The sequence below is a fragment of the Hyperoodon ampullatus genome (genome assembly GCF_949752795.1).
Source record: "Hyperoodon ampullatus genome assembly, chromosome: 14".
Lineage (NCBI taxonomy): Eukaryota > Metazoa > Chordata > Mammalia > Artiodactyla > Ziphiidae > Hyperoodon > Hyperoodon ampullatus.
This window is the reverse complement of record NC_136927.1, coordinates 62,000,933-62,288,234: the sequence shown is the minus strand read 5'-3', so window position 1 is coordinate 62,288,234 and position 287,302 is coordinate 62,000,933. Positions and strand designations below refer to the sequence as shown.

General features: G+C 47.3%; 9 protein-coding genes across 10 annotated transcripts; 4 read left to right on the top strand and 5 right to left on the bottom strand.

Annotated features, from left to right (window-relative positions):
• Window positions 1-24,341: 24,341 nt before the first annotated feature.
• CCM2L (CCM2 like scaffold protein) lies at window positions 24,342-39,890 on the bottom strand (the record flags this gene model as incomplete). Of its 2 annotated transcripts, XM_079719733.1 has the most annotated exons (10): window positions 24,342-24,658; window positions 24,978-25,116; window positions 25,680-25,809; window positions 28,577-28,640; window positions 30,319-30,454; window positions 33,583-34,046; window positions 34,917-35,100; window positions 35,193-35,276; window positions 37,416-37,583; window positions 39,861-39,890. In XM_079719733.1, 10 exons carry the CDS (start codon window positions 39,888-39,890, stop codon window positions 24,342-24,344), a joined length of 1,716 nt encoding a protein of 571 aa, XP_079575859.1. The 2 variants fall into 2 exon arrangements, with proteins under 2 accessions (XP_079575859.1, XP_079575860.1); XM_079719734.1 differs by lacking the exons at window positions 24,342-24,658; window positions 28,577-28,640 and having other exon boundaries at window positions 25,014-25,116.
• A 12,306-nt stretch (window positions 39,891-52,196) lies between these two features.
• On the bottom strand, window positions 52,197-76,591 carry XKR7 (XK related 7; the record flags this gene model as incomplete). The annotated part of the gene is made up of 3 exons (XM_079719082.1): window positions 52,197-53,152; window positions 54,482-54,684; window positions 76,008-76,591. The coding sequence occupies 3 exons, from the start codon at window positions 76,589-76,591 to the stop codon at window positions 52,197-52,199; spliced, it is 1,743 nt and encodes a 580-aa protein (XP_079575208.1).
• Window positions 76,592-91,284: 14,693 nt separating this feature from the next.
• Window positions 91,285-98,279, top strand: PDRG1 (p53 and DNA damage regulated 1). The gene is made up of 5 exons (XM_079718927.1): window positions 91,285-91,416; window positions 93,442-93,517; window positions 94,599-94,673; window positions 96,630-96,710; window positions 97,336-98,279. Exons 1-5 carry the CDS (start codon window positions 91,330-91,332, stop codon window positions 97,416-97,418), a joined length of 402 nt encoding a protein of 133 aa, XP_079575053.1. The 5' UTR covers window positions 91,285-91,329; the 3' UTR covers window positions 97,419-98,279.
• Window positions 98,280-100,227: 1,948 nt separating this feature from the next.
• On the bottom strand, window positions 100,228-152,434 carry TTLL9 (tubulin tyrosine ligase like 9; the record flags this gene model as incomplete). The annotated part of the gene is made up of 14 exons (XM_079719081.1): window positions 152,397-152,434; window positions 140,583-140,675; window positions 136,496-136,607; window positions 135,398-135,583; window positions 123,807-123,875; window positions 123,134-123,208; window positions 121,519-121,609; window positions 119,914-119,954; window positions 118,965-119,052; window positions 109,176-109,234; window positions 108,171-108,367; window positions 105,997-106,110; window positions 104,637-104,782; window positions 100,228-100,337 (listed from the first exon to the last, which is right to left on the bottom strand). The coding sequence occupies exons 2-14, from the start codon at window positions 140,636-140,638 to the stop codon at window positions 100,228-100,230; spliced, it is 1,344 nt and encodes a 447-aa protein (XP_079575207.1). The 5' UTR covers window positions 140,639-140,675; window positions 152,397-152,434.
• A 7,508-nt stretch (window positions 152,435-159,942) lies between these two features.
• Window positions 159,943-168,352, top strand: DUSP15 (dual specificity phosphatase 15). Its single transcript, XM_079718794.1, has 7 exons — window positions 159,943-159,987; window positions 160,674-160,707; window positions 162,642-162,724; window positions 164,779-164,828; window positions 165,802-165,876; window positions 167,017-167,188; window positions 167,996-168,352. Exons 1-7 carry the CDS (start codon window positions 159,967-159,969, stop codon window positions 168,266-168,268), a joined length of 708 nt encoding a protein of 235 aa, XP_079574920.1. The 5' UTR covers window positions 159,943-159,966; the 3' UTR covers window positions 168,269-168,352.
• Window positions 168,353-172,335: 3,983 nt separating this feature from the next.
• LOC307063099 (interferon regulatory factor 4-like) lies at window positions 172,336-179,483 on the top strand (the record flags this gene model as incomplete). Its single annotated transcript, XM_079719080.1, has 9 exons — window positions 172,336-172,566; window positions 175,294-175,483; window positions 175,790-175,890; window positions 176,612-176,789; window positions 176,909-176,974; window positions 177,732-178,103; window positions 178,707-178,840; window positions 179,076-179,137; window positions 179,327-179,483. 9 exons carry the CDS (start codon window positions 172,336-172,338, stop codon window positions 179,481-179,483), a joined length of 1,491 nt encoding a protein of 496 aa, XP_079575206.1.
• Window positions 179,484-181,963: 2,480 nt separating this feature from the next.
• FOXS1 (forkhead box S1) lies at window positions 181,964-183,185 on the top strand. Its single transcript, XM_079718793.1, has one exon. The coding sequence runs from the start codon at window positions 181,979-181,981 to the stop codon at window positions 182,969-182,971; it is 993 nt and encodes a 330-aa protein (XP_079574919.1). The 5' UTR covers window positions 181,964-181,978; the 3' UTR covers window positions 182,972-183,185.
• Window positions 183,186-193,135: 9,950 nt separating this feature from the next.
• On the bottom strand, window positions 193,136-205,354 carry MYLK2 (myosin light chain kinase 2; the record flags this gene model as incomplete). Its single annotated transcript, XM_079720284.1, has 12 exons — window positions 193,136-193,216; window positions 194,162-194,294; window positions 194,477-194,629; window positions 195,107-195,235; window positions 195,357-195,427; window positions 198,207-198,348; window positions 198,430-198,539; window positions 200,755-200,848; window positions 201,407-201,512; window positions 203,077-203,378; window positions 204,351-204,825; window positions 205,303-205,354. The coding sequence occupies 12 exons, from the start codon at window positions 205,352-205,354 to the stop codon at window positions 193,136-193,138; spliced, it is 1,848 nt and encodes a 615-aa protein (XP_079576410.1).
• Window positions 205,355-220,719: 15,365 nt separating this feature from the next.
• Window positions 220,720-276,095, bottom strand: TPX2 (TPX2 microtubule nucleation factor). The gene is made up of 18 exons (XM_079720080.1): window positions 276,058-276,095; window positions 272,385-272,501; window positions 261,198-261,366; window positions 258,329-258,448; window positions 253,510-253,636; window positions 246,764-246,892; window positions 245,494-245,622; window positions 243,830-243,951; window positions 242,709-242,860; window positions 240,897-241,068; window positions 238,757-238,895; window positions 237,733-237,949; window positions 229,592-229,687; window positions 228,392-228,568; window positions 227,813-227,959; window positions 223,709-223,820; window positions 222,894-223,081; window positions 220,720-221,492 (listed from the first exon to the last, which is right to left on the bottom strand). Exons 3-18 carry the CDS (start codon window positions 261,301-261,303, stop codon window positions 221,382-221,384), a joined length of 2,244 nt encoding a protein of 747 aa, XP_079576206.1. The 5' UTR covers window positions 261,304-261,366; window positions 272,385-272,501; window positions 276,058-276,095; the 3' UTR covers window positions 220,720-221,381.
• Window positions 276,096-287,302: the final 11,207 nt, after the last annotated feature.

The window sequence follows — 287,302 nt, the reverse complement described above, 5'->3', positions numbered from 1 at the left end:
GCCATCCAGAGGGTGCAGCATGTGTGGCCACAGCCACTGCCAAGAACAGGGCACATTTTACATTCAAGCAAGCGTTTCTTCTGTATCATTACCCATGCCTCTGAAAGTACACTAAAACTCCCAGTCCTGGGGTGGAGGAAACTGGAGAAATGGGATGGGGATCAAAGTGCTGTGAGGGGGGACTTCCCTGACGGTCCAGTGGTTAAGACTTCGCCTTCCAATGCAGGGGGTGCGGGTTCTATCCCTGCGGGGAGCTAAGCCCCCACATGCCTCACGGCCAAAAATCGGAAACATAAAACAGAAGCAAAGATTGTAACAAATTCAATAAAGACTTAAAAAAAAAGTGCTGTGAGGGTTTGCTTAGAAAGACAGAGGCTAAGAGAGATTGTACTACTAACTTTCTGTGTAACTTTGGGAAAGTTACTTACCCTCTCTGTGCCTGACATTTCTTTTCTATTTAAAGGGAGGCCTTGTCATGATTGGAGGGCTGGGCTTGAAAACTCAAGTGGCTATAGGGGCCCACAGGGCCATCCACATGAGGAAGGTGGTCCGGGCAAGGGTGCTGCAAACCGGACAGCTCAGGGGCTGTCTACAGGGCAGCCCCATTCAGCATCACCAACGCTGCCATGAGTCAATAGCAGGGGAGTACAGGAGACCAAGTTACTAGTCCCAGGACTGTTAGCTCTTCCAGTTTTTCAAGAGAAGACAGAAATCCAGATTTATGTGAGCTCTCTTGACTTTAAATGTTAGCAACTAATTTAAAAAGAATCACTTTGTGGGGTCAATTGAAATACACCTACTTGCTGAAATACCTCCTAGGCAAGGGAGGGAGGGACTGTTCAACGTCCCTCAATTCCGTATTTTTGAGAGGCCCTACTATGTGCCAGGTGCCAGGTGTTAGAGATACAGTAGTTTAGGAGACAAACATGTCTGTGCCCTCATGGGACTTAACTTCTAAAATAGTTTAAAGTCCAAGCCCTGACCAGTCCTCTCAATGCAGACAACTTTCTCCTCACCCTCCGGGGTAAGGGGCCCCACAGAGCATCCTGGTTGGGATGAGATTAAGATTCATGCTTCCCACGCCCATTAGGATGGCTCTAATAATAATTTTTTTTTTTTTTTTGCGGTATGCGGGCCTCTCACTGTTGTGGCCTCTCCCGTTGAGGAGCACAGGCTCCGGACACGCAGGCTCAGTGGCCATGGCTCACGGGCCCAGCCGCTCCGCGGCATGTGGGATCTTCCCGGGCCGGGGCACGAACCCGCGTTCCCTGCATCGGCAGGCGGACTCTCAACCACTGCGCCACCAGGGAAGCCCTAATAATATTTTTTTTTAAAGGAAAATAGCAAGTGTTGGCCACAATGTGGAGAAATTGGAACTCTTGTACATTGCTGATGGGAATGTAAAGTAGTGGAATACAGTCTGGCGATTCCTCAAAAGTTAAACATGGAATTACCATATGATCCAGATATTCAACTCCTAAGTATATACCCAAGGGAATTGAAAACAGGTGCTCAAATATATGTACATGCATGCTCATAGCAGCACCATTCACAATAGTCAAAATGTGGAAACAACCTGAATTTCCATCTACAGATGAATGGATAAACAAATTGTAACGTATACATACAATGAAATACTATTCAGCCATAAAAGGAATTAAATGTGTTAGTATTTAACTGGATGAACCTTGAAAACATCACGTTAAGTGAAAGAAGCCAGTCACAAAAGGTGTGGCTTTGTGTGATTCCATTTACATGAAATATCCAGAATAAATTAATCCAGCGATACAAAAAAGCAGGTTGGTGGTTGCCAAGGGCTGAGAGGAGGGAGGAACAGAGTAACTGCTTAATGTGTACGGCGTTTCCTTCTGGGATGATGAAATGTTTTGGAACTACACAGAGGTGCTGATTGCACAACACTGTGAATGTGCTAAATGCCACTGCATCGTTCACTTTAAAATGGTTAATTTTATAAAGTTATGTGAAGTTCATCTAAAAATAGTTTAAAAAATTACAAACTACAGGGCTTCCCTGGTGGCGCAGTAGTTGAGAGTCCGCCTGCCGATGCAGGGGACACAGGTTCATGCCTTGGTCCGGGAGGGTCCCACATGCCGCGGAGCGGCTGGGCCCGTGAGCCCTGGCCGCTGAGCCTGCGCGTCCGGAGCCTGTGCTCCACAACGAGAGAGGCCACAACAGTGAGAGGCCCGCGTATCACACACACACACAAAAATTACAAACTACATAAAAGCGCTTTGCTAGGATGGTTAAACAAATTATGGTGCCTCCAAACAGTGGAATATTATTCAGCCATTCAAAATTCGAGGATGTTTTAATGACATGGAAAAATGCTTACAATGTAATATTAAGTAAACAAATGGGATAAAAATTGTATATGCAGCATTTTACTAATTATGTTAAATAAAATGTGCACAAAAAAGAAGACTATAAAAATAAGCTAAAATGTTTGTTATCCAAAATTTTTTTTAAAGATTCATGCTTCCAGGAATTCCCTGACTGTCCAGTGGACAGCCCCTGACTCCCCGAATTCCCTGACTCAGCGCTTTCACTGCTGTGGCCAGGGTTCAATCCCTGGTCGGAGAACTGAGATCCCACAAGCTGCAAAGTGTGGTCAAAAAAACAAAAAACAAACAACAACAAAAGATTCATGCTTCCACTGCTTCAGCAACTACTAAGTATCAGTCATAGTGAACGAGACAAATGAAGATCTTTGCCCTCCTGCAGCAGAGAACAGGCGACAGTGGCCCTGGTTCTAGAAAGAGCTGGCAGGTCAGCAGAGCCAGATTCTTTCTTCTCTCTTCTCTGCCCCAGACTCCTTGGGTGACCCTTTCACGCATCAGTCCTCCTCATACGCAAAAGCTGCCCCTCGGGAGAGCCATCCAGCCTCTTGGTGTTTTCCCCTAGAAACACCTGTACATGCACCCAAGACCACACATCCAGGCTGGCCCCAGCAGTATTGTTTGTTGTCGTGAACCCATGGAATAATCCGTATGTTCATCACGAGGGGAATGAGAAGTAAGGCAGGATGGTCCCCTGCTGGGATCTTCTACTTAGAAGGAATAAACTAGAGCTCTGTTTCTTATCCTGGCTAGACCCTGACAACTTAATGATAAGAAGGCAGGGGAAAATGAAATTGCAGAAGAATCGCACAGTTAGATAGCATTTATGTAGATCCTTAAAACACGAAAAACAATTTTATGTATTGTTTATGTACCCATATATATGTAATAAATTTTTTAAAGGCACAGACAGGAAGCACTGTAATTCATGACAGAGATTGCCGCTGGGGAGGAAGAGAAACAGAACTGAGAGGGATACAAGGCGGGGAGGCTTCAATTTTAACTGTTACTTTTAGTAATTTTATTTTTTAAAAAACTGAAGCAAACATGACAAAATGTGAACATTTGTTAGTTCTGGGTGGTGGGTTCCTGGGATATTTAGTATATTATTCTCTTCATTTTTCTGTATTTTAACCTCACCCCCCGCCAAAAAAAAAAGGGGGGGATAGTGAAAATAAAGCAGTGAAGAGAAACAATATCTATTGAGGGCTTTCTCTGTGATGGCCAAAGTGGTCCTCAAAGTGTGTCCTCTGGACAAGCAGCATCAGCATCACCTGGGGATGCAAATTCTTGGGGTCCTGTGCCAGACTTACTGAGTCATGAACTCTGGGGTCAAGACCCAGAAGTCTGTGTTTTAACAAGCCTTCCAGGTGATTCTGGTGTTCCGCTAAAATATGAGAACCACCAGGCTAGACTGTAATAGCTATGACAATACTTAACCTGTATTAAGCAATTAGACCTGTCAGTGCTCTAAGAGCGTTTCTTCAGTAACTCAGTCTAATCTTCAAAACAACCCCACGAAGGAGCCATATTTTAATTATCCGCATCTTACAGTTGTGGAAATGGAGGCACAGAAAGGCTAAATCCGCTGCCCAAGGTCCAACAGGCAGGTTGCTCCCTGAAACCCTTTACCTAACCACAACACTAAACTGTCACTTACATGACCTCTAACATACTCTAGCTCACTGCAGCCTTGGAAGAAAGACTTAGTAGCCCTCTTTGACAGATGAGGAAATCGGAATTTAGGGAGGGAGAGTGACTTGTCCAAGGTCTCACAAGGAGGAAAGTGAGGGGCCACACATCCTGTTGTCTGTCCACGAGGTTTTGGGGTTTGACCTAGACCCCCTGGGGATCAGGGCCTAGCTGGGAGGAGGAGGGAGCTCAGCGAGCGGACCCAGCTGCAGCCCTGCCTGGGCTCGCACAGTCACGCCTACGGCCAGCTGTCCCCTTCCCCACTATGGCTGCCAACCCGCCGTGACCGTGACGGTCACCCACCCCCACCAGGAACCGTAAGGGCCTTCCCCTCCCGGGCTCCGTGAAGCTTTTTTTTTTTTTTTCCCCTTTTTGCAAAAGGGGAACCTGGACTGCCCAGAGAAGTGGCGGCTCAGGCCCAAAGTCACCCTACAGCTTTCCCAGGCTCGCCGCCAGGCAATTCCGCTGTTCATCTGGGCACCCTCCCCCGCGGGTCGGCCCCCGCATCCCACCTCCTGTCCGCCGCTCCCACGACGGTCCCTTTCCCGGGCAGCCCAACCTACGAAGCTCACCACCCCGGGTTCCCTCCGCAGCCCGAAGACCCTCAGGCCGAGGGTCACGGGCCGCTGTCCCCGATCCCGTGTGCGCTGCGCTCACCTGGGCGCCCGCTCCTCGTCCCGTGGGCAGCCCGGATCCTCGCAACTCGAGCGCCCCCCCAGCTCGGCAGCCCCGGCGTCCCGGGCGCTCGTGCCCTAGGGAAAATGGACTGACTTTCGAGAAGAGGCTGGGGCTGCGCTCCGAGGGGCTTCGGGGCCGCGCGTCTTACGGGGCCCCTCTCTTGCTGGACTGTCCGCGTCCCCTCCCACTTGCTTCTAGTCCCCGGCGGTGCGCCCGGGCTGGAACCAGGGACGCGGTGTCGCCCACAGGCCATCTGGGCTCCTTAGCCGCGCCCGGAGTGATGCTAACCCCGCCCCCAAGTGTCTTAAACCCGCCCCCGAAGATTCTAACCCCACCCCAGGGACTCTAATCTCTGTCCCCACCTCCTAAAATCCTAATCCCGACTCCTAAGGAGTTTTTTAAACACCGCCCATCCAAGGTTTCTAACCCTGCCCCCAAGAATCCTAACCTTGTCCCTGAGGGATAATAACCCCGCCCCCAGGAATTTTAACCGGTCCTTCAAAGGTCCTAACCCCCAAATAACCTAACACCTCCCCCAACGTATTCTAACGCTGCCTCCCATCGCCCTAATCCTGCCCTAAAGGATTCTAAACCCCACCCTTCCGAGAACCCTAACACCTCATCTCCTCCTCCTGAGATCTTAATTCTGCCCCAAAGGATTTTGAATCTCACATCTGAAGGAATTTTAACCTCGCCTACCGGAGATTTCTAATTCTGCCCCCAGGATTTTAATCTCGCCAACCGAAGGATCCTAACCCTTTTCTTGAAAAGATTCTAACCCAGCCCTCAAGATTTATTACCCTAATCCTAGGGATTCTAATCTCTCTCCTGAGCGATCCCAACCTGTTCCCATAGGATTTTAATCCACCCCCCAGGATTCTAATCCGGCCCATCCAAATATTCCATCCCTGCCTTCCAGGGTTTCTGATGACACCTATCAAAGGATTCTAAACCTTTTCGGGAGGATCCTAACCCCACCCTCGTCATTCTCACAGGATTCTAAATCCACTCCTCCTCCCCCAAGCATTCCCCACCCTTCCAGTCGCCACCTCCTAGCCCGAGCCCCTCCCCACACCACGTCCCAAGCCTTCCCGGACCTTCTGTGGTCTGTGGTTTCCACTCCGCAGGCCTCTGGCGATTCAAACGCCAAGCAAAGTTCCTTGCCTGCAGGAACCAGACTGGCTTACTCCTTGCAGGTTTCCTGGCAGCTCAGAGGAGTTCGAAAATTGAGGGGGCGGCAAGTGGGGCTGGAGGGCACAGCTGGAGGCCGCAGATGAGTGAGATGTGCCCAGGGCGCATCTCCTCCTGGAAAGAGAGGGACTGTCACCTTAAATTCTGCTGAACACACCTCCAAAATGTACGGGAATCCTACTGTGTCTCTGTAGTCCCACTGCTACCAGCCAGTTCAGGCCACCATCATCTCTCCATTCATTCATTCAGCAAGATTGTGCTGGGCGCTGGACTACACAGGGCTGGCTTCTTGGCCTCAGCACTACTGACATTTAGGTCCTGAAATTCTTTGTTGTGGGGTCTGTTTTGTGCATAGTGGAATGTTGAACAGCATTCCTGGATTTCATCCACTAGATGCCAGTAGCAACCCCCTTCCCCAGTTGTGACAGCCAAAATGTTTCCAGACATGACCAAACGTCCTGGGGGGGAGGGGGGCAGAAGAGGGGGACAGACCATGGATGAGAAAGATAATGACTCTGCTCTTATGTGTTTTGTTTATGTACTTAAATACATGTACGCACTTTTAAAAAGTAGAAAACGGGGGACTTCCCTGGTGGTGCAGTGATTAAGAATCCGCCTGCCAATGCAGGGGACACAGGTTCAATCCCTGGTCCAGGAAGGTCCAACATGCCGCGGATAAGCCCCGGCACCACAACTACTGAAGCCCGTGCGCCACAGTGAGAAGCCTGCGCACCGCAAACAAGAGTAGCCCCTGCTCACCGCAACTAGAGAAAGCCGGTGCGCAGCAACGAAGACCCAATGCAGCCAAAAAAAAAAAAAAAAAAAAAAAAAAGTGGATAATGGTTTTTTTAAAATATATTTTATTTATTTATTTATTTATTTATTTAGCGGTACGCGGGCCTCTCACTGTTGTGGCCTCTCCCGTTGCAGAGCACAGGCTCCGGACACGCAGGCTCAGCGGCCATGGCTCACGGGCCTAGCCGCTCCGCGGCATGTGGGATCTTCCTGGACCTGGGCACGAACCCATGTCCCCTGCACTGGCAGGCAGACTCTCAACCACTGCGCCACCAGGGAAGCCCTAAATTTATTTATTTTATTTTTGGCTGCGTTGGGTCTTCTTTGCTGCATATGGGCTTGCTCTAGTTGCAGCGAGTGGGGGCTACTTTTCACTGGGTGCGCGGGCTTCTCATTTCAGTGGCTTCTCTTGTTGCGGTGCTCGGGCTCTAGGCGTGCAGGCTTCAGTAGTCGTGGCTCACCGGCTGGAGAGCGCAGGCTCAGCAGTTGTGGCGCCCGGGCTTAGTTGCTCCATGGCATGTGGGGTCTTCCCAGACCAGGGATCGAACCATTGTCCCCTGCATTGGCAGGTGGATTCTTAACCACTGTGCCACCAGGGAAGCCCCTAGATAATGTTTTAATTGGTGTTTAAGTTACTTGGATGGTGCTTATTCAGTTTTGTCCTTTGTTTTTCACTCCATCACTAGGTACTATTAATATCTAGCCATGTTGCTGAAGGTCATTGTCTACATCCTCCATAGTCTATTGATCCATTCCCCTAGTCATGGACACCCAGATTGCACACAACTTCACACTACCATAAATAATGCCACTGTGGACATCCTGATATGTGTCCCCTTATGAACCCATGTGAGAATTTTATAAAGACTTGCTTTGCCAAGAATGACAGATTCTTGCAGAATGGCTGCTGCCTGGATTCCTCTCCTGCCATTTCCCCGTATCTTGTCCTTTGGTATCATCTGCTGGTCTTAGTTTGAGTTCCCCAGAAGCAGACCCTAGACATGGAGTCAAGTGAAAGTCAGTTATTTGGAAGATGCAGAAAACACTGGTAAGGGAGTGGGTGAATGAGACAGGCAAGGGAAGAAAGCCAATTAAGAGAGCATTATCGGGCTTCCCTGGTGGCGCAGTGGTTGGGAGTCCGCCTGCCGATGCAGGGGACACGGGTTTGTGCCCAGGTCCGGGAGGATCCCACATGCCGCAGAGCTGCTGGGCCCGTGAGCCATGGCCGCTGAGCCTGTGCGTCCGGAGCCTGTGCTCCGCAACGGGAGAGGCCACAACAGTGAGAGGCCCGCGTACCACAAAAAAAAAAAAAAAAAAAAAAAGAGAGAGAGAGCATTATCAAGCAAGCTCCAATTGTGGGCTCCTGGGGCTCAATCCTGCTGGGAAGCGAACCCACTTCAGAGTTATCCCACCTGAGGCTTGAGGGAGCTGGGGTATTTATACACAAACGCCTGCCAGACATTGGATGAGGGCTGCTCCCAGGGGGATATTAATCCTCCAGCATTTCTGGTCTACCCCATGCATGCTCCAGTCACCAGAGAGAGCCTCTAGGAAGAGAGATGCAGGTTCCAGGGACATTAGAGGGTCATTGTCAGCATCTGCTACATCTTCTTCCACAAGTTTGCCATTCTGATGGCAAAGGACCACTGATAGCTGAAACATTCTCCTGCTAACAGCGAATTTCCCCAATTTTTTTGCTATTAAAGTAATGCTGCAATAAAAATTCTTGTATGTGTTCCCAAAGCCCTTATCAACTTTATTGCAGCATAATCTTATAAATAAAATGCACCATTTAAAATACTCAGCTTGATGAGTTTGGGCAGCTGTATACATCTGTGTAAGCACCACACTAATCAAGATATAGAACATTTCTATCCCTCCAAAAAGTTCCCTTATACCCTGTTGCACTCAACTTCTCCCACTCATTTCCTAAGGTAACAACTGATTGGATTTTTGTCATTATAGATTAGCTTTGTCTTTTCTGGGATTTTACATAAATGCAATCATACAGTATGTTTCTTTTTCATCTGTCTTTTTACTCACATATTGCTTTTAAGAGTTTCCATGTTGTTTCATATTCTAGTATTTTGTTCCTTTTCACTGCTGAGAAGTATTCCATAGTACCGATGGATGTATCACTATTTGTTTATCCATTTACTTGTTGGTGGATATTTGGGTTCCTTTTGTTACAAGAATAAAGCTGTTATGAACATTCATGTACAAGTCTTTGTGTGGACATGTTTTCATTTCTATTGGTTAAATACTTTGGACTGGAATTGCTGGGTCATATAGTAAGTGTATGTTTAACTTTATAATACAATGCTAGATTGGTTTTCAAAGTAATTATACCATTTGGCATTCCTACCAGTGATGTATGCTTTCCAGTTTTGTCACATCCTTGTCAATTTTGTATTGTCATTCTTTGTAATTAAAAAAATATTTTCCATCTAACTCATATTAGCATCAAAGAACATTGATACAATTACAAATTTTATCCTAAAGCACTGGCTTACTAGTATTTGGGGTGGCAAACATTTTGTCTACTCATGCATTCATTCATTCATTCATTGTCATGGGGGGTATAGCTGGCCACAGCAGTGGTGCTAAATACTGCATCTTTGGAGTCAGACTAGAGTTCAAACCCTGGCACTGCCATTTATCAACTGAGTGATCTTGCACATATCAAGTCACCTCTCTGAGCCTCAGTTTCCTTATCTGTCAAGTGGGAATAATAATAGTACTTACCTCGGTGAGTCATTGTGAGAGTCAACTAACATCTTATGTCTGAGGGTGAATAACGATTAAAAGGAAAATAAAGCAAAGCAAGGGGAGATGTAGTAGTGGTGGGGGAGGGGTGGTGGTGTGACTTGAGACAGAGAGGCAGGGAAGGCCTCTCTGAAGAGGGAGCATGTGAGCAGAGACCTGCTGAATTGGGGGAGTGAGTCATGGGACGGTCTGGGGGAAGTGTGTTCCAAGCAGAAGGAATAGTAATGGCTAAGGTCCTGAGGTGCAACTGCACTTGATGTGTTTAAGGAACACAAGGAGTCCAGTGTACCTGGAACAGAGTGGGCACAGAAGAGAATGATGGAGATGATGTTGGAGAAGTTGTGGGGTCAGACTGTGAGGCCATGAACCTCCTGGTACTGATTTTAAGCTTTAATTGACACAAGATGGGAGCCATTGGAGGGTTCTGAGCAGAGGAGTAAGCCACATCTGGCTTGTGTTTTAATGGGATCTCTCTGGCTGCTGGGTGGAGAATGGATTAGATGGGCCAGGGGAAGCAGGGAACCCAGTGAGCAGGCTGAGGCAGTCCTCCAAAGGCAAGATAATGGTGGCATGCGCCGGGGTGGTGGCAAATGACAATTGTAGGAGCTCAGAGAAAGGATCAGAATGCTTGAAACTTTACGGGTATGCACAAGGAGAGTCATTGCAGCACCACTTTTACTAGGGAAGAACTGGAAATAACCTAGATGCCCATCATGTGGGGACTGGGAAAAAATGATAATACAGTAATGGAGTACCAAGCAGTTGTCAAAAGAATAATAATGCTTAAAAACTAATCATAATTCTATGCACTAGCAAAGAACAATCTGAAAATAAAGCTAAGAAAACAATTTCACTTACAATGTCAATGAAAAGAATAAAGTATGGGAATCAATTTAACAAAAGAAATGCAAGATACTTGGAAAACTAAGAAACATTTTAAAAAATATTTTTAAATTTATTTGGCTATGCCCGGTCTTAGCTACAGCACGTGGGATCTTCATTGCGCATGCAGGATCTTTTTTCAGTTGTGGCACGCGGGATTTAGTTCCCTGACCAGGGATTGAACCTAGGTCCCCTGCATTGGGAGCATGGAGTCTTAATCACTGGACCACCAGGGAAGTCCCCTAAGAAACATTCTTGAAAGAAGCTTAAGAAGACCTAAGTAAAGTCATCTCAGGGGATGGAAAAGACATCTCATGGAAAAGACATCCCTCTGTGGACTGGAAGACTTAATATTGTTAATATGATGATACTCCCCAAAGTGACCAACCAAATCCCTATCAAAACCCCAGATGTCTTTTTTTTTTTTTTAATAAAAAATAAAAATAGGGCTTCCCTGGCGGCACAGTGGTTGAGAGTCCGCCTGCCGATGCAGGGGACACGGGTTTGTGCCCCGGTCTGGGAAGATCCCACATGCCGCGGAGCGGCTGGGCCCGTGAGCCGTGGCCGCTGAGCCTGCGAGTCTGGAGCCTGTGCCCCACAACGGGAGAGGCCACAACAGTGAGAGGCCCGCGTACCGCAAAAAAACAAACAAACAAACAAAATAGACAAGTTCATCCTGAAATTCGTATGGGAATGCAAGGAACTCAGAACAGCCAAAACAAACTTGAAAAAGTAAACATTGGAGGACTCACTCTTTCCAGTTTGAAAACTTACTACAGTAATCAAGATAGTAATCAGTGGAACAGAATTGAGAGTCCAGAAGTAAACCCTCACATTCACGGCCAATTGATTTTCAACAAGGGTGCCAAGACAATTCAATGGGGGGAAAGAATAGTCTTTTCAACAGATGGTGTTGGAACTGGATGTCCCCATGCAAAATAATGAAGTTGAACCCTACCTCACACCATCCACAAAAATTAGCTCGAAATGGATCATAGACCTAAATATATGAGCCCAAAACATAAAACTCTTAGAAGTAAATCTATATGACCTTGGGTTAGGCAAAGCCATCTTAGATGTGACATAAGTGACAAAAGAAAAAACAGAGAAACTGGACTTCATCAAAACTAAAAACCTGTGCTACAAATGATACAATCAAGAAAATGAGGGACTTCCTGGCGGTCCAGTGGTTAAGACTCCGCACTCCCAATGCAGGGGGCCTGCGTTAGGTCCCTGGTCGGGGAATCCGCAGGCCGCATGGCGTGGCCTAAAAAAAAAAAAAAAAAAAAAAAAGGAAAAAGAAAAAGAAAAGACAACCCACAGAGTGGGAGAAAATATTTGCAAATCATACATCTGATAAGGTACTGGTATCCTAAATATTTAAATAACACTTACAACTCAGTAATAAAAAGATAACATAATTGAAAAGTGGGCAAAAGATCTGGATAGATATTTCTCCAAAGAAGCTATACAAATAGCTAATAAGCACATAAAAAGATGCTTACTATCATTAGTCATTAGGGAAATACAAATTAAGCCCAATGAGATGCCACTTCACATCCATTAGAATGGCTAATAACAAAAAAGACAGATAATAGCAACTGTTGATGAGACTATGAAGAAATTAGAACCCTCATATATTGTGGTGGGAATGTAAAATGGTGCAGCCCCTTTGGAAAACGGTGTGGCAGTTCCTCAAAACGTTAAACATGGAGTTACCATATGACCCAGCAATCCCACTCCTAGGTGTCTACCCAAGAGAATTGAAAATATGTCTACACAAACATTTGTATGTGAAAATTTCATAGCAACATTATTCATAATAGCCAACAAGTGGAACAACCTTGATGTCCATCAATGGATACATAAAATGTGCTATATCCATTCAATGGAATATTATTTGGCAATAAAACAGTCTGAAGTACTGATACATGCTACAACGTGGGTGAACTTTGAAAATCTGTTAAATGAAAGAAGCAGGTCACAAAAGTTCACATACTGTATAATTCCATTTACATGAAATGTTCAGAATAAGCAAATCTACAGAAACAGAAAGTAGATTAGTGGTTGTCTAGGGCTGGGGGTTGGGGAGAAATAAGGGGTGACTGCTAGTGGGTTCGGGGTTTTTGTGAGGGGTGGGTAATGAAAATGTCCTAAAACTGATTGTAGTAATGGCTGCACAACCCTGTGAACATACTAAAAATTACTAGCGTGTACATTTAAATGGATGAGTAAGTGAATTATAATTCAATAAAAATTTTTTTAAATGAAGACCGTCGTTATGTACTAATAAGGAACATGTGGCTAACGGGAGGGGGAGCAAGGTGCACAACAGTTTCTATCGTATTTTTACTATTTGTGTAGAACAGGAGGACAAGGATACGGGAATTTACTAGCACATGCCTGGGCGGAGTCAGGAAGGGCACACAGAGGAAACAGCCCCAGTGGTTTCTTCCAGGGAAGGGAATTGTGTAGCTGGGTGACAGAGGAGGGAGGGAGACTTATTGGTCCTAGTATACCCTTGGTACTCTTGAATTTTGAAGGACCTGAATATATTAACTATTCAAAAATAAAGTCATTTAAAAAATCAGAGACTTCATGGACAAGATAGAATTGGGGCTGGGTAGGATTTTTAGAGGATGAAGAGTCCAGAAAGGTTCTGGGTGTGCACTTGACACTGGGGCCAGGGGTGTAGGAATGATGGAAGCAAAGGCATTGAGACTGGACTGACTACCTCTCACTAGCTGTGAGTTTGGGCAAGTGACTCAACTCCTCTCTGCCCCTGCTTCCTCATCTGCAAAGTGGAATGATAAGAGTGCTTACCTCACCATGTCATTGAATCCTTGCATATCAAGCTCATTACTGTGCCCTCACTTATATCATCTCATTTAATCTCTTTGAAATGGGGATGATTATAAGTGGATGGCTCAGAGAGGTAAAGACACTTGCCCAAGGTCACACAGCCAGCAACAAATTCAAACCCAGGTCTGTAAGCCTCCAGTGTGCCTCCAAATGCTGTGCTTGTAACGACTACACAAACCTAGTAAGTGTGCCCGGGAGATTAAGGAGTAGAGAGAGAGATGCTGATGGGAGGACATGACACAGGGCTCAGTCCTGGAGGGAGGGCAGGAGCTAGGGAACAATGCAGGCTTCACTTTACAGGGGGTCAGAGGTTAGCTCCTTCAAAAGTATATTTTCCTATTTCCAGGAACATTTGCATTTTATTTCAAATTCTTTGGGAACTGCTGATTGTTCTACGTTCAAAACAGGATGGGGGATGGGGAAGAGAGCCACAAATGATTATTTCAAAGCCCAGATATTTCCCCTTTTATTTGCAAAGTAGCCAGTGTACACCCTCTCAGGCAGGAGGTCATTGCTGCCCTCATTTTCCAAGAGAGGCAAATGAAAACCTGAGAAGACGAGCCTTTGAGAACCTCACAACAGCCCCCAGCAGGTCCCTGGCCACTCTTCTTAAAAAACTCCTCCATCCTCCATCGTCTCTAGCCTCCCATGCCCACCTCCACCCCTGCCCTGGCTTATTTTTCTCGGGAGAACTTGTCACCACCAGGCACTTTAATACATATTTATATGTTAACCTGTTTGTTGTCTATCTCTTCTACTTTGTTTTTTTTGCAGGTTCCATGCAGATACTATTCATGTGCATGTTTTTACAGATGGAGAAACTGAATGGATAAAGGAAACTGAATGAATGAAAGAAACTGAAGGAAGGAAGGAACCAAATGAATGAAGTTTTAGTGAATAACAGTGCTGGGATCCAAACCCTTCATTTGATTAATTCTATTAATATTTATTAAGGGTTTACTATGTGTAGTTTCCAGACTTTTCTCTACACGTTTACATACATACATAGGTAAATACAAAACCATGTTATTTTTAAAAAATGAATGTACTCTCTGTACTATTGTACAAGTATGTCTTGGGGCTCTCTCCATGTTAATTCACCACTGAATGTGAGTGAGGCTGGGGCCCAGGGACCTTAATCTCTCAGAATGCTGCCAGGAGCTGGGAGGACAAAAATGGACAAGATAGTCTTGGCCCTCAAGCAACGTCCAATTCAATTAGGTAGACAAAAACTTAGACCTATAACTTAAATACAGAAGTGGAAAATTCTGTGGTAGAGAGGCACATGGTTTTGTAGAACCAAGTAGGAGGGACATTGGCCCAGCCGGGGGTGCATCAAGGAGGACTTCTTGAAGGAGGTGATCCATTGAGGCTTAAAGGATGATAGTGGAAGGTCACGGCAAAGGATTTTCCAGACAGAAGGTACAGCCTGACAAAGACTTGAGGGAGGAAAGCCTGGCCTGTTTGAGGAACCACAAACCTTCTGTTTTGTTGGTGCCTGAAGCCCAAGGCAAGAGAAGGCAGACCATGAGGCTGGAGATGACAGCGGCAGCAGCAGATAAGGAGCTGGGGCTTTCTCATGAGGGTGACCAGGGAGACTGGGCTATGCGTGTCTTGGAAGCTTGCCTACCCCAGGTACCATCCTAGAGGCAGCCGACCTCTTGCTCAGGGGTGTGGCAGGACTGAACCGGGATGGGGATGGTGGGGGGTGTCAATGAAGTTGTTTTTCTGCCCCCAGCTGCGTGGCCACCTCCAGCTGATGGGTCCCCCTGGGGAGGGGGGTACGGGACTGTTCGGTTTCACAACCCCCCTCCCTTCCTCCAGTGTCTCCGGAGGCCAAGAAAAGAGGAAGCGCTACGCGGACTTCCTCCTGGGTCCGGGTGCTTGCGAGCCCAGGAGGGTCTTTCGGCAGGGCGCGGGGAGGGACGGGGCACAGAAGGACCTCTCCGCCCACACGCTTTCAGCAGAATAAAAAGGCCTGGCCTAGCCCCGCCCCCTTTCCTCGGTGGCCGAGGTCCTGGAGGGTGGGCCCAGGCCTGGAGCTGCGAGAGCGAGTTCGCATCCCAGCAGTCCTAACACACTGTCTCTTCCTGTACAGGACCTACCTCCTCTCTGAGACTCACATCTTGAATGAGAGGGCACGTCCTATACAGCAATTAAAAATTGAGGCGATGTGTATGAATGAATATGGAGAGAGCCCCAAGATACACTTTCAGAATAGTATAGAGTACATTCATTAAAAAACAAACAAACAAACAAAAACCCAACAAACCAACCATGGTTTTGTATTTACCTATATACGTATGTAAATGTGTAGAGAAAGGTCTGGAAACTACACAGCCGACAAGAACAGAGATTGTCACTGAACGAAGAAAGGAACATTGGGATCAGGGAGAAAGAGATGAACTTTCTTCTATTTTTTTTTAAACTAGAGTGTATTTGTTTTTATTTGTGTAATTAAAATGATAATAATAAATGAGAAGATTGGAATATATGGTTATGGAGGGTCTTTTTCCCCAAACGTTTTATTATGAAACTTCCCAAACATACAGCAAAACTGAAAGACTTTTACAACAAAACCCCTATACTCACCACCTTCATTCTACCATTAACATTCCACTTGCTTCATCACATGTCTGTCCATCTAGCTGTACGTCAATTCATCTTTGAAGTGTATTTCAAAGTAAATAACTTTGGCATACATATTAGTTCAATGTTTACTTACAAAATTTAATGTAAAATTTACATACAACGAAGTGAATAAGGTTAAGTATTGATTTGCTGAATTTTTGCAAATGGATATACATCCATGTAACTTCAACTCTGTTAAAATAGATTACCATCAATCCTGAAAGTTTCCCTTTGTCCTACAGTATCTTTTAATTGCCAACATTCTATGAGTCAGCATTCCACACAGGGCCAGGTATATAGTAAGTGCTCAAGAAATGTTTGTTGAAGGATGAATGTGTACATGGCCTGCTCCCCTGAGGGCAGGACGATGTCTTTTTCTCTTGCATTTCCCACAGAATTGATACACAGTAAATGCTTAATAAAGACTTATTGATTGTACTAGTTATTCATTGCTGTGTAACAAATTATCCCTAAATTTAGCAGTTTAAAGTATTATAAGCAGTTATTATCTCACCCAGTTTCTGTGGGTCAGGAATCTGGGAGCAGCTTAGCTTAGTGGTTCTGGCTTGGGGTCTCTCATGAAGCGGGCAAGGTCAGCCTGATCTGCAGTCTTCTGAAGGATAGACTGGAGCTGAGGATCCATTTCCAGGATGACTCACTCATATGACTGTTGGCAGGAGGCCCAGGTCCTCATTACATGAACCGCTCCATAAGCCTGCCTGAGTGTGCTTATGTGGCTGGCTTCCCCCAGAGCAAGTGATCTGGGAGAGCAAGGTGACACATCACACTGGGTACACAGGTCATCTCTAGTCAGTGTGGGAGTGGTCCACACAAGAGCAAGAATGCCAGGAGGTGAGGGCTTCCCTGGTGGCGCAGTGGTTGGGAGTCCACTTGCCAATGCAGGGGACACGGGTTTGTGCCCTGGTTCGGGAGGATCCCACGTGCCGCGGAGCGGCTGGGCCCGTGGGCCATGGCCACTGGGCCTGCGCGTCCGGAGCCTGTGCTCCACAACGGGAGAGGCCACAACAGTGAGAGGCCCGCATACCGCAAAAGAAAAAAAAAAAAAAAAAAAAGAATGCCAGGAGGTGAGACTACTTGAGGACTTCTTGGGGAAGAAAGCCATTATGAATATGGATTCAGATTTTCTGAGCATTTGCTTTGTGCTGGATGCTGTGCTGGGCTCCTGGAGGGAATGTAAGGATGAGTCACAACCAGTTCTCCCCCTTCCCCTCACAAGATCAAGATCTCTTTGTGTGTGTGTGTGTTGGGGGTGGAGATGGGGAGGTCAGACAGACATGGAAACACATGACAGTGTTGTAGAGTATGATAAATCTCACAATAGTGGTTTTTTAAATTGCTTTCCTGTAATTCATGTTCATGACACAACATTTGAGATAACATCATGAAAAGAGGGTTTCCTTTCCTCCATATTTCACATCTGTACATTCCTCTAGCTCAGAGGCAACGACTATAACCTGTTTTGTATATGCTTCCAGAACTCTGTGTTCCATGCATAGACACAAAGACATTTCCTGCCCTCTTTAAACAAAAAGACAGCACCATCCATAGTTCATTATTCTGCACCTTGTTTTTCTTTTTTCCACTTACTCTATCTTGGAAACAATTCCGTATCAGTACACAGAGAGCTACTCCATTCTTACTTATGGCTGCATGGTATTCTATTGTCTGCCTGAGTCCTGGTTTATTTAACCAGTCCTCTTTATCACCGAACGTCTGGTTTCTCCCTTTCTTTCTTTCTTTCTTTCTTTTTCTTTTTGGCCGTGACACGCAGCATGCAGGATGCAGGGATCTCAGTTCCCCGACCAGGGATGGAAACTGTGTCCCCTGCATTGGGAGCACAGAGTCTTAACCATTGAACCACTGGGGAAGTCCCAACATTTGGTTTATTTCTAACCTCTTGTTCTTAGAAGCAAAGCTGCAATGATTTTCCTTGCATAGCCATCGTTTCCATTTTGCGCCTGTGAATGCAGGAGAAATTCCTGGCAGTGAAATTGTTGCATCAAAGGGTGTGTGCATTTAAAATATTGGTAGATATTGCTAAACAGGTTTTTATTTTTATTTATTTATTTATTATTATTATTTTTTTTTTTCTTGCAGTATGCGGGCCTCTCACTGTTGTGTCCTCTCCCGTTGTGGAGCACAGGCTCTGGACGCGCAGGCTCAGCGGCCATGGCTCACGGGCCCAGCTGCTCCGCGGCATGTGGGATCTTCCTGGACCGGGGCACAAACCCGTGTCCCCTGCATCGGCAGGCAGACTCTCAACCACTGCACCACCAGGGAAGCCCCGCTAAACAGGTTTTTAAAAAAAAAATTTGGTTGCCCCAGGTCTTAGTTGCGGCTCACCAGCTCCTTAGTTGCGGCATGTGAACTCTTAGTTGCAGCATGCATGTAGGACCTAGTTCCCTGACCAGGGGTCGAAGCCGGACCCCCTGCATTGGGAGCGTGGAGTCTTAACCACTGCGCCACCAGGGAAGTCCCCCTCTAAGTAGGCCTTATGCCAACTTGCCCTCCCGCTTAAAACACGTGAGTGCCTGTTTCTTCACGTTACACACACGGTAAGTAATCAAAGTTTCCGAACTTTGCCAATCTATTAATTGAAAAATGGTTTCTCAATGTAGTTTTAATTTGCATTTTTCTTATTAGAGTGAGGTTGAGCATCTTGTCACATGTTTCAGAACCCATTGTATTTTCTTTTCTGTGAACTGAATAAATAATTTGCCTATTTTTCTGTTGGGCTATGGGTCCTTATTATTTATTTGAATGTTCTCTTTACACATCAAAGGCACTGTCTGCATGATAAGCTTCAAAAATAATTTTTTGAAAAAAGTTGCTTTTAGACAGAGATGAGAAGTTTCTACAGGTCACATCATTTTCTGTGCATCACTGCAGAGCTGCCTAAGGGCTAAGGGGGCAGCCATGCCATGTAGAGTTCTAGAAGGTGATGCTAGGATCTGGTGCTGGGGTTGGGGGAGGAGGGGTGGGCAAGGAGGCAGTTGTTAGCTCTCACACTAGACGGAAAGGGCTGCCTCAGAAGACAGCAAGCTCCCCAGTGCAGGAGGTGGGCAAGACAGGCTGGCCTGGCTCTAAGACCTTTTGCCCTTCATCTGGAATGCCTGCGGATAGACAAGTCAGAAAGGGGAAGACACACAAATAGGGCTGTCAATTTCTGATCATTTGGGCCTTGAGTGGGTGGTTACTGCATCTGGAACATTATTTGTTTATTTATTTTTTAAATTAAAAAAATTTTTTGGGCCTCGCAGCTTGTGGGATCTTAGTTCCCCGATCAGGGATTGAACCCAGGCTCTTGGCAGTGAAAGTGCAGAGTCCTAACCAATGGACCACCAGGGAATTCCCATGTAACATTATTTAATAGTAATATAAACTCCTTAGAATGCAAGCTCCATGAGGCCACGTTCAGGTGCTAAATAAATAGTTGTGAGATGAAGAATGAATGAATGAATCTAATCAAAGGATGTGAGAGGTTGCTGTTTCTGAGCCCGGAGGGAGCCCTCTTCCCCCCGCCTCCCTCTTTGAAACTGCCCTGTCCTCTTCCTTTCTCTTACCACATCTGAGTCAGGTCTTAGCATCTCTCCTCTGGTCCTTGTCCCCGCACCCCCCCAAGCCCCCCAGTGCCCAGGCTTCTCTTGACTCCCCTCCAAGCAGCTAAATTCACTTCAGGAAAATGCAAGCCCATTAGCTCGCTCCCCACTGCCTATACTTCCCAGCCTGCCCATTCAGGGCCTTCTCAGTCTGCCCACTTCTCTGGTTTCCTCTCCTATGAGTCCTGCCCCTCACCTCACACACCCCATGTTCCTCCAGAAAAAATCATGGTCACATTGACTGAGCACTTCCTAGATGTACTTTTACATGGATTATCTTGTTTAAGCCTCACAACAATCTATGAGACCTATGAGGGCAATGTTATTATTACCTCATGTGATAGATGAGGAAACGAAGACCCAGAGAGATATTTAGGGGCTTACCCCAAGGTCACGCAACTAGCAGATGACAGAGTTGGGACTGAAAATCACTCAGTCTGACCCTGGAGCCAGAGTGCTTAAGTGTCTCGGACAGTGCCATGCTCCTTCTGGCTCCCCTGCCTGTGCTCATGCTGGGCCCCCCAAAGGGCTCTCCCTGCTATTGTCAACCTGCCAAAAATCTTGCTTGTCCTTCAAGGTCTCGCTCATACGTCACCTCCTCCAAGAAGTTTTTCCAGCTTCCCCACGAAGAGCCGGTTTCACACTCTTTGATTTTATAGTTGAGAATTTTGTGCTGTGATAATTTGGGGACCATCAGGCTAGGAATCACCCCAGTGGGCAGGGATTATTCTGTATCTCCTTCTAGTGTCTAGCACAACCCCTGGCACACAGTGGGTGATCTCTAAATGACAGTGACTGAATGGCAGTGGCCCCAGGACTCCTCCCCAACACGCGGCTGTGAAGGATTGCTAGGAGTCTCCAGGGCCCCCAAATGGGAGGGGCTTCAGTGTAAGGGGAAGCTGGAGATATTTTCACTACCCACCACTTGTTCATGGGTCGAGACTGTCCCCAGGCAATCCAGCTGGTGGGGGAGTTCCATCATTATGCCACCCCTACAGGTCTTTGGGAGTCAACTATCCACCCCCAGGGGCGTTTCCCATCTTGCAGTGCCAGGAACTGAACCATGATGGGAAGTGATCCTGGCAGGGTTTCTGAGTGCTATAGGAGGAAGTGTGGCCAGAGTCCCCATGCTCAGAGCCCGGGTCACCCCAGCCAGGGCCCTTTGGACCTCAGAAACCAAGGGGTTGCATGGCTTTGGTAAGAAGGTAGTTCCGGGGTGTGTGGGGACTTCCTCGGGGTGTGCGGGAAATTGCTCCATCCTTGGGGCTGTGGGGTAAGAGCTGTCCCAGTGCCTCTCAGCAGCCCTGTCACTGTGCCCAGGCTAGGACTGTGGGCAATTTCCAAGCTTGATCCTCTTGCAAAGCCCTCAGCCCTTTGAGAGGGACCCCATCTCTTTGGCCTCTGCTCCTCATCAACAGACTTCTCCCTCGTGGCTGCTTCACTCAGGAACTTACTAGGGCACCCCACAGCCTCGGGTCCAAATGCCTCAGTCTGCAGTCATTATATCCCAAAGACTGGTAGAGAGGATAGCAGAGCAGGTAGGAGCCTGGGTGCTGGGGTTAGCCAGATATGGGTCCAATTCCCAGCTCACTGTGTGGCCTTGGGTCATTCACTTCACCTCCTTGAGGTCCAGTTCCTTCATCCATAAAATGAGGATAAATAAATTTGAAAACATCAAAATTAAGGATTTGTCCAATGGAAAATTTGTTCAAAGGAAGGCACCACAGACCAATGGTTCTCCAAGTGTGGTCCCTTAACTATCAGCATCACCAGAGTACTTGTTAAAAACACAAGTGCTGGGACTTCCCTGGTGGTGCAGTGGTTAAGAATCCACCTGCCAATGCAGGGGACACGGGTTTGAGCCCTGGTCTGGGAAGATCCCACATGCCATGGAGCAACTAAGCCTGTGCACCACAACTACTGAGCCTGCGCTCTAGAGCCTGCGAGCCACAACTACTGAAGCCCGCGCGCCTAGAGCCCGTGCTCTGCAACAAAGACAAGCCACCCCAATGAGAAGCCCACGCACCACAATGAAGAGTAGCCCCTCCTCAACCCAACTAGAGAAAGCCTGTGTTCAGCAACGAGGACCCAATGCAGCCAAAAATAAATAAATAAATACACAAATTTATTTTAAAAAAAACAACACAAGTGATAAAAACAAACAAAACCAAAAACGCAAGCTCTTAGGGCCCATCTCTGTTCTGTTGAGTCAGAAACTCTGGGGTGGGGATCAGGAGATTCTGATAAATGCTGAAGTTGGAGAACCACTGCCATAAATAACAGATGGGAAATGCACTAGGAGAAGATACTTGTAACAACAATATCCAAAAAGAGATTGATATCTAAAATTTATAAGCTACTCCTACAAATCAACAAGAAAAAACAGGAAATCCAGGAGATAATGGAGAAAAGATATGGACAGACAATTCACTGAAGGGGAAGCCTAAATCCCTGACAAGTATAGGAGGTTCTGAATCTCAGGATTGACAGAGAAACGCAAGTTAAAACAACGAGATGCCATCTTACACCCAAACAAGGCAGAAGTTACAAAGTCAGATAATGTAAAAGTTGCTGAAAATGTGGGGAGACAACATCCCTCACACGCTACTAGTGGAGCCATCCTAGCAGATTTTAGTGAAAATTAAAACAGAGATGCTCTATGATCTAGTAATTCTACTCTTGGGTATAGAGCTCAAAGAAATTTTCACACAGCCCCATAAGGGTCATGCACAAAGATGTTCATCACGGTGTGGTTTATGGTAAGAGGGAACTGGAAGCAACCTGAGCGTCCATCACTGGGGGAATGGATAAATAAAACAGTGGATGCTCAGCTTGGAATATTTTGCAGTGGTTGGATGTAATAATTTAGGTTTTTACACAGCAACTTGAGTAGATCTTTTTTTTAAAATAAATTTATTTATTTTTGGCTGCATTGGGTCTTCGCTGCTGCGCGAGGGCTTTCTCTAGTTGTGGCGAGCTGGGTCTACTCTTCGTTGTGGTGCTCGGACCTCTCATTGTGGTGCCTTCTCTTGTTGCAGAGCACGGGCTTTAGGTGCGCGGGCTTCAGTAGTTGTGGCGCGCGGGCTCTAGAGCACAGGCTCAGTAGTTGTGGCGCCCGGGCTTAGTTGCTCCATGGTGTGTGGGATCTTCCCGGACCAAGGCTCAAACCCATGTCCCCTGCATTGGCAGGCAGATTCTTAACGGCTGCACCACCAGGGAAGTCCCAACATGAGTAGATCTTAAAAACATATTATGGAGTGAAAAAGGAAACAACAGAATGAGATCCTTATGCAATACCAGTTACGTAATATAAACACACACACAGAAGACATTGTACATTTTATGTCCAGGGATATATATCAACACATAGGAGTGGGTGCCTATTGTAGGGAGGGGAAGGATTGTGGGGATCTGTGGATGGAGTTCGGGGAATAAAAAACAAAGTAAGACATCAGAAGGGCCTTTCATGGATCAGTTATGATGGGATGGTCATTTGCCACGAACTGAGTATAACTCAAGGAACTCTCTGTATCTGAAGCCCTAATAATAATAATGATATTATTTTAACAATCGTGATAATAGTACCTACCTCACGGTAAGTACCCTGTGTCTGGCCATGGAAGGCCATGTAAAGTTCTACAAATAAATTTTAGCTCTTCTATGCAATTCTCTTGCCTCTTCTCAGGGCTTCTTTCTTTCAGCCTCTGAGCCTTTACTGAGGCTGTGCTGAGTCCTGTCCTTATGCTGACTTCTCTTCCCCTCCAGCCCTGTCTTCAGACTTCTTTGACTACCCCAGATGCGACGGCTTGTCTGCGGAATCTTGGGTACTTTTCATTTGGGCCTCGAGCACAGAGCCAGGGTGTAATAGAGCTGTGAGGGGCAATTCCTATTTCCTCCTCCCAAACTGTGAACTCCCTGAGGGGCTTCTCACCTCCACCTCAGTTCCTGTCCCATTGCACACAGGTAAAGACAGGTAAACTGAGTCAGAAAGTGTTCGATATGGAAGGGAACAGCATTTATTGAGTGCTTATCATGTGCTAGACCCAGCACTAAAGTCTTGACCTTCAGTCATCCCTATGACCCCCCTGTGAGGTGGGTGGGGCCGACTTCATGGTCAGAAGAGGAAATGGAGACGCAGAGAGGCTAGAACTGCTACCAGACAGGAGGCCTAGCCTGTCTGGCTCCAAATGCAAGATCTGGACAAGCAACCTGTTCAGAGCCTTAGCGCCAGGACTGAGACCCAAATCGTCCACCTCTGGGTTGACTCTCAGTAGAAAGAAACCTCTATTCCACACTAACGATCTAATTCCACCTGCGAAGGGGAGACCCTGCCTTTTAGAGCTTTAAAAAGACCCTCTACACCATTTAGTATGGTCAGTTTGAGGTAGTATCTAAGGGGAATCAGGAGACTCCCTCAAGTCCCTTCTCTTGAACCTGTTTCTCAAACTGTAAAATAAGAGGAACAGAGGTCTTTGGGCTCTGAGAATTATTTTCTCAACCGGCCAGCAGGTGGAGCCCACTCTTCATCCCTCCCTTGGTCTCCAGAAAGCTGCGGAGTCTCGAGGAGGAGGGAGAGTCCAGAGGCCGAACCCTCGGGGCTAGTGGGACAAAGAAGATCGCAGTCCACCCCAGCCGGCCTAGGGGCTGCCAAGTCCCGGTTAGGATCCCGCCCCCTGCAGGACATTCTCGGTACTGCAGCGACCGGAGCCCCGGGAGTAGGGACAGAGACCCCGGGAGGGTGGAGACCCGGTTGGGGTTTGAGGAGGAGGTCTGGGGATGGGGTCCCACAGGCAATGGTGAGTGAGACTCAGGGGCGGGGTCTTGGGGCCACACCCTTCCCCGCCCTCCGCATGGGCGGTGGCACAGGCTACAGGTAGTTGTCCTCGGCCGCGTCGCCCCCGCTCGGGGAGCCCCGGGCCTCCTCGTCAGTGCTTTCGTCGTCGTCGTCTGGGGCCAGCGCCTCGATGTCGTGCGTGATGTCAGCCAGCAGCCGGTGGAAGGCCTGCGCCTCGGGCCGCTGGGCCGCGCCGTCGTAGCTGCGCACGGCTGATGCCGACGTGGAGCTCATGCTGCGTTTGATGCGGCCGAAGCTGTCGGTGAGGATGCCGCCCTCGCGGATGCCCACGCCCTCCAGGAAGCCCTCGAAGTAGCCGATGTCCTGGTCCGGAATGAAGGGCCGCATCCCTGCAGGCCGAGGGGCAGGGTGATTCCTCGGGGTCAAGCCTTCCCCTCCCACGGAAGAATCAGTGGGAAGAGTTCCTTAGCCTCTCTGAGCCTCAGATTCCTCATGGAGTAGAATGGGAAGAATCATATCCTCTCCCAGCTTTGCTGTGAAGGTGAAATGGTTACACCTGTGCTCTCTCTCCCGGCTCTGACTGCAGGCAAGTCTCTTCCCCTCTCTGCACTTTGGTTTCCCTGTTTGCCTCATGGATCTCATGATGTCGGCTTTATGGGAGGCCGAGGGATAAAGAGTAAACACTCCCAGCCTGGGCAGGGGGCTCACCAAGCAGGAGGAACTTGCGCCGGTCTCCGTAGAGCTTCAGCAGGCCTGCACAATAGTCCTGGATGGGCAGCCCCAGCCGGTAGTCCCGCAGCAGCAGCGCAAACTGCTGGATCTCAGGGGGCCCCAGCTTACTCCGCAACTGTCAGGGACACCATTCGAGATTAATCCCAAGAGCAACCCCCACCCAACCCCTGCCTAAAAGACCCAGAGCCCTCGCTAAAGGTGTATCCAGCCCAGCCCTCCTGTGAAAACCCGGCCTACTGGGGGACATCCAGACCCCTTGGGCTGCATCTAAGAATGGGATGTGGACTCAAGCTGCCCGATTTCAAATCCTGGCCCCTTCACTGACCAGCTCTGTGATCGTGGGTAGGTGACAACCTCCTTAACCCTCGCTTTCTTCATCTGCAACGTGAGGAGTGAGGATAATGAAGGCATTTCCTTCTTGGGTTGTTGAAAGGATGAAAAGAAATGATGCATTAAAGGTGCTCAGAACAGTGCTTGGTATAAAGTCAACACTCAGTGCTAGTTGACATTACTTAAGGCCTTTCACAGCTGACTCTGTTTGCTCTCCTAACCTCATGCCCTGCCCTGACCTCAGGTCTTATGCTTCAGTTATGTCCAGAATTATTCATGATGCCTGAAATACCCCATGTGTTCTCCAGGCCCTTGCTTATGCTGTTCGCACTGCCTGCCCCAGCTCACCGTGACCATGTAATCCTGCAACTGCTCGAGGCCCAGGCTGCTGTGGTCGCTGCCGCTGCAGTGGGAGCCATGGAAAGAGGGTGTGGACGTGCCGCTGTAACAGGCTTCAAATGTGTCCTGGGAGCCATTGCTGCAGAGACAGGGGGGGAAGGGGCCCTCACTCGCCTCCCTCCAGCTCCTCTCCATGTGGTAGGCTGAAGGTGGGAGGGCGCAGCCACCAGTGCTCTGGGCCTGGGGCCTCATCCTATATCCCATTTTGGCCTTCAAGGCCCCATATGATCTGGCCATGCACCACCTCTCAAGCCTCGTCTCCCCCTTGCTGTTTGTGCTCAGGTCACCCTGCCTTCCAAGTACCTCCTCACCTCTGGGCCTTTGCACATGCTGTTCCCTCTGCCTGGAATGCCTCTCTTTCCGTCTTTTGCTCAGCTAACTCTTCCTCACCATTGGATCTTAAATGTCACCTCCTGAGGAAAGTTTTCCCTGATCCCTCTAGAATGGGTTAGACCCTCTGTCAAATGTGGTCACAAAGTCTGTAAGTCTACCCATGACAATGAAGGCCTTTCCGATGCCCCCACCAGATCTCCTCTCTAACCACTCTGTCCTTCACACCCTCTGCTGCAGCCATAGTGGCCTCCTGGCTGCTCCTCAAACATGCCAAGTGGATCCCGCTTCAGCATCCTTGCACTTGCTGTTCCCTGTACCTGGAGCGCTCTTCCCCCTTTTATCTGTCAGGTCTCAGTTCAAGTGTCATCTCCTCGGAGAGGCCCTCCTGACTCCCCAGATGAGGTAGGGTTTCCACAGCCTCTCTCACAGCACTCTGAGCTTCTCTTGAGTGTTTATTACTGTTGATGCTTATTATTACTAAATAATGATTTCATTGTCTCCTGTGCTACCTTGTAAACCATGCAAGAGCAGGGACCTGGTTTTCTCTGTTTGTTGAGTACCTACTGTGTGCCAAGCACAGGCCTCGTCCTTGTCTTGCTCCCCACTGTATCCCTAGCACAGAGCACAGTGCCTGGCACATGGTAGGTACTCAATAAATATTGCTTAAATAAAAGTCAACCTTGGGCTCCTGCCTCCTGGTCTCTACATTGTTCCAGAACCATCTTCAATTATTACCTCCAGAGAAGCAGTATACGCTTAGTGTGGATTCTGGAGCCAGCCTGTCTGGGTTCAAATCGCAGGCCTACAACTTACTAGCTGCTTGACCTTGGGTCAAGTTACTTAACTTCTCTATTCTTCAGTTTCTCTATCTGTAAAATGGGATGATAAAAATTGGTGTCATTGGGCTTCCCTGGTGGCGCAGTGGTTGAGAGTCTGCCTGCCGATGCAGGGGACACGGGTTCGTGCCCCGGTCTGGGAAGATCCCACATGCCACGGAGCGGCTAGGCCCGTGAGCCATGGCTGCTGAGCCTCCGCGTCCGGAGCCTGTGCTCCACAACGGGAGAGGCCACAACAGTGAGAGGCCCGCGTATCGCAAAAAAAAAAAAAAAAAAAAAAATTGGTGTCATTGTAAGAAACAGAGGAGTTAATATTTGTAAAGTACTTAGAGTCATGGACTAAGCAGTAAATAAACAGTAGCTACTGTAATGTTGCTATGTTGATTTTAAAAATGAAGTGCAGGGCTTCCCTGGTGGCGCAGTGGTTGAGAGTCTGCCTGCCGATGCAGGGGACACGGGTTCGTGCCCCGGTCCGGGAAGATCCCACATGCCACGGAGCGGCTAGGCCCGTGAGCCATGGCCGCTGAGCCTGTGCGTCTGGAGCCTGTGCTCCGCAATGGGAGAGGCCACAACAGTGAGAGGCCCGCGTAACGCAAAACAAAAAAAAACAAAACAAAAAAAATGAGGTGCATTATAGAATAGCACTTGGCAGACAGCAAGTTCTAAAGTTAGTCATTGTCATGACTGTCATCTCTCTAGCAGATAGCAGGTTGTTTAAGAACTGGCCTAAGAGTGCACAGTATTAAGCAAGTATATTGCCTCTGAAAAGGGGGGCGGGGGGAAGTAAGCCTATATCATTGGCAGAGACTGTCCCTTGTCAAGCCAAAGGCCTTAGTAACAGAACTAAGGTGACCAACTTGTCCCAGTTTTCCTGGGACTTTCCTGGTTACAGCACTGAAACTTCCATGTTTGGGGGAACCCCTAAATCCTGGGCAAACTGGGGTGGTCGGTCACCCTAAATAGAACCCTGGACAATGTTCCCAAGTGAGATTTTTTTTTTTTAAACCTACATTTTCCAGACTTGCTTATAGCTAGTTATGGCCATGAGACCAAGTTCTGGCCAATGAGATGTAAGCAGAAGCCGTCAGGTAGGATTTCTAGCAAAGCTCTTTCTTTAAAGAGATTCCTGGTATGCTACTGTGATGGCTGGAGCTATAGCCACTATCTGGGCCCATGAGGTGACCTTGAGGATGGAAGCAAGTGTTAGAGAGGGAGGAAAAGATAAGCCCGAGCCCTTAATGACCATAAGGCCATAAACTCCTTGTGTATTTTATGTAAGAGACGGGGAAAAAGCTTTATCCTTTTTAAAGCTACTCTTTTTTAGGATTCTCTATTCCATAGAGCCAAAATGACTTTTTGGCATTAGCTGTGATTTTGGCCTCTGCAGGCCACTGTGTCTGGATGACTGGGAAAGAGCTGCAGGCCCATGTGAACCTAGTTGTGAGTTGTGGCTGCCCTGTCTGTCTCTCAGGGGTTCAGATCCTATAAGCTCACCAGAGCCTGGGAAGTTCAGGTTCCCCGCACCCTCAGGGCCTAGCATCTCAGCACAAATCAAGATGGAGTCACTTTCTCCCACCCTTTCTTGCCTGTAGGGGCTCAAGAATGCTAGAAGAGCAACCCTGTTTGTGCAGGGACAGAGGGGACCAGAGTGGGGTCCCTGAGAAGGACGGTACCCACAAGGAGCTGCAGCAGCTGAAGTCGGCATCATAGGCGTAAGTCCCATCCGTGCGGCAGCTCTCACCTGGGGGCAGCAGACAGAGGGCGGTCAGAGGCGGCAAAGCGGGGGCCAACATCTCTGGCTCCCTGAGGCCCCAAGCTCAGCCCCACCCTGGAGTAAGGATGGCGGCTGGAGCGTGAATGGCCTTGTTAGTGACCGCACGGGTGTTAGCTTTCACTCTGGGTGAAATGGGCAGCCACTGGAAGTTTCTGACCATGATTCTTGCCCCCACCGGCAACACACAGCCAACCTTGGGCAACGCACCTCTCCTCTCCTGGCACTCAACTTCCCCAAGGTTGGGACAATACCACCTTCCTGCCTACCTCAGGGGGGCCTTGGGGAGAGCAAGCCAGGGAACAGGTGAGGTAGCGCTTTGTAAACTGTATATGTTTGAGAGAGCGAAAAAAGAACTTTGAGGGCAAGGAGCTCAAAATCAAGAGGAGGAAGGAGCACCAGGTACAGAGAGCTTTCTCTGTCCCTGTCCCTGTCATCTCAGTGAATCCAGCTACTGGCCTCCCCCTGCCCATCGTGGCTCACTTAGTGTCACTTCCTCAGGACACTCCCCTGACTTTCCAGGCCCCGCTGGTTCCTCATTATACATTCTCATGACACGGTGTGTGGTTACATTTTATTTGTGTAACTATTTAATTACTGTCGGCCTACTTCAGCACTGCATGCCTCAGAGGGAGGGCCACATCTGGCTTTACTCGCCAGTACATCCTCGGGATTAGCAGGATCCGACAGACAGGTGTTCAAGAAATACTTGTTGAATGAATGAATTTGTTGAAATATCTGTTGAGTTATCTCCTTCATTTGTCCATCATCCCTGGGAGAGTCAATGAACTTTCCCTAATTCTCAATAACCACAGTTCCCACAGATGTGAGTGCCTCCAGAAGGAAGGAGCCGGCTCCCCATTGCCTGAGCTATGCAAACAGGGACCGCGCTCAGGGGGCTGTGGCTGAGGACGTTCACTTAATGGCCCTGAAGGCAGCATGGGGAGTGAGGCTGTTGCAGATGGAAGCTTTAGAATCAGATGCACCTGCGTTTGAATGCTGACTCTGCCATTTACCAGCTGTGTGACCCTGAGATATTTATTGACTACTCTGAGCCTTAATGTCCTCATCTGTAAAAATTGTATTCATAAGGCCTCAGAGCGTTCTTTCATCCATTCAGAAAATACGCCTTGAGCATCCGTCCCTGGTCCTGTGTTAGGCACAGGGGATACAGTGGCAAACAGGACAGACAAGGTTGTTATGTGGATTAAATAAGATTCGGTGCATCGGCCCTGTGCTTGGCACATAGTTGGTGATCAACGAATACCTCTATTGGTCTCATTCTCATTCCAGCCCTTGAAGGCATTCAAGGACCAGTCTGGAAATCTTGGTTTTGACCTAGAGTCCTAGTGGGACTAGATGGCTCAGTAAACTGACAATGCATGTGCTTAGGTTTTGGCAAAGCGGGGACACCAAAAAACAAAAGGGAGAGAGAGTTCAGCTCTGAGGGTCTCATTCTGAAACTACGTTTGGGGTCATTATGAAATTTGACATTTTATTTTAGTGACATATCGGGGGTATGCTGTAATTGCTGTAGAGGTCAGGACCCCTAAGGGCTTTCATTGGCCCCAGTCCTGGGACACCCCGCCCCTCCTCTGGCCTTTCAGGATGTTTCACAGGAGGGGCCGCCAGGAGTTGGAGTACTCACTGCGGCTGCAGAGCCACGGCCGTTCAGGTGTGGACGTGTAGTGGTAGCCGGCCCGGTCCACGCATTCGATGCTTTGGTCCCCGTAGATGATCTGGAAGACCTGACAGATGAGGGCGCAGGACTCCTCTGCAGCATCCTGGCCCAGAGAGGAGGACAGAGCTCAGGCCTTCTCCAGGGACCATGATGCCCCTGCTTCCTAAAGACGCAGTGTGAGGAGGCACACAAGGGCACGCACACAACTATGGGAGCCTTTAAACTGACTTTGAGGACATTTTTCATCAAAATTATATGGCCACGCTCTGGGTGGCCTTTATAGAAATAGCCACTCACTAGCCTTTACAGAATCCAGTGACAAAGGTAACTCTTCTGCCCTGAAAAATGCACACATGCACCCCAAATTTCTGGGAGAATTATGGGGCCTCCTGAAGCTTATCTAAAATAAGCCCTAATTTAGTTTAATTTACACGTAGGAAGCTGAAGCCCAGAGAGGTAAAGTGATTAGCCAGAACTAGAACCCAGGTCTCCTAATGCCTAGTTAAGAGGAAAGGAAGAATTAACTGTATAAAAATGTTAGGCTCAACAGAGTTACTACTGCTCAACAGAGTTACTATGCCATATTTAGATATGAGCTTCCTGGCACCCAAGGCAAAAATGGAAGCAGGATGAACACATAAAGTTCAGTCCCTGATAGAAGGAAGGCATTTAAGTTCTTGGGTGCAACTTTTTTGAGATCGCAAATTTGAAGAGGAATTTGCCTCTTTGATTTACCTCTTTAAGTCTTTAAGCAAGAGACATGGAAAGACAACAACTAATGAAGAGACCAACTTCATGAAGCCACTTCTTATATTGTGCTTCTAAAAAAGCCAGTCCAGGGAGTAAATTAAAATGTAACCCAGGACAGGCATTTTGGGATGAGGTAGTGAAATTATCATTAAACCAGGATTGACCCTTATAATAGCTCTACCAAATGGACAGGGAAGAGGGCATCCTTATTTTATAATGAAAGACATGGAGGCTTAGAGTGGTTAAGTGACTTGCCCAGGCTCACCCAGCAGGCTCATGGCTTTGGTTAATATTGGCACCCAGGTTTTTTGACTCTAACTCCTGTACCCTCCTTGGGACCATGATGCCTCAGATTGGAGGCCAGAGGCTCAGTTACTCCTAGAAAACAACCCTTATTTATTTACTCATTCCACAAATTATTATTTAGTCCCACTGTGTGGCAAGCACTGGGCCAGGCTGTGGAGTCTCAGAGGTGAATTAGATGAGGCCTAAAGCCCTCACAGCCCAGTGGGTAAACAGGGTACACTGTTCCCTCTGCCTGGAATTTACTTTCTTGACTCTTTGCCCTGCTGCTTCCTTCTCTCTTACACATTTCAGTTTAAAAGGCACAAACTCACTTTCCCTCTGGAAAATGGATCTCGTCCCTCATTATCATTGCAACCTGCTTTTCTACTTGGTCCCCATCACAAGGTTTAGTAACATAGTACCCACTAATCCATCTATTCAGTATATTTATTGAGCACCTATCATGTGCCAGGCACTGTCCTGGGGGCCGGGGATACCACAGTGAACCATCCAGAATGCACAGGTGTCTTGAGATGAGGCTAGAGAGGAAATGAGGATGGTGGCTAGGCCACCATTATAAGGTAGGTGGCCTTATAAACAGTTGTAAGGACATTAGATTTTACTCTGAGTGAACTGGGGAGCCACTGAAAGGTTTTGAGCAGTGACACGATGTGACTTTTGTGTTAACAGGACTTCTCTGACCGTGTGGGGGAACAGATTCTGAGCAATGGCCAAACCAGTGAGGGGTGAGTGAATGACCCAGATGGGGGAAGATGGAGCATGGACCTGGGGGGATGGACAATGGAGCGTGGGGAGAAGTAGATGCACTTTGGTTATATTTTAGAAATAGGGCCAACAGGATTTGTTGACAGAGTGGATATGGGTTGTGTGAGAGACAGGAGCCAAGGAGTGCTGCAGGGTTTTGGTCTGAGCAATGGAAGGACAGAGCTGCCATTCATCAAGACAGGGAGAACAAGGGAGGAGCAGGTCTGGGGAGAAGGCTGGGCGCTCAGCTCTGGTCGTTAGACCTTTGAACGGAGAGACTGAGTGGAGACACAGATGTGGAGATTTGGTGGGAGGTAACATTTGGGGGAGTTCTCACTAGAGAAGGCCACCTAGAAATGAGTGTAGATAAAGGAGAAAGAGGATCAAGGTCTAAGCCTGGGACAGTCCAACCTCAAGAGACTGGTGAGAAGAGGAGGCACCAGCTCTTGAGAAGTAGCAGCCAGGGAGGTAGGAAAACCAGGAGAATGTGCAGATCTGGACACCAAGTGAGAAAATGTTTCAAGTCAGCACCAGAGCCTGAGTTTACTGGTTACTATCCACCTCTCTCTCTAGACAGGCATGGTGTCTGTTTTGTTCACCATGTGGGGTTTATATATAGAGGGAGTTCAGGGCCCTGGGCCAGAGAAACAGCTTACAAGGCTCAGGGTTTGGAGGTGTCTGCTAGATGGTGAGCTCCCTAAGGGAGGGCACTAAATATGTCTTTGTTCATCTCTGTATCCATGGCACCTAGCCCAATGCCTAGTACAAGCTGGCGCTCAATGAACATGGTCAAATGAATAAAAGCAAGGGTGAATGTGGAGGATGGGGGGTGGGGCAAGAATGGCCGGAAGTCTTCTGCCTTGGGTGATGGCCATTGTTATCAAGAGTACAGGCTCTGAACTTCTGGGTCCCAATGCTGAAATCACCACCTGCTTCCTGTGTGACCTTGCACAAGTTGCTTAGCCTCTGGGTCTGTTTCCTTCTCTATAGAATGGGAATGGTGGTAATATTTGCCTCTAGGGGTTACTGTGAGAATGAAATGACTTAATGCTGGATTCCTGTCTGGCACAGGTCGGCACTGAATTCGTGATGGTGATTACTGTCCTCATGATTGTTACTGTGGTAGTGTGGACACTGACGACTTTGGAGAAGGAGCAGGGCTGGATGAGGGGTTAGATCATGTCTGGGCCATTTTGAGCTTTCATCCCATTGGGACAGCAAGGGGGAGGTGTCCTGGGGCTGGAGTAAAAGCCTTCTGGCGTCATGGGCACACAGGTATTATCTGAAGTTCTGGGCAGTAGGGCCGAAGGAGGGAAAAGAAAAGGGGCTGGGGTAGACTCCAGGAACTTGGTGGGGGGGGGGCGGGGGGCGGGGCGGTGAAGACACGCCGGGGAGGCAGGGCGCAGGGGCGCGGGATGCCCTCGGGCTCACCCTGTTGGCCACAGCCAGGATGACCAGGTTGCAGTAGGCGTCGGGGCTGGGGTCCTGCGGGTCGAGCGGGTTGGGGCCCGGGTGGCGCCGCTCCCAGCTGCCGCCGCCTCCCGCCTGCCTCCGCTCCCAGCTGCCGCCCGGCTTGCCCGCGGCGCCGCCGCCGCCGCCGCCGCCGTTCCGCCGCTCCCAGCTGCCGCTGAACGTCTGCCGCCGCTCCCAGCTGCCCGACGCCCGCGCCCCGGCGCGCTGGCGCTCCAGGCTGCCGCCGCCGCCGCCCCCCGCCCGGGCCTCGGCGCCCGCGCTCCCGCCCCACGCCATCCGCCAGTCAAGGCTGCAGATGGTGTGGCGCCGCTCCGTGGCGCCCACCCGCCGCTTCTCGGGCGCCGCCCCGGGCGGGCCCGGGTCGCGCCCCGCGCCGCCGGGGCTGGCGTCTACTCCGGCTGGCACCGGGTCCACGCCCAGACCTAGGAAAGGCCGGGTGGCCGTCAGAAGCAGGAGATCCGGGCTGAGAGCCCTCTCCCGAGGCCAGCTGAGCGTCCTGACCCCGCCGCTGCGGGGGTGGTTGGGCGGAGAAGGGGTCCAGCCTTGTCTGGCCCCGCCCCCACCCTCAGGCTCCACCCCTGGCTTCAAAGTCAGGAGGCCGGACCCCACCCCACTACGGGTCCTTACTTTTGGGTCCCGCCCCCACCCTCAGGCTCCACCCCTGGGTTTAGCAGTTCCCACCCGCCCCACCCCATTCCGACGCCCCTTGCCTCCCAGACGCTGCCGTCTGGTCTGAGAGTAGTGGTCAGGCTGTCCCCTCCTTCTTTACCCTTAACTCGGACCCTGTCCCGGGTTTCAGGAACACCTCCTTGGCTTCCGGCTTCCCTTCAACCCCTCCCCTGGCCTCAGGCCCCGCCCCTAGTATGGCAGGGTCTGACATCTCCCACCAAGATACCTCTGCCGCGAGCTCCGCCTCCCCAGTGTATGGCCCCACCCCTAGATGAGACTCCGCCTCTGCCGCAGGTTCCCTCCTAGCCTCAGAGCCTTGTTACCACCCTTCATCACGCCCTTTAACTTCCGGCCTCAGGATTCTGGCTTCTCCACCGTTTCGAAGGTGGTGGGTCAGCCCGCCCCCCCTTCAAGCCTCAACCTTGGGCTTCCTCTTCTTGCAAACAGCCATGTCCTATCCCTAGTCTCAGGGTAGTTTGGTCAGGTCTTTCCATCACCCAATTATCCAGCCTCAGGCCCCGCCCCTGCCCCAGGTCACGCCCATGCCCAAGACTAGGTGTTGGGCCCTTTCTCTACTCCTTCACCTCCCCCGCCCCGTCCCTGCCAGGCCCCGCCTGCCGTACCGGTCTTAAGCACCAGCAGGTGCAGCGCGTCGTCCTGCAGGTAGGAGGCAGCGGCGATCTCGTGCGTGGGGATACGCAAGATGAGCTCCTCGTTGTCGCGCCAGGTGAGCAGCAGGCAGCGGGCCGACAGGCTCAGGATGCTGTCCTGCTCCGCCGTGGTCTTAAGCGGCAGCTCCTTCAGCTGCTGCGGGGTGGGTCGGATCTCCTGAGTCCCGGGGGCCTCGGGTGGGAGAGGTAGGGGACCAGACCCTGCCCTCCCCTCTCCCGGAGCCTCACCCTGGCCGTGTCCAGCAGCTGCAGGAGCTCGTCCCGGCTGGAGGGGTTCAGTGAGGAGGTGACCCAGGTGAGGTGGCCCAGGAACTGGATGGAAATGGGGCGGGGGCGGGGGTGGTGGGAAAAGGGCAGAGAGAGGTCTCGCTGAAGCCTTGGAGGACCCTGACCTCCTCACTGACACAGTGCGGGTAGACTGAGATAAAAATATCTGAATTAATAATAATAGCCTGATAATAACTGCAATTAAAGCCATCGTAGGAGCCAGGCATAGTCCTGAGAGTTTTATGCACTCATTCATCATCGCTTTAAGGATGAGAAAACTAAGGCACAGCAAAGCCAAATAACCTGCCCAATATTATAGAGCTAAAAAGGGCAAAACTGGACTCCACACACCAGAGTCCTCTCACTGCTAGCTTATTTTTGCTAAAATAAGCTTATTTTATGAGCACATAGTTATTTAGCTATGGCAGAAACAAAAGTCATTAGAATAGCTTGAATTTCCTGCTTGGCCTGAGTGGCTCTGTGCACCCCAAGCACCAGTGTCAACTGACTGTGCAGGTCACTGGCCCTCTTTATGATCTTGTTGCAGAAGTCAAATGGGAAGGGAAGAATGTTGTATCCAATTAGTATATAATTTTGTCAGAAAAGTGATGCCACCAAATTAAATTAATAGTAATAGTTAATTAATTCTTCATTCATTCTTAGTTATAGCTTAATGTTATCACACTTAAATGTTATTTAATATAAGAATTAACTTTTTAAGATATTTTTAGTTTTATTCTTCTAGGTGATTCTACCAATCATACCATTTCTTTTCTTTTTATTCTCTATGAAATTTCAGTTCCCAATTTTTTAAGTTAGCTTTTCTCTTCATATAGGCCTGCCAGGTAAAATACAAGATGCCAGTTAAACTTGGTTTTCACATAAACAACTAATATCAATACTTAAAAAGTACTCGTCGCCGATCTGAAATTCAAATTAAAAAAATTTTTTTTGTTGAAATATAATTGATTTACAGTGTTAGTTTCAGGTATATAGCAAAGTGATTCAAATACATATTCTTTTCCATTATAGGTTATTATAAGATATTGAATATAGTTCCCTGTGTTATACAATAGGTCCTTGTTGTTTATCTATTTTATATATAGTAGTGTGTATCTGTTAATCCCAAACTCTAATTTATCCCTCCCCCCACCAAAATTCAAACTTAACTGGGTGCCTGTTTTTGCTAAATCTGACACTCCTACCCCCATATCAGTCTTTATTGGGCAGTGAGGATTCTCCACTGCTCCTTCATGGTGTTCATGAAATAGAAGTAAAGCCCTTGAGTTGGCCTAAGTCCATGTGGCCTGCAGAACTGGCTTCCTTTAAGCTGGACACTGTCCAAGTAGCAGCAATGTCACTGCAGTAAAATCTCACAGGACGGTCTGGCTTTTTGGTGCACAGGGCACCTTCCCATCTGCTCTCCCCTCGGGGTAGGCTTTGAGCCCCATGTTGAGATGGCAACACTGAGGCTGAACAGGTGGAGGTCACTTATTGAGGGTTCCCAGCATAATTCAGGGGCAAGGCTGCCTTGAACCCAGGCCTCTTTCCCCTGAGCCTCCCCTGTGTGAGACAGGCTGGTCAGGGGTTGGTGTGGGGGAGAGGTAAGGTCTTTCCTGATGGGATCCAGAACATGCCTCCCTAAAATATGGCACCTTGGCACACTGAATATCTTAAACTGAAGGAGTATGAGAAAACAGCAGAAGCAGGAAGGTCACTCTAGCTTCCCCCACCTCAAGCATCTTCCCTCAAAGCAGGCGATAAATCTCCCTGGTGAAGGGTACCCTCCTTTCAGGGTACCAGTAGGAAGGGAGACATCCTTATCACCAGGGACAGGGAATTGAGGGCCGAGAAGTCTGTATAAACAAACCTTGTTCCTCTTTCACCATTTACCAGCCCCCTCCAAACCCCTCTGCCTTGTCCATTCTTCACAGATTTATTGTTTCTTTATCAAAAAGTATAAAAGCTTCCTGCTCTGGTCACTTCTCAGGGTCTTCCATTCTCTTCTGAAGGCTCTCATGTACATGTAAAAATTTAATAAAATGTGTGTGCTTTTCTCCTGTTAATCTTTGTTCAGTTTAATTTTCAGATCCAGCCAGGTAACCTAAGAGGGCTGAGGAAAACTTTCCCCCCAACCCCTTATCTCAAGATTCTTCCCACCCCTCCCGCTCATCCCAAAAGTACCTTGACCTCTTTCTCCAGATAGTCACACAGCAGAATCTGGGGGTCGATGAGGTAGTCGGGGGGATAAAGGGGCATCGAATGCAGGGGCCGGCGGCTCACACTGCTTCGAAAGGCTGCCCGGCGCCCAGCCTTCGGGAACACCAGCCTCCGGATGGGGGACACGAAGCCCTGGGGGAGGCGGGGGCGTGGGGGGAAGAACAGTAATAACAGCAACTGACTTGATCTTATTCAGCACTTACGTGTGCAGCCTTTTACTGACATTACCTAATTTAATTCTTACAAAAACTCTGCAGAGGGGGCAGCTCTATGATTCCCATTTTATAGGTGGAGAAACAGCCTCAGAGAGGGTCACCAGCTAGTAGCGGTAGAACCAATAGTTCACCTTGGGCAGTCTGGCTCCAAACCTTCCATTCTAAACACGCAGGTGAGGGTAGAAGCCCTGTGCAGGCCCAGACTGAGGTTTAAGGAAGCCCCACCCAGGCTGGGACAAGTACAGAAAAATATTAACATTCAGTGTGGCTGAGTGGTGGGTGCACAGGTATTTAAGCTATTTTCTGTGCTTTCCTAAATATTAGAAATGGTTAACAGGTACCTTGAAGTTTAATCCAGTGGGCACCTGCATAAAAATGGCCTGGATCAAGGTTAAAGGAGCAAATTTCAGGGCCCCAGCCCATCCCAACAGAATTTAAACTCCCAGGAAAGTGTGAGCCCTGCTCTAGAGCAGCGGTTCTCAGTGTGTGGTTCCTGGGTCTCCAGCAGCAGCAGCAGCAGCATCGCCTGTGAACTTAAGAGAAATCAACATTCTTGCGCTCCATCCCAAACCTATTGGGTCAGAACCTGGGATGAGACCCAATGATCCGTGTATTAACAAGCACTCCAGGTGATTCTGCTGCAGGCCCAGCTCAAGTTTTAAAATCAGTATCATGGAGCCTGGATGAAGTACGTGGAAGCTCTGAGAAATGAGAACAAGCGATGTGGGCACGGGCATCCCAAGCAGAGGGCACAACATGTGCAAAACTCTGGGGGCTGCAAGGGCGAGCACGAGCCTGGAGAAGGTGTGTTGTAGCTGTGGCTGAATGACGAGATGAACAAGTCATAGAGGGCTCGAATGCCAGCTATGGAGCCAGGCCTTTATCCTGTATGTGGGAGTATGTGTGTATGTGTGAGTGGAGTGGGGAGGTGAATGCTTTGTCTGTGGCCCGCAGTGGTCCACCCCTGCCCACTTCTCCAGCCTCATCTCACCCCACACTGCCCCTAACCCCTGCCCTCCAGCTATAGGGCCATCTTTCAGTTCTTCCTACTTGCTACATTCCTTCCTACCATGGGGCTTTGCACATGCTGTTCCTCTGCCGGAAACACTCTGCCCTGTCCTCTTTCCTTCCACCCATCAGATCTCAGCTCAAACTGACCAGCCTAGGGCTGGGTCCCTTAACATTCTGTCCCCCAGCACTGTGTACGGAGACTTTTGTGCAGTTTTACATTAATTGGTTTTTTAAAAAAATTAATAGTTGTCTCCCTCACTAGAATGTGAGCTTCAGGGAGGGAGCAGGGACCTTGTCTGACTTTGCTCACCAAGTGCATTATCACCAGCACCAGGCACAGTGCCTGGCACATAATAGGTGCTGAATAAATAAATATCTATAAAAGGAATGAACCAAGAGAGAATAAGCACCTATGTCTTGTCTCCCTTCGGAGCCCTCACAGTTCATGTGGGAGTCTTTTCAAACAGCTGGATCTAGGTTTCCTGGGGGAAGAGGGCTCAGTGGGGGTGGGGGTAGGAGTCAGAATCCCAGAGGCTCCCTGGACCACAAAGACAAACAGGTGTGATGCCCAGAGAACCAGACTAGAAAATATCTGAGAGTCAGGAAGGGGTAAAGGTCTAGCGGTGGGGGGAATGACCCCCAGGCTGAAGACTTTGGAGCAGAACTGGGCCCTATATAAAGATAGGGAGGGGGCAGGCTCAGTTGGAACCAGCGGCGGGGAGCAGGCAGGTGTCTCGAGCCTGGATAGGCAGCCTCATAGCACAGAATTGCCCTGGCTGATGTCCTTCTGTCTGGGGAGGCAGGGAGCAGGGGACTGGGTTTGTTGGGTGGCTGTCTATCTGTTCCTCGGTCTGAGAAGCTGCAGGAGGGAACCCCCAGGAACGCCAGGGAAGCAGGTTGAGAATATCTCCCAAACTAATTTGACTGGCTGGATTTTCCTGGAAGGTGCCTCTCCGTCTGTCCATTCCTGGGATGGCACAGGCCACCCAGGGGGACGGGTTAGGGAATTTTCAACCCAAATGTCTGGCTGCCCAAGGGTGGAGAGGAAGGTCTTTCCCAATAAGAAGAAAGGCCCTCCTGATGCCACTCACTGCCCATCACTCCCCTCCTCCCCCCAGGCTTCCCACTTCTCCAACTCCGGGTACATGTCTCTACCCCGCACCCCTTCCAACCTCCCACCTACCTTTTTCCCTTTCTTGACTTCATATTCCATGGTGAAGTGTCCCCTCCACTCCTGCCACCCTCCTGGCCACCCCCCTCCACCTTCTCCCCCCATGCAGTTCCTTTGTTCTTTTTCCTGCCTCGTCGGAAACTCCACCAGTCCCGGAGTTCCTGCCCCTCCCATCTGATAGTGAGCGGTGGGGTGTGGGGTGGGTGGAGGACGCAGCCTTGGGACCCTCCAGCTGAACAGTGGAAGCCCAGCCAGAGCAACTGGCCTGGGGAGAAAGCCCCCAAGGCCTCCAGCCAGCAGGCTTGCTATTTAGGGGGCTTGGGAGTTGAGTAAGGCTGGGAATGGTCCCCTGAATTTGGAGTCGGGAAGTCCCAGGTTCCACCCCCTCTTCTGCCACCGACCTTGCTGTGTGACCTTGGCAAGACAGGTTAGTTCCCCCTTTCACAGCCTCAGTTTCCCCCTCCCCTTTATAAATTAGGAGTAAACATTGTCTTCCTCTCTGGGCTGGTGTGGTGAGAAATAAATGGAAGTGGGTGGGAAAATGCTTCATAAACTATGGAATATTGTGTCTGAGCAAGTAATGATTTTAAAAATTAATCATTACTATTAAGGGAGGTGGTATGCATGGGCTTCAGAGACAGGCTGTTTGAGTTTGAATCCTGGCTTTGTCACTTACTAGGGTTATGACCTTGGGTCTGTAACCTCTTGTGCCTCCATTTCCCCATCTGTAAAATGGGCATAATACCAGCCTTGTGACCTTGTAAGAATTAAATGCACTTAGAAAGGCTCTTGGCACATGTGAGGTACTCAATAAATATTAACTATTTACCTGTGTGTCCTGGGCTGTTTTACTGTCTCTTGAGAGAATAATATTAGAGAGGCAAGGTTCCCTTTGTGGTTCTGGACTGAGCACTTTACATATTTCATCTCACTTATTCTTCACAATATTGGGGTACCACTGTTATACAGATTTTTAAAACACGCTCAATTGGAGAGGCTGACCCAAGGAGGGGACACAGTGAATGAGAGGAGGACCTGGGATATCTGCTGGGTCCGGCTCTGATCTGAAGCCTGGTTCCTTTCCTCTAGGGCCTATGCCCTCTGTGTGGCCCACCCAGGATAGTTGAAAAGGTTCTGACTGACCCCTCCTTACCTTGCCACGACCCCTGGGTTCTGGAGACCTAAGTCCTGGAACTGATTTGCTGTATGATCCAGGGAGGTTGCTTATTGTAAGCTCCCTGGGCCTCAGTTTCCTCATCTTTCCAACGGGAACAATAATCCCCCAAACCCTGTCCTGCAGTCAGAGACATGGCAGGAAAGACATCAGGCCGTGGATAAGAAGGCAGATGGAAATTATGAAGTGCAGGGGCCAATGCATAGGATTGTTTTGATTTTTTTCTAAAAGCCTGGGTGTGCCAGGTTAGTGCTGGTGGGAGCGAGGGGGGTCAGAGCTCCCCTCTGCTCTGGGTGTGAGAGCGGACAGAGACTCCCAGACACCAGCCTTCCCTCCTCCCCTCCCTCCCTCTTTCTGGGGTGGGGAAATGGCCCAGGCTGCTTAGTGCTGGCTCATACAGCCACCCCCACCCGCTCCCCTACATCCTGCCAGTCACCTCCCAACAGCAGGAAGTGAGATCTCCCTCAGCCCCACGGGCCAACAGGAAGAGGCCAGGATGTGCTACCCAATCCCTGACTGCCCCAGACATCAAACTCCCAGTTAACCCCTGAGCAGGTCCTGAATTCCCACCCTCAGAGTGGCAGCAGGGAATGAAAGGTGGTCTCTTGCTTTGGCACCTCCAAGACTGACTTTTTTAAAAAAAAGATTTTCCTGATGTGGACCATTTTTAAAGTTTTTTTGAATTTGTTACAATATCACTTCTGTTTTATGTTTTTTTGATTTTTTGGCCACGAGGCATGTGGGATTTAAGCTCCGTGACCAAGGATTGAACCTGCACCCACTGCATTGGAAGGTGAAGTCTTAACCGCTGGACCTCCAAGGGAAGTCCCCCATGACTGACTTTTGTAAGCCTTTTCTTCTCTCTCAGCCTCAGTTTCCCTATCTGTAAGATGGGGATGTCTATTATTCCTGGAATAACTCCAAACATCACTGAACTGCTGGGAATCTCAAACAGGACAAAAAGTGTTCTGAATGCCACTAGAAAGAGCAAACTATCTCTGTGTTCCCTGCAGTGCACACCCCAGAGCCATGAACAGATCAAGTGGTTAGTACATGTCAGTGGAAGTGGGCGGAGACAGGTGGACCTAGGTTCAAATGTGTATGACCTTGAACCAGTAGTTTCTCCTGGAGTCCCAGAATCTCGTGTGTCAAAAGCAGGATAATGATGGTGCTTGCCTCAGAAGGCTGCTGCAGGGATTAAATGGGATCAGAAGCGTACAGTGGTAACACTTATTAATAAAGTTGCTTGTGAATCAAAAAAGAGGTGAGTAAAACAAAGTCCATGCCCTCAAGACTTAACAGTTGTGGCAAATAGGATTCACCTCTTTTGAGCCACCTCTAATTGATTGGCAGGGGCTGCCCTGGAGTGCTGATTAGAAAAACCAGATCTACTCCCAATGAAAAAGGGATTGCCATGGGATGGTGGTTGGGTGGGGAATGTGGCAGCTGGTGTACAGTGCATATGCTGACCCCTAAACTGGTGAGAGAGAAAGACACACAGGCAAAGAACTCTGATACAAGGCAAGCGACTTGTTTGGGGAAGGTAGAATCAGGAGCCATTCACCAAGCCTGTGGCATTCAAGCCAGGCTTTGAAGGGCGTATGGACAGGAAGGTCACTCCAGGCAGAGGGAACAGTGTGAACACTCAGTGCATGAGATGCGACACTTCTGGCTACCAAGAATAGACTATCCGATCAAAAGTGGCTTAGACATAAGGGAAATTTATTCTCTCTCAAGACAAAGCCAATGGTAAGTGATTTTAAGGCTGGTTAATTGAGCAGCTCAAAAGTGGCATCAAGTTCCTTACATCTTCTGCTTTGCTGGTGTTATAGGCTGAATTGTGTCCCCCCCGACCCCCAAACTTTATATGTTGAAACCCGCACACCCGGTACCTCAGAATGTGGCTGTTGGGGAGAGAAGACCTTTAAAGAGGTGATTAAGTTAAAATGAGGCCATAGTGTGGGTTCTAATTGGTCGGTGTCCTTATAAGAGGAGGAATTTGAACACACAGACACCAGGGGCACACACACACAGAGGAAAGACCATATAAGGACACAGTGAGAATGCTGCCATCGGCAAGCCAAGGAGAGAGCCTCAGAAGAAACCAGCCCTGCTGACACCTTGATCTTGGACTTCTAGCCTCCGGAACTGTGAAAAAATAAATTTCTGTTAAGTCACCCAGTCTGTGGTATTTTGTTATGGGAGCCCTAGCAAACTAACACAGCTGGCAAGAGCGCTGTACCAGTTGTAGGACCAATACAGACATGATACTACTCATCATTATTCTGGTTTTGATGCTATCAACACTTGATGAGGCCAAGGGTTTCCCCTTCTTGTGTGTCTTTTTATCGAGAAGGAAAACCTTTCCCAGAGATTCTTCAAAAGACTTCCCTTAGGGATCTAGGGGTCAGATGTATTAGCCAGGATATATTTCAGCTCTAACAAAGATCCAAATAACAGTGACTTAAACGTGATAGAAGTTGATCTCTTCCATCACATAAGCAGTCCAGGGCAGGTATAGCAGCTCCATGTGTCCAGGACCTAGGGGCTTCCTGTCTCGCTGCTCCACCAGGCTAGGGTTTTGCTTTCAACTTCAAGTTGGCTCTCGACACAGCTGCAGTCAAGCCGGTAGGAAGGGTAAACTGAGCCAGAGGAGAGCACAGCTCCTCCCTCTAAAGGGATGACCTGGAAGCAGCACAAAGTTCTACTGCTCATATCCCATTGGCTGGAACTTGTTTCCATGGAAACGCCTAATTGCAAAGGAGGCTGGGAAATAGTCTTCTATTCTGAGTGGCCATGTGCCCAGCTAATAATTCCTTTATAGAAAAAGGGGGGGGGGCATGGATACTGGGGGACATATAGCAGTCTCTGCCTCACAGAATTGGGTCACATGGCCCTGCCCCCACCAATCCTCAGTCAGGGGAATTATCTTGGACCAATGGTTGTCAAACTTGGGTGTGCCTCAGAATCCGCGGGAAGGCTTATAAAAACATGGTGCTCCCCACCCACACAATGGCTGATTCAGTAGGTCTGGGGTGGGCTCTGAGAATCAGCATTTCTAACAAACTTCCTGGTGATGCTGCTCTGGGGACCACATTTTGAGAACTACTGTCTTGCCTCCTAAGGCCAGGTAGGGGCTACATTCCCTGAGCACTTGGGCTGGGGGCTCCTAGGAAATGGGGCTCTACCTGCATGAGAGAATGGAGAGAAAGGGCATTGGGTGGCAACCAGGAGAACCTCACAGAAACAGGAAGATGGTGGTTTGGAGAAGCTATGAGGCCTAGGTTGGGTGATGTTGGAGGTGAGGATTAAGAGGTATTTTGGGTCCAGGTTGTGAAAAGTCAGCATCTTGCCTACTAAAGAATGTCACCAGCCATCTGGCTCTACAAGAATTGAGTCATTAGCCACTGCAGTCACTGACCTTTAACACACCCTGAAAGGAGATCAGAAATGAGGCACTCTGTGCTCTGGGAAAACTGGCAGAACAGACCTTCAGATAGTTATATATTTTCAGGAGAAATTTTTTATGCACCTGGATTCTTGCATCTTCCCATACTTCGAAAAGCACTAAAACCATTAACTAAGATATCTGTTCCTTGAGACTAGCAGCAACCTTCTACCGAGATGTGTGCTTGGTTGCACGTACCTCCCTTCACCCAAATCACATATATACTGATCTTCCCCCCACTTACCTCTTCGGGACAGTTTCTCAGAGCTAGCTAAGAGGCAGTCTCCCAGGCTATAGTCCTCAATAAGACTCTTTTTCTTTCTTTTTTTTTTTTTTTTTTTTTTTGCGGTACGCGGGCCTCTCACTGTTGTGGCCTCTCCCGTTGCGGAGCACAGGCTCCGGATGCGCAGGCTCAGCGGCCATGGCTCACGGGCCCAGCCGCTCTGCGGCATATGGGATCCTCCCAGACCGGGGCACGAACCCGTATCCCCTGCATCGGCAGGCGGACTCTCAACCACTGCGCCACCAGGGAGGCCCTTCTTTTTTTTTTTAAGTTTATTTATTTATTTTAGGCTGCGTTGGGTCTTCGTTGCTGCGCGCGGGCTCCCTCCAGCTGCGGCGAGCAGGGGCTACTCTTCTCTGCGGTGGGCAGGCCTCTCACTGCGGTGGCCTCTCTTGTTGCGGAGCACAGGCTCCAGGCACGCGGGCTCCAGAGTGCAGGCTCAGCAGTTGTGGTGCACGGGCCTAATTGCTCCGCGGCATGTGGGATCCTCCCGGACCAGGGCTTGAACCCGTGTCCCCTGCAAGGGCAGGTGGATTCCCAACCACTGCGCCACCAGGGAAGCCCCTCAGTAAGACTCTTGACTCACAGCTTTTACCTTGTGCGTTTTTTCAAAGTTGACAGTCTTTATTCTGAAGGCCCTGGGGAGCCATGGGAGATTGTAAAGCCAGGAAATGTCATGGTCACATTTGGGGGAGGAGGCATTAAAGCAATGGTCCTTAAAGTGAGGTTCTTAGACCCCCCTTGTACTAGATCCTATGGAGAGCCTTTAAAATTCATATTCCCAGGCATGCTCTATTTCCCCCCCACTCCAGTTATGGAGACGGAAATCTGCATTTTAAATAACCCCCCTCTACCCCAGGTAATTCTGATGCATTTTGAAGTTTGAGAACCACTGGCTTAGAAGGTGGAAACCCTGGAGGTAGGGAGCTCTCTTAGGGGCAATGCCCTCTAGAATGTAAGCTCCAGGAGGGCAGCGATCATGACTGTTTTATATCTTTCTTATTCACTGTGTCTTAGAAGAGTGCCTGGCACATAGTATGTATTCAATAAATATTTGTTTTAGTGGCATTAGGAACTTCAGTCTAGTTCCTGAAACTTCGGTCTAGGTCCTGACTTTGCCACGGACTCATTCTGTGACCTCTAGCAAGTCTGTTCCCAGTCCCTTTTTTCCCTTACCTGTAAAACGAGGAGTTTGGAGAAAATCCCTAAATTTTTGGCCCCACCCACCATTCTGGTTGAGTGATTGAGGTTCTGTCCAATCAACAGGGAGCTTTGTGTGCCGCTGTCCTCTTCCAGCCAAATGCCTTTGTCTCTTAAGGGAGCCACAGGAGCCGCAGGGGTTGTGGCAGAGGGTATCCTTTCTGCCCGCACCCTCCTTCCTCATCTTCTTTCTCTGGCGCAGAATAGCCAAAACAATAAGACGCAAACAGCACGTACTGAAATGACTTTTAATATCTCATGTTGCAGCAAAATTAAAAATATACAAAAAGTTTGTGGTGTACAAAAGAGTCTCAGTACAGAAGTCCCAGCTTGGGGTCCCCTCCCCCTCCTGGGGGAAGGGCAGAGGGGTGAGTGGGGTCTCGGGACTGAGGATGGCACAGATGCAGTAAATACCAGGAGGTGGGATCGGGATTAGAAACACAGTTGGGCAGGGGTGGGGGCCGACTAGGGAGGGAAGAAAGAATCTGGATGGGAGAATCACCCGGAATTGTGCTGAGGGAGGGAAATTAGCCCCTCGGGCATGGCTAGTGGTTCCTGGAGTTGGAGAAAAAGTGGAAGAGGGGGCATCAGGGCTGGGGGTGTTCTGGTGGGACCCCGAAGAACCTGGGCTCTGATCCCACCCTCCCAACTCACTGTGTGACCTTCTGCTGGCCACCCCTTCTGGGCCTTCCCCTTCAGAAGCGGAAGGATGATTCAACAGACGCTGGATGATTAAACCACTGATTCCTAACTTGGGGTCCCAGAGGCAAGAATGGGGCCCACAAGTGCTCTTGAGAATTATGTATTAAATGCCAACAGAATACAGATATTCCCCCCCACCTTTAAGCCCTAGAAGCTAACTCAAGGCCTTGGAAGCATTTATCTGCAATCAGAAGCTCAGTTTGAGTTAATTTAATGTGGGAAAATTAATTATCCTTCAAGAAGTGAGGCTAGTTTGGGAGAAAAATCTCCCAAACTATAGGATCCTCGGGGGTGAAAATAATAAGGGGGAATCTGGGAATTTTTCAGGTCCCTTCCAGCTAGTTTATGACTGGTTCACAAAGACAGTGGGTTTGGGGGGCTGTTCAGATGGGGTCCCTCCAAGTGTGGCTGTTTAGCCAACCAAATGGAGACAGGCCTGGTTTGGAGTCTGGGATTTGGGTGAGAGGGAGATGGAAGAACATCCTTTTCCTACCTAGTGCCTTTCTCACCCCCTTTGCCTCAAGCTACACTCCACTCTGGGATTACTGCAGGTGCCCCAGGGCCCACCCCCCTTCAGCCTGGCCTGGGGGTGCCCTTAACGATGATTGTGCATAGAATAAAGGCCAGGATTGCTAGGGAGAAGGCAGCCTCCTCCTTGCTGGGAGAAGGGAATGGTAGAGGAGGCCTGGCACAGCAGGTCCACACCCCACACAGACACGTACCGGGGAGTTTTCTGCTTCCAGGAACCAGGCCATCCCTAGATCAGGCCTTCCTCTCCCACTTCCACAATTTCCTGCTGTTCCTCCCCTCGCCTCTACCTGCAGCAACCAAGAACCTGGGAATGTCCTAGCCCCTCCCCAACCAGAAGGGCACTTTAGAGTCTTTTTCTCCAGCCCCAGGGTCTCAGAAGCCCCTCTGGTTGGGAAGGGGGACCGCAGACCCCATCCCCACTGCTGCCCACGTGGCTTGGCACTCACTCCATCTCTTTCACTGAGACATTACAAAGAACGGAAGTACAGAAATTGATAGCTTCTCCCCCTGTGGGCCATATCTGGGAGGGAGCCATCCTCAGGGTGCCAAAGGGTGGCATGGCCCAGCACAGGATGGGGCAGTTGGGTCCTGGCTTTCAGTCCTCTGCCTGTACCTGAACTCTCCTCCCACCCAGTGCAGGTTCCTCCTACCTGGGGGCCCCCAAACTGGAGAAGACCCCAGTCCTTACGCTGCCCCCTGTCAGTCACTGGAGGGGCCTGCAGCCCTTATCGGATGATGGTTCCCAAGCCAGGGACCTCGTGGATGCCCAGACCTCCCTGGCCTTTTCAGTCGAGAGGGCGTGGGGCCAGTTCTCAGGTGGCCAGGCCATGGGGGTTTAGGGTTGGACTAGAAAAGTCTCAAAGGAGTTTCCAGACTCTTCAAGGCTTCCCAGAACCTTATTAACATTTTGAACCAGAGGTTCCAAACTGGTGGCCCACGGTCAAGTATGAGTGTTTAGTTTGGCCCGCACTGGATTTTTCAAAAATTTGAACTTTAGTGGCTATAGGCAGGGCACGTACTCTCCGGTTTGTCAGAGTCCCCACCACTCTTTATTGTCTAGCACCTCTACCGCTCTTATTTTCATCAACTGGAGGCATTTGAATTTGCAACCCATGCACTCAGAAACCTTCTCCCCACTGCCTGAGGTTTCAATGAATTCCCAGCCCAGGTGATCTCCAAGGGACCTGTGGGACTTTAGCCCTTAGGAGGGCACTGGGGCTGCCAGGCAAGACCTTCCCTCCCTGGATACTCCTAGCCCTGTTGGCCCTGACCCTGAGACCTGGACCAGGCCTTGCCCTCCCTGCCCTCCGCTTTCTTCAACTCTCATGGGTGACACACCTCTGCAGGACACAGGTGTAGCAGGGAACTGGCTTGGGGTAAGGCAGATTTGGAGATACGAGGATAAGGCAGATGGAAGGAGAGGACCAAGAAAGGCTTCCTTGTTGGGGAGCCCCCTGCTGGGGAGGGGTGGAGGTCTGTGCTGTCCAACCAGGTGATAGTTACAAGGCACGTGGAACATCAGTGCGTGGGGGTGTGATGAGGGGTGTGTGCTGCCTGGAGAGGTTTGGGGAGCACAGTCAGCAGCCTGGGGCATCAGTTCCAAAAAACTGGGAGACAGAAGTCTGCCCTGGGAATGGGGACATGGTCTCCTAGGGGTTGAGATACTGACAGCATGGCAGGGCCTGACATATTTGGTACCTAAAGCATCCTGTTCTCTTCTCTCCCTGGCAAAATTAAGATGGACCCAACTACCTCTCATCCCCAGGAAAAGCCTAACTCTGCCACGACTTCCTGTGTGATCTTGGGCAAGTCCCTGGCCCTCTCTGTGCCTCCATTTCTTCTTTATAGTGGATGTGGAGGGTAGGTGGCTTAAGAGACAGTAAGGGCCCCTCTGGGCTGCGAACCTTCTCTCACTGCAAGGATGTTGTAGGGATTCTGGGAAGGGCTGAGCAGCCAGGCTAGGGGGGAAGACAGGGAATGGGCAGCAGGAGGCAGGGACCCAGGGTGTCCAGTTCTGGCAGGGAAGAGAGACTGGCTGAGGTAGATTGTGTCACAGAAAGGAAAACAAAACCGCTTGAATGGGATGGTGCCCCTTCCCTACTCTGACTCCTCCATCCCAGTGAAACAAGGGGACCAGCAGGGACAAGATGAATTAAGGGACAGGCCAGCAGAGAGCAGGACCTCAGGCCTGGGAGGGATGGGGTCCTGAGCTCCTAGGTGTGGAGGGAGGGGGATAGTCCTTAACGGGCTGAGCTCCTTCCAGAGGGTGAGACACAGAAGGTGCCTGTAGCCCTCTCCTCGGGCCCTTTGACTATGACCGTTTCTGGTGTTCAGGTGTCCTTGCAGGCAGAGGCCTTTAGGGAAGGTTTTGCGGGATTGAGAAGATGTGGGGTGGAGGTGGAGTAAAGTCCAAAAATGAGCCTCAAGCCACGCCTCAGCACTGCCTGCTCGTCCCTACTCTCTGGTCCTCTGGGAAGCTCCTGGAGCTGTCAGGACTCCCAACTCCCAGGGAGGATATTTTTAACTTTTCTTTCAAGGATGCTGGGGAGTGGGGCAGCCAGATGGACCATTCTAGGGCACTGGGGAGTAAAATAACTCGCCAAGGCTGACCCTCATGTCCCCTCTCTGAGCCTGTTTCCTCCTCTGTAAGACGGATTGATAACACCTCTGTTGTAGGCAGGGGAGAGTTTAAGTGAAACAGTCCAGAGTGAAAACTGCTGGCAGTCAACCCAGGAGAAACGGTCGGTTGGATCTGGGTCCACATCCTCAATGCTCCCATCTCACAAAGGGCCATGGAATTTGGTCTCCGAAAACAGATGGACAGAGGATAAAGAGGATGGGGGAACGCACCAGAGGGAGTCTGGTTCAGCCTTGGGCTTCTCCTACCCCCCACCACCTTGAGGCCTGGTTCCTGAGGAATCTTAGGGATCAGGGATGTAGAAGAAAGAAAGAAGGAAAAACACTCTCTGTGTGTTGACAGGAGGGATGCACACACCATCTCGGCCTGGGTGGGTGTCTGTGCAGTCACCTGTGGTGCTGGGGGGGTGAGGTGACTTGTGTCATGGGGGTGATGTGTGCTTTTGTGTGTGTATGTGCAGTCCTGCCTTCTCTGCCTTTGGAGCCACCCTGCACCCTGAGTGTGGCCCTCTCCCAGCATCCTTAGCAAAGCCACTATCACCTTTCACATTCTGATGGAACAGCCAGGTATCTAGGACCTTGTGAGACTCGCTGCCACTCTGGGCCTCAGTTCCTATCTGTAACCCAAGGGAGGCTGAACCAGAAAGAGCTAAGTGCCCCTCTAATTTGCATAGTTTGCCCCTCTAATTCTCATGTCCACTTCACCCCAGCTCAGGTCTGCAACTGTCCTTAATATCACCTGCTGAGCCCTTGCAGTGAACGCACCTTAGTAGGCATGCGGGAGGGAGGAATTTGTGGGGAGGGGTTCCAAGCTTCGCCTAGAGGCTCTGTCCCCTCACCCCAAAGAACTGCCTACTTCTCAGCTTCCATACCACCCCCCATGCTATCCAGGACTCGTTGTCCCAGGTGGAGAGAAAGGGCACTGGGTGAGTGGTCCCAAGGATGCCCTGGGATGTTTGGACCATGGGAATGAACCACGGGTCCTGGAGGGTTGTCAGATCTGAGGCAAAGCAAGTCAGTTTTACAGCTGCAGCCCCAGGGAGCTGCATCTGCAAGGTGGCTAAGAGCCAAGATTCATCTCATGTCCCCACAGCTAATTTTCTCCAGCTGGAAACCAGTTGGCAGTTGAAATGTCTCAGGGGTTCTGAGGACAGTTTCTCCTCGGGAAGGTGGCTGTGGACTAAGGTGGACAGGGGCACAGAACTCTTATAAACCCTAGAAGTCTAGAACTGGAGTACTCTTTCCTAGAATATTCCACTCACACAGGGTTCTGGTGCCCTCTTCCCCACCTCCATGGCGGGAGCTAGAATCCCCCACAGCAGAGCAGCAGGGTGCCAGTGTCTGCACCTCGTTATAACAGAATCCAGGTCAGAGTGACTCCCGAGGACGTTTTATCAGCTATGTGTCCTGGAACTCAATCCAGAACAAAGAATGTCTCTCTAGAACAGTCTCCCTGCTAAAGGTGCCAGAACCTCATCCACAATCAAACCCAGACAGAGTATCTTCCTAGGCAGTTCATCTATTGTGGTCAAGACCTTCATCTAGAAGAAATGTTCTAGATGCTCACCTAGAACAAAGAATAGCTCCTTGAAACATTTCACCTGAGGGGTCTGGAGCCTCATCCATAAAAGAGCCCACAACAAAGGGTGTCTCCTGAGAAACATTCTCTATGCTCCAGATCGAGGTTGCCCTCCCCCAAATCTGCCACCCCTTCATGCTTCTGCCAGCCTGTACCACTCCGATGTCTCAGGGTCCTCCCTCCTGTCCACCTCCAGCACTGTCAGCCCCCCAACCCAACTTCCCACCCCACCCCAACTCCCTCCTTTAATTCCCCTCTTGCCCAGGCTCCAGACCTCGACCCACAGGAGCTGTACCAACCTCGTTCACCAGATGCTCCCGCCTCACCCCACATCTTCCGTGGCCTCCTCCATCCTTCCCAGAGGCAGCCCACCCCCACACCCCCTGAGGAGCACAGGGCCTAGGTCATGGACCCCCTTCTCTGGCGGGCCCACCGGAGTTGACAGGTGGGCAACTCCAGGCAGGGGAGAGGGTGTGGGGTCCTCAGCACCAGCCGTGACATGGAGGCCTCCATGAAAGCGGGGCAGCTCACAAGGAGCGTAGCACCAGTTGGTTCCCTGGGCCCCGGTTCAGGGGAGTTTAGGAAATGGGCCACAGGGCTGAAAACAGGGCCAAGGCCTGGGGCCTCCACAAGGCTGTCCCCTCCCATGAAATAACCCAATGGTGGGCGCCACTCTACCCTTGGACCAACAGATCCACTCCCCCTCAGCCTGGTGGCCCTGAAATTCTGGGCTCAACACTGTGCTCAATGTGGGATCAGCCAAAGTTCATCCCTTTTTGCAGGGAGACTGTGACCTACAGCGAGGTCTCATACTCCAGCAGCTCCTGGGAGATCCCGATGCTCCGGTACTGCAAGCGGGGTGTCGTAGGCGAGGAGTATTCCAGCGCCAGAATGGTCTTCCGGAGCCGGCGGTCGATAAAATGAGCGTCCCAGGCAGGGTACTTCTTACGAGGCAGGTCAATCCGAATGACAGGCCCCTCTGTCCGCAAGGTGCGGGCCACGGGCGTGGGAGGCAAGCCAGGTCGCACCTGGAAGACAGGTGGTGTGGGGGTCCCCGCACGCTCGCCTCCCACGGAGGCCCCATCCCGCTCAGCGCCTGTAGTCCTGGGCAGGGACCTCGGGGGGCTTGTGACAGCATCGGCTGGTGGGCCACAGGGCCCTGGGGCCTCAGGGCAGATGCAGCCAGGCATATGGGGACCCAGCAGGGGCCCGTTAGGGTGCAGGAGGCAGTAGTAGACACACATGAAGAATATGCCCAGTGCGAAGCTGGAGGCCACGACACAGACCAGAATAAGTGAGTGGAAGTCAGTGGAGAAGTTGCGGCTGGAGTACCAGAAGCCGGTGAGCACGGCGTTCTCAAGCAAGACGATGCAGTAGTAGAGGGTCATGCGGCGGCGGCTGCGGCCCTCCTTGACGTTGAACCAGCAGAAGATGTAGATGATGCCCACCACCATGTTGTAGATGATTTCTTCCCACTTGGACATGCAGAAGTCCGTCTCGCCCTGGATGACCCAGAAGGTCATGACGCACCAGTGGGCCACAATGAAAATGCCAAAGTAGAGCTTGTAAACGCTGGCGAAGAGCGCGAAGGCCAGACTGCGGGCCGCGATGGCAAACAGGTGCCACAGCACCTGGGCCACGGCGCCCTTGTAGGACAGCGGCCGCTTGTCGTCCCGTGAGTCCCGCAGCACCTTCTGGTAGGAGGCCAGGGTCCAGGCCAGGGACACGAGTGAGGCAGAGGTGGAGAGGGCTGCAGAGACAGGGTGGGGGCAGGGTGGGCTGGGTTAGGGGTGGGTCTGGGTTGGGGTCTGAGGAAAGGGGGAGGGGTCTGGGTCAGGAGCTGGGTTCTGAGGAGGTGTGAGGGAAGGGTCTATAAATCAAGAGGGGTGTGGAGAGGGTCTGGGTGGGTGGGCTTCAAGAACACTGAGGCAGGGGTGAGAGTGGACAGGGCTGGGTACTTCTACAGGGATGGGAGCATAAAGGGAGATGGGGAAGTGGGTGATTTTGGTCTCCATAAGGGTCAGGTTGAGGTCTCTAGTGTGGGGCTGTTAGGGTTCAGGGGTCTTGGTGGGAGGGTGGGAAAATAGGGTCCAGGACTCTGGGACTGAAAAAGGAGGTGAACAGGGGGGTCATGATTAGGGAATGGAGGAGCCAGAAGGGACTGTTAGAAGCTACAGGCCACCAGGATGAGGCTGGGGCATGGAAAGGAATATCCAAGCTGAGCACAGCTGAGGGCATGGGAGGAAAATCCCGGTGGGAAGTTTCGACTGGGGCCCAGGACCCTGGGCGAGGGATGCCCAGGGAACCTGAGAGATGGTGATAGAGTCGTCTGAAACACTGAGGGTGTGTTGGGCAGTGTCCGGCGGGAGGGTCACGGGGAGCCCCAGGGAGACTGGGCATGTGGCTTTTCTCTGACACTGAAAGGGTTGGCCTGGTCTGTTAGGGTTAGAGAAGCGGCAGGGTGGGTGGGCGGGGTGAGCTCATGGGGACCAGGACAAAGCCTGGGAGGAGTCCCCAAGGGGCTGAAGAGCAGTGAGGGGTGGATGGAAGGGCTCTCTGGAAACTGGTGGTGACTCAGAGAGTCTGTGAGGCAGAGGGGTCCCCAGGAGATGCAGGCTGGGATTGGGACAGTCTGGGGAAAGCAGAGGCAGGGGACTTCCCTGAGGGTCTGAGGTGTGGTGATGGGGTCAAGGGCCTCTTTGGACCCGGCAGAAGTGAGGTCTGGTCTGCCCTGGCAATGGCGAAGGGAGGAGGGCGGGAGAGGGTAGTGCGCGGGGAGCCTGAGAAGAGCAAGGGGGTGGGGTATCTCCTAACACTGAGGGTAAGGGCGCCATTGGAGGGGACCTGGGGGTCTGCAGAGGCCTGGAGAATGGTGAGAGTAGAAGGGGCGGGGCCTCCAAAACCCCGACAGTGAGTGCGCCGAGGTGGGGGGAGTGGACAGGGCCTCCCCAGGGGGCCTTAAGCATTGAGCTGGGTGGGGGTGGGGTTGGGGGACAGGTGGGGCCGTCAGAATACTGCAGACGAGTGAGCCCTGGGGGCGGGGGCGCCCGGGGCGGGCAGGCGGAGGGGCGGGGCTCACCGGACAGCAGGTCGGGCGCGCCGCCGCGGTGCACCAGGAGGCTGAGCTGCAGCACAAGCTGCGGCGCGCTGCGCAGGAAGGTCTCCAGCAGGCGCAGCATGCTCACGTCGGCGCTCTCGAACAGCATCCTCCAGTAGAAGTGGCGCCGCAGCCGCTCCCCGCGCCAGCGGCTCTGCAGCCCTAGGTACATGGCACGCAGGTACCTGCGGGAGGACGTGGTGCTCAGGCTGTTGCGCGCGCTCATCCCCCTCGCCCCCTCCCAACCAGACCCTCGCCACCCAGCAAGTGCAGAGGGCCAGGGCGCGGTGTTGCCCTGGGCAAGTCACTTACTGCGCTTGTTTCCTCAGCTGTGAAACGGCCTCATTGAAAGGATCACCTCACGGGGCTGTTGTTGGGCTGCTCCCACTGGGCTCACTAGCTTAAAGCACTGGCACAAAGTAAGCCTTTAATACAGCATTATAAGGATCATTATTGCTATGGCAAGTTAGGGCCTGCTTTCTTTGCAGGATTCTGGACACCTTACCTGGAGCTTGCAATAACCCTGTTATTATCCCCATTTTATAGATGAGAAAACTGAGGCTCAGAGAGGTATGTCGTATGTCCAAGGTCACACAGCTAGGAAGCAGTGGAACCAGGATTCAAACCCAGGTGGGCTGGTCTCAGACCCACACTCTAACCAACAGGCAACACTGCCTCTCACTGTAAGCCATAAAGACTTGCCCATACACAGGTTCCTTCAGGGACAGTCCTGGTGCCAGCCCCCAGTTCTGTTGCCAGCTTCCTGGCCTTTTCCCCAACCCCACGTCTGAGTGCCCAGTTCTCCCCTTAGGGAAGCTGCTCAGAGATCCCCTGGCATTTGCGACTTGGCTGCTTCCCCTGGTGCCACTTCTCCCAACAAACTTCACAGCTCCAGCTGCTTTGCACACGTCACAGATTTGCTCGCCCTCACTGCTAAGCTTTTGCACTTTCTGTTCCCTCTGCCTGGAACACCTTGCCCTGTCCGCCAACCCCACCCCAGCCCCAAACCTGGATAACTCTTGCTTTTCATCCAAGGCTCAGCTTTTAGATATGACTTCTTCCAGGTAGCCTCTACTGATCACCCTCCACCTGAGGTAGGGGCCTCTCCCCGGCTTCCCTCCAACCCAGCACTCGTCACAGTGGGTTGTAACTGTCTGGTTATGCATCCATCTCCCACAGGCTGTGAACTCCATGAGTATGACTAACTCATAACTGACTGCTATACCCTCAGTTCCTAGCACACGGTAGGTGCCAATCCTATTGGCTGCATGACTAAGTGCATGATTCCAAGTTTGTTTAACTGAATGGAACTCTGGTAGCCCCATAGGAGGTATGGAAGGGATCTGGAAGTCCTGAGTTCAATTCCTGACTTTGCTTCTAATTTGCTGTGTGATTTTGAACAAGACCCTCTCTGAGCCCTAGTTGATCCCATCTAAAGTGGTTGTAAGGATTAAATGGATGAGGTACTTTGCAACTATAAAGTGCAGTGCCCATTAGGGTGACAAAGGACCTGTCCACACAGATCTCTGCCCTGGTTCCTTGCCCAGCAGCTCCACTCCTGGCTGTTGCAGGTACAGACCCTGCTCCCCAACCCCCAAATTCTCTGATACACAGGACAGGCAAGCCCTTTTCATAAAACCAGAGAGGGCTCCTCTAGGAGTCATATCCCCCAAAACTGGGGGAGAAAATCCCACCAGATTCAATGACCCTATTGCCTGAATCCAAAATCAGGGAACCAAGGATCTGGGGGTCTATTCCCAGATGTGAAGTGCTGGCATTTCCAGGATGTTCTGTATTCAGCTGTGTGTGACCAGCCCAAGGGAGGAACCACAGTGCTCCCTGGAATTTGCGCTAATTCCCAGAGTTTTCCCAAATGAGTATCCTGGTCTTAGCAATGGTGTGGCCCTCTCTGGGCCTCAGCTTCTCTATCTGCCAACAAGAGGGATGGGCTTGGAGACTTTGGAGATCCTTTCAGAGCTAATGTTCTGGGACCCAAACTTTCCCCCCAAAACATGGCCAGAAACATCCCATTTAGGCCTCTCCTTCCCATCTCTGGGTCTTCTGAGGACCAATCGGTGGTGTAGACACACCCTCAGTGTGAAACAGTATGGGATTGGCACCCGGGACAGCGAAGAGGGCTGTTCCCTCAGAAGCTGACTCGAGATGCAAAGGCCCTTCAGTCTAGCTCTCCTGTCCAGTGCTGGAATCCCTTCAGCAGTTCCCAGCCCCGTGTATTCACCCCTCTGTTCACACACTTCTCAGAACAGGGAGATGCTACCTCTTGAGGCAGAGCCTTTGGCTTCCGAGCAGCTCCAGGGCCGAACTGTGTTTCTCTTGATGAGCAGAAATTTGTCTCCCTGTGACTTCTATTCTCTAGGCCGCTGCCTACCCCCCAAATAAGGATGTCTGCAGCTAGAATCATTCATTCACGTAGCAAGCATATCTTGACCACTTGCTATGTTCCAGGCCCTGTGACCTTAAGTACCTCACAGTCCCATGGGAGAACAGACAAGCTAAGAGCTGAAACAGATGCTCTAAGATGCTGTGGAACCCAGAGAAGAGATGGGTAACTTTAGCTGGGGAAGACTTCCTGGAGGAAGAAACATTTGATCTCCATTTTAAAGCATGGGTAGGCATTTGAAGGCACACAGGAAGCAGAAAGCATTTTAGCTGGAAGCCCAGCTAAGGCAAAGGTGTAGAGGCATGAGAGAACATGGCTTTTTCGGGGAACGGCCAGTGTTTTGCCAGGCCTGGTGGGGAGGGTTGTCCTAGGGAGGAGCATTAGAAGACTAGAATCGTGAGGGGCATCAAATTTTGGACTGAACAGTTCATATTTTATTCTAAATCTGAATTCTATCCCAGAATCAGGGGTGATATGATCAGCTCGGTGGCTTAGAAAGCTCACTCTGTTGGCTTGCTTGGAGGAAGGCCAGGTGAGTCCCCAGTTTAGTTCAGGCCTGAAATGACAGGGCCGAGTTAAGGCAGGGCACAGAGGAGGAGCCGAGCGCAGAGCTGGAGATGCCAGAAGTGGGGGCGACTCGGGGAGAGACCAGAACGGCCCCCAGAGCTTCTCAGGGCCCCAAACGCAGACCACCTGTCCCAGCCGCCATCTCCCCCTTCCCATTCCCTTTCCCAGTCCTGTGGCTCCGGCTTTGAACAGGAAGGAGAGACCAGCTGGTCCAGTGTGAAGGGGCCTGGGGAGCTGGGGGAGGGCAACACCCTGGAAGTTTCCCTCAGGCTGGAAGACCATCTGTTTCCCGGCCTGGGTCAGCATGAGAAAGGCCCCAGCCCGGCCAGCATCCATCACCACCTGACAGGCCGCTTGCCCAACTCCCCACCCACTCCTGTCCCCTCCTGTGCCAGCTCCCAACACCCCACACCCCAGCTAACAGCAGACAAAGGGCTTACCCAGCCGAGGGCGCTGTTGGGCCAGAGCAAGGCAGGGGGAGGGGAAGAAAGAAGGCTTCTGAGACCCCAGAACATGGGGTCAGCAGGGAGCGTGCAAAGACCATGCCGCAGTCCGAGGGTGAAAGGGCCTCGGTTCAGCCTCATTTTGCTCCTTGCCCCTTTTGGCAACAGGACCAAAAATCGTGGCTGTCCTTTCCAGCAGGTGGTAAATGCTCGTTGCCAAGGGCCTGCGAGGTTTTCATGGGCCTAGCAAAACGTTTGAAGCCTGGAAACAAAATTGGCTCTAAAACACAGGGAAAAACTGCAGAATCAAAATTAATAAATGTTTAATTAAACGTCTGCAAAACAGAGCACGATATCAGCCAGTCGACTGCAATTTGGCTTTTATCTGGGTATATATAATTTACATTCGATGTTTGATGGGGCTGCATTTTAATATACTTGATAGATGTGGGGCCCACAAAAGTCTTAAAACAGCTCTGCCCAGGACATACAACCTAATTTCCCTGGGCCTCAGTTTTACCTTCTCTAGAAAGGGGCCCAGCACTTGCCCTCCTGCCTACATCACAGCCACGGGGATGAGGATCAGGAGACAAGATGGCAATATGCTGGGCTTGTGGGTTTGCCCGTGCCCTGGATGCTGTGTGGCCTTGGGTAATCTCTCTGCCTCTCTGAGCCTCATTTTCCCCCTTGTTGTGGGCATTTGTAAACTCTAGAGGGATGTGCACATAGTGAGGGTGAGCATATGCTAGGTGGAGGCCTCTGGCTCCTTCTGATCATCAAGCAGCCTCTCTCTTTTAATTGAAAGTTGATGTACTAGCAGGTGCCCTTAAAACCTCCTCCAGGAAGCCCACCTGATTCCACTCTACTTGAAAGGAAGTTGGAAGAAGTTGACTTTCACCACAAATGGGACCGATGCCACCTACAGAGAACACCTCATCTCAGGGAATGGAATCCAACTTCAGGGGCAGTGCCTCTGCTCTCCTCCAAAACACATCCCCAGTCTGTCCATTCACTGACACCACCCTGGTCCAGGCCATCGTCATCTTCTGCTTTCCCAGTCCTGCATCCACTCCTGTGCCCCACCACCATAGTCCATTCTCCACATGGCAACCAGTGGGATATTTTAAAAACTAATCATGTCAGATCATGTTATTCCCCATCTCAAAATCTTCCAAGGCCCTCCCATCCCACTTGGAATAAAATCCAAGCATCTCCCCTTGGCTTGCAGGCCCTAAACCATCTGGCCCTTTCTGTTTCTCTCAACTCGTCTCAAACCACTGCTTCATTCGTGCCCTGGAGGTTCCTGGAAGCCAGCCAAACTGACTCTGGACCTTTGCACTTGCTACTTGCTCTGCCTGAAACACCCCCTTCCCCAGATCCTCCCATGGCTGATTCCTCAGCTCCCACGTCACCTTCTCAGAGAGGCCCGCCAGGCCACTCATCCCACGTCAGCCCCTCTCCACTCTCGCTAAATCACTCTCATCTCTCATATCACTGTCTTATTTTCTTCTTAACATACACTATGAAACAATCTTATTTATTAATTTACACATCTATGTTCTGTTTTATCACTGTGATTTGCTGAGGGCTGGGACCTCATCTATCTTGGTCACCACTGTGTTCCCAGCATCAGTACATGTAGTAGGCACTCGATAAATATTTGTTGAATGAATCCAAGTGCATGAGTGTTTGCAGGTGTCTCCCTCCTGACCTTGGAGGCCCTGGGGCTTCTCTGCCTGAGTTTGCATAGAGCCAGAACATCTGTCCTTCCTCCTCCAGGAAGCCTTCCCTGATGCTCCACAGCCTGGTTGGGCCTCCCCAGCTCTGACACCTCCCAGCCTTAAATTGTCTGAGGCCAGCGTGAGCCAGAACCTAACAGACAGCTCTACCACCCCCATTTTACCGGTGAGGAATCAGAGGTGCTCAGAAGTCTGTTTTGGATCTAACTTGCTGACTCCCAATCTTTGGCTCGGAGAAGCAGCCTGTCTGGGAGGAAATTGGAAATTGAAGCGGTAAGTGTGTATCGTTGAGGATGGGGTGGGGAGCAAAATGACGAAGCCTAGAGAAGAGACAAGCCAGCAGTGAGGGTGTGAAATCCCTCCACTCAAGGATCCGAAAGGCTGTTCCCTGCGAGCAGGCAGCTGGGCAGGAGATGACAGAGCTCATTCCCTTCTCCCCAGGCCCAGGGACTTCCCAGCGTTGAGGGCTCCTTTCTAACAGGCAGAAGAGAGAAGGATGAGGGGATCCCACATCCCTAAGCCAGAAAGTTTCTGGGTCACCCTTTCTCTCTCCTGTTCTCTGTTCCTGGGTTGCCCTGAGTCTCTGGTACCAGTCAGGGTTGCTGGCCTTGGCCTCAGTCTCCGTGCAGAAGCCCGGACCCGTCTTCTGTGTGTCCTCAGATCCTCGGTCATTGTCTGTCTCTGGCTCTGGCTCTGATGAGCTTGTTATTGCATCTGTCCCTTGAATGCAGGGTCAGCCCATTTATTTATCTGTTCCTCCGTTAGTCAGTCTATCTATTTGTCAGTCAGGGTCACTCTGGGGCCCTGGGTCAGTCCTCCTCTCTGTCCTTGGACTATAGGTCACATCGTCTCTAAGATACTATGTCCATCTGTTAGTCAGCTTGACCCTGGGGTCCCAAGTCAGCCTGTCTGTCTGCTCTTAGAGGCCAGGAACGTCAGTCTGTCTGTCCCTTGGATGTCAGGATAGCCTGTCTGTCCCCTCGGATACCAGGCCTGCTTTTCTGTCTGTCTTTCTGGCTGTCTCTTGGATACTGCCTGTTGGTCTGTCCATCCTTCAGTCTCTTGGCGGCTTGGTCCATCTCCTGGTCTGTTGCTCAGCTCGTGGCTCGCGTGACTGCCAGTTTTCCGGCCGCCCTCCCCTGCCTGCACCCCGGCTCCCGACTCTGGGGCTCTCTCTGTCTGTCTGCGTCTCTCACATCCTCGGCTCCTCCATCTGTCGATCTCAGCGTTTCCGAGTGTGTGTTCTCGTCCCTCTCCACTCCCCCTCACAGCTCTGGGCCAAAAACACAGCAGCTTCCAGCGGCTCCCCCGCTCCCACCCTATCCAGAAACGGCACCATGGCCAGCTCTCTTGTCTCCATTGTGGGCCAGGCTTGCAGGCTCTGGAGGGTGACCAGGCTGGGCTGATGGAAAGCAGCAGGAACACTGTACCAACTGGGCCCACAACTGCTCCGTAAGTCTGTAGGGGGATAGTGTGCAGGCAAAAATAATGAGAATAGCTCACGCTTACTGAACACCAACTGTATGATAGGCTGTGCTAAGCCTTTTAATACATATTGTCCATTCCTCACAGCAAATCTTTGAGGTGGGTACTATTATTATCCTTATTTTACAGATGAAGAAACGGAGACCCAGAAGGGGACTGGGACTTGTATAAAGTCACACAGCAAGTTAGTGCCAGACCTAGGACTCAGACTTGGCTCTCCATGGGCCCCTGAATCGGAGAAGGAGCTTCAGTTGCCTGGAAGGTATTCAGAGGGCTGCCCGGGAGGACCCATGTCGGACAGGGCTGGACCTAAAAGCTTTGCTTGGAATTATGTGGGTTTAGAGAAAACTGGGGAAGGGGTGACAATAGTAGTTGCAGTGTCAGGAAACCCAAGCTCAAGGCCTTCACTGGACTTTCTGGGAAAGTCCAATCCCTCTTTGGGCTTTAGTTCTCCTACAAAATAGGTCCAAGGAACTTGATGCTTGACTACCCCAAGGAGTTTTCATCAGGCGCATCTCCCCACACATCCAATTCTGATAACATTAAGGCCCAATAGCTGTCTCCTAAACCCAAGTACTTCTCCCCACCCCGGTGTTATCACTCTGGTCCAAGCCACCCAACCCCAAGCAGCGGCAGCCTCCATCTACCTTGATCTCCTTCCCTCCATCCTTGCCCTCATAGACCATATTCTTCACACAGCAGCCTGAAGGGTCCTGTAAAATCCTAGGTCAGGTCGTGTCACTCTCTACTGTCCTTAGAATAAAATCCTCACCATGACCCGTGGGGCCCAGTGCAATCCAGCCTCTGTCTACCTCTAGGACTTCATCTCCCTCCGCCTTCCCCCTCCCCCACATCTCCGGCTATACTGGTCTTGTTTCTTCCTGAACACCCCAAGCTCTTTCCAGCCTCAGGGCCTCTGCCTGGAAAGGGCTTTACCAGCACGTGGCAAATGCTTATTCTCTCCATCTCAGCTCAGTGTCACCTCCTCAGAGAGGCCCTCTCAGATCCGCCCTCTGCCTTCCAAAGCAATTCTACCCACCCCTCTTGCCACTTTCTGTCAAGTTACCCTATTTTCTGAATAACACATATCACAACCGGAGATGATCTAATTTACTTGCTTACATGTTTCTCGTCTGTCTCTCCATGAGTGTGGAGACCATGTTTGTCCTCTTCTCTGCTATGCCCCTAGTGCCTGGCACATAGTTAATGTTCAATATATATTTGTTTCTTGAATGAGTGAATGAATGGAGTGTGAATGTATTTTGTAAGCCCCCAAGGGAAGGCTGTCAAGTGCAGAGGGAAAGAATCAGCCTTGAGGGTCAGGGAGACCTGGGTTCCGATCCTGACGCCATCATTTACTGTCTGTATAGTTTTAGGCAAGTTGCTTCCCTTTCTGAGCCCTTCAGCTCAAAGCCCACCTTATGGGGTAGCTATAAAATCAGAAAGTGGTGATTTGTATAAAATGCCCAGCCCAGTGCAGGGTATTCAACCAATACGAGGTTTTAAGAAGCTGACAGACTCAGAGGCTCCAGCAGGGAGAGGAGGTCTTGTAGTTTCCAGTTTAGTTTCTGGCGGGGCTGAGACCTACTCCTCGCCTGACTTTCCCTGGTGCTCACTGAATCCATCCTCAGGAGACAGAGGGTCAGAGAAGTCCCTTCAGGACAAGTTCACAGGGCAGGGCCTTATTTGGGGTCTTCGCCCTCCTCCAGAAAATAACGGCCACTCATCAAAGACCTTCTGTGGGTACTTTGCTAAAATCCTCACTGCAGCCCTGTGAGGTTTCGTGGGCATGACCCCCATTTTCCAGATGAGGAAACTGAGTCTCAGAAAAGAGGAGGTTCACTTGACATTTATTCACCCAGCATTTTTGAGTACCTACTGTGTGCCAGGAGCTGTGCTAAAATGCTGGTGGACATGATGGTGAGCAAGACAGACCCAGTCCATCTGGCACTGTCTAGCGGGGAACCTGGACATTAATGAAATCGTCCTGTAGACTTGAAACGACAGACATTCTGTGGGTTGCAGACATGTTCCAACTGGCTTCTGTGCTCCAGTGCTGAGGAAGGCAATGCTATGGGAGAAGCGCCCAGCTTGGGAAGGGCGTGGCAGTCAGGGAAGTCTTTCCGAAGGAGGTGGCTACTGAGGCATGATCTGAAGCAGGCACAGGAGTTAACCAGGTGAAGGGAGGGAAGGGAGTTTCTGGCAGAGGAACAACATGGGCACAGGTCCTGAGTTACGCAGGAACAGTAAGTGGTCAGAATGGCTATAGCTCCAGAAAAGGAGGTGAGAAAGCAAGGGATGAGGGGGACTATGGTGAAGCATTTGGTTTTTATCTGAAGAGTGAAGATTGTGTTGGATAGCACTTCTGCATTTTAGAGGGAGTACCCTGGCTGTAAGGAACAGATTGGACGAAGGCAAGGGTGGAGGTTGGGAGACCAGTTACCAGGTGAGAGGTGAGGATGGCCCAGACAGAAGGGATGGACCCCAGAGACATTTAGCAGGCATTTGGAGAAGTGACTTGCCCAAGATCGGTAGCCAGAAGCATTGGAATTGCATCTCAGATTAGGAATGGTGGACTCCTTCATTTCACCACAGGCATGGATCAAGCTGAGGACCTAGATGCAGTCTGTGAGCTCCCTGCAAAACATTGGGCCTCCAATTATACAGCTTCCTCACCTGAAATGTGGCCAAGGAAGCTCCTGGGGGGAATGGCCTTGAGGCCCCCTCCCCATCTGTCCACTCCTCAGTGCTGAGCACTCCTGCAAGGATGCAAAATGGGACCTTCCTGGAACTGGCAGCCTAATGAGTCATAAATGTCAGTAAAGGATGCGATTTTACACGTTTGGCTCCCATTTCATATGGTGCTGGGAGCTGGGCTGTCTCCTTCCTCCTCAGCAGCCCCCTACAGAGTCACAGCACTTTTTTTTGCTGGGCTAAGGCCAAACATCTCCCTGCCACTAATTTTAGGCTCTGGCTGTAAAGCTGAGACCCTCTCCCAACCCGCCCACTGCAGTCAGCTCCCAGACCGTGCTCCTCTCTTTGCCCAACAGGGAAGCAGGCTGCTCCTCTCCAGCAAAGCATTTGGGACCAGGTTCATGCCTCTTATGTTCTTCACTGTACTGAGTGCAGCCAGAGCTCCTTCCCTCTCTGGGCTTCACTTTCTGCATCTGTGAAATGGGTGCAGAGCAGAGACTCAAAGCCAGGACTCCATACTCTAGCCCAAAGCTCTTTGATCCCCTCTTTCCTCTATTCCTGATATCCCTGTGTGACACTGGGATGGCATGAGCCTGTGAGGGAGAAGGAGTTAGATCCTAGTCTCCTGGTGGCATCTGAAGGTACTTGAAGATCAAGGCAGGGAGAAAGCACCACTTCTATTTGTCTCTGATCTATGAGATCCTAGATGGTAGAGGAGCCGAGCTGATATTATGAGGGACTCTGGGGAATGAAAGAGGGGTGTCTAGAAAGGTAGCTGTCCCTCAGCTCCAGCTGATTGCTGCCATGGGAGAATGTGAGCCCAGTATGGCTGGAATTTCAATTTTTCAAGAAGAGCTGGAATTTAGGATATTTATGCAAAAAACAAAACAAAACAAAACAATAAAACCCACAAACTTCAATTTGGAAATGTTGGCAACTAATTTTAAAAATACCATATGTGGGCTTCCCTGGTGGCGCAGTGGTTGAGAGTCTGCCTGCCGATGCAGGGGACACGGGTTCGTGCCCCGGTCCGGGAAGATCCCACATGCCGCGGAGCGGCTGGGCCCGTGAGCCATGGCCGCTGAGCCTGCGCATCCGGGGCCTGTGCTCCGCCACGGGAGAGGCCCCAACAGTGAGAGGCCCCAACAGTGAGAGGCCCGCGTACCGCAAAAAAAAAAAAACAAAAAAAAACCATATGAATTTAAAAGAAATTATTATTCCTTTTTTAGGTTTGATAACAGTATTACATACTTCAGTTATATTTTTTAAAAGTCTTTTTAGAGATGTACTGAAATATTTATGGATGCAATGATATGACATCTGAGACTTGCTTCAAAATAACATGGAAGGGCAAGAAATGGGGTGGGGTCCAGACCTATACTCTCCAACACCTACGTGTCCTACACTAGCCACATATGGTTCTTTAAATTTAAATTAGTTAAAATTAAATAAAATTTAAAATTCAGTTCCTCAGTTATACATTTCAAATGCTCAACAGTCATGTGTGGCTAGTAGCTACTGTATTGGACAGTGCATTTCCTATATACATATATAGCATTTTCATCACTGCAGAAAGTTCTTTCAGATGGTGCTGGCCTAAATAAGACAAGGTTGGCCAGGAGATGATCATTCTTGGAGCAGGATGGTGGTACACAAGGAATCATTATCCTGTTCCCTCTGCTTTTATATATTTAAATTTTTTCCATAATAAAAAGTTTCATTAAATAGTAGGGGAAAAAAATACTGTGTGGGACAAAGGAACACATCCTCAGGCTGGATTTGCCCTTGGGCCACTGATTTACAACCTGTGGTCCAGCAGATAAGCATCACAAAGCACCCAAGTTAGATCCACAGACTCTTAAAACTGTGAGGGGCTTTAGAGATGAATGGTTTATCCTCCAAACTGAAGGCAGGAGGCCCTGCTACAGCTTCCCTGCCAAAGGCAGTCACTTTCATCTGCATGCATGTCTGGTGATGTGGAGTTCACACCCTCGGGGCAACTCAGGGAGATCTTTCTTCTTATCAAACAGCTTCTGCCTCCCTTTCACCTTGGGTTGTCACCTATCCTCACACTGTCTCTGGAGTCACAGAATAAGTCTCCTTCCTTGAAGGGGGGATCTGTGGGTGAGGGGTAGTGAGCATTAGGACCCTTGATGCCCTTCTCCCACCCCCTATCTTATTATGAAGCAAGTAGGATGGGCCAATAATAATTGGTAGTAAATATTTTCTGAGCATATAATATGAGAAGACTCTATTCATTTACATTATCTCAAGACATCTTTACAAGAACCTTAAGGGGTGAATCCTATCACCCCATTTCACAATGCTATTAGAGCTCCAGCTGGTGGAGCAACTTGCCCAAGGTCACACATGGCACACATGGCACCATGGGCTGTACCAGTGCCCCAAGCTCTCAGCTACTCTGCTGTCTTGTCCAAGTCCTGGGAAAACTCATCCAGGATTCCCAAGCCCCCAACTGGACTTTACAGATGGGATAACTGAATTCCAGGCAGAGAAATGTCTTGCTCAAGATTCTGATTTCAGAAACAGACTCACAGACTTAGAGAACAGACTTACGGTTACCAGGGGGGAAGGGTGGGAGCAGGGATAGATTGGGAGTTTGGGTTTGACAGGTACACACTGCTATATTTAAAACAGATGACCAACAAGGACCTACTGTATAGCACCAGGAACTCTGCTCAATATTCTGTAATAACCTAAATGGGAAAAGAATTTGAAAAAGAATAGATACATGTATATGTATAACTGAATCACTTTGTTGTACACCTGAAACTAACGCAACATTGTTAATCAACTATACTCCAATATAAAATAAAAAATTTAAATAAAGTTACGTTACTAACAGTGGGGGAAAAAAGATTCTGATTTTAAAGATTCTATTCAGTTCATGTGAACCTTTATTGAGCACTTACTGCACAAGAGAACTTCATCCCGTCAGACACACGTGCATCCTCCTGGGAACTCAGCCCCCGGGTTGCTTCTACTACATCTTGTACAAATACATATGTATTGCCCTTAGCCTGCATTTGTTCATTGACAGTTTGGAAGGTTGCGGATGAAGGCCTAAGCAGACCTCAGCACTGTGTCCACACAGCAAGGGGCTCCCACACTGCCTTAGCGCCCCCCACATCAGCCACGGATGCAAGCCCTGCTTCAACAGAATTTGTGTTCCTAAGACCCTACTATGGACCTCACCAAAGCTCGCTGGGTACAAGGCCACCAATAACAACAGAGTGCCAGCTCGGAGCCAGTCATGGTGGGGGACAGAAAGAAGAACGAACAAGGCCTCAACTTCCCAGAAGCTTTAAATCTGGTAGGAAAACCAGCCAGGTGGGCAAGGATCACCACAGAATCTGATCAGGACTGTGGGGCTGAGGAGGAATGAGTAATTGTGCATGGGGGGAAAGTCGGAGAGGAAGAACCCAGAATGTCAACAGTGGGTACTTTATGTAAAAATAAAATTTAAAAAATACTTTTCTGACTTTTTCCCTCTTCCCAAAGCAATACATGATTGTTTGTTTTGTAAGAATACACTTAACTAGCAAAAGGCAGTATCTCTTGGTAGTTACACATGTGGGCTGGGGAGCCTGACTGCATGGCTTCAGACACTGGCTTTGCTACTTATGTGGAGGCTGTTACCTCTCTGTGTGTCAATTTCCACATCTGAAACATGGGCCAATAATGCTATCTAACACTACTTGAGGACTTATGATGTGTTGAATACTGTGCAAAGCATGTTCCATATATTAATTCAATAAGCCTTCATAATGGCCATTTGTATAGGGGTGTTATCCCATTTCACAGATGAGAAAACTGAGGCCCAGAGAGGTTAAGTGACTTGCCCAAGGTCACATAGCTCCTAAGTGGCAGAGTCAGAGTTTGGGCTCCACAGTCCTTATTATTCATTATTACACTCCCTACCTGACAGGATTGAAGAGGAATGACCTAATCTATGTCTCTATAAACGGTGACTATAATTTTTAGTAGTATCTGACTCTTTGAAAGCAGGTATACATGTTTTTAAAATGTATGCAGAATCAAAACTACAATGAGATATCATCTCACACCAGTCAGAATGGCCATCATCAAGAAATCTAGAAACAATAAATGCTGGAGAGGGTGTGGAGAAAAGGGAACACTCTTGCACTGCTGGTGGGAATGTGAATTGGTACAGCCACTATGGAGAACAGTATGGAGGTTCCTTAAAAAACTAAAAATAGAACTACCATATGACCCAGCAATCCCACTACTAGGCATATACCCTGAGAAAACCATAATTCAAAAAGAGACATGTACCAAAATGTTCATTGCAGCTCTATTCACAATAGCCCGGAGCTGGAAACAACCTAAGTGTCCATCATCGGATGAATGGATAAAGAAGATGTGGCACATATATACAATGGAATATTACTCAGCCATAAAAAGAAACGAAACTGAGCTATTTGTAATGAGATGGATAGACCTAGAGTCTGTCATACAGAGTGAAGTAAGTCAGAAAGAGAAAGACAAATACCGTATGCTAACACATATATATGGAATTAAAAAAAAAAAAAATGTCATGAAGAACCTAGGGGTAAAACGGGAATAAAGACACAGACCTACTTGAGAATGGACTTGAGGATATGGGGAAGGGGAAGGGTAAGCTGTGACAAAGGGAAAGAGAGGCATGGACATATATACACTACCAAACGTAAGGTAGATAGATAGTGGGAAGCAGCCGCAGAGCACAGGGAGATCAGCTCGGTGCTTTGTGACCGCCTGGAGGGGTGGGATGGGGAGGGTGGGAGGGAGGGAGATGCATGAGGGAGGGGATGTGGGAACAGATGTATATGTATGACTGATTCACTTTGTTATAAAGCAGAAACTAATAAAAAAAAAATAAATAAAAAATAAAAAATAAAATGTATGCAGGTAAAATGTATTTCTTGGTTAATTAAAAATCAGAGTAAAATCATCAAGTGGTACAAGAAATACCTAATTAGTAAGGGAAAATCTCCCCTAACCCCACCTCTCTGCCCCCAGAGATAATAAGTGGAGGGGAGTCTTCTTTGCACCCTTCCTGCGCTGCCTGAGGTTTCAACAAGAGCATACAGCTCCTTTTTAAACAGACAAAACAACCAAGCAGTTTTCATTTTAGACGAAAAATGACAACAATTAGCCTGATTGAGGAAATGGGAGGTGGGGTCTGAGGGGCAGAGGGTGGCACATGTCGAGTTTGTTCAGGGCAAGCGTCTCAGAAGGGGTGGCATTTGAGCTTGGTCTTGAGGGATGTACAGAGTTTCGCGGGGAGGAGGATGGGGCGGGGTGTTGCTGAAGGAAGGACTGCAGGCAGCTGCTTAGAGGCATGAAGAAAGAGCATGTGACTTATTTGGGGGGGAGGGTAGAGCAGTGAGGGGATGAAAGGGTGGGAGGTGCGGGGCTTGACACCAGGCTGTAGCATTAAGACTCGCTCAAGGGGCAGAGGGGAGCCAGGGCTGGCCCTCTGGCTACAGAGTGGCAGGGTCAGCTCTGAGCTTCAGAACTACCATTCTGGCCGCAGGTGGAGACAGGATGGGGAGGAGTGGGCTGCGGGGAGACCGGAGGCTGATAGGATTTCCCAGAGGAGGAATTCCGAGGCCCTAACAAAGGCAGAGTGGTGAATGGAGAGGCCAGAGAAGATCCCAACCCATCTTCCTTCCTCTCCCTGGGGACCTTCGCCCCAGCTGCCAGGGGTTCAAAGCCATTTCCTGGCAGCCCTCCCTCCTCCCCCAGGACTTCTCCTGTGTGGTCTTTATAGATCAAACGGGACGCTGGGCCCAACTGCCGCCGCTGTGTCTGTCAGGAGCTGCTCTAATGGCCTGTTGCTGCCAGCTGGGCAGGGAGAGGAGGGTGGCTGGGTGGAGAGCGTCCTAGAGAAGGGTCTCCCAGGAGGTGGGTGGTGAGGCTAGACTGGAACAACCCTGCAAGGTCAGAGCAGGGAGGGACCTTGAGGATAGTCACCGAGTTCAGGGGGTTGTAAACATGTTTCAGCTGTAGGACTGTCAAAACAAAATCTTAGACACGTGACCATCATATCAAGAAAGAGAAACTTGAGATACTCAGGTTGAAATGATGGTAAGAGGTGAAACACAGTTTGAAAACCACTATGGAATCCAACTCCTGACCTGTTTTATGTATTACTTATACACTTGTATTATTACTGTACAACTAGTAATGGCTACTGAGAATTGAGCACTTCCTGTGTTCCAGGCACTGTGCTAAACACTACACATACATTCTTTAATTTACTCCTCCTCCAAGCCACATGTGATACATACTATCAGTAAGAATGTCCAATTTGCACATGAGAAAATTAAGGCACAGACAAGTTATGCCATTTGCCCCAAATCACAGAAAGTGGCAGACACAGGATAAGGCTGATTCCAGAGTATGAGTTCTTAACCATTAACTGTCTGGCCCCAATGGGGAAATTGACCAAAGAAGGAAAGATATCCTGTCTGCTATGCCTAAAACAGACCCCCGCCCCCTCTGCTACTGCCCTGGTCCAGCCCCCATCTTCTCTCACCTGGATCATTGAAGGTGGATCTCTTCGTGGGTCTCCAGGCTTACCCTGGCTTCCCTCCAGTCCATTTTCCATCCAGCAGCCAGAGTGCGCATTGTAAAGCATAAGTCTAGACCCTGTTCCTACTCTGCTCAAATCCTCTTGGGCTCCCCACTTCATGCAGAGTGAAAGCCCCAATCCTCCCCCCTGGCCTGTGGGGCCCTGCGTCATCCACCCCCAGCCACCCTGTCCACCATCGTCTCCTACAATCCCCCCCCAGCTCTCTGCTCTGCCACAGGGCCTTCTCCCTGCTGTGCTCCCTCCCTGTGCCTGGAATGCCCTTCCCAAGACATCCACACAGCTTGCCCTCACCCTGTTCAGCCCTCTGCCCACGTGCCCACCCCTCACAGAGGCTGCCCTGACCACCTTATCTTGAAGGGCCACACCCTCCTCCTTTTCACTTTTTCCGTAGTTCTTACCACTATCTGACCCATTATATTTTATATTATGTATTATATTTATATTATATATTATATTTATATTTTATATTAGGTAATATATATTTTATTTTGTTTATTGGTTTCCCCCACTAGACTTTTTTTTTTTTTTTTTTTTTGCGGTACGCGGGCCTCTTACTGTTGTGGCCTCTCCCATTGTGGAGCACAGCCTCCGGACACGCAGGCCCAGCGGCCATGGCTCACGGGCCCAGCCGCTCCGCGGCATGTGGGATCTTCTCGGACCGGGGCACGAACTGTGTCCTCTGCATCGGCAGGCGGACTCTCAACCACTGCGCCACCAGGGAAGCCCCCCACTAGACACTTGAGCTCCAAGAGGGCCGGGACTTTGTCTTGTTCACCACTGTATTTCCAGCACTTAGTGCAGTGCCTGGTAGACAGCAGGTGCTCCGTATATTTGTGGAATGAATGACTACAGATTAAATGCACAGCTGCCGGGTCCCTATGGCTTCAGGGTCCTTCAAGGCCCTCTTGCCCTCCTGCCCACTCACAGGCCACCCGCTCAGTGAACAAACCTCTTTCTACAGGGAACAAAGCCCAGGCTGATGGTCCTAACCATTGCCAGGGGTTCTGAGTACTTAACGATGGCCAGCCCTTTGCTAAACCCTTGGTATATTATCTCTTGAAACCTCGAAACAACCCAAGAGGTGATACCATATGGTCTCTAGTTTATAAAGGATGAGACTCAGGCACAGAGAGATTATGTGACCTCTCAGGATCACACATATAACGTGGTATGGTCAGGATTTGAACTGAGGACATTTGAATCCAGAGTTCATGTTCTTAACCATCAGCAAAGAATAGAGCTTCCCAGAGAGGAGCCCCAGAGACTGACTTTCATACCAGGTAGGTCACTAATTCATTTCTGAACTTCTCTGGAGTGCAGAGCTTGTGAGGAGAAAGAGGGAGCAGTGCTGGGGCCTAGACAGAGACAGTGTGGTAGAGGGAGGGCCTCCAAAGTCCAGTTTGCCTCTTTCCTTCCCCTCCCTCCCATTTTGGGGTCCCCAGATCCTAACAGCCTGGGAGGAATCCCATGCCAGATTAATTCCACTAATTGGCTTAACAAACCACGCTTATCTGGGCAAAGCTGGGGCCCGGTGAGTTTAAGATTAGGGAAAGCAGGATGCATGGCTTACTGCTCTCCTGCCCACAGGGTCAGAGCGGACAGGGTTAGGACTTTAATTGGCTTAACAGTGCTGAGTGGCTTAACAGCTCAGAGGGTTGGGGGTGGGAGCTGGGCAGAAGGGCATGAAAACACAGGTTGGTGTCCAGCCCCCAGCCAGCTTCATGTCTGACCAGAGGATCTGTGTGTTCTCTCAGGGATCAATCTGTCTCTGTACCGGGCCATTGCTCTGGGATCCTCTAATGCAGCCAGTGTGGTGGTGTCAGGGATAGAGCCTGGGCTTGGGAATTAGACAAAGGTGGGATGACACCTCACCTCTCCACCACTTGCTCAGTGGGTGACCTTTGGCAAGTTACTTGACTTTTCCAAGCCTCACTTTCTTGTCTGATAAATGGGTATATCAACTGTCAGCAGAGGGAAGGTTTTGGGGCAAAACAAGATCACATGCCTAGAGCACCTCACATGGGGCCTGCTGGGACATGGAGGGTACATAGTGTCTGTGAATTCCTTCTCTTGCTCTCCCTCCTCAGAGCCCCATTCTGTGATTAAAATAATAACATGCATCTTGCAGGGTTGTTTGGGAACAGAAGAAGAAAGGACCTGAATCAATTGTAAGGAGCTGGTCAGAGGTTACAAAGAGAATGGGCCCACATATGTTTCCTGTGGTTGACACTATTTTTAAAAACCTTAATTAGTAGTTGAACACTGGCAGAATTCACAAAAAAAAAAAACCCACCCCAATTTCCCATTTCTCTTGAGAAATCAAGACTTGACAACACCTCGTCATGATTTCTTGGGGCACCATCAGCTGGAGCTGGGTGGCAGCTTCAGCTTCTCTAGGACACTGCTTGCCCCATACTGTCCCCTTGTCTGACACCCATGTACTGACACAGTCTGTGTTACTAGCTCCTCAAAGTATTCAAGCTTTTGACTCAGCATTGTGCAAGCATAAGGAGTTGAAAGATATCTTTATGATTCAAATTAATTTATTCAGATTTGGGGGCGTGGGATCAGCAGGTGAATGAATGGCCAGTCCCTCAGTGTTTATCATGCAGGTCTCACACACACATCTCCTTCCTCATTACCCTGGGTTCCACCCCTCAGAACATCTGCACCAAGTCCCACTGGACAGCGAACCTGTTCTTTCTTTGTGGGAACCTCATGTTTGCTTACCACATTGCTTAGTTTCTAGGAATACCAACTCTGGTGGCTTCTTGTCTGGATTTCTCTCCATTTAGCCAGACTCTCAGCCATTTTTGAATCCAAAGCTTTTGGGACAGGGGCCCAGAGATTTAGCTCTGATATAGACCCAGAGTCAGACTTCCAGAAAAGGGAAGGCTCTTAAGGTCATCAAATCTATTATTCTCATTTTACATACAGGGAAACTGAGGCCCAGAGGTGGGAAGAGCCTTGCCCAAAGCCACCTAGCCAGCTAGTTACAAACCTGGATGAAGTCTCCTGATCCCACCCTACCCCCAACCCAGCACTTTCCTGACAATATACACAGTCTCCCCATCCTTATCCACATAGTTCAACTCCCTCCCCCTCCTTTCCCATTCTTATCTCAGTCCAGCAGAAGCCCTGACTTTCTATCATCCTGGAATCTTGGTATCTCAGACTCATAATTCTTTGAGCTTGGAGGACACTTTAGTGGCAGAATTGCAGGGGAGATAAATTGAACTTGGGCTTTGAAGGCAGAGAGTCTTGAGTCCCAGTGCTTTTACTCCCTAGCCATGTGACCTTGGGCAAGGATGTCCCTTTTCTGAGCCTCCATTCCCTCATCTGTTAAGCAGGAATGATAATACAACCACATTGCAGGATTATTAGGAGCGATACAGGAGATGAAGCAGGTAAAAAGGCAATCAGTAGTCTGGCACAAAGTGAATGCTTAATGAAACAATTGTTACAGAACTGTAAATTAGGGCTCTCATGCCCCTAATGCCTAAGTGAAAGAGTCCAGATGTGATCAAAGAGAATGGAAAAACTGAAGCACATATACCCTGTCTAAATTGTTCCAGGCCTGATATTGCTAGATGCATTTTTTTTTTCAAGAGAAGCTAGGATTTTGGATTTTTGAAATACTATGCAAGCCAGACAAAACACTTCTGTAGGCCAGGTTCAACCTAAGAGCCATTAATTTGTCATCCCTGCAAAATCATCTCATCCCAAGCCCCTCATTTTACGAATAGGGTAGAGTAGAAATCGCTAGCCCTTTTATCTGAGAAACCATGGAGTTCAGTGGACCCTCAGCCATCTGCAGCCACTCCCCTGAGACCCCCACCTCCACCCCATGGTCATTTTTTGCTCTGTTTGAGGGAAATTCAGTTTATGTTCAAGAAAGAAGTATGCATTTCTTGTAAGTAGATTCTGAAAATGGGAGAAGGGGGTTTTGAGGTAGCCAGTGAGTCAAGGGGCAGCTGGGCCCGTTTTAGGCTGAAGGGAAAGGGGAATGAAGCTTTGGTTACCAAGAATAGGAAGTTACCATTTCAGAATCTAAAAATACCTTTCACCATCTGTCCACTCGGGCACAGAATGATAAATGCAGATTAGTTCCTGGATGTAGACATGAATATTTTTTGTGTCAAGCTAATAATAATAACACCACCTTGTGTGGATAGAGCTCCTCCCACCTTTTCCCCCAGGGCAAGCTAAATGGAATATATACATCATTAGGCAAGGCACAGATGGGGAAACCAAGTCAGAGAGAGATTTGGCAACACAACAAGGGTGACACAGCAAGTGAGCAGCTGGGACAAACCCTGGGAGTCCTCTTTCCAACCCTCAGCTCAGAACTGCATCTTCTGAGTTAAGCAGAATGTGTTAACACGTAGCAGAATAAATATAACAACAGCAGTAATCACCCTTTACTCCACAGTGACTTCGACTTTTTCCATGTTTTCCCCACAGGTGTGATAATCATGATAATCCATTGCATTCCTAAAATATGTTACAGTCTGCAGGGCCTTTACAAAGACCTTCTCTCACCTGACCATCCCAAGAGGTAAGAAAATGCAATGTAGATCAATGAGATGAGAAGAGTAGGGAATCGCCCCCTCTTCACAGGTGAGGAAACTGAGGCTTGGAGGGAGGAGGGGTTTGTGTAAGATCAAATAGCAAAGTTCATTCTGTCAGTGCACAGTAGAGCCTAAGCTACTAGAGCAATACAGACTCAAGGGGAACCCTAGGTTCAGAATTCCCCGTCTCCAGTTAACTCAGCTCAGCAGCCACCCTCAGTCCTGGCAGAGGAAGAAGCCTGGAATTGGGCGGCTTGTACAAAGCTTCGGTTTTGTCTTACTGTCCTGAGATGAAAGGACAGATAGTGGCTATCTAATCTCAGATTCAAGATCCCATATCCCCATGGCTCTGTTTCAGGGGTGGGGGGGTGGGGGCGCTGCAGAGACACTGGGGAAGTCCTAGGAGGCAGAAGGAGCTAGACACCTTCTCAGCTGGGTCCACCACAACCTTTCCTAAAAGTCCAAAAAGTTTGGGCGGGATATTCATTTAGCTGCCTCGAATTCTGTTTCTCCTGGGAGGTTGGGAATGGGCTGCAATTCCGAACTGAGAATCTTTGAGAGCAGAGAGGGACTTCTGAGATCTTTCCTAAGCCCAGGCTCAGGCTCAGCACTCACTCAGGCAGAGAGGAGTGGGACAGGGCTGGATGGAGCCCTGGGGCCCTGTTCCAACCTTCACATTCATCTCCATCGGCCCTGGGCCCTCCTCATTCACACACCCCTGAGGATCTCTTTCTCTTTCTTCTTGCCCCATTCCCTCTTCCCTCAATAGCCAGATCATAGAGGATGGTACTGAGGTTGATCAGAGTTAGAGGGCAGAGGTCAGGGAGGAGCTGGCAGAGGAGGAGTAAGAGCTGCAATAGGGTGGGGCGGGGCGGAGGTCAGGACAGGAGCGGGCGTGGAGGGTCAGAGAAAGGCTGGGGCGGCAGGCAGCCCCTTACCACCTCCCACTCCTCCAACTCAGTTCTCTCCACCTGAGCTTCTCCTACCTCCAGACCTGGCCGAGCTGCAGGAGGTGGACGAGGGTCTGCAGTAGCCAGACGCAGAGGCGGCGGCAGCGGCGGCGGTAGGCGCTGGCCGAGGAGGGCTCAGGTCGGGGGCCCAGATCGGGGCTGCCTTCTTTGGTACGGAAGGTGACGGCGCTGTCCTTGGTGCTGATGACCGGCCCGCCGGTGCCGCTGTCCTTGGTGCTGACTGCGGGTCCCGGGGCCCCAGCGGTCTCCGTGTAGTCGTAGACGAACCAGCGGAAGCTGAGCAGTTGTACGACAAGCGAGGGCAGGATCACAAACAGCAACGTGAGGCCGAAGTAGGTGCGCTGACCCTGCAGGTAGTAAGAGGCCGCCAGCCACAGGTCCGTGGCGCCGTCGGAGAAGAACACGAGCAGCGCGCACAGCACCCAGCAGCAGTCCCGCAGCTCGTAGCGCGGCCCCGGGTCTCCCGCCCCGGTTACCCCGGGGTCCCCGGCTGCCGCCGCCGCCTCCCCGCGCCCACCCGCACTGCCCCGAGCTCCTCCGGCCGCCCCCTCCGGCCCCGGGCCGGCCGCGGCCACCGCTCCATCCGACTTCGCGGCCATGTTGGCGGAGCAGGAGGCGGGGAGCGACTTCCGGGCGGCGGAGGGGGGTGGGGTGCGGAGTGGGAAGGACCCTGTGCGGGCGGCTCCCGCCTCCTCCTCTTCCTCCTCTTCTTCTATCTCCTCCCCTACACTTCAATTATTCATTCCCCTCGGCGCCGCCCCCGCCCCTGCCCTTCCCCCACCCCGCCTGGGCTGTGGCCGGATGCGGGCAGCCCTCCAGGGAATCGAGAGGGGGAGGGGAGGGGAGAGCATCCCAGGTCACCCTCCCCTTCCTTCCTCAGAGGCGTGGGGCTCCAGCCACATGCTTTCTGCCTCCAAGTCCCCCACCTCACTCCACTTCCTTCTTTCCATCCTCTCCTCTTACATTTATCTCCTCTGTTTACCTTCAGTGGTCTGGGTCTGAGGAGAGTAGGGGACCAGGGACTTGAAAGTAAGGGGCTTCTTAGGCAGGCACCGCAGTAGACCATCACTCCAAGCTAACACCCCACTTCCTAGTTTCCAGAGTGTTCACATATTGCTCCATCCCTTTCTTTGATCTTGAGAGGTCTCTTTTCTTATTGTCTTTTTCTTATTTAAGCTGAGTAAACTGCAGCTCTGAGAGTTGCTGTCTCTTCCCACTCTCCCCTTCCCCTCCCTCAGGGACTGCCTACATCTGGCCACAGCCCTAGTCGAACGGAGGCTGGGAAGGGGGCAACATCAGAGGGAAAGGGATGAGAGGAAACACCAAGCAGAGGAAAGAGCAAGTGCAAAGGCCCGGAGGCCTGAGACTGACGGCATGTTTTCAAGGAAGTCTGGATCACAGATCCAAGGAGGTGGAAAGCTAGGAAAGTTGGGGCTGGAGAGTTCCAAGGGATGCGATCCTAAAGGGCCAGAAGCAATGGGGAAACACTGCAGAATCTGAGTGGGGAAGTAATGTGATCAAATCAGGATTTGGATAAAAGACCCTGCAGCCAGAGGAGAGAAGTGCTTACAGGGAAGCAGTGTGGGGATGGAGAGACCAGAGAGAGAGAGAGAGTGATAACAGTAATCCATGAGAGGGGTAGGGTCCCTCATATGTCCTGGATATCCCTAGTTCACCACCCCACTTCACCCTGCTTTGCTCAGATTGGATGTACCAGGGCATGTATGATACAAGCACTCATGTAGCAGTTTCTCTTTGCTCAGAATCATTCTAAGCACTGTACATTTACTAACTCTTTATCCTTACAATTTGTGAGGTAGTTTATGTTTCCCTCCCATTTTACAGATGAAGAAACTGAGTCACAGAGAAGTTTATTTATTTGTTTGGAATCACACAGTAAGTGCTAGAGTCAAATTCAAACCCATCATCTGGTTCCAGAATAAGCTTTTCTACCTTCCAAAGGGAGGATGGGAATTAGGTGAGAAAGGGAGGAGAGAAGAGGGGAGGAAGGGAGGTTTGAGGACCACCCTGCTTCGGAGTGGCAAGGAAGGGAAGATGAAGGGAGACAGCTGCCCTGGGTCAGGAAGGAGCAGCCATTTGCAGTCCTTCAGCCCAACATCCCTTTCGTGTCCAGGGACTGTTTTGGTCCCAGCAATGCTCAGGAGTTGGAGTGCCAGCTGTTGTCCAAGGCTGAAAATGGAGGACGAAGAGTTAGGGATTAAGGGAGTTTTCCAAGCTGGATACAAACTGGCAGTCTTTATCCGCAGACATGTGTAGACTGGTGGGAGTTTTTGTGGGTTGGGCTGGAGGGGAGTCGGGGAGTCCGAATCCCAATGTGATTAAGCAGGAGAAGTATCTCTTCCTTTCTTTCTCCTCTACAACCCTAGGCAGGGAGACTCATGTAGTGCATGGAGCCCTGAGCAGAGGGAAGATCTGACCCCAGATCCCCTTATGGCCCTGGGCCAGTTCTGCATGTGTATGGATAGGGCCTGACAGGGTTATGTTCTCACCTCCGGGCCCCGCCCAATGGAGGCAGCCCCTCTACCTCCCATGCCTCTCCACATCCCAGGATCAGCCTGTTCAAACAGGCAATAGAAGTCACACTTTTATGTATGAGACTCTAGAGCCAGGAAACCTGGGTTCAAAATCTATTCACTCCTTCCTGGCTCTATGACCTTGGGCAAGTCACTCAATTTCTCTTAACTTCAGGAAAGAAAGTAAAATGGCGGGCTTGGGGGATAACCAGTGTCTTCCTCCTAGGGCTGTGCTGAAAATTAATGCTAATCATTAGCTGGGGTGATGCCTCCCTCAGGAAGCCCTCTTGGATCTCCTACCCAGCTGTGCCCTGCTCCCTATCCCTCAGAGAAATCTCCCTGACCCTCCCCTATTATGAGCTTCCATGACACTGTAGTCTTTTCCTTCTTAACATCAATACACTGGCAGTTTATCTTTTTATGTTTGCCTGTTTGGAATTGTCTGGGAACTCCATGAGAGTTGGGACAATTCATCCATTTTCTTCACTGACAAATCGCCGAGTGCCCAGTGCTGTGCCTGGCACTCTATAAAAATCACTGAATGAATGAATGAATAAGTGATCAGCCCTATGAAATAGGTTCTGCTATTCTCCTCATTTTATAAACAAAGTAACTTATTTGGAAAAGGGCAGCGACTTGTGTAACTATGAAGCCCTTCTGTGTGTCAGGAGCTGTGCTAAGAAATTTACTGATATTACCACATGTTATCCTCAAACTAGCCTTTTTTTGGGGGGTGAGGAAACTGGGACTCAGGGAGGTGCTGTCGTTTACCTGAGACCATTAGTTAGGAAGTAGCAGAGTTGGCATTCGAGAACTCTAGTTCAGTCAACTGGAGGAGAGACACTGAGGAAGGAACTGATGGGGTGCCTGAGTGGGTCAGGTGGGAGGGACCCACTTGTCACTGGTGCTGTAGAGGGGACTCTGCCCTGAGCAAGTCTGGACCAGTGTGTTCTGAGTGGCCTGAGATCCGAGATCAGGGATTCAGACTAAGACCAATGAGGAAGTACAGGGGTGGTGTTCCCCTGGGGCCGGGGGCAGAATAACTTGGGCAAAGGCCCTGCAGTGGGACTGAGCCAGGCTCATTCAAGGGCTAAAATGAGGCTGGGTCTGGCTGATGTGGAGGCAGAAGGTGGACCACAGCTGGTCAGAAGTGGGTAGGTCTTTTGAGATCTCATCTAGTTCCCTGAGCTCTTCTTTCATTTTACAAACAGGGACACTGAGGTCCAGAGAGAAGTATATCTAGCAAGTGGCAGAAGCAAATCTGGGAGCTTTTCCTTAGTGCCCAAGGACATGGCCTCTGGGCTTCGTTGGCAATCACTCTTGGGAACAGCCTTCATCACATTTCCTCAATTAGCCAAGAGCTTAATCCATGCCTACCATACCCTCTGCTTGGACCAGTCTCTAATACTATTTCTTTAGTCCTGTGCAAACTGTGCACAAGATAATTGACACAGCATTGTTTATAACAAGAAAAATTGGGAACGACCCACATGCCCATCAGTAGGGGACGGGCTAAATAAATCATGGACTTCCTGACAACGGAATGGCATGTGGCAGTAAAGGAGGTGTTGGAGCACTCTGTCTCCTAATACAGAGGCAGCCGTATGGAAAAGCAAGGGACAGAACAGGTGAAAAGTGGGACTAATAATCTATATTTGTATTTGTTTGCGTATGCATAAAGAAACTTTGGAAGTCTACATAAGGAAATGGGATTACTGGGGAGCACTGGGCAGAAGGGAAACAGGTTGGGAGGGAGACTATTATATGCCTATTTATAATTTTTTGAATCATGTGAATGTATTTACCTATTAATAAATTGAAATAATAACGGGGACAGCTGCTACTCAGCTACTGCTGAGTGTTGTCGTATGGGAATAGGCAGTCAGTATGGTCAGATTTTCCAGTTACTCAAGAGAAGCCAGAAATCCAGATTTTATTGTAAAATCTCTTGATTTTTAAACCTTGGCTCCATTTTCTCTCAAATACTTTTCAGGCCAAATAAATAGGTCAGTGGGTCAGATGTGGCCTGAGGGCCACCAGTTTTCAGCCTCGGCTCTAACGGCCTTCTGCTTCCAGGCTGGAGTTCTCAGCACCCCAGGTCTCTGCCCCACTGTGGGCAGCCGCAGACAGAAGCAGAAAAGTGTCTTGTCCTGCCCCTTTCCTGGCACCCTCCAACCCTTGCCCCTTGGGGCTGTGATATTTGGGGCTTTTAACTCAAGACCTGCAAGGCAGAGAGAGGTTATGAACGCTCAGATAAACCCTTCCCCCGGGGCCCTGCAGGCGTCAAGGCACAGCTGTCTCCTGCTGCCCACCCATCTGTCCCTGGGAAGTGGGGACAGAAGTGGGGGTGGGCAGGAGTCTCCTCTCTGAGCCTCAGATCACTGGGCTCTGTCCAGACTCAGCATCCAAGAGATTGTGAGAAAAGAAAAACAGGGGCTTGGCTGCACCTAGTTGGTATGTGCTGAGGTAATTCAAGCAAATTACAAAATGCCAGAGCTGGAAAGGCCCTAAGGGACCATCTCATCAAACCCCTCGTTGTGCAGCGGGGAAGACTGACCTCTGCTCCCCAACACCCCGCCCCAGACCATAGCTTTGTCGCTACTCTTCTGGACAACTGGACTGCACCAGCCTCTTCACTGGGCGCCCTGCAGCCTTTCTTCCCCTCCTATTGTTCAGTCTCCACCATTAGCCAGAGGGACTTTTTTAAAAGAGAAATCTGGGGCTTCCCTGGTGGCGCAGTGGTTGAGAGTCCGCCTGCCGATGCAGGGGACACGGGTTCGTGCCCCGGTCTGGGAAGATCCCACATGCCGCGGAGCGGCTGGGCCCATGAGCCATGGCCGCTGAGCCTGCGCGTCCAGAGCCTGTGCTCCGCAGCGGGAGAGGCCACAACAGTGAGGGGCCCGCGCACCGCAAAAAAAAAAAAAAAAAGAGAAATCTGATCAGATCCCATTCTGCTCAGAACCTTCTGATTACTTCCTACCCACTTTGAGCCTGACTGCTCAGCCCTGCCTACAATCTCTCTCCTGCTCTCCTCTCCAACCTCTCATCCTTCCGTCTTTCCCTCGCGCGTTCTGTTCCAGCCACACTCTGCTATTCCTTTAACATGCCAGCCTTCTCCCTCTCACCCAGCTTTTGTTCCTTCTGCTCCCCAAGGTGTTCACAAGGCTCCATCTCTCTCTTCTCTAAAATGTTGCCTCTTCAGAGGGGTTTTTCTCATCATTTCCCCCCTACACTCTGTCGCCTCACCTGCCTTATTTTTCATCCACAGCATTTATCACTACATGATGTTATAATACGTATGTATTTGTTTCTTGTCTAGAGTACAAGATCTGTGGAGGCAGCAGTCTTGCCTACATTGTTCACCACTGTGTCCTCAGCACTTCGCAGATTTTGGCACATAGATGCTTAGTGATCCGGAGCCAGCTGTGATGTGAAAGGGCACGGTCTCCAATTCAGATGACAGCCAGTCCTGATTCTGCCATTACCTGCTTAGGTGACCTTAAGCAAGTCACGTCGCCTTTCTGGGCCTCAGTTTCCTCATTTGTAAAACAAGGGAATCACAGAGACACCTTCAATTCAACAATCCTGGGATGTCTTCTCTATTCCAACGTCACTTTCTCCTCCATGGAATCTGAAAGTCCTTTAAACAAATGTAATTGTGTTTATTTATTGAATAGTTAATACATTCACAGTATTCAAAATTCAAAGGTACAAAGGCAACACATATGTCTTTCCTATCTTGTTCTCCAAGGTTCTCCTTCCCTTAGGTACACAAGTTTCCCCTTTCTTCCTCCCTTCCTCCCTCCCTCCCTCCCTTCCTCCCTCCCTTCCTTTCCTTCTTTATTTCTCCCCTGCCCCCCACTGCTTATCTTTATACTGTCCTCCACCATTCTGAAACAAATCATAGCTTAATTACACACAGTTCTGTGTTTTGCTTTTTTTTCGCATAACAGCATTTTTGGAGGTTGGTTTATATCAGTGCATAGAGAGCACTCCTGTTCTTTTTTGTGGCATCCCAGTGTTCCATTGCATCGATGTACCATAATCTACTTCACCAATCCCCTAGGTGGTGGGCAATTAGGTTGTCACCAGCCTGTAGCAATACTTCAGCGAATGACTTTGTGGACACACCATTTTGGATACCTGTATAATAAATAGACTTGCTGATTCAATGGTAGGTGTGTTTATAATTTTGATAGATACCCCCTATAGGGACTATACCAATTTATCCCACACATATCAGCATTGAGTAAAAGTGCTCATAATAGGCCTTTTTTTCTTTTTTTTTTGCGGTACGCGGGCCTCTCACTATTGTGGCCTCTCCCGTTGCGGAGCACAGGCTCCGGACGCACAGGCTCAGTGGCCATGGCTCACGGGCCCAGCCACTCCGCGGCATGTGGGATCTTCCCGGACCGGGGCACGAACCCGTGTTCCCTGCATCGGCAGACGGACTCTCAACCACTGCACCACCAGGGAAGCCCCTCATAATAGGCCTTTTTAAATGGACTGCAATAAGTCCTCAAGACTCCTTGTATAATAGATGAATAAATTGTTCAACCTTGCTAAGCCTGTTTCCTAGTCAATAAAATGAGTATCCTACTTCATAGAGTGGTGGTAGGGATCAAATGAGATAGTGCATGGGAAATCCTCAGCCTAGTTCTTGGCACATAGTAGGGCCTCTGTGAAGGTTTGCATTCCTCCTCTGCTTGATGTTATCATCTGCCCCCAGACTGCGAGCTCTGTGGGAACAAGGACCTTGTCTGTCTTGTTCGGTGCTATAGCACAGCCCTGGCTAATGGAAGGTGTCCAATAATTATTTGGTAAGTGAATGAGTCCACTTTCCAACTTCACTTTGCCCACTAGGCCCTGCATTATGACCTAGCTCCTGCCTGTCCATTCAGCTCATCCCCTACCTCTTTCTCCCCTTCTCTTTGGGACCCAGCTACACTGCCTCCTCCAGGTTCCCTCCTGCCACAGTGCCTTTGCATTTGCTGTTTCCACTGCCTGAAACAATTTCTTTACCCCACACCCACCCATAACCTCTCCATTTGCTTAGTTTATTTCTACTCAACCATAGGTCTCAGGTCAAATGTCACTTTCTTAAGAAAGCTTCCTCTACCTCTATTCCCTGATTTATGTTGGGACACCCCTCTATACAATCTCACTGGACTCTGAGCTTTTCATTTGAGCCTTATCACAATAGGAATGGTGCCTGCATGAATGTCAATCTTATCCCTGTGACCAAAAGCCCGTGAGGCTCAGGACTAGGCCTGTCCTGTTTACCATTGAATCTGCAGAGCCTGGCACAGTGTAGACACTCAATAACCATGGCCTTGAGTGAATAAGTGAGTGCCAACACCCATTTTACAGAGAGGTTGAGCCACGCATACCCACCCAAGATTGTGGAAGTCTGGACCCCATGTTCCACTCTCTTTCCAGTGGAAAGAGCAACTTCCGTAATGTTTTGGTTGGTAAAGAAGAAGAGAGAGAGATGGGACTCTTAATTCCCTCCAAGGCATGATTATGTCACGGCCTCACTCATTCACTCAGCAGACCTCTCCGGGGACATCATCTGAGGGACGTGGATACTCGAGAGGAAGCCCACAGAGCCCCTAGCCTCAGTGGGCTCCCACGTCAGTGAGAAAGCCAAAACCATGGCAAACATAGGTTTCGTCCAAAACAAGAAAGTGATTGATGCCAGAAGAAAAGGAGGACGACAGTCATTCTGGAAGACCTGAGGGAGAGCCACCCTCCTGGGGGATCAGGTCGGGGATGGGATGGGGTCTTCTAGGAGGAGGGGCCTTAAGAGAAGAGTAAGCCTCAACAAGTGGAGAAGGAAAGCAAAGGGTACTCCAGGCAAAGGGCACAGCCCAAGCAAAGGCAGAGAGGTGGGCAAGTCAGGGAGTGTTTGGGAACTAGGGTTCAAGGCGAGTAGAGGAAGATGAGGTGGAGAAGAACTCACAGACAAGTATCAGGAGATGTGTCCCTGAAGGATCACTGCAGCACTTCTTATAATCCCCAAAGATAGAAAACAACTTAAGTGTCCATCCACAAACGAATGGGTCAGTAAACGTGATACGCACAACCACCACACTGGCAAGCCTCAGAAAGGTGGATAATACCTAATGTTTGGGAGGATGTGCATCGCTGGTAGGGCATAAATGAGTACAGCCATTCTGGAGGGCAATGGGGCATTGTTCAGGGAAAAAAAGTGTGTGCATGCCCTTCATCAAGGCAACAGCACACGAGGGTGTTCGTTGTGGCACTGTGTGTGTCAATGCGGAGAAAAAGGGAACTCAAGCACCCACAAGCAAGGAGGAGGACGTATGAAATGTGGTGGAAGCAGTTACGGGTTCTCTGGAGCTTCCAGGAGCAAGGAACTAGAGGTACACAGAGGATGTGGATAGATCCGAGGAACATTGAGATGAGAAAAAAAAAAAAGTGGGACATTAACACAACTTACAGCACAATAATATTATGTGGATTATCCGTATCTACTATCTACTAAAACTAATCATACCCAGCAATCCCACTCCTCGGTATTCATGCCACAGAAATGATACATATGTGTGTGTACCCAAAGACATACACATGACTGTTCATATCCGCGCTCTTTGTAACAGCTCCAAGCTGGAAACCACCACAGCTCCACCAGCAGCAGAATGGCTTAACTGCTGTGTAGTCCTCTGATGGAGTATGCTTCAGCATGGGGAGTAAGTGATCTACAGCCACACCCAACGATAGAGATAGATCCATGAACAAAATGTGGAGCGAAAGAAGTCAGACATAAAAGAGCACACTCTGTGTGATTCCATTTGTATAAAGTTCAAAACCAAGCAAAACCGATGTATGGTGTTAGAAGTCAGAGTGGTGGTTACATTGAGGTGCTGGACGGGAGGGCTTGGAGGGGTCTTCTGGGGAGGGGGCTGCTGATGTTCTGTTGCTTGATCTGTGTACTTGGGTGTGTTCAGTTTTTGAACGTTCATAAACTATAGTATACTTAAGACTTGTGCACTCCTGTGTGTGTTATACCTTAATAAGAATTTTTTTTTTTTTTTTTTTTTTTTTGCGGTACGCGGGCCTCTCACTGTTGTGGCCTCTCCCGTTGCAGAGCACAGGCTCCGGACACGCAGGCTCAGCGGCCAGGGTTCACAGGCCCAGCCGCTCCGCGGCATGTGGGATCTTCCCGGCCCGGGGCATGAACCCGTGTCCCCTGCATCGGCAGCAGACTCTCAACCACTGCGCCACCAGGGAAGCCCGATAAGAATTTTTAAAATACATAAACACATAACACAACTACTATGCATTTTTCAAGAAATCACAAATATTTAAGGACATATATCAAACACAGTAGAGAGGGTTTTGGTGAGCTCAGAATTGAGTGGGGGTGGGGGGAAAAGGAGAAAATAATATAAACAAGAGAGGGTCTTTGAAGACTAACTCATGATCATGTGCTAAGAGCTGAAAGGTGATTAATTCAACCACCTGTACTTTACTGCATGAAAAATAAATGTAAAACTTAATTTAGGAAACTAGATAAACAAATGAACTCTGGTGCTTATAGACTATAGAATATTCTGCAGCAGTCAGGGAATAGGAGAGAGATCTAAATATACCCATCAAAGATGTCTAAGAGCAAACAGGCTGCAGAGTGATCATTTGTGTGCAATGCCTTCCATCCCACCTTCCTACCCTGCCACGCACATAATAGTCTTACATATGTTCTCTGGGTTCCTAACTACATCTTTAAATGAACATCATCACACACCCAAACTGGGACTGTGGAGAGAACTGAGGTGGGGGAGGGGTGTCAAAACGGAGCCTTAGTCTTCTCTGTAATGTTTTCATTTTCAATAAGAAGAATCTATTCATGGAATTTTACATGAATGGATTTAGTATTAAAGGTAGTAGTAAAGACCAGCTCAGGGAGGCCGGGAATGTTCTGGGCTTGTATTATCTTTGAGGTCACTTTTAAGATTTTTCAAGTCAAGCCTTGGGACCATCTGTTGCCTGATGAAATCGAGGTGCAGGGTGTTAGGACACAGGTCCCCACCTGGCATCCCCATCTGGCTTCATGACCTTGGGAGGATCCCATGCCCTTTTTGGGCCTCAGTGTCCTCATCTGCCCAATGGGAATCAGATTTCTTCGTTCCCTGGGGACGTGGGAGGATGAAGTGAGGGCATGGGGAGAATCACATGAATATAAAGGATTATTCTCTGGGTCAGGGGAGGAGAGGGAGTGGAAGCCTCCCCTCCACCTGCCAAGCCCACAAGGCACAAAGGAAGCAGAGGGAGGAGCTGGGGACCACCCAGGAGAGCAAACAGCCCATCTGTGGGACAAGGGCACGTTGTCAGCAGCTGGGAGGCCTGGCCTGGACCACTCGCAGGCCAGAGCCGGTGGGGCAGCCACCCAGGCTGCCTGGAAAATTGGGATATTGAGCCAGCTTCCTGCTACTCCCAACTCCAGTGCAGTCACAGCCCTGTCACCTCTCCAAGCCCCCATCATCACCCTTCCACCCCCAACACACACACACACACACACACACACACACATGACCACACTGTACTTGCCCTTTTTAGCCCATCCTATCCCAACAGCCAGAGACGTTTCACAAGGTAAAATCCACTCACGTCCCATACTTGCTCAAGACCCTCCAGTAGCTTCGTATTGATCTGGGAACAAAATCCAGTCTCCTTACCTTAACAACAAGGCCTGGCATGACCTGCCGCTCCCACCTCCACCTCCAGCATAGGAGTTAAGAGCCTGGCCTCAGAGAGGTCTGCCTTGGTTAGAATTCTGGCTCCTTTCCTCATTCATTCATTCAAAAATGTTTATTGAGCACCTACTGTGGGCCAGGTAGTGTTCTAGGTATTGATGATACATCGGAAACAAATGAGACAAAGATTCCTGCCCTCATGGAACTTCCTTTCTAACAGAGGGAGATTAACAATAAATATAAGTAGATTAAATAGCATGCTGGAAAGTAACAAAAGCTGTAAAAAAAAATGTAGAGCAGAGAAAGTTGATCAGGAGTACTGGGGGGGTGGGTGTTTTATTTTTAAATAGAATGGTCAGGGTAGGCCTCACTGAGAAGGTGAAATTTAAGCAAAGACTTTTAGGAGCTGAGGGAGGGAGACAAGAGGACACTAAGGGAAAGTACAGGCGGAGGGAGCAGCCAGTGCAAAGGCCCTGAGGTGGAACTGCGCCTGGCTGGTTTGAGGAGCAGCAAGGTGCTGGGGAGAGAGGTGGGAGATGCTCAGAGAGGTAGCGCAGGTCATGTAGGGCCTTGCAGCCCTCGGTGAGGAGTTTGGCTTTTACTGAGTGAGATGGGAGCGTTGGAGGATTCTGACCATAAGGGAGTGGGGGAGGCAGGACAGGGAAGGAGAGGAAGCCAAGTAGCACTTGCGGATGTCGTGTGGGTGGCTGCTTCAGCCTGACTCCATGGGGGAACTCTGGAGCATAAGTTACACCTCAGAGTTATCCACCCACACACCTGCCAGCATCCTACGCAAAGAAGGTGGGCTTTCCTAACCCTGAAATGATGAGCTACAGCTTGGAGGAAGGGTGGGTCCCCCCAGAAGGCTCCAGCAGCCTGAGAGCAGTCCTCCCAAAGGAGAGAAGTGGGTGCTGGTCACTGAACACTTACCCAAGGGTGGGGCGCACAGAAACAGTCAAAGGAGGTCCAAGGGGAAGGAGTGCAGCATCAGTCTTATCACCTCCAGTCCCCAAACACCAAAGCCCCAGTAGTTACAGCCCTTTTGGCCTGGGGTGGTGGGTGGCTAAAGATGGGGCATACCCTAGTGTGACTAGGTAGAATTTTCTGGTTAGGAAAGACCAGGGGTCCACTTCCACCTGAGTTGCAGAGGGTTCCATGCTCTGCAATGTCCCGATAACGTGGCAGTCCAGCCTTATACACCTCATGGGATGGGGAGCTAGCTACCCTTGGGTTAGATCTGTTCACTTTTGGATACTTTGGGTTTTAGAAAGTTCTGCTTCATGTTGAGCCCATGGCTGAGCACCGACTGTATGCCAGGCACCATCCTAGGTCCTGGAGACACAGCAGCAAACATGACAGACAAGGTCCCTGCCCTGAGGAACTCTCAACTGGAGAGGGAGATGATTAGAGAAAAAGATGGTGTGGTAAGTGCAGAGGTGTGAGTAGCCCAGGAAGCTGTGGGGGCCCCGAGAGGACTCTTGACCTTTGGGAGGAGGTGACACCAAGCTGATAAGTGGGGGACATGTAGTAGTTATACAGGTACAAAGTTTGGGAGAAAACAAATCCAGGCTGATGGAAGAGTGTGTGCAAAGGCCCGGAGAATCCCATCAGTGTTCACTATCTCCATTGCTACCCTCTGTCCAGCAACTATCCTCTCCTGCCTGGATGATTGTAACAGCCTCCTCGTGGGTCTCCCACAGAGAGGCAAAGAAGCTGGGGTAGGCAGCCACTAGCTCCTTCCTCTTCTTTGTTGAGGGCCACTCCTGTGGATGTTAACTCACCTGCATTCTCCACTCAACCTGCATCTGTGAGCAGGGAGAAACAGGAAGCCACAGGCCTGTGCTGCAGTACTTGCAGGCCACTCCCAAGGAGGGCCCGGCCATGTGGGCGGGGCACTTATAGCCCCATCTATAGGCCCACAGGCTCCATGCCTCCTTCCCCTTTCTGACATCACTTCCCACTCTGCCCCCCACTTCCCCCCACATTCTGTTCCACCTACACTGGCTTTGCTGTCCTTCCAACTTGCCAAATGAAGGCTCATCTCAGGGCCTTTGTATTTGCTGTTCCCTCTGCCTGGAATGCTCATCCCCCAGATGCCCACGTGGCTCACCCGCTCACCTCCTCCACATCTCTGCACAAATGCCACCTCTTCAGAGAAACCCTCCCTGACCACCTTATCTCAAGTCGCCCCTGGTTCATTCCCTCTCCACCTTGCCCTGCAGTGTGCTCCATAGCACTTATCACCCACCACCTGACATATGATAGAGTTGCTTGTTCACGTGTTTATTGTCTGTCTCTCCCACCAGACTGAAAGCTTTCTGAGGGCAAGGACCATGTCTGGTTTTGCTCACGGTGGAATCCCTATAACAGGGCCAGGGCAGTCAATAAATATTTGTGAAATAGATGGTTCTGAAACATAAGTGATTCTGAAACAGGAGCCCTTCCAGGTCTGACTGTCCCAAAGTCTTAGATAGGACCTCCCTCCCCAACATTGCCAGTGGCCAGGGGTGCCCTCTGAGGGCCAGTCACAGCCAAGAAGCTGCCAATTTGGGAGACTTCCTCAACCCTTCCCCACCCGGGCCCATCTGTCAGGGGTCAGGGGTCAGCCTGGTCCAGCCCTCTTTGAGCCCCAAGATGGAGGAGACCCAGTCCTGGGGTCCAGGCCCCACAGATGCCTGGTGAGGCCTGTTTCTCCTTTGGCAAATGTTCCCCCTTCCTTCACAGGGCCTGCGTCTGCGTTTCTGAACCAGAAGGTGTTTACACAAAACATCCTGGGTTTGGCGACAAATTCACCCTCAATGAGGAATCCTTAATGAATCTCCTTCTCTCCCCATGCCAGGTGGCTGCAGGGAAAACTAGCTCTGCCTCTGGCAGTTGAAGGAAGCCAACGGCCAGGCAAAGACGGGGTGCTACTGCGACTTCTGGGGCCACGATTTAGGGGAGGGCCTTTTTTCAGGGTCCAGAGACAGCTGCGGTCTGGCTTGCTGTGTGACAGGGCATTGCCCTTTTCCCTGCCTCAGTCTGCAACTGTGAAGTGTGTAATAACCCATCCACACAAAGGTTGCTGTGAAATTCAGGTAAGGCAAGGGGTGTGAAAGGTTGCAGTGGCCAAAAGGAGAGAAATAAAAAGCTGGACTCAGGGAAACAAGAGGTCAGAGCTCTAGTACTGGGTCTGCTCTTGACTTTTTAAAGCCCTCGCCACTCTCTCAACCTTGGTTTTTGCAGCTGTACAATGAGGTATTGGGCTTGAAGATCTCTAGGGAACCCTCTGGTTCTGAAGGGCCGCCACTTTCCACCTGCCTGCCTCGTCTTGGAGGTCTTCCCAGATCCTACAGCCCACACCAATTCACTTTCCAGCACTTACACAACTTTCTTCTGAGCTGGCACTTCATCACTCACTGCCCATGGTTTTCCAGCCCCTTCCTTGGGTCTAGGTCAGCTATTCTGGAATTGGGCCTAACACAGGGGCTCAATGAACGTGGGGGTCAAACTGAATTTTAAAAGATTCCTGCCTCCTTCCAACCCTGAGGAAAGACAATGAGGGGGAGTTTTATTCACTCTCATTTTATAAACTGGATCCTGAAGGTGTCAGAGGTTAATATAAGTCACACTGCTACATGGGCCTCCTTGGTGTTCCTCAGGCAGGGAGGGGAAGAATGATTTGATTTCTCCAAAGCACTATCACTGCCTGCCATAGTATATAATTATTTGTTTTGTCATTAATTGTCGATGTTTCCCGCTAGATAAAGTTGCACTAGGGCAGGGACTTTGTTTTGTTCACTGCTGCACCCTCAGCCCCTAAAACTGCCTGGCACCGAGGAGGGGCTCAAGAACTATATGAAAGGGAGGGGTTGAAAGGTTTGTGCCTGCAGGGGGCGCTTCAGCCCCGCCCCCAAAGCTAGGTCCCGCCTCTCGCGTCCGCCCGCCGCGCGTGCATTGGAGCCTGCGCGCCACCGTTCTTCTTTCAATTGCGCATGCGCGCCGGAAGCCCTGTCAGATCGGCGCGTGCGCGGACCGAGCTGCAGCGGAGGTAGAGCGGAGGTGGATGCGGGTCGAGGCCGAGCCGAGTTGGCGCAGGTGAACACCATGCTGTCGCCCGAGGCGGAGCGGGTGCTTCGGTACCTCGTGGAGGTGGAGGAGCTCGCCGAGGAGGTGCTGGCGGACAAACGGCAGGTAGGAGGCCCGTCCGCGGGGCTGGGGCCCGGGTTTGGCCTGACGGCGAGCGCCTAGAGAAACGCGCGTGGTCCGGAACTGGCTCCAGCTCGGTTTCGCCGTGAGTTGACCTAGGCTTGTGGGCCACGGGCTGTGACGACAGACTGGGCGGTTTGAGATCACATGGGTCAAATGCGTGGCACGGCACCTTGCTTCACTCCTTTATTTAGCACATATTAAGTGAGTGCCTGTCTGTGCCAGGCCTTTCCTCTCTCGCCAACTTTTCTCTGCCTCTTGCCCTGCCTTCTGGATCCGACCCATTACCCCTTTGGGCGTTTGGATGACCTGAACCCCTTTTTCAAAATGCAGTTCTTGGGCCACCTCACCGACCTGGGCTGCACCGCCCCAGTCCAGGCCCTGAGTGGAGAGGAGGAACAGAAAAGAGCCCTGAGGGGTCTAGTGATTGGGTCTGGTTCTAATGGAAATGCCAAGGGTTTTAAGGGAGTTCGTGGTGGGAAAAGATGCTCAACATCACTAATTATTAGGGAAATGCTAATCAAAACTACAATGAGGTATCACCTCACACCAGTTGGAATGGCAATCATTTAAAAAATCCACAAAAAATAAATGCTGGAGAGGGTGTGGAGAAAAGGGAACCCTCGTGCACTGTTGGTGGGAATGTAAACTGATACAGCCACTATGGAGAACAGTATGGAGATTCCTTAAAAAAACTAAAAATAGAACTACCATATGACCCAGCAGTTCCGCTACTGGGCATACACCCTGAGAAAACCATAATTCAGAAAGTCACATGTACCCCAGTGTTCATTGCAGCACTATTTACAATAGCCAGGACATGGAAACAACCAAAATGTGTCTATCAACAGATGACTGGATAAAGAAGATGTGAGATACATCCATATATATATCTACATGTATAATGGAGTATTACTCAGCCATAAAAAGGAATGAAATAGGATCATTTGTAGAGATGTGGATGGACCTAGAGTCTGTCATACTGGGTGAAGTAAGTCAGAAAGAGAAAAACAAATATCGTATATTAACACATATATGTGGAATCTAGAAAAATGGTACAGATGAACCTATTTGCAGGGCAGGAATAGAGACAGATGTAGTGAATGGATGTGTGGACACGGGGATGAAGGGGAGGGTGGGATGAATTGGGAGATTAGGTTTGACATAAATACACTACCATGTGTAAAAGAAATAGCTAGTGGGAGTCTGCTGTATAGCACAGGGAGCTCAGCTCGGTGCTCTGTGATGACCTAGATGGGTGGGATCGGGGATTGGGGAGGGAGGTCCAAGAGGGAGGGGGTATATGTATACATAATAGCTGATTAACTTCATCGTACAGCAGAAACTAACACAGCATTATAAAGCAATTATACTCCAAATAAATAAATAACAAAAAATTTAAAAAAACAGTAACCTATGTGGTGGGTCCTGTTCCCGTCTACGTTTTTCAGAGAGGTGAAATCACATAGCTCATAGTGGACAGCAGGATTCAAACCTGGGTATTTGGCTTCAGAGCCAGTGCTGTCAGGCAGTATGCTGTACTGCCTGCTCACTCCCTTTGTAGCTGTTGGGCTGTTACCACCATCTCAGTGCCACCACCTCTGCTGTTCTGATCTAATATTGTTGGGGTTTTCATGATACTAGGTCAGAATCAACTGAAGGAGCTTGTCCAGGGGGTGGTTTGCACTCTCCTAGTGATTCTGAAATGCCCTAAAGCTTGAGAACTAGTGCTTCAGTGGATAATTAAAAAAAAATTACCTATTTAGTCATTAAACATTTCCCCAGCACCTCCTCTTGGGGGAAGACACCTGGACAAAGCATTGTTTTTAAGGAGCTGAAAGCTGAGTGGGGGAAGAAATACCTTCACACATCAGTCCATTTTAGGCAGGACATTGGAATTAACCTAAGAATGATGCCTTGTCTCTGTTAGGTTTTAATAGCCCTGGTCTGTTGGGAGTACAGGCTGGGGTCAGAAGTAGCTGAGTTCCTTCCTGCCCCTGTGCTTTTCAGATTGTGGACCTGGATACCAAAAGGAATCGGAACCGGGAGGGCCTGAGGGCCCTGCAGAAGGATCTCAGCCTCTCTGGTAAGCCTAGACCTCCTCACTGCAGCCCAGGAGGCCTGTTCCATTTTCTTTCTAAGGCCTTTGACTTGTCCCTGATAGAGACTGGGCAGGAGGCCACAGGCATGTAGCACAGCCCGTGGAGATGGGGGAGACTGTATTGCAGGTCTGACGTAGACTGTGGCTCAGGGTTTCAGCAGCTACTCTGCTTTAGTTTTCTCTATGATACTTCCTCAGTAACAGGTCGTTAGCTGCCAGCTTATCAGTGATGGCACTGGGAAAGTGCTGGGGGGTATAAAAACCCCCGGCACTTGAAAATTGTGAATTGAAAATTCACAATTTGAAAATTGTGAGAAAGCTGAAGAAGGAATTGGACGTGGAGTGGGTTTGGGAGAAGGGGATGGTGGCTCTTTAGATGAGGCTAAGTGGTTGTGACAGAGTAAGGAGCAGGGGAGGGGTGTGTGATGAGGCTGAAGAGGTGGGCAGAGGCCAGGCCATAATGAAGGGCCTTGGGGGCCAACGGTTTAAAGTGCACCGGGAAGCCTAAAACCTTCCAGTTTCTTCTCGTCTCACCAGAGTAAAATCCGGAGTCCTGCAAGACCCCATGGAATCCAGACTTCCTTGAACTCTCCCACGTCATCTCCTCTCTCTCCCCCTTACTCGTCAGCTCCACCCTTGCTGGCCTCCTTGCTGTTCCTAACGCCCGGCACATTACTGATCTTTGCTGTTCCTGGTTCCTCTGCCTGGCTTGCTCTTTGCCCAGGTGTCTGCAGGGCTTACACCCTCACTTTCTTTGGGTCTCTGCCCAAATGGCACATAATCAGTGAGGCCTTACCCGACTGCCTGGTATAAATGACAAACTCCTCCCCTACTTTGGCATTCTCCATCTCTCTTACCCTGCTTTAGTTTTCTCTACGATACTCTTCAGGGTCTGACAAATCATATCTTTGTTTATTACCTTTACTTTTTTTGTTGATTCCCTCTCCTCCACTATAACATAAGCTATGAGGGCAGGAACTTTGTCCTGTTCTGCTGTGTTCTCAGCATCTAAAACAATGCCTGGCATAAAAATATTTGTTGAAGGAATGACTGTTTGCCATTTCAGAAGACGTGATGGTTTGCTTTGGGAACGTGTTTATCAGGATGCCTCACCGTGAGACGAAGGAAATGATTGAGAAAGGTAAGGCCTCCTGGTCAGGGGTCAGGAACAGGTTCCCCCGCACCCTGCAACCTTGGTCTTAACCAAGAACTGAGAGTCAGGCTTTCTTTGGGCAGCAGCTTGATGAGAGACGGCTGTGTGCATGTTAATCCCTGCTCTGCCACTGAGTTATTTCCTCATCTCTAAAAGGGGGACACTTCTGTGTAGCACAGTTGTTGTGAAGTTGAGATAAAACAGGATGCGTGCCTGGCGCAGTGCTTGTTTATCAGTGAGGGATGAGTTGGACTGCAAATAACAGGAATCCAACAAATTGAGGGTTAAGGAAATAGAGTTTTTCTTATGTAAGAAGTTGTCCAGAGATGGGCAGTACAGGACTGGCACAGCTGTTCAGCAGTGTCACCTTAACACGTTCTCATGGTTATTGTGTCATCATCGAAGGCCTCATGTTTGAGTGCCAGGCTGGAGAAAAGGCAGAGGGTTTTCTCCATATATGGCCTTGCCTTCTATTTTGAAAATAAGACCGTCCGCCTCAGGGACTTCTGCTGATACCTCATTTGCCAGATTTAAGGCACATGCCCACACATAGCTGCCAGGGAGCCTGGCAGAGGAGCTCTTATTTTTCACATCCCCTGCAATAGCAAGTGGGTTGAAATGGACGTTTGGGAAGAGTGAACCTCTAGGGTCTGCCACAGCCTGGATACACAACATATGTTACTCAAATCTCACAACTACGTTCCTGGAGGCTCTTTGGAGGAGCATCATAAAGGCAAAAGGTCAGGCTACAAATGGGTCCTTGGCTGGGAAAAGGGCAAGTTATGCATGTTTTCTCTTCCGTACCCCTGAAAACATGTGGGCCAGGAGGACCAACAAGGTTGCCTCTGTCCCTGAAAACAGGGTATCTCTATCCCTATTGAAACCGAAATTCTAGCAAAGGAAACTAGGTCAGCTTGGAAGAGAAGCTTCCGGCTGTCTTGTTGAAAAACATACACTAATACCATGGTTATAAAATTAAGAGTCGTCATTGCACTTGGGTGGAGGCCGGAGGCCGCTCAGACTAAGCTTCCAGGGCGCATTGCCTGTCTGGGTTCAGGATCCTCAGCTCTCTTAGCCCACAGGTGTGGTCTTGTCACCGACATAGAGAAGTTCTGTGACATCATCACCTCTGGTTCTCAGGGATGGACACAGGCTAAACAAGCTTGTGTGAGACTGTGGTTCCTCATTTACAGTGAGAACCAGAACCACTGCCCAGGCCAGAAGACTCGGCTGGTTAGGGCTTTCATCCATCAGAAAGAATGAAAGTCTGTGAGGAGGACAGGAATGTCACTCACGAGTGGATGAAAACAGAGCTGGGGGAGTTGGTTGGGTGGCACCAGTCAGTTGCACTACTCAGGGCGCACCTGCCTTTGGGTGCAGTCCGTCCTGTAAGACAGCCTTCTCTTCACAGCCGTGAATTAGGTTAAGCATGAGCATCAGGCTGCACGTTGACTGTTTACACATCAGTTACCACAGTCCTGCCTTTGTGAAAACCCCTCACCTTGAAGAATGTGGGTTTGTGAAATTCCTCAGCCAACTATTTTCCATCCATCTTAGGGTAGGCTGGGTCTAGGTTCTTCTTTTTGTCCTTGCATTTGAATTTTCCATAATTATTTTTCCATAATAATTTCACTGTGGGAGGGTGACCTAAAATCCTGGTGTTGCCTTCCCCAGCCACTGGCCAGGGTACTTTGCATAATGAAAACAGTTCGGTGAACTGTGAGTCAGGGGACTGGTGTGCTCAGCCCTGTTTTGGGCTCACTCGGGTTGGGGCAGGTCATGTCCCTTCTCTAGCCTTTAGTTTCTTCCTCAGCTGGTCTCCGAAGTCTCCTTTTCTTTCCCACATGCTGAGACCCCTTGCTCTCAAGGGGGCTGGGGAGAGACTGGCATCCTTAGATCTGTCTATAGTATAAGCTCATCTTGTTTGCCCATCTCATCTTTCAGATCAGGAACATCTGGATAAAGAAATAGAGAAGCTCCGGAAACAACTTAAAGTGAAGGTCAATCGCCTCTTTGAGGCCCAAGGTATTGGCCTGGGGGCTGGGGGTGGGGCTGGAAACCAGGAGGGGAGACAACCATCAACACGGACTTTGAAGGCAGGGGTGGGAAGCCCCTCCAGGTGGGCAGTGACCCGGGCAGCTGGTGAGTGGCACTGAAGCTGTGGGCAGTGGGCAGGGTTGTCTCGAGCTGCCCAGAGATGGAATGGACGGGAAGTTTGTGGGATCTTATTCCTGTCACAAGTTATTTTCAGGCACCAGGAATGGCCTGGGATATCTCACATTTATGCCAGGGCATGGTGTCGGGACTGGGATAGCTCTGACTAAGGGTCAGAAGGCCTCAGTCAGGTGGTCCAGGTTAGAGCTGAATTTCTAGGTAAACCAAACCACTCCAGATTGGTCACAGTCTGTTGCAAATCTGGAGGTTTCTAGCCAGCAGTCATGACTCTGCAGGTTCTTGGTGACTCAGGAGCAGGTGTCGATGCGCATTTTTCAGTGCATTGCAGAATTTGAGGTCCATTTCTGTCAGTCCTCAAGGCCAAGTGTTTGGCAGCATGAATGCAGTGTAAGCCCCTTTCCCAGGCCTGACTCCAGGGCCAGTAGGTTGGACAGCAGGAGCCCCGACTCGCTGATGAATTGTCTTCTCACCCTAGGCAAGCCGGAGCTGAAGGGTTTTAACCTGAACCCCCTCAACGAGGATGAGCTTAAAGCTCTCAAGGTCATCTTGAAAGGATGAAATTTAAGAACCAAAGTGGGGGACCTAAGACCAGCATCCCCCCTGGGATCATGGAGGACCTAGAACTCTCCAGCCTTGACACCTGCAAGGACAGGATCTACTCTGCAAGGGGACAGTTGTGAGGAATCTGGCCATAGCCCTTGTACAAAGCTTCTTTGTCTATAGTACTTGGCTATTTTGTGATGGCAGGAGGGAACTCTCAGCCTGCCAGTATCTGCCGGACTTGACCGCTGGGGCTGGGTGGACACAAGGCCCATTGACAGGCTCTGGCAGCCACCAGGAGGTGGGAGGGGGCAGTGCTTGTGGGGGTGTGAGAATGACTGCAACAGGCACTTCTCAACAATGGCCTGCTATTGAAATGGGCCCCGGGCAGGGGGAAGAGTGGGAGCTTCATTCCAGCATTCCTCTCAGAAAGAGAGAGACACATTTTCAAGCAGTGTGTGTAACGGAATTGGAATAAAGCAGGAGGCTCAGAGGAGGCTCCTGTCCTGAATGAAGGACAGAATCTTGATGCTTCATGGTCCACCATAGGCAGACACACTGTCCCCCTGCACTGCCTCCATTTGGGCCCGTCTTCCTGCTTGCCCCCAGGACAGAGCCCAGAGTAGGTGCTGCTTATCAACCTGCTGTGGCTGCTCTATAGTCAGGAAGGCCTTGCAGAGTCCTGCACCAGAGGGTGGGTGAGGGGCTGCGTCTTACCTGCTGCACTTGTTCAGGATCCGCCTCCACCGGCTCTGAAAGCAGGACCCAGGCCAGTGCTGCTCGGAGTTCCCATGTGCCTTCAGGGTCTGCGATCCTGGTGGGAATGTGCCGTGAGGGATGTCTTTCGTGTGCCTCGAGGGCTCAATAAATGTTACCTACATGAATGAATAGCAGCTTCTAGTCTTCACCTCATTCAGTCCTTAATTGAGGACATGCCACTCCTTTAGGATACCATCTATGAAGGGGCAGTGGTTCCTCCTTGAAATGATGTCAGGATTAGATAGGCAGTAACAACAGAAGATGGCAGGATGGTGAGGACACTCCCTTTGGTTCCAACCAAGTTATATGGGGAATCAAGCTTGTATGGCCACATCCTGTGTTTTCTTCAAGATAATCTAGAAATTTAGATTTTTAGGTTGAATCCTCTGTTTTTTAAATACTGCTAATTCAGAAAATTTTTTACAACTTGGGTGTCGGCCAACAAAACACTTTACATAAGTCAAATTTGGCCCAGACCTATGATTTTGCATCCTCTTGAGTTTTCTTAGTAGAAATTGCTGGGGTTTCCCCATAATGGCCCTAAGAAGTAGGGAGGTTTAATTGGAAACTAAATGTCTGTCCACAGTAGATTAAAGAAATTGATAACTCCAAATAGTGCAATATTATACAGCTGTAATCAAGAATGAAGAAGCTCTGAGCACTGATTTGAAACAAGCTCCAAGATACATTAAAGTGAGAAGTAAGGACAGGTGTCTAATAAGCTCATAATTTGTGTGCAAACAATTATGTGGTTCCTTTGGAATAGAAACTGCATGGTGGGGCACAGGGTGCAAGGGAAGGACATGTTGCTGTTGTATATTTGAAAATGGGGAGTTGTGGCGTTCACTTTGGTTGATGCTGTCTAGTATGACTGCCTGGCTCACAGTTGGTCTGTCTGAACATTGCCACTGCTTGTCTGGCTGAGGGTGGATGCTAGGCCAAAGAAGAGCCAATCAGATTCTTTCTCCTGGAAAGATGTGGAATCCATGCCTGGGGTTGTCTGGGCTTGCCCTAGTCCCAGGGATGAGGGAAGTCCCCACACTCTGGAGGCAGGAGGCTCAGAAGGCCTGGCTTCAGGCCTTCCCAAGGCTGGCTGATTCACTTAGATTTCCCAGTATTTTCCTTTCAAAAGCCCTCCACACCCCTCCCCTTCCTTTCCTTCCACAGTCAGATTCTTGCAGCCAAAAGAACTGTCCTGAAGGGGGGAGAGTGATAGGGGGAGCTGACTAGGGTCCCTTGGTAGGTCGCCCTGGAGCAATTAGCCACCAGCCCACTCTTGCTGCAACTTCTCTTCAACCTAGAGGAGGCGTAGGAATGTGGAAAATGCAGACATTCTTGTGCCCAACTCCACAAGCCATCTCTGCCTCCCAGCCCAAGGCTTTCTGGTCTAAAAAGCTCAGCTCCCAACCTCAAACAGGAAGGCTCAGAGAGGGACCTAGGTCACCCATCTGACTTCGATAAGTGCACCTTTGCAGAGACTGTCTCTAAGTAGCTCTGCCTTCCTGATCCTTACCTTGGCCGTGGGTTCCCTGACATGCAGTCAGGGTATTGTAAGGAGGGCAAGATGTATATAAGGCTCAGTCCTTCCCCAGACCCCCAGTAAACACACAATCTAGTAACTGCTTTGCAAACACAGCTTAAGTTCCTTGCTCCTGGAGGATCTTTTCAACACTGATCCCCGTGAGAGACATCAAAGGGTCAAAGCCAGGAAGATTTGGTTGCAGCTGACAGCATCCCCTGAGCCAAGCCTGGAGCCCGAATCAAGACTGTGATCCTTTATTAGATGTGATCTCTGGGGTAGCAGAACTTGCTGCATTTGTCCTCTTCGGGCCTGACCGCCAAGCCAGCAGATTCGTCAAGGTTAAAGTCTATCCAGTCCTGGGGATTGGCTCTCTCCTGGTGCAGAGATGCCCAGGGTGGGGTGGGGGTGCCAGGCTAGCAAAGCGCTGCCAGGCCGGAGGGAGGGGGAGGGAGGGGGTGAGTGCTTTGAGGTGCTGCTGTGCTGGAAACTGGGAGCAGGGAGAGGACTGGTGTGGCACCTTCCCGGGTTGCTCTCCTCTGCTGGGGATTAGTTGGGAGTTTTCTTCTGGCCTTGAAGGGAGCGGAACAGCTGCCTCAGCTGTTTTTTCCGATCATTGACGCAGCCTGGAAGGGAAATGGAGTGTTGCCTGGGATGGGCTGTCCCAAGTAGAGGGGGATTTAGGGGGAGTGGAGAGGCCTGTGCTCCCACTACCTGTGGGAAGAGAGGACAGCAGGAGCCATGCAACCACGGATGGCCTATGGTTTGCATCCTGGCTCCCCTCCTGCCTGTCATGGCCCTTAGGCAGGTCATTTACCTCTTTGAGCATCCGCTTTCTCATCTGTAAACCAGGATACCTGCTTTATGGGGTGAATGTAAGGATCATCAAAAGAAGGTAATATTCACTGGGGGCTTACCTCAAACCAGGGGCTGCTTCAGGTCCAGAATGTGGACTGACTTGTTGAGCTTTCAGGGAAATAACGTGTACAAGAGAAAACAGGCTCGGGGAGGTTAAGTAGTTTGCTCCAAATCACACAATAAGTAGCAGGACTGAGGGCTGAACCCAGTCTATCAAGCTCCAGAGGCCCAGCTCTTAACCACCACCCCACATTGCCTTACCTTCTGGCTTTGCTCTGAAAATGCACTTAAAGCTAGCACAGTGCCTGGTACCTAACTGGTTAAATGTTAGCTTTCTTCCTTTATCCAACCCCATGTGTCAGGCACTTTCATCTAAGAGATGGCTCTTCCCCACAGGTGGCCCCTACTCATGAAAATGTGTCCCAGGCAGTCCGTGCTGAGAGGCTGACATGACCTCCCCTCTCTGAGTGTGTCCACAGCGTTCCCTTCCTTTTGCACTCAGAGCTGATCCTTGAGGGAACTCCGTGGTCATTTGATCTTGGGCCAGGCACACTGATGGCACTCACGAATGGTGGCTGACTGACTGAATCACCATGGGGACAACTACTGACCTGGAGGTGTCTGCCATCTTCTCAGCAGCCCAGAGCCCTATCCTTGCCTCCTAGGCACTCACCAGCCATCAAGGCTTCACTGAGCCGAGAGTCCACTAAATGCATCCCCAGGGTTTTCCAAAGTGAGTTCCATGGAACCTTAGCTTTAACTACAATTGGCTCATTCATAATTCTCAAACCTTTGTGTCCAGTGCAAATCTCTTCTTGGAGTTCTAGACTCATCTCTGAGTTATCTGTTTATCTTTTCACCAGTTCTCAACACATCCCTAACTCATTTCATCAGTACTCTTCCACCCCCAGCCAGCTCCTCCTGTATTCAAAACCACCCACCCAGACACTCAACTGGAGACTTCTGAAGCACTGGCTCTCAACCTAAGCTGTGCTTTAGACTTATCTGGGAGCTTTGAAAAATACTGACATCCGAAGATATTTATCTCCAACAGGCATCAGTATTTTTTAATTCTCTCGCATGATTCCGATGTTCAGCCAAGGTGGAGAACCACTATTCTGAGTCTTTGCTACTCAAACAGGGTCCAGGAACCAGCAGCATTGATATCTGAGGTGGATTGTTAGCAAAGGCGGCTGCAATGATCCTCCCAGGCCTATATGCACCTCTCTGTAAGGTGACTGTGCCGCTCCTCCCATCAAGAAGTGGAGTCGGGGGCTTCCCTGGTGGCGCAGTGGTTGAGAGTCCGCCTGTCGATGCAGGGGATACGGATTCGTGCCCCGGTCCGGGAAGATCCCACATGCCGCGGAGCGGCTGGACCCGTGAGCCATGGCCGCTGAGCCTGCGCGTCCGGAGCCTGTGCTCGCAATGGGAGAGGCCACAACAGTGAGAGGCCCGCGTATCGCAAAAAAAAAAAAAAAAAAGAAGTGGAGTCGGGCTTCCCTGGTGGCGCAGTGGTTGAGAGTCCGCCTGCCGATGCAGGGGACACGGGTTCGTGCCCCGGTCCGGGAAGATCCCACATGCCGCAGAGCGGCTGGGCCCGTGAGCCATGGCTGCTGAGTCTGCGCGTCCAGAGCCTGCGCGTCTGGAGCCTGTGCTCCGCAACCCGAGAGGCCACAACAGTGAGAGGCCCGCGTACCGGTAAAAAAAAAAAAAAAAAAAAAAAAGAAGTGGAGTCTATCTCCTTGTTCCCTGAATTTGGGCGGGACTGGCTTTGGCTAATGGATTGTGGTGGAATGACATTGTGGGATTTCTGAGCCTAGGCCTCAAAAGGCTCCACTACGTCTTCTCTCGCCCTCTTGGAACCCTGAGACTACCATGTGAAGAACCTGGGGCAGGGCTGCTGGAGGATGAGTGGCCACCTGGAAAGAGAGGCTGCTGACAGTCAGTCTCAAGCACCACACGTGTGAATGAGGCTATCCTAGACCATCACGTCTCAGCAAATCTGCTAGGTGCCTGCAGCCCTGTGAGAGACCCGGGTGACACCTGAAGAATCGTAAGCAAATAAAATAGTTGTTTTAAGCTGCGAGGTTTTAAGAGGGTTTGTTAAAGAACAGTAGCTTGTTGCAGACTCTTAGCCTCCTGCTCCAGACCTACTGAATCGTAACTGCATTTTAACAAGATTCCCAGGTGATCGCACAACTTGAAAGCATTGTATAGTCATCCTCCAACAACACCATGGGCAGGTACTAGGGGGTCTGCTGTGGGAAAACCATTCACAAACCTTCTCTCCTTTGCTTTCCTGAAGGCAAACGACTTGACTTCCCAGGCTTCCTTGCGGCTGAGGTGCCATGTGACCCAGTTCTAGTGGGTGAGAAGTCAGCAGAGGTTGCTGGGAGGGCTTCCCTTTTGGAATAAAGAGTCAAAGCTTGAAAGAAAGGCTTTGGCCCTTGGGCCTTCCTGTCTCTTCCTGCCTGAGACAAGGACACAGTGTCTGGAGTTGGAGCAGCCGTTTTGTAGCCATGAGGCAACAAGCATGAGCATCAAGGCAACGTGCTGAGAGTGGCAAAGCAGAAAGAGGAAAGAGCTGGGTCCTTGTGCAGCTGTTGTGTACGGCCTACCCCATGACTTCCTGTGGCTTAAGATAAATCAGTTCCTATCTGTATAACTATTAGTTGGCTTGTTAGTGTTTGCAGCCAAACCCAATCCTAAATCATACCAAACTCTAAAAGATACTTAAAACTTCATCAAAAAAGAGGAAAAAAATGCCACAAATAAAATTTAAAAAGCAAAATGACAAACTCAGGAAAATGTTTACAATAAATTTGACAGGGGGATAATATCCTCAATATATTAATATCCAAGGCCTTTACAAATTTAGAAAAATGTAAGCCCATTGAAAAATAGAGTATGGACAGCTTACAAAAGAAGAAATGCAAATTTTAAATCTGAAACCCCACCCATAATCAATGGAATGCACAGAAAACAAGTCAATATTTTTACCTATGAAGTTGGCAAAGGTTTTTTGTTGTTTTAAATTCAGAACTGGCAAATTTGTGTAATATTTCTAAGAAAGCAATTTGACTGTAATAAGTCCATCCTTTTGACGCAGTAATTCTATTCCTAGGAATCTGTCCTAATGAAACAGCCAGAGTTTCAGCTGAGCTTTATGTGAGAGGATGTTCTCACAGGATTATTTATAAAAGTGAAAAACTGGAATCATGCCAAATGCTCAATTATATGAAATTGATTTCATAAATTTGGGGATGTTTTACAGCCATATGGTAATTTTGGTTTTAATTGTGCTCAGGGACAAGCACTAGCAGCCAAGCATTCAGGTTTTGGAATCAGACAGATTGGGGTTCAAGTCCCCGCTCACCACTTATGACCAAGACCATCAGCAAATGATGTAACATCTGAAGGCCATTTCCTCATCTGCAAAATAATAAAAGCTGCCTAAAAATTAAATGAGATAACGTATATAAAATAGTTAGCCTGGACCTGGCCATAGAATGTTTCCAAAAGAGAGGCTCTTATTATTGAATGAGATGGAAAACGCTACATGGGAAAGTTAGACTCAAAGCTCCAGCCCAATGCCAATTTTGTAAAAGAAAAAGTATGAACATATACATTTTTGAAAAACTGGATGGAAATACACCAGATTGTTAAAGATGGTTACGTCTGGATGTTTTTTTTTTCATTTTCTTCTGTAATTTTCAAATATTCTACAATGAGTATGTATAATTTTTATAGTCAGGGAAATTTTTCACTCTTGAAAAACCAAATTTAAAGTCAAGCCCCGAAGTCCTTAATTTCTCTTAACAACATATCATGCTTTTTGCTTGGGTGCCACTTAAGCCTTTTGAAATCCACCTCGTGACAGATTAATAATATCTCTCACTACGTGCCCCGCAGTATTCTAGGCATATATTAAGACAGAAACTATTTAATCTCTGTTTTACAGATGAGGAACAGAGAGGTAAGTCCCTTGCCCAAGGTCACACAGCTGGTAAATTGTAGATCAAATTAAAACAGTCTAACCACTGTGGCAAGCTGCCTCTTAGACTACTTGGCACCTCCCATGACTCATCCCTGGTGCCCACTCCCCACCTGGCCCCACATACCAAGGTGCGTGTTGGTCACAATGTTCCCCAGCCCCGACAGGTCATGAGGCCCGTCTTCTCTGCTGACAGGGCCATCGTTCCACATGAGGTCGAAGCCTCCCACTCGCTTCTCTCTTCCCGTGAGTCTGGACAGGCAGGAGACAAAAAGGGTTAATGAAGGTGCACCTGGTAGGGCCCTAAGACTCAAGCCAGGTCCCTGACCGTTTCCTGCACCGGACTGGTGCCCACCCTGTCAGAGTACCTTCTTTTGTCCATCCATTCACTGGCCGTTTCCCAGGCGCCCACACAGGCCTCAGAGGGGTCATCCCCCATTTGTCCCCAGGCTTCCACACTTGCCCCCAGTAACATGCACCTATTCGTGCTTTCTGGTTTAAAGTCTGCTGTTCTTCCCAGACCACAGACTCCATGAAGGCAGGGACTAGGCCTGTCGTGTCCTTTATTGCGTCCCCAGTGTGTGGCACAAGGCCTAGCACATAGTAGGGGCTCAAATGTTTGTTGAATGAATAAGTGATGGTGGCTATAGTGGACACCTGAGGTTCTGCCTGCTCAGCATACATTTCACCTTTTTTTAGCCTGTGGGTACCTGAGTTTTTCTTTGGAAAACGATGCCTCCTTCTCTCACTCTCATGGCTCAGGTGGGGTTAACCCCACCCCCTGGGAGGTGGGCACACTACCTAGGTCAATCAGAGTCACAGTGATTGGTTCCGGGATGGGCATGCGACTCAATCCCCACCAATGAGCAGTGAGAGTCAGCCCTCAAACTTTTGTAAGAATAATTGGGGAAAAGTTAATACGGAGGAAAGAGATGAGAGAGAGGGAAGTGAGAACAGACAAACCAGCCAACACTGCCTGAGCCATTCCTGAAGTCAAACCCTGGATCTTTCTATTATATACACATCGTTATATAAGTAAATAGCCTCTTACTGAGCACTTTCTGTGAGTTACACACTTTATAATAAATTATCTTGGTAAATTAATCTAACAAACCTGAGAGGTAGATAGATATGAAATCTCCCATTTTACAGGTGAGAAAACTGAGGCTCAGAGAGGTGAAGTGAGTGGTTCAGGGTCCCACAGTCAGGAAATATTGAGGAAATCCTGCTGGACCAAATCTCAGAAAGCTGTAGTTGGCCTGCTCTGCTGGGACAGGGCTAAGTCCCTGGGCCAGGATCTGACCCTGTGTGGACATTGCAGTTTCTCCACCTGTAGAATGGTGGGGTGGTGGGGACAGAGCCATCTCTGAGGGCCTCTCAAGTCCCAAGGTTCTGAGTTCTCTATCCTCGGTGGGAACCCTGATTGTCAGGTACAGGGATGCGTGAGCAAGGTTGCTCTCCCTCACCTGCCCTCCATGTCCACGATGTGCAGGGTGTCTTCCAGGAGGCAGGTCTTGAGCTCATAGTCCTCCTGGCTGCTGGCTGTCAGTGATGGGGATGCATTGACCTCCAGGAGCCACCTGCGGAGGGAAGGGAGTAGAGAAGCTTAAGTTTACCTGGTCCCTGAGGCCCCTGGAATTTCACAGAGAGGCTAGATAGGGTGCCTGGGTCTCACCCTCAATTCAACCAGGGCTGCTCTCTCCACATTTCCATTTGAAGAAAGGTTTCAGGGGCTAAAACTTTTTTTTTTAATTTAAGTAATTTATTTATTTTTGGCTGCGTTGGGTCTTCGTTGCTGCGCGCAGGCTTTCTCTAGCTGCAGTGAGCGGGAGCTACTCTTAGTTGTGGTGCGCAGGCTTCTCATTGTGGTGGCTTCTCTTGTTGCGGAGCACGGGCTCTAGGCGCGCGGGCTTCAGTAGTTGTGGCACTCAGGCTCAGTAGTTGTGGCTCGTGGGCTCTAGAGCACAGGCCCAGTAGTTGTGGCGCACGGGCTTAGCTGCTCCGCAGCATGTGGGATCTTCCTGGACCAGGGCTCAAACCCGTGTCCCCTGCATTGGCAGGCGGATTCTTAACCACTGCGCCACCAGGGAAGCACAGAACTTTTGAAAACAACTGTCACAAACTTGGGCAATCCCCACAGGGTCCAGGTGGTGACTTATATGAAGTAAGTTGGTGGGGGTAAGAATGATTTTGCTGCCCTCATGCTTATTATCGCTTTTCCTTCTTTCAAAAGAGCTGTGAGTACAAGAAAAACTCCTGTCCTAGTGAAACTTTGCCCATAAATGGTAACCAGCCTGACACGTCAGGGGGTGGGGAGTAGCAGGGAGGGGTAGGGACTGTGGTGAGCCAGAAAGAGCATTCCATGTCTAAAGGGGTGGCTATGGAGGCTCTAGGAGAGCGTTGCCCTGTGAGAATGTGAACCCAGAACTGCAAGATCCTCTGACTCTTCCAGAAAAGCCAAAAATCCAGATTTTTGTGTAAACATCTTCCAGTTATTGGAGACTGTCAATGAAAATCAACCAAATGAAAAAACGTTCAGAAGGCCAAACTCAAAGTGTCTGCAGGCCAAAAGCAGCCCAAGGGCCGCCAGCCTGCAGCCACTTGTTTTGTGCAACCCTGTCATTTTACAGACAGGAATCTGGGGCACAGAGAGGGGAGGCCTCACCCAGCAGGTCAGTGGGAGACTAGGGCCCCCTTCCCACTATCTTCTGCCTCCTGCCAAGCTTGTTTCCCCTTTCAGTGTCCACTTTAATGCCCATAGCACATCTTGCATCCCCGGGGGCAAGGGAGAGAGACCCGCTGGTGTCCGGCCCCTGTTTCTCTTGAACTTGGGCCCAACTTAGGTCTTGCTCTAGGGCTCCTACTCCTGGCTCAGAAAGCCCCTCAACAGCTATACAGTGACCCTGGGGAGGGGGTTGGGTCCAGGAACCTCAGTGCTGTGGGAGCAGCTCAGCCCAGGAACATGGACCCTGGGCCTGGCTTGGCCCTTGACTTATTGCATGACCTCAAGCTGCCTCAACAACCCCACTGGGCTTCTGTGCCCTGTTGTATCACATAAGGGCCATCACTGTGTTCCCTGATAGTTCAGGTTTGTTCTACTCATCAGCTCAACCTCCTCGTGGGCACTGGGAGGGCACAAAATCCTTGGCAGGGATCGACATGGTAACAGTATTCCCTTACATGGCACTTTGCATCCTCCAAGCACCGGGACTAACAGAGGGGAAGCTTCTTGCCTGATAGGAGGGGAGGATTGCTGACTCAGCAGATGCTCAGGAAAGGCCTCAGTGCCAGGCATGGGGCTCAGTACCCCACTTCTTCCTCATAACAATCTTATAGGCACAGTGACCATTTTATTTAATTTAAAAATTTTTTTTTGGCCGCACCGCGCGGCATGCAGGATCTTAGCTCCCCGACCAGAGATTGAACCCGTGCCCCCTGCAGTGGAAGCGCAGAGTCTTAACCGCTGGACCGCCAGGGAAGTCCCACAGTGACCATTTTATAGACAGGCAAGCTGAGGCACAGAAAAAGAAAGTGTGCCCCACTGGGAAGTGGCAGAGCTGAGCTCAAACCTGGGCAGTCTGGGTGCAGAGTGTGTAAAACATCCCTCCATGCTCTCCGGGCCGCGAGCCCATCCACTTACGGCTTGAGGTCCTGGTCTATGAGGATGTCATAGCCATACAGCTCGAAGCAGTGCTTGTCGCTGATGATCACCTTCTGCACGCTCTGCAGGCTTCTGATGAAGATGTTGTCCATGTCACTGAAGAGCGTCTCCACTGCCTCGGGCCCGTGCTTGGACACCAGATACTGCCGGAAGCGCTGCAGCATCCACTTGCAGCCCTGGGACCCCGCCGCCGGGTTGGGAGAGGGAGCCTCAGTCAACCCGGACCTGGCCCGTCCAGACCATCACTTACCATCAGCACAGCCCCTAGGCTTGGACGAGAGGGGTCCAGCCCTGAGTCCTCTGATTAGGAGAACCCCAAGTGTGTCCCTCCTTGAGGGGCAAAGATTCTACACGCCCAAGAGCCTGTGCCTCTCTTTCTAGAGCACAGCCTGCTATCCACCACCCCAGAAGTCCCTGACCAAATGCCCTGTGCCAGCTTCCTCCCTGGGCCTGCCCTTATGCAGACAGACTGCCCTGACCATGTGTGCACCCCAAGGCCCAGGGAGTCACCAACAGCTTGCTGTTTTGGGTGTGTGTGTGTGTGTGTGTCTGTGTGTGTGTTTGCAGGAAGCCCCCTCGGGGTGATGGGGAGCTGGGGACCATCTCTTCCTGTGCTCTTCTGTTCTGGCTTTTAACTCTGAGAAGTCTGAGTGTTCTAAATATGAACCTGGCCTTGCAGGTTATTAGATAGATAGATGATAGATGATAGATAGATAGATAGATAGGTAGGTGATAGGAGTATATCTGTCAAGGTAGGAGGATACAACACATTTTTTAAAGGGTGTGTTCTTTTGATTTGTAACTCTTAAATATTTAGACACATGATGTGTGGGCCTCCATTTGTACTCTTGCCCTGGGCCCTGCAAACGGGAAGGGTGACCTGACCTCGCTGGAGAACTCTCTTGGGCTCCTTGGCATCCCTCCTCCTCCCCCCAGCCCAGTCCCAGAGGCCATACCTGGAGGGCAGAAGCCCAGCTTCCTCACCTTCTTTGGGTGGTAGTCGGGAGACGTCTTTTGCACGGCGACATTGGTGAGGTGAACATCTGGCAGAGATTAGTGGTCAAGGGGCAGTGCGGACAAGAAAGAGCTGAGCCCTGCGCCATGTAGCCCCCAGGGACCAAACTGAGACCCTTGCTTGGCAATTGATGGGGGAAGGCTACCAAACAGCCCAGAGGCCACGTGCGGGGGCTTTGGAGTCAGATGGGCTCGGGTTCAAACTATGCCTGCCTCTATCTTTACTGGCTGTGGGCCCCTGAGCAAGTCACTTAACCTCTCTGAACCTGTTTCCCCACCTATTAAATGGGGGTGTGTAGTAGTATATTGACCTCACAGGGTTATCTGAAAAATCAGATAAGATGCTGTGTAGAAGCACCTCTTACAGTGCCTGGCATGGCTGATATTAGATTAGGATTGCTCCACTCAAGAGGAGAGAACACTTTCTAACATGTAGAAAGACCAAGCACAGAACAGCCATCTCAGGACATTCTGAGCTCTCTCTCACTAGAGGGGTTCAGGCTGGGTGGCCACTTTGCAGGAATATCAGAGAAGTGACCCAGCATTGGGATGGGGTCAAGTTGGCCGCCTTTGAAGTCCCAGCCCTGAGAGTCTGCCTTTCGGTATCATTACCATCATCACCACCAGTAACATTGGCAACACTTTGCAACTTACAGAGCATGTTCAAACACTTCAGCTCATGTATTCCCCAAATCATTCCCATCTCACAGAAGAGAGCTTCGAGGCTCAGAGAGGTTGACAGCCACTCAGAATACCCCCTTCTCAACATCCTCCTCCACATAGCTAAGTAGGATGGATCCCCAAAATCTTGTGTAGTGACAAGACATAACTTTCACTTGGACTTGTTGGTGAGACAGGCTGAGACCTTTTGCTGCAGTGCTTGCACCTGGATACAAAGAAACTATAAGGGACTAAAAATAACTGCATGCAAGCGCAGTTGGGGCAAGTTATGGACAACAAGATACAAAGAGACCAAAAAGCCCAACTGCCACTTCTGAAGAGCCAGGAGCAAAAGCAGAGGGTCGGGAGCAAAAGCAGGGTATTGCACATGCCCCCTACACACCACCACCACCAAAGAGTTGGGCAAAACACCTAAGCCACCCTTCTGGCCCAACCCCTGGACACACCCCTACCCTCATCCCATATAAGGAACCAGCTCCCCCCACCTTGGTGAGCAAGCCAGTAAGGGAACTTGTTACTTGTTCTTGCTCCCCACTGCTGCAGAAGGGGCCCCAATAAAGCCTTGGCTGAATTTCTTCTCTGGCCTCTGATCAATTTCTATTGATTGAGGAGGCCAAGAACCCTGGGTGGTAACATTGGGACATTTCAGAGATGTGGAGGTAAAGGCTCTAGGTCACTGACCCAAGTCTAATTCCCCTAACACATATGTTTCTCCATATTTGTGGCATATTGGACAGGGCTTCAGCCTCTCCAGAGAAGGTGGGTATTCTCTGTAGCACCATTTTCCTAGAATGTCTTCTTTAGGGCTTTTCATAGACTTTTTTTTCACATTTGTCTGAGAGATTTTCTGCCTTAATTTCAAAAGAATAAGCACATAACAAACCACTAAAAGGAAGAGAGCCCTTACATTTTTGGTCAACTGATTTTCGAAAAGGGTGCCAAGACAGTTAAGTGGTGGGAAGCAAAGTATTTCCAACAAATGGAGTGGGGATGCCTGAATATCCATGTGTGAAAGAATAAAGTTAGACCCCTTTCTCATACCATAGACAAAAATTAACTCCAAAAGGACGACAGACCTAAATATAAGAGCAAAAACTATAAAGCTCTTAGAATAACATTTAGGAATAAGTCATTGCAACCTTGGGTTAGGCAGAGCTTCTTAGCTTTTGTGACAACAAAAGCACAGGTGAGATACATGCAGAAAAAGCTTTTCACAAAATTCAACACTGATTTATGATTAAAAAATTCTCCAGAAAGTGGGCATAGTGGGAACCTACTTCAACATAATAAAAGCCATATATGACAAACCCACAGCCAACATCATTCTCAATGGTGAAAAACTGAAAGCATTTCCTCTAAGGTCAGGAACAAGACTCTCACCACTATTATTCAACATAATTTTGGAAGTTTTAGCCACAGCAATCAGAGAAGAAAAAGAAATAAAAGGAATCCAAATTGGAAAAGAAGAAGTAAAACTGTCACTGTTTGCAGATGACATACATAGAAAATCCTAAAGATGCCACCAGAAAACTATTACAGATAATCAATGAATTTGGTAAAGTAGCAGGATACAAAATTAATGCACAGAAATCTCTTGCATTCCTATACACTAAAAATGAAAAATCAGAAAGAGAAATTAAGGAAATACTCCCATTTACCATTGCAACAAAAAGAATAAAATACCTAGGAATAAACCTACCCAAGGAGGCAAAAGACCTGAATGCAGAAAACTATAAGACACTGATGAAAGAAATGAAAGATGATACAAACAGATAAAGAGATATACCATGTTCTTGGATTGGAAGAATCAACATTGTGAAAATGACTACACTACCCAAATTAATCTACAGATTCAATGCAATCCCTATCAAATTACCAATGGCATTTTTCACAGAACTAGAACAAGAAATTTTACCATTTGTATGGAAACACAAAAGACCATGAATAGCCAAAACAATCTTGAGAAAGAAAAACGGAGCTGGAGGAATCAGGCTCCCTGACTTCAGACTATACTGTAAAGCTACAGTAATCAAGACAGTATGGTACTGGCACCAAAACAGAAATATAGACCAATGGAACAGGATAGAAAGCCCAGAGATAAACCCATGCACCTATGGTCACCTTATCTTTGACAAAGGAGGCAAGAATATACAATGGAGAAAAGACAGCCTCTTCAGTAAGTGGTGCTGGGAAAACTGGACAGCTACATGTAAAAGAATGAAATTAGAACACTTCCTAACACCATACAAAAAAATAAACTCAAAATGGATTAAACTTACCTAAATGTAAGGCCAGACACTATAAAACTCTTAGAGGAAAACATAGGCAAAACACTCTATGACATAAATCACAGCAAGATCCTTTTTGACCCACCTCCTAGAGTAATGGAAATAAAAACAAAAATAGGGCTTCCCTGGTGGCGCAGTGGTTGAGAGTCTGCCTGCCGATGCAGGGGACACAGGTTTGTGCCCTGGTCCGGGAAGATTCCACATGCCGTGGAGTGGCTAGGCCTGTGAGCCATGGCCGCTGAGCCTGCGTGTCCGGAGCCTGTGCTCCGCAAAGGGAGAGACCACAACAGTGAGAGGCCTGTGTACCACAAAAAAAAACAAATACAAAACCAAAAATAAACAAATGGGACCTAATGACACTTAAAAGCTTTTGCACAGCAAAGGAAACCATAAACAAGACAAAAAGACAACCCTCAGAATGGGAGAAAATATTTGCAAACGAAGCAACTGACAAAGGATTAATCTCCAAAATATACAAGCAGCTCATGCAGCTCAATATCAAAAAACCAAACAACCCAATCCAAAAATGGGCAGAAGACCTAAATAGACATTTTGCCAAAGAAGACATACAGATGGCCAACAAACACATGAAAAGATGCTCAACATCACTAATCATTAGAAAAATGCAAATCAAAACCACGACGAGGTATCACCTTACACCTGTCAGAATGGCCATCATCAAAAAATCTACAAACAGGGCCTCCCTGGTGGCGCAGTGGTTGAGAGTCCGCCTGCCGATGCAGGGGATATGGGTTCGTGCCCCGGTCTGGGAGGATCCCATATGCCGCGGAGCGGCTGGGCCCGTGAGCCATGGCTGCTGAGCCTGCGCATCCGGAGCCTGTGCTCCGCAACGGGAGAGGCCACAACAGTGAGAGGCCCGCATACCACAAAAAAAAAAAAAAAAAAAAAAAAAAAAAAATCTACAAACAATAAATGCTGGAGAGGGTGTAGGGAACCCTCCTGCACTGTTGATGGGAATGTAAACTGATACAGCCACTATGGAGAACAGTATGAAGGTTCCTTAAAAAACTAAAAACAGAGCTACCATATAACCCAGCAATCCTACTACTGGGCATATACCCTGAGAAAAACAATAAGTCAAAAAGATACATGTACCACAATATTCATTGCAGCACTATTTATACAATAGCTGGGACATGGAAGCAACCTAAGTGTCCATCGACAGATGAATGGTTAAAGAAGATGTGGCACATATATACAAGGGAATATTACTCAGCCATAAAAAGGAATGAAATTGAGTTATTTGTAATGAGGTGGATGGACCTAGAGTCTGTCACAGAGTGAAGTAAGTCAGAAAGAGAAAGACAAATACTGTATGCTGACACATATATATGGAATTTAAGAAAAAAAATGTCATGAAGAACATAGGGGTAAGGCAGGAATAAAGACACAGACCTACTAGAGAATGGACTTGAGGATATGGGGAGGGGGAAGGGTAAGCTGTGACAAAGTGAAAGAGCGGCATGGACATATATACACTACCAAACGTAAGGTAGATAGCTAGTGGGAAGCAGCCACATAGCACAGGGAGATCAGCTCGGTGCTTTGTGACCGCCTGGAGGGGTGGGATAGGGAGGGTGGGAGGGAGATGCAAAAGGGAGGGGATATGGGAACATATGTATATGTATAACTGATTAAATTTGTTATAAAGCAAAAAATAAAAAAAAAAAAATAAAATAAATAAAAAAATAAAAATAAAAATAAAAAAAAACAAAATGATATTTTGGAGAAGTTAATGTATCCCCTGTATATGATTAATTTCTAACACAGTTGTGAAATCTGATTATGTTAACGTATAAAACTTTGCAATCATATTTTGGCTTCAAATTGCCCTTTTCCAAAATACAAATTATTGAGTGGCTTTTCACCTTTAAAAATTGGTTGATACAGTTTTAACTGGTATTAAACAGCAAGAAAGCCACTTTCTTGATTAGTTTTGCTATGGTGACAATGTAGTAAAATGAGATTAAAAAAAAAATGCAAAAAGAGGATGTTCAGGCAAAGTGAGTTACTGGCTTTAAGAGGGGAAATCGCTCCCTTGTGATGGAGGAAACACTCAGATTTCTCCGCACACTGCTCCTGCCTGCAAGGAGGAGAAGTCAGGGACTTCCCTAGTTTCCAGGGAGAAGTAGAGGCTAAAAGAGGAGAGTGGGTGACTGGTCAGCTGACCTCAGAGCCTCCCCTCTCCACAGATGGACCTGAAACCAGGTTCCAATGGACGAACAAGCTAAGTGGCAAAGAGTAAGCAAACAAATGGTCCAATTCATAGAGAAGTGGAACTGATTAGCTGTGAGATCTTCAGGGGGAAAAGGATTTTCTTATCTTAGAAATGACATTAGAAATCACAGAGGAAATCAGTGGATATAGTCAACTCTGTGAAAAGGAAATTAATCAGATGTCAAGGCAAAAATGAAAGGCAAACATGACTAGAGAAAAGATTTGTAACAAATATGACAGGCTAATGTTTTGTCACATGAAAATCACGCATAAATTGTTCACAATAAAATTGTATGACCCTAATAGATAAATAGATAAAGGATATGAAAACATAAAAGAGAAAACATAACTGGTAAAAGACCATCTGGGAAAGTGCCCAAAGTTTCTAGTAATAAAAGATACACAATTTTAAAGGAATGTAAATGGGGGAAAAATGCAAATTGGAAGAGATGCAAATTCTAAGGCAAAAAATCTGCTTCCCCATCAAGTCAGTTATATTTTTTTAACCTTTTTATTGGAAAAAAATTTAAAACCCACAGAATACTTGCAAGAATAGTACAATGAATTCCAATATATGCTTCACCTAGATATGCCAATTGTTTTGGAAATGTGTTTTTTTTAAATAAATTTATCTATTTTATTTATTTTTGGCTGTGTGACGTCTTTGTTGCTTCGCATGGGCTTTCTCTAGTTGCTGTGAGTGGGGGCTACTCTTCATTGCGGTGCGCGGGCTTATTGTGGTGGCTTCTCTTGTTGTGGAGTACAGGCTCTAGGCACGTGGGCTTCAGTAGTTGCAGCGCACGGGCTTAGTTGCTCTGCAGCATGTGGGATCTTCCAGGACCAGGGCTTGAACCCGTGTCACCTGCACTGGCAGGCAGATTCTTAACCACTGCGCCCCAGGGAAGCCCTGGAAATGTGTTTTTTAATTGATCGTCCCCAGTAATGGGGAGCTGGGATGAAATGGGCCCTGTCAGTGGGAGGGTAAAAATATGAGGAAATCTTCTGGAAAACAATCTGGCCGATGCCCTTGACCCAGTATTTATACCCCTGTGGCATCATACAAAGGAAAAAATTTTAATACAGTAAAAGATTTATGAAAAAAATGTTTCTTTGCAGCATTGTTTGTCATAACAGGAAGAAATTGACTACTTCCCAAATGCCTGCAGCAAGTAGGATTAGTAAACCAGTAAATCTATTCAGTGGAATACTTTGTAACTAATAAAAAATGTCTATAAGGAAAATACTTAAATACTGTTTAGTGAAAAAAAGTTATACAGTCGGATCACTCATATATAAAAGGCCAAACAACAACAAAAAACCTGGGAGGGGGCTTCCCTGGTGGTGCAGTGGTTGAGAGTCCGCCTGCTGATGCAGGGGACACGGGTTCGTGCCCCGGTCCGGGAAGATCCCACATGCCGTGGAGTGGCTGGGCCCGTGAGCCGCTGGGCCTGCGTGTCCGGAGCCTGTGCTCCGCGACGGGAGAGGCCACAGCAGTGAGAGGCCCGCGTACCGAAAAAAAAAAAAAAAAACCTGGGAGGAAAGACATCAAAAAGGTAAGTAATTATTTCCAGAAAGTGTGACTAGAAAAGGTTTCTTTTCCTCCCTCCCCGCTTTCTGTACATTTCTGTATTTTCTGATTTGTCTTTAAAGAGCTATACTTTTATTATGAAGGCTTATATCCTTTAAATGTTTTATTCTCTTTACTATTAAAGTAATTCATAGCGGTTATAAAGCACAGTTCGTAATATAGAGAAATGTGTAAAGTTGAAAGTAAATGTTTCCTGACCTGATTCTAATCCTCTGAATTTTTCAAAGTTAACAGATTCATGAATATCCTTTCATACTTTCTTCTAAACAGAAACATACTTCCCTAAAAGCAAAAATGGGATTGTAAACACATCCCAGTTCTACATGGCACATGTTTCCACCTCATGGTCTATCGTAGATACCTTCGAGGTTTTTTTGTTTGTTTGTTTTTCTTGGCAGCGCTTTGCAGCTTGTGGGATCTTAGTGTTCCCAAGCAGGGATGGAACCCGGGCCCTCAGCAGTGAAAGCGCAGAATCCTAACCACTGGACCGCTAGGGAATTCCTGTAGGTACTTTTCCATGACATTTCAATCATCTCATTGTATTCAGCAGCTACACAGGATCCTGGAAATGCTTTATCATTTGTTTCACCGTCCCTCTAGGGTGGGTTAAGCTGTTTCTGCTTGTTTACTACTACAGTGTTAAGGTGAATATTTTTATATTTTGGGTGTGTGTATATGCATATATGTATTTGAATAATTGTGTGTAAACTATATATATTATATATATTTATTTAAAGTCAGGTTAATAATATTATATATTATTATTTTGTGATCCCAAGTTGCTTTATTATTTTAAAAGTTGCTGTGTATCTAAAGCAAATATGGCAAAATATTAATATCTGCTAAATCTGGATGGTAGATGCATAGATTTGTTACAGCCTTTCCTGCAGTTTTCGTAGAATTTAACTATTTCAGTATTTAAAAATTAAGAACAATTAAAAGAAGGGATGGGGCTTCCCTGGTGGCGCAGTGGTTGAGAGTCCGCCTGCCGATGCAGGGGACACGGGTTCGTGCCCCAGTCCGGGAGGATCCCACATGCCGCGGAGCGGCTGGGCCCGTGAGCTGTGGCCGTTGGGCCTGCGCGTCCGGAGCCTGTGCTCCGCAGCGGGAGAGGCCACGGCAGTGAGAGGCCCGCGTACCACACACACAAAAAAAACAACAAAAAAAAAGAAGGGATGGAAAATTACGTATATTCACTCACTGTGAAAACGGCAAAGCCTCATTAAACAGAAGCTAGCCCTGGGAGAGGCCTCAGTTTAATAAGGTGCTGGGAGAGGCCTCAGTTTAATGAGGCCCCATGATGCCTGGAGATAAGCAAACACTTTTAAATGGGGGCCGGGAGACCACTAACCTGTACTGAGTAGTCACTCTAGGTTAGGCATTGTCTAAGTGCTTTACATGTACCATTTAACTTTAATAAGAAATGAGGTGGCAAAAAAATGAAACTAAAATAAATTTGATGAGTTGCATATGGTAAAGGCTTGTTAGAATCACAAAATAAAACAAACATACCGGAAAGCCTGAAGTTGGCTAAATAGAAAGAAACAAATTGTAGAAAATTCTCAGGAGGGCCTAAGCCCTTCTATCATGTAGGGAATGTATTACCTTGGACAGACACTTAACTGAATAATGAAATTAAGGCACAGTGATGTGAATTGACTAAAAGCATCAGCTGGATTGCCCAAGCCCGAAGCTTGGCAACATCACTTGCCATTTCCACCTCTCCCATATGCAGGTAATCTAGTCCTGCTGATTTATCTCCTAAATATTGCTGATCATCTACTCCTTTTCCTCTGATGCTCATGTCCGAAAATCTTAAAAACAATCTTTGATGTTTATATTTGAACCAGATAATACATTCCCATAGTTCAAAAGTCAAAAGGTATAAAAATGTATATAAGGAGTATCTCCTTCCCACCCCAGTCCCCACCTACCCATTTTTCCTCCCAAAGGCAAATTCTGTTTCCTGTTTCTTCTACATCCTTCCAGAGATATCTATGCACAGATAAAAACATATACAGAGATATACTTTTTTTTTTCTTTTTTGCGGTACGCGGGCCTCTCACTGTTGTGGCCTCTCCCGTTGCAGAGCACAGGCTCCAGATGTGCAGGCTCAGTGGCCATGGCTCACGGGCCTAGCCACTCCGCGGCATGTGGGATCTTCCCGGACCGGGGTACAAACCCGCGTCCCCTGCATCAGCAGGCGGACTCTCAACCACTGCGCCACCAGGGAAGCCCCCCCGTTCCTTTTTAACAGCTGTATAGTACTCCACTGTAAAAATGAGTGATTCATTTAGTTATTTTCTTTGTTTTTAAATCTCACAACAAGGCTGTGCAGTGAATAACATTTAACCCCCTCTTTTACTATATTGTTAGTGTACCTGCAGGATAAACTCCAGAAGGGAATTGCTCGGTCAGACGGTCCGTGCATTTGTCTTTTGATAATTTGCCAGATTGCCTCCTAAGTGGTTGTACCAGTTCGCGTTCCACCAGCAATGTATGTACTCCCCTAGCCTCGCCAGTATAGCGTGTTATCAAATTTTTCATATCTGTCAATTTGATGGGTGAAAAGGACATTGTATTCAAGTGAATGAGTGAGCCGATGACTAGGCATGTAAAAGGACGCAAACATTCTCCAAAGGGACTCAAACACTCCTATCCTATGAACATGAATCAATGTGAAATGATCATCAAGCAGAGAAGCCTGGGGTGAGTTGCTCTGAGCAGAGCAGGGCTGCTCTCCTCAGATCACTGGAGGATCCCCCATCTCCACAAGATTGTAAGCTCCGGAAGGGAAGTGACCAGGGCTGTCTTGTTCACTGCTGTATCTCCTGTGCCCAGACCAGAGCCTGGCACTCCGCAAACATCTGTGGAATGAATGAGTTATCTCAGGACCAGCCAGAGGACAGGCAGAGCAGGGTATGTGGAGAACGTTTAGGGGTAGGGGGTGGGATGCCAGGATACACTGGTCATCAATGCTGTTCAGTGTGAAGCGGGTGTTGGAGAATCGGGCGAAGCCGTCCCGGTACAGCCAGGCTCGCAGCGGCATGTACTGTGGGGGAGGTGGAAATGGAGAGAGAGAAAAGGGAAGGGGAATCAATACCAGCACTTTCACACCTCCTAGCTTTTGCACCTGCTGTTTCCTCCGCCTGGCATGCCCTGCCTTCTTTCCCACATCATCCTTCATGAATTTGCTCAGCCTCCTTTGATTCGATCCCCCTCCTTCCCTGGAGGTAGAAGTAGGGGTAGGGAGATGCAGAAGGGAACAAAATTAATGGGTGTCTTCTCTGCTCCACCACCACATGTGACACCCACCAGCTCACGGTGTGTCCATACTCCCCACCAGACTGTAAGCTCCAGGAGGACAGGGGCCGAGCCTGTCTTGGACACCCTTATATCCTGTTCCCAGCATAGAATATTGCACCATGAAGGTTTAAGTGTTCGTCGAATGCATGGGTGGAGGGAGTCTAGCACCTCCTTTGTTAAGAGAGTGAGATGCCTGGATCCAAATCTCAGCTCTGCCACTCACCATCTGTGTGACCTCAAGCAAGTCACTCAATCCCTCTGATCTGTTTCCTCATCTGTAAAATGAGGCTAATAAAAGATCCTACCTCCCTGGTTATTAGGAGGACTGAATGAGATAAAACCTGCTAGGTACTGGGCCTGGTGCTCAAGAAATGCTAGCTGTGGTTACCATGGATGACTGAATGAATAAAGAAGGCAGAGGGACAATCCAGTTGCTGGGGTCTCTGAGGAGGCAAAGCTTGGATCTGTTTACCCACCCCCGGGCTCTCCCAGGCAGGTTAAACCAGACAGCTCACACGGGTGCCCCCAGAATGGCTTCTGCCCCTGTCCCCCAGTCCAACTGTCCCTTCCCCGCCACTGGAGGATGGCACATGTATTGGTCACTCACCGACATCACCAGCACATAGACACGCAGGTCAAACTTGCGGCCTGTCAGGCAAGGAAAGAATTAATCAGTGTAACAAATACTGATTGTGTACCATGCTACGTTTGGGGGATACAACAGTTGACAGGCAGATGTGAATCCCAGTGAGCCATAGGAGGTACTGGGCGCCTGCCTAGCCCAGATGGGGCGGGGCTTTCGCGCAGGAGGAGCTGCCTGAGCAGAGGCCCAGAGGCGACAAAGAGCTTGGTCCAAGGGCAGAGTGGAAGGAGATGTCAGTGAGGTCAGCAGAGGCCAGATCATGTGCAGTTTTTGGATTTTGTTCCACCAACCATGGGAAGCTACTGAAGGGTGTCCAATCCCTCTGGCAACTGTGTTTGGAGCGGAGCGAAAGGGGCCAGAGCAGTGGGCATCAGTGCGGAGGCTGGCGTGTTGCCCTGGAGGGAGAGGACAGTGGCCGGAACTGGGATGGAGGTGGCCAGCAGGTTCAAAAGCTGCATGGGAGCTTGATGAAGAACCGGATGTGGGAGGGAAGAGAGGGATGCTCCCAGAACGGTCTCCACCTTCTGGCTTGGGGGTGCGAGGGCTGTGTCCCCTGGGGGAGGCTGGTGGGTGAGCCAGATGGTGGGGGGTAGGACAAGGGCTGGATTTTAGTCCTGTTGGATTCGAGTTGCTGAGAGATGCCTGCGAGGGGATGATACAGGCTGCAGGAAATCAGGGTCTGGGTTGCGGGGCAAGGTCTCGGCTGCAGACAGAAAGCTGGGAGTCACTGGATCTGGGGGGTGGTTAAAGCCACGAGAAGGGATGGGGTCACTGGGAAAGGGAGGGGTGGAGGAGACACCACGGACTGCCCCTGGGGAAGGACATTGCCTGAGGAAGTGAGAGGAGGTAAGTGATGTTGACCCCTTTGGAGCTCTGGCGCCTCTCAGACCAGACCCTCCCAAGACGCCCCTCCTCACATACTGCCTGATGTGTCTGTACTTTACGGCCCCCCCGTGCGGGAAAAGCAGAGGTGGAGACGGCCTGGGGAAATCCGAGAAGGTTTCATGCGCCGTAGCCTGGTTCCGCCTCAGGCCCTTGGCCCTTACAGCTCCCCCTGCCTCCAAATCTACCCACGGGTGACTCCTAGCTGTCATTCAGGGTTCAGCTCCTGTCACCTCTGCAGAGAGGCCCTCCCTCACTCTGCACTTGAGTTACTTCATAACACTCACCGCTGTGTGGAACTCTCTTACTTCTTTGTTTCTGGTTTATTGCTGTCTGCTCATCGGAGTGTAAGCTCCAAGGGAGCAGGGTGGGCAGCCAGCACCCTGGACAATGGTTGGCACTGACTAGGCACTTTGTAAATATTTGTTGGATAAACGCATGAAGGAGCTGGTTCTTGAAGAATGAGGAGGATTTTAGTGAACCAGGAAGGGAGAGGGAAGGGCATGCCAGGCAGGGGAAACCTTAGGGGCGACGGCTGGGAGGTGGAAGCATGCAGGATGGGATTCTGTCTTTGCACCGCATCATGCCTGGTGTCAGGCTGAGCCCACGTTGGGCTGCTAATCAAGGCTTGTTGACTGACTGACCGACCATTCCATGGACGGGCAGGAGCAGAGACAGCCATCTTACCTCCTATCAGGTAGGGATTTTCGATGTAACGCTGAGCTACATAGCTCTCCACGGGAATATCATCTTTCTGGTCATCAGAACTTCTTGTGTCCTAGTAGTAATAATAATTGTTATTAACATTTTTTTAGCATTTCCTGTATATGAGGCATTGTGATAGGCACTCTACTTGGGGGTATATGATCTGATCCTTAAATCAACCCTGTCGGGAAAGTACTAATGTTATACCCGTTTTACAGATGAGAAACTGAAGCACAGAGACGGGGGATGACTTGCCCATGGTAACACAGCCAATTGGTGGTACAGCTGGGAAGTGGACCCACACAGGCTGGGCCCAGAGCTTGGGTATTTAACCTCTAGATCTGTGCTTCCCAATAGGGCAGCTACTGGCCACATGTGGCTATGTACATTTATATTTAAATTGATTAAAAGGAAATGATGTTACATGCTACAATATGGATGAAACTTAAAGGCTTCATGCTGGGCTTCCCTGGTGGCGCAGTGGTTGAGAGTCTGCCTGCCGATGCAGGGGACACGGGTTCGTGCCCTTGTCTGGGAAGATCCCACATGCTGTGGAGCGGCTGGGCCCGTGAGCCATGGCCGCTGAGCCTGCGCGTCTGGAGCCTGTGCTCCGCAACAGGAGAGGCCACAACAGTGAGAGGCCCGCGTACTGAAAAAAAAAAAAAGGCTTCATGCTAAGTGAAATAAGCCAGACATAAAAGGACAAATATTATTGTAAAGCAATTATACTCCAATAAAGATGTAAAATAAAATAAAATAAAATAAAGCTATCCTGATCAGAATGAACTATAAAAAAATAAAAAAATAAAGGACAAATATTGTATGATTCCACTTAAATGAGGTACCTAGAGTAGTGGAATTCATAGAGACAGAAAGTAGAAGGGTGGTTGCCAGGGGCTGGGGGCAGGGGGGCAGGAGGGGATTAGTGTTTAATGGCTACAAGTTTCAGCTGGAGAAGATGAAAAAGTTCTAGAAATGGATGGTGGTGATTGTTGCACAAAACTATGAATGGACTTAATGCCATTGAATTGTACACAAATAGAGTTAAACTGGTAAATTTTATGTATATTTTACCGCAATAAAAGAGGAAATAAATTAAAAATCCAGTCCTTCAGTCGCACTAGCCTCATTTCCAGTGTTCAGTATATCAACATGTCGCTAGTGGTCAGGACATCGGAGAGCACAGCTGTGCACCATTCCCACCGCGGTAGAAAGTTCCATTGGTCAGTGCTGCCTGGAGCACCACCCAGGCCTCCAAGGACATTCCTCTCCCTTCTCTACCTGCTAATTCTTTGCAGGCCAGTCCAGCTCAGGAGGATAGCATGCTCCTTTTCACCTCACCATCTGCAAAGCCGTTTCCCACCCACTGTCCCCTTCACAGTAACCTTGTGAGAAAACCGAGGCCCAAAGGCAAATGTCACACACCTGGTAAGGTCATACAACAGCCAGTGGCAGTGAGCGCTGGAACTCAGGGCTTCTGGGCCCAAGGGCCAGAATTTTCTACACCTACCATCACCCCCACCCCCAAGCTGCTTCAATATCGAGGCAGTCAGGTCTTCTCTTTCTGGGACCCAGGGCTACCCCCACCTATACTCATGTGGCTGCCAGAGGGGTTGACAGCGCTCGGAGCCGGCTGAGCCTCCAAGCTGGTGAGCTTCTTCGCAGCGGTGCCCCGACAGTTTCATGGGAGGAATCAGGACACATGGTGGGGAGGAAAAATTCATTTATTGAGCACCTGCTGTGAGCCTGCTGACACAGTAGGTGCTGGTTGTGGAGGTCTGTCATCCTGCCACTCACATCCACCCTGCACATTAACATCCCTAAGGGGTTCAGCAATTTCCCCAGGACCACACAGCTGCTGAGGTAGGATTGGGACCAGGATTTCTGCTGTGACAAGGGCGGGGTTGGGGGAGGGAGGGACCTGCCTCAGGCTCAGTCCAGGACCTGGAGGAAGAGTTAGCCAAACTCTCCACAGCCAGGTGAGCAGGAGGCCCAGGAAAAGAATGCACCATTCTCTTAGACATATTAATTCACTGATTCACAGGGGCACAGAGAGGTGAAATTACTTGCCCAAGGTCACACAGCTATTAAGTGGCAAGGTCAGGATTTGAACCCAGGCAATTTGGCTCCAGAGACCCTGCACCCATAGGCAGGCCTGTGGGCAGAACTTCTTTGCCAGTCCTCCAAGCTTTCAGGGCAAGGAGGAGGGGCCCCTCATCCATGCAAGGGCAAAGGAGGGTTTGGGGAGGAAGGGGGAGGGGCAAGCTCACCTTCTTCCAGTCCATGATGTCCTTCAGCCTCCGGAAGAGGAAGATGCCCTTCCCCTGCGACCGGGCTACCTGGGGTGGGGATGAGGGCAGAAAGGTTGGCTCTCAGCTCTGTGTGGTTCCCTGTTGGCCCCTGGGCCTGGGGGCCTGGGGGCCTGGGGCCCCTCCCCAGCATTCTTCTGTTTCCATCTTCCCCGAGGGCCCCCCAGCTGTCCCTGAGGAATGGCCCAGCCCAGCCTAGAAGGGGTTGGGACAGAGAAGGTGCTAAGCATGGTGGGAGGGAGAGAGGGAAGTGGGAAGGAAAGTGAGAGACTGACTGAGCTCACAAAGGCACACAATTGCATGAATAATACAAAGGAGCAGACAATTAAAAAGCCATTTCTAACAGTCCTGGGAACACATCATCCACTTCTTTTTTTGGAAATCAATTTGCCTTCCTAATTAGATTTTGCTTCAGCTAATATTGCAATCAGCCTGCCTTTACTGAATCCCAGCATGGATAATTCAAAGCTTCACAGAGTCTAGGGGTTGGGAGAATCTTTCATACCATGCAGGGCAGCAGGCACCAAAGGCATTGTTCCCTCTGTGACATCCCTCCACAACGGTCACCTGCCTGACCTTGCACATTCACAGTGCCAGGGAGCTCACTACCTTCCCCCACCCCCTGACAGCCCATTCCACAGCAGGATAGCTCTATTAAGCAGTCATTTCATCCAAAAGGTACATATTAGGTGCCTACTGTGTGCTTGGCTTTATGCTACAGCAGTAACCCAGACCTCATGGAACTTTCACAGCCTAACCGGTGTTGAGTTAAAATTCGCCTGCCTGGTTCTGGCCTCTAGGCTTCCTACAACAAATCTGGTTCCTGGGCCCCAGAACAGCCCTTTGGTTATTTGCAGCCACTGAACAAGTGCCCCGGAGTCATTTTTTCTCCAGCATAAACGCACCCAGCCTGAGCAAACTCTCATGTCGTTCTCATCTCCTCTGAGCATGGCCCAGCTGATCAAAGCGAGGCTCTTGGTACAATGTGAGGTGGGCAGGGCCATCAGGCATGGCCGCGGGTTGTTGCAAGAAGGGCTCCCAGCGGTGGGGGCAGTGGGAGCTAAAAACCCAGCCCTGCTCTGCCTGCCATGCTGTGCACTCTGGTTCAGGGTTGTGTGTGCCCAGAAGATGGTGTGCCCAAAATACTGGAGCACTGGCAGTGGCGCAGGGGCAGCCACATGTGCACAGCTCTTTCGGAATACAATTACTCAGTGTGCATCCAGGGCTTCCAACAGTCCACAGCTGTGCAAAGACTTGACCAGGCACTTTGCGAGAGATGACCCAGAGTAAGCAATGAAAAGGCACTGACCCATAGTCTTCAGGGAAACGCAAATGAAAACCCCAATATGATAGCACTACACACTCCCCAGGAATGGCTAAAAGTAAAGGCAGACACTACCAAGTGTTGGTGAGGATGTGGAGAAACTGGAACGCTCACACACTGCATTGTTGGGAAACTGCTGGGCAGCATCCACTAAAACTGAAGGCAGGCACCCCTGTGACCCAACGATTCTTCTCCTAGGTAACTCCGTGACAGAAACGTGTGCACGTGGGCATCCATGGACATGCATGGGAATGTCCAAGCAGCACAATTCATAACAACTCCAACCTTGAAACTCTCAAATGAATAAATATTCTCTCAATGGAATAGTATACAACAATGCTTAACAATTTACAGTTACCCACATCAGTATGGATGAATCACACGGACATAATGTTGAAGGAGAGAAACCAGACACAATGTAGCTGTACTGCATGATTCCAATTATATAAAGTCCCAAATCAGACAAAAGGAACCTATGCTGTCGGTGACTGGGGGTGGTGAGTGGAAAGGGGTCTGGGGGAGCTGCTGAGGGGCTGGCAATGCCCTGTGTATAATCTGGGTACTAGTGTTCACCTTGTGAAAATTCATCAAGCTATATCCTTAATAATTTGGGCACTTTCTGTTTTATTAAACTTCAATTTAAAAAAATTTTTTAACAGTTCATACCTTTTGATCTAGGAACCGCCACCCCCACCCCTGTTGGTTGACTTCCCTAAAGCCACTCCAATTCCTCTTCTTCCTGGCTGACAAAGCCCACCTCTCAGGATGGAGGCTAGAAAGACCAGATACTTGTTTTCCCAGCCTCCCTTGCAGCTAATGGAAACCATGTGACCCATTTTGGCCAAAGAGACCTAAGGAGATATCTGCTTGGGGCTTTGAGGAAAGAATTTCATCCTTGTTAAAAATATTAGGGTTGGGGAGAGATTGGGGGTTGGGGAGAGAGAGAGAGAGAGAGAGAGAGAGAGAGAGAGAGAAAGTGCCTGTCCCTTGTTTGAATGCTACATCTGAGGAGGTGATACCTGCAACTACAACAGCCATCTCACATCCATAAGGTGACAAGTTTGATGACAGAAACCCAACACACTGAGGAGGCAGAGTGGACAAAGAGAAGAAGCCTGGGCTTTTAATGGCACCATTGAGCACATCCCTAAACGTGGAGCTGCCTACCTCCAGCTTTCTTGTTATATAAGATAATGAAAAGCCTTTATTGTTTAAAGCCTTGTTAGTTACTGACATGCCTATTCCAGGAGATGTCCTCCTAAGGGAATAATCCTAAAAAGTGGAAAATAAACTTCCTGCGTGGTGATATATCAGGGTTGTTGAGACTGGAAATCACCTAATATCTAGCCCTGCCAGACTGTCATTTCCAAAAGCAATCACAACGATATTCCCAGTCCCATATGTCTTCCACAACCTTGCTACCCACCACCTTCCAACAAGAGGAAAGTCAATGTCCGTTTCCCTTGAATCTGCGTGAGCCTTCAGGACTGTCTCAACTAATTGTGTACAGCAGAAGTGATGCTGTGGGAATTCCAGTGCTGGGTCATAAAAGGCAACACAGCTTCCACACAGCTTTCTCTTTGGAGATGGTCACCCTTGGAACCCAGCCACCATGCTGGGTGAGGAAGCTCAGGTCACGTGGAGAAGCCCACACTGGGGGCAACTGAGTCTTCCAGCCCCCAACCCTGGCTGAACTCCCAGCCAGCAGCCAGCACCAACTTGCTAGCAGAGCGAGTGAGCCAGCTTGGCAGTGAATCATCCAGCCTTCAGTAAATCCGCCCAGGTAGATGCTGGAGCAGCCATGAGCCTTCCCTGTCAAGTGCTGCCCAAGCCGGAGGCTCATGAGCTCAATAAGAGATGATTGTTGTTTCAAGCCACGGAGTTTTGGGATGCAGCAACAGAAACAGAACTTTAGGGAAATAGTTCCTAAACAATGGTAATATTAGAAGCTAATACTTCTCAACTATGAACCAGGCACAAGGATTTTACACACATTTCCTCATTAAAACTTTATTTTTTTCACCTTGCATTTTCTATTTACTATTTTACATTAAAAATTTCTGACATATCGAAAGCAGAGAATAGTACATACTCCCAACACACAAATTCAAAATTATCAAACTTTCATTTTAAAACAAATCCCAGATGTCATGTTATTTCAGCCTTACAGACTTCAGTGTGCATCTTGTTTTCAAAAAACTGACACTCTGCTATATAACCATAATACCATTATCATACAAGACATAATTAATAATGATGTCTTAGCACCTGATTCTTCAGTCCATAATCAAATTCCCCTGATTATCTCAAAAATGTCCTTTTATAATAGGTTTAAGTCCAGACCTAAACAGCTCCCTACATTGCATTTGGTTGTTATGACACCTAAGTCTCTTTTAATTGAGGACAGTCCTCCCTCCTTTCCCCCTGCCATTGACTAGGTGTACAAACCAATTGTCCTGTGCACTGTTCCATATTCTGTGTTTGTCTGTTTCCTTGTAGCATCATTTAAAGTATTCCTCTTTTCTTTGTATTTCCTATAAATGAAACTTAGCTCTAGAGATTTGGTTAGATCCAGGTTCCACTTTTTGGCAAGAATACACAGCTGGTGCTATTCCATCACATTTGTCTGGTTGCTCCACACCTAGAGATGCTAAGATTGATCAACTTGCACCTTTTTCAACTTCACATTCTATTCTGAGCATCTCTCCATTTCAGCTCGTATAGAATGTCCTCGTTCTTTACTATGGCTACATAGATCCCACTGGGTGAAAACACTGGGTGAAAATAACAAAGTGATCATTCCCTTGAAAAGAATACTTCATCTCAATTTATTTGTAAAGATGATCATAAAAGACCCATCAAGGTCTATGATTCTTTAATTATGTGCAACAAAAGTTTGCTTTTTTTTTTTTTTTTTTTTGCAGTACGCGGGCCTCTGACCGTTGTGGCCTCTCCCGTTGCGGAGCACAGGCTCCGGATGCGCAGGCTCAACGGTCATGGCTCACGGGCCCAGCCGCTCCGCAGCATGTGGGATCTTCCCGGGCCGGGGCACGAACCCGTGTCTCCTGCATCGGCAGGTGGACTCTCAACCACTGTGCCACCAGGGAAGCCCAAAAGTTTGCTTTTTAAAAGGAGCCCTTGAATGTATGTTTGGTAAAGAAGTCTGTTGTATTGTAATTAATTAGTTTCTAAATTCTGTTTAGAAAGTCATATCATGAATTTTCTTAAGGGACAGTTGAGTGTTGGCTAAAATTATGTGGAGGGATAACTACAAGAAAACTACTGCATGTGATACAACTATAGAAATTGTTTTGCTTTTCTCCCTTTGTCAACAGGAAAAGGGACAGAAAATCTCAGACTCCTTAAAGATAGCCTCCAAACACCAAATGGAAACACTGGAATTATGTGTAATTAGAATTACGCATTTACAGATAACTAAGGGGCCACTTGACAAAATTCATAAAATGGAAGTGAGAGAATTTTACTCAGGAGACAGGAAAACATGGGTAATACAGATGGGATCACCTGGAAAAACTCAGTCCAAATAGAATCTACCCTATAGAATGGGGGAGTTGCAGTGGAATGGATACTGGGGAGACAGTAATGCCCACTAAAGCTGGAATATATACTTAATTTGAATAAAAAATCCTCTCTTATTTAAATCACAGTGTCTCAGTTAGGTTCCATGTACCATTAGTCCCCAAATTTTGCAAAGGTAGACACTGAGGTTGGATATAAAGTATAACAAGTTACGCAACTTTGGGGGTTTTTTTTTTGAATTTTTGAATTTTATTTTATTTATTTTTTATACAGCAGGTTCTTATTAGTCATCCATTTTATACACATCAGTGTATACATGTCAATCCCAATCTCCCAATTCATCACACCACCACCCCCGCCCCACACCGCTTTCCCCCCTTGGTGTCCATACGTTTGTTCTCTACATCTGTGTCTCAATTTCTGCCCTGCAAACCGGTTCACCTGTACTATTTTTCAAGGTTCCACATATATGCGTTAATATACGATATTTGTTTTTCTCTTTCTGACTTACTTCACTCTGTATGACAGTCTCTAGATTCATCCACGTCTCTACAAATGACCCAATTTCATTCCTTCTTATGGCTGAGCAATATTCCATTGTGTATATGTACCACATCTTCTTTATCCATTTGTCTGTCAATGGGATTTATGTTGCTTCCATGACTTGGCTATTGTAAATAGTGCTGCAATGAACATTGGGGGTGCCTGTGTCTTTTTGAATTATGGTTTTCTCTGGGTATATGCCCAGGAGTGGGATTGCTGGGTCGTATGGTAGTTCTATTTTTAGTTTTTTAAGGAACCTCCATACTGTTCTCCATAGTGGTTGTATCAATTTACATTCCCACCAACAGTGCAAGAGGGTTCCCTTTTTTCCACACCCTCTCTGGCATTTATTGTTTGTAGATTTTCTGATGATGCCCATTCTAACTGGTGTGAGGTGATACCTCACTGTAGTTTTGATTTGTATTTCTCTACTAATTAGTGATGTTGAGCAGCTTTTCATGTGCTTCTTGGCCATCTGTATGTCTTCTTTGGAGAAATGTCTATTTGGCCTTCTGGCCATTTTTGGATTGGGATGGGTTGTTTGTTTTTTTTAATATTGAGGTGCATGAGGTGTTTATATATTTTGGAGATTAATCCTTTGTCCGTTGATTCGTTTGCAAATATTTTCTCCTATTCTGAGGGTTGTCTTTTCGTCTTTTTTGTAGTTTCCTTTGCTTTGCAAAAGCTTTTAGGTTTCAGTAGGTCCCATTTGTTTATTTTTGTTTTTATTTCCATTATTCTAGGAGGTGGATCAAAAAAGATCTTGCTGTGATTTATGCCAAAGAGTGTTCTTCCTATGTTTTCCTCTAAGAGTTTTATAGTGTCCGGTCTTACATTTAGATCTTTAATCCATTTTGAGTTTATTTTTGTGTATGGTGTTAGCGAGTGTTCTAATTTCATTCTTTTACATGTAGTGGTCCAGTTTTCCTGGCACCACTTATTGAAGAGACTGTCTTTTCTCCATTGTATATCTTTGCCTCCTTTGTCATAGGTTAGTTAACCATAGCTGCATGGGTTTATCTCTGGGCTTTCTATCCTGTTCCATTGATCTATGTTTCTGTTTTTGTGCCAGTACCATATTGTCTTGATTATGTAGCTTTGTAGTGTAGTCTGAAGTCAGGGAGCCTGATTCCTCCAGCTCTGTTTTTTTCCCTCAAGACTGCTTTGGCTAGTGGGAGTCTTTTGTGTCTCCATACAAATTTTAAGATTTTTTTTTTTTTTGATACGAGGGCCACTCACTGTTGTGGCCTCTCCTGTTGCGGAGCACAGGCTCTGGACGCGCAGGCTCAGCGGCCATGGCTCACGGGCCCAGCCACTCTGCGGCATGTGGGATCTTCCCAGACCGGGGCACGAACCCGTGTCCCCTGCATCGGCAGGCAGACTCTCAACCACTGCGCCACCAGGGAAGCCCAAGAACCCCATTTGGATCTCCTCTTTCCAGTAGCCTGCCCTCTGGGGACGTCTGAGCCCTCACAGTGGTCTCATGTCCCTGCCATGTGATCGGTTCAGGCATGAGCCAGCAGGATGCCAGGGGAAGTCTGTTGCAGGGACTTCTGGGAATTTGTGTCTTCCTCAAAAGGGCCACAAGACCAGGGTATTCCCGTATTCCTGCGGCAGGTGGAGATGTGAGGAGGTTAGTTAGAGCTGCAGCAGCCTTGCTGTGACTGAGAGGAACAGTCAGCCCACTGAGCTGGGAATTGGTGACAGTGTTGAACTGCCCACTGAACCATCCCTGGAGTTGACCTTTCATCATTAAAGGAAATTCCCTGGGGTCTGTAAGCTTGAATGAGAAAAAATTTTTCATCTTTATTTTCATTAACCCCTGAGCAGATTTTCACATTTCCTTCCATTATGAAAGCAGGCAAGAAATCCTAGTAGTATTAGCCAGGCCTGTGACTTTGCTCTAAAAAAAAAACTCCAGTTATTTTCATATCACATTACAACTGTTGTTGATATCTATCTCCAAATACTGGTTATACCCATTATGACCTTGAAATTATGATAACGGTTGGGCCTGCTGTTAGACTCTCTTTAATTGTTAATGAAAAGAACATATATTCCTACAGCATAAAGAAGGTGTTAATATTTGTGGTGGCCCCGTGAGAAGTACCCGCAGGCCTCTGACTGCAGGAGAGTAGCTGACAGAGCACCAGCTGCTGAGGCAGAAATCCAGCCCTGCTTGCCAGGCCATTGATGGGGATGCAAGGACCCGAAGGCTGGCCCACTCCTGGGAGACAGGGGACTCCTGACAGCGACTAGGGCTTGAGGCCTCCGTAGGCCTTGTTGAAATTCCGTCAGGCCACAGGGCAGTTAGGAGACTTCGCCCACCCTTCCTTCCCTCTCTCCCTCACTGGGGTTGGCCTTGGTGGAGTGACAGCTCCCTCAGCCTCCCCAGGCTCCCTCCCCCTCGTCTCACAGGCCAAACTCTGGCCTGTTAAATCTTGTCTTGGCATCTGTTTCTCAGAGGAGCCAGACAAACACAGCTTGTAACTGTTTTTCAATACAGTTGCTTTCTTTTATAATCAAACATACTTTATGTTATGCTTTTAAAAACGCTATTCTGTGATGGGGTCCACACATGACACCAGATGCCAAAGAGAACAGTTCAGAACCCCTGCCTTCTTGTTTGAGCTACTGTGAATTGGGTTTTCTGTTATCTGCATCCAAAACATCCCAACTCTTAGGAGATTTCAGTGAAAAAGTGTGAGAAGCTCTGGTTGGGGTAAACCCGTGTAAGAGAATGTTAAAACTCGGCTCTTACCATCCTGCAGTTTGGACAGAGGTCCCCCAAAGCCCAGAACAGCACAGTGGTTGCCCAGGATGCTCACAGCCCTGAGTGAAATGTTAGACCAGTTCTGTGGACATACAGAGAGACTGACAGACAGGGTCCTGAGAGCCCAGCACCTGCTTCCTAGCCACACAAGGGAGGCTAGAGGAGCAAGCGTGGTCCCTATGATCTGGGTCCTGTCTGTTTCCCTGACAATCCAGAGGGCCTGGGCTGGTGGGAGGGGAGAACACTTAGATGGAAAAAAAACCTTTGGATTGAGACGGGTTTTACACTAGACTGATGGGGTGGCGTGAAGGGGCTGATGCTGCCTGTTCCCTTCTGAGTCCAACTCAAACCCCTCTTTCTAGGACTGCTCTGCCGTCACTGAAGAGGAAGATGAAGGCTCGCAGGCCCTGGGGAACAGGGCAGAGGAGACATCTGAGGGAAAAGGCAGGCTGGTGGCTGCCCCAACTGGCCCAGCCACTGCAACTATGTGAACTATGTGAACATTTTTTCTTTTTTAACATTTCCCCACACCAAAGGAATCCAAACAACAGGATCCCAGAGCTAATGATCTAGCCCAGTGGTTCTCAGAGTGTGGTACCCAGACCAGTAGCATCCTCATAACCTGGTATGATGGTTAATTGCACGTGTCAACCTGGCTGGGCAATGGTGCCCACTTGTTTGGTCAAATGCTCGTCTAGATGTTGCTGTTAAGGTATTTTATAGAGGTGATTAACATCTACAATCGGTAGACTTTAAGTAAAAGATATCAGTCTGGATGATGTGGGCTTCATCCAATCAGGTGAGGGCTTAAGAGCAAAACTTGACGCTTCTGGAAAAAGAAAGCAATTCTTTTTTTTTTTTTTTGCAGTACGTGGGCCTCTCACTGTTGTGGCCTCTCCCATTGCGGAGCACAGGCTCCGGACGCGCAGGCTCAGAGGTCATGGCTCAAGGGCCCAGCCGCTCCGCGTCATGTGGGATCTTCCCGGACCGGGGCACGAACCCGTGTCCCCTGCATCAGCAGGCGGACTCCCAACCACTGCGCCACCAGGGAAGCCCAAGAAAGCAATTCTGCCTCAAGACTGTGACAGAGAAATCCTGCCTGAGTTATCTGCCCTCACAGATTTCAGACTTACCAGCCCCCGCAATATCACACAGCCAATTCCTTATACACACACTAACGGTTCCATTTCCATGGAGAGCCCTGACTGCTGCACATGGGAATTTGTTAGAAATGCATATTCTCAGGCCCCACACCAGGCCTACTGAATCCAACACTCTGGGGGTGCGTGCTTTAATAAGCTTTCCAGAAAATTCTCAAGTTTGAGAACTGCCCCTCTATATTCTCACTACTCAAAGTGTTGTCTGTGGACCAGCCCCAGTGGCACCACTGGGAGGTGGTTAGCAATGCAGACTCTCAGGCCCCACCCAGACTTGCTGAAAGGGGCTCTGCATTTTAACCAGATCCCTGATGACTTGTGAGCACGTTAAAATTTGGGAAGCACTGACCCAGTGCTCCCCAGGGGCAGGGGGAAGAGGCAGTGTTGTCTGGACTCTCAGAGATAACAATAAAAACGGTTAATTATTGGGCACCTAAGTGCCAAGCCCTTTATACAGCTTGTATAATTCATGTATACAACCCGTGTAACTTCACTGAACCCTCTCACAACCCTGTAAGGCAGGTATACACATTAAGGTCATTTTACAGACGAGGAAATGGACTGAGAGGGGTTTAGTAACCTGCTCAGGCTCACACAGCTCATAAGTGGCAGATCAGAATCAGAACCAGGCTTCTAACTAGAAGCACCCACTCTCCACGCCAGACAGGGCGCCTCAGTGATTCAGGAGAGAGGACACACACACACACACACACACACACACACACACACACACACACACACACACACACACACACACACACACACACACACACACACACACACACACACACACACACACACACACACACACACACACACACACACACACACACACACACACACACACACGGAGCCAAGGTTCCTCCTCTTAATTACAGCTGTCTCTGCTGCTAACAAAGGCGGGGGCTGAGAAAGGAATCAACTTAATATGCAATTGCTTGTTCCCAATTAGCACAAATTACCATTTGTCTGAGGAGATAATGGTGGGAACTGGGATCCGCCCGGTGGGTTGCAGTGTTCTTCTGCCTAACACCCTTCTGAGCCCTCCTCACTGGCCTTCCCGCCTTCCTGGGAAGGGGGCCCAGCCTTCCAGCGAGACTTCAGGAGGCCTGGGTAAACCCTGGCTCTGTCCCCTTTGGGAGCACTTGGTGTTTTTTGCCAGTTTCCCCCTCCACTCACCTGTGCTATTGGCTAAATCTGCATCAGCCAACACTAGCCCATCTCCAGCTCCACAAGGAGGGCTGCCCCCTCCTACCATACCCCCCAACTCCCTTCCTGGGGCCAAGCACATTTCCAATCCCAGAAAATACTAGGGGGGCTTTGACGATGCCATTCAAGGCTATGGTGGCATTGTGGTGAGAGCCAGTCCTGGCACGAGGAAGGGCTGAGGGGCCGGCAGGTGCTCTGGTACCCTTGCCCACCACTCAGTTTCTTGATCTAGGGCTTCCTCCAGATGCAAGGCCTTTGGGCATGCAGTTCCCTCTTCCTGGAATGCTCTTCCCTACCTCTACCCTTCTCCAGGCTGACTCCTCTGCATCCTTCAGGGTGAAGCTCAATACTAATTCTTTTTTAAAAATTTGTTTTCTTTTGTTTGTTTGTTTTTCAATACTAATTCTTATAACAACAACAACTATCATTCATTGCGGACCTAATATGTGCTGTACCTGTGTTAACTCATTTAGTCACACAACATTATGTGATAGGTGCTATAGTTATTCTCACTTTGCAGATGGGGAAACCGGGACACAGAGGAGTTAAGTAATCTGCCTGAGGTCACACAGTAGGTGGTACAGCTAATATTTGAACCAAGGGGTTTGGTCTCAGAGCCCAATCTCTCACTTCTTCAGAGAAACCTGCTGAAGGGCTGGGGGAGAGATGGGGAGCGATGGGGAGCGATGGGGAGGGATGGGGAGCGATGGGGAGCGATGGGGAGCGATGGGGAGAGATGGGGAGCGATGGGGAGCGATGGGGAGCGGCAGATGAAGCTTCGCTCCCTCGCCCACCGCTCACCTCCTACTGTGCGTCTGCTCTGTAACAGGTCCCAGACTGAGAGTTGGGGACCCCTGCTTTAGGGAAAGGCAGATGGTGCATCTAAGGCTGAATTCCCAGGCACAGTCCTGTCCTCCTCCACTGGCAGGCTCCTGTGTCAATGGAGGATCCCTGCTCTGGTGCCCGGGACACCCCCTCTCCCCAGTCCCCAGCACTGGGCACTCACAGGCTTCATGATCCAGGTGATTCCTGGGTTTTTGCGAAACTCCTCCACAAACAGATGGTACTCGCAGGGCATCTCGAAGGTTTTGGGGAAGAAGTCGCACTTGGCTGCCTCCAGCTTTCCCGCCTCGCGTTCCAGCTGTTTCCGGAAGCGCTTCAGGTTCTTCACCATGTAGTTCTTGCGGGTCAGCTGAGCAGCACGATGGACAGGCAGGCCATTGGCGCTCATGCCCACTGCCCTGCACCAACCGTCCCACCAACTGCCCCCCACAGCCCTCATTCTCTGTATGGTCAGAGTAACAATAAGAGGGACTTCCCTGTGGTCCAGTGGGCAGGACTCTGCGCTCCCAATGCAGGAGGCCTGGGTTCAGTCCCTGGTCAGGGAACTAGATGCTGCATGCTGCAACTAAGAAGCCCGCATGTTGCAACTAAAAGATCCCACACACCACAACGAGGATCCCACGTGCCTCAACTAAGACCCGGCCCAGCCAAAATAAATAAATAAAAATAAATCTTAAAAAAAAAAAGAGTAACAATAAGAGTAACTTTGACTGAGAGCCTGCTATTCTATAATTATCCCCACTTTATAGGTGAGGAAACTGAGGCTCAGAAAGGTTGTCAGTTGCCCAGAGCTATCCAGCTAACAGGCAGCACAGCCAGGGTTTGACCCGGGTCTGTCTGATGCCAAAGTTCTTTTTCTAACTGCTAAGCTGCACTAAGCTTTTTAAATCTCCCACCACCAGCCCCTCTAGTCCCATCTTTGTGGTATCATTCCTCCCAGTCCTCCCTCCCACCTCCAGACTCCAAACAGCTCAACTTGCCTCACTCTGAAATCACATAATCCCTCAAGCATCCTGCTTCTTCAGCCTTTGCACCTGAAGCCAGACAGCCCATGACCTCAGTCCCCTCCCCAAGGTGGCCTGTTCCTCAGGTCTGAGATCCCTATTCCCTCACACTGTTTAGCTCATCATGAATCTAGGGCACATATCTCTCACCTGGCAGGTACCCCAAATTCCCTTGTACTTTTCCATTCTGGTCCTTGTACCCCCAAGCCAACTCCTGCTCATTGCCACACCCAGTCCCCTGGGCCCACCCAGCTCACCTCGTAGTGGTTTCGGAAGTGACTGATCCGCATGTGTTCATCCATGTAGGTGTGGTCGAAATTCTCCCGGAGCCAGCTGACATCGCACCAGTAGAAATCCCACTCTCCTTCACTGGGGGTGGGAGTGGGACAAAAGTCAGGACCTGAGGACCTGCTGGGGATCTGGGGCCCAGGGAGGTGCAGCTGAGGGGTAAGCAGCGGTGTGTCCATCAGGTAAGTCTCAAGGAGGTGGCCTCGGGCTGTCGCTGCCCACTATGTACTTTATGAGGCCTGAGTGAAAACTACAGAAATGTCCCTGCAAAAATCCAGGCCACTGGCTTCCTTCGAACAGTCAGCAGATCTGGCCACGTTGAGCCCAGATGCCCCCCCGGCACCCACCGCCTTAGACAGGGCACACCTTCTCCAGATCACAGTCCCCACCATGCCCTATGGCCCATGACAACGGGCCAACCTTACCTGGTCATGTTACCTGCCTGGGCTCTGGAAGCATCCAAGTAGCCACCCCTGAGCCCACATTACCAAGCAGTGGAAACAGGCAACATTTATAAGCTCTTCCCAGTTCAGAAAGCCCTCCTCTCACTGAATCCTCAGAGCAGCCCCAAAAGTGACTATGATCATGCCTGGATCCCTAAGACAGGGACAGCCTTGCTCAGTGAGGACATGGCAGCCTCAGGATTCACACCCAAGCCTGCCCGACTCCAAATTCTGACCCTGTTCTTCACCACCATGCCAGAGAGGGGGACAGGAAACCAGACTGATCTACCAAATCCAGGTACCAGAGCTGGAGTACACAGAGGAGGTGCTTGAAAAAGACTTGACAGGAAATGAAATGCACCACCATGATTACTTCCAATTTTTTAGTAAAAGTTACAGATATAACTGAAGCCCCATGTATATTCCTGACTGATTCTATCTCCTACTCTCCTGTCCAAAAGGAAGCCATTAGAGTGAATTTGGAATCATTTCTATGAGTGTCTTTATAGTTTTACTGTGTATATATGTGCGTATCCATATGTGGCACATGGCATTGTTTGGCATGTTCTTAAAACTTTCTAATGGCTAATACTTACTTCTGCTTCCCATGTGCCAGACACTGTTCTAAGTACTTTACAAATATTAACTCATTAATCCTCATAGTAACTGTTAAGTGTTAGGTTCTTTTGTTATGCCCATTTTAAAGATGAGTGAAGTGAGACACAGAGAGGTTAAGGAACTCACCTAAGTTCATAAGCTAGTAAGTGGCAGAGCAGGACTGGAACTCAGGCCATCGGGCTCCAGATTCCAAGCTCCGTGGTTAGAGCTACTCTTGTCTATTTCCTTTCACAATTTTTTTTAACCCACCTTTTGTTTTAGTTGAATGAATAATGGATGAATGAATGAATAATGAATTATTCATTCATTCATACAACACATAGGTGTTGAGGCTGTTTTGGTGTCAGAGACAATGTTGGATGCAAGGATGTAGGGGGAACAAAAACACCTGGTCAAGTGGTACATACAGTCCTGTGGGGAAGATAAAAAATAAACAAGGAAACAAATACACAACTCTCTAATGAGGAATTGTGAAATGTTATAACCCAGTTGGAATAACCCAGTTGGAGGCCATGAGGCAGGGCAGCTGAGGGACCTATTTAGGTGGAGGCTACCCTGTGGAGCTGACCTTTCAGCTTAGATCTGAATGGTAAGGAGGGACAGCCAGATCAAGGGCAGTGGGGAGAGGGTTCCAGGAGAGGGAAGGGCAGGAACTGAGGCCCTGAGGTTGGAAAGGGCTCATTCAAGGATATGGAAAAAAAGCCAGAGTGGAGGGAGAAACGTAAGGGATGACACTGAAACTGGAGCAGGGCCCAACAAACAGGGCCTTGTAGACCATGATGTGGATTTTGGATTCTTTTCTAATTCCACAAGCTTGTTCATTTTGTACACCATCTTCATGATTATCACAGTCAAGTTGCTCTTAAATCAACCAGGAAGACATTAAACTGCTCAACAAGGCCAACAGGAAATCCAGGTTCTTTCTACCTTCTCATTCTGCCATCCTTAACATGTTGCCTTCATGCTCATCACCTCAAGGTCACAAGATGGTTGCTGCAGTTCCAGGCATCAAGGACAGCTTTCTTTGTGGGAAGCAAGGGAGGGGACAGCTCTGGCCATATCTGTTCCAAACTCTGACCTAACAGGCTGATGGTCTGAATTGGGACCTCGTTCTGTCTGGAAATACTAGACCCCAGCTTAGGTCCTAAGGACAAGGCCTCACATTCACAGAGCCATGTCTGGTGTAAAGGCCCTGGCCTCTAGCCTTTCCTGATTTGAGGACTCTCAAGGCAATTTGGGATCAGCCAGGAAACAACCTGCTTCATGGACTCCCACACCATCAGCACCAGACAAACCCTCAGACCTTCTTCCACTTGACCATGGAGCAAGGCTAAGGAGAAACAGGGGGCAGCCTCAGATCACATGGCAGGTCAGGACAGTGCCTTTTCCCATACACCTGCCGGTCACCTCCCCCGCCTCATCCTCCACTACATCCAGTTCTTCTGGATCCAGGGAAGGAAAACTCATTCTGATATTAGTGTGATACATGAGAGAACCAAGAAGGAAAATCCACAGTAGCTGCCATCATCACCACCATCACCATCATTACCATCACTGTAATACTCCCCAAAGTGCCAGAGAGAGGACTCTGCTATCTTGGATTACCCATACCACGCTTGCCACCGTCAGTCAATTTCTAATTTTTTTGTGGGATGATTTAGTAAGGGTCTCTCTCCTCTGCTAGACTCCAGCACCAGGCAGCAGGAAGCATGGATTCACCTATTCACTCATTTGTTCCTTCAATTACTGAGAGGCTGCTAGAACAGGGAGGATGAACCTGGGACTCTGCAGACAGCCAGACTAGGTGCAAACCCTAGCTCAAGCCCTGACAAGATGAGTATATTTTTCATTTTCCAACATGGTATATTTTTCCTCTTTTTGTCCAGTTTTTTCATCAGGAAAATGGGGATGACAATAGCACCTACTGGAAGGTTTGCTGGGATGATTCAAAGAGGTCATGCGTGTAAAGTGCAGAAGAGTGTCTAGGAGGCTTAGTTGTTGTTATGCAACAAATATTTATTGAGGACCCTGGCAGGGTAGCTGGTTGCCCTCACCCCTCATATCTATTCTCTCCTTTTTCTACAGTCATAGAATTTCCAACATTTACCTGGAAAATGTAGTCTACATTTTTCAGATTCCCTTGCAGCTAGGTGTGCCCACATGGCTAAGTTCTGGCCAGTGAAATGGAGGGACTTCTGGGTTGTGTCCTTCAAGGGTAGGACATGCCTCTTCTTGTCTCCTTCCTACCTCCTGCTGCTTGGAATGTACAGGAACTCCACCTCAGACCATGAGGATGAAGGCCTCACTCAAAGGATAGCAGAGTGGAAAGATGGAAGCAGATGGGTCCCACATTTCCATACCATCTTTGAACCTCCTACATCTGGACTTCAGTGGGAGGGGTAAATAAACTTCTAGTCTGTCAAAGCCTCTTTTATTTTGTGTCTCTGTTACATGCATCCAAACCTTAACCTTCACTAATATTAACACCTACTACGTCCCAGGGATTGTTTGCTTTTTCATCTCAGTATCCCCAGGGCCCAGCATAGAAGAAGAAACGTAGGCTTAGGGGTCAAAAAACTTGTTCAAGGTCACAGAACTAGTAAGTGGCCAGGACCTGCCATCACCGGAGGATTCACCCCACAGGTCTGTGATGGTTGCATAGAGAGCTATAGGACACTGGCTGTGGAATAGTCAAACTGAACTGGGTTTGAATCCCACTCTGACACTTACGTGCTGTGTGACCTTAAACAATTGGCTTAATATTTCTGAACATAATCACATCTTTCTGGATGGTTATAAGGCTTAAATAAGACAGAGATGGCATCAGTAATGCACCTAACACATTGTGAATGCTAAATAAATGTTGGTCCCTGTCACAGCCAAATTGGGACAAGTCCCAGTGGCCACCCAAGGGAACTGGGACAAAAACGAAGGGAGACAAGGACCTGTGAGACAAAGGGAAGAAGAGACAAGGCTGGGGGTGAGGGTTTCTTACTCCTTTACTTCCACCCATCCTGGCCTGTGGTGAAGGACATCCATGAGAGTATTCATAAGAGTGGTCTTGAACCGGATTGACGCTCTCTGCTCTCTGCAAGACATGACAATGGAACACTTGCTCAGAATCAACTATTTCCCTAGGACAGTCCAGGGATAGGAAAAAAGGGAAAGGAAGAAAGGTCAAGTTCCATACATGGAAATGCCAAAACATAGAATTACTGAATTTTAGAATTTAGCATCATAGCATGAAACAAAATAATCAAATTGAGAATGATAAGATCTTTGAATCATTGAAAAATAACAGCAATCACTGTCTTCAGTGCCTTTCATGGTCTGGTTGCTTTACATGTGCCATGGCTAATCCTTATACTAAATGATATGTTCTTGCAAATCCCCCTTTCTGTCACTCATCTGAGAAGATGGAATGGATATACTTTTCCCTCTTCCTCCTACCAGGACAACGAAAACCCCAGGACATTAAATATAAAACAAGTATAAGAAGACCCTGAAAGGTGGACAGAAGAAGGCAGATCAGCTAAGGACCTCAGGACCCATGGAACAGCATGTGGTGAATTCCCTGGGTTATCTTTTTGCCTCATAGATCCCAGATGTGGAGATGAAGAAGCTAGCAAGTCTGAAACACCAATGGGCACAGACAAAAAAAAACCTCCAACAAAAGCCTGCTCTCTCCAGCTGACAAAACCAGGAAAGGAACACTTAAGACAATAACTTCTCTACTCTGGCCAACCCCAGCAGAAACAAATCTGTGGCCCACCCTCACTTATGCTAGCAAAGGCTGAGTGGGGAATCTAGACTTCCCACCAGGTTGTAACAAGGTACCCAATATCCCCCAAGACCCCTGGCTAGGCTGGTGTCAGAGAAGGTCAAAGATGTAGCCGGGACTTTCATCCCTAGCAGGTGGTAGTGAGGTGCCCACCACTGCTGTGTCAGTGGAGATCATGTGCCTGGGCTTCCACCCCCACCTGGCAGTAAGGAGGCACCCCTCTTCCTTGGGCTGATGTCAACGGAGGCCTAGTGGAGAATCAGGACTTTCAATACCACCCAGTGGTAATGAGGCTGCACTTCCTGTGGTGTTCATGTGGGTCAGGTAGGGAGCAGTAGCAAGGAACTCCTAACCCTCCCGGCCAGGGTGGTATCAGCAGAGGCCTAGTGGAACCAGAACTCCCATTCCACCCAGCAGTAAGAAGGAACCCCCTTTACCCTCAAGTGTCAATGGAGGTCAAGTGGCGAACCTGGACTTCTACACTCTATGGTAGTAATGAGGTGGTACCATGCCCCCTTCCCTGGCCGGAGTGGTGTCAGAAAAAGTCACCTAAAAGAGGTTTAAACAAGATCCAGAGTTCTATGGCATAATACCCCAAATGTTCAGGTTTCAACTGAAAATCACTTGTCATACTAAGAATCAGGAAAATCTCAATGTGACTAAGAAAAATCAATAGATACCCAAGAGGGGAGAGATATGGGAACATATGTATATGTATAACTGATTCACTTTGTTATAAAGCAGAAACTAACACACCATTGTAAAGCAATTATACTCCAATAAAAATGTAAAAAAAAAAATCAATAGTACCAATGCCAAAATGGCAGATGTGTTAGAATGATCTGACAAATATTTTAAAGCAGCCAACGTAAAAATGTTTCAATGAGTAATTAAAAACACATTTGAAGAATATGTGAAGAACACTGGAAGAAAGCAAGGATGTCCACTCTTACAACTCTTATTCAACATAGCACTAGAAGTTCTAACCAGTGCAATAAGTCAATAAAAGGGACATAGATCAGAAAGGAAGAAAGAAAACTGTCCCTTTTTGCAGATGATTGTGTAAAAATTCCCACGGAATCTAAAAAACAATTCATGAACTAATAGGTGAGTACAGTGAGATCACAGGATATAAGATGAACATACAAATCAGTTATATTTCTGTATACTATCAATGAACACATGAACTCTGAAATTAAAAATACAATTTACAACTATTACTTTTAAAAAGAGGAATATTTAGGTGCAAATCTAACAAAACTTGTGCAGGACTTATGTACTAAAAACTACAAAATGCTGATGCAAAAATTCAGAGAAGATCTAGATAAATTGAGAACACTACCGTGTTCATGGATTGGAAGGCTCAGCAGAGTAGAGACGTCAATTCTTCCCAGATTGGTGTGCAGATTTAATGAGATTCCTGGGATCAAAATCCCAGTAAGATTTTTTTGTAGATATAGATAATTCTAAAATGTATGTGGAAAGGCAAAGATATTAGAACTAGAATATCTAAAACAATTTTGAAAAGAAGAATAAAGTGGGGTAAATCAGTCTAACCAATTTTAAAACATTATGTAGCTACAATAATCAAGACTGTGTGGTATTCACAGAGAAAGAGATACAAAGACCAAGAGAACAAACAAACAACCAACAACAAACAAACAACCAAGAGACGGACCCACACAAATATGCCCAACTGAATTTTTAAAAATTATTTATTTGGCTGTGTGTGGGCCCTCGGTTGCAGCATGCGGGATCTAGTTCCCTGACCAGGGATCAAACCTGGGCCCCCTGCACTGGGAGCGTGGAGTCTTAACTGCTGGACCACCAGGGAAGTCCCTGCCCAACTGAATTTTGACAAATGAACAAAAGCAATTCAATGGAGGAAGAATAGCCTTTTCAATAAATGGTGCTGGAGAATTGGATATGCACATGCAAAAAATGAACCTAGGCTTAAACCTCATACTTTATATAAAGTATAAAGTACTTTATACTTTAACTCAAAATGGATCACAAACTTAAGTGTAAAATGTAAAATTATAAAACATAGAGGAAAATTTTGGGGATCTAAGAGCTAGGCAAGGAATTTTTAGATTTGACACTACGAGCATGGTCCATAAAAGGGAAAACTGATAAATTGGACTCCTTCAAAATTAACAATTTCTGCTCTTTAAAAGACTCTGTTAAGTCAATGAAAAGGCAAGGTACAGCCTAGGAGAAAATATTTGCAATCACATGTTTGACAAAGGACTACTATCTAGAATACATAAAGAATTCTCAAAACTCAACATTAAAAAGAAAATCCAATTAGAAAATGGGCAAAAGACATGAACAGATATTTCACCAAAGAGGATATACAGATGACAAATGAGCACGTGAAAAGATGTTCAACATCGCTTTATCATTAGGGAAGTACAAATTTAAACCACAATGATATAGCAATACACAAGTATCAGAATGGCTAAAATAAAAAACCCTGACAACATCAACTGCTGGAAAGGACACAGAGAAACTGAATCACTCATACATTTCTGATGGGAATATAAAATGGTACAGCCACCTTGGAAAATAATTTGGCAGTTTCTTAAAAAACTAAGCATGCAACTACCATATAACCCAGCAATCGTACTCCTGGGCATTTACCCCAGTGAAATGAAAACGAACACACAAACCTGTACTTGAATGTTCATAACAGCTTTATTCATAATAGCCCCAGACTGGAAGAAAACCCAGATGTCTTTCAATAGGTAAGTGGTTAAACGCATGGTGGTATATCCGTTCCCTGGAATACTAGTCATCAATAAAAAGGAATGAACTGTTTATACACTCAACAACCTGAATATATCTCTAGCGAAGTTGCTGAGTGAAAAAGGCCAGTCCCAAAAGGTTAGTATATAATGTGTGATTCCATTATAAAAACTCTTTGGGGCTTCCCTGGTGGCGCAGTGGTTGAGAGTCCGCCTGCCGATGCAGTCGACACAGATTCGTGCCCCGGTCCGGGAAGATCCCACATGCCGCGGAGCGGCTGGGCCCGTGAGCCATGGCCGCTGAGCCTGCGCGTCCGGAGCCTGTGCTCCGCAACGGGAAAGGCCACAACAGTGACAGGCCTGCGTACCGCAAAAAAACAAAAAACAAACAAACAAAAAAACTCTTTGAAAGGACAAAATTATTGAAAAGAGAACAGAACAACAGTTGCTGGGGGTTAAAGATAGGGTACGTTGGGATGGGGAGGAAGAGGGGGAGGGAGGGGAAGTGGGTGTGGTTATAAAAGGCTCTATGAGGGATCCTTGTGGTGATGGAAATATTCCATATCTTGACTGTATCAATGTCAATATCCTAGTTGGATGCTGTGCTATAGTTTTACTCTGTTACCACTGGGGGGAACTGGGTAAAGGGCACATAAGATCTCTCTGTATTATTTCTTACAACTGCATATGAATCCACAATTAAAATATTCAATTTTAAAAATTAACAGGTTTTTTTTTTTTTTGGCTGCACATCTTGCAGGATCTTATTTCCCTGGGATTGAACCAGGCCCTTGGCAGTGAAAGTGCGGAGTCCTAACTGGACAGCCAGGGAATTCCCAACACATCTTTAGGTGTCTGGATAATGGCTACCTTTATCGAGGAATAATTAGAAGAGGGCATGCTGGTGATGTTCTGTTTCCTGATGTGGGTATATTAAGTTTATGAAAATTCATTGAGCTGTAAAATTATGATATACTCAACTTTCTGTATATATAACAGAACTCTATAACAAAATATACCACAAATAAAGTTAAAGGACTACCTATAGATTAAGGAAAAATATTTGTGGTGCTTATAATCCATAAGAGATTTGGACCAAGTACATAAAGAACTACTACAAATCATTAAGAAAAAGACAAACTCAATAGAAAAATGTCTAGAAGCTATGAACAGGCAATTAATAGCATAGAAATTTAAATGACCAACAAGCATGTTAAAAGATACTCAACCTTACCAATAATTAAGAAATGCAAATTAAAATACCAAGGAGAGGACTTCCCCTTTTGGTTATGATGTAAAAGAATGTAAAAGACTTTCAATCCTATAGTAACAATGAGAAAAAAATGTACAAAACAAATATACTTGTCCATGGGGCTAGTGGAGAGCAATAGACAAAAGAAAACTTGATGAACTGATTCCAGAGAGAAACAAGGCCTTCATGGGGGGGAGCAGAGAGATGCAGCCGTTTCCAGGTCTGGGCTGGCTGCCTGGCCTGGGGTGGGCAAGTGGAGGAACAAGCCAGCTGTGGAAGAGAGAGTTTGTGGCACCAGGAGAAATCAGCTGAGCTTACACATTATGTAGGATGGCAAAACAAATCAAAATCTGGAAGGGCCCATTCCAAAACCAAACCAAACCAAACCAGATTCTGGTAAATTTGCTTAAGAAAGGAACAGTAGAGAAAACAGTACAGCTGAGAGAAAACCCGGACTCCTGCATGTTTACGTGGTGTTTGCATTCCGGCAGCCCTGCCAGAGTTGAATTCAAAAATGAACAACAACAACAACAAAAATCAAACAAACAAACAAAAAAACGGAACTGCAGTCCAATCTCCTCCCAGGTCAAATACTAACAAGCTCAAAATGGCAGTACAGGAGGCTAGGCTTGGGGTGAACTCGGTGTAATTAAAGCTTTGGTCCAACCCATGTTCCCAGTGCATATAAAAGTTATGTTTACACTATACTGTAGACTATTAAGTGTGCAATAGCATTGTGTCTTTTTAAAAATGTACATCTTAATTAAAAAATACTTCATTGCTAAAAAAAGTTAACCATCATCTGAGCCTTCAGTGAGTTGTAGTAGTAACATCAAAGATTGCTGATCACAGATCATCATAACAAATATAATAATCATGAAACAGTTTGAAATATTGTGAGAATTACCAAAGCGTGACACAGACACGAAGGGAGCAAATTTTGTTGGAAAAATGGCACCAATAGAATTTGTTGATGCAGGGTTGCCGCAAACCTTCAATTTGTAAAAAACATAATATCTGTAAACTGCAATAAAGCAAAACACAATAAAATGATGTATGCCTGTATACACACACACACACACACACATACACATATGTGGGTGTGTGGGTGTGTGTAATTTTTTTTTTTTTTTTTGCGGTACGCGGGCCTCTAACTGTTGTGGCCTCTCCCGTTGCGGAGCACAGGCTCCGGACGCACAGGCCCAGCGGCCATGGCTCACGGGCCCAGCCGCTCTGCAGCATGTGGGATCTTCCCGGACCGGGGCGTGAACCCGTGTTCCCTGCATCGGCAGGCGGACTCTCAACCACTGTGCCACCAGGGAAGCCCTGTGTGTAATTTTTTGGTCTTCACTGTTTTTTATACATGATGACCAGAATGGAATATAAAAAATATAAGACATGCAATAATAAAACAGAAAAATGTAATGCATGATCAAGAGGAAAAACAGCCAGCTGAGATAAACTCATAAATGGCCCAATTATTGGAATTATTAAAGGCTTTAAACAGATATTATAAATGTGTTAAAGAATTTACATGCGAAGTGAGAGAGTGGCATGGACATATATACACTACCAAACGTAAAATAGATAGCTAGTGGGAAGCAGCCGCATAGCACAGGGAGATCAGCTCGGTGCTTTGTGACCACCTGGAGGGGTGGGATAGGGAGGGTGGGAGGGAGGGAGATGCAAGAAGGAAGAGATATGGGAACATATGCATATGTATAATTGATTCACTTGGTTATAAAGCAGAAACCAACACACCATTGTAAAGCAATTATAAGATGAAAAAAAAAGAATTTACATGAAAAGGTGGATATAATGAGTAAATATATTTAATTATATTAAATATATATTAAATATATTTAATTACATTTAATCAGTATAATGAGTTATTGCAGAAAAGACACTGAAAGTCTAAAAAAGAACCAAAATGGAAAAATGTAGAACTGAAAATCATAGTATCTGAAATTTAAAATTCATAGGATGAGCTCAACAGGGGATTGGACATTGTAGAAAAAAGGATAGTAAAGTTAGTCAAAGGGTACAAATTTTCAGTTATAAGAGGAATGAGTTTTGAGGATCTAATGTACAGCAGGGTGACTATACTGTATGATAGACTTGAAAGTTGCTCAGAGTAGATCTTAAGTGTTCTTAAGTAGATCTTAAGTGTTCTCACCATAACAACAAAAACAAAATGGTAGTTATGTGAGGTGAAGGATGTGTTAACTAACCTTATTGTGGTAAACATTTTACAATATATATATGTGTATCAAATCGTCACATTGTCCACCTTAAATCATACAATGTTTTATGCCAATTATATCTCAATAAAGCTGGAAAAAATTTAAGATAATAAATTTGAAGACAGGTCAATAGAAATTATTCAATCTGAATTAGAGAAAGAAAAAATTTAGAAGAACAGAGTCTCAGTGCCTTATGGGATAATATCAAGCAAACTAACATACATGTAATTAGAATCCCAGAAGGAGATGGGAGCAAATAGGACGGAAAATATTTTTCGAAAAAATGATGGCTGAAAATTTCCAAATTTGACTAAATTATCAAGTCACAGATCCAAGAAGCTCAATTAACTCCAAGCAGAATAAATACAAAACACCACACACACATAGGCAAACAAACTATAATCAAATTGCTGAAAACCAGACAAGTCTTAAAAACAGACAAGGGAAAAAGACACATACAGGTGTGTGCATGTATGTGTATGTGTAACTGCCGGGGCGGTGGTGGGGAGACACTGTAAAGGACAGCTGACTTCTCATCAGAGACAATGCAAACCTAAAGACAAAGGGACATCATCTTTTAAGAATTTTAAAGGAAAATTCTTCAGGTAGAAGGAAACTTATACCAGATGGAGATTCAGAGCTATAAGAAGGGATAAAGAGTGGAGTAAATTTGAAATACTTTCTTCCATATCTTAATTTAAAAAAACAAACAGTTAACTATGTAAAGTGAATATAATGAGAATGTATTGTAGGGCTGGGACTTCCCTGGCGGTACAGTGGTTAAGACTCCACGCTTCCACTGCAGGGGGTGAGGGTTCGATCACTGGTCAGGGAGCTAAGATCCCATGTGCCAGGTGGTGTGGCCAAAAAGTAAAAAAACCAAAAACAACAACAACAAAAAACTACATTGTAAAAAAAAAAAAGAATGTATTGTAGGGTTTATAATATATTTACAAGTAAAATATATGACAAAAATAGCAGCATGAAAGATGGGAGGGGAGTAAACAGAGAATGCTGTTCTAGGGCTCTTATGTTGTACACCAAGTGGTATAATATTGAGTCAAGGTAGATAGTGATAAGTTAAGGATGCATATTGTAATTCCCTAGAGCAGTGTTTCTTTCTTTTTTTTTTTAAATAAATTTATTTATTTATTTTTTGGCTGCGTTGGGTCTTCGTTGCTTTCTCTAGTTGTGGCGAGCCGGGGCTACTCTTCGATGGTATGCGCGGGCTTCTCTTGTTGTGGAGCACCAGCTCTAGGCATGGGCTTCAGTAGTTGTGGCACGCAGGCTCAGTAGTTGTGGCTCACGGGGTCTAGAGCGCAGGCTCAGTAGTTGTGGCACTCGGGCTTAGTTGTTCCGCAGCATGTGGGATCTTCCCGGACCAGAGATGGAAACCGTGTCCCCTGCATTGGCAGGCAGATTTTTAACCACTGCACCACCAGGGAAGTCCCAAAGCAGTGGTTCTTGATGTGTGGTCCAAGTACTCCTCAAGGTCCCCAACTCTCAGGGGTACACAAAGTCCTCTCCTTTCAACAACATATCTTTGTGAGGCTAGATTTTCTTCCTACTCTTCAGGCAAAACAACGTATCACAACAGATTGAATACAGAAAAATTTGAGAAGCTGAATATTTTCTATTAAGTCAGACATTGAAGAGCCTCACAAAAAATGTAAAACAACCACCACTCATCTCAGTAAATTTGGGGGAGGGAGAAAATAGTTATAGTTCATAAAAATATGTTATTTATGCTTCCGTGTAATGAATATGTGATTGCTTTTTTTTTTTTTTTTTTTTTTTTTTTTTTTTGCTGTACGTGGGCCTCTCACTGCTGTGGCCTCTCCCATTGCGGAGCACAGGCTCCGGACGCCAGGCTCAACGGCCATGGCCCACGGGCCCAACCGCTCCGCGGCATGTGGGATCTTCCCAGACCGGGGCACGAACCCGTGTCCCCTGCACCGGCAGGCGGACTCCCAACCACTGCGCCACCAGGGAAGCCCGTGATTGCTTTTTAAATGAATTAATAAACAAGTATTTTAAAAATTTATCATTTAAAATTTCTAATGTGGTAAATATTAATAAGTATAAGCCGCATAAACAAAATTTATTACAGTTCACAATGATTTTTAAGTTGTAAAGGGATCCTGAGGTCAAATTTTGAAAACTACTGCTCTAAAGTAGTGAAATATTTAAAGCTAATCCCAAACAATAAAGAAATACAAGTTCAGGGCTTCCCTGGTGGCGCAGTCGTTGAGAGTCCGCCTGCCGATGCAGGGGACACGGGTTCGTGCCCCGATCTGGGAAGATCCCACATGCCGCGGAGCAGCTGGGCCCGTGAGCCATGGCCACTGAGCCTGTGCGTCCGGAGCCTGTGCTCCTCAACGGGAGAGGCCACAACAGTGAGAGGCCCACATACCTCAAAAAAAAAAAAAGAAATACAAGTTCAAATCCATCAGATTGGAGAAAATATTTAAAATCAGGCAAATACCAAGTGTTTGCGAGAATGTGGAGAAATGATAGTGATGCTGATGGGAGTGTAAATTGGATAAACTTTTGGAGAGAAATTTGGCATATTAAACCCATCAATTGCTATTTCATACACATTAGACAGGCAACAATCTAAAAGTCCAAGTTTTAGCAACAATGTGCTAAAATGGAAACTCCTCCTCTGCCAGTAGAAGGCACTTTGAAGAACCACATGGCAGTATTTAGTAAGTTGAATGTGCATATACTCTACACCCAGCAATTCTATCCTAGATCTACACCTTAGGTAGATACTCTACATATGTACTCGGCAATATACATACAAGGACGTTCATCTGTAACTGTTAATATTTTTATGGAAGTAATCTGCAGCACACACTGTTGGTGGTCCATCCTTATCCCTTGGGCATTTGCCATTCCTGTGCATGCAAATCACAGGGCTTTCCTCTGCCAGCACCTGCAGTTCTTTACCTGAAGTCTTCTTCTAGCCCTTGGTCTGCTCAGCCAGTGCTTGGAGTAGATCTGAAGTACCAGGGAGTTAACTGCCCTCCCCCCAACAGCATAAAACCAATGATGGCTGAAGTTTATGGATAAATCCTCCAGCTCTTTCATCACTCAGTTGGGGTAAGTCTACAGTGTGTTCTACAGTATCTCATAGGAATCCCCCGTGGGATGGAGCCCCACTTGCCCACAGCAATAACCTGTCAATAATGCACTTTTTATTGGTTTCTTTCCCTTAGCTGTCTCACTTCCCCACTTCCCTGCCGATGCTTACTGGAATCACCTTCCAGATAAACGATCTGCTCTCACAGCCTTATCTCAGGGTCTGCTTCTGGAGGAAACCAATATAAGACACAACCTAAGTGCCTTTCAGAAGGCAGATAGATAAATAACTTGTGGTATATAATGGAACTCATACAGTAGTTAAAATGTATCCAGAGCTACATGCACCAACACGGATAAATACTGAAAGTATAATTTTGTGAGACAAAAGCAGGGTGCAGAATATAACAGTATAATGCCACTTATGTAACTTTTATTCCTAGCCACTCGGGCAGCTAGGGGTGTCCATGTGACAAAATTTGGGTCAATAAGATAAAAGCATAAAACTGCTAAGGAGGGTAGGTTCCTGGGAAGTGTTTATTCTTTTGATTTGAGAAAGAGAGAGATGGCTTGAGTCTGCCCTCCCCCGTTCTTCCCATCTTGATCATGACATGAAGGCTGAAGCTGTAGCAGCCACCTGGTGTCCACCAGGAAAATGTGAAGGCAATCACAGAGACACTAGCTCTGACATTGTTGAACCACTGCACCAGCCCTCCAGACTCTTTGTTACATGAGGAAAAGAAATAGAATTTTTTAAAGGTACTATTAGTTGGGTTTCCTGTTACTTGTAGCTAAATGCATTTCTAATCAATATCTGCCTTGATAAAACAGATGGATGGGTCCTGTTAACTGAAGTGCTCTTTGTTTTGTTGAGGTGGGAGTGGGTGTGTAAGTTTAGGGCCAGGATCTGGAACACAGTGGAACACTGTGCATGCAAGAGTGAAAGGTTTGAAATTGGTGGAAAGCAGTCAGTACAGAGACAAAGAAGGCAAAGAAGATGGGTGCTGCATGAGAGAAAGGTCAGAGGCCATGCATGCCCGCCCCAGAGGTGGTGTAGCCAGGAAGGGCATTAGAAAGAACAGAAATATATAATGAAATAGGGAATAGAAAATTCTAAAATATTTGCCATGGTGTGTGCAATGTAAACTACCTCCTCTAATTCCCACAAAAATCTGCAGTAAAGTCTGCATTGCTCACTCCTGCTTTGTGCAAGTGGATTATTTTTAAGAAATCCGAAGAGGTGCTGAGTTCTATAACCAGGTTATTGATGCAGAGCGATGCAGAATTTCAGAGTGCAGTTGACATTTGCATTATCAAGTCAACTTCCCATGGTTGTTGAAGGAGGCAAGGAAACACAGTTAGACACAACATGGGCCATGGAGTCCAACAAGCTCTGCCACTAACACATGCTATGGTCTTGAGCAAGTAACTTAGCCTCCCTGAGCTTCAGTTTACCCATCTGTAAAGTGGACATAAGAGTAGTATCTATTTCAAAGAATTGTGGTAAGGATTCGATGAGATACACAAGTAAAGTAACAAGCGCAGGGCCTGGCACATGGTAAGTGCTCACTAATTGTTTATTATCATTATCATTATTGAAGTAAAGAAGTGGGGAGGGAGGGATGGACAAAGGGAAGGAAGGCAGGCAGCAAGCAAGCAGGCAGTTAGTTCTGGGTTTATTGGATTGGGTGGGACCACTCACCGCTCTTTTCCCTTTGGCAATCCATGCCCCTTGTAATTTTGATTCTGCAATGAGAAAAGGAAAGTGATATAATTTTATGCATATATACCCTGCTTCCCAAATCAACTTACTGTAGATATTAAAATGCTCAAACTATCAGACTCAACACTGCCCAGATGCTATGACATGTAACTCCGGCGTTGCGCGGCATGCCGGGACTTGTAGTTTTTTCTCTGAACGCATCATTTTCTTCCCATTCAAACCGGAATCCCTCCACGAGGACCCCACAACTTCTGAATCCCTCCGCGATTTCCCTCCCTCTCTGGGACGATGGAACATCTGGATCGAGGGGCACCCCTACCTTCTGTCGTGACATGATACGATTCCCCAGGGCCCGACCCAAACCGTCACCGCGTCCCGCTCGAGCTTTTGTGTCCCGTTGCCAAGGCGACGGAGGGAAGGATCTGCCGCTCTGATTGGATGAGACAAGGACACGCCGTTCGCCGCAGCTCGCAGACTCGAGCTGATTGAAACCCTTGCGTGTCATTGCGGCCCGGACCCCTCTACTCCCCTCTACTTTGTCTCCCAGCCCCACGCCTCCGCGACCCTGGGGCACACCGGGCCAGAGACCGGCTGCCAGCCGCGGGCACTCACTGCCTAGCGTCTCCTCCGGCTGCACTTCGGTTGAACTAATAGCGCTGCGTCCGAAAAGTTGTCAGTTTTCGGTCAATGCGATGGTTCTAAGTTTCCTTACTCGGTCCCTCACTGAGTTACCTGGTCAGTTGGTCACCTGGCCAATAGGTCACTTCTGATGTCTCCCAGTCACTCTAATTCTTAGGCACCAACTATGCTAGGACTCGCCTCAATGCCTGTAGTAGCCTCCTGTCTAGTTGTGCCCACTTTGCCCTATCCATTCCAATTCATTCTCTGCACTGCCGGCAAAGAGCCCTTTAAAACACAAATCTGATCTTGTCTCTCCCCTGCGTATAACCTGAAGTGGCAATTTATTCGTCATTGCACCCTGTATTGGCTCCCTGTCCTTCCCTGCCTCACTTCCCCACTGCCCTGGAATCTATATATCTATATAGCTGACTAGAAACTATTAAAAAAATTTTGTTGTTGTTGTTGTTTTATACCAACAAAACGTAAGTTATGTAGGAATGTATCTAACAAAATATACGCAAGACATTCATTAAACAACAAATTATTATTAAGCATCTACTATATGTCTTGCCCCATTCTTGACTCTGAGGATACAGCAGTGAACAAAACCAACAAGGACTGTGGAGTTAATATTCTCACAGAGAAAATTACAAAACATTATTGAAGGACATTAAAGAAGGCCTGAATAAGTGGAGGAATATACCATGTACATGGATGGGAAGGCTCAGTATCATAAAGACATGTATTTTCCCAAATCCAATCAGGATTTTTGAGAGCCCTTATCAAACCAAAACAACAAAGTGTATTTGTTGGGGAAAGGAGATATTTCTCTGCTTATTAAGTCACATTAATAGGTGCAGGGAGAGGCAAATATTAATGGAATACAATGGAGATCCTAGAAACAGACACAGGTGTGTGTGTGTGTGTGTGTGCACTTGATGTACCATAGAGGTGGCATCATAAATCAGAAGGGAAAGGATGGAGAACTCAGTAAATGGCACTGAGAAACTGGCATTCCATAGGAATAAAAAATAGATACCTAATTCAAGTGGATTAAAGAATAAATATGGCAAACAAATATTTCGGACTACAGCTGACCCTTGAACAATGCGGAAGTTAGGGGTGCCGACCCCAAGCAGTTGAAAAACCACCTATAGTTTTACAGCTGGCGTTCCCTATAGATGGTTCCGCATCCTTGGTTCGACCAACCTCTGATTGTATAGTACTGTAGTACATATTTATTGAAAAAAATCTGCATATACATGGATCTGCTTAGTTCAAAATCATGTTGTTCGAGGGTCAACTGTATATACATACATACATATATATATATATAATTTTATGACTTCATGGTGAAGAAGGATTTCTTAATAAAGCACAACTCATAAGGGAAAAATTGATCTGTGACTCTCTCAAAATTTAAACTGCCATGTAACAGAAGACATTGCAAATTGGATTAAAAGACAAGCTATAGACTAGGAGTAAAAATCTGCAACCTATATAACAAAGGGCAAGCATTCAAAGAACTCCTGAAAACCATTAAGAAAGACTCTCCCCCACAACCTGCAAAAGAAAAGTGAACAAAATATATAAATAGGGAACTTTCAGCAGAAAAAACTTAAATTGCCAATAGGCAACTGAGATGCATAAATCAAAATAATTATAAGAGATTATTTTAAATACATCAACTAGACAAAAATTAAAACACATATGCATGCCAAGTGTCTGTGAGCATGTTGGGAAACAGGAATCTTTATATGATTATATTCACACTTTGGAAGGCAATTTGGCAATATCTCATAAAGTTGAAAAGGCACACACCTTACAACTCGTCGATTCAATTACTGGATATACAGCTCATAGGCTCTCTGAATACAGCTGCACAGCCCATGGACTACCTTTTGTTTTGCAGCTAATGTGCAAGGTGACAACCTTCCCTAAAGAAATTCGAACACTTGTGCATAGGTCGTATGTATAAGGATGTTCTTTGCATATAATATAAAGCATTCTTTATATTAGTGGAAAATATTAGAAATGATTTAAATGTCCATTAGTAGGGTAATGGATGAATAAAAGGGGATATACCCGAATAACAAAATACTATACAGTGATTAACATGAATGATCCAGCTCTATATCAACATGGAAATATCCCCCAAACTTATTGTTGGATCAATAAAAGAAAGTTGTAGAATGATAAATATTTTTAAAGGTTACATTTGTGTTAATTATAAACACACATACAAAAGTATATTCTATATACTTATGGGTATATAGGTATTACAAGTTTAAAAACACAGACTGGAAAGATGCACACCCAATTTATGATAGCATTGCCTGTGGGGAGAGAATTAAGGAGGAGGAGAGAGGAGAGGAAACTTCAACTATGTCAAGTTTATTTGAAATGGTTTTTTTTAAACAACCCAGTTGAAGCAAATAGGTCAAAATATTCTTATCTGGATCTGTTTTTCTTTTTTTTCTAAATAAAAAACAAGCCATAGTAATAAAAGAAAATCAGTACTATGTTAGAGGAAGTTTAGGATGTTTTGGGAATGCATAACAGTGAGGTCTAACCAACTCTAATTGGGGTCAGCAGAGACTTCCAGGAGGAAATGGGAGTTCATCTGGTAAAGGGGATGGGAAGGGCATTCCAAGCAGAGGGAACAGCATGTATAAAATTGAGAGACAGAGTGAAGCATGTTTGAGGAAGTGAATGCAGATCAGTGACCAGGAAAGAGTGAAGAGAGGAAAGATGAGATGGCTAAATCTGTACGTTTTTGTTTGTTTCCTTTTTTACAGATGCAGAAACAGAGTCCTAGTGAGGGGAGTAGAACCCAGGCCTTCTAACTTCCTGTCAATTTCTCCGTGATAATAATAATGACAACAACAGTAATGAGGATGATGATAATGATGATGTGCTGTGTTCAGTCTCTCTAGTAGGTACTGTAAATATGTCCTTGCATTTAATCTCACTACAGACCTAGAGGGGTTTTTTCCCTCTCCATTTTACAGATGGTAAAACTGAGGCCCATAGAAGTTAAGAAATTTGCTCAGAGTCACAGTGGCAGAAGCCCAATCCCACAAGGCTTTGTGTGCTGTACTTAGCAGGTTGGACTTTTCCCCCAAGGGCACTGGTGAGTGTATTAGGTTCCTATTGCTGCTGTAATTACCGTAAACTGAATGACTTAAAACAGTACAAATGTATTAGCGTATAGTTCCTGATGTCAGGAGTCTGAATCAGGTCTCACTAAGCTAAAATGAAAGTGTTGGCAGGGCTGAGTTCCTTCTGGAAGCTCTATGAGAGAGTCTGTTTCTTTGTTTTCCCTTCCTCATGGCCCCCTTCCATCTTCGAAGCCAGAAATCATAGCACTGTGACCTCTGCTGCTGTCATCACATCCCCTCTGACTCTTATACTCCTGCCTTCCTCTTTCACTTATAAGGATTCGTGTGATTACACTGGACCTTCCCAAACAATCCAGGATAATCCCCCCAACTCACAGTCAGCTGATTAGCAGCTTCAATTCCATCTGCGGCCATAATTTCCTCTTGCCACGTAAAATAACACGTTCCCAATTTCCAAGAATTAGAGAATGGACATCTTCGGGGAGACCATTAATTTGCCTACCATGGTGAACCACTGAATGGTTTTAAGCAAGGAAACACAAGGTGAGAACTGCATTTTAGCATCTTCATATTACTGGTTTTAAAAAACTGTCACTTCCTGTGACTCATTTAAGGCAAATTGGGCTTTGTAACAACTAACACTTCCAAAGGCTGAACAGTATATAGATATTAAATGTGTTAAATCTAATAACTACATTTTTTTCCAGGGTTTTTAACCTGATAGAGTTCTTTCCTACCTGTGCTTTGATTATTCCCCCAACAATCAAGTAGAGGTACAAAGGGCTATGTGGTAATTGCCTCCAGATGGATGAGGAAACAGACCCGGGGCATTCGGTCACCTGCCCAGGTTCACGGAGCTGCTAAGGCCAGGGTCATGATGAGGAACTGGTCTTCAGGCCACCTTTTCGGCATTTCTTTATGCCATCCATAGGGTGGGGCCTTCTGGAAAACTCAAGTCAGACAGTACATCTTTGGTGCAAAATTTCATGTATAACCTGGGGCCAAATAATTATTTGTTGAATGGATTAATAACCCTGCTTTTACTTCTGAGGCACAGATAGCGATTTTCAAGGCAGGAAAACTGGGAGTCATCCTAGAATTCCTTCCTTTTCCCCACATATAATCTATCTACAAGCCGGTTATGCTGCCAAAATATTAATATACGCTGCATCTCTCCCCTTCTTTCCAGCCTCTCCACTCCCTCTTTGTCCCAGGGCACCTCATCTCTTGCCATCTCTCACCATCTCTCCTCAAAGCCTCCCTTCTTTGCCTCTCTAATCTATACTCCAGTTAGGGGCCAATGTGATCCATGTAAATCAGATGACATGGCCACTCTGTTTAAATTTTCCTACTGGCTTTCCATCATACTGAGAAGGAAACTCTAAACTCCCAATCATGGCCATACGTGGTCCTTCATGCTTGGCCTCTTCTCCTCTTTAGCCTCAATCTTACCACCTCCCCTTGGCCTCCTCCCCTGCAGTCCTACTGGCTCTTCCCAAAGACCAAGCTTTCCCACCGCAGGGCCTTTGCTTGTGCTGTTCCTTCTGCTGGAAATCTCTCCACTCTTTAAACGGCTGTGTCCTTCTTACGTGTCAGGTCTTATCCAAATGTCACCTATTTACAGAAGTTCTTCCTGTCCCCCAGTTTGTTTCCTCCATAGAAAGTTGTGACTGTTTGTAAATGCTTTGTCTATTTGTTTATTTTGTTTGCCTTCCCTCCCAGCCCTGATGTCCAGTATGGAGCTACCAGCCACATATGGCAATTAAGCATTTGACATGTGGCTAAACTGAATTGAGATGTGCTCTAAGTATAAAATACACACTGGAGGGCTTCTCTGGTGGCGCAGTGGTTGGGAGTCCGCCTGCCAATGCAGGGGACGCGGGTTCGTGGCCCGGTCTGGGGGGATCCCACATGCCGTGGAGCGGCTGGGCCCGTGAGCTGTGGCCGCTGGGCCTGCGCGTCCAGAGCCTGTGCTCCACAACGGGAGAGGCCACAGCAGTGAGAAGCCCGCGTACAGCAAAAAAAAAAAAAAAACCACACTGGATTTTAAGGACTTAATACAATGAAAAGAATGCAAAATATGTCATTAATAATGTTTAAATATTGACTACACATTGAAATGATAATAGCTTGGCTATACTGGGTCAAATAAAACCATTAGTAACAACCTGCTTCTTTCTACTTTTTTAATCTGGCTACTAGAGAATTTATGATTACCCATGTGGCTCACATTGTATTCCTATTGGGCAATGCTGGTCTAGACCGTTAGCCAACAAAGGTAGGAACCACTGCCACCTTATCTATTAGGGACACCCCTAATGCCTACCATATAGTGGGTACTCAGTAAGTATTTGTTGAATAATTTGGTTTATATGAGAACCTTGGACACAGAGCTGAGACAGGCAGCCCCATGTACACTGTGAATTTGAGGAAGAAAGAAATACCAAAGAAACAGTGTTATTTTCCTGCAGTCGCTGCATTTCAAACAGGTTCCTCCGACCCTGTCCTTCTCTGTACCCACTTTCCTCCCACAGTCACTTACCACGACAGATGGAGGGGGGCAGGTGACGGCTAGAGGAGTAAAGCTGGTTCAGCTGCTTCTATTTCAGTCCCACAGGAGGTGTGTGCTCTCAGTTATTTCACATTCTCCAGCTTTGGTCCTAGTAGCCGCACACTGGGACATGCAGTTTGGGTAGCTGGGAGCCCAAGGGGATTTGCCCAGGGTCACTGAGCAGGTCAGAGGTGAATGAATAGGGCCTGGAACCTTGGTCTCCAGACTCACCTTCTGAGACTCTTGCCTCTAACTACATCCTGTCATAGTCTCATTTACTCCAAGGGACCCAGGTGACTGTAACCCTCACTCATCTCCCTCTCCTCACATGCACCTATGATTTATTGGGGCCCCTAAGCAGAGTTATGCCTGGTCCCAGCAGAGCTGACCCAGATGGCACTATCCTCAGAGGCCAAAGTATATGGGGGGAAGAGGTGGGAGGATGGCTGGATGAATGGACAGACGGAACAGTGAATGGATGGAGTGGAGGATGGGAGGACAGACTGGCTGCAAGAGTGGGGGAGGAGGATGGTTGGCTGGTAAGATGCCTGCATGGGGGGCGGGGCAGGGAGGTGTACAAAGGGAAGGAATTACCCACTTTTCGCGTCTCAAACAGAATCTGAAGATCAAAGTCCAGCCCCCATCACGTTTCTGCTAGAAAACCGAGGCCGAAGGAGCTTGGTGTTTCGCCCCAGGGCCCGCAGGGAGGGCCGGGCAGAGCTGGAACTGGGATCCGAGTCTCTGAGCCCGCGGCTGGGGGCTCTCTCCGCCCCCGCCCCGCCCGCGCCTGACGGTGCCAGGGTGGGGGGAGCGCCCCGCCCCCACCTCTGGAGGTGGAGGCCCCTCGCGGCCCCAACAAGCTGCCGTTGTCCCGCGGGCCCCAGGCCCGTCACACTGGGGCTTTGTCCAGCCCCCCGCCGCGACCCACGGGTGGGGGCGCGGCCCACATGACCAAGGGGGTAGGAGGAGCCTGCAGCGGCGGTGGCGGCGGCGGCGGCAGCGGCGGCTCCAGCATTTCCCTCCCTGGCCGGGGGTCGGCGGGTGGCGGCGGCGGCAGCGGCGGCGGCGGCAGCTGGGGAGGGCTGGGCCGAGCTGCGGACGCCAGGCCCCCCGATCCCCGCCAGGCTGCGGACGCCAGGCCCCCCCGATCCCCACCAGGCTGCAGGCGCCGGGCCCGGGCCGTCAGGGCAGCTGTGACCCTTGCGCTCAGCGGGTGGCGAGCTGGGGGTGCGCCCGGATCCCCGCCCTCGGGATCATGGGGAATGGCATGACCAAGGTAGGGGGCCGGGATGGCGCAGCCCGCACCTGGCCGCCCCCAGCGCCAGCCGGGCGCCCGCCTCTGACCTTCTGGCTCTGGCAGTCTGTGTGTCTATTTCTCTGTCTCCCTGGGACTCTGAGATCGTACGTCTCCGTCTGTCTCTCTGGGGCGGTATCTCTCTCTGATTCTGCCTCTCTGTCTCTGACAGTTTCTGTGACTCTGTATTTCTTGCTGTGTCTTTCTGTGGCTCTCTGTCACCCCCAGACTCTCTCTTCCTGAGTCCCTTTCTCTGTCTCCATGTGTCTCTGTCTCCCTGGACTCTTTCTAACGCTGCTTCTCTATCCTTCCCCATCCCCCACCCCAAGGCACGACCCCCATCTGTCCCCACCTTCCCACCTCCTTCTCAGAATTCCCCACCACCCACCCTAGCAAGTCCACCTCTCCCTTTGCCCCCCTCCCCTGTGCTCCTCCCACCCTCTTTCCCTAGGTCTTTGTGCCCCTCCCTCCTCTTTCCGCTCCCCCTACCCAGGCTGGCCTCCCTTGATGCCCCCCTGCTGCCCTCCCCAGACCTCACTCATAGAGCATCCAGGCCCACAAGACGGGGGTGATTGCTCCCTGAGTCCTGAGGGCCAGACGCCCTTCATGGGACTGAGAGGGGCTGCATGCACCCCTACCCAGCTGACCCCGGCCTGTCTCTCCTGTAGGTACTTCCTGGACTCTACCTCGGAAACTTCATTGGTGAGCACTGCCCACTCTGTCCCAAGGCCATGGCACACTCCCTGTCCCAGGCCTGTGTCCACCATTCATGCCCTGGCCCACGCACCCTGGACACGCTCAGGAATGGGGCCGGGTGCAGGGAAGCGATGCCAGGCTGGGAGGGGGAAAGGACTCATGAAGACTAAGGGGAACGTGGGTGGAGGACTGTCCCCAGTACAGAGGGCTCAGAACACTGGGCAAGGCTGCACCTGCTCTGAGCCTCAGCCTCTCCCGCAACACAAGGCCCACCCCCGCCTCTAAGGATTTTGCCAGCCCTGAGGTTCTGGGTTGAGGTCTGATAAGAGGTGTTGCTTCTAGCTGGGAAGCTGGGAAGGCTTCCTGGCACAACCTCCTCCTCAGAGGAGAGGTCTCTAGAGACTGGACTCTACGTCAGAAACTTCACTGGTGAGCACTGCCCGCTCTGTCCCAAGGCCATAGCACTCCACCTGTCCTAGGCCTGGGCTAAGAGACAGGCTGGTCCCGAGCTTGGGAGACCCAAGGCAGGAAAAGTCACTTCCATCTGTGGAGTCAGAGAAAGCTTTAGGGAGGGAGGGGCATCTGCACTGGGGCAGAGCTTTCCCCATCCATTCCTGTCCCACTCTGGGCTTAGGGGCCCCACTTTCCTAAACCCTGGTCCCTTCCTCCCCGGGAGCTCCCTCAGCAGCTCACACCACACCGACTTCTGAATATTTGGTAAGTAAGGTCTGAATCCCCTTTAAGTGTGTAGGCCCATGAGGGCAGGAGCCATGAACTTGACCCCACAATGCCATGCCCAGCCAAGGCTGCACATGGTAAACACTCAGTAAATGTGGTGAATGAGGAAGTGGGCATGTGGAGATCAAGTGTTATTTACTTCGATTATAAAAGGTCTGCATGCACTGGAAATCCAGCCCCTAGAGATGGCTACTGATAGCTGTGGGAGGTATATCCCTGGGTTGTTTTCATGTATCTTTGTACATATAGATATAATATTTAAAACAAAAATGGAGGCCTATTCTGCATGCTGTTCTGTAACCTGTGTTTCCCATTTAATAATATATTGTGGGCTTCCTTGCACATCAGCACATAGAGATCTTGTTAGTGGCTGCACAGTATTCAAGTATGAATATACCATTATTTATCCAGTCCCCTTGTGGGTTGTTCCCTTTTTTTTTTTTTTTTTTTTTTGGCTGCATTGGGTCTTCGCTGCTGCGTGCAGGCTTTTCTCTAGTTGCGGCGAGCGGGAGCCACTCTTCATTGTGGTGCACAGGCTTCTCATGGCCGTGGCTTCTCTTGTTGTGGAGCACGAGCTCTAGGCGCGCGGGCTTCAGTAGTTGTAGCACACGAGCTCAGTAGTTGTGGCTCGCAGGCTCTAGAGTGCAGCCTCAGTAGTTGTGGCACACGGGCTTAGTTGCTCCATGGCATGCGGGATCTTCCCGGACCAGGGCTCGAACCCGTGTGCCCTGCATTGGCAGGCGGATCCTTAACCACTGCACCACCAGGGAAGCCCAGTTCCCATTTTTAACTGTTTCTGATGTGTTGACAGTCATAAGCGGCAGTGCAGAGAACATCATCTTCTACACACGGCTTTCTGTGTGAGTTAACCCTTCTGTAGTCAAGATTCCTAGAAGAATTGCCTGGTGAAGGATATGCCACAGAAGGGTGTTTGTAATAAGAACAGCAGGGGCAAGGCTGGGGAGGTGCTGGGCTGTTACCTGTGGGTGCTCCAGTGGAAAGACTGAAGCTTAGGGTTGTGACAGGACCTGTCATGCTGGGAGCAAGAGGTGGTGAAGGAGCAGGGAGCCGGCAGAGGGTGGGCCAAGGTGGAGAGGGCGGGCTGAGGAGGAGAGTGGGGCAGTGAGCTCCCGCCTCACTTGGCCATAGGAATATATAGGTCACACCTGCCAGATTGGCTCAAGCATCCTTGTTTCTTTCAGATGCCAAAGACACGGATCAGCTAGGCCGGAATAAGATCACACACATCATCTCCATCCACGAGTCACCCCAGCCTCTGCTGCAGGTAAGCCTTACCCCCATCCCAGAGCTGCACATGGGTGGGGAAGGGGGTTTCAGACCCCCACAGCACCCATTTATCAAGTACCTACAATGTGCCAGATCCTATACTGGCACATAGGCCTTCCTGACCCATGCTAACTCATTTGGTTAAAAACTGGTCTGTTTTACATTAGCATCCCTATTTGCTCCCTCTTTGGCAACTGAGGACCAGAGAGGTAAAGTAACCTGCCTAAGGTCACACATCCAGGAAGCTAAGGAGCTGGAATTTGAACACAGGCCATCTGGCTCCAGAGGCCTCACACTAAACCTTAAAAAGTCTCCCACAAGGGCTTCCCGTTGTCCAACTGAATAGATGACTCCACATAGATGTTTCTGGGCTCTGTACCTCGCTTGTGACCTGGGGCTATGATTTCACCTGTCTGGGCCTCTGATCCCTCAGCCCTATCTGCCCCCAGGGGACTGTGATATGGTAAAGATGCTTTGCACACTGTACAGCACGGCCCCCACTGGGAGGGTTGGAGCTGGTATTATCGAATCCTGGAAAAGACGGAGTGAGTGTGTTATGACCTAGAGTAGGGAAGTAGGAAGTCCAGACCACATGTGCTGGAGTCAGGAGCTCTGAGTTCACATCTTCACCACATTCTGTCTGTAACCTTGGGCACAGGACTTCACTTCTCTAGACCTCAGTTGCCTGATCCGTAAAAGGGAAATTTTATAACAGTACCTACCTCACTGGGTTGTTGAGAGCCACAAAATAGGCGCTCAACAAATTATAGCTGACATAATAACAAAGTTAATCATATTCTCAATCGATAAACAGAGCCCCTTCCTCTTTATCTGTTAGAGTCTGGCTCACCCATCGACGGGAGAGAACTGTGGGTGGGAAGGGACTCTGGAGATCTGAGATCCAGACCAGGTTCTGTCACAGCTTTGCTGTGTGACCTTGGGCAGGGTCCTCGCCCTCTCTGGGCCTTAGTTTCCCCTTGTGTCAGATTTGATGGTCTCTAAGAGCTACCTCCAATAATCTGTGGTTCTCAGTGTCACAGAGACACTAGAAGAAATTTCCAGGTCAATGGAGTCTGATTTTGCTTTATAGGGCAGGCTTGTTTTGGAGTATTTGGAGTATGCAGTCACTAGAGTGCCTGGGGAAGGTTGTCTAGGCATGACTATGTTTACTAATGAAATGACTACTGGCAAAATGAGTCCCTGCTCTGGCAGCCCTGCACTCTTCTCCCTCCCCATCCATCAGTGAAGTTACCAGTCAGGGTTTGATAATGCCCTGCAAATCCAAGGCCAAATGTGTTGCAAAGCGAATTTGCGAACCTTGCAAAAGATGCAGGCTCATGTGACCTTGGGGAGAGTGAGTTAGAGAAGGGCTGGAATCTCACACAAAGCCACTAACAGATGAGGACCTGGCCAGGTGGTCACTTAGTCACTGGCTGGAGGTGGGCCAGGCCCTTGAAAAGAGCCATTTGCATATCAAAGGACTAAGAGAGGTCCCTGAGAAAAGTGATTCTTGGAATGTGGGCAGGACTCATCTTTAAGATCTTGTGTGAAGGTTAGGTGTGGAGTGAAGGATGTGGTAGCAAGTTTGTTGGAGAAATTCCTGACAATTCATTCCTTGATTATTTTAGTAATTAGCACAGAGCTTTATAACCACAATTCATGAACTAAAACTAATCTTCATACTTCTTGTTTCTTTTCAAGAGAATAAAATCTGCTTTGCCCTTCTTACTGTGTAATTTTGTAATCCTTTTATGGAGGGGAGTCAAGTTAAGTGGCCCTTTCCCAGCTATTAAATAAAAGGTCCCTGAATACTTTTTGGCAAGTCTTTGTGCCCAAGTCAGCTATGGGGTTAGGATACCATCTTCTCAGAAGGTTCTGGAACCACAGATGGTCAGACCTCGGAGGCCCTCAGAGAAGGTGTCTACCCTCTTTGGACAGAGACGGTAACAGTGGCCCAGAGAGGGGCAGGAACTGGCCTAGGGTTGCAAGGTGCTTGGGAGGCCCAGGCTGGGGTTGGGGTGCAGGCTGCCCATGTGTGTTTTGTACTTGCAGGACATAACCTACCTTCGCATCTCAGTGGCCGACGCCCCTGAGGTACCCATGTAAGTTCCTCTGGATGGGCTGACAGATGGACAGACAGCTGCTTCATGTGGTGGGAAGAGGGAGGGTGGGAGGTGGTCTGAGGGAGGACAGAGAGGACTCAGGCCACAAAGCTGATCTGGAGACCCCAGCACAGGTGTTCTCGCAGACCACCTGGACTCTGTCTCAGCCACACCCTTGCCTATGCTGCTGGCCAAGCCTTAACCTCCCAGAGCTCAGTCTCTTTGGCTATGAAATGGAGAAAACACCCTGTCCCTCAGGCTCAGACGCCCCAGTGGATTTGAAAGGGTCAGGCTCAGCCTGTTCCTGGCCTTGGAGTTAAGGCATCTGGGTTCAGGCCAGGCTCTGCCATTTACTTGCTGTTTGACCTTGGACAAATCACTTCCCCTCTCTGAGGTGTGTGAGGGGTTGGGGCCATCAGCACCAAGGAGGCTGTCAAAGATCGGATAGCACAGGTTGAGGAAATAGGACAGGGCCTGGCGTGTAATGAGGGCTCAGAAAGCAGGATTTTTGTTTACGTTGTTAGAAGTAGTACACCCCAGCCTGGGAGGGACCCAGACAGACACTCCTGCCCCCTGGGACTCTTGCTCCCAACCCTGTTGTTGACCATTATTGTCCCCAGGTGCTCTGTTTGCAGACCCCAGAGGGGTGGGACTCCTCACACCCATTTCCTTGAAAGGTCAAGATAAACCCTCCATGAAAATAGGATCCACAGGACCCATTGGAGAGGTGCTCCTGCCTCTGTGGTGGGATTTGCCATCATTGGCCTCTCTCACCTCCTGAAACACCACCATTATTGCTTCACACACACCTCCACCAGTACTACAGTATCGGCCCCTAGTCACTGCACATGCTGGCTGACCTGAGGATCCAGGGCTCTTTGTCTCTTGCCATCCCAGAAATGGGGAGGGGGACAACTCCTAGGGGGCCTGTCCCCCCGCCCAGTGCGCTGTACCTTATTGCTTTCTTCTCTAGCAAAAAGCACTTCAAAGAATGTATCAACTTCATCCACTGTTGCCGCCTCAATGGGGGAAACTGCCTTGTGCACTGGTGAGTTAAGAGGGGAGTGGGGGAGGGGAAGTGAGTGGCCATCCTCCATCCTGAACATGCCCTCATCCTGTGGGGAATGCAGAGCCTGCAATGGATCTTCTCCAGCCTGTCACAATGCCTGACAGTCCACCATTCGTCTGACAGGCTGATGGAGGACTCTGTCTCTTACCAGCTGTATGGCCATGGCCAGATAGCTATTTCTCCCTGAGACTCAATTTTCTCATCCATAAAATGGGAAAAAAGAATGTTGACCTGGCGAGCTATTGGGAGGAATAGGTGAGGTCAGGCAGGTAGCGCAGCGTCCTCCAGTAGTTCCGGCTCCTTCTCCTCCCCTCCAGCCGTTGAGGCAGTAGTACAGGGCAGTGAGGAGCCCCAGGCTGGGAGATGGGACCCCTGAGTTTTCCCAGGGGCCCCTGGCCCTGTTGATTTCATTCATTCCATAACTTCTCACTACGCCTGGCTCAGGGTAGCTCTGCCTGAGCCCCAGCCATAGGGATGGCTCCTCCAGCCTGTCTCTCCCCCTCTCTTCCTCCTTTCCTTGCTCCAGCTGCGCTGGCCATCTCCCCATTCTTCAAGTCCACCAGGATCCCACCCACATGGTCTTTGTACACTGCCCAGAACATTCTTGACAATCCTTACCTGTCTTTCAGGATTCAGCTTGATGTCACTTCCTTGCGAACCCCTTCCCTAATCCTCCGCATCCCTTCCACTAGATTAATACCTCTTCTTATACAATCTCCTAGCCACTGGACTCATCTTCAAAGCAGTTATCACCACCTGAAATTGTTTCCCTTGTTAGTGTCTGTCTCCCCCAACCATATTGTAAGCCCCAGGATGGCAGAGACCATGTCTGTTTTATTCGCCACTATATCCCCAGTACCTGAAAAATCACAGATGATCAGGAAACGTGTACTGAATGATTGAGTGAAGTGATGTTTCACTCAGGCCTTTGATGTGGGTGAATGCCAGGCAGAGGGAACAGCATAGACAAAGGCCTGGATGTGGGAAGACAGGTCCCGGCAGGTTCCTTGTGTCTGGAGCTCAGGAGGCAAGGGTGGGAGAGCTGAAGTGGGGATAGGGTGCCTGGAGGACACGGAGGAGATTGGGCCTTACCTGAAGCCTTGGGGTGGGATGTCCCAGCTTTGCAGGCATCTCCCGAAGCACCACCATCGTGACGGCATATGTGATGACTGTGACAGGACTGAGCTGGCGGGACGTGCTTGAAGCCATCAAGGCCACGCGACCCATCGCCAACCCCAACCCAGGCTTTAGGCAGCAGCTTGAAGAGTTTGGCTGGGGCAGTTCCCGGAAGGTAGGGGCAGGGGCAGGGGTGGGAAACTCTTCTTACTTGAGCTGAGCACTGATTGGAAAGAATTTAGCCTGTGCTTCAGACCTGGCAGAAGATTTTTCTGGGGTCTTGAACTCGTGGCTCTTGAGCTAACCTAGACCCTAGGTTGGACGGCCAGGTGTTTTCTTTTCCTTTTTAACTTAGGATTTGAATACCCGTGGGCCTGATTATGGACCCTCAATTTGGCTAGGTTCCAGCATTGCCTGCTCTGCCTACCTGGAGCCTGAAGGCATTTGAACATTTGGCTCCTCTGGGGAGACATGTCCAGTCCTTATTCCACCCCTGGGTCCTTGATGAGGCCAAAGCAGCTCCTTCTCTTATGCCCACTGGGCAGATGGCACATGGAGATGTCGGGGACTGAGCCGCGCCCTCCCCCACCCACAAACAAGAGATGAGAGAGAGAAGCAGTCAGTGCAGGAAGGCAGGCTGCTGCCCAGAGACTTGTCTGCAAGGCTGCATTAGGAAAGAGGCAGGCAAGGAAGAGGGCCTGCATGAGTAGAGTGGTTGGGCAGTGTGGGGAGGGGTTAATGTGGTCCCCACTGTGCAGGTGGGGGGTCACTTTAGTATGTCTGGAAGATGGAGTGTCAAAGGGGAAGGGGATTCAGGGAGAGGGGAGGGATTCAGAGGGAGAGGGGCTCAGTTAAGAGGATGGTCAGGACGGGGAGGGGCTTAGCGACGTGTGGGACGCTCGAAGAAGAGCGGAAGCTCTGAGTATTGGGGAGGGGACCGAGCCGGCGGCCCGGCACCGACTCCGACTCCACCCCACCCCAGCTTCGCCGGCAGCTGGAGGAGCGCTTCGGGGAGAGCCCTTTCCGCGACGAGGAGGAGGTGCGCGCGCTGCTGCCGCTGTGCGCGCGCTGCCGGCAGGGCTCTGCGAGCGCGGCCTCTTCCCCTGCGCCCAGCTCCTCGGCCTCGGAGGGGACCTTGCAGCGCCTGGTGCCGCGGTCGCCCCGGGAAGCCCACCGGCCGCTGCCGCTGCTGGCGCGCGTCAAGCAGACTTTCTCTTGCCTCCCGCGGTGTCTGTCCCGCAAAGGCAGCAAGTGAGGATCCTGCCCCGCCGTGGCGCCCCTCGGCCTCTCGACCGGTCCCCTTCGGGGATTGTCTGCGCCTCCCACGGCCTTCAGGACGGGCCCAGAGCCTGTGGGAGCCCCGCGGCGGCCTAATCCCCGTCCCTGCCCCTCTTCGCGCCTTGCTTGTCTGCGTCCGCGGTCACTGTGTCCTCCATCTGTGTGTGTGGCTCTGTGTCTGGGCCGGCCTGCTGCAGCTACCTGGTGCCTTAGTCCTTGGGCTGGGGGAGGGTGCCCCCGGCCCCCCCGCCATTAAAGGCGGTGGGAGTGGGAGTGGGTGGGTGGGGTAGTTGGATGTGCCTGGAGGATATTAAAGAGACACAGAAGCTGCCTGTCTGATCGCCTCCCAGTCATTCCATTGAGCAAAGGCAGGGCTGCAGGACTCTGCCAGGGGCTGGAGCCTGCCGGATAAAAGAATGGGAGGGGGTTTGCATCCCCTAGGGCCTGAGGAGCCTGCCACCCTCCGTGAACTGCAGTCTGCAGGGCTGAGTTCCACTTCCCTGACCCTCACCCCTATCTCTCCCTGGAGCCCTGGTCTCCTGAAAAGGCCGCCAGCTCCTCCTCTCTGAACCCCGTTCCCCCTGGCTGAGCTCCTGTCCTCCCTGAGCACTGCCCCCTCCCGCCCCCGCCCCCTGCCTCCTACCCAGCTCCTTTCCTTTCCCTATCCACAAATCTTAGCTAGTAAAGGTATAGTAGTAGTACCTGCCTCATGCCTGACTTTTTACTTGAATGAGTTCACTTACTCCTCGGGGAGGAAACTGAGGCTCAGAGTGGTCAGGCAGCTTGCCCAAGGACACACAGCTAGTGTAGGGGAGGCTGGGTTTGAAGCTAGACAGTCTGTGTCCCATGATGGTTGTTAAGAAGCCTCTCCTTCTGGTCTTGAAGGTTATTGGCAAGGAGGATCCACCCCCAGCTAGTGGGAATGGCCCTCCCCACCTAGAGTTTAAAGGCCAGGGGAGCCACTGTGGAGGGAGGGCCTCAGGGCAGCCCAGTAAAGCAGCAAACTGACTCTGAGGATGAACAGGGGTCACCCGAGCTGATTTTTCCTAAACTAAAATTAACTTGGAGTTAAGAGAGATCTGAAATCTCTATAATCTAATAAACACCTGTATGGGGGTTCTTATTATGCACCAAGCACTGTGTCCATGGCTGTGGGGGAGGCCCAGATTCCAACCTCCTCCTCTGCATTCATGAAACGTGAGTTCATTGACTACCTACTGTATGCCAGGCATTGTACTGGGCACCAGCAGTGAGCAAACCTCTGCCCTGGTGTTGCTGACATTCTGGTGGGAAAGACACTAGATAAACAGATAAACAAAAGAAAAAATATGTCCGGGGGACTTCCCTGGTGGCGCAGTAGTTAAGACTCTGCGCTCCCAATGCAAGGGGCCCGGGTTCCATCCCTGGTCGGGGAACTAGATCCCCCATGCATGCTGCAACTAAGAGTTCTAATGCCTCAACTAAGGAGCCCGCCTGCCGCAACTAAGACCCAGTGAAACCAAATAAATAAATATATATATATATTTTAATGCAGGGCTTCCCTGGTGGCGCAGTGGTTAAGAATCCGCCTGCTTATGCAGGGGGACATGGGTTTGATCCCTGGTCCGGGAAGATCCCACATGCCACAGCTACTGAGCCTGCGCTCTAGAGCCCACGAGCCACAACCACTGAGCTCACGAGCCACAACTACTGAAGCCCACGTGCATAGAGCCCGTGCTCTGCAACAAGAGAATCCACCTCAGTGAGAAGCCCGCACACCGTAACGAAGAGTAGCCCCCGCTCGCAGCAACTAGAGAAAGCCCATGTGCAGCAACGAAGACCCAGCTCAGCCAAAAAAAAAAAAAAAAAAACTCCATTCCTATCATGTCTAGGACAAACAAAACCCCTTGATCTGATGTTCCATGATGCTCCCCGCCCCCTTCCATTGCTGCTTTTACCACACTCTGGCTCAATAACAACAATAATACCACTCATTTATTGAGCATTCACTATGGGCCAGGCAATGTGCCAAACACTCTACCTGCATCTCATTGAATCCCCAAGCAGCCCTGTGAAGTGGCTGGTCAGCTAGCAAGTGGTGGGGCTGGGATTTGAATCCAGGCAGTCTGGCTGTGGACCCCATCCTTGTCATTACTATGACTCTGCCCACCCCCCCAGAAAAAAATGAAGAGATTGCCTGACACAATCAATACTCCTACTTAGATGTAATTATTACTCTTGTATTTATTTTATTTATTTATTTATTTATTTATTTTGCTGTACGCGGGCCTCTCACTGCTGTGGCCTCTCCCGTTGTGGAGCACAGGCTCCGGACGTGCAGGCCCAGCGGCCATGGCTCACGGGCCCAGCCGCTCCGCGGCATGTGGGATCTTCCCGGACCGGGGCACGAACCCATGTCCCCTGCATCGGCAGGCGGACTCTCAACCACTGTACCAGCAGGGAAGCCCTATTTTATTTTTTAATTTTTAATTTTATTTTTGGTTGCATTTGATCTTCGCTGCTGCACGCAGGGTTTCTCTAGTTGTGGTGAGTGGAGGCTACCCTTTGTTGTGGTGCACAGGTTTCTCATTGCAGTGGCTTTTTTGTTGCGGAGCACAGGCTCTAAGCGCACTGGCTTCAGTAGTTGTGGCACGTGGGCTCAGTAGTTGTGGCGCATGGGCTTAGTTGCTCCGTGACATGTGGGATCTTCCTGGACCAGGGATCGAACCCGTGTCCCCTGCATTGGCAGGCAGATTCTTAACCATTGCACCACCAGGGACGTCTCATACTCTTGAATTTAATCATATGAAATTTTTTGTGCCCCATCAGAGCCCTACAGCTCTGAGTTTGAATCCTGGTTGTGACTGTAGAAGTGTCAGAACTGGGTGGCTGCTGCCATATGAGGACAGAAGGTGGGGAGCATGAAGCAAGGCCCCTGACAGGTACACATGAGGGACAGTGCTCCCAGCCTCTGGTCAACACTGGCTGGCCATCCAGCTCGGTGCTCCCTGCAGTGAGGGGTGGTTTCTCCCTCTCAGAGCCTCAGTTTCCCCAGGTACACGGCCAGGGTGGAGCAGTCTGAGCTACTTTACCTCTTTCATATCACAACCCCCTTTGACAATTTAATGAAAGATACAAACCCTAGAAAAATGCGTAGAGATGAAAAAATTGCATACACTTTGGGCGGGTCACGGACCCCACCCGGAATCCGTAAACTCCAGGTGCAGCTGTTGGGAGGCAGTGTGGGGCACTGTTCAGGCTCCTGGGCTCTGGGGGCAGAGAGTCCTGGGTTCAGATTCTGGCTCCCCCAGGCACTAGCTCTGTGACCTCAGTCCTCTTAACAAAGTAGGTAATTGCATTTATCTCACATGCTGTTGTGAGAACCAACTGAGACACTGCAGGAAAGGCTTCAGCCAGGCCCAGCACCATGGTGAGCAGTCAGAAAGGGACTCCCAGTATTTAAGGAAATATTTCTCCAAGGGTGACCCATGGACCACCTGGATCAGAATCCCGTGGGGGGACTTGTTTAAAATGCAGGTCCCTGGACTTCTTGCCCAGAAAATCTGATTCTTCAGGTCTGGGATGGCGGCTTGGAGTATGCATTTTAAACCAGTCTCTGCCTCCCAATTCTACTGGGAGTTAGTCTGAGAAGCACTATGCTTTTCCCACCTCTACAGTCCAGGTCCTGGAAAGAGACTAAGTTTCCGGTAGGCTGGGAAGAGCAGAAAACAGGTGCAGGGATGGTGCAAGGGACGCCTCTGAGCGCCCTTCGGGGGCCCCCCTCCAGGGATGAGCAGAACCCAGGCTACCCCACCCCGTACCCTTCAGTGGGTCTTGGTGGTGCCCCTAGCTGCCCCCTACGTGAGGACCGACGCCCTCCAGGCCCGGCGACACGGGGAGGGGCGACAGGGCCTCTGGGGAGCAGAAAGGAAAGTGAAACCTCCCGCCCAGCCTTTCGCTTTCGCCGCCTCCGCTCGCCGTTCAGGTGGCCCCCGCGATCCCCTGTCGCGCTGGGGTCCGGCCGCCGCGCTCCCCAGACCTGGTCCTCGGAGCACTGCGTCCCCGATGGCCTGCGACCAATGGCGGAGGGACGAAGGGAGGGTCCCCGACAGCAGGCGACTCATGGCGGGGGCAGGGGGTCCCCTGCGCCTCCGCGACTGGCTGGTGGCGCAGATCGAGAGCGGGCGCTACGCCGGGCTGCGCTGGGAGGACGCGAGCAAGACCCTCTTCCGCATCCCCTGGAAGCACGCAGCCAAGCAGGGCTACCAGGCGCAGCAGGACGCGGCGCTCTTCAGGGTAAGGGGGCGGGGGCCGGGGGTCGCCGGCCCGGCCCGGGAGGGCTCTGCGCGCACACGGTGGTCGCAGAGTCCGGAACCGACCCGACCCGACACGCTGTCACCTCGGGCCACAGGTTCACCCCTTAACCTCAGTTGTCTCTAGGTTGAGGGTAGTGAGCTCTATACATGGGAGACCCTCCCACACCCTCTTAAAAGAGAATCAGACAAGGGCTGCATAACCTGCACCATCCTCACGCCTCAGGGGACCTCTCCTCCCTCTCCTTGAGGAAATTAGATGCCACCGCCACCGATGGAAGTTCCCTCCACTTCCCACCCCTAAACTGTTAACCCCAGCAGCTTCGGGACATTTTCTGTGCTTTCCAACACCAGCCCTTCTCAGGGACCTCCTCCAGGGATGCCCTCCCTTTCCTTGGACACCATTAACTTCCTCCAAGCTGGCTCTTTCCCACCAAAATTGAAACTCTGGAATCTCTCCCATGAGCAATAAGCAACCAACCGCGTCCCAGGCAACCGCCACCATCCCAAACACCACGTCTCCAGCTCCTGCTTCTCTGGCCTACCCTCTCCTTTCACAGGGTGAAGCACCTAGAAAGGGTCTTCTGGACATCAACGCCCCGCTGAGCCCAGGTTACCTTTGAGTTAGAGCATCCTTCACATAATGAATAAGTACTGCCATAAATAAGCACCGTGTGCCAGGTGCTGTGCTAAGCACATTACATAGACCGCTCATCTTACACTTGCCACAGCCAGGTGAGGTTAGGTATTATTGGCACAGTTTACAGACAACAAAATCAAGCCTTAGGGCTTCCCTGGTGGCGCAGTGGTTGAGAGTCCGCCTGCCGATGCAGGGGACGCGGGTTCGTGCCCCGGTCCGGGAGGATCCCACATGCCGTGGAGCGCCTGGGCCTGTGAGCCATGGCCGCTAAGCCTGCGCATCCGGAGCCTGTGCTCCGCCACGGGAGAGGCCACAACAGTGAGAGGCCCACGTACCACCAAAAAAAAAAAAAAAAAAAAAAAAATCAAGCCTTAAAGGTCTCACCACTGGCAAGAGACACCAACAAAGGAACTGTGGCTTTTCAGTCTGGTGTCCCACTAAGCCTGGGATCTCCGAGAGCAATGACTGAGTGTGATTTATCAGTTAAATCCCCCGCCCCCCATCCCTGAAAGTGAGCAATGCGCACAAGACATCTCCTACTGTCCTCCCCTTTGACTACTGTGCTCCAGCCTCACTGGCCTTCCTTGAATCTCTCCCACCCAGGGACCTCTGCGCTTGCTGTTCCTTCTACCTAGTACAGCCTTCCCCCAGCTCTTTGTCCGACTCCATCCTTCTTTTCAATCAGGCTTCAGCCCAAATGCCACTTCCTCTGAGAGGGCTTTTCTGATCACCCTCTCTAAAGCAGCCCCTCATATTATTTATTTATTTATTTAGTCCCTCTACCACAACAGTCATTCTAATGTGTTTAATGAGTATCTTTGGTTTGTATGTTTTCTTGCAAAGTGGGCATTGCTGTTTCGTGTGTATTCTTACCTTATATACATCATAAGTGTGTCACAGATCTCATTCTGTGTCTTTTATTTCACTCAAGGTCATGCTCTGAAGATCTATTCTTGTTCTCTGTCCATCTAATTTGTTTCTAGATGTTGCATAGACTCTGTAGTGGGCATCTATTACACGCACTCCCCACCTACTTTCCCAGGGATGGACACAAGTTTGCTTTCCAGACCACAAATAACGCTGCAGTGGATCTGCTTGTCCTGGTCCCCTCGTGAGCCTAGGTGAGAATTCCTTTGGAATTGGAATTTCTGCTCACAGGGTATGCTTATACTTAATTGGACTAGGCATGCCTGATTGCCCTCCAGAAACTGCTCCCGTTCCATGCCCACCAACAGTGTCCACATCCCAACCAACTACTGGCTTATCCAACTGGCTAAATTTTGTAAGCTTACAGGTGATATCTCATACTTTTATTTGCATTTCTCTGGCACTAATGAGTTTTAGTACCTTCTCCTATGCTTATGGGCTCCTATGCTCTGGTTTCCTCTTCTGTAAACCACCCATTCTTGTCCTTTGATAAGAATTTTTCTTTAAGGGGTGCTTTCTGTTTCTTATTGATTTGCAGAAGTTCCTGTATGTTCTAGATCTTAGCCCCTTGCTGATTTCAGACATTGCAAATTTTTTGCCTTATGGTTCATGCCTTTAAAATTTTGGTTAAGAAGCATTCTCTGCCCCTAGAAGATTTTCTTCTACATTATTTCCTATTAATTTTATAGTCTTACCTCTTACTTTTGGTTTTTTAATCATCTGGAGTCCACTTTGTTTGTGGCAATAGGTAAGGATTTAGTTTTATGGCTCTCCAGATAGCAAGTCACTACCAGCATTTTATATCCCATCGTATTATTTTTTTTATTTATCACAATCCATAATTTGGAATATAGTTATTTCCTTTCAGCTGTTTGCGGCTGCCTTCTCCCATTAGACTTGAGTTCCTTGACATGTATGTCTTGTTGTTCCCCATTTAGTCCTTAACTTGGGCCTGGCACATAGCAGGAGCTCAAGGAATATGTGTTGGATGGAGGGAGGGAGGAAGAGAAGGAAGGAGGGAGGGGCCGAGGGACAGAGGGAGAGAGAGAGAAGGGTGGGAGGCAGGGCAGCCCTCATCCCTTTTCATGGCACCATCCCCATCTCCCACGCTATTCCTCCCCCAATGCCCCTGCTCACCCCCAGGCCTGGGCTATATACAAGGGCAAGCACCTAGAGGGCGTTGACAAGGAGGACCCCTCCACCTGGAAGACGCGGCTCCGCTGTGCCCTCAACAAGAGCGCTGACTTCTGTGAGGTGCACTCGCGCAGCCAGCTGGACATCTCCAACCCCTACAAGGTCTACCGGCTCCTGTCTGATGGTGCCCACAGCCCAGGTACCATCCTGTCCCTGGAGGTAGCAGCTGAGGATGGCTCTCTGGGCAATAAGAACCTCACATTGCCCATCTGTAAAATGGGAACTGGTGGGCTTATTGAGCTTAAACTCATGGGCTGGTAAACCTAGAAGGACCTTACAGTTTATCTCCCCTTTCAAAAAGGAGGAAACTGAGCCCAGAGAGAGGTGGGCCTTGCCTGAGGTCATGCAGTGAGCTGGGTTACTCTGGTCTGGGCTCACCACAGACAAGGTTGGGGGGTTCCCCTTGGGGCCCAGGAAACCACAGACTATTTCTTTCTTTATCCAGTTACCAGGGCTTGTGCCCCCTGTAAAGAGGAGGGCATTCTTCATAGCCAGCAGGTGCCCCCTGGAGAAGTGACAGAGCTGGCCTGCAAGACAGAAGAGCAGGTCAGTGAGTCCTTCCAGCCCCTATGGCCTTGCTAGCCCAGTCACCTCGCACCCAAACCGCCCCCTCTATCATCTCCAGCACATTCATCTCATCCTCTCCATCAGCTCCTGCCCATCTCTGTTCCCATCCATCAGCTCTACTTCCTGCCTCTGCTCCATCTCTGCCATCATTTTCATCTCCTTCATTCTATTCTCCTCGACTCCATCATTTCTGTCCCATCGTCTCCACCATCTTCACCTCCATCACTCTGTCTGCGCCAGCCCTATTTTCTCCCATTTCAGCCCCTCTTCCCTGTCATCACGGGATCAATCACTCTGTCCCCACTCATTCCATCAGATCCAGTTCCATCACTGTATTCCCTTCACCTGCATCACCTCTAGCTCTCATTGTTGCCATCACCCCTATCATCTCTATCTCCATCACTATCTGTATCACTCTTACTCCACCCCATCAGCTCTCCCCCTTCATCTGCGGTTCATTCCTCTGTTCCCATCAGCCTGGTTCATTCCACTGCCCCAAGTGCCCCCATTCCATTGCTCTATCACCCCATTTCTATCACCCCATCTCCTCATTCACTGCTAGCACTTTTCTCTCCCTATCACAATGAGCTTCACCTCCAAAAACCCCATCAACTCTCTCTTTAACTCTACGGGGGTAAACTTCAAAGTCCCTATCAAGCCCGGCTGGCTTTCAGTCTGCCCAGACCTCCCCCTGCCCCAGTTTAGACTGTCTGGGAGCTCCTGTGGCCCACAGGTCTCCTCTTCCACCCTCACGACCCTTTCTCCCGATGCTCAGGTTGGCTCCAGATTAGTCACAGAGGATAAGAACAAGGAGCAGCCCCCCAGGCTGGCCTCCCTGCCCCCAGCTGCCCTGCCCCCAGGCCCTTTGGCTGGCCACAGTAAGGACTGGGTCTCCTCACCCACCCCTGCCTCCTCCCCGGCCTCTTCCAGGACCTTGATCTAGGGGTCGAGGGACCCAGGGTGAGGCGATGCCTTACTGCTTCCCCTCCTTCTCCAGGGTACCAGGCTCAGGATCCTGCTCACCCCTGGGGCCCCTCGCCTTCTGAGGACTTCAGCAACCCCAGTAAGGAATCTGAAGGCCCTCTCCCCTGGCCACTGTGCAGAACTGGGGAGGACCTAGGCTTGGTGCCGAATAGCCTCTGTCTCCCACCCAAAGCACCCAGCCCAGACTCCAGATAACAACAGCTAACATTTGTTGAGGGCTTAGCTTATACCAGGCATCCTTCTAAGTCTCCCCACAGCCCTGTGAGATAGATACTGCCATTCTCCCCATTTTACAGATGCAGAAACCAGACACAGAGGTTAAGAACCCTGCCCAAGGTCACACAGTTAGTAACCCTGGGAAAGTTACTATCAGATCACAGCTCCTAAGGGGCAGTGAGAGATTAGAACCCAAGGGCCTGGCTGTAGAGCCCACAGCCCTAACCACTGAGCATACTGCTAGCTCTTCATATGGGAGGCTGCTGTTTTGTTGTTGTTGCTATTATTCTTATGATTATTATTTCTACCGGCATTAAAAATATTTGCCGAGAAGAAACTCCTAGAATCCCAGAAATTCGGGCTGGGAGGGCGTCAGTGTCATGCCCCCATTGTACTGATGGCCCCAGACCCTATGCTTTTGAAGCTCAACTACCAGTTTGTTTATACTGGAAGCTGCTATTATTTACTACCATCACTACTACTAGAATTACTATTATTTATCGGGAGGGAGTGTCAAAAATTCCCGAGGTGGCGGCCGGGTGACCTCTGGGTTCCCTGCCCTGTTGTGAGGGGAGGGGGAGCCGCCAACGCCGGTCGCGCGTCCCCTCCCTTTCCCGCAGATTTTTGGCTGCACGTGCGACTCTTCTATGGCGCGGAGCTGGTGCGCGAAGCCACAGCGCGCGCGGCTGAGGGCTGCAGCCTGAGTCCGCGCGCAGCCGCCGCTGACGCCGAGCTCCTGCTGGGGCCGCCGCCGCGCGTCGCGCAGGTTCGTTTCCCGGAGCCGCCGCCCGGCGCCCGCGTCCTGCGGCGCCTGCTGCCCCACCTGGAGCGCGGAGTGCTGCTCTGGGTGGCGCCCGAGGGCGTCTTCGCCAAGCGCCTGTGCCAGGGCCGTGTGTACTGGCGCGGCCCGCTCGCCCCGCACCGCGCGCGGCCCAACAAACTGGAGCGAGAGCGCACCTACCAGCTCCTCGACACGCGCCGCTTCCTCGCGGGTAAGAGCGCGACAGCGGGGCCGCTGGCGGCGCGGGGCGGAGTGGGCGGGCACAGGGGTCGGCAAAGGAACGCGGACAGGGGAGAGTGGGCACACGAGATGTAGACGCGGGGCGATGGGCTTGACGATGCTGGGCTGGAGTGGGCATGGAAACAAAGGACATGACGCAGAAGCACCGGGAGTGGGAACGAATGTGGGCATCGGGAGGGCTGGGCACAGATTAGACATAGGCGTAGGGGAGGTGTAGGCATGCGGTAGGCTGGGGCACTGGGTGTGGGACATAAGCATAGGACTTGGGCACGTGTTGTCATAGGGCGTTAAGCATAGGGTGGGCATCGGGGCACTGGGCACAAGATAGGCATAGGTGAGTGGCAGTGGGCCTGGGGTGGGCATAAAGGCATGATAGTGAGCACAGGGCACGAGGCACGGGGCATGAAACCTAGAAGTGGGAGCAGATGTGGGACATGAGGCAGGTGTGGGGACATGGAAGTGGGCATAGGGCATGGGCACACAATGGGGATGTGGGCTTACGGGACGTGGGCATAGGATGTGAGCACAAGGTGGGCACCAGGTGGGACGCCCCATCTTGGCCCAGACCCCACAGTCTCGGTGCCCGTAGAACTGAGAGCCCACCTGCAGGATGGTCGCCAGGAGCCCGAGTACCAGATCCGGCTGTGCTTTGGCGAGGAGTACCCGGGGCCCCCGGACCAGCCTGAGGAGCGTCTCGTTATGGCCCATGTGAGTCACCTCCCACTCCAGCGGAGAACCACACCCTCCAGCCCCCCCGAACGGCCTCTCACTGCTCCCTCCAGTCCCAGCTCCGCCCCGGACCTGCCTTACGACCCTCTGATCTGGAAGACCTTGCGTGTAAAATACATGTGGAGAGGAGATGTCACTCCCGCCCCCCCCCCACCCCAACAAAGGGTGTGGGTAAAGGGGGAGGTTGGCTCATTACCCCACCCCCACCCCGCAGGTGGAGCCAGTCTTCGCGCGGGAGCTCCTCCTACACTCGAAGCTCCACGGCCAGGTGCCTCGGTGGCGCGTTCCCAGCTCCACATCCCCGACAGCGTCACTCACCTGCTGACACAGCTGAGTCAGCCCTGAGCGGTTGTTTCCCCCTCCCGTACCCTCTAAAGCAGTCCCCACAGCGTGCAGACCCCACCCCAGCCCTGCCCCAGCTAAGCCAGGGGACTTTAAGTCTCGCCTCACTCATTGCCCAGGTAGGCTGAGACAGCGGAAGCCAGTCAAGGCCTTCAACCTCTCAGCCAATGAGATGGAGCCCCGGGAAACCAGGAAGGAGGCGCGTAAGCGGACGGCCCGGCAGCTGGGCCTGGGGCGTCAGGCTTGGGAACCAAACTCGACCTTGAGGTTCCAGAAATAGCAATTAGGTCAGAAACAAGACTTCATCTTTTTGTGAAGAACCGGACATGCCCATAGCGGCTTACCTAAAGCAGACCTTACCTGCAATTGATCCATTGTAAGGTTTGCTTAAAGCTGAGTTTACTGGGAGTTCCCTGGTGGTCCAGTGCTTAGGACTGTGTGCTTCCACTGCTGGGGGCCCAGGTTCGAGGGATCCCTCGTGGCGGAACTAAGATCCCGCAAGCCCCCAGGTGCAGCCAAAAAAAAAGGGGGCTGAGTTTACCAATAATAAGATCCTCCGCATAGTTTAGACTGAAGCCCAACCAGTAACAGAATTGCCCCACCTCTGAGGGGCTGTGAGTTTCCAGACCCTCCTTTCACCTGCCACAAGTCTCTCTTCTTTTGGGGTGGGTGGGGATTGTGAGGGGAGGGGGTCCCAAAACAGAGGACTTAGCCTGAACCTGGGGCTTTAAATGCTAACCACTGAACCACCGCCAGTAGATACTGTCTTTGGAGAAACTGAGGCAGGCCTAGGACAGAAGCCAAAGTGGGAGCCAGGAGTCCAGCCCCTGCCTGAGCCCCCCCCCCCAGTCTTTGCAAACTGTAAGTTGTAGGGAGTCCTTGAGAATTGGGAGGGAACCCTCTCCACCATGAAGGCAGTGACCCTGCCTTGTCAGTAAAGTCACTGTTTTCTACCCCAGATATCAGACCTTTTACCTTTTCTGATTTCTGACTTTATTTATAGGAATTCTCTTATGGATGGCAGCATCATAAATCTTTTAGTGATACATTAATAAGCCACTTTTATGGGGGGAAACCTGTATGATTCAATAAAGGACAGAATCAGTCAAATCACTGGTTTTAAAATTCATTCAACGAATGTTTATTGAGCGCCTACTCTGTTCCAGGCAGATACTGGACACTTGGGATAGAGCAAAGCATGGTTCCCTATTCCCTTGGGGGTCACAGCCAGTTTTCCAGTGGGGGCCCAGTGACAGTCCTCTACCCCTGTCCCACATGGAAGGAGTAGTGTTAAGGAGTTACAGAATTCTGGGTTGAAATCACAGCTTTGTCACTGACTAGCTGTGCCACCTCAGGCAAGTCACTTAACTTCTCTGAACCTCACATTCCTCATCTACTCAAAAGAAGCTATCAAGGCCTCTGGAGCAGAGTTGGTCTGAGAAGTAAATGTCGAGAGGGGAGGGGAGCTGGCCTGGCATGGAGAGTGGCACACAGTAGGGGCCCGATGACTTGGTTACTTGTGGGTGGGAGAGTGTGGAGGAGGCTCACCCATCCTTCAGAAGGCTTGACTGTTCTGGGCTTCGCTGTACCCTCGGCCCAGGGCTGCAGCTATCGGGGTGACAGCTCAGGGTGACAGTCCTCATCATGCCCAAACCCCTACTCTGTGCCAGGCTCTCAAAGGGCACTGGATTCAGTGTAAGGGAGCCCGTTGCCTCTCCACCACAGCCCGGACAGCTGCAGAGTCTTCAGCTCCATTTTAGAGATGGGAAATGGAGGCTCAGCCAGGGTCTTGGTTGAGAGCCTCTTGGGAGGGTGGATGGCTCTGTCCAGATGTCTGTCCTCCCCACACTCGTCACTAGAGGGCGCCAGGGCTCAGCAAACGGGGTTGGGCCGGCCCTCGTCCCCACCCTAGGTGCCCCACCCCTCGTAGACCCCAGTGCTAGGAGCGCAGGGAATAGTGTGCCCCCGAGTGCTCGGCACTGTGGGGAGGAGAAAGTAGGCCCCAGGCCTGGGAGGAGGAAGAGAAAAGAAAGGGGGAACCAGAGGTGGGGACTCGAGAGGCCCCTGAGGCTTTTCTCACAGGAACTCCCTGTTCTCCAGCTCAGACACAGATGCTACCTCTCTCCTCTCTCATTAATGTGTGTGTGTGTGTGTGTATCTCCCTCTTCCTCTCTATCTTTGTGGATTCCTTTCTTTCTCTCATTCAGTGATTCTTTTTCTGTACTCTGTGTGCACGTGCGTGGGGCTGGCTCTCTGTGTGTCTCCCTTTTTTCTCTCTTTCTGCTCTTTGTCTCTCTTTAAGTCTCTGCCTCTATCTTCTCTGCATGTTCCTGTCTCCCTCTTATCATGTCCTTACCTCTCTTTGTCTCTGTCTCTCTGTCTCTCTCCACTCTCTCTTTCCATCTCAGCCTCTATCTCTCTCTTTGTTTCGTCTCTCGATCAGTTTCACATCCTGTCCCTCCTCAGCCACCACCAGCCAGCACATGTGGGCTAAGGGTCTCAGTCCCTTCCCTCCCGTCTCCTCACCCCTGGCAGCTGCTCACGGCTTCCCAGTCCTGGCCTCTCCTGCCCGCCCCTCTTGGGCCTTGTGGGAGGGGGGCGAGGGAAGAAGGGAGGGCAGCCTGGCGGGCCCACCCCTTTTTGCCTTTCCAGGCTGGGAGGCTGGGCCAGTGGGCCTTTTAACCAGCCTGGGCAGGCTGTGCCGGACACCAGCCCTGGACACCGTGCCTGGCCCCTGCGGTTCCGGCAGCCGCCAGCCCGGCCAGCCTGGTCAGCATGCAGCAGCAGCCCCCACCTGGGCCCCTGGCCCCTGCGGCCGAGCCGACCAAGCCTCCCTACAGCTACATCGCCCTGATTGCCATGGCCATCCAGAGCTCACCGGGGCAGCGGGCCACTCTCAGTGGCATCTACCGCTACATCATGGGCCGCTTCGCCTTCTACCGCCACAACCGGCCCGGCTGGCAGAACAGCATCCGCCACAACCTGTCCCTCAACGAGTGCTTTGTCAAGGTGCCCCGTGATGATCGCAAACCGGGCAAGGGCAGCTACTGGACGCTCGACCCCGACTGCCATGACATGTTTGAGCACGGCAGCTTCCTGCGCCGACGCCGGCGCTTCACCCGACGGGCAGGCGCCGAGGGAGCCAAGGGCCCCGCCAAGGTGCGCCGCAGACCCCTCCGAGCCACCAGCCAGGACCTAGGAGGCCCCGACGCTGCGACTGGCATGCAATGCCCGTTCCCACTGGAGCCGCCAGAGCCCAAGGGCCTAAGCTTTGGGGGTCTGGTGGGGGCCTTGCCAGCCAGTGTGTGCCCGGCCACCACCAATGCCAGGCCTCGGCCACCCTCGGAGCCCAAGGAGATGCCCACGCCCAAGCCTGCAGGTCCAGGGGAGCTCCCCGTGGCCACCTCATCTTCCCCGAGCCCCGCATTTGGCTTTCCTGCCAGCTTCTCTGAGGCTGAGGGGTTTAGCAAGGCCCCTGCCCCCATCTTGACCTCCGAGGCCACCATCGGGGGCAGCTACCAGTGCCGGCTGCAGGCGCTGAATTTCTGCATGGGGACTGATCCTGGCCTTGAGCACCTCTTGGCCTCAGCAGCCCCCTCCCCTGCACCACCCACCCCTCCAGCCTCTCTCCGGGCCCCGCTGCCCCTGCCAGCTGACCCCAAGGAACCCTGGGTTACAGGCAGCTTCCCTGTCCAGGGAAGCTCCGGCTACCCATTGGGGCTGACCTCCTGCCTATACCGGACGCCAGGAATGTTCTTCTTTGAGTGAAGCCAGCCGGCCTCAGGCAGTCCCTGCAGAGACCCTGCCAGCTACGCCCTACAGGTTGAGCCTGACTCTAGGATCTGGGGAGCTCTCAAAGGACGCAGGCCTGGCAAGCCCACAACAGCCAGGACAGGAAGCCAAGATTGGAGTGGTGAACGCTCAGCCAGCGCCCAGGGTCTCTGGACAGACTTGGGGGTGAGGGGAAGCAGGGCTCCCTTGGGATTTACTCTATGGCTCTCAGGGCCAATAAAGCCAGTGTGATGATGAGGGTCAGTTTGCTGGATGGTTGGGGACTGAGGGCCAGGACACCTGGCTCCGTGGGGGACGTATGGTTGTGGGGTGATATGGCAGGGACGGGGGACCCCACATGAGGCTTTCTCCTGCTGGGGACTTTCTCAGGGAGTTTCCCAGGAAGGCCGAGGAAGGGGGAGCAGGGAGTGGGAGAGAGAGAGGAGGGATGCAACCAGGAGAGACACCAGGCAGGAGTGAGGCTGGGCTGGACCAAGGGGCTGATCCTCCAGCCCCAAACTCTGTGACTCAGCACCTCACATTATGAGCAGCCACAATAACCGTGACCGTTTGTGGCAGTTATCCTGTCCTGGGCTCGTATATATCCTTTCACCGAATCCTGGGTGGTACGGAATGTTATCTCCATTTAACAGTGGTGGAAACTGAGGCTCAAAGAAGTTGGGGCTCACTAGCTCTGGCTCCAAATGACCAATGAGTGGCAGAGAGGAAATCAAAACCAGGTCTGTGCGGCTCTACCCCCCGCCCCTACTTGCAGTTTGCGTGAGGATGCAGCGTGGCCCACAGGGTGACCCCCCAGAGGGAGGCGGGCTTTTTTTGAAGCCTGGCATGCCAGGGCTAAAAAGCCACCCCTCAACCCTTGCACAGACAGGGAACCCAAGGTTCAAAAGGCAGGCACACTTCCCTTGTCTGGATTTCCCGCGTGACTGGGAGACATCCCTGAGCCCCCAGCTCTCTGAGGTCTCCTGGGGACTCTTTAAGAAAGCATTTCCCTCATGGGTTGAGGGGAGGCAGTGGCTACCCTGGGTACAGATTAGAAGAGACTGAGCCTTGACCTTTGGCCTTCTGTAGCTGCCCCCTTGGGTGGAAGCAGGAGAAGTGGGTATAGTCGTGGCCCCCATCAGAGGAACAACTTAGGGACCTGAAACCTCACTGTCCCCATACCCTCCAACACCAGACTTGCAGAGGCACATGGCTTTCTTCCGGAACTTCAGTCCCCCCACCTGGATCATGGGTATAGGAGAGAAAAGGGGCCAAGGATACCTTCTGGTCTTTGCGGGAGGGTCTTATGTCCCATGAGGTGATGCTCAGGGGGCTGGAGACCCCTTCGCTGGGCAGGCAGCCCAGTCCCCTCCAAAACACCCCTCTCGGGCAGGCGGCCATGCTGGCTTCAGTCTCTGTGGCTCCCTCCTCCCTCAGCAGGTCCCCTGGGGCCTGGGAGGAAGTGAGCCCGGCTGGACAGCCCCAACTGTCTGGTTCCCACAGACTCCAGAGCCGGGGTGGAGGGGGCACCTGCAGGGTGCGGGCTCAGTGCGGCCAGAAGGGGGTGGAAGAATGCCCAGCCAGCTGCGCGGACCCTCCCTACCGTGTGTGCCGGACCCCAGCCTGGAACCCATGGAGCAATGGGGAGAGGGAAAGAGGGTCTGTCCTGTCGCATTCAGGCAGCCTCGTGGCTGAAAGGGGAGGGGACGGAGGCCTGAGAGTGCAGGGCACCGGTGAGGAGAGGTTCGCACCACCGTGTGTGCCTGTGTGGGTCAGTACTTCTCCGTGTGTACGTGAGTGTGTGTGTGTGTGATGCGCAGAGACAGTTACGGAGACAAGGACAGATTTGGGGGGGCGGGGGTTCTTTCTCAGCTGGGTCAGGGAAAGAGGCCTCTGCCGGGCACTGTTCCCTGTGGTGCATTCCTGTGGAGACCTGGTGACCCCAGTCCCTTCCCAGCCTGTGTCCTGAGCTCGTAGGAGGATGGGGAGGCTGACCCGACTCGGGGATCCCAGGCTTCTGCATCCTGCCCCGCCCACCCCCCCAATGAGGTTGAGCATCTAACTGGGGTGGGGGCCTGGGGGGAAGAAAGCTGCAACCCCCTGCCCATGCTTTGAGGTGGGGAAACATGCAGAGGGGTCAAGTGCACCCAGAGGCACAGACTCAGCTCTGGGCATGAGCCCCTTCCATGTCCCTCTCTGGTCCCCCCAGAGAGTCAAGAAGTGAAGACAGTCCCCTCAGCCCCAGTCCCTAAGCAGGGCCCTGGGCTCAGAGCCTGCCTTGGACTTGCTATGTGAGCCTGGACCAGTGCCCATCTCTCTGGGCCCTGATTTCACTCCCTTTGTCCAGTGAGGGGGTTGCAGGGTGAGGGGAAAGGGCAGCCTGACTCTCTGAATCCGGATCCCACGGAGGGTCTAACCTGGGGGACAGCCTGGAAGGGATCCCATCCCCAGAAGTACTGGACCAGGAGGCCCAGACACCATGATCTCATGTTGCCCTCTGCTTGCTGCCCAGCCTGGGGACCCCACCCACTGGGCCTCCTGCCCTCACATTCTTTCCATGACCAACAGACACCCCCTGCCTTTGGCCTGGCCACCCAGGGGTGGACAGTGCTTAGCAGAGATTCAGAATGCCTAAGCTGGGCCGACCCAGAGAAAGCTCCTCGGCACAGATGGAGAGACCAAGGCCAGAGAAGGTAAGTGACATGCCCAAGGTCATACAGAGGGCAGGAGTACCCCCTCTGCTGCCTTAACTGTAGAGCTCTTAGGGGACAGGGGCCACTCCATCTGACTCTCCTCACTGGAGTCTGGTCTGTCTCCAGGAGGGGATCCCAGCCCCCACTCCTCCTCAGCAGGTCAGAGCAAAAGAGGGTGCCGAGGGGCCTTGTAGAGTTAGGCTAAATCGAAATCTAAAATGGTAGGATCAGTGGTGTTTCAGAATATTGCAGAGTTTTTAATCACAGCAGCTCAGATTCTTGGAATATCAGAGTTGAAAGGGCGTCTCCTGCCTGATTTCTGAATCCCCTCTACACCAAGCAGTTCATATCAGGTTGGGGAGGGGGGGTTCCAGGAAACAGGAGCCTGCTGCTTTCAGAGCCGGCCCCTTCCCGCCCAAGTTTGGCAGCTCTGAAGGGCTGTCAGGAAGTTCTTCACCTGCTGGTCCTTTGGTCTCTGCTCTCTCTGCCTCCAGGGAGGCTACCCCCACCCACAGGGCTGGGCCTTCCTCAGCCTCTCCTCCACCCTCCACATCTTATCTCCCTGCGCCTCTCCGCCCACCCGCTTCCTTCCCTGGTTTATGGCATTCCACTGCCCGGAGTTCCAAGCTCCTTCCCACACCCCAGACAGCGCCTGGGCCAGGGTGGGGAGACGCTCTCCCTTGGCGGGCGGGCACTCTGAGGCCACCACAGAAATGAGGAAGACGGTGGGGGGAGGTTGTGTCGGCCAGCCTGGCATGTCTGCCTACTGGCAGTGTGCAAACCCAGGAATCCAGGCCTCAGCCAAAACATCGCCTCCCATCACCCCTGAAAGGTCAGGCTCCCAGAGGCAGTAGGTACAGCAGCTAAGAGCAGGGGCTCTGGACTCCAACTGACTGGCTTCAGATCCCAGCTGTCACTTCCTAGCTGTGTGACCTTGAGCAAGTTGCTTCCCCTCTCTGGGTTTCCCTCATCTAAAAAATGTGGACACTAACAGTACCTATATCCATGGGATTGTTGTCAGGATTACATGAATTAATAGTTGCAAAGTGCTTCGAGCAGGGTCTGACACATGGAAACAGCAATTTAATTGTTTAAGTAAAACAAATATTTGGGCCCTGGGGGCTTGTCTTCTTAACCTGATTTACCCACCAGGAAGGTCTAGCTGCTGTAGAGGTGGGAAGTTGCAGGGGGAGGGAAGGTTGTTATATACACAAAGCTTTGGATTCAATTCCTGGCATCTTTACTTCCTTGCTGTGTGACCTAGAGCAAGTAGATTCACTTCTCTGAGTACTAGTTTCTTCATCTGTAAAATGGGGCAGTGATTTCAGCCCCCAGGACTGGCATGCGGGAAACCTCGCCTTGCACAATATGTGTACAATTCAGTCAACACGAATGAAATGGGACATCTGAAATTAATATAATAGTGTACATCAACTACTGGAACGTGAAACAGCCCCACTGGAGGTCCTTGTACCCTCAGCCCAGTCCTCTCTGCCCATTTGTTGCACACGGCAAAACCTCCTTCCCCACAGGTCCAGACCCCAAGGTGTCTAATCCCCTGTTCCTGCCCTGCTGGTAATTGGGTGGTGACTCAGGGAGGCAGCTGGTGGGGCTGAAGGAAGTGGTTCCAGGCTAAAAACAGACCAGAGTCCTATTTAGTCCCACAGTCCGCCAGAGCCCTGCCTGTGGCCCCTGGAAAGGCCAGGGCTGCCTCCGCCAGACCACAGTCCTCCGGTGCCCTGATCTCTCCGGGAGACAAACAGGAGGCTCACCCTCCCGAGCTGAGTTAAGGCAGCTGACATCTCCATGAGTGTTTCCACCTCTAGGCCTTTGCACTCGCTGTTCCCTCGGCCTGGAATGCTCACTCCCCACTAGCTGACTTCTCAGCATCCAGAGCCCAGGTTAAACATCACCTCCTTGGGAGAAGCCTCCCCTCACCTCCTTATCTGATTGGATGCCTCTAGATTTTTCTCCACCTCTGCATCCTATTTGTTTCCTCCACCCGGCACCTGTTGCAATGTGGAATTCTGCATCTCTGTGTGCATTCCCTTTTGCTTGTCTCTGCCTTTGTGTCATAAGCCTCTGGGGGCAGGGGCTGGGTCTGCCTTACTCACTTTATCCACTTCCCTAACCCACTGGCTGGCACATAGCAGGCCCTCAATAAAGATTTGCTGAATGGATAAATGGATAAATCCATTTGCCATGGATTAAGTCTCAGAGAACCCCCCAGGGGCTTCCTGGCTCACTCAGAGCCAAAGGCCAAGTCCTTACAGGCCTGTGTGATCTGGTTTCAGCTGCTCTTGCCCTCCCCGCCCCCACTCCAAACAGCCTTTGCATTTGCTCGTCCTTCTGCCTGGACCGATCTTCACTCCCTCATGCCCTTCAGTCTCTGTTCAGAAAAGCCTCCCTGACCACCGCATCCCCCATCCACCCCACCAACATGCTCTAAGTTCATTTTATTGCTGTCCGGGGTCTGTCTCCCAACAGAAGGAAACTCCACCAGGCCAGGGGTTTTTGTCTATTGGCTGCTTGTCCCCAGCACTTAGAACAGTGTCTGGAACAAAGTAGGGGCTGGAGAAATAGTTGTGGAACAAGCATAAGCTCAGCAGCCTGGCCAGGTGCTCGATCTGCACATCTCATGTCACTTTTGCATCGACCCTGGAAGACAAGTACTATTATCCCATTTTACAGACAGGAAACTGAGGCTCAGAGAGGGCAAATAAGTAGATGTGAACCCCATTCTGCCTGACCTGCACCCAGTCTCTCTGTCATCGGCCTGTCTCCCTGGCAGTGTATGAGGTCTGCAGCTCCCACCTCCAGTCCCCACAATCCTCACAGCCCCTCAGGCAGACATGGCCCAACCTCCCTCTGGCCTCCCTGACTCCAGTCTCTCCCTCACTGACATCCCTGGCTGCAGGGATCCTTCTAAACCACAGATCTGATCATGTCCCTCCTTCGTTCAAAACCCTTCAATGGCTCCCTATGGCCCCAGTTCAGCCTGGCATTTGAGACTCCCACCAAATTCTCCGGACTTACTTCTTGCTTCCTCATATGCAAAAGCCCCCTGGGATGCTCCAAGACAAGGTTGTTCTCAGCTCCAAGTCTTTGGAGCTGCCTGGAACACCCCCTACCCCCAGCACACACTCTATTTGGAAGAGGCCTGCTCCTTATTTGCTCTCAGCTTGACTGTCAGTCCCACTGGAGAGGAGAGAATAGGAGCTAGTGTCTCCTTCCACGCCCTTCCAGCTTCACCATGATCCCCACCCTCCCACCCCTGGGGTTCCAGATGCTGTGAACTCCCTGAAGACCGAGACCATGACTAATTCATCTCCAGGCTCTGGGTTAAGGCCAGGCCCAGAAAAGGGGCTCAAGAAATAGCTGTGAAGTAATTGGATGAGTCTGAAGTCAGGCCACCTGCTTTGCACGCTGACCCCACTATTTACTAGCTGGGAACCCATGGACTTGTACATCACCTCCCTGTGCCTCAGTTTCCTCATCTGTGAACTGCTGATAAGGAAATACCCACTCATGGGGGGAAATGAAATGAGTGCATACATGGGAATCACTTGGCACTGTGCCTGGTGCTCAGTAAATAACACCCATTAGAGTGAAGGAAGGAACAGGTGTGTGGGCAGCTGCACGAGCGGGCGCTTGGTCCAGGTGGGCACATCCTTCAGGACAGCCCTGGCTGCTTCACACCCTTGGGGCAGCCCTGTCACTGGCTGAATCTTTTCCCACAGCTGCCCTGCTGGGTCCAAGGTGGCCAGTGGAATTCGAGGCCACTGGACGCCGACAGGAAAAGGCAACGTCACCAGCCCTGGTGTAATCCAAACCAGATGCGGCCTCAGACCCATGGGGGTGGTCACTGTGGGCCTGGCCAAGGCCCAGAGGCAGGAAATAATCTTGGAGGAACGCTCTCTGGGCTGGGACCCGTCGGGAGGAGCTGTCCTGTTGAGGGTGTTAACCCTTCTGAGCCCACAAGGGGGGCCCAGGACAGTGTGAAGGAGCAGCTCCTGGTCCTGGCCCCATGGGGCACAGAGCACCTTGCAGGGAAGGTTACAGCATTGACATTGTGATGGGCGCCGGTCAGGGGGAGCCCACAACACAGGCATGGGGTGGGCAGGGCACACCAAGGAAGGGGCAGGGGATTCTTGCCGTCGGCTGCCCGGGACTGGCAGAACCCCAGACCCAGACCTGGAGCTTTGGTCCTGGCTCTGGCTCCAGCTGGCAGGCCCAGACGAGCACGGATCCACTCCCTCTCTCGGGTGGCTCCGAGGCTGCTGGGAATGGAAGTGCTAGTGCAGGTCATGGGGCTGGGCCCCAGCCTACAGAAAGACTGAGACTCAGTCCCACCCCAGGGCCTGCCACACCAGCTTTCTCCTGGGTGTGCTCTGTGGCCCCGGGGGAGCAAATTCTCTCTGAACTCCCATCATTTCCCATCCATATTGTTGAGTCCATATCCTTTACTTCCAGGGACTAGGGGAGGCCCAAAGGAGGCACCTGATGAATCAAAAAGAGCTTTCGAAGATGTGCTCCCAGGAGCAGATAGGGACAGAGGCAGTGGTCAGCCCTGCTCCATGGTTCTGGGTGGGCTTCCTTCCCAGGACATGTTAATTTGCTGTGTGGCCTTGGGCAGCTCACTTTCCCTCTCTGAACCTGTTTCCTCACCTGTGAAATAGGGTGAATGAGCACCCTATCCCATCTCTGGATTGTTACAATGGCCCTCAGAGTGGCAGAGGACAGTGGAGCTGAGGCTGTCATTTGCATTTTATAGAGGAGGAAATAGAGGCCTGCGCTGGGAGTCGGGAGTCCTGGGTTCTAGTCCCAGCTGTTGCTGTCTCTGCTGAGGAGCCTTCTCATTTTGGCCTCGGTTTCCCTAGCTGGATCCAGGCCCTGGATCTCTGTGCTGGCTGGACCTCATTTCCTTACCCCTCCACTATGGCGGTGACTCATCCCTCATCATCACGCTGTGTGGCCGAGGCTCAGCCTGGGCGGGGGCCAGCAAGGCTGAGAGAACTCAGAGGAAACCACAGGCCTGGCCCAGCTAGCAGGTGGCGGGCGGACAGGCAGGCAGGGACCAACAGCCCTAGAGGCCTTGCCCATAAGCACATATCCCACCAAGAGCCTAGGCCATGCTCCCCAGGCCCCCCAAGCCCCAAGTGCAAGCCCCAGCAGGCTCAGATTCCAAAGTCCCCCATACCCTGCCCCATGTGGCACCTGCTGTAGGGGGACTCCGCACCCATCTGCTGGAACAGGGCAGGGGTGGGGTTGGGGACCTGGCCTTGCCCTCCAGGCCAATATTCATGGAAGCAGGGGGTGGAAGGATGAACGGTCATGGTCTCTGTCCAAGATTTCTCAGAGGCAGATAGTGTGGTGGTTAAGGGCAGGGGCTCTGGGCCCAGACTGTCTGGGTACAAATCCTGGCTCTGCCGTTGACTAGCTGTGTGACCCTGAGCAAATGGCTTAGCCTCCCTGAGGCTTGGCTGCCCCATCGGAGATATGGACATAACACAATTGCCCACCGTGCAGGGTCACTGGAAGCAGAGTCACGTGAACACACAGAGCTGGGCCAGGGCTGCACCCTGCAAGCACTCAGTGCACGTGAGCTGCTGTTACTGCCATTCTTGCTGGAACCAATAAGCCCCCAGCAGGCAGACCAGCTGCCCCACTTAAGCCAGTGCCACTTCTTTTTTTTTTCTTTTTTTTTTTGCGGTACGCGGGCCTCTCACTGCTGTGGCCTCTCCCGTGGCGGAGCACAGGCTCTGGACGCGCAGGCTCAGCGGCCATGGCTCACGGGCCCAGCCACTCACTCCGCAGCATGTGGGATCTTCCCAGACCGGGGCACGAAGCTGTGTCCCCTGCATTGGCAGGCGGACTCTCAACCACTGCACCACCAGGGAAGCCCAGCCAGTCCCACTTCTGAGTCAGCTGTCCTCACAGCCAGAAAGGCTGCACCTTATTGGGGTTAAGCTCTCTTGCCCTCTGGGCTGCCCCCTCTAGCAGATGGAGGCCCTCCCCTGCCTTGCAGGCCTGGGGTGAGGCGGGCTGGGGCCCATGGAAGGGACCGGAGAACAGCTGTCTCCCCCAGGCCTCTTGGAGGACCCCCACCACTGCAGGCCCAAACCTCTGGCTCCACCTGGAGACTCTGCTTTCTGCTTACGCCTTGTTCGGTGAGAAGCAGAGTGGGCTTGCGGGCAGAGCCTTGCTATGGGAGGTAGAAGAGTCCAGTTCAAGCCCCGGCTTCTGACTTGTTGAAAAGCCTTCAAGTTCCTTCCCCTCTCTAAGCCTCAGTTTCCCCCTCTGTAAAAGAGGAATAATAATAATATCTACCTCATGACCTCATAAATGAGTTAATAGACATACAAGCACTTAAATAGAGCCTGACACAGTAATGTCACCCCTAAATGTTGGCTGGTGCTGTGCCCTCCCTCTCACAGATGAGCAAACTGAGGCACAAAGTGGGCAGCCACTTGCCTAGATCACACACTGGGTAGTGTGGCTCCTGAGGCTGCTAAAGTGCCTGGCCCGCAGCAGTGTTCCGTGAACGGTGGCCAGCTGAGACCCACCCCGGGCGCACACACACTGTGAAAGGAGGCCACTTCCAACCTGTACATTTATTTACAAGGCACAAGCTGAGAGCAGGTTGGGGGCTGCCGACGGCCTTCCCACGCCTCCTGGGCCTGCTGACGCCATCATCCGAGGCCGTGGGTGACCCTTGGAATGGGGGCCGGAGTGGCTGGGTTGGGCCGGCTTGGCCTTCAGGCAAGCTCGGGGGTGGTCTCCCCTGTCCTCCAGGCCTCTCCCCTCCCCCTCCACCAGGCCCAGGCTGGGTGTCCTCTCTCTCACACAGAGTTCCTGTGTGTTGGTGGTCGCAAGGAAGGTGGGCGGGGGCCGGGCCAGACCAGATGGTGTGTCAGGCCTTATCTGTTGGGAGTGGGGAGGCGGGTGGGGGCACGGAGGTCCTCCTTCACAAAGCCTGCTCTGTCTCCCCTGGCAGCTGCGCCTTAGGAATCGCCGTCTGCCTTCCTGCCCCACCAAGGACCTCCCACCCCCAACTGCAGAAACCCCATATGCCAGGACCCCCAGCCCTCCTGCTCTAGCTAGGAGCAAGCCCAGGCCAGGGATGCCCCAGGTGAGGCCAAGCAGGGGTCACCAGAGCAGCAGTTCCAAGAAGGTGAGCCGGGTGGCGTCTCAGCAGGGCCCGTGGCATCTGGGCTGTGGCTGATGGGCTGGAGCCCTGTCTGGGGAGGCATTAGCAGGATGGAGTCAGGCCATATCCGAGGCAGCTCACGTCGGGGAAGCAGTCACTGCGCGGGGGCATGGGAGCCCCGAGCCTCCCAGCCTGGTGCAGCCTTGTCCTGGCCAGTCAGCCCCGGCGATCTGGCCCGTCTGCTCCGGCCTTCTGGGCTGTGTGGCCTCAGCCCTGGCCACTGTGTGGCTGCGTCCAGGCCTCAGCTGCTCCTGGGGCTCAGACCCCCAGAGTCATCAGTGCCCCTGAGCTGCTGATCTTCTTGAAGCGGTTGGCAGCACTGATAGCAATGATGTTTTTCTGAGGGATGAGGGAGAGGGGTCCCAGTCAGCAGCAGGGCAGGGGGAAATCTGTAGGACAGCTGAGTGTCTCCCAAGGTCCCCTTCATTCCAGGAGGGCTCCATGCCAGGGAGGACGCAGTGCCCAAACTGGCCGCAGGGGGCGCCATGACACTGCAGCCTCCAGGACTGCCTCCCTCATTCAACCTGAGTACCGCTCTGCTCAAGGCAGTACAGTGGTTCCTATTTCACTCCAAGTAAAAACCCCTTATCATGGCCGAGTCCCTCCACGCCCTGCCTCCCGATCCTCTTGAACACCTCCCTTACCCCTTGCTTCTTCCACTCCAGCCGTGCTGGCTTCCTACCTGTTCCTCACACTTGACCACCGTGCTTCTGCCTCAGGGCCTTTGCACCAGCTGTTCCCTATGCCTGGCACACTCCTCCCCCCATACCAGCCTGGCTCAGCCCTCACCTCCTTCAAGTTTTTGTTCACATGTTCCTTCTCAGTGTGCCCCCCGCTGGCCACCCTACTAAGAAGTGCAGCCTCTCCCCAGAACTCCTGACCATCCTTATTTTTTCCTAGAGCCCTTCCTTAACTCCTTTTAGCAACTCTCCATCCTCTACCAAAAGCAAGTCCACAAAGACTGAAATCCTTGTCTCTTTGTCCACTGCTGTATCCCCAGTGCTTAGAGGTAGTGTATGCTCAAGAAATATTTGTGAAATGAGGGGAGGAAGCCTGTGATGGGGTCAGAGACCTTTTCCTGAGCCCGAGCCACAAATGGACACCCCTCCCTACAGTGGAGATGGGTGGGTGGAGGGCCACCACTCAGGGCAGTAGCCAGCCCAGGACAAGAAGAGAAAAGCCAATTCTGTTTTCCAGACAGAACCGGCTGACACAGGGCTAGTGGGGCCAGGACTCTTCCTGCCTTGTATCCCCCACTCCGCCCCACCCTCAGTTCTGTGGTACCTTCCAGCGCCTCTTCATGAGGTATTTCTTAAGCAAGATCTGGGACTTGAGGCGTCGGTTACAGCGCTTGGCTTTCTCTGCCAGATTGTTGAGCCAGGGGTGGGCGAGGCACTGGGCAGCGTTCATCCGGGCTCTGTGGGGAGGGGGCAGTACGGTGAGGGTGGGTGGCAGGCCAGGGAGGCACCACCCCACTGGCCTCCCGGCCCAGCTCCCGCCCAACTGGCTGGCGCGCACACACACACACACACACACACACACACACACACACACACTGGGCTTGCACACATGGGGTTCGTGTTCTGGGGTGAGCCTCACCTCTGGTTCTTGACAATGAGGTTGGAGACAAAGTCTTTAGCCTCGTCTGACACGGCCTCAAAGGTCTCCTCATCAAAGTACCAGTTGCCCGATAGAACATTGTTCAGGGTCTCGGTGTCATCGTCTCCCAGGAAGGGGGAGAGGCCACTCAGCCTAGAGGGAGGGGTTGGCAGGGAGGTGAGATTGGGTCAGGGATGGGGACAGAGCCTAGGAAGCAGCACCATGCGCTGAAAAGACCCCCAGCCTCTCATATGGGACAGACCTGGGTTTGAATCTGGCTGGGTGACCTTGGGCAAGTCACTTCCCCTCTCTGAGCCTCACTCTTCTCATCTGTAAAATGGGCATAATCATCCCAGCTTCCCAGGGTTAGAGTGAAGAAGAGGAATGATGAGTGCACTGGGTCATCAAAGCTCTGCTGCCCAGAGCCCTGGGCTGGGACACTATGCCTTTGGGGGCCTTGGTTTCTCCATCTATAAAATGGGTACGAAGTTCCCTTTCCTGGTTCATCCTAGCACGCCCAACACCCCACAAACCCCTGACTGAGGGAGTGGGGAGGTGGAAGCAATCTAGGCCTCAGCTGCCCACCCATGTGCCCCAACCCCATAAACAACAGGCACCCTCAGGACTCACAGCATGTAGGTGATGACCCCCAGGCTCCACATGTCTGTCTTATCAGAGATTTGGTCATAATTCACCACCTCAGGTGACAGGAATTCTGGGGTCCCAAAATTCACTTTCAGCTTCTCATTGGGGTTATACCTGGAGGTGAGGCCAAAAGCTCAGAGCACAACTCCCAGGCCATTCCCAGACACCCTCCAACCTTCCCCCGGCCCTGCCCACCTCGAGGCTGGCCCTGCCATGCCACCCACCCAGGTGGTACCTCCGTGCCAGGCCGAAGTCAATGATCTTCACCATATGGCCCGTGGTGTTGACACACAGGATGTTCTCCGGCTGAGGAGAAGGGGGTGGCCTGGATTGACCTCTGACCTGGCTCACCCTCCCTCCCCCTCCAGGTCCATCCAAGTCCCAGGCTCCCGGGACTAGAGGCCCAGGCTGCTAGAGTGGACAGCCCATCAGAGACCCTCAGACCTGCCTGCTCCAGGCACAGAGGAGGATCCTGAGGCCCGAGAGGGGCTCTTGCAGGGCAGGAACCACCTTCTCCAGGCCTCCTTGCTCCCCACCCTCAGCGTCTAACAAAGCGCCCAGCAGATACTCAGCCAAGGCTCCCAGAAATCCTGTGCCCCAAGCACAGGTGAATATGTGAGTCACATGCAAGGCTAGTCCCGCCCACTCTGGGCATCCATTTCCTCCTCATGTAACACAAGGACAGAGGACTAATCTGGGGTTGCAGGACAGAAACATTGTAAGTAGTTAACAATGGTTAAGAGGCAGATTTTGCACAAAAACCCTGATTTTCAGCACCTCCTGAAACACTGGAAGCCCCAGCCGCATGGCTACACACGGCTGGGAGGGAGTTGCCCCTGACCCCTGTGACCCCGGGGCCTCCACCTCGTTTAATGGGGTTCTGTTCTTCGTCTGGGCTTTGTGTGCGTCTGATTTGAGGCCCCAAATGATAGGCTTTCTGAAGGTCCTTTCACACTGCTGCACTCATTCAGGGCAGGATGCTAGTGACTTCAACAGCCCAACCCAGTGCTCCACCGAAACAGGGAAAGGAAAGAAAGGCCCCAGGATACAATCGGTAGGGGAAATGAGACAGATTCAGACCTCCTTTTGGAGGACAGGGGACTTCCTGAAAAGCCCTGCAGCCAGAGCCCCGGGAAGTGCCTTCAGGCTGTGGTTCACCCAAGTTACTTGACGTGAAACCCTTTACTGATGAAAAACTTACTGCTTTCCTGAAAAAAAACACACTTTAGGATACAGAGACTTAAGGTTGACCTTCTTCCCAGGACACCGCATTTTAATTGGAGACCCTGCCCTACCCCAAAGAAAATGGCTTTCACGGGAGAAGGGCAGGCTCCGATGCCACCACGCAGGCACCCACTCTGTCCAGAAACTCAGGAGTCACCCACACTCCTTCCTTTCCCTCTGCCCTCCCCCATCCAAACCATCAGAAACCCGGCTGGCTCTATTTTCAGAATGCATCCATCATCTGACCACTTCCCATCCCTCCCCCACTGCCACTGGTTCCAGCCCCATCATCTCTCTGCTGGCTTATTATGACCGCCTCCTAAATGCCCTGCTGCCACGGTGGCCCCACTGAAACTCATCTCTTTACCCTCCTCGCTTCCTCACTTGTCAGTGGGGATGATAACAGCACACCTGACCCAATGGGCTGTCACACACTCTGAACACACCCTGAGCAGCTCTGACCCCTAGTAAGCATGGTGGAGGTGTTAGCCCACAGCAGCGGGAGCATCTCCTGCTTTGGACCTCGAATGCTCCAGCCCTTGCCTGCTTCTCCAGTTACACCTTGTATGTTTCCCCATTACTCTCACGTACTTTTTCATAACACTTTTAATGGTTTAAAATGATCTATTCATTGGGTTATTACTGTATGAATGTCTGTTTCCCCCACTGACCTGTAGGCTCCGTGGGACAGGGGCATGTCCTCATCATCTTGATGGCAATGCCCATGCCCAGCACTGTGCACAGTAGCACAGGAGCAGGTACTTGGTACGTATCTACCAAGTGAATGAATGAAAGGACCATCCACTTTGCTAACCCACATCAGTGTTCAGATTTTATCTTCTCCACTAGCCTTGCCACTGATCCCACAAACATTAACACCTGCCCTAAGGATGGGGCTACCCACTACTCATGGGGCTCCTGCCCACTCCATGCCATGGCCATGTCTCTCAGCTCCAGACAACCAATGCCAGCTGATCAGAGTTGGTGGGACGCATAAAATCTATTTGCTCTCCCTGACCTGCTACATGCAGGGTACTAATGAGCAAGGTCAGAAGAGAGACATAATCTTTCACTACACATTTTGTCAGCGCCTGCCACGTGCATATTGCTGCACTGACACTATACTTACTGATGCGTTTTTCTGACTCCCCTTCTAGAACGTAAGCTCCATGAGGGCAGGCGTTTTTATCTAATTTGTTCACCGCTGGATCTCCACCACCTAGAACACTGCCTGGCATCTAGCAGGCCCTCAACAGATATTTGTGGAATAAATGAACAAACATTCGCGTGCCTGTCAGAGGTCTGCACTGAGGCAGGTGCTTTTGCAACGCTTATCAGCAAGTTTCAAGTGTGAGACACTGAGTGTGGGGCAAGAGACCCTTTCAGCAAGTACTTAGTACCAGACTAGGAGCTCCTGATAGCTGGGACCAAGTCTTTTTTGCTCTCTGATGTGTCCCCTGCTCCTGGTACTTACTAAGTGCTCAATAAACCCTTTTTTTTGTTGGTTTTTTTTTTGTTTTTTTGTGGTACGCGGGCCTCTCACTGATGTGGCCTCTCCCGTTGCGGAGCACAGGCTCCGGACGCGCAGGCTCAGAGGCCATGGCTCACGGGCCCAGCCGCTCCGCGGCATGTGGGATCTTCCCCGACCGGGGCACGAACCCGTATCCCCTGCATCGGCAGGCGGACTCTCAACCACTGCGCCACCAGGGAAGCCCTCAATAAACCCTTTCTGAATCTACAGAAGGAAGGCTGGATGGAGGAGGAGGAGGGGTTGGAGGATGGAGGGATGGCTGGCTGCGATGCTGGTCTCAGGTGGATGGATGCCGCGCCCGACCCCTCCCGGGAGCCCCCACCCCAGTACCTTGAGGTCCAGGTGCAGAACCCTCATCCTGTGCATGAAGAGGATCCCGTCGCAGATCTGCCGGACAAACACCATGGTGTCCACCTCAGTCAGGTGGTAGTCCTCGTCCACAATCCTCTCGAAGAGCTCGCCGCCCTCGATGCTGTGTGCACAGACCCCTCTGCAGGCTTGCTTCCAGGCCCGCTGCCCCCTCCCCAGGCCCCACCCCACTGATGGCACTCACTACTCCATGAAGAGCACGAACTCGTGCGAGGTCTCAATGGCTGCATAGAGCTGGATCAGGTTGCGGTGGTTCAGCTGGTTCATAACCTCGATCTCAAGCATCACCATTTCCTGGGGACCAGGGAAGTCAGGGGGACCATCCGAGCATCATTACTCCCTGCCCTCCACCCTCCACACCTTCGCCCTTGACCAGACCTGTTGGGCCTTGCCTGGACCACTGCCCACCTCCTCCTCGCTGGTCTCCTCGCCTCCCACCTCTCCCCACCCTCAAGTCTGTGTCCTCACCACACAGTCACTCCTGCTGGGACACCTTTCATTTGCTGGTTCTTCTCCTCCCCCTGGCTGAATAGTGGGCTCCATCCTCCCTGCTCAGGACTCCCTGCTCTATACTCTCCCCCCGGGCGTTCTCCTCAAGTCCCAGGACTTGAAATTCCATCCAAATGTGATTGATTTCCAAATCCATATCTCCACCTCCGAGTGCTCCTTTAAACTCCAGACACCAATCTCTCCAACTGCCTACCCTCCCTCCCCCTGAATGTCTGACTAACAGGCATCTCAAATCTCTCATGTCCAAAATTAAACTCTTGATACCACTCCTTCCCCACAATTGAGTTGCCCCCAGCTTGCCCATCAGCAAAAGGCCGTCACTCTTCACCTGGGTGTGCAGGACAAAAAGTTAGGAGCTTTCCCAGATTCCTGCCTTATTCTCACTTCCTCACACCCTTCATCCAATCCATCAGTAAATCCTTTGACTCTACCCTTAAGCTAGATTACAAATCCAATAATTTCTCACCTCCCCCATCACTGCCTTCCTAGTCTCAGCTGCCATTATTTGTCACTTTCAGAATGTTTGCAAACCAGTGGTCACATCTGTGAAATCAACCACGGTAGGAATATTTACACCAGGGAAATTGGCAAATGCTACAGATCAGGTCTCTCCCCGGAACTATGCCCCCAGAGCATTGGATCACTACCTGGACTGCTCCATTTTTCCCATTATTCCATTCCTTGGTTGATATCTCACCTTCCATGCCACTTCCTCAGAGAGGCCTAACCTCACTTGATCCTATCTGAACGGCCCCCATCGACCCTGTTCCTACCTGGCTTTACTTTTTTTCCTAACACTTCTCAGTTCCTGACAGCATGTTTTTTGTTTTAGTTTGGTTTTAGCCATCTGTCGCTCCTCTCTAGCACATCAGGACTTGTTTACTACCATTTTCCTAGCACCTGACACATTAAACAGCACAGAAAAAGTGCCTAATAATTAATTAATCAACAGCTGACTCCAATTAATTTACACAGTACATATGTCTTGAGCATCTACGCTGAGCCAGGTCCATGATAGAGGCCTTGGACCCAGCAGTCAATAACATGGATCCAGGCCCCGTCAAGTGGAAGCGACAGAGAAAGACAGAGTCACATAGAAAATCCATGCTGTTCATATGTGCTCAGAGCCACGGTGAGGAATTCAGGGCTGCAGCACTTCCTCTGGAGCTGCTTTTCCTGCTTCTCCAGGCCTCTCCAGGCCTCTGCAGGTGCCGCTGTCTCTGCTCCCCTGGCCTTGACCTTGACTCAAGCGTTCCCAGCAGGTACCTGCCGTTTCTGGCCCTCAGGCCTTTCTTTCCACAGTCTTCTCTGTTTGAAACTCTCTCCCCTGCCTTCCTCACTGGAAAACAGCTCCTCCTTCTTCAAAGTCTTCATTCAGGAGAAGCTTCCCTGAACCCACAGGTGAGTCAGGAGCCTCCTTTGTGACCCCCACCCCTACCCCCCGCCCTAGCTTTCCTGACTTACAGCTCTCACCATGCCAGCCTGCTAGGTCACCATCACCTCCTCACACACCTAACTCCCTCACTCCACATGAGCCTCTGTCTCATTCATTCAGCCATTCATTCACTCCTTGAACAAACACTGCTCTGAAGCAGGCCTGGGCTGGGTGTTAGAGGCAGAGCCCTCAAGGCCTGTTTACCCTGGTGCTCCCTGAGGGCAGGGACCAACTGACTTCCCTCTGGGACCTCCAGCACCAGCACAGGGCCTGGCCCAGAGCCTGCACTCATCGGCACTTATTGACTTGAACCGAACAGAGGGCATGAAGCGGGTAAGTCCCCAGGATAAATTCACTAACCGCGGGGTCAAGTTTATGGTCAGGGGCATCAGGCCCCTGTGGCAGGGCTATCTGTCTGTCTGTCTGTCTATCTATCTGAGTGATATCTTCAGTGCATTAAGCTTCGTACACCAGGCCCCTGGTGCAGATGTGTGGGTGGAGGGAGGTGAGAGGCACCCACTCCAAGGATCCCCTCCCCCTGCCACACAGCCAGACCCCCACTACCTTGTCTTTGTGTGTCTGTTTCTTGATGACCTTGGCTGCTAACTTGAGGCCTGTGGCTTTCTCTGTGCAGGTACAGACTGCTCCAAACTTGCCACTGGAGAGAGAAGAGGCTGGGAATGAAGGAGTTCTAAGGGCCACGGGGTGAGGGGCTGTGCTCTGTTCCCTGTGAGATGGGGGCACACATCCCAGCCAGCTCCGATTCCCTCCAGAAGCTGTGAGCTCTACTGCAGGGACAATGGCTGAACCACGTAGACCACAGGCCCAGGAAGGGTGGGCTCATCAAAGGATGGCCGCTGATGTGCAGCTCGCAGACTGTGGCAGGGAGGGGCCCTGGGCCCTGGGGGAGGGCACCTTCAGGACTTTTAACAAAGCAGGAGTCGCCTTGAGGGGGGGTCAGTGTGGTGCCTGCAACTGAGACAGACAGGAAAATACTATATGCTTCCTATGGGAGACACTGAATGACCAATGGTGTGTTTGTGTGAGTGACAGTGACACACCAGCCATGTGACAGGCTACACACAAGTGTGACCATGTGGAACCAATTTGCTCATGTCCAGTCGGAGTGTCTGGGCCTCTCATGGGGAAGATGTAAGGCCTGGGGGCTCGCTGCTTTCCTGCTGGTGGGCTAGGGGCTTGAGGTCCCAGCTCTCACCCGCCCAGTTCCTCCTTGGAGTTCAGGCTGAACTGACTGCTGATGTTCCCAGTCCTCAGCTTCACGATGCGGTGGGGGAACGGGGCAGGGGGTGGCGGGCAATCATCTGTGGAACAGAGCAAAGCCATCACAGTCAGTGCCAGGGCTGCTGAGGACCCACCCTGGCACCACACCCTCCTGCCTGGCCTGAGCCCCATCCAGGGAAGTTCAGCGAGTGATACCTGGGGGACAGCTGGCTCCAGGAGAGGGGCTAGGGGCCTAGTTTCCAATTTCAGCTCTGCTACCAACACACACCCTCCTTGGGAGGCCTCTGCCTCTGTCAGAGGGGGGCTCAGCTTCTCCCGTCCCAACAGTGGGGACGGCTGATTGGACTTCTCGGACCCTCCCACATTATAAGGTATGAAGACTCCATCCCAAGCTATCTGCATTTCCATTAAAGAAAAAAAAAAAAGGCATCTATAATGGTGGAGTGCCCGATAGGGGTTACTGTGTCTGTTGCGGTAGGGGATGGGACCTGCCTCCCATCCCCTCTAATAACACCGCAAGCTCTCACCACTTGTGGAATGGATGTCCTACCTCGACCTGGCCCACAGGCAGAGTTGGGGGTGGGGTGGGGTGGGCCAGGGATGGAGATGTTGGTAGGGAGAGGCTGCCACCTAGTGACAGCATGGGGAACAGCATGGGGCCAGACAGGCTGAGTCATGGGGAATGGAAACCTCTTTATAAATAGCAAGAGGCCGCAGGGAAGCCGGTGATAAATCAGGCGGCCCTTGGAGGTTGTTCAGGTCCGTCACTCGAGGATGTGACTGCAGGGTGGAGTGGGCCCGGAGGTCTGGGCCACTGCTCAGGGGAGGAGGCAGGGCTCCTGGCTGCCGCCCAGCCGCCTAGGCCCTCCCACCCTGTCTGGGTGGCACTGTGCCGCTCACCAGGCAGGTTGGCGGGTCTCCCAGGGCACCTCAGCCTGGAGGAGGGGGGTTGTCAGGACACTCTGGGCTCTCCTGACCCCATCTCAACCCACCCCCAGCCCTGCCGCACTCCTGCCCAGGCCCTTTTCCTACTCACCTGCTTGCCAAGCTCACTCATGCTCAATGGCTCCCTGCTGCCCGCTGAATAAACCGTCATCACTTAAGGCCATTCCACAGTCCTGCCCCATCTCACGTGCCCAGCTACCTTGGTCACCAACCCCCCCTCCCCCCCACACACACACCTGTGCTCTTCAGCTCAAGAGCCCTCTATGGCTCCCAGGAGCCTCCCCACCCGCCCAGGATGCAGTTTAACTACCAAAGCCTGGCACTTGAGCCCTTCTACAGATTGACTTCAAATCCCACTGTCCAGAGAACTGGTGTTGCTGCAATAACTTGCCTGATTTTTTTTTTTTTAAGCCCCATTTTAGTCAAAGTAGAAGAAAGTAAAAAGTGAGCTCTGGAGTCAGGCTGTCCTGACAAGTTCATATCCTGTTCTAGCTATGGGCTTGGGGTGCCCCACTTCCCTTTTTTTATCCCCCGTTTCCCCATCTCTCAAAGGGGACCAGGAACTCGTACTTCCTGGGGTTGGGTGACACTTAGATGGATCAGGCTGATGAGGCAGCTCAGAGGGCTTGAGTCCTCTAAGTGGGGAGACATGGGGAGCCCTCTCCCTCTTACCTCAGCCCCAGGGCAGCCCCAGCCTACCCAAAATCTGGAAGCAGTCCTCCTCCCTGGCTGTGGGACTGAGGGCCTGTCCCGCCTCCGATGTCTCCGAGGGAACAGCCTGGAACTCCATCTCCCTCGAGGTGTCCCCTTGCACCTCAGCCTGGCCAGCCTGGCCTGGAGCCTTCTCTTCTGTTTCCTTCTGGCTGCCTTGCGGGAGGTTCTTCTCTCCTTCTGCTACCTTGGCTGGCTCAGGATCCGTGGGGCCTGGGGTCACGGGCACCCCTTCAAAGATGAGTTCTGTTGCCTCATCTGGGGGCTTCTCAGCCAGCGGCTTCTCAGGGCTAGAAGTGAGAACACAGAGGTGACGCCCTCAGCAGCCACGGCCCCGCCAGCAGGCAGGTCTCCCAGAGCCCCATCTGCAATCTGGAGCTAATACGACCCCGCCCCCACCCCAAACGCGTGGGGTGATGCATCTGAATTCACTTCATACAAAATCAAGGGATGTTAATAATACCATAAATGTCTATGGGGTTTTTTTTCCTGGCCACGCCACATGGCATGCGAGATCTTAGTTCCCCGACCAGGGATTACTCTGTGGCCCCTGCAGTGGACGCGTGGAGCCCTAACCACTGGACCAACAGGGAATTCCCATGACTGTGGTTGTTATCTTGAGTATCAATGCACTAATAGATCATTAATAACTGTTAACAGGATTGTTGATTTGGTTAATCATTATGTGGCAACAATTAGGAAGGTTATGTAGTTCTTGATTCATAAAACCGTGGTGATGCAATTGATAATGTATTAATGATATTAATTTATATTACCACATAATTCAAACTGATATGGTGTTATTATTGTGGCTTACGATAAATACATCATTAATAAGCTCATTAATATGACTGGCATTCAGGTAAGGATAACAGATTGTACCATGAGACTGGTGCTATCAGTCTGGTTATTAGTCATCTTCCCATATTATACCAATAATTCTATTAAGCAGACGGGTTATCTTTTCCTCCTGACATCTCAGTCCTGCCCTTGGCGAGACCCAAGTTCATGGGGTAAGGGGAACTCTGGACTCCAGATGCCTGGAGAAGAGGTCTTTGAGGACCTCTCCTGCCTGACATTCCAGGCTTCTGTGAACTATCACAAAATCCTGGTTTCTTCAGGGAGACAAAGTGGTCAGGCCGATGCCCAGGACAGAGGGAGGTGAACATCAGAACTACCCCATCTAGCACTGAGTGTGATGACGGTGCCCAAGACAGAGGAACTGCAGGGCCCCTCCCCGCTCCCGGCCAGGGGCCATTCACCTCGAGATGGCGGCAGGGCAGCTGGGGCTGTGCAGAAAGGCGGGTGAGCCCCTCCTGGCTGCTTCTTGGCCCTCTGCTGCCTCCTTGTGCAGCTTGGGTTCTCCGAGGTCCTGGCTGCCTGGGGTCCCCTGCTTGGCCTCGGGCTTCTTGACACTGACCTTGGCTGTCGCAGTCTCCTGGGGCAGGGCGGCCGGCTGCCCAGCACTGCCCTCTGCAGGCCCCCCACCCAGGTGTCCTTCTCCCTTGGGGTCCTGGCTGCTGGTTGAGGGTTGGGCCAAGGCACTACCCCCTTTCTCCGGGGCTGGGGCTTCAGCATCTTTCTTCATGGTGAGTGGATGAGGTTCTTCCTTTGGGTCTGGGGGACCAATTTCTTTCTCTGGGTTTGGGGGATCAGGATCCTTCTCTGGGTCTGGGGGACCAGGGTCTTTCTCTGCAGCTGGGGGTCCTTCACCTGCTGCACCTTTAGGCGCCTTGTCTGCAAAGGAGGTGAAACACCAGTCAGGATCCACCCTCCTACACCTCCTTCCCCAGCTAGGCTGGCCAGAGACCAGCTCCAGGCCCAGGTCCCCACCCAGGACACAATTTGCAAGGGCTTGTCCCACTGAGCCTCTGGGGCCACTCCATGGGCTCTAGAGTTGGGCTGCCAAGACCTCAGCGGCCCTGTGTAGGAGGCTCTGGTCTCCTGGTGGGCCTTGATGCCCCTGCCATCTGTTGCCCTGAGTGTTCAGGCGCCAACAATGGGGACTTCATGTTTTCCCAGTCTCTCTGGGGACGGCTTCATGTTGGCCCTTGATCCAGCCCCACTGTACCAGAGATAACCCTGATTTCTTGGTCCTCCATGCGCCATAAAGGAGGCCTCAGGCACAGAACTCCCACTGAGAAACAGGCCCAACTCTGGATTCAAACACCCCTTCCCAAGCTCCTCCCTCCATCTCCTTCCCCAGCTTGGCACCTGTTGACGGGCTCTGGATTCCCAGCTCCACTGCTCCGTTTTCTGTCGCCATGAGGTAGGGAGGCGTGTGCTTCTGCTTGTCTAACTCAAGTCTTTCTAGCTGCAGAAAGAAGAGAAAGGTGTGTCAGGCTGCAGGATTCCTCCTCCTGTCTGGCTGAGAGGAGGCCAGGGCCAGCTGACTGAGGAGAGAGAGGCACCTGGAGCAGAGAGAGGCAATCTGGTGTCTGTCTGTCTCGCAGCGGCTGCCCAGGAGCAGTCCTCGGGCAGTTGTAAGGGATTGGGCCGGGTGGGCAGAGGCGGAGGCAGGGGCGCAGGCAGGGGGGCGGGGGCGGAGGAGAGGATCTCTTACACCAGGGGCCATGCAGCTCAGACTGCCACCACCTGTCACTCTTGGCCCCCATTCAGAGGACACGGCATTCTTCCCATGAACTGACTGGGGGGAGAGTGGTGTTGGAACAAGCAGGAAGAGAAAGAGGGAGGGGTCACCTGGGGCCCTGGGGGAGCAGCCTTCTCCCAGGCTTTGCCTGGTATCTTTGGCTTAGACAAGATGCAGGGGGGCTTGAAGAAGAGGGGCTTTCAGGCAGGGCTGAAGGGCAAGACTATGCCCAGGCCAGGCTCTGGCTCTGCCTGCATCTCCTGGGGTTCCCCAGAGCCTGGTTAGAACCACACAGGCCCACGCGTAATCACCGTGACCCCAGCGCCCAGCTCGGTGTCCACAAGCCCTGCCCCTGGCCTCTGGATCTGTTTGGAGCATCTTTGGGTAAAAAATGGCCTCAGGGGCACTTGCTCAACACGTCCATGGGCCTGAAAGCGTTTTCTTTTGAAAATGTCTTCTTCCTGGGCCCCTGGGGAGATGGAGGCTGCCCCAAGCAGCTGTGAGAGATGGTCAGTGCTCTCATGCCCCTCCCTTGAGCTGATCCAGGTCTTTTCAATGGCCCGCCCGGAAGGATCCTAGGATCCTCCACCACAATGGTGGCCCAGGGGCCACTCCAGCCCGAGGCGTTCAAGTGGAGATGGGATGCAGAGAGGTATGATCCAAAGGGCCTTCCATTACCCAGAGCCTTTCTCTGTGGGGCACTTGAGAACTAGCCCCAAGCTGAGTGCATTGGAAATAGATCTGGAGTGGATGTCTGGGTTCAGGTCCTGACTGTGGTGACCCATCCAGTCACTCCAACCCCACTCTACGGTCCAGCTCCTCTAATTATCAAATGGAGAAATCAACTCCTGCCCCCTGTTGAGAGAAGGAATGGGGAAATGGCTTAAGAATGCAGCACATCTGCACAATGGGAAATTGTGTAACTGTAAAAAATATGGAGGAAGCTGTGAATAAACTGACATGAAGCAACCTACAAAGTGGGAGGAGAAAAAGCAAGGTGCAGAATAGCATGTAGAGGATGCTATCATTTGTGCAAAAGGGGTTAAGATTTATAATAGAGGACATAATATATCTAATATATAAAATTTCCCTTTACACACATAAGGATTTCTTTGGCAGAATAAGAAACTGGGGACCAGAGGTGGGAGAAAGATATCGCTGCATACCCTTTTACTTTTTTATTTGAACCCAAAACTATGTGAACAGATTACTGTTCAAAATGAGTGATGTTTTCTTAAGTGAGCAAATGCTGGGGTTGTCTGTCCAAGGCTAGCAAAAGCCAGAGTGGGTGCCCCTCCCGCAGTCTTGCTGCCTTGTGTCTGCCTGTCCTCCTCTTCTGACCTGGCCCTCCTCTCTTCCATTTCTCTCCTTCAGAGTCTAGTTGACAGCCTGCCTCTTATAGGAAGCAAAAATATTAACACCTATACAGTACTCGTCACACGTGCAGGGCCTCTAAGTGCTCCTGTGTAGGTTCACTCACGTGATCTTCAGAACAACCGGATGAGGTAGATACGATTACAGATGGAGAAACTGAAGCTCAGAGAGGTTAAGTAACTGACCCAGGGCCATCGGGCTTGTAAGGGACTGAGCTGGGATCTGAACCCAGACTCTCTGAAAGGACGGGAGCTCCCATTTTTTGAGTGCCTGCTATTATTAGCTTTATCCATATTGTCTTAAAACATCATCTTGATAATAACTCTGTGAGGAGATTTCATCCCATTTTCTAGATGAAGACGGGAGGATCAAAAGAGTAACTTGCCAAGTCACTCCACAAGGAAGGGAGTTGGACCACAAATGTGCTTCTTTACAGCACCAAAGTCTTCTTTCTTGCCTAAAATTTCCCAGCCTGTGTCTCACCCCATCTCCCTGCTGGGTACTGGCTTTATGGGTCTCATAGCATTCTGAAGGTTGAAATGCTTCCTGCCTGTGCCTATGACCTGGACCCCCAGTCTTCTATTTGGTTGTTCCCCACAGGACATTCTGGTTTAGCTTGAAATGTTGGACCCCCTCTTCTGAGCTCCTTCAGCTCCAGGCTGATCTCACCGTTGCCACTGTCCGGGAGCCCTTCAAGGGCAGGGGCTGTATGATGCTCACATGTGTCCCCGGCACAAAGTGTTCCTGCCAATCAGTGTCTGATGAGTATCCAAGTGACTAGCAAGGCTCTGGACTGGTTCTACCATGATGGCCTTTGCTGATGTCCTCTCATTATGACTGTGGTTACCAGTACTGATCGTTTATTGAGTGAGTGCCCATGAAGGGCCACTAAGGGCTCTGCCAAGGGTTTTGCCCAGCTCATTGGATCTTCACAAAGGACTCTAGGGGCCAAGTTCTAGACCATCTTAAAGATTCGGAAAAGCTCGATGCCGAGAGAGGGTAAGAGGCTTGTCCCTAGAGTCACACAGCTATTGAATAACTTCAAACTACCCAGATTCATATCCAGAGCCACCTCCCAATGAGACCAAAATCCAGGCTGGGACAATATAAGGGTTTTTAATTGCTGCACTTGTTATTGTTATGATTCCCAAATAATAACTAGCATTTCTTTCTTTTCTTTTTTTTTTAAATTAATTAATTTATTTATTTGGCTGTGTTGGGTCTTTGTTTCTGTGCGAGGGCTTTCTCTAGTTGCGGCAAGCGGGGGCCACTCTTCATCGCGGTGCGCGGGCCTCTCACTATCGCGGCCTCTCTTGTTGCGGAGCACAGGCTCCAGACGCGCAGGCTCAGTAGCTGTGGCTCACGGGCCCAGTTGCTCCATGGCATGTGGGATCTTCCCAGACCAGAGCTCGAACCCATGTCCCCTGCATTGGCAGGCAGATTCTCAACCACTGTGCCACCAGGGAAGCCCATAACTAGCATTTCTTGAACTCTCATTAAATGGATCAGGCCCCGTCCCCACACTCCATACTTACCACAGTCCTGCTGAGCAGTGGTTGAGGAACTCTGACAGTGAAACTCTCAGACTAATGACCGTGAGGCTTGGGCAAATGCTTTCTGTGGTCTCCTCATCTGTAGGACGAGCACCTTCTTCACAGGGGGAGATATGTAAAGCATTTAGAACAGTGCATGGGTGCTCAGTGCTGTATAAATGTCAGCTATATCATCCCCATTTCACAGATATGAAAGGAAAACTGAGTCACAGGGCAAAGCCACAGAGTTGGGTTTGAACCATCTGACACAATGCTCAGCTCATAACTACTCTGCCCCACTGCTCTCTCCTGGAATGGCTGGGAGCATTTAGTGAGAACATGTATGTAGAGTGCTTGGCACGGTACCTGCAGCACTGTGTGTGAGGTCTCCATAATGTGGACACCCAGAGGGCTCAGCTGTCCCTGCAGGCTACTCCACAGTCCCTCACGCTGAGATGAGAGCCTGGCCTGGTTCCGGATCCACAGGATTACCTGCAGCTTACTCGCCCGCCCACTGGGGCTGAGCTCAGCTCAGCCAGCTGCTCCCTGGGAGTCCCCAAGCTTCTTCTCAGAGCTCCCTTGGAGGTGCAGGGTTGGGGAGGGGGGCACAGGGAAACCTCCCCCACGCAGCTGGGGGCTGCCAGAGCCCCTGCCCACCCTTAAGAAGGGGCTTTCCCGCCCTGCACCAGCTGTGCAGCCACCCTCCTTGCCTCTACAGGGGCAGGGCAGGAAGTGGGACAGTGCCAGGACCAATTAAACCCGCCAGGGGAATTAAGGTCAGCAGGATGCAATTATGCCTGTTGGATTTAACAAGGCGAGAGGGAAGGTTTCTCCAGCCAGAGTTCACGGCTCCTTAGGCCTCTGGCCCTGGAAGGCTCTGCATTCCAGAAGCCTGGGCTCCCAGGCTCACCCATCCCTGGGAGAATTCCTGGGGCGTGGAGGGGTTAACTCCACTCGGGCACTGCTTCCCTGGCTCCTGGAGGAAACAGACCCAGCCAAGAAGCTTTAAAAGGACCGGCTCAGAGGAGACATTTCCTGGCCTGACCCTCTCCCTGCTCGGCTGTGATGGAAAATCCAAGGAGTTGAGCAATGACCTTTCTGACTCCAAAGAAAGCAGCCAACTCCCCTCACGACTTTCCCTCCAGTCCTGATATGGGAGCCACTCAGGGCTGTTTTCTCCTGCTCTCTCCCACCTTGGGCCCCTGAGCCTGGGGCTTTGGCAGTACCAGCCCCCGGGGAAGCCCTGGTAAGGCTGCTGTCCTTACCGCGTACCCTGTCCTTCCCTCCGAGGCTGGTAAGCAGAGATGTATGGACATTCTGTGTGGACAACGGGATGTAGATTTCCCTGGAAGTTCGAATGACACTGTTCCAGCCCAGAATTTGGAGTTTTATCGCTAAGATTATTACTACTCTGTGGCAAGGAATAAACTGGTCACTTTGGGGACACAGAGATGAAACTGGGGAAAAGCTATAGAATCACCATGCAGTGCATTTTAGGTGAAAAAAGACTGTAAAATCATTCATGAAGTGGGTCCTTTTTTGTTGCTAAAAATATTTGTAGAGAAAATATCTGGAGGCATATATATGTATACACACACACACACACACACACACACACAGGTGTGGGAGTAGAGATGATTTTTATGCTTTGTCTGGATTTTGCACATTTTTTTGAAATGACTATTTGTAACTGTTAGGAGATAAATATTAATTCAAGACATAGTAATATGGATACAGATTTCTACAATTCAAGACAGAAAATAAGAGCTACATATGAGATATGAAACACTGTAGGGTCTCAGAGGCGGAGTCTTTGGGACTGATGATCAGGGGGTGACTTCCCAGCTGAAGGCATGGCTGCGGCAGGCTTTCTCCTGGGCCTAGGCCCCAGAGTTTGTTTAAAATGAAGCCTCCTTCAAGTAGGGCCCCAGGACTCTGTCCTTATAACCAGCATTTCAGGTGGTTTTCATGCACACCCCAAATTTGAGAACCCACGAGTCAGAAGGCCAGTTTTGAGGCAGTCCTGAGGCAGCTGGCAGGGTACTTCCAGGACACATATCCTTCTAGCCTGGGCTGTGTTCTCAACCCTGATGCACGTGGGAAATGTCCAGAGAGTTTTCACAACTTCTGAAGTCTGAGCCACTCCTGGGCTCAGATCATTAAATCAGCACATTTGGAGTGGGGTCCAGAAAGTTATTTTTCAAACCTGCCCAGAAGATTCTGATGTCCAGTCAGCATGGAAAGCCACTGCTCTGAGGTTCTCCCAGGGCAGGAACTTCACCTGTTTCCCTGGAATGCACCTGCAAGTTAAGGTAAAGTGGTGCACATGGCAGGTGTTCCCTTCTGACTTGTATTGACTGTGTGTATTGACCCAGTACCTGGGGCCCTGGGGATCAGGTGCCGGCTCAGAACAGACAGGGACCAAGTCAGTCGACCTCATATCCCAAGGACCTAGTACAAAAAGTGGTGCTCCTGATGTTAATAATAACAGCTGCTAATATTTATTGTGCATTTACCATGTGCCAGGCAAAGATATTAACTCCTTTAATCTTCATAGCCACATTATGAGGTAGACACTATTATCAGTCCCATTTCCAAAAGGAAAGTGAGGCACAGAGGAGTAACTTGCCCAAGGTTTCAAAGGTAGGATTCCAGTGGGACCAGAATTTACACCCAACCCGTCAAGCTCAGAGCCCTCACTCTTGATTACTATTCCATACCACAAAGTAAATGCCTGCTGAAAAATGAATTCACGGGTGAGTGAGGAATACTTAGATTATGTCACAACTTGGTGGCCCCAGGACCTGACATTCAGTAGGCGCTCTGTAAATGCTGAAGAAGAAATGTTCCTACTTTGGTAAGGTCCTGGGACAACGAGAAACCAAGACCGGCCCCTCCTTCACTCTTTCTCCCTCTCCCCCATCGCAGCCCAACTTCTTTGCAGCATAAACAGTGAAGCCAAAAATAGCCATCTAATGACGTCAGAGGAACAAGGTCATCTGAAACTTGTCCATGGCCACTGGACACTCCCTATAGGATCAAGTAGCAGGAGGGTACCCCAGGCTGGTGCAGCTGTTCCAAGAACAGGAAACGTCCCAGGAGCAGACTTGGAAGCACCACCTCATGAAGGCAGGGCCCATGGGGGCGGGGGACAAACGCAAACACAGAAAGAAGCAAAACCCAAGTGCAGAGCGCAGACCCTGGAGAGGAGAGTAACTGGAGTTTATCTGCACTAGAAGTCACTCCCAGCACACGATCCCAGGAAATGGCTCAAAAAGCGGGGAGTGCATGTTCTATCCTGGTAGGCTTCCTGGCCTCCATTGTGCTATTTATAACACTTCAGGCTCCTCTGCAGAACTGGGTTACCATATGAGCCAGGGGGTGTATGGCAAGCTCTGAGAGGCTCCTGGGAGAAGAGGGCCCCATCTGGGATGGTGAGGGGAGTCCAAATAAAGGATGAGGAGTGGGCCGGGGCAAAGCACTTCTGGCTGCAGTCACTTGGCACTGTGACCACCTCGGCTATCATTCAGGCCTGCTGAGGCTTGTGACTTAATAATTGACTGACAGCTGCCACATCCCTGATAGGAACGCAAGCATCCAGCAAGGACCCAGACGGCTGCTGGGTGAAACTGAGGAGAGAGAACCTGCTCCCAGCCTCTGGGAAGCGTAGCTGGAGGTTCCCACAGAAACGTCAAGAGTTCAATGAGGGCTACAGCCCAAACTTGCTCCAAAGTCCTGAGTTGCTGGCCCTGGTGAGTGACAGAAACAATCTTTTCTTCACCCATGGGGCTCTTTGATCAAGTGTCACTCAATTCCCAAAAGAGCTAGGCCCTATCCTTCAGGAGCTCCTAAGAATGTCCATCCATCCCCTCAAGGGATGCAACTGGCGTGGTGGAAAGGGCACTTGAGGGCACAGACTTGGGTCCAAATTCTGACTCTGCCACTTACCAGCAGTGTGACTTTGGGAAAGTAACTTAAACTCTGAGCCTCAGTTTCCTCATCTGTCATATGACTTGTTGGAAGGACATATGGAAAAGCATTCTTCCTTCCATCTTTATTTTGGTAATAGAGTCTTGGCTGAGGAGATAAACACTTACTCAACAAATTCAGCAGCTCTCCTGGGTAACACGAACAGGCTGCATAAATGTGACTCCCCAGGGAGCTCAGAGGGGAGGCGTGCTCTTGCCCTCTACAGGGCTCTAGTTTGGCCTGCGTGCTGAGGCTCACAGGAGAGAACAGCTGCAGGCTCCCTGGTCCATAGATAGGGACCTTTGAGTTGGGAGACCTGTTCTCCACCAGGACAACATCTCCTGAAACAATGGTCCTCACACTTGGGGGTGCATCACAGACCCCTGCAGGGCTTGTTAAAACACACTGCTGGGCCCCAGGTCCATGGTGTCTGATTCAAGAGGTCTGGAGTGGGGCTGGAGAATTTGCATTTCTACTCCCAGTGATGCTGATCTGCTGGTCTGCAGGACACTCTGAGGACCACCGCCCTAGAGAAGAGTCCCCCAGCCCAAGTTGCTGAGCTTCCTAGCCTGCCAAGTCCTACACATTTTCCTGGGTCCTCTGGGTAGGAGGAGTGTTTTGGTATGTATGTGAGGAAAACACACTCAGACCCAGTAGTGGTCAGTACAGCTAATGTTTCAAGGAGAGGGAGAGGCACAAAAAGTTGTTTAGTGAAGGTGGGCAGATACTGACCAGCCCCTCCCAACTCCTACCTGCCTGCCCTGTTGCTTCACATATTAGTTTTCTATTATGCGAAGTGGTAACAAATTACCACGAGAGAGAAAACGGCTAATGGGCAAATAAGAATCAGGGAGGCTACAGTGTAGACATCAACCTCCAGCCCAGTAAGAATGAGATTTCTAAAAGCTCAACTCAAATCCCTCGCCTCTCTTGCTTGCACCAACTCCCACGAGCCTCCTTCCTGACAAGCGTCCCTGCTTCTCTCGCTGGTGGCTGACTAGCAGCTGCTGGCCCTGTCTTGTCAGTTTGTTAGCTTTGGATAAACAGCAGGGGCTTCTGGCAACCCCTGATGACACATACTCACTGACAATTAATATAGTGAATATACGACTCAAGCAGGATCACACTGAGTCACGCTGGCCAACAAGGATGAATAAGTGCCCAATGTGACAGTCACCATGGCTGCCCAGACTGCTTTTGGGTCATTTTAAAGCTAGGAGCAAATTCTCATCCATGGAGCCAGAGGAAAGATCCTTTCTAGAAACATCATTTTAAACTTCTAAGATAAAGAAATTGAGACCCACAAAATGCAAATGACATGCTCAAGCTACTCTCCCAATCCCCAACCTAGGGTTCATTCCACTAAATAATTTTGTGCCCCTCAGAACCCTGTGACAATTATCTCAAATCAACCCAAGTCCTTTTGACCACAAACATTATAAAAACTGGCCTGCAGCAGAGAGAAACAGAAGAGCTGCAAGGCAAGGTGACATCCTTAAAATGCCAACAATTAAAGAACGGATACTAGCAACCTTACATCTTGGAAAAGCCAAGGACGGGAGGGACTTCCTTGCTTTAGTCTGTTAGAATTCATTGAGCATTCTGTGCCGCTTTTAACCAGTTCCAAGGTCAAGAGAAACATCAGAAAATATGTGCGTGTGTCAGAGGACATTATTCAGAGATTAGTCCCCTGGAGTGATCTGGGCTAGATTTCCGCTTCAGAACAACCCTTGGAAAGTCCTCCTCAACGAGCTAGCACACTGGTCTCCAACATACTTCACTGACGTTCAAATAGAAATCCAGGAGCAGGGAGCTTGCTAGAGGTGCCCTCTTGCAGTGGCTGAGCAGCTGACTATAGAAAAATATAACTGTTAAAGTAGGGCTAATGTGGTTAGAACAAATTGCCTAGAAAAAAAATCTGAAAATATTCAAGCTGGAAAGAGCCTTATTTACAGTCCGCCTGCCGATGCAGGGGACACGGGTTCGTGCCCCGGTCTGGGAAGATCCCACATGCCGCGGAGCGGCTGGGCCCGTGAGCCATGGCCACTGAGCCTGTGCTCCGGAGCCTGTGCTCCGCAAGGGGAGAGGCCACAACAGTGAGAGGCCCGCCTAACCGCAAAAAAAAAAAAAAAAAAAAAAAAAAAAAAAAAAAAAAAAAAAAAAAAAATCTGAAAATATTCAAGCTGGAAAGAGCCTTATTTACCTTTCTAATTCAATCTCCTCTTTGACGATGTGGAAACTGAGGTCCAGAAAAGGGGAGTGACTTGCTAAAGGTCACCCAGTGTGCCAGTGCCAGGAAGGAGATTATATTTCCTGCCTCTACTCTTCCCAAAAGACACATCACAGCTCAGCTAGAGTTAAGAAAGACAAAGGGCATTCCCTTTCAAATCTGGTCTGAAGGCTTTGAGACATCAATCTACTGTGTAAGTCTGTATTAAGATGTAGAATTCCAAGACTTTAACATAACTAGAATTCTCTCCAGAAAGGCTTTGCTAAATGCCAATAAACTTTTCGCTGGGCACCAATCCCAGTAACACTGACACTATGTCAGCCAAAAGGAGGTTTCCAATTTGCAAATGCGTATGCCAGGATGATGTCATTAACTACGCTTTTGGGAGGGAATTATATTTTCTTTTAATACTTCAATTACAAACATTGACTAAGTGGTTTGAAACAACCATTTAAAGTTTAGAGACAGACATAATACACTAGGGGGACAAAGAAATCTGTCTTATAAATAGCCTAGGAAAATCCTTTGCAAAACAAACATTTTCAATGGGGAGAAACAAACTCTGGACGATGGAACAGTATGCTGCTATTAAAATTGGTATTTACAGAGTATGCAGTAATATAGGAAAATATTTGAGCTAACTACTCTGCTAAGTTAAAAAAAAAGCAGAATACAAAAAATATATATACATAAACAGAAAACCCCTACAATGGAGAAAAACAGACTAAAGTTTTATATAAGAAAAGATTATACAGAGAAACACCAGTGTTCAAGGTGGGTGATGGGACCACAGATTTTTTTCTCCTTCCTCCTATTACCAGGTATTTTCTGAATTGTATATAATTAACAATAAATCCCAATTTTATAAACAAAAACATTGCAAAACCCTGCTGAGATTTTCGTATAGAGCAAATTCAAAGTCACTTTCTAGTCCCGTAGTCTGTGTAAGAGAGTGCACCTGTACGCCGTGAGTAGGGGGTGTCAGTGCCAGGCCAGAGATTCTTCATCGTTCCTTACCACCAAGCTTGACAATGCTGCCCTAAACTGCTTTTCAAATTACAATTTACAACCACTATTTAGTATCTGACCCACTGAAAAATACCTCTCCCACCCTTGCTCCTGAAAGAAGCCCTGAGAATACCATCAGTGCCGAAATAAGCTAGGCAACAATTCTTAACCCATTCACACACCTGCCTGTGAGGTTCTGGGATACCAGTCCCATGGGTTTTGGCAGATCACGCAGGCCAGATTCTTATTTTCCTTCTGTTTAATAAAATTTTAAGAAAAAGAGAGAAGGTAGTTGACGTCTTCAGGTTAGGCTTAGTCTGGTGAAATAATTCCTGATAAAACCTAGTATTTTCCTAAGCCCCTCCAACTATGGTTTCTCCAAGTACAATGTTAGCATTTGTCAAGCCCTTTCAGGAAGCTGATACCTTCAGCACATAAGAGCCATCCATGCTTTGACCAGAGCCCAGCCTCATATTCTCTTGCAAGAAGGAGAAGAGCAAACACCATCAGACATTTCTGTTTTTGAGGTCAGTAACCTTCACTACAGCACTAGAAAATAGAGTGGGTATGCAGGAAGACAAAAACAAGGAAAAAGCATGTTTTTGTCCCCAGGCTTTTCTGTAGCAACTACACTGGCTTCAGCTGGATAACAAATTGTCCTCGAATCCTTGGCATTGGAGCAAACATGTCAGTTCCCTGGTTATGCCTTCGTCACTGCTCAAAGTACCACACACTTTAACCTTCCTGCTCTTTCCATAGGCCTGGGTTTGTTCCGTATCCAGGAAACTTTATATGTTGTCTAAACTGAGCACCCCAGCAGGCTACAAGGCAGATGGCAGCTCAGGATTCAGAATGTTGACCAATTCCTACCTGGATCCACACCACCAAGCTGTACTCAGCCTGCCTGTGCAGAAATAGGAGCTAAGCCTCGTGGCTGATAGCTTTTTTAACTGCTACTCTCAGCAATGAGGAACTTCCCCAGCAGACAAGATTCAGAAGGGAACTGAAAAGGAAGCATATCAAGAGTGACCTAAGGGGATACACAGGTTTAACCAGATACTCAAGCCAATGAACCCCCAAGGCTCAGCTAAGCCAGGAGGAATTAAAAGAGCAGGTGTTGCTGACCTGACCTCGAGCCTTTGGGACCTGAGGTCACTAGGCCAGGACATCTAGACCCCACACCAGGTCTGCCTCCACGTCACTAGATTCTCATAAGAGGCTTCATACTTCAGCCAGGGAGAAAGCTAGTACACGCCTAAGGTAGTGCCTGAACCACATCATTCAATGCAGAACACATATGAAAAGAGCAAGCTACAGAGTATAAATTATGACACTATTTGTGGAAAAATAAGAGGGAGCAGGTAGGAATACATATAGGCTGACGCCATCTCTGCAAGGGAACACACCTGGCAGCACCGACTATCTCTGAACCCCTTTGTAGCTTTTGAATTTTGAAAGATGTGATATATAACCTTCAAAGAACAAATTAAAATTAAAGGCAAATGCGTAACGCTATAATCTTATTGTTATAAAAAATGCTCTATAAATCTGTGTGTGTACATAAAAAGCATTCTGGAAGAATACACAACTGTTAATACTGGGTTACTCCTGGGGAATGGGAGTAGGGGAAGTAAGAGACTTTCGTGTTTGGTTTTATACAGTCTGTGTTGTTTTGTTTCCAAAAGGCAGTACAGTCAGCCCTCTGTATCTACAGGTTCCATATCTATAGATTCAACCAACCAGATCAAAAATATTTGAAAAAAAAAAAAAGCCCAGAAAGTTCCAAAAAACAAAACTTGAATTTGCTGTACATGTGCAACTATTTATGTATAATTTACATTGTCTTTACAATGATTTACATTGTATTAGGTATTACAAGTAATCTAGAGATGATTTAAAGTATATGGGAGGATGTGCATAGGTTATATGAAAATACACCATTTTATTGTGACTTGAGCATCCGTGGAGTTTGGTATCTTGAGCATCCGTGGAGCATCCGTGGAGTTTGGTATCCACAGGGGGTCCTGGAACCAATCCCCTGTGGATACTGAGGGATGACTATACTACTTTCATAATTTTTACATAAAAAAAGAAACATCTTTAAGAACTGCAATCTCACCTCCAACAAGAACCTCTAAACTCCTCCTGTAGCATTTTTTCTGTCTGTCTCATGTTACTCAATCACATCTTATCCTGTGTTACAATTGTTTGTGTATAAGACTTATCTATTAAATGCTGGAGCAACTGCCACTGCAGCGTGTCCACCACTCAAGCTCCACTTTCCAAGGACAAAATTCTGTGGAAAAGAACTGTTAAAGCATAAAACAGCAGTCAAAATGGGAACAAAGCAATTACACAAGAACAAAATGATCAACCAAATTAAGAGTGAAAGGTAATCTTGTATTAATTAGCACAAACTGTTAGCAGTGGGGAATCATGACCAAGTTCAAAACAACACTGAAAACAGTCCTTCCCAGCAAGTGTGAGAATTCTAACAATCTGAATGTGCGCATGTGCTAGGAGTTTTGCAAAACTGCCAAGCAAATTGTGGCAGCCAGATTTCTCAGTAGAATTCAGTAAATCCTATTAGAGGACATGTTCTTTGTTTAGGAAAATTCCAGGGTGACCTCTGAGTGTTGAAAGAGAAGCTCCCTCTTGGACAAGGCCTGAGGGATAAAGAACCTGAATTTCTCTGTAAAATAAAAGCAGAGTTTGAGTTTCAGGGGAAATGGGAGGCTGTCCTAGAAAAATGAAGGTCATGTGAGGTGGTCCAGAAAGAAAGGGCTCAATACTAGACAGGTTGTGATGAGGAGAAGACCACCAGGAAATTGGGAAATTCTGGGAAGCAAGGGCATCTTAATTTTAAAAGCTATTTGCTCTGAAATAATATAATCCCTCTGTTGCCTGTAACAGACTGTCAAACAATATCACCCTGATGTGGGTGTATCCAGAGGGGGTAATCCAGAATGGAGCAAATGGGGTGGAAGGATCCCACAGGTCCATAATTCTCAATATGTAACACTCTTTCTAAAACCCTCAACTTGAGGGCCAGATTTATTCTTCTACCTGAAACAACCAAAACAAAAAATGGACAAAATACATGAAAAAAATGATACTAGATGGCAATATATGAATGATAGTGAACTATTAGAGAACTGCTGATACACGGGAGGGAGAAAAGCTACAGAGGAAAGACACAGAGAGGGGATCAAGAGATGAACAGAGAAAAACCAAAGCAAAAGGTGTTCAGAAAAGGAAGTTGTGCCACCCCCACCCAGAGAATCCACAAGGGATATGAGAACTGGGGTAGAACTGGATTTTTCACAGCACAAGGGATGGAGAACTCTATTTCTGCTTGAGGCTGATATCTAAATACCATCCTTATCTACCCTCTCTCTTTCTCTCTCTCTCTCCGCGTCCAATCTGTTAGCAAGTCTTGTCAGTTACAGCTTCAAAATCCATTCAGAATCCAACCATTTCTCATCACCTCCACTGCTACCACCCTAGCCCAGGCCACTATCAGCTCTTACCTGGACAACATCAAGAACCTCCTCACCTTCCTGTTTCCAATCTTACATGCCCCCAAGTCCCCATCCCAGTCTATTTTCCACACAGCAGTCAGTCAGAGAAACATTTATCACCTGACAGAAGAGGACAGTTACTTGTTTATTGTGTCTCCCCTTCTAAAAGGTAACCTCCATGAAGTCAAGGTCTTCTATTTCTGTTCATTGCTATATGCCCAGAGACTAGAATAGTGCCAATGTATATATAGTTAGTACCGAATCAATATTTGTTAAATGAACTACACAAGTTGTTATGGAACTGTACACCACATATCTCTAGGAAATGAATAAAGGAACTGCATTTTGTATCACTCTGTGGGCCTTCAGGAGGCCCAGGGATCTGCAAATCACATCTTGCTTTGTTGCCCGTCACTAAATCTACAATGGCTTGTACATAATGGTCACTGAATGAATAAACAAAAGGAATATAACATAGGTCTAATATCACATATAGTGCCTAGGCCTAGCCTGGGCAGAAGATGGATGCTTTTATATCTCGTGGCACAGGAATAAGATGACTGGTACAGAGTAGAGTTCATAAACAATATCAAGTCGAAAAGAAAATACACTATTGATAACATGGACCTAGCAAATTCTGTGCCAACTATGAGAAATACAGATATGATTAACATAATTTTTATCTTCAAGGACTAACATAATTTTAGTTATCTTCATCTCTACTAGTTTGTAAACAAGTACAAGTAACTCAGTGGTTCTACTAGAGATATATATAAGAAACATTTGGGAGGCACAAAGAAGGAAATCGTACCTTACCTGAGGAGGTCGAATGGTCAAGGAAAGATTTATGAAAAAGATTTTACTAGAGCTGAGTCTTATAAGGAAGAGTTTACCAGATGGGAAAAAACACATTTAGAGAAGAAGGCACAGTCTGTTTTGAAGGCATAACAGGCTTCCAGAGTGGTTCCTAGGAGGGAGTTAACAAAATATGGAAGGATATTCTGACATAAGACAGAAAAAAGTCACAAAGCTCTTCCCTTTAAGGACAGAGCCTATGCTTTTAAAAGTTCCTAGAGGGCTTCCCTGGTGGCGCAGTGGTTGAGAGTCCGCCTGCCGATGCAGGGGACATGGGTTCGTGCCACGGTCCGGGAAGATCCCACATGCCGCGGAGCGGCTGGGCCCGTGAGCCATGGCCACTGAGCCTGCGCATCCGGAGCCTGTGCTCCGCAATGGGAGAGGCCACAACAGTGAGAGGCCCACGTACCGCAAAAAAAAAAAAAAAGTTCCTAGACCCTCCTCTCAAGGTACCCACTTCCCCAATAAGATGTGACCTCCAAAGGGGGCTGACAGATTGAAAAACATCAAATAACAAAATCAGGGAGGGAACACAAACATATTTATTCCATCTAGGTCACTGGAGGACTTAAAACGTGTACTACTCAGCGCCCCCTATTATCAGCACCAACAAGGGAAGAACGTGCCTGAACAGCAAGCTCTACCCAAAGCCAGCCGATGGCTGCTGTGAGGTTCCCGCCAGTCAAGTCTCTTCCTCGTCATGCAGTTAATGAGGCTTCCTCCCTCGTAGCGAAGGGCTCCTTAACTCTAAATTCATTTTGCACAGAGAAGAGGAAAGAATCTGACATACTACTGATGGTTCCTCATTTAATTCATGACTTAAATCCTATCTCAGTATTTAACTATCTTTATTTTCTGATTAAAATAGAAAAAAAAGGGGGGCGGGGGGTAAGGGCAACAGAAATTACACTGTACTGATACAGAGACTTTAAATTCTAGTCAGAGTTAAGACCCATATTAAAGGTCAACTGATGGTTCCAAGGAAATAACTACATGGAGTCTGGTTGAGACATACATGAGTTGAGTCTTATTATTAGCCACAATAATGTAGGAAAACAGCTCTCAATGAAATTGGAGTCCACACTTGTCAGGCATGGGCAGGAGAAAGCCTGGAGAAATGGGTTCTCTCCATGCCCCCGTGACAAAGAAGGCTCCTGGTTTAATGGGAAGAGTAGCTCTGGTTCCCAGACGGTGTCCACAGCTCAAAGCCGAGTTTAGCAGTGGAATCGAGTGGAGAACTTAGGCGATACAGGCACAGTCAAGGGCTGGTCACTTGACTTGACTTCCACACCCTGGTACCTGCGTACTGGATTTGCCTTGTGTACCTGCAGAGTGAGAAAAATAAAGTTACCATTGATAAGGATGTTAGAGAACTACACTAATGGGTGTTTTTATTCCTCTTCTTGAGAACATTTTTGTATAGTTTTGCAAATCCCAGTCACTAATTTGGGGGTTGTGGGGAGGCAACACAGTCTAGCAGCAAAGCACAAGAGCTCTGGAGCTCAAGTAGGTTTCTATTCAGGTCTTGCTGGATCCCTCAGCTTGCACCTATCTCCAGTTTGACTGTTCAGTACTAGGGTATAACAGGGCTGTACTCAATTGCAGCAGAAAGGAGATACATGTTAAGAATTGGCCAGAGTACAATCTTAAGATTATTGAGTCTTAATATTCACCAAAAGCATGGACAAAAATAAATAAATAAAATAAAATAACCAAGAAGGGTTGCCAGGAGAAGGCATGGTCCCATCCATCCTTCTTACAGGACAAAATCAACCCTGAATCAAGCCAGATTAGTAGAGAGTTCTATGATACAGACAAACACAAGAGGCAGGATTCAAGTGCTGAAGAAAAGTCAAAACACTTGAGGCTGGTTTTGTGAGTACATCCAATCAGCATATGGTAGCTTGGATTTTGTCAGGAAGCTAGTCCCTTTAATAGTTTGTCCCTAGAGCCCTCCTGTGGCTAGTCACCTCTACAAACAGCTGTATCAGCTGCTGGCTTAGCACTTTTAGACAAAACCTCAACAACTTACATATTGCTATATTCATCCTTTTACTAAGCATATGAAATTCCATCTAAAACTGTGTTCTTCCTTATTAATGCAGTTAATGTGGCTTGCTGCCCTCCTAGTGAAAGGGTCCTTAATGTGAATTAAGCTTTCTTTTTGGATAACTAATATTTAAATCATTATCTAGTGTTAACATGGAAGGTCACCTGGAATGATATGCACTATAACTCCAAGGAATTTGAGTCAAGTATTAAGAGGAAAATGAAAATATAGTTGTCACACAATTCCCATGTCCTTCCCTACCTATGTATTCTAATTGTAAAACACATTGGTTTCCTTAAGCCTTAAGGCAATAATGAAAAGTTAAATAAACAGTCCTACAAATATATCACTGTGCACTGGTATAGCACCTGATGTCCTCCTTATTTAGACCCCTGGAAGAAATTCTGACTGAATTCAGGATCAAAGATAAATGTATTTTTTAAATAACTAGCTTGTCTATATCACTTAGCAGATCCATGGATCACAATGTACACATCTTTAGCCTAGTTCACTCCTCAACTTTGTCACCACCCCTGGTTTGTCTGGCTTCTCATTTTCACTCAACTTTGATGTATCCTTGGAGGCCACCTTAGATCCTTTCTGGAACAAGGCAAGGTACAGATAAAACAAAACAGATGCAACCATGGGTTAGTCAGCGCTCATGCTGCCCAGTTACCAGTTCTTTCCGTAGTCTGGCCAGCTCCTCCTTCTGTTGCTCTTCCTCCTGTTGCCTGGCCTCCTCCAACTGCTGGGCTTTCTGGGCTTCCACCTCAGCCATTCTCTTCTCCAGCTCCTGCCGCTCCTTGGCTCTCTTCTCAGTGGCCAGCTGAAAAGTTTCTTGAACTAGAGAACCAGAAAGGCCCTCTGAGTACAGAAACAGAGAGAATATTGGTGCACAAGCAAGACTTGCATAAACCTAGCCCCACAGATCCAGCAAGTGATAGATATGCATGGCAACAGAAAGGTGGAGCTCTAAGGAAGCCCAGTTGGGAGAAAGGTGGAGTAAACCACATACAAAAAGTCCTAAAATTTTAAGGGCCCCTATAAAACATCTAATTAGGAGAAAAGCAAGACCTACACAGGTAAAGTAGCTTGCTCAAAACTACATAGTGATTGTGAGAGAGATTTAGGAAAAGAATCCCACTTTTCTGAAACGCTGCGCAGTGCTTAAGGAATCAAATGTTTTCTATCTAAGGCTTGCTTTAGGGTGAACTCCAGAAAGAAGTCCTGGCTCTCCCTCACTTACTTGCTACTCTCTGGGTGGGGAAAGTAAAATTGTTGTTGAAATGCCAGGTGCTTGTTCTATGAATCTGACCCCAACACACTCTACAAATCAACATAGCTGCTGGATTCAATAAAGAGCTAGGGGAGAAAAAACTAGATCCCCTACAGGCAGATGCTTCTGGTTGACACAGCATCGTACTGACATAACTGAGTCCCAGGAAGTCTAACCATTCTGCCCCAATCCCCCAAGAATACATAAAATACTACCAGTAAGGGATTTTTTCTCTCTCTTAGGAACAAAGGGCTCCTGGGAGATGACGGTGTTTGGACGAGCCTTGAAGCAAGCTGCTTCTTTCTGCTGTTTTAGTTCTTCCTCCAGCTGTTAGAAAGAAAATCTGTCAGATAAGCAGCCACACTACTTTCCATAACTACCATCTCAATGACTCAAGTTCGAATGTATCTGAACAGTTTCATCTACAAAGACAGCAGGTGATTTAATCTAAACTCAATTAAAATCCCTTTTACATTAAGTAGATCAGACTAACAACATCTGAACCCACTGAGAACTAGAAAATACCTTTAAGATACTTTTAAGGCCTACTTAACACCACAAAAAATAAACAAGTAGACATTAATATACCCCTGGCTGTGATCACCTGTAAAGTATTCTCCCTCCCAACCCCAAAAAGAATCTAACCAGAATTTAGTCAAGCCTCTAGATCTGACTACTCATTTATAGGAAATACAGGAGATAGAGGAACATATTAATCAACACGTTGGGAATACAATGAGCAAAATCCAGATTGTAAAACCTATAGGAAAACTCTCGCCACTATTATTCAACATAGTTTTGGAAGTCCTAGCCATGGCAATGAGAGAAGAAAAAAAAATAAAAGGAATACAGATTGGAAAAGAAGAAGTAAAACTGTCACTGTTTGCAGATAACATGATACTATACATAGAGAATCCTAAAGATGCCACCAGAAAACTACTAGAGCTAATCAATGAATTTGGTAAAGCTTCAGGATACAAAATTGATGCACAGAAATCTCTTGCATTCCTATAAACTAATGATGAAAAATCTGAAAGAGAAATTAAGGAAACACTCCCATTTACCACTGCAATAAAAAGAATAAAATACCTAGGAATAAATCTACCTAGGGAGACAAAAGACCTGTATGCAGAAACTATAAGACACTGATGTAAAGATGATACAAACAGATGGAGAGATATACCATGTTCTTGGATTTGAAGAAAACATTGTGAAAATGACTATACTACACAAAGCAATCTACAGATTCAATGCAATCTCTATCAAATTACCAATGGCATTTTTTACAGAACTAGAACAAAAAATCTTAAAATTTGTATGGAGGCACAAAAGACCCCAAATAGCCAAAGCAGTCTTGAGGGAAAAAAACGGAGCTGGAGGAATCAGACTCCCTGACTTCAGACTATACTACAAAGCTACAGTAATCAAGACAATATGGTACTGGCACCAAAACAGAAATATAGATCAATGGAACAGGATAGAAAGCCCAGAGATAAACCCATGCACCTATGGTCAACTAATCTATGACAAAGGAGGCAAGGATATACAATGGAGAAAAGACAGTCTCTTCAATAAGTGGTGCTAGGAAAACTGGACAGCTACATGTAAAAGAATGAAATTAGAACACTCCCTAATACCATACACAAAAATAAACTCATAATGGATTAGAGACCTAAATGTAAGACAGGACACTATAAAACTCTTAGAGGAAAACATAGGAAGAACACTCTTTGACATAAATCACAGCAAGATCTTTTTTGATCCACCTCCTAGAATAATGGAAATAAAAACAAAAATAAACAAATGGGATCTGATGAAACTTAAAAGCTTTTGCAAAGCAAAGGAAACTACAAACAAGACGAAAAGACAACCCTCAGAATGGTAGAAAATATTTGCAAACGGACAAAGGATTAATCTCCAAAATATATAAACAGCTCATGCAGCTCAATGTTAAAAAAACAAACAACCCAATCCAAAAATGGCCAGAAGACCTAAACAGACATTTCTCCAAAGAAGACATACAGATGGCCAAGAAGCACATGAAAAGCTGCTCAACATTACTAATTATTAGAGAAATGCAAATCAAAACTACAGTGAGGTATCACCTCACACCAGATATAATGGACATCAAAAGAAAGTCTACAAACAACAAATGCTGGAGAGGGTGTGGAGAAAAGGGAACCCTCTTGCACTGCTGGTGGGAATGTAAATTGATACAGCCACTATGGAGAACAGTATGGTGGTTCCTTAAAAAACTAAAAATAGAATTACCATATGACACAGCAATCCCACTACTGGGCATATACCCAGAGAAAAGCATAATTCAAAAAGACACATGCACCCCAGTGTTCACTGCAGCACTATTTACAATAGCCAGGTCATGGAAGCAACCTAAATGCCCATCAACAGACGAATGGATAAAGAAGATGTGGTACATGTATACAATGGAATATTACTCAGCCATAAAAAGGAACAAAACTGGGTCATTTGTAGAGACATGGATGGATCTAGAGACTGCCATACAGAGTGAACTAAGTCAGAAAGAGAAAAACAAATATCATATATTAACGCATATATGTGGAACCTAGAAAAATGGTACAGATGAACCGGTTTGCAGGGCAGAAAGAGAGACACAGATATAAAGAACAAATGTATGGACACCAAGGGGGAAAGTCAGTGGGGGGTGGTGGTGGTGGTGGTGGGATAAATTGGGAAATTGAGATTGACATGTATACACTAATATGTATAAAATGGATAACTAGTAAGAACCAGCTGTATAAAAAAATAAAATTTTTTAAAAAATGGATGAAAATTAAAAATGAAATTCTATAAGGTCACCTATAATCCCACCATAAATAACTATTATTAACATTTTAGTGTATAACCCCTTTCATATCATATACATGTAAACACATATACTTTTAAAATAAATGGTCATATTATTCATATAAAAAAAACCGATAGGAAAAACAATCCAGTTTATTCAACATATAAAATGCAAGTAGAGCAGCCTTTAGATTAAAAGGGATTTAGAGATTTATCAAACAAATATAAAATGTGGACCTTTTCTGGATCCTGATTTGAACAATTCAACTGTTTAAAAAATGAGAGATTAGGGGATATATGAATGCTGACTATTTGTCATTATTAAGAAATTACTGTTAATCTTTTTAAGTATGATAATAGTATTGTGGTTATGAAATTCTTTTAATCCTTATATTTTAAAGTTACACATTGAAGTATTTTTGGATAAAATGAGATGACACCTAGGATTTGCTTCAAAGTAATCTTGTATAGGCAGAAGTATACAGTATAGAGATGAGTAGGTAGAAGTGAGGTGAAATAAGATTTTCCAAGTTTTGATCCCTAGAAAACCAGGTGACAGTTCATGGAAGTTCATTATACTATTCTACTTTTATGTATGACTGAAAAATTTAAAAAAATCTTTTTGTTATGGAAAATATCCCACATACAGACATTCTATGTCATGATCCTTGAACGAGAGATTCACTACTGCTTCCAAAGCAACTGTCCTAAGTTCTCCTAGAGAACAGTACCAACAGGGAGCCTATATTTAGTAACTTAAGCAATCATATCTCTTGGGCTTCAAGAGGGATGACTTTCTACAAACAAAGATTAGGCCAGAGCCCCTTTTGGACAGAGTCCAGAATAAGAGACAATATCAATACTGACAAATTTAGGGATTCAGGAGATTTTTTTCCAGACAGGGCAGAATTAGATCCAATTAAACCAGCCAACAACCAACTGACTGTTTTAAATCACCTGTCATCTATAAAGAGCAAATAGCACACTATGTTGCGAAAACAACATACCATATTGAGAATCTATTCTCAGTTTCTTATCAAAGCACCAACAGAAAGGAGTGAACATTTAATGAAGAAGTCTAATAAATGGAATAGATGAGATCTTTAAGAATCTCCTGACACAAAAAAAAGCCTAACAGTTCTCACATTCCCCAGGTGATCACTTACAGCAGAGATCAGCAAACTTAAGCCGCAAGCCAAATCCAGTTTGCAACCTCGTTTTGTATAGCCCTTGAGCTTAAAATGGCTTTTATATTTTTAAAGGGTTGAAACACACATACACAAAGAACATGTGACAGAGACCACCTGCACAACCTAAAATAATATATAGCAAACTTTTTAATAGAAAAAGTTTGCTGACCCCTGATTACAGTGACAGCCCCTAAAATAATTCGGTATGTTAGTTCCCAGAAGAAGTTCGGTGTAGTGGGTCTACCTATTGTAACAAATCAACAATCAAACAATTCACATTTTAGCTGCTCTCCCCATCCCCACCTGGTGCTTCCAAGTCTGTGCCTTCAGAGCACCTCTTCTGTCAGTCTCAAAGCAGAAAGGCTCAACCTGGGTTGTATTCTTCACCTTCTTCTCCGGCAGGTTAATGGTGTCAAAATGAGGCAAAGGAAGCGCCTTGAATTTGGGCACCTAACAGAAAAGAAAATGTAAGATTTAAGATAAGGCCTTTCTAGCCAGAAAGCAACAGCTGCTCCAGAATATTTGGATGAATCTAAAAAATAGGAAAGGCCAGTTTTCAAAGCAGCATGGTGTAGCAGAAAGAGTAATGGGTTCAAAAGGAAATCAAGGTTTTCCTCCCAATATTGCCAATAACTAGCAGCATGGTCATGGGCAAGTCACTTAAGCTCCTTGTGCCAGAATGGCACTTAAATAGCCTTATGAAGTATAAATAGGGCAAGTAATTTAATGGCACTTTAAATTACTTGCCCTATTTATACTTCATAAGGCTCTTAGAGGGATCAAAGGAAGTCAGTGATTTATAGTTAAAAGTGCAACATAAAAGATTACCTTTGAGGGATCAAAGAATAGTACTACGCTACTTGCAGAAATGGCAACACCTACCTCCCCTTTCTGCAGTTCTTTTATTTTCTTCTCCTTCTGTAACTGACGTTCTTTGTCTCGAGAATCAAAAGAGAAAGGGCATATTTCCACAGTTCTCCCCATTGGGACTTGGGGCTTAAAAGGCATTCCAAAATATGGCACAGGTTGAGCTCTTATCACTACTGGCTCCTCCTCTTCCTAAAGAAAAAAATGCAGTTTAGAAACAAGATTCCTCGCTCTCTCTCACCTCCTCTGAATGTGGAGTCAGAAGACATTATATGAGAGAAGTCATTAATTAAGGCAAGTCACTCAACCTCTCAGGTGTCTTAGCTTCCTTTTCTATCAAAGAGGGGTATCTACCAACTCTCCGGGGTGAAACCAGTGTGAAAGCATTTGATAAACTAACACAATTACTCTTAAAGGATCTAAAATTTTTCACAGGAAGGTTGTAAAAACTAAATGATATCAAACAGTTTGAATAAAATGAAGAACAGAAGAAAAGTACTAACCAAGCATATACCTTGGCCTCTTCTTTGACCCAGACTTCAGACTCCACTAAAACATGTGACTGGGAGTATTCCCAGTTGCCAAACCCAGAATAGGACCAAGTAAGTTGATTGGATTCAAGCTGGTAACATAAGATTACTGTGTGTTTTAGTTTCAAATGAACCTATAAAAAGGCTTATGTCTGAGATCTGCTGTAAAATTACCCTAACTCTGGATATTTATAGATAAAATGGGGGATGTAACAAGAAACTAGCCTGATCAATGACAGTTTATATATTCCAACTTCATGAACCATCACCACACAGTCACCTTTGCAACCCTTGGATTAATGGAGATAGTTAAGGACAGGGTGGATGTAACTGCTTAGTATGAATTTTAGAAGTCCCTCACTGAAAGGTGACAATAGCTGGGGCAAAATAGAGTATAGGTCTTGGGAACTTTTGATCCACGTCACAACAGGGTGATTTCCAATGCAACAGAAACAAACATAACTCCAATAAGTTACAACCAGTTACCACTGAAAGCCAAAAGATTCATACCCTTACTAACTACTTTGTTCTTAGAAGAGCAAAAACAGGTGATCAATAATTCATACCCACTGTTAAGACAACTCCAGACAAGAGTGATGGCCTTTGTATTCCACTAAGTTTAAGAAAGAATAATGCTTAGATTGATTATGGAGAAGGAGTAGAAACCCCCATCCCAGGGAATCACCTCATCTTCTTTGGTGGGCATTCTGATTCTGTTCTTCAGAGCAAAGGCTGGTGACCTGGGGACAGTGATTGGAAGTACTTTCTTTTCAGGAACACCCTGGAAGGAGTAAGCAACTCAATTAGATATCCTAGAACAATCTCTACTAGGCTGTGTGATGAGATCAATCCCTTTCTTAGAAGTTCACATATCAGGAATCAAAAAAAGCTAGTTATTTCAGTATGTTGTTAACTTATCCAACTAAGACTGGTATGTATTAACGCTCCAAAGGCGGATTAACATGACAGAAGAACAGCAAATAACAAAAACATAGTTTGATTTGTATATTCAACAAAAATAGGATTCATCAAAATCTTTTTTGGTATTTATGAAAAACACTACAAAATAAACTGTCAATATTTTGTTTCTCTCCAATTTTATACCCCAATCCCTTAAAACAAAATCAAAAAGGACTTCCAAATGTTATCTAGGAACAGAATAGATACTGTCTATTCTCTTAAACCTATTCCACATACATCTCTAAAATAAGAACTTATATTTTAAAATATTAACCTCAAAAGGCAAATGTAAAAAAGTACGGGGCAAGGGCTAGCTTAATTTCCTTTTGCCAAATAACTGGATAAAGAACAAGCAGTTTACAAAGATATACAAGAGGCTCAATCTCAATAATTTTTAAAAATATAAAGTAAAATAAGGTATTATTTTTCACCTATAAGACTGAGTAATAATTAAAAGACTGGTTAATACCAGTGTTGACAGGTGAAGAGAAACGTGCACTCCTATACAGTTGGGTAAGGTACAGGGCACAAATTGGTACAACCTTTAGGAATTAGCTACTAAATCTTTAAATGGTCATACTCTTTCACCCAATATTACATCTCTAGTATTTGATCTCTAGTTTAGTTTTTAGGTATATTTCAATGCAGCATTTTTAAATTTAAATGAATAAAAAAATTGCAACTAACCCTATTATCTATCAAAAAAGAACTGGCTAAATCCTTTCTTAAATTGTGGTACATAACTAATTGTGGTACATGACTAATAAGAACCTACTGTATAGCACAGGGAACTCTACTCAATACTCTGTAATGACCTATATGGGAAAAGAATCTAAAATAAGAGTGGCTATATGTATATGTATAACTGATTCTCTTTGCTGTACAGCAGAAACTAACACAACACTGTAAATCAAATATACTCCAATAAAAAATAATTTTAAAAAATTGTGGTACATCCACACAATAGAATATTATACAGTCATCAAAAAGAAGAAAATAAATCTTTATTACTGACAGAACAGTATTCATAATGTTGAGGGGGGAGGGACAAGTTGCTGAAACAAAAAAATTATTATTAAATATTATTTCTGTGTTTTTAAGATGTCTTTTAAGAAAAACAAATATATGATATCACTTATATGTGGGATCTAATTTTTTTTAAATGATATAAACGAGGGCTTCCCTGGTGGCGCAGTGGTTGGGAGCCCACCTGCCGATGCGGGGGACGCAGGTTCGTGCCCCGGTCTGGGAGGGTCCCGCATGCCGCGGAGCGGCTGGGCCCGTGGGCCGTGGCCGCTGGGCCTGCGCGTCCGGAGCCTGTGCTCCGCAACGGGAGAGGCCACAGCGGTGAGGGGCCCGCGTACCACAAAAAAAAAAAAAAAATTAAAACAACCTTGAGACATCCTCAGTAACTCCTTATTTCTTATACCCACATCCATTTGCTGGCCCCATCAGCTCTCTATTCTGCTTCCTAACTCTTCACTGTCATGACACAGGCCACATCATCTATTGCCTGTACCATTCCACTAGCCTTCTAACAGTCCTTCAGCTTCTCTCATTCCACCAGTCCATCTTCTTATACAGTCAGAAGATTTGATGTTACTTCCTGACTTAAAATTCTTTAATGGCTCCTACTGCCTACCTACAACAGTATAACATATTCCTTGGCATGAAGTACAAGGTGTTTCATAATTTGGAACCCTGCCTGACTTTCCAGGCATATCTCTTGCCCCTCTTTAGGCATCACCCTCCATCCACAATGAACTACTGACAGCTACCAAAATTTAACACTGGTTCTCATCGCAATGCAATACCTTTGCTTATGCTCGCTCAGAAATGCTCTGGCTGCTTGGAAGCATCTAACCCTTCTTTTCAAGCCTCCACTAAAGCATCTCCTCTCTGATAAAACCCTTCAATAGATTGCTCCACTCCTCCAGACCTACTGACCCCACTCTCCCCTGTATATAGTCTATCATGGTACATATGAAACTTCATTGCACTTGTTTATTTAGGTATTCATCTCCTCCTGCTAACCTATGAGTGCTTTGAGAGTGGGGACTGTTATTCCATCAACCCTTAAAACCTAACACAGACCTTGGCAAGCATAAGGCATTCAGGAAATGTTTGTTGAATGAATACAGTAAGCATGAATAACAGAATTTATACCTTGGACATGAAGACTCTTGGACTCTAATTTATACCCTGGGAGACTTCTTAATCCCAACAGTGCTGCAACTGCTCCAAACATGTTTGGAATATCTTTCTTGGAGTGGCCTTCAAAGCCAGTTTTAGGGCCATGCAAGGCAATTGCTCAATCTTTACTTTTAATTAAGCAAAATTGTTTCCAGCTCTATTATTTTAGACTACTCAGAAGTTTGAGTTCCCAATGACTTTAGACCAGCCCCTAAGAGCAAATTAATCTTTAAAATATGAAGACTTGCCATCGTTGAAGAGATCCAAAAGACTGTGCCACAGGATCCAAGACCAGTGGTTTTTCCAAAATGCTTTCTACAATATCAATCTTTGGAAAGAATTAATAAATGCTCAAGGTGACCACTGTAAAGGGAATGCTCATTCTGCTGTGAAAGTTCTCATACATTTTCTAAAGAAAACCAGAATCACTAGTATAGTAAAATTTAATACAGCAGAACTTGTAATCAGAGTGACAAAAGTCTATGAAATGGGTTTTCAAATAATGCTTGCCAGAAAACGACAACAAAAATCTGTTGTTCTACAACATCCTGGACACCTGTGGACACCAGCCTGTAGCTCGAACACAGCCAAGGATACGCGGTAATGGGAAGTACACTGAGCAAGGAGTCAAGAGGTCTGTTTTAGCCCGGCTCTGACTCCAGTCTGTACAACCTGTATAACATGAGATAGCCTTTAGTCCTTGGTTTCTTTCTTTTCATAAAATATAGTAATTGAAATAAATATCTGAGGACTCAGTTTTTTTTTTTTTTTTTTTTTGGGTACGCGGGCCTCTCACTGTTGTGGCCTCTCCCGTTGTGGAGCACAGGCTCCGGACGCGCAGGCTCAGCGGCCATGGCTCACGGGCACAGCCCCTCCACAGCATGTGGGATCCTCCCAGACCGGGACACGAACCCCTGTCCCCTGCATCGGCAGGCGGACTCTCATCCACTGCACCACCAGGGAAGCCCTGAGGACTCAGTTTTAAAATAATGTTGCTTTTCCTATTTTTCCCCTCTCTCTGCATCCTCCCAACAGAGAGATGTGCATTTTAAAAGAAATCTCTAATAAGTAAGCCATGAAAGAGATATTTATGAGTAGGATCAATCCTCATAATTACTTGGGGGTGAGGGAAAGGTGATTTATGAAAATCAACCTTGCAGCAACTATTTATCCACACCCCATCTCCACTGCAATCAAAGCCAATAGGGGGCTCAATCAGAAATAAAGAAAAAGACATTGGGTTTCTAGAGACAGAGAAGGCTTCTTGTTTTATTATTTTAAAGTTTTTTAGTTATAAGCTCCTTGAGGGCAGCAATATTGCCATTTGCATTCCTTTGCATTCTCCACAGCACCTACAAGAAGTAGTAATTGTTCAATGAACATATGTTGATTAGCATTACTGTCCTTATTTGTTTACATGTCAATCTGTTCTCCCAGACTGTGAAAGCTTTGAGGACAAAGGCTGTGCCTAATTCCATTCGAATTCCCAGTGTCTAATATAGGCTGGTGCACTTCAGCTTGTACTGCTGCTCATGCAGTTATCCAATATAGCAATGCCCATGCTGTGATGCTTAGGTGCTGGGGAAACAGGAGTGAACAGTACAGATATACATGGTCCCTGCTATCAGGGAGTTCACATTCTAGTGGAGGAAAGAGACAATGAAAAAGTAACAAATCAAGTATTTCCTGATTTTCACAAGTGCTCTGAAGAAACCCAACAGAATGTGGAGCTGAAGGATAATGGGGGAAACTCTGAAAGGAAGCCGAGGGAAAGTGTCTCTAAAGAGGTGATACATGGTTAGAAGTGAGCAATGTGGGTGGACAGATGACACATTTTGGAAAAGCAGCCCAGGATGGGGGATGGGATGTTAGGGCTGAGCACTTCTCCCTAAGGCAGGATATGCCCCCAAGTGCCCTGGGACAAGTTCTCAGGCCTGTCCCAGAGCAATTAGGAGATTACCATGAAGCAATGTTATATCTCAGGGAGTATGAAAAAAAAAATTTTTTTTTAAAGGCTGCTGGTCTCCCCAAGTCCCTAAAATGTTGCTGCTAAAATTACTCACTGGAGAGCACAAGAAACACCATAAGGACGCATGGAAAGAGAGCTTCAGCACCAGGGGACACGGATGGGGACAACAGTGTCAGACAGATAGCTGCATTCGGACTCTGGGAGGCAGGCTCTTCTGCTGCCTGAGGGTCCAACACTAGAAGTTAAGACACCTAACCTCAGTTCTGCCACCAACTTTTAAAAACGTTTCTATGGGCAAGCCACATTCTCCTTTCAAAACCTCCCTTTCTAAAAAATGAAGAAGAGTGGAAGGGAATAAATACATCTTTGCCTCCTTTTATGCTTTGCTTCTCTAGAATCCAAAAGTTGAAGTGATGTCACTGGAAATTTCAGTAGGGAGAGAGCTGCTAAGAGCCAGCATCAAATTCAGAAACTGCATTTGCCAAAATAAACAATGATAACAGCATTGTGGGGTAGAATAACAGTGTTTAAGGAGATGACAGGTTCAAATCCTGGTTCTGCATACTAGACACCTCTCAGCATCTCCTTCCTCATCTGAAAAGTAGGGTTAATAATAGAACATTGTATAACTGATTTACTTTGTTATAAAGCAGAAACTAACACACCATTTTAAAGCAATTATACTCCAATAAAGATGTTAAAAAAAGAACAATATCTCTTTTAAGAGTTATGAGAAATAAATAAGAGAATCTGCACAAAACACTCAGTACAACGTAAGCATGCAATAGTTATTACTATTAACAACACGACTGCTTACTGTGTGTCAGACACTAAGGTCTTCATCAGGGCTCTCTCTAATCTATGCTGCACCTAACAAAGCAAAACTCCAGGGATGGAGCCTGGGAATCTGTTTATATAATAAAATCCCAGAGGATTCTGAGAACCAGCTGGATTTGGCAATCACTTCCCTACAGCAAACCATATCCATTCAGTAGCATCTAACATACTTACCTAGTGTTTTGCTCATCTGTTTATGCAGAATTCTCAACAAGGCCTTACCTGGTACAATGCTACTCTAAGATCTCACTTAACTCCTAATGAACTCCAGTCACCCTTCCCCACTTAACACTTCACCCCAACATTTCCAAAGTACAACAAACTGCCAAACCAATTTCCTAAATCAGTGTTTCTAAAAATGGAGTTCAGGTAATACCGGTGATATGGAAAAGGATGTTAGGTAGGATGTAGACCATGTTTTTTAAAAAAATAATCACATATTTTCCTAAGAACATTTTAGTTTAAAAGGCACCTTCTATTTTAACACAAGAGCATGGACCCTGGAACCATATTCAGATCCCAGCTCTGCCACTGGCTAGTTTGTGATCTTGGGCAAGTTATCTGACCTCTACAAAACAGACTGATAATAGTATCTACAGTGTTTACTTCATAGGGTTGTTATGAGAATTAAGTAAGTTATCATATAAAGAGCTTAGAATAAAACTTGGCACATAAGCTTTATAGAAGTAATAGCTATTATTGTTGTTATTCATGGCAAAAAGTACTGATTTTCCATTTACATAATGATTTAAATGTTCCCCTTAAAATTACTTTTAAAATGAGTTGATGATTTTAAGAATATATAAAGTCAATACTGGTATATGAGATACAAAGAATACAGTAAAAATCGAGAGGGTGATAGGTAAATTAAATAAAAAACAAAAAACTTGTAACAGGGGGAAAAGCCAGGAGCTTGGAGAAAAAAATGTTATTAAAAGTAAGGTGCCAAATGTACGTTACAGAAGCCTCATGGAAGTCTTCTCTCTTTTCTGGGCCTTGGGTTTCTGATGTGTAAAATGAAAACATTGAGCCCTTCTGGGTCTAGGATTCTGAGGTCTGCATACAAACTACAGTTCCCTTGTTGTATTCAGAACAATTTCCTCACCAGGTAATGACAAAGAAGGCACAGCTCTTGGAGACTAATCACTTGAGTGGGCAGAGGTTTCTTAAAAGTTTGTGTAGCAGAGTCTGGCCTATCATACGTATGCATCACAGAAAAAATGAAAAAAGAAAGAAAAAGAGAAAAAGAAAAAAGAAAAGCATTGTGAATAGAAAAGAGGCCTCATGTGCAGAAAGCTCTCAAATTGAAAGAAGATATTGGCAAGGGAAGAGAGGAAGAACCATTTGTAAGCATCATCATGATTTTTTAAAGCCTGGAAAATATAACTTCAGATTGCTTCTGACTTAGTGCTAAGAAAATAAACAAAACTAAATAGCCAGTCAAAGGTAATACAGTTGTCCCTCAGTATCCTGAGGGAATTGGTTCCAGGACCCCCAAAGATACCAAAATTCGAAGATGCTCAAGTCCTTTACATTGGTGTAGTATTTACATATAACCTATGCACATCCTCCTGTATACTTTAAGTCATCTCTAGATTACTTATAATACCTAATACAATGTAAATGCTTTGTAAATAGCTGCCTGAGAGCACCAAATTCAAGTTTTGCTTTTTGGAACTTTCTAGTTTTTTTCCTGAATATTTTCAATCCATGGTTAGTTAAATCTGCAGATACATAACCTATGGATAAGGAGGGCCAACCGTATATTGGTGCACAGTTTCACTTAAAACTATGGGGACCCTAAAGGATAAGCAAAAAGAAAGAGGACGGGAAAACAGTTCTTAGTATCTGGACATAAGGCGATCCAAACTGGGAGGAGGATGTTTCCCCATCTGCCCGGAAATATACCTGAAAACCATCTTTGCACTTAGGCAGGTGCTGAACTCCATTACTTCTTCTCTGACTGTGGCATCTCTTCTTGATTGTATATTTTCTCTAAAATCATGACTGTGAGCCCATCATCAAACTACAACCCACTTCTCTAATCTAGGTTCCAGGTGCTCCTCTTGATATACTTCTTTTCTCCAGCTTAAATGACCCATTTACAGTTCCCAGTAGCCGCCCCATGCTTTCCACCTTTGGGACTTTATGTTACTCCCACTGCCTGGAATGCTTGGCCAGTCCATTTCATTTGCATTTCTATAAGTCCAAATTCCACCATAGAGTGGAGAGGCAATATAATGAAGGGTTAAGGTCACAAACTCTGGAGCCAGAGTGCCTGAATTCTTATACTTGTTCCACTACTTACCAGCTGAGTACCCTAGGAATGCTACTTAACCTCTCTGTGCCTCAAGTGCCTCATCTGAAACTGGTGAGAATTAGAGTAGACAACCTGAAGGGGTTCTGATCAAAATGAATGGGTTAATATACAAAAAGGGCTTGGAGCAGTGCCTGGCACATAGTGAAAGTGTCAGCTATTATGACAGTAACGACAGGAAGATGACGATGATGAGGATGACTACTATACATTGCCAAGGCTCAGATCAAATGCTTCCTCCTCCACAAAGCATTCCCTGAACCTTCTATCTGGAAGAATTCATTATCTCCTTTGAATACTTACAGCACTTTTAACTGTCACCTCTCTTAGAGCACTTCTGTCACTCTTTATATTATTTATACCTATACTGTATCCCTTACTGGACTTTAAGTTTCCTGAGAGCAAAATCCACCTCTGACATGTCTCTTTATCACCCACAGCTCCTAATATGATGCCCTGATCACGTATCTACTCAAACATTTGTGAATGGGTGGATCTGTGGTCATGAGCAGGGCACTTCTGCCAGCTCGCAGAGCCTCCCCACTCTTACCACAACATCTTCCAAGATCTTAGTAGGGCAGGGCCTAGAATGAAATTCAAAGTGTTCATCCTCCAGTTTCTTCTTTGACTCTCGCTCCTGGATCCTCTTCTCAATTTCCAAATCAAAGCCAATAGGCTGAGTGGATGGCTTCACAGGCGGTTTCTTAGGCAAGATGGGCCCACCTTCAAGAATTCTGGGATCAAGTTCCTGTGCTTTGAATTTGTATCTGTAAGGTGAGAGTTTAAGTGACAACCACAAAAAATATTTTTTTAATAAAAATGAAAACTACATAAACAACAAAGTAGGCCAAAACCAGAAAAATAATACTCATTAAGATTACCCATCATGCACAACAAAATTTCAACTCTCTTCATAGCCACTGTCTCTACCTCTAGAGCAAAGAATAAATGAGACAGTGTAATATTCCCACCACTTTAAAGATGGGGGTTTCTCTGCAAGAGGAAACTCCCCCTTCTAAAAAGAAGTAAAAGAAGGGGACTTCCCTGGTGGTCCAGTGGTTAAGACTCTGAGCTCCCAATGCAAGGGGTCCAGGTTCGATTCCTGATCAGGGAACTAGATCCTGCATGCCACAACTAAAAGAGCCCTCATGCTGCAACTAAGACGTGGCACAGCCAAATAAATAAATAAATAATTTTTTTAGAAAAAGAAAGTACAAGAAGGAAGAAAGAAGAATACAGGAGACAAACTCTAGCACTAATCACAGTTCCAGTTCCCTTGGGTAGCCATAAAAGGGTGAGATCTACCTAAACTAACCTCAGAGGACACTCCTTATTGGAATCATAAGTAAGTTCCCCCACTGCGACCTCCACAATAGTGTTTTACCAGTTTACACTCCAGGACAGCTCCATATTCCCACTTTCAATCCTTTCATCACAGTGGCAAGGCAGAGCCTGTAGCTCAAATGCCATAATTACCAAGGCAAGAAAAATAGTTAACTGTCCCCCTTACAGAACTGAAAGGAAAGTAGGCACGTTCTTGGAACTCCTCCTCAAACACTGGCAGTGAAACTTACTGCTGCAGTTTCTCGAGCTCCTCAGCCTCCTGTTCTGCTGCACTTTTGCAGGTCACAGGTCTTGCACGATGTTTGGTTTGCAGCACAGGTGTCTGTGGGTCTCTGCATATCTTGGCCACAGACTTGGAGGGTAACAGAGCTGTAAACCGAGATCACAGACATTCACTTAGCTCTCCAAGACCCCGTTTACCTGTAGGTGCTGACTCAGCTAGCAGCCCAGAGATGCCAAACCACAGAGTGGCTGGCCCTCTACACTCAGCTCAGCTCATGTCAGTCAGTCTGATAAACATTCAGTCCCTTCTCCCCTATCACTCTTTACTGAAGGGTATGATGAAGGCAGCCCTTGGGTAAACTCTGCTATCATCTTCTGAATCTGAAATCCATTTATGTCTGATGGATTCCTTTTCACTGCACAGGCCTGTACTGACTTTCTATTGACAGTGCCAACTATTTTGCTTGTTATTGACAAATAAGATTTTCACTTATTCCAGCTTTAAAATAAGGCCTTTCTAAAGACCAAGTAATAACTCCCAATATTATGAATTCCCTAAAAGTGTCTACATCAAAACATCAAGACCACCTCTCACAGAAAGTCAAACGGAAAAAGTAAGAAAAAACTATGTCAAAGCATCAATATTAAGATCATCACCAGCACTCATAGAAAATATTGATTTATCTGGCCAGGAGCAACCTTGTCAATTTTCAAAATTACATAGAATGAATCCTCTAATTTAGACCTTATTACCTAACAGTGGGAGATGGAAACCAAATCTACTTATTTTAGAAATAAGCCAGCCTTCAAGTATACATATAACTATTTTTGAGCTATAACAGTACAAAGTTTTAAATAAAAATTGCAGAAAATAATTTTTCTATTTGCCAGGACCAAGATTCTAAGAGCAATGTATATAAGACTCTAACAGTCATGTATTATTTGGAAAGTCATGGTTAATATTTACATTTCCATTAGAATAAAGACATTTCATTATTTTCATAATATAAAATCTGATAGATGGTTACTAGAACATAATAACAATATTAGGAAATGCTGTCCTTAAAGGAATTCATCTGGCTACCTAACATAGCACTAAACCGTGCCTATGCAAAGGCAGAAAAAATTTAGAAACCTTTAAAGTCAAAACAAATAGATTCTGCTTTATCCAGAATACTACCCTACACTCTTGACAACTATTGTATACCACACCTCCACTCCTCAAACTTCTTTATCTTCTTTTCGTAGGAATTATTTTCATAAAGATAGATGCTATTAGATTAGATTACTCTTATCTGTTCACCACCAAATCTACAAACTCACCAGCACAAAAATATACAATGGAGAAAAGACAGCCTCTTCATGGTACTGGCACAAAAAGAGAAATATAGATCAAACTCAGCAGCACCTGCACCCATTGCTCTCTTCCACCCTCCTTTCAAAGAACCATCACTCCACTTGTGCTAAGTATCCCTCTTCCACCTGCCTGCACAGGTACTTAATCATCGGTTATCTCTTTTCTCTCCTCTATCTTCATCTTCTTTCCCTGCTAAGGACCTCTCAGCATACAGACCTGCTCTCCCTATCTCGCACCTCCCTGGATTCTTACATCTATCTCCCTCCACATGCACAGCACTTACCATAATTTGTAATGATCTATTTGTTTATCTGTCTCACTGAATTAGAAATCTGATATTGAGTAGCACCAAGTCCGTTTTGCTCACTTCTATACTCCCTACACCACACAGAGTGTCTGCTTTGTAGTGGTAAAACATTTATTGAATCGCTGAACAAAAAGCACACAACCTTAAGTGAATGGAATGTTTTCATTTTCTGTAGGTCCGTAAATGCACACTGACACATGGTAAAGATAGCCTTGATGTGTAATGACATCTCAGGTTAACTTAATTCCCCTTGGCCAATTATTGATCAGGAGGATCAAGGTGGTTGATGGGTATAAATGGACAGATAGCTGGGTGGTTTGAGAAATGCTCAACTATGTATACATTTGTTGTCTGCATACAGGCACATGCCATGCTTTAGTTCAAAAGTGAGGATTTCAACTAAAGGCAAATTTGCGCCTAAGATGTAAGGAAAGGGAATTCTAGGGGAGGCTCCAGCCAGGTATGATACTGGAAAGAAACTTACTAATATCATCCTTCTTGCTCCTCAAGTGATATCTGTTAGGGGTTCGTTTATGGAAGGCTTCGACCTGCTGTGCAAGGGGCACATACGTAGAAGCCGTCTCATCAAATGTTCTTTTCTTTCCCTGGGACAGGTTGAAAGGCATAACAATGGTGCATCCCTTAGTCACTCGGGCCTGAAAAGAAAGAAGTTGTTCCCCAAATGAAGTGTTATGGAAGAGCTCAGATCTACCACAAGCCACAAACTCAGTACAGAGGATCAAAAGAAAAAGGGTCGGGGCTTCCCTGGTGGCGCAGTGGTTGAGAGTCCGCCTGCTGATGCAGGGGACATGGGTTCGTGCCCCGGTCCGGGAGAATCCCATGTGCCGCGGAGCGGCTGGGCCTGTGAGCCACAGCCGCTGAGCCTGCGCGTCCGGAGCCTGTGCTCTGCAACAGGAGAGGCCACAACAGTGAGAGGCCCGCGTTCCGCAAAAAAAAAAAAAAAAAAGGGCCTGTGTAAATCCAAGATTATTCTTCTTCTTAAGTTGTCAGTCCTTGAGCAAGGGTTATAAACAGTCTATTCCCATCTTTTAAAAAGGGGGAGAGGGGAATTCCCTGACGGTCCAGTGGTTAGGACTCTGTGCTTCCACTGCAGGAGGCGTGGGTTCAATACCTGGTTGGGGAACTAAGATCCCACAAGCCACAGAGCGTGGCCAAAAAAATTTAAAAGTAAAAATAAAAATAAAATGAAAAGGGGGAGAAAGCATCTAGCACTTAACAAATTATCTGTTCTGTAAGAGTACATAAGGTGATTTTTCCCAAGCGTGTTAATGGTTTTTTTTTTTTGCTCTACGCAGGCCTCTCACTGTTGTGGCCTCTCCGGTTGCAGAGCACAGGCTCCGGACACGCAGGCTCAGTGGCCACGGCTCACGAGCCCAGCCGCTCCACAGCACGTGGGATCTTCCCGGACCGGGGCACGAACCCGTGTCCCCTGCATCGGCAGGTGGACTCTCAACCACTGCGCCACCAGCGAAGCCCATGTTAATGTTTTGAAGCAATCAAGAGCAAGTTTTCTTAGAAGCGAAAAAAGCTACAAAGGTATCCCATTCCCCAGTCCCATTTAAAAATTTTTAATTGGGCTTCTGGACCTGAATCAGGTCAGGCAGCTGCCTGAATCAAATTCTCTCCACACATCCTACCAAAAACTGACTGATGAAGAAGCCTACTCTTTGGGTCATTAATTTTGATAAAATTGGTCTCTGATTGGAAACAGAACTCTTCAAGGACTTATGTCCCAAAGGAAGAAGCACAACCCCAGGATTTAAGACTGCAAAGGACTGACTTCACCAAGTGATGATGGTGACTGCAAATGCAAGGAGAAATTCTTAGTGCTAGAATTTTTATTTAGGATTGTTACTGTTTTTGTTAGTGCTCTGGTAACAAAACTGGATTTGAGTGGTCTGCCCCAATGCCATTTTCCCCATAAACCCTGTTATATTTTGCACACAACTTTGCAGACACAAGATTTTTTCAAAAATTTTGTAATAGCACAAGCTGTAACAAGCCTGTACCTACAATTTGCCACATATAATTCTATGTGTTTTGTGTACATTCTCAATTCAGTTTTCACAGCAACTTGATAAGATGCTTCCCAGAGACATAGAGTGATTTATCCAAGATTATACAGCTAACAGGGGCAAAGTGAGGATTCAGACCTATCTTAACTCAAAAACATATGCTCTTCTCAATTATATTATTGTAACTAGTGACCACAAATACTACACCAGAATCCTCACTGAATTATTAACAAGAATATTAATTTAGTCTATCAACTTACAGGAGACGGAGGATGCTTTCGCAGTTCAGATGTAAAGTTCACTTCCTTATACTCCTCCTGGTTCTTAGGATGTTGTTTGATTCGCTCATCTGTGAGGAAGTGGAAGTCAACTGATTTGGTTACCTGGCTCACTGATTTCTTCACAGGGAGCCCTGAGGAAGGAGCAGAGTAAAACACACAGATAACGTTAAGAATAGAGAACATAAAGTAAGTCCCCTTTTATCCAGTCCTTTTGGTATTTCTATTACCATGGATCTAACTTTGTTTACTCTCTACATATAAGCCAACACTTGAAACAGTCCTCAGGGACACCAATATATGTGCCTTATTCATTTAGTACTATTGGGTTTGAGGCCTTTCAGTCAGAGGCAAACTGTTATAAGGTAGCACAGGGGAGAAGAATCCCACCTCCCAGTTGTGGTCATAGCTCTGGAGACAGAGAAACTGGAATACTTTTGATAGGAAAAGCTATGAATTGACTTTAAAAGCACACTTAACTAAGCATCTCCAAGAGGGATACCCTATAAACTCCAGAGATGCTTTTCAACCCAGTAAGCAGAGCTTCACAGCTTTGACTCCACCAATGATAATTATGCCAAAGCAAAGCAGAACTCTGATCCCTTCAGCTCTCTCAGTCATACTTTCCTCCATAACTACAACTGGATTCACTCAGCTGTCTTTTCCTCTGACTAGGATAAAATGGGAAGACAATAACAAAAAGCTGGTCTGCCCAATTGCTCTATCTTCTGTCTCAATCCTAGTTCCTTCTTATTCTAATACAAAGAAAAAGAATTAGGAGAAAAAAGGAAGGAGGAATTAACTCCACTTAGAGAAATGAGATAAGGACTCATGGAAAAAGGCCTCAAAAGATGGGTGTGACTTCTTCAGTTAGAGATGGAGAGGAACAGCATGCTCTAAGAAAGGACCAACATATGTAAAATGTTCTAGGGAATGATCACTGGGATATGAATGGTACCCATGTCCAGGTTTCTAAATAAACACATCTTTTTATGCTGACTACTGACCAAGAAAGACTTTTGTGCTTTAGAGACTTCAAAAACCCTACCAAGATTATGAGAAGCACCCCCTCATAAATCAGACTCAATCAGAACCAAGCTGACCTGCTCCTGCAAGAGCAAATCTCTTGAATTCTTCATTCCTTTTCCGCATCTCTACCACCTCTTGCTGCATTTTCATTCTCTTCTCCAACTCTTGCTCCTCAGTACTTTTTAGAATCTTCTGCCTAAAAGGCAAATCAGTAAAGGAGATGGGAGAGGAGAGAAAGTGACTCAGTGGTTAAAAAAACCTAAAGGCATTATATAGATTAGATTTTTAACCTGTGATAAAATAACCATCAAAACCAAAAATTATTACCTAATAAATTGATATTAACTTAGATAACACTATGAAAAAAGATACAAAATTTATTCCAAAATATTGAAAAAGTTTCCAAAAAAACAGCTAAAATAGACTATAGAAGCTATTACAAAATATCCATAAATTTGACTATATAATGATTAACTTTTATGCTACAAGAAAAACTAAAACTAAAATACCAGTAGTAATATTTTCAACAAACATGGCAAGAGGTTAATATACATAAAATATATACTGTGATAGAGAGAACAGACTTAGGAGTAAAGCCAACGAGAATTCAAATCCCAACCCTGTTGTTTCATTTTCTGCCTATGTGATCTTGAGAAAACTATTTAACCTCTGTGAGCCTCAGTTTTCGCCAATGTAAAATGGGTAATATGAATACTTGTTCTCACAGAATACTTGTGACTATTAAATCAGATAATGTTTCTGAAATACTGGACACATAGCAAAAATTCAATTTAAAGTAGCTATTCTTAAAAAAACAATAACAATAAAATAAAGTAGCTATTCTTAGTAATGAGAACATCACTAAGACCACTTATAGATAAATAGAAAAGGAAAACAGATGACTCACCCAAGAGGAACTTTGGAAAAGATGCTTACAGTAACAGTTATACAATCTTGTCAGCAAACACATAAAAATTAAAATAATTTGATGCCATCAACATATCAGTTAAATTTGAAACAATTTTTAAAGTAAAAAAAATTCAATGCAGATGAGACTACAAGGAAATAAAAATATTCATTCAAAGTTGATGGCACTGTAAATTCACACATTCATTTCAGAAATAAAATTAGCAATAAATATCAATAGCCAGAAAACTGACCATAATCTTAGATCAAGGAATTTCTCTTTCCTTATCCTGAGGAGACTACTCAAAGAAAAGGATCTGCCTGTAAAGATGTTCATTGATTCCTTATAATAGTGAAAAATCGGAAACAGCATTTTCAACAGGAAATAGTTAAGTGTAATTTGATAGAATGCTAACAATCTATCAAAAAAAGGGTAAATGTGAAGATTTTGTAGCAGTACAGAAAATAAAATAGTCTCATAGCGAATGAATAAAGCAGAACCCAAAGATTGCTTATACACTGATTGTAAAAATATGTATTTTACTTGAGTAAAGTCCAGAAGGGAGCTTGGCAAAATAAAAACTGTTCAATTTAGGTAGTAAGAACCTTCACTAACTTTTTCCTTCTATATTTCTTTTACGTTTGTTTTAATAGTTAATTTTTTTCAATCTGTAACACTCAAACACCCACAAGGACATAAAACAATTTACCTTACCATGGTTACGGCTTTCGGAGTTTCCCAAGCTCCATGTGCATCAAACAGACTGTAGATGTACCCATTTGTAATTTTACTCTACAGACTCTAAAGCTGAAATTCAGGACAGAATCATACCTTACAGGTGGGATACAAGGCACAGTATGTCTGCCCTTGGCTTTCTCTGGGGAAGACTCATTCTTTTCAGAAGTATCTTGATGAGCACTGCCTTCTTCCTCTTCCTCTGGCTTCTTTTTATTGTGAGAACTTGAGTTGAAAAGGACAAAAAATATACTCTCAATTCCCTACAGCATATCCTGCTCTACCCTCCTCCCCAGATCTACCACACATGGCTTAAATTTTCTCATTCTTTAGGACAACAACCATGTTTCAACAGCAAGATTCTTCCAATAGTATCATGAGATCATATATACCAATGGCTACAATGGGTAAACTTTGAGAATGCCAATAGAAGTCAGGGTAAGAGTTGTCTGATGATGGTTCAGGAGGGTAGGAAGAGATTCCAACTGCTCATCATCAAATGAACAAATGCCAGACAGCTAGTTGTCTTCTCAATATTTATTCCACTTTCTTTCTTATTAACAGAACCCCAATTTTGCTTGGGGCAGCAATGTATGAAGGCAAAAGTATTGTACTTGCTTCAATGGTCTCTACTGCAACTAGAGGGGATCTAATTTACAGTTCAGTCAACTGAGGTATAACATAAGTGTTTCTGGAAAATATTTCACTTTCCTGATATGGGTGCTGCCCCTCTTTCTTTGCCAGACCCTTCTTCTTCTCTCAAACATGGATATGATACCTAGAGATATAGTAGCTATCTTCAGGTAATGAGGCAACAAGCACTAAGAAGAAGCTAAGAAACACAGAGCAGCCATCTTTTTTTTTTTTTTTTTTAGTTTTTTTTTCTTTTATTTATTTTGCTTTATAACAAATTTAATCAGTTATACATATACATATGTTCCCATATCCCCTCCCTTTTGCGTCTCCCTCCCACCCTCCCTATCCCACCCCTCCAGGCGGTCACAAAGCACTGAGCTGATCTCCCTGTGCTATGCGGCTGCTTCCCACTAGCTATCTACCTTACGTTTGGTAGTGTATATATGTCCATGCCGCAGAGCAGCCATCTTGAGCAACAAGTATGAAAAAAAACCCTAAGACTCAAAGAGATGTCACTGAACCAAAGCTAGCAGCAAACTACTTTCAGACTTCTGTGAAGCAAATAAATCACTATTCTTTAAACCTCTCTAGTTAAATAGGCTATTACCTTCAGCAAAATACATTCCTAACTGATAAAAATAAGAACAAGCACCGCGTATTCTGCTTCCTATTACCATAGGAGCAAACGGGGTAAAATCTATGTCAAAAGACAGAAGCTGTGGCTACTTACACTCTCATTTTTTTGGAGGGTGGAATTTCATTGACGATTACGGGAGTAGCACATCTCTTGGCTTTCATTTGTACATGATGTTTTTCTTTCCGTTCCAAATTCTTCTGAGCAGAGAGTCTAAGAGATCTTCTATGGTAGAAGAATTGACAAAACTTATTTGTAATGAATACATCTCCTATATATGCAAATACTCCTCAGAAATGTGAAAATATGTCGAACTACAAAGGGCTATAAAAAGTGGTATTATTTCTGCTCTAAAAAAAAAGTGGCATTATTTCTGCTCTAAAAATCAAATACCTTCTTGTCTTACTGATAGTTTTTGAAAATTCACCATAAAATGTTGGTACTTAAGTGCATTGGTGTTTGTAAATTAGACCTCAATAGAGCTGATTTAATTTTGTAAAAAGGCACTGGCAATCACCTAGTACAACTCCCTCCTTTTGGAAGTATGAGTAAAAGTAAAAAAAGATGAGGTGACTTGACCCTGTTACACAGCTAATTGCTGTCAGACTTAAAATTAGAAATCAGACCTCCTGGAAATTTACTACCAAGTGTTTATTTTCTCTACTTTCTTTTAGCCATGGCCCCCTATTTTTGTTAAAATATATAACACATAACAAAAAGTACACAAAACAAAAATTAAGTTAAATGATTACAGAGTGAAGACTCATGAAATCACCACATAGACTAAGAAACAAAACACTGGCAGCAGATGCTATCTTGACTTTTACAGTAATGATTACTTTTTCTTTATCATTTTACCATACAGACATGCATTCCATAAACAAGGTCTGTTAGTTTGGAAAGGAAACAAAAAACGTTATGTAATAATCAGACTACTGCAAGCATTTTTTCTGTCTTGGTTTATTTTACTCAACATTATGTTTGTGAGATTCAACCACACTGACTCACATAGTTCTAATTCACTGATTTTCAATGCTGTGTAACATTCATTGTAGGAACATACCATTACTTATCCAGCCTACTGTTGATTCTCACATAATGTCTCTTGATGTACACATTGTTGTTGGGTATGTTAAGTTGTAAGATTGCTAGGTCATTGATAGACATTGGTTTATCAACTAAAGTTATTTTCCAAGGCGCTTGTAGCAATTTATGCTTACACTGACTAATTTACGAAGTCTACACTGCTCTACATTCTCCAAAACAGTTAGTATTGTTGGACGACTTAATTTTAATCATATAAATTGGTATAGAGTAGAAACTCATTGTGGTTTTAATTTGCTTTTCCCAGTGAGACTGAGCACCTTTTCACATGTTTTCTGGCCATTTGGCCATCCTCTTTCATAAAGTGCTAGTTAAGTCTCTTGGTTGTTTTCTACTGCATTGTCAATCCTTTTCTAATTGATTAGTAGGAATTCTTTATATTCTGTGAATATGAGGCCCTTTGTAGGTTTTTAGTGTTACAAATATCTCCTCTCAATCTAGGGGTTGGCTTTTCACTCTCCTTATGGTATCATCTGATTAGACAAATATGCTCAAATACAACAACCTCCTTCCCTAAAAGCATGTCAGTGTTTTTCTGTGTGGATTCTATTTAAGAAATCTTCCACTATTCCAAGGTCATGAAGATATTCTCCTATATTTCCTTACATGAGCTTTAGCTTTCACATTTAGATCTACAATCCACCTTGTACTGACTGTTTTCTATGGAGTGAGGTAGGGGCTAATTCTCATTTTGTTTTATGTGGCTATCCATTGTCCAATCATTGTTTATTGAAGGGGGAAAAATAAAAACACCCTCTCCCCAAAGGTCTGCAGTACCACATTTGTCATATATTGTGTCCATATATGAGAGAGTAAGCTTTTATTTGATTCCATTGGTCTCATTTATCCTTGGGTAATACCACAAAGTCTTAATTACTCTAGCTTTATAATATTGTTATCTACTAGAATTTATCAATGTCCAAAATGAAAACCTTTGGGATTTTTGTAGAGATTGCATTGAATCTATACATCAGATAAAGAGATTTGACATATTTACATTACTGAGTCTCTCAAACCATGAACATGGTTATGTCCTGCCATTTATTTAGATCTTGTTTAATTTCTCTCAAGTCTTAAGATGTATTAGTATATATTCAAATTTTTATTAGATTGCATAGAGTACCTAATTTTAAAATCTTTATCATAAAGAATTTAAAACTTAGTAAAAAGTGAAGAGAATAATATAATGAACCACCAGGTACTACTCATTTCAGCTTTAAAAATTTCAACTTATAGCCAATCACACTGTCCATTTTCCCTCCATCCACCCCACCCCCAGCTTTTGAAGCAAATCCCAAATTTCAGATCTTTCATCTGCAAATATTTTCATACCAATCTCTAAAAGTACTCATAAAAACAATTACATGGAGTAATGCAGAGTGCATTTATCATGCAAATCTTCTTGCATATTATTACAAAATGTACACAATATATAAAAATATGACTACTTGAAGGCACTGAAAAGTGACCAAAAGCAGGCAGAAAAAAGAGAAACATTTATCCATGAAAAGCAACTACAAAGGTTAAGAGTTATGAGTTAGTAGCTTTTTTGCCTGAGGGCACACCCCAAATGTGGCAGCTCCAGCAGCAGAAAACTCTAATCTCACTGGCTGTAGATAATGGAAGATAGAATTCAGGCCAGTACAGCAGCTGGAAACTTAGGAGTAAAGTCCCGGAAGTGAAAGAGCTACAGAAAAGGTATCACCCAAAGTCTGAGCCAAAACTCTGCACAAATTCCTATGTATTACTATATATGCTAACTATGCATGTTTAGAGGAGACTGGGGGGCCCAGTGAAAAAGCAGAAACTGGTGAGGTGTCCATCCTTAAAAGACATAAATGCACTAGGTAAGACTGGTGAGTTCGCTGGTTTTTATTTGATTCAGTGCATTCCCCAATGTGTATATAGTAGAATGGCACACAGCTGAAGTCTTACTAGCTTTAGGTATCAGAAGACAAACATTAGGGCTGGCAAAACAACTGGAAATTTAGAGGCAAAATGAGAAGCAAGAGAACCAGAGAGGATGAACCCTTAAGCCTGAGTATAAACTCTACTCGGTCTTGGCTGACCACTAACATTTTCAGGCACAGGGGAGACTCCAGGGAGCCAGACAAAAAAAACAACTGTATATGCAGATATATGAATGGCCAGTAATCACATGAAAATGTGATCAACATCATCAGTCATCAGAAAAATACAAATTAAAAACACAATGAGGGACTTCCCTGGTGGCTCAGTGGTTAAGAATCTGCCTGCCAATGCAGGGGACACGGGTTCCAGCCTTGGTCCGGGAAGATCCCACATGCCGCGAAGCAACTAAGCCCATGCGCCACAACTACTGAGCCTGTGCTCTAGAGCCCACGAGCCACAACTACTGAGCCCACGCGCCTAGAGTCCATGCTCCACAACAAGAGAAGCCACCGCAATGAGAAGCCCGCACACCGCAACGAAGAGTAGCCCCTGCTCACTGCAACTACAGAAAGCCTGAGCATAGCAACGAAGACCCAACGCAGCCAAAAATAGATAAATAAATAAATTTATTAAAAAAAAATACAATGAAATATCATTAAAGAGACTGACAATACCAAGTGTTGGCCAGGATATGGAGCAACTGATACTCTCATATACTGCTAATGGGAATGTAAAATGGTACAGTCACTTTGGAAAAATTCTGTTTGTTATAAACATACACTTAGCAGTACAGTCCAGCAATTTCACTCCTAGGTATTCACCCAAGAGAAACACATCCTCACAAAAATCTATAGGCAAACTACTCGTAGCAGCTTTATTTATCATAATCCCAAACTGGAAACAACTCAAATGTCCTCAACTGGTTAATGGATACACTGTGGTATATCCATCCAACAGAATTTATTATCAGCAATAAAAAGGAACAAAATATTAATATATGCAATGACGTGAATGAATCTCCAAAGCACATGCTAAGTGAAAGAACTCAGATATAAAAGAGTACATACTATACAATTCCATTTATAAAAATATCTAGAACAGGCAAAGTTAATCTATGGCGACAGAAATCAGAACAGTGGCTGCCTCTGGGTGGGAGGTGGGAAAGTGAGAAGGCAGAAAGAACAGTAAAAGTTGAATTTAAAGGGAGAGGAATGAGGGAATGTACTGAGGTGATGGAATTTGTTCTATATTGGTATCATGGTTGCATTATAGACTTGTCAAAACTAATCAGACTGTGCCCTCAAGAGCTGTACATTTTTCTATATGCATATTATACCCCAATAAAATTAGTTAATTTTTTTTAAATGGACAGGGTTTCATTAAAAATTAGAAGGAAAGAAGGCAAAGTACATGAAGACATGGCCATTTTGGACCACTACTTAAATTCAATATACAATGATATTATCAAGTCAGGAGAAGAATTGCTGAATGTCTTTAGGGAGAAGTTGCTAAGGGATGAGACTAAAAAAATTAAAATATATATGTGGGGCTTCCCTGGTGGCGCAGTGGTTAAGAATCTGCCTGCTAATGCAGGAGACACGGGTTTGAGCCCTGGTCCGGGAAGATCCCACGTGCTGCGGAGCAACTAAGCCCGTGCACCACAACTACTGAGCCTGCACTCTAGAGCCTTCGAGCCACAGCTACTGAAGCCCGTGCGCCTAGAGCCCGTGCTCCGCAACGAGAGAAGCCACCGCAATGAGAAGCCCATGCACTGCAACAAAGAGTAGGCCCGCTCGCCACAACTAGAGAAAGCCCACACACAGCAACAAAGACCCAATGCAGCCAAAAATAAATAAATAAATAAATAAATTTATTTTAAAAATATATGTGGTAAAGCAACACCTGCATGGAAAAATTATTATTATAGACTAAGGCCTTATTGACTTTTAACTATTCTGAGTCAAAGGAGTTTTGGCCATCTTTTAGCTTATCCATCAAAATCATGTGAGAAGAAAATTGTAGGAAATTTGTATGATTATCTATACCTTCCTATTCCATCTGCTATTCTTTTCTAGATTAGGCATCCCTAGACTAAGATAAATCTGAGATCTAAGATAAATGGCACTAATGTTTTACCTCTTTATGCATTTTCATAATGGAGTCTCATTTACACACTACTACCACATGTTATCCTATTTGGCCATTTCTTGCAATAAGCCTGAGAGAGACGGTTATTCTCAGTAAACTAAGGTTTTGAGTAGTAGAGATACCTGCCTTTAAAACAAACGAAACAAAAACAATTCAGGTCTTCTGACTCTGTGAACAGCTGGCTTTCTGTCATACCATCATTTCCAAAAAGCATTCAAAAATTCATTCAGAATGTGGGGCAATTTTAGTAATCATATACATATTCAAAATGCAGAAGCCAAGACACTAGCACTATCTTGGACTCTGAAGGAATCTACAGGATACTGGGTCCCTTTTCCATAGGGACTTAACAATCTAAACATGGAACAGAAACCATAGAATCAACCTGTAGCAATCTCTTAAATTTCCTGTGATAGCTGGTTGAATCTCACAGAATTTTTCAATTAAAAGGGGCTTCTTCACCAGAAAAGATTAAAATAAGCATGTATGATACCATCTTCAAAAGGTGATCCCCTTATACCAGCATGAGGCTTTGTAAAGGGTAATTTCATTATTTCTGAGCAATAGTATTATAAATACTCTGCCATTCCTCAATATTGTTGACAACAAAGTATAAAGCATTAAATAGTTCTGGAAATTATTTATTTATTTTCAAATATTTATTTGTTTATTTGGCTGCACTGCGTCTTAGCTGCGGCACTTGGGATCTTCATTGCAGCATACGGGATCTTTTAGTTGTGGTATATGGAATCTTTAGTTGTGGCATACGAACTCATGCCATTGCAGCATGTGGGATCTAGTTCCCTGGCCACGGAACCAACCCGGGCCCCCTTCATAGGGAGCGTGGAATCTTAGCCACTGGACCACCAAGGAAGTCCCCAGTCCTGGAATTTAAACTCTATGGGTGAGTGGTAATTATTAGATGGTGAAAGATTTTTTTTTTTTTTTTTGGCCATGTTGTGTGGCTTGTGGAATCTCAGTTCCCCGACCAGGGATTGAACCCAGGCCATGGCAGTGAAAGTGCTGAGTCCTAACCACTGGACCACCAGGAACTCCCAAGTGAAAGTTTTAAAAAATCTAATTCAAATAATCTTTTGATTAGTGCCATCTGAAGGCAACTAATATTAAGACTAACAGCTTTGTTTTGGTTAAAAAGAGGATACCGATACAAAGTGCAACATTCAAAGACATTAGATTTTCAGAGGTTCCTAGTGACAAGAGTACAGCTTACCCCACCCATCCATCCACCCCTTCACTCAAGACTTTATTCAGCTTTGCTCCTGCAAGACACTGTTAGGTACTAAGGATACATGACACTTGCCCTTATGAAGTTTATTTACAACCTATACACAGGAAAAAAAACAAACTTGCCACATATCCATACAAATAAATGTAAATGGCAACCCATGTTGACAGCGCAAATAGCAAGGACTTTGGAACCAAAGTGATCAGTCTGAATCCTGTCTCTGAAATAAATCTGTCTTGGGCAAGCAACTTAGTACCTCTGAGCCCTTATCTATAAATTAAGCATGTTACCTACAACTCATAAATGTTATGAAGATTAAATAAGGTAACATGAAGAGTCTAATGTAGTATGGGACATATAGTAGGTGCTCCAGTAACTCTTCTTTGAACATTATTAATATAACCACCACTTTTGAACACCAAAACAGTCTTACCTCTGAGGCTGAGCTAGAATATTTCTTGATGTGGTTCCTTTGACTTTCAGAGAAGAACAAGCATTTGTTGGAATGGACTCTTCCACCAGGTTTTCTTTTTCTGCCTCTTTGTTATAAGTGTTGTCAACTGCAAGAAAGCAAAAACTAGTCAGTACTCAAATCCCAAGGAAATGAATTGGAGATGAGAGATACATGTGTATATATATGACTTAATATAGAATTCTAGATTGCAAATTGTGTGTGTGTGTGTGTGTGTGTGTGTATCCCTCCTAAGCAGTGAAATCTTATGCAGAAGAGCAATTTATAAAAGCTACTTTGGTTGAAGCAGAAATGAAGTATCCAGGGCCCTGCCTATTTGCCAGCCTAAGGCATCACCTCAGAAAAAAGTATCCCAAACACATTCTCATGACATTTTTTATTTTAACATCTTCTTATGACATTTTAAAAAGATAAAATTCTGAAAGCTTCCATAGAGAAAAAGAAATCACCTAAGGAAGGAAAATAGGATAAGCTGAATTCCTCATCAGTAACACAGGACGATAAACGATAACAGAATAATGCCTTCAGAGAAGTCAAGAAAAAAATCTTTTAATCTGCAATTCTATATTAAAAGTAGCAAGGAAAAAGCAACAAGTTACATACAAGGAAACTCCCATAAGGCTATCAGCTGACTTTTCAGCAGAAACTGCAGGCCAGAAGGAAGTGGCACAATATATTTAAAGTGATGAAAGGGAAAAACCTACAACCAAGAATACTTTACCCAGCAAGGCTCTCATTCAGATTTGATGGACACATCAAAAGTTTTACAGACAAGCAAAAGCTAAAAGAATTCAGCACTACCAAAGGCAGCTTTATAAGAAATGTGTAAAGGGACTTCACTAAGTGAAAAAAAAAGACCACAACTAGAAACATGAACATTACAAAAGGAAATATCTCATTGGTAAAGGCAAATATACAGTAAAAGTAGTAAATCAACCACATACAAAGCTAATAGGAAGGTTAAAAGACAAAAAAAAATCATCTGTATCTACAATAAGCAGTTAAGGGATACACGAAACAATTAGATGTAAAATATGACGTCAAAACAGTAATCATACAGGGAGGAGAGTACAAATGCAGAGTTGTTAAAATGCATTTGAAGTTATGAGATCAGCAACTTAAAATAATCAGAGATATACAGATTGATAAATATAAACCTCACGGTAATCACAAACCAAAAATCTATAATAGATACACACACACACACAAAGAGAAGGAATCCAAATATAACACTAAAGACAGTCATCAAACCACAAGGGAAGAGAACAAAAAAAGAACAAAGGAACAAAACCCGACATACAAAAACAACCCCAAAATTAACAAAATGGCGATAAGTAGATACATATCAATAATTACTTTACATGCAGATGGACTAAATGTTCCAATCAAAAGACACAAAGTGGCTGAATGGATACAAAAACAAGACCCATATACATGCTGCCTACAAGAGACTCACTTCAGATCTAAAGACACACTCAGACTGAAGGTGAGGAGATGGAAAAGAGTATTCCATGCAAATGGAAATCAAAAGAAAATGGGGTGGTAATAATTATATCAGACAAAATAGACTTTAAAACAAAGAATGTTACAAGAGACAAAGAAGTACACTACATAATGATCAAGGAATCAATCCAAAAAGAAGATATAGCAATTATAAATATATATGCACCCAACAGAGAACCACCTAGATACATAAAGCAAATATTTACAGACAGAAAGGGAGAAATTGACAGTAACACAATAACAGTAGGGGACTTTTAACACCCCACTTATATCAATGAACAGATCATCCAGACAGAAAACCAGTAAGGAAACACTGGCCTTAAATGACACATTAGACCATATATATAGAGAGAAAACATTCTATCCAAAAGCAGCAAAATACATATTCTTTCCAAGTGCACATGGAACATTCTCCAGGATAGATCGCATGCTAGGCCACAAAACAAGCCTCAGTAACTTTAAGAAAACTGAAATCATATTAAGCATCTTTTCTGACCATAACACTATGAGACTAAAAGTCAACTATAAGAAAAAAACTGCAAGAAACAAAAACACATAGAGTCTAAACAATATGCTACTAAACAACCAATGGATCACTGAAGAAATCAAAATATACCTGGAAACAAATGAAAACAAAAACACAACAATCCAAAAATCTATGGGATGCAGGAAAAGCTGTTCTAAGAGGGAAGTTTATAGCAAGAGAAGCTTACCTCAGGAAACAAGAAAAATCTCAAACAACCTAAGCTTACACCTAAAGGAACTAGAAAAAGAAGAACAAACAAAACACAAAGTTAGTAGAAGGAAAGAAATCATAAAAGACCAGAGCAGAAAGAAATGAATAAATGGAAATAAGTGAAATAGAGACTAAAAAAATAGAAAAGATCAATGAAACTAAGAGCTGGTTCTTTGAGAAGATAAATAAAATTGATAGACCTTAAACCAGACTCTTCAAGAAAAAAAGAGAGAGGGCCCAAATCAATAAAATCAGAAATGAAAAAGGAGAAGTTACAACTCACACCACAGAAATACAAAGGATCATAGGAGATTACTACAACCATCTATATGCCAATAAAATGGACAACCTAGAAGAAATGGACAAATCCTAGAAATGTAAAATCTCCTAAGACTGAACAAGGAAGAAATAGAAAATTTGAAGAAACCAATTACTAGCAATGAAATTGAATCAGTAATTTAAAAAAAAAACTCCCAACAAACAAAAGTCCAGAACCAGATGGCTTCACTGGTGAATTCTACCAAACATTTAAGAAAGATGTAATATCTATTTTACACAAATTCTTCCAGAGAAATGAAGAGAAGGGAATATTTATAGAGTAAGGCCAACATTACTCTATCAAAATCAAACAAAGGCATCATAAGAAAGGAAAACTACAGATCATTACTCCTCATGAACATAGATGAAAAAATTTTTAACAAAAAAATGCAGCAAACTGAACCTAATACATATATAAAAAGAAAAATACCATCCTGACCAATTGGGGGTTCATCCCAGAAATGAAAGGTTGGCTTAAAATTGGAAAATCAGCATAACTGAGCATAGTTAAAGAATAAAAGAAAAAAGAAAAAAAATCATATAAACGTTTTAATAAATGCAGAAAAAGCATTTGAGAAAATCTAGCATCCATTACTATAAAAATTATCAGCAAAATAGGAATAGAAGGGAAATTCCTCAGCCTGATAAAGGGCATCTATGAAAAAACTACAGTTAACATCATACTGAATGGTGAAAGCCTGAATGTTTTTGCCGTAAGATAAGGAATAAAACAAGCATGTCTACTTCTCTACTCCTATTCAGCATCCTACTAAAGGTGCAGTATGCAAGAAAGAAAAAGAAACAAAAGGTAGATAACATAATCACCTTTGTAGAAATCTGATGGAATCTACAAAAAAGATACAAACACTACTGAGTTTAGAAGATTGTAGGATATAAGATGGACATAGAAAAATTAATTGTATTTCTTTGTACTAGCAACACAATAGAAACTTGAAATCAAAATAGAGGTCTGAAAAGTGCTTTGAGAACACAAATAAGGGGAATCAATTAGAGAAAGGATATTTGAGCTGGAACTTGAATGATAAGTAAGGACTTCTCAGTTAGATTAAAGGTATTCAAGGCAGAGGGAATAGCACTAATGAGACAGGTAAGAATGTGTGCTAACAAAGAACAAAAAGACTGCGGAGCCCAAGGGGTATACATGCATGGAAGCAGGGTACATGGTCTTTGCCAAATGATGGGCCATGCAGAGGTCTCTTGCTCTGGGGCTTACTGCTGATATAACAGTCTTAAACTGAAAGTGGTCCAGACAAACTAGGTACATCACATCCTCTTTCAATTCAAGAAGAGCACAAAGACCATCAAAGCAACAGAAAATCTGTCACACTTCTAAGCACCTCAAGTGAAACGTGCACATAGTTCTAACCTCTTATGCAAGAAAGATGGATGTAAAAGTTCAGGATCCTTGTCCAGATCCCAAATTCAATAGATATCACCTGTACTCATGAATAAACTATTTAAAAGTCAGCCTAGCAACTCAGACTCTGCAAACTACGCAAGTTCACTGAAAATACAGCCATTTTCTGATACGGCCCTCTAGTTATTGGTGTGACTGAGGCTAGTTTCAGATTTACCCATAAGATTAATTTTCAAATGTTCTAAATTGATTGTGGTGATGACTGCACAACTATGCTGTGAATATATGAAAAAACATTGAAATGTACATTTTAAGCAGGTTAATTGTATGATATGTGAATTAATCTAAATATAGCTACTATTTCAAAACAAGAATCATTTTTGAGGATTTAAAGAATACTTTTTTTGTTTTAATCAAATAGATAGTATCTTGCAGATTTAGTAACTACTAGTTTAAGTGTCAATCATCTTTAAAAATCAGATACATGACTCAAAGAATTCTTGTACAGTTAGCAAGCAGTACATTCTTTCCTCCTGCTGTTTTGTTACCCAGCCAGACCGAGGTTAGGTTACATTAAATCTAGTCATAAAAAGAAAATAGTTATATATCTGGCAATAAAATTCTATGTTAGCTTAATTTCCAAAAGACTAGGAACAAAAAAAAAAAAAAATGCAGCACATCATTAGTTTCATGTTCACCATGAAATGAATAAATGAATTAGCACATTTCACCAATTAAAATCCAAGGGATACATCATTTAGGTAATATCCCCAGATCCCTCAGGTTCCTAATATACTGTTTGACCATTCTGCCAAGCAGCTTTTTTCTAAGATGTTCTTTCTTACCTGGTCTCAAAGGTGTGACATCTTGCTGAAGATTAGCTGTTCTCAGAGGAGTTTTGCCCGGAAAAAGCCCTCCTGTACCATTCTTCCCAGGAAACTTATTCTCCAAATTGGCCTTCTCTTCTGTGAAAAGGTAAAATCATCATTGTGTAAACAATCAGCAAGAAAGCAAAATAAATTAGTGCCATACACTTAATATGGGGCCTAAATAAAGCCTCCTACCAGTATACTTCTAACTCATTTGCAAGTACCAGCAAAGTTCTAGTGATCAAAACGGAATAAGTACACACTATATGTCAGAGCGACTGCAAAAACTATCACTAAAACACTGGCAACACTGAACAATGTATCACAGAAAAGAAGTGCAAACTCTGCATTGTGAATAGCTCCTTATCTTTGCTTGATACACATTCAGGACCATACAAGCATAAACTGGCCTTATCTACCACCTAAATACATCATGTTTCTCTTAAAGAAAACTGTATCCAGCAAGACCTGCAAGGCTTACAAGGGACATCTGATAGTCTAATTGTGTTGAGGCTCTTCCTCAACTAGGAGAGTGTGGGGTGTATGAGTATGGAACAGAGTTAGGCTCTCTTAAGGAATTTTATCTTAGGTTCTGCTATGCCCAAAAGCCAGTGCAAAGCAGTGAAAAGCGTGTTCTACCAACAGCCTACTGATAGAAATTTTAGGAATGTGGCGAGCCCCAGCAATAACTCTGTGAATGTGCACTCTGATTTCAACTGTGTAAAAAGATGTGATTATTTGGAAGAAAATTAGAAAGTTATATATTAGAACTAAGGTGATTTTGAAAAAAATAGTGGGATTCATTTTTTCTTCCAAACTGTATCTAATAGTATTGTTATATTAATACTTCCTTTCTTGTTTTCAAGAAAAACTTGGAAAAAGAGAAAGACAACTCAGCTATTTCCTCAGGGTTTCTGTGGGCCAAGGGCATGGAGAAGACCTTTTATGGCAGCTGGCCGTCTTATCCACCCTTCCTCCTACACCACGCCCAAAAGACCCCTCCTCTCAGGATATCCACTGGATTTTATTAGAATCCTTTTCCAAGAGAATGGCATATGCCATCACATTTGGACACTGCATTATAAGTGTTAAGTACAGCTGCAATGGCTAAGTTCTATCCCCCATCACATACTGATTTCTCTTAATGAGGAGGATAAGGACATGAGATAGAAGAAAATGAAGGAGTCCCAGCAAATACTAGCCTCACATATCACTGGGCTCAGATATTATTCCAACGTAATATAAAAATAAAACCACATCATTATTTGTTGACCTGGTGTCAAATTTTGTGTCATATCACCTGCCCCAACATCAGGCAATCCTATCTCTATTTGGAGTTTGGGTTCTGAGTAGTATAATCCCTCCATTTAAAAATGAACTGGGGGGCTTCCCTGGTGGCACAATGGTTGAGAGTCCGCCTGCTGATGCAGGGGACACAGGTTCATGCCCTGGTCCGGGAGGATTCCACATGCCACGGAGCGGCTGGGCCCGTGAGTCATGGCCGCTGAGCCTGCGCGTCCGGAGCCTGTGCTCCGCAACGGGAGAGGCCACAACAGTGAGAGACCCGCGTACCGCAAAAAAAAAAATGAACTGGGGGGGGCTTCCCTGGTGGCGCTGTGGTTGAAAGTCCGCCTGCCGATGCAGGGGACGTGGGTTTGTGCCCCGGTCCGGGAAGGTCCCACATGCCGCAGAGCAGCTGGGCCCATGAGCCATGGCCGCTGAAACTGCACGTCCGGAGCCTGTGCCCCGCAACAGAAAAAAAAAGAACTGGGGGGAATTTCCTAGAGGTCCCGTGGTTAGGACTCCCTGCTTCCACTGCAGGGGGCATAGGTTCGATCCCTGGTCGGGGAACTAAGATCCCTCAAGCTCTGTGGTGGGACCAAAATCGAACAAAAAAAAGAACTGGGGAGAAGCAGCAAGAGGGAGATGAGTATAGTTATAAAAGGGCAACACAGGGTCCTTGCGATGTTAGAACTGTTTGATATCTTGACTGTGGCAGCAGATCAACAAACCTACACAGGTGATAAAATTGCACAGAATTTAATACACATAAATAAAAATAAATACAAGTCAAGCTGGAGAAATCTGAGTAAGACTGTCAACATCCTAGTTGTAATATTATACTCTATGCCCAGTGACAGTAGAGCAAGTTTTTATGTGACTGCCATCACTACAGACATGTCCTAGAACTTCACTCAACTTTGTTTCATCTAGATATTACCATATGTCCCTAAAGCTTAAATATTTGTCATTCTTAACTGGAAAACATTGATTTCTACTGATAGTCCATTCCCAAAATACTGGGCATCTCGATTATTTCTATCATATCGGGGATGACAAAGTATCTGGTGTAGAAAAGAATTTATATTTTTAAATTTATTTATTTTTATAAATTTATTTATTTTATTTATTTATTTTTGGCTGCGTTGGGTCTTCGTTGTTCCACGCAGGCTTTCTCTAGTTGCGGCGAGCAGGGGCTACTCTTCGTTGCAGTGTGCAGGCTTCTCAATGCAGTGGCTTCTCTTGTTGCGGAGCACGGGCTCTAGGCACATGGGCTTCAGTAACCGTGGCATGCAGGCTCAGTAGTTGTGGCTCGCGGGCTCTAGAGCGCAGGCTCAGTAGTTGTGGCGCATGGGCTTAGTTGCTCCGCAGCATGTGGGATCTTCCCGGACCAGGGCTAAAACCCATGTCCCCTGCATTGGCAGGCAGATTCTTAACCACTGCACCACCAGGGAAGCGCAGGAATTTATATTTTGGTTATCTACAATCCCTTCTATTTTTGAAAGGTCCCCAGCACAAAGCAAGTCACTAACCCTTAAAACAACCAGAGAAAGCAGATACTTACCAAACCAGGAATCTATGTTTTGGGTATCTTCCTCATCCTTCAAAGATGTAAAATTGATGAAGTCTGTTGGAGCATCATAGGAATAGGAGGTTGTAACTTGTGACATTTTTTCCACCCTTGGTGCAGAACAGCAGGTTTGCCCAGGGTTTGTTTCTCAATAGGTCACCTCCTAAGGAAAGAAATAGTTCAGAAACTTGGTGGCACATTTATCTTAAGGTACTGATTGCCTAACAATTACTTTGCTTTTACGATCACATTTGCAGTTCTGAAAATCACCTAGGCAGTATGCCTTACTTTTCAAATCACACTAACAGTTAACTTCGCTTTTTCAGTAACTTGAAGACACTCCTTGAGGTAAATATGTTGGAATTAGAAAGAGGTCAAATTTGATGAATACCTTCAACATGCCATGTACTGTGCTAGGTGTTTTACATTCATTATCTTATTTTCCTCAATCTACCGTTTTCTCATTTCCAGTCTCCTCCACATCCAGTGTGCTTTCTCTCTGCCCTGAATAACCCAATTTCTGAAACACACCATTAAATTTTATACCTACTGACCAAAATCTTACTCATCATTCAAATCCAGTCCAATTCTCTGTAAAATCTTTCCCAGTTTCCACCTATCACACCTAATTGTTGCCTCTCCAAAGCCATAGTGCTTTTATACCATCTAATTTTATATTAGTTAACTATGCAAATGTCTCTCCTAGTAGACGCTGAGTTCCTGTAGATAAGGATGAATTTTACTCACTTGTGTATACCTCATCCATCAAGGTGCTTAGAACAGTATCTCATACATAGTAAAAGCTCAATATAGTTTTGCCAAGTACAGGTTTTTTCTTTAGAAATACTTTCATAAAAATACTATTCCTGGGCATGAAGAGAAAGACTTCAAAAAATACATAAAAGAAAAAAAAAGTACATAAAAGGCACAACATGCAGATTAGGTAAAAGAAACATGTCAAACATATGGGTCCATCCTTACTTCTGCATACTCTGTACGGAAGTACTGTCCTGTGTCCTCTGTGCTGTGGAAACCTGTGTAGGTTTAAAGTCAGCCCCTACTCCAGCCTTGTATGGTTAAGAAAATAGCTGGAAGTATTCTGAAAAATAGCCGAAAGGCCACACTCACTGGTAAATAATTTCCCTATGAAACCCAATGAGCCATTTGTCTTCATCCATGAAATGACATGTACTTAAAGTATTCTGTATCTTGGAAGAGAAGTAGATATAAGTAACAACTTGCATACACATTATTAAACTAAGTACCTTTCTGTAAGCCCTTATTTTAGAAATACACATGCTCATTTTTAAAAATTAGATCACAAAAAAAATTAGATCACAAAAATAGTTTTCATAAAAATCTACAATGCCACACTGCTCCAGACACACACACGATACCTCTCTCAGTCTCTCTCTCTCTCCACACACATACACGCACACACTTTTGTTTCTTCAAATGGGATCACTGACATTCTGAATCTGCTTCACATATCGTGAGCATATTCCTTGTCAATAAATATAGATATATCAGCAACCACAATTTACTTATCCCCTATTTTAGGATTTTCCCAATATTTTCACTTTAAAGATACTACTAGAAGAATAACCATGTAGCTAAATTTCTGTACATATTCTTAATTCTTCCCTTAAGACAAATTCTCTTTTTATTATTTATTTATTTATGTTTTGTGTTTTTGTGGGGTTTTTTTTGTCTTTTTTTTTTTGTTTTTTTGCGTTACGCGGGCCTCTCACCGTTGTGGCCTCTCCCGCTGCGGAGCACAGGCTCTGGACGCGCAGGCCCAGCGGCCATGGCCCATGGGCCCAGCCGCTCCGCGGCATGTGGGATCCTCCCGGACCGGGGCACGAACCCGTGTCCCCTGCATCGGCAGGCAGACTCTCAACCACTGCGCCACCAGGGAAGCCCATGTGGGGGTTTTTTGGCTGCATTTGGTCTTTGTTGCTGTGCGTGGGCTTTCTCTAGTTGCGGCGAGTGGGGGCTACTCTTCGTTGTGGTGCGCGGGCTTCTCCTTGCGGTGGCTTCTCTTGTGGCAGAGCACGGGCTCTAGGCGCACGAGCTTCAGTAGTTGCAGCACGCAGGCCCCAGAGCGCGTGGGCTTCAGTGGTTGCAGCGCATGGGCTCAGTAGCTGTGGCACGCAGGCTCCAGGGCACACGGGCTTCAGTAGTTGTGGCACGCAGGCTCAGTAGTTGTGGCACACGGGCTTAGCTGCTCCTTGGCGTGTGGGATCTTCCCAGACCAGGGATCAAACCCATGTCCCTTGCATTCATAGGTGGATTCTTAACCACTGCACCACCAAGGGAAGTCCCAAGACAAATTCTTAAAGATGGAATTGCTGGCTCTTGACACATACTGTGAAAACATTCCTCAGAAGAGTAATACCCACTAGCATTACCAGAGAGGTGTGCCCGTTCTCTTCTGGGCACTAACAGCCCTCAGTGCTCATTTTCTCTATTTTATACCACTATACCTATGCTGTGAGATAAATCATGAGATTAGTTCCACCCAACCTCATTGCTGCTCAGTGGTTTGGCCATCATTTCATTAGCTTCTCTCAGTGGACTTGGGTAATTCAGAAGGAATTTGTTCTGACAGATATTTAGTTTATATAGTGACATCAACCTATACACCAGAGAACCTCATTCTCCCATGGTCTCTCTTATGAACTCACCGAAGCCAGAACTCCACAGATACCTTTATAACAATGTGCCGACTGAGGAACTTAATGTAGAAATATGACATTTTGGAATTGGGAGGAATTTTAAATAACACCTAACTTTTTAAGTTTATAAAGATTAATTAAAGCGAAATGGGGTCCTCCAAGATCACACAACACTACTAATGATTATGGTAAAAACAGTTCCCCAAGGTGATTATACATGCCAGACACCATGAGGTACTAAATTGTACTATTTTAATAACCCTCAACAATCCTCTAAAGCAACAATTATTATTTCCATCCTAGAAGAGGAAGCTGAAGGTAAGGGAGATTAAAAGACTTCCCAGTATCATACAGTTATATAAAAGCAGAATTAGATCTAGAACTGAGGCCCCTGACTTCAGCACAGTGTTTTTCCTATATCATTCTGCCCTCTCACCCTATGAATTAGAGGAGCATGTTAATGTAATTATAGTCTTTATTTGCATAGAAAATAGTACGGTATTTCTTTCCAAGTAGATCCATTCTTCATAGTCTTTTGCCCTGAATAGAGGATTCTTTATTATCCTCCTTCTAAGTTTTCATTCTCCCCTATTTCTACTTTCATTATTCAGTTTAACTCAATAAGCTATTTATTAGCAGTCCACTCATATTACACACTTGCTAGAGGTCATAAATGTGGGCTTGATAATATCGGAGCTCCTTTCTCACTAATATTCAAGGATGAGACTATATGTCTCATACAAAAGGTAGAAGATCTAGTCTCAGACACAAAGGAATTAAAACCTAGACAGGAGTCCTATCAGACTCAATAAATAAGACAGTATAAATATTTAAATTATATAGTATAAACCATAAGTATAAAGAAAATTAGAGGGACTTCTCTGGTGGTGCAGTGGTTAAGAATCCGCCTGCCAATGCAGGGGACACGGGTTCTAGCCCTGGTCCTGGAAGATCCCACATGCCGTGGAGCAACTAAGCCCATGCGCCACAACTACTGAGCCTGGGTGCCGCAACTACTGAAGCCTGTGCACCTAGAGCCTGTGCTCCACAACAAGAGAAGCTACCGCAATGAGAAGCCCGCGCACCACAACGAAGAGTAGCCCTCTCTCACTGCAACTAGAGAAAACTCATGTGCAGCAATGAAGACCCAACGCAGCCAAAAATAATTAGTTAAAAAAAAAGGATGAAAATTAGAGATGAACGTGGCTTAAGTCAAGTTATGATTAAATACTTTTCATTGAACAGCATCAAAACAGTAAGGAGTGCACTGTAACAGAAGTCACCTCCTTGATTGCCAAGCTTCCAAGCTTGGAGTAGCCATGGGACAGTTCTGGCCAATGAGAACAATGAGAATCTGCTGAGGGATTCATAGGAAAACTCATACTTACCTGATACAGCTACAGCCCTTGCTCCTGCCCTCTTCCTTCAGCCTTCTTCTTGCCTTGAAGGCAGATGTAATGGCTAGAGCTATAGCAGCCATCATATACACAGGAGTAAATGATCACGAGAATAACATACAATGGCCCTGATATCACTGAGCTATTGATCACTGATGATCAAATATCAGCAACCACCTACCTCTAGACAATAAAACTCTTTTCATATAGGCTGTTAAAGTCACATTTTCTTTCACTTAAAGCCAAAAACAATCCCAACATAGAAATCCAGAATTCTAGCCCTCTCCCTGGCATTACTTGATGTATATGATAATGGGCAAGTCACTCCACCTTTCTGCCTACCTACTTCCCATAAACAAGTGAGAAGGTATTTTGAGTGCTATGAAGTACACTACCGTATGATATTATCATTGCCTTTTGACCTACTGATATCTCTCCTCTCCTTGACCACATTTCTATTCAAAGGACATTGTTGAAAGATTCTCCAGCAATTGACAGTGGTTAAAATTCCCCTGCTGCAAGGAGGAAGTTTTCCAGTTCTTGTGAACAAACATGCTGGAAAACATGGGAAAATCTTGGATTCCCATGATCTTAATGCCTAACCCAGGTCACTGGGAAGACTTCCCAGGCAAGAATGTAATGAAGACAACTAAAGCAGGGGGAGGGAAGAGGCAGGAATGTAATATGCAGCAACCCCACTTAGCCTCCTAAACACTATGATTCCACCAAAGCATGCTGCTGAAAACCACCTGGAAAGTATTCAAATTTAAACCCTCACATCCTTTTTTCCTTTTTTTAATTATGGAGCTACACTGCTAGCCCCTGTGGAGGGCAATTTACATTTTTCTTTTTGATACATCTTGCCAAATGTAGAAATTTATCTTACAGATATGTATTTATACATATGTAAGTATAAGAAAATTCACATAGCAGTGTTCATAAAAGCCAAAAAACTGAAAACTCCAATTCCACCAATAGATTAGGTGAATAAATTATGGCACAACCATATATTGAAATATTAAGTAACTTTAATATTAGGTAACTTTACATATGTGATTTGTACAAAATGAGCTCCAAGAGCTACTAAGTGAGAAAAGCAAAATGCACAAGTGTGTACTCCCATTCAGGTTATAAAAGAGGGAAAGGGGCAGGGTTTCCCTGGTGGTACAGTAGTTAAGAATCCACCTGCCAATGCAGGGGACAGGGGTTCGATCCCTGGTCCGAGAAGATCCCACATGCCATGGAGAAACTAAGCCCATGTGTCACAACTACTGAGCCTGTGCTCTAGAGCCCGCAAGCCACAACTACTGAAGCCCACATGCCTAGAGCCCGTGCTCCGCAACAAAGAGCAGCCACCGCAATGAGAAGCCCGCACACCGCAACAAAGAGTAGCCCCCGCAAAGAGAAGCCGCGCACAAAGAGTAGCCCCCACTCGCTGCCAAATAGAGAAAGCCCACACGCAGCAACAAAGACCCAATGCAGCCACAAATAAATAAATAAATAAATTTTTTTTTTTTTAAAAGAGGGAAAGGGGTAATGTATACTCATATATACCTTTATATATACATAGACTATTGTGGAAAGAGACACAAAAGTGTTAACAGCATTTGGTCTGGGAAGAAAGCTGGGAGGTCTGGGTCAAGGGAAGACTTTTCACTATATGAACTTTTGTATTCTACTATATAAACACATACCTTTTCAGTTTAAAGAACTAATTAAGCAGTATTATTTCCCCCTAAATCTATGTTTACAGTCCAGAAGACATTAGGTTTTCTGGAATTTTTATTAAATATTCTTACAATCCAGCAATAATTGTTAAACCTTTTGATTCTTGGAAATAATGCTTCCCATTTACATGGTCTGTAAACTGACTACTAATTTCACGTAACCAAATGCTAAATATTTTCTTTTCTCGTGCTTTTGTATAAAAATAAAATGTTCCTGTGTATTGACCTAAAAAAATAATAGCTATTAATTACTGAGTCCTTATGACAAGCCAAACAGTGTTTTTATATATTAACTCACTAAATCCTCACAATAATCCTATAAAGTAGGTACTGTTACTATCTTAATTTTACAGATGAGGAAAATGAGGCACAGAAAGATTTACTATTTGTTCATGGTCATGAAGCTAAGAAGTAGCAGAGCCAGGATTCGAACCCAGACAGGCCCTAAAGGGAGTGTTCTTATCCACTGCCTCTCATATTTATTTAAAAATAGATATTTATGTAGATCAATATCAACTGTCAAGGAGCGAGAGACAAAACCATTTACAGATAATAATAACTCCCAAATACTGATTGTCTACCTCAGGCCAAGCACTTTACAAGGCACTTCACATAAATCATCTCATTTAAACTGCATTAACAATGTATAAGGCAGATATAGTCATCACCATCTTACAAATAAGGAACTGGCTCAACTACTCCAGGATCCTGGTGATCCAGGATCACCAACTAGTATGTAGCAATATTGAGTTTTAATACCAGGTTTATAGGATTCCAAAATCTGGGGTCACTATAATATACAGGGTTTTCCTATAAATATTCCTTCAAAAATGAGGCAAGTAGGGACTTCCCTGGCAGTCCAGTGGTTAAGACTCTGCGCTTCCACTGCAGGTGGCACGGGTTCAATCCCTAGTCGGGGAACTAAGATCCCATATGCTGCACAGTGCAGCCAAAAAAAAAAAAAAAAAAAAAAAAATGAGGTACATAACCAAATCTTACTAACCTGTTAGACAAATACAGAAATAAACTCTGCTCTATAGAAAAATTAAGCATTCCTGACAAGTTGTGCAAAAAGAACACTTTGGTAAATTAAAAACCCTATTCTAAGTATACCAGGAAAGCGCTGAGCTGAATCTTCTCATAAACTAAAATATCACCCCTTAATTTCTCTTTTTCTAAGTTTGTACTCTTGCATATAAATTCTTGCTGTAAATAAGATGGAGGTTAGTCTGAACCTCTCAGTGGATATTCCAGAGTAGACTATTCACACATCTGAAGGAGGGATGTCCTCTGAGGTCTAGGACTGCATTTGATCAGTGGGGGTTAAAAGGCAAAGGGGGCTGAAACCTAAATATACCTTATCTTTATTTAGATGAAATTTTAAAACCAAAATACTATTTTTTAAAACAACCTCTTGCTGGAGAGGGTGTGGAGGAAAGGGAACCCTCCTGCACTGTTGGTGGGAATGTAAATTAATACAGCCACTATGGAGAACACTATGGAGGTTCCTTAAAAAGTGAAAAATAGAACTACCATATGACCCAGCAATCCCACTGCTGGGCATATACCCTGAGAAGACCATAATTCAAAGAGTCATGGGCTTCCCTGGTGGCGCAGTGGTTGAGAGTCCGCCTGCCGATGCAGGGGACACGGGTTCGTGCCCTGGTCCGGGAAGATCCCACATGCCGTGGAGCGGCTAGGCCCATGAGCCATGGCCGCTGAGCCTGCGTGTCCGGAGCCTGTGCTCCGCAACGGGAGAGGCCACAACAGTGAGAGGCCCACGTACTGCAAAAAACAAACAAACAAACAAACAAACAACAACAAAAAGAGTCATGTACCACAATGTTCATTGCAGCACTATTTACAATAGCCAGGGCATGGAAGTGTCCATCGACAGATGAATGGATAAAGAAGATGTGGCACATATATACAATGGACTATTACTCAGCCATAAAAAGAAACGAAATGGAGTTATTTGTAATGAGGTGGATGGACCTAGAGTCTATCATACAGAGTGAAGTAAGTCAGAAAGAGAAAAACAAATACCGTACGCTAGCGCCCTTATATGGAATCTAAAAAAAACAGTACGGATGAACCTAGTGGCAGGGCAGGAATAAAGACGCAGATGTAGAGAACGGACTTGAGGACACAGGCTGGGAAGGGGAAGCTGGGATGAAGTGAGAGAGCAGCACTGACATATATACACTACCAAAATGTAAAATGGATAGCTAGTGGGAAGCTGCTCCAAAGCACAGGGAGATCAGCTGGGTGTTTTGTGACGACCTAGAGGGGTGGGATAGGGGTGGTGGGAGGGAGGGTCAAGAGGGAGGGGATAAGGGGATATATGTATACTTAGAGCTGATTCACTTTGTTGTACAAGAAACTAACATAACATTGTAAAGCAATTATACTCCAAGAAAGATATTAAAAAATAAACGACCTCTTTTTCAAAAAGCTTCTTTTGAGCTATCTTTTGGTCTAATACAGCCCCTCGCCCCCACCCCCTGACCAAAAGAGGGGAACAAACAGATAAATACATATCCATTGAGAAGTCTGATTCTCCTCAATAAAGAGTGATGGCACAAGTACATGAACAAAACCAAAAGTAACTACTGGGTTATGCAAGCGTCACTACGCTGCCTCTCCCACAAATAATAAATATTAGGATGTGAAACCCTCAAAAATTAAAGGACTAGTGGGAAATAGAACAGGCCAAGGCCAACACTAACTGTTTAAATGAGAGCCCGAAGCAAGGTGGAACTGGATGCTTTCCTGCACCCCTTAATCAAGATTGAATTTCTGTCAACAGGTTTCACTGAAAAAAAAAAGAAAAAGAAAAAGGCACATGCGTCAACCACATTCCCCCACACAAATCAAGCTGCCAAGCAAGAGAATCGGCTTCACATTTCAAAATTATCTGAATCCACCACAACTTCAGACTCTTGCAAAACTAGAAACATTCTCAGTGAAGAAATAGCTCTTCCTGACCAATAATCCTATGATAGACAAGGAAAGGTTTCTCCCATATGTTATGAACTAGTTAGGTTCCTTTTAAAACTGCTTATCAAGTGCCATCCATCACATCACATGGCTAATTTTTGTTTCCAAAAAACAAAGATTGAAAAGATATATATAATCCTTTCCCTTAAGGAACTCACAGTAATTTTGACACAGGGTGATCTTTGCTGTGAAAGTGCAGAGAAGGGGAATAGATGAAGGAGGGTCAGAGAAGGCTTCCTGGTGGAAGTGATACATAAAAGATACAGATAGACCTGCAGAGTTCTACAGGCTAAAGATGAATATTGACTTTTTCTAGGGGAAGAAATAAATGGAAAGGGAAAACAAATAGGGGGAAGTACACAATTGAGGAAGATTGCAAAAGAAGCAAAGTAACCTATTTCCACATTCATCTGAAATTAACCTCCAAGGGCCCCTGTCTCTCTTCACTATCAAACCAAAAATAACCAGCCATGACAAGCTCTATAAATCAAAAGGTGCAGGTTCAGAGCGGGTGGAGGAAAGCTGTAAAAGGCTGCATTCTAAGCAAGGTTGAAATAGACTAGCAGCTCCTGAGCAAGACAAAGACTTTGGTGTGATAAATGATCTCAAGTACCTCACTATACAAGCTTGTGAACTGTGTATTGCCTAATTCTACTGGAGGAAAAATCATGAGTTAAATAAATGGTAATGTAATAGAATAAACAGAGTAAGGCAAGACCTCATTAGAAGTGTAGTTAGTTAAAAAGGTCCCATCCCAGGCAGTGCCATTTCCTCAGGGACACCCTCTCCTATTTTCACAAGGGGTAAGAGATCCTGTTACACTACCACAAGTTAGAGTTGAGTTATTGTCATCTTAACCAGGGAGAAAACACCTACATTTTTTTTTCTTGTACATAAGGATTAGCAGGAGACAGTAAATGGCAACATAATACAGACAGCAATTTTAATTGTTCATCAAAGTCACAAACTAAGTCTGAAGGAAGTTAATGGACTTTGTGTTTCCACATTTGTTTGCTAACTTCTATGATGAAATCGGATCTATTTACAGAAACAGATCTATGAAGCTTCCAAAATTGGGTCATTTTAAAGTCCAGTGACAATCTCTCACTCTCCAAGCACTTAGAAGTCAGCACAGGACACATGGACACTTGTTCTAATTCATCACTGTCCAGAAGTCTCAAGAAAATACATTTTTCTACCATTTTCCTCCCAAACTTGTGAGTTTCATATCACTGTTTTTGAAGGATTATAAATTCAGTTCTGCTTTTTTATTCATCCACAGAACTCTATAAACCATAATCCACTCTTACATGACTAACAGGACCTGGATAGAAATCAAAGATACCATTTACCTCTAGGCCAAATAACGACACAGATCTCTGTAATACCAAAGTGTTCTGATGTTCCAAAAGTAAGAAGCTGAAAGAGTTTGTAAGGGTTGACAGTGGGGCTACAGGAGGTTACAATCCTAGTCAAATCTCAATCATTCAATCTTGTAGAGATTTATATCCCTCAAAAGGTATCTGGTTTGGAAAGCAGACAGACAGAGACACACCCACATACACACACACCCTAAAAAAGTGATAATCAATGAGGTGGCAGGGAGTGAGATAGACAATGAGAGGGTTGGAAGGTTTTTAACTATAAACCTTTTTATATTATTTTGATTTTTGCACCATTTGAATCTATAATATATTTTAAAAATAAAAAATTGTGCCTGTGTGAACATACACTGCTGGTGGATGTGTAAATCAGCACAATTTTCCTATAAAGCAATTTGGTGTTACGTACCAAAGTCTTAAAAATACACATTCTTTGGGACTTCCCTGGCAGTCCAGCAGTTAAGACTCCGTGCCTTCAATGCAGGGGGCATTGGTTCAATTCCTGGTTGGGGAACTAAGATCCCACATGTCACATGGCCATAAATAAATAAATTTTAAAAATTAAAAAAATAAAAATATGCATTCTTTTTGACCAATGGTTCCACTGGGTAAAATACTATGGTAGAACGATATAATGGAATAATATATAGCCATTAAAATTATGTTATAGAAAATTTTAATGAAATGAAAAAATTTTCATAACCTAATTATTAAATGAAAAAAAAAATGAAGGTTATTAGAGCATGGTTCTTAAAACCAAATATAGATACCCTCCAAAATTTGGAAAGAAATCTATCAAAATGCTAGCCATAGTTTATCTGAGAGGTAGGATATTGGGTGACATTATTTTCTTTTGCTTTTATATATTAAATAAATTTTCTTCCAAAATAAGTGTTACTTTCTAAAGATAAGCTAAAGTTATTTAAAGAATTTTGAAGCTAATATATTAATGTCCCCCTTATTCCTTTTTAATGTAATACTGTGGATACAGCCTTACCTGTGGTTTAATCCGTCTGTCAGTCCACCTGTCTACAGGCTTGACTCAAAGTTGTAATATACTCTTTAACCTCTCTTCTGAAATCTTGAAGTCTAGAAAGTACTTCTTATCAAGAACCTGGAAGAAGCAGAAAGGTGATGAAACAGGTTCAAGTTCTTTGTAGTAAAAAAGGTTAACAGAGAACAGAAGGAGCTATAAAACAGGGGTCCCCAACCCCCGGGCCACGTACCAGTACCAGTCTGCACAGCAGGAGGTGAGCAGCAGGCGAGAGATGGAAACTTCATTTGCCGCTCCCCATTGCTTGCATTACCAACTGAACCATGCCCAACCCAAACCCGTCCGTGGAAAAACTGTCTTCCACAAAACCAGCCCCTCGTGCCAAAAAGGTTGGGGACCTCTGCTATAAAATACCAAGGATACCCACTCTTAAAACCAAAGAGTGCTTCTGAGAGCTAAGGTCTAAATAGCATGGATCCCCCCAGATGCCAGACTTCTTAAAAGATTGTTGTTTCATTAGTGTAAAAATGTTCTTCAAGTTTTTTAGTGTACATGTGCTGTTTCCCAGTATCTCTGTGGTTACATACTCCCACTTTTTTTTTTTTTTTATTAGTTTCTGCTTTATAACAAAGTGAATCAGTCATACATATACATCTGTTCCCACATCCCCTCCCTCATGCATCTCCCTCCCTCCCTCCCTCCCCATCCCACCCCTCCAGGCGGTCACAAAGCACCGAGCTGATCTCCCTGTGCTCTGCGGCTGCTTCCCACTATCTATCTACCTTACGTTTGGTACATACTCCCACTTTAAAGCAACCTTTCTGAAACCTGAAACTTAGGAACACTGACATCAAGGGGTTGTAGTGTGCACTTCTATCCTATTCAAACATCAGGACAAAGAGTAGGCACACTCAAAATATGAAAAAACTTCTACTACCTTTTTAAATTAAAAAAATTAGAAATAGGGACTTCCCTGGTGGTCCAGTGTGTAAGACTCCATGCTCCCAATGCAGGGGGCTGGGGTTTGGAACTAAATCCCGTATGTATGCCACACCTAAGAAGTCCACATGCCACAACTAAGACCCAGCACAGTCAAAATAAATAAATAATAAATATTAAAAAAAAAAATAACTTAGCTTTAAAAAATTAACTAAAAAGTAGAAATAGCATTTTATAAAAATTTTCTAAAGTATGCTCCTACATACAATTTTATACCTTTCTCACTAATCTTTAATTTCCCCCTATAATCAAGTTTCTCTATGCAAACAAACAAAAACAGAACCCCTCCCAGTTATCTGTACTTTTTTCACAAAGTACCCTAGCTGCTGATCTGTCTCAGACACAGATCTATTCACAGAATTGATTGGCCTGTTCCCTGGTGGCGCAGTGGTTAAGAATCTGCCTGCCAATGCAGGGGACATGGGTTCGAGCCCTGTTCCGGGAAGATCCCACATGCCGCGGAGCAACTAAGCCCAAGCGCCACAACTACTGAGCCTGCACTCTAGAGCCCAGGAGCCACAACTACGGAAGCCCGCGCGCCTAGAGCCCGTGCTCTGCAACAAGAGAAGCCACCGCTATGAGAAGCCCGCGCACCGCAACGAAGAGTCGTCCCCCTAGAGAAAAGCCTGTGCACAGCAACAAAGATCCAACGCAGACAAAAATAAAAATAAATAAATAAATTTATTAAAAAAGAATTGATTGGCCTGTTCAATCTCCCTGTAGTAAATTCTGCTTCCTACCTTTACCCATGGCAAAGAAAATTCAGTTTGCCAAAGGACATTTAAATCTCTCCTCCTCCTTTCTTCCCAAGCAATTCAAAAAGAATTAGGGAAGAGACCCAGGAAAGGCTGAAGAAAAAATACATATAGGAAATATAGGTGAATTCTGAACCTCTCCTGATACCTAAACAAGAAATGAAGGACCTTCCCACGTAATCCTGTCTCCTGTGGAAGCTTAATTGCAGCTGCAGGATAAACTAACTTTATTAAGGTTGGAATACACAGACTTAAGCATAAGGTGGGCCAAAATAACTATTTTCTCTAAATGATTTGAAAGTTTAAACAAATTTACCAATCTAATTCAATATATCCAGTTTTTCATACCTGAAATTTTGTAGTCAATTTAGAGAATGCCTTCTTGTCTTTCCAATTCAACAGATATTGAATGGGTGACTTCCATGCACCAAGACTGTTCTGGTTCCTAACTAGACTCTCCTTATCAAGAACGGTTTCTGTCCCACCTGCTTCACAAAGCCACCCTTGCCTGTTTTAAGCCTCACTGATCTCCCTCACCTCTAAACTGCCAGGGCGCTTACAATACAAAACAATAGAGCACTCAGATGCTTTCTTGTCTTGTTCTAATTGTCACTTGTCAATTTGAATCAGACTTTTGGCCTCAAGCATACCAGAAACCATTCATCTGTATACACACAGTGTCTAATACTGGGCACACGGTACAACCTCAAAGGTCAATTAATTAGCTAAGTGAGTGGGAGCCACAATAATTTTGATCCCAAGAGTGCCAACTTAATACTGAATTGACACACCCACAGTACAACTCCAAAACAACTTAAGTTTGATTTAGAGGTGGCTTGACAGGGGGTGATACACTGAGGCCACAACACAAAAATATCATTAGTATTGCAGCAAACAGTTTGAATTTTGACATCTGATGAGTGAGACAAATTGAAAGGCCATAGAATGTCAAGACAAGGTAAGGCTGAACCAGGGAGAACTCCAAGTGATGGTCTTAAAGCAAAATCAGCAGAGCACGCAGATGCTGTCTTGTTCTAAGCAGGACTGATAGGGAGGAAGTCCTTGGTACCTAAGTACTAGGAAATTGTAGGTGAGAGAAAGAAACCATGTATCAAGAAACCAGGGAGAAAAACAATCCTACAATATTACAGCCTGGTTCACTTTTCCTTCCCTCTCCGATCTATAAGTGTTTTAGAACAGGAAATTAGAAAAGCAGCAATACCTAGTGATACCACACAAAGGGGGAGGGCTGGGCAGAAGGGATAAAACAGAATGAATTTTAAATCCCCAAATAGAAAGACAACTCCAAGTGGAATTAAACTCGCCCTCAATTATGTTCTCACCTCATTTACCTTTCTATCTTACACAACAGTTTTGAAATGTAGTTTGTGGCCACATCTTTTTCCTCCACCAAATGCCACACGTCTTGAGGGCGGGTAGGGCTACTGTATCAACCATTTCGAGAAATGTATCTAGATTACGGGCTTCAGTTTCCCTCCTATAAAGGAGGGCTAAGACTAGCACCGACTTCACTGGACTGGGGCGAAAATTAAACGAGAAAACGCAGAGTGCTTGGTCCGGTAAACGCTTATTTCATGTGTGCTGGGTAATAATATAGTTGTCGTTACCGTTATCCTTAGCGCACAACCTCCCCCCACTCCTCCTTCCACCTATTTCCCACGCCGGCCTCAGCCTCTACCTGGAGACACAGACCGCTCGTCCCGGTCCGGCCGTGGAAATCCTGTCATGAAGGGAAGGGTAGCCGGAAGCCCGGCTCCTGCTCTGCGGGTCAGGTCGGCGCCCCAGCAGCACACCGTCCCAGAAGCTGAGCCCTCGAGGAGGAGGAGACCTCCAGCCACTTGGAAATCAGGGAGAAGGCTGCCCGGCGCCCCAACTGCTCCCCTTTTCTCCCCTTGGCTCACCTCGCCTCAGCGCTGACAACCGACCGCCAGGAAGACCCGCCGCGGGACTCATTCAGTACCGTTGAAAATTTGAACCCAGACTATCCAGTCAAACGCACCAATCAGAGTGCCGGGAACCAGCTATCCCAGCCTTCCGATTGGCCCTAGAGATCGTAGGGAGGCCGGAAGTCAGGACGAGGGACAAGCAAACAACCGGCCCCGGAGACTCCTGGGAAATGTAGTGCGACTGCGTGAGCCGGCTGCAGCAACTCGAAAGAGGAAATTACCACAAAGCCCAGAATGCTCGGCTACAGACTGTTTGGGAAAGGTGGTACTACCCACTGAAGAGAGAGGGAGTCTATTTAGGTAACAGGACGGCGCGCGTCCTGAACCTCTCCAAAACTTTCACGGAAGGAAATTCTTCATTAGTTTATAATTCTCCCTGTAGTTGTGCATCGTGCCTTTGATTGTTCTTAGGAATTCACTTCGTTTTAACATCGAGTCCCCTGCAAGCAACATAGTCTCGTCCCCAGATTCTCTGCCAATCGTGAAGGAGTCTCTCAAACTCTTTATCCAGTCCACGCCCCAATATTACTGGCTAAAGCCGGCGGCGTTTTGAAGGCTTGGGCTTTCACTTTTAATGCCGTCTGCATCTTTGGCTCTGTTACCCTCGTATTGTAGAAGAGAAAACAAATGCTCACAGAAGTTGAGTAAACTTATCTAAGATCACATTTTTTAAGTAGAGGAGATGGGATTTGAGTTAAGAACGTCTGATCCTATATATCATCAATAGTCAATTAGAAGATAATAGCAACAACAAGAACAAAAAGATCAACGTTCATAATAACAAAAAAGGCAACAAAGTTTTAAAAAATAAGCCTAAGACCTTTACGGGAAATTTTAAAACTGTAAAACTTCGTTGAATAACTATAAAAATAATTAAGCTATAGACCTTATTAATGGATGGGGAGATCTAATATTGTAAATTCTCCATATTAAAAGTTCAAGGCAATTCCGATGAAAATCGCAATAGGTTTTGTCATGGAATTTGCCAAGTTGATTTTAAAATTCACATGGAAGAAAAAAAGCACAAGAAGCGGCATCTGAATTTTGAAAAATAATAGGGGGCAATCGCCATAACAGATCTCACAAATATTAACATACTACGAAATTATAGTAATTTAAGAAGTATCGTCAGTTGAGTCTATGGGGATACAATCAACAAAATCCAGACGAGAAAACTCTACAGGACAAAAGATCTAGTTTCTTCAAAAAATAAATAGAAAAAACAAAAACAAACAAACAAAAAAACAGCAAGAGTTGGGTCTTTTTGTTTGTCTTTGTTTTTCAATATTCCTTATTTTTAGAGATACACATGGAAATGATGAGGATGAAATGAGTCTAGAATTTGCTTCAAAATAATCTGGAATATGCCAGGAAGGGAAGTAGATGGGAGTATAGATGAAACATGATTCGCCACAAATTGATAATTGCTAAAACTGAGTGACAGGTTCAAGATACATATATACATACACATACATATATGCATTTGAAATTTTCCAAAAAATTTTTAAGCAGGGTATTAGCGTAGAAAATTTTTAACAACAAAAGATCAGTGGAAGAATTTAAGAGTTCAGACACAGGCGCATGTATATCAGAATTTAGTAAATGCTGAGTAGAATTTCAAATCAGATGGAAACAAATAATGGAGTTAGGACATTTGCTTTTCATTTGGGGAAAATATTATGTTAGATTTTTATCCAACACCGTTTACAAAAACAAATTTCAGATGAATTAAAACCCTGAAGATATTTAAAAATTAAAAATTTTAGGGACTTCCCTGGTGGTCCAGTGGGTAGGACTCCACGCTCCCAATGCAGGGGGCCAGGGTTTCATCCCTGGTCAGGGAACTAGATCCCAAATGCATGCTGCGACTAAGGAACCTGCATGCCACAACTATGAGCCCACATGCCGCAACCAGGAAAGCCCACATGCCACAATTGAGGATTCTGCATGCCACAGTGAGGTTCCCGCGTGCCGCAACTAAGACCCAGTGCAGCCAAAGTAAATAAACTTTTTTAAATTAAAATTTTTAAGTTAAAATATATGTTTATGACATCGTGTAGGAAATTTTTAAGTAAGACATAAGGGGAAAACTAAGACATAAAGGAAAAGACTGACCAAACCAAAATTTTAAAATTCTGTTTGACAAAAGAAAAACAAACAAAACTGAAGGATAAAATATTTCCAACACATGTAACAAAGTATTAGAACCTAAAATGTAAACAACAACAACAAAAACTCCTAAGAATCAGTGAGAAAAGGACAAAAGCTCAATAGGGGGAAAAATGGGGAAAATAGGCAATTCTTAGAAGAATAAACAAAACTGGCCATTAAAGAAATGAAAAGGTGCTTGGCCTCAGTAGTAATACTGAAATTAAATTTTAAGCTTAATTTAAACAAAGAAGTACCATTTTTCACCTATCAAACTGACCAAAATTAAAAGTTTGATGGTATCAAGGATTTACAAGGTAACTCAGAAGGTTGGGAAGAAGGATGGGTTCAGCTGCTTTAAAGGGCAACTTGGCAACACGTATTTAAAATGTCAAACATGTGTGCCCTGTAACCTAGCACTTCTATTTCTAGGTTTAGTTCCAAGAGACACACTTATCAACTTTCACACAGAGAAACAGAGGCACAGTCACTGCAGCATTTACTGAGCACGTACAAGGTGCCAGTCGCTGTGATAAATGTGGGGATATAGCAGTGAAAAGACAGACAAAATCTCTGTCCTCAGGGAGCTGACATTCTAGTGGAGAAGACAGACACTAAACAAGGTGAATAAATAAATAAGTAAATAATATCTTGTATTAAGAGATGATAAATGCAAAGCCATGACAAGAAGCAGAGGAAGGGAGGGCTGGACAGGGACAAAGGGAGGGCAGGGTCTGCCTAGGCTGTGGCTGCCCACCGACCTCAAGGTACGGGCAGGGCCACTGGTAGGGGTGGAGGTAAAGGTACTTGCTTTATATTAGGAGGGAAGGGGTATCAAAGCTGTGCTGTGTCCAGGGCCTGCTAGGCAGAAAGTGCTCAGTGAGAGAATGAGTGTATGAGGCAATGCCAGGAGACCAGGATGTGTGCAAGAACTTCCCAAGTCCTTCCAGATTAACAAGAGGTAAGCCTGGCCCAAAAGATTCCTCTCTTGTCATTCCTTCTGCATCCATTGTATTGTAGGCTGGGTCTCAAGTTCCCATTATTTACGAATGGGAGACTTCAAGGTCTGAAATCACCAAAGCAGAATTTTAGACCTGGAAGGAAGTGCAGACATATCTGGTAGACTCTATCCACAATTTTAGTCATTACTCTTTTGTTGATTTATTTTATATATTTATTTATTTATTTTCTTTATTGTTTCTTTGGCTGTGTCGGGTCTCAGTTGCAGAATGCGGGATCTTTCGTTGCTGCGTGTGGACTTCTCTCTAGTTGTGGCGTGCGGGTCTTTCTCTCTCTAGTTGTGGCGAGTGAGCTCCAGAGCACGTGGGCTCTGTAGTTTGTGGCATGCAGGCCCTCTCGTTGAGGAGCGGGAGCTCAGTAGTTGTGGCGGGCGGGCTTAGTTGCCCCATGGCACGTGGGATCCTAGTTTCCGGATCAGGGATCGAACCCACGTCCCCTGCACTGGAAGGTGGATTCTTTATCACTGGACCACGAAGGAAGTCCCTCAGTCATTACTCCTTTGGCCTTATCCATGTGAAAGGGGTTTGCAATTATAAATAGGGTAGTTCAGGGACGTTTGAACAAAGACCTGAAGGAGGTGAAGGAGTAAGCCATGCAGATATCTGAAGGAAGAATGTTCCAGGCAGAGGGAACAGCAAGTGCAAAGGCAGGAGCAGAGAGGCATGTTTTAGAAGGAAGTCAGGGTGACTGGATCAAATGGACAAGGAGGAGAGTATCAGGAGATGAGGCCAGAGATATCCTGGGGCAGGATGCAGACCAACTGGGCCTTAGGAAGGAAGCTGATTTTTACTCTGAATGAGGTGGGAGTCCTGGGAGGGTTTTGAGCATTGATTTACTCTCTACTTTTAATGGGATAACTCTGGCTGCTGTGCTGAAAACAGGGGGAAGGGGAACAAGAGTGGAAATAGGGAAATCAATTAGTAGGCTGCTGCGTTGTAGTTGTGAAAAATTGGAAACCACCTAATGGTCCCTTAGTAGAGGGGGATTGTTCAATAAACTGTCTATAGGATGAAATACTAAGCATCAGTTCAAAAAGAGTTGGGGACTTCCCTGGTGGCGCGGTGGTTAAGAATCCGCCTGCCAATACAGGGGACATGTGTTCGAGCCCTGGTCCAGGAAGATCCCACATGCCACGAGCAACTAAGCCCGTGCACCACAACTACCGAAGCCCGCGCACCTAGAGCCCATGATCCACAATAAGAGAAGCCACCACAGTGAGAAGCCCGCACACCACAACAAAGAGTAGCCCCCATTCGCCGCAACTAGAGAAAAGCCCGCACGCAGCAACGAAGACCCAATGCAGCCAAAGATAAATAAATAAATTTAAAAAAAAGAGTTTGATAGATCTGGACTGATATGGAGATATCTTTGAGACACATTTTGAGTTAAAACACAAAGTGCTGATTGATTATAGGTTTTTTTTTCATTATGAAACCATTATGGGGTTTTTTTTCTGAACTTTAAGAACTATATTTTCATACTGAAGTATAGTTGATCATTATGTTTTTAAAAAATATGCAAAACAGTGTACCACTTTTCCCATGGGTGTGATTAAGTATTCACAGCTACCACTTACCTGGCACTTACCATATGCCAGGCACTGTTTGGAGTACTGTGCACATAGTTAACTCATTTCATCCTGACAATAACCCTGTGAGGTAGGTAATGTTATATTTCCATTTTATAGATTGAGGAAGTTGAGACTCAGAGTGGTTAGACAACTTCTCCAAGGTCACATAATTTGTATGTGACAGAGCCAATATTTGAACCCAAGGAGGCCAGCTCTAGAGGCCAAACCCTTAACCACTGCCCTATATTACCTCTCCTAAACATGGATGTGTATATAGAGAGAAAGGTATGGAAGAATTCACAACAACCTGACAAGAGTGGGAACTTCAGAGGGGAGGAGATAAACAGGACTCGTGGACAGAAAGGATAGATAATTGGACCTTTATCTTTAATTTTTTTTAAAGAATATATCCATGTGTTACTTGTTTGCTTTGAATTTATTATTTCTTATTATAGAAGGGGAGAGAAGTCTGCAAAGGAGAGAGCAGGGGGAGACAAGCTCTAGATTTAAAAAGTGAGAGGGAAAGACCCAACGTCTACTCCTGCCCCTTCCAAATCTTCTTCATTCCATGTCTGTCACTCCCTCCACCATCCAACCTGTGATCACCAGGCCAGAAATCTGGACCTGCCTTCCAGCTCACTGGAGACCTCCTGCTTCATGGAGAACAGACAACAGCTGGTCACTGGCTCTCAGTAGCGACGTAACCCTCAGACACCTCCAGGCAAGGTGGCTGTGATCACCCAAGGACACCCGCTGGAGAAAGTTGCAAGTGTGAGCCATTGGTGACAGTCATCAAAAGGATCTGTCTTCTGCAGTTCCCCTCCAACCAAACACAGGGATCTCTGTGGGTGTCCTGGTCTCTTCCTTCCTAGCTGATGTGTAATCCATTTTGGAGGAAGGATTACAGACGCCTTAGCACACAGTGATTAAAAGCGATGAATTATAGGAAACAACCCAAGTATCCACCAACTGATGAGTAGGTTAATAAAATGTGGTAAATCCATACAATGGAATAGTATTCTTTAATAAAAGGAATAAAATATCGATACATACAACATAGATGAACCTGAAACATTACACTAAGTGAAAGAAGCCAGACTCAAAAGGACAAATATTGTATGATTCCATTCATATGAAATTTCCAGAATAGGCAAATCCATAGAGACAGAAATTAGATTATTGGTTGCCAGGGGATGGGGGATGGGGGGATAGAGAGGAACTACTGATGCAGGGGTTTTTTTCAATAAGCTCATGTAAGGTAAGTGGTAGCCTGACTCAAGAGGTGCCTTTGTCTTCTTCTGGGAGTTGGAAGAGGGGAATCACTTGAAATTCCATCCTCTCCATTTGCAGTGGGCCCTGGCCTATGTCAAAGTACTTTAATATTGGAGACTTTTTCTATGTTAAAAAAGTTTTTAAATTACAAATATTATACACGCTTATGACAGAGTGAGAATATATGTTAGGTGCTGTATATTTATTACTTTATTTAATCACTGCAACACCCTTACCAGGTAGGTGCTATTATTTTCAATTTCCAGATGAAAAAAGCCGAGGCTCAAAAGAGGTGACATAGGGCTTCCCTGGTGGCGCAGTGGTTGAGAGTCCGCTTGCCGATGCAGGGGACACGGGTTCGTGCCCCGGTCTGGGAAGATCCCACATGCCGCGGAGCGGCTGGGCCCGTGGGCCGTGGCCGCTGGGCCTGCACGTCCAGAGCCTGTGCTCCGCAATGGGAGAGGCCACAATAGTGAGAGGCCTGTGTACCGCAAAAAAAAAAAAAAAAAAGTGGTGACATAACTTACTCAAGGTCACACAGCAGTGTTAAGATCTGCAGCCAGATCCATATGAGTTTATAAATATTTATGAAGTAAAAAGTGAAAATGCCCTAAGCCTTCCACCCTACCCCATTGTCAATCCCACTCCTCAGTTTAAAAATTAGTGTTAAAAGATGAGTGTGAATCTTTCAAAGGCTTTTAATGCAAATACAAACCCTCATATATCTGTATCTATACATGCATGCATTTTTGTATTTTACATATGTGTGTGTGTTTATATATTTAAAAATTTTTCATTTCAAAAGTATTGCCTACTTGTTTGTAATATTTGGCAAATATAGAAAATAATAAAGAACCAAAAAATAACTATAACCTAGTCTTTAGAAGCAACCTCTCCACTCTTCGCATTTAAGTGTATTTCCTTCTAGTCTTTCAAATCTAATAAACTGATTTTATTAGATACTGAGCAGATACAAATATAAATGTATGTATATGTAAAATGAATGAAAGGTATAAAGAATAGTAAGGCAACACATTCTGTACACATACATAAGATTTAATTTAATAAGAAGAACATTTCTATTCTCTTTCAAGCTCCCAACTTTATCCTGTTCCCTGGTTCATCCTGGACCCTCCCCTGTGAAGGTGCAATGGCTATCTTGAATGTTGTGTTGATTATTCCCTTATACTTCTTTATAATTTTACCACATAGGTATATTTCCCTGTATGAATTATCTACTTATTGCTGCAGAACAGATTACCTCCAAACTTAGCAGCTTACAATGACAAGCATTATTATCTCATACAGTTTCTGAGGGTCAGGAATTCAGTTTAAGAGAGTGGTTCTGGCTCAGGGTCTCAAATAAGGTTTGTAGTCAACTGTTGGCTGAGTCATCTGAAGGCTCGGTGGGGCGGGGGGATCTAGTTTCTCATTACACATGGGCCTCTCCATACTGTTACTCTCCATGGCTGTTCACAACATGGCAGCTGGCTACTTCCAGAGTGAATGATGAGACAGAGAGATAGAAGAGAGAGAGAGAAAGAGAAGCATGCCATCATCTCTGCCATTTGTTATCAATCACACAGAACATTGTGGGAGGGGACTACACAAAGGTGTGAATACCAGGAGGCAGGGATCTTTGGGGGCCTTCTTGGAGGTGGCTGGCTACCACAAACCCTACACAGTGTGTCAATTAATTTTGCCTGTTTTCAAACTATATATAAATGGAATCATACTGCATTATTCTTTTGCAATGTTTTTCATGCAACGTGTTTCTAAGATTCTTTCGTGCTGTGTAGAGCTAAATCTGCTTATTTTTTCACTGTGTCGTATTACTATGTAAAAACATACTACTATTTGGTTAATCATTTGCTATAATTAACAGTTGGGTAGTTTCCATATTTTTGCTAAAACAAGTAGTACTGCTATTAACATTCTTATACCTGCATCTCACACGTGTTAAGAGTTATTTTAGAGCGTATATCAAAAAATAGAATTGCTGGGTCATAGGTTGTAGGCATCTTCAATTCTACTTGGTAACAATACCATTTTTTCCAAAGTTATTCCATATTCTTGAATCACACTTGATTTTATCAGATTTTCTTGGCCGAGGTGAGGGAGTTGCTGGTGAGGCAGTAGTGCCATCATCAAGAGTAGAAGAACTTGAGTTCACCTCCTCTCACGAAAACACCAAAATCACAACTAACTGCTGAATAACCATCTACCAAAAAAAGGCAGATTTTCTCATTTTTGCCAATCTGGTGGGTGTGAAATGATATCTCACTGAGGTTTTAATCTGCATTTTCCCTGATAACTAGTGAGGTTGAGCATCTACCTCAATCTCTGGTTTATTGACCGCTCTATTTCCATTCCTCTTTAGCATCTGCACAAGGGCTTTCTCCATTTTTCTTTTGTCTTTATCATATTGATTTCCCAGCCTTTTTTCCTATACATGGTATTTAGAGTTGAGATCATGTCACACATCTAATTTTGTATACTTTTATTTTCACTTAATATTACACCATAAGCATTTCCTCATCATCTAAATCTCAGCAAATGTGTTTTTTAAACAATGCTTTCCAATTAAAAGAAAATAGTCATGTTTAGATAATATAGAAATTATAAAAAGGAAAATAAAATCATCCATAATTTGATTATGTAGCAATAATCACCTTTTTGCATCTTGGCATAATTCTTTCTAATATATGTTGCATGTAATGTACATTTTTAAATAAATTAGAATAATTCTCAGTATAGCTTTGTAACCCTTTTTTTAAACAAAGTGTTATGTTTTGAGCATTTTTCCCCATCTTTAAATATGTGTGAATTTAACCCATTTAAAGTATCACCCTATTTACTGAATTCTCAGTTTTAATTTTTCTTTCCTGTGTTATAAATAACCTAGTATAAACATCTCTGTGGATAAAATTTGGTTTCATTTCACTTCTTTTCTTAAATTCAATTCCAATCAAAGATTATTTTTCAATGATCTTTCCAGAGCTATTTTTAAGGCTCTTGATAAATATTGCAAAGTTCCCTTCCCCAAAGGCTCTATCTTCCCCCAATATAAATCTCTTCACGTCCTTTCTGTTCAAAAAGCCTGGTTGGCTCCTCCAGTGCCTATTTAGTGTCCTGCACACGCAGATACATGTTTACATTCAGTCTCCTTTGCTACCATTCCCTCTTAGCCATCCCATCTGGACTCTCTGTTAACTCTCCATGCCTTTGCTGAGGCAGTGCCTTACACCTAAAATACCTCTCACACCTCTTCTCTCTCCTGGGCTCCCAAAGCACATCAGAGACTTCCATAATAAAAGTTTCCGGCGCTTCCCTGGTGGTGCAGTGGTTAAGAATCTGCCTGCCAGTGCAAAGGACACGGGTTCGAGCCCTGGCCTGGGAAGATCCACATGCTGTGGAGCAACTAAGCCCGTGCGCCACAACTACTGATACTGAGCTCTAGAGCCCGCAAGCCACAACTATTGAGCCCACGTGCCACAACAACTGAAGGCTGAGCGCCTAGAGCCCGTGCTCCGCAACAAGAGAAGCCACGACAATGAGAAGCCTGCACACCGCAATGAAGAGTAGCCCTGGCTCACCGCAACTAGAGAAAGCCCACGCACAGCAGCGACGACCCAACACAGTCAAAAGTAAATAAATAAATTTATTCTTTTTTAATTTCCACATTGAAGTGATTGTGACACCACAGGTTTTAAAAATGGAAATCAGGGCTTCCCTGGTGGCGCAGTGGTTGAGAGTCCGCCTGCCGATGCAGGGAACGCGGGTTCGTGCCCCAGTCCGGGAGGATCCCGCGTGCCGCGGAGCGGCTGGGCCCGTGAGCCATGGCCGCTGAGCCTGCGCTTCCGGAGCCTGTGCTCCGCAGCGGGAGAGGCCACAACAGTGAGAGGCCCGCGTACCGCAAAAAAAAAAAAAAAAAAAAAAAAAAAGGAAATCAGATCATGTCCTGTACCAGTTTAAAACCTTCCCATGGGGACTTCCCTGGTGGCACAGTGGTTAGGAATCCGCCTGCCAGTACAGGGGACACGGGTCCGAGCCCTGGCCCAGGAAGATCCCACATGCCACGGAGCAACTAAGCCCATGAGCCACAACTACTGAGCCTGCACTCTAGAGCCCGCGAGCCACAACTACGGAAGCCCACACACCTAGAGCCCATGCTCCGCAACAAGAGAAGCCACCGCTATGAGAAGCCCGCGCACCACAATGAAGAGTAGCTCCTGCTCACCGCAACTAGAGAAAGCCTCCCTGCAGCAATGAAGACCTAACGCAGCCACAAAAAAAAAAAAAAAAAGTTTCCATGGAACATAAAAAATTCAGAAATTGACACAAATATACTTGGGAATATAGATTATGGTAATGGAGACATTTCAAGTGAGTTGGAAAAGATGATGATATTGGGATAATTGGGTAATTATTTAGAAAAAATTTATGGATTCTTGCCTCACATCTTACACTGAAGGGAATTTATGATGGAACAAAGATTGAAATGTAAAATATGAAACCAAGTAGAAGAAAACAGAGAATTATTTTTATGATATCAAACGGAGAAGGTCTTCATAAGAATGACATAGAACCTGGAAACCACAAAGGAAAAAGACTTATACATTAAAATACATAGAAAATAAAAGTTTTTCCATAATAATAAATAATAAGCTGGAAAACTATTTATGACTTATATGTAGAAAAAAAAGGATAAACATTCTACAAATCAATGAGAAAAAAGTTCAACAGAAAGACCAACTGAAAAAAGGGCAAATGAAATGAATAGAGAATTCATCAGAACAAGACTTTCCCCCCAGAAAAGACTCATAAATATGAAAAATTGCTCAACTTCACTCTTAATAAAAAGAAATCAAAATAAGAGTGTCTCTCAGTTTTTATCTGATTGGTGAGGATAAAAAGGTTTGATAACACACTGTGTAGCTCAGGATGTGAGGAAATAGGCAGTCTCATACTTTACTGATGGGAGGACAAACTGGTACAGCTGCTATGTAGAGCACATTGCCAGTATGCATTAAAATGAAACAAAAAACGGGGCTTCCCTGGTGGTGCAGTGGTTGAGAGTCTGCCTGCTGATGCAAGGGACACAGGTTCGTGCCCCGGTCTGGGAAGATCCCACATGCCGTGGAGCGGCTATGCCCGTGAGCCATGGCCGCTGGGCCTGCGTGTCCGGAG

What these genes read in the sequence shown, in the direction of transcription:
- PDRG1 (XM_079718927.1), top strand. Translation starts at nt 91,330, where the DNA reads ATGCTGTCGCCCGAGGCGGAGCGGGTGCTTCGGTACCTCGTGGAGGTG. An exon ending in GAAGGATCTCAGCCTCTCTG is followed by an intron (nt 93,518 to 94,598) that starts GTAAGCCTAGAC and finishes TTGCCATTTCAG; the next exon opens with AAGACGTGATGGTTTGCTTT. An exon ending in GAAGGAAATGATTGAGAAAG is followed by an intron (nt 94,674 to 96,629) that starts GTAAGGCCTCCT and finishes CTCATCTTTCAG; the next exon opens with ATCAGGAACATCTGGATAAA.
- DUSP15 (XM_079718794.1), top strand. Translation starts at nt 159,967, where the DNA reads ATGGGGAATGGCATGACCAAG. An exon ending in GACGCCCCTGAGGTACCCAT is followed by an intron (nt 164,829 to 165,801) that starts GTAAGTTCCTCT and finishes TTTCTTCTCTAG; the next exon opens with CAAAAAGCACTTCAAAGAAT. An exon ending in GCTGGGGCAGTTCCCGGAAG is followed by an intron (nt 167,189 to 167,995) that starts GTAGGGGCAGGG and finishes ACCCCACCCCAG; the next exon opens with CTTCGCCGGCAGCTGGAGGA.
- FOXS1 (XM_079718793.1), top strand. Translation starts at nt 181,979, where the DNA reads ATGCAGCAGCAGCCCCCACCTGGGCCCCTGGCCCCTGCGGCCGAGCCG.
- TPX2 (XM_079720080.1), bottom strand. Translation starts at nt 261,303, where the DNA reads ATGTCACAAGTTACAACCTCCTATTCCTATGATGCTCCAACAGACTTC. An exon ending in TGTCACACCTTTGAGACCAG is followed by an intron (nt 253,637 to 258,328) that starts GTAAGAAAGAAC and finishes GCTTTCTTGCAG; the next exon opens with TTGACAACACTTATAACAAA. An exon ending in AGATCTTGGAAGATGTTGTG is followed by an intron (nt 229,688 to 237,732) that starts GTAAGAGTGGGG and finishes TACTCCTTCCAG; the next exon opens with GGTGTTCCTGAAAAGAAAGT.